Source organism: Diadema antillarum, unplaced genomic scaffold, assembly GCF_040938485.1.
Source record: "Diadema antillarum isolate AM-2024a unplaced genomic scaffold, OU_Dant_1.0 seq00001010_RagTag, whole genome shotgun sequence".
Taxonomy (NCBI): domain Eukaryota; kingdom Metazoa; phylum Echinodermata; class Echinoidea; order Diadematoida; family Diadematidae; genus Diadema; species Diadema antillarum.
In genome coordinates, this window is record NW_027271846.1 from 727 (window position 1) to 289,084 (window position 288,358).

The 288,358-nt window shown below is 38.7% G+C and overlaps 4 protein-coding genes and 1 long non-coding RNA gene across 5 annotated transcripts; 3 read left to right on the plus strand and 2 right to left on the minus strand.

Moving 5' to 3' along the window:
• Positions 1–9,283: 9,283 nt before the first annotated feature.
• On the plus strand, positions 9,284–46,698 carry LOC139742633 (uncharacterized). Its single transcript, XR_011711713.1, has 3 exons — positions 9,284–9,348; positions 40,617–40,777; positions 46,568–46,698. It is a non-coding gene; the product is annotated as an uncharacterized lncRNA (long non-coding RNA).
• A 133-nt stretch (positions 46,699–46,831) lies between these two features.
• On the plus strand, positions 46,832–152,090 carry LOC139742628 (rho guanine nucleotide exchange factor 10-like). The gene is made up of 25 exons (XM_071653153.1): positions 46,832–47,150; positions 47,469–48,135; positions 63,807–63,932; positions 77,040–77,362; positions 87,832–87,849; positions 89,975–90,080; positions 117,941–118,116; positions 119,753–119,932; positions 122,472–122,588; positions 124,614–124,706; positions 125,438–125,608; positions 126,950–127,003; positions 132,332–132,364; positions 139,935–140,026; positions 140,697–140,869; positions 141,753–141,859; positions 142,362–142,498; positions 143,626–143,717; positions 144,651–144,775; positions 146,198–146,529; positions 147,706–147,857; positions 148,402–148,544; positions 149,263–149,434; positions 149,897–150,169; positions 151,332–152,090. Exons 1-25 carry the CDS (start codon positions 47,010–47,012, stop codon positions 151,754–151,756), a joined length of 4,428 nt encoding a protein of 1,475 aa, XP_071509254.1. The 5' UTR covers positions 46,832–47,009; the 3' UTR covers positions 151,757–152,090.
• A 12,024-nt stretch (positions 152,091–164,114) lies between these two features.
• LOC139742634 (UPF0415 protein C7orf25 homolog) lies at positions 164,115–177,968 on the minus strand. The gene is made up of 9 exons (XM_071653158.1): positions 177,884–177,968; positions 173,094–173,312; positions 171,468–171,711; positions 170,598–170,735; positions 169,947–170,050; positions 167,196–167,385; positions 166,750–166,934; positions 165,405–165,485; positions 164,115–164,361 (listed from the first exon to the last, which is right to left on the minus strand). Exons 2-9 carry the CDS (start codon positions 173,241–173,243, stop codon positions 164,128–164,130), a joined length of 1,326 nt encoding a protein of 441 aa, XP_071509259.1. The 5' UTR covers positions 173,244–173,312; positions 177,884–177,968; the 3' UTR covers positions 164,115–164,127.
• A 436-nt stretch (positions 177,969–178,404) lies between these two features.
• Positions 178,405–206,635, plus strand: LOC139742635 (protein RCC2 homolog). Its single transcript, XM_071653159.1, has 10 exons — positions 178,405–178,534; positions 189,992–190,088; positions 191,916–192,059; positions 193,975–194,106; positions 197,909–197,997; positions 199,986–200,100; positions 201,503–201,666; positions 202,969–203,149; positions 204,727–204,832; positions 206,239–206,635. The coding sequence occupies exons 1-10, from the start codon at positions 178,418–178,420 to the stop codon at positions 206,489–206,491; spliced, it is 1,398 nt and encodes a 465-aa protein (XP_071509260.1). The 5' UTR covers positions 178,405–178,417; the 3' UTR covers positions 206,492–206,635.
• A 27,317-nt stretch (positions 206,636–233,952) lies between these two features.
• On the minus strand, positions 233,953–251,096 carry LOC139742630 (adipolin-like). The gene is made up of 8 exons (XM_071653155.1): positions 251,049–251,096; positions 250,264–250,416; positions 248,185–248,296; positions 247,812–247,852; positions 243,442–243,606; positions 242,195–242,397; positions 234,597–234,675; positions 233,953–234,051 (listed from the first exon to the last, which is right to left on the minus strand). Exons 1-8 carry the CDS (start codon positions 251,094–251,096, stop codon positions 233,953–233,955), a joined length of 900 nt encoding a protein of 299 aa, XP_071509256.1.
• Positions 251,097–288,358: the final 37,262 nt, after the last annotated feature.

Sequence of the window (288,358 nt, forward strand, 5' to 3'; positions counted from 1 at the left end):
TGCACGCAAAAGTTCTTGTCTACACTATATGCATTGAATGATAGAGGCAACTCGCAAATATTTCATGCCGCGAAAAAGGCTGTCGGCTCCAATTTACGAAAATTTCGTGCCGCGAAAATATAATGTTTTTCAGTAAACATTTCCATAAAGGTTATGGTAAACTGATGAACAATATCTGCTTGCCATTCCAAAGTTACTCAAGTAACAACAAAGTTGTGCTTTAAATTAGCAGATATGCTTTAAAAAGTTGATTCTAGCTTTTGTTTCCTCTGAATGCCCTGTGGTATATCTTCCGTACTGGAAATGATCAAGGAAATGCATTGTAAAATAATTTCCTCAATTTCTTTCCCAGTGCTTGTGATACATGGAAAATGAAGTTTGGATTGAGCTAAGTTTATTTCCAGAATATCAAATTTTCCTTCTCACACGTTGATTGATCTATCACTCTCTGGCTTTTTCCTGAAACTTTGTGAGCTGGATGGGGGGGGGGGGGGGGGGGGGGGGGATAAGATGGAAGGGGAGGGAAGAGTGATGGGGGGGGGGTGATATAAGGTCAGGGGGTCATGTAGATAATGTCAAGTTATCTTGCAGCCTAGGCCTACCATGGTGGGACTGGGGATTGGTAAAGTTTCAACTGAAATTATGCAGAATATTTTTGTTCCATCTTATGTCTTTTTTGTTTTAGATTCTTGTTTTGCTGTTCCTGTTGTGAAAGATTCCATGACTGTTTTTTTTCCCCAAAAAATAGATAGCAATAGGTGCATTCACCTTTGAGTTGAAATACTGCATTACTTGCATGGTAATTGGCAATGTGAATGCAAATACACAAACTACATTGTGAAATGCCGTGGTATTTAGGGTGGTAATTCAAACTTCGCATAAAAGATGCATGCAAGGTGTGAGTGTGAATTGTGTCACGAAGTAACACTGATCACACAGAGATGTATTTCTCACGTGACCTGATCACACTTCCTGTCTTTGACCCGTAAGAGATGATATGTGCATGAGCAGTGCTTCCCAGAAATCCCTCAGTATTGTGTGAATGAAAAAAGTACCAAGTGAAGTATAGCATGGTCTATTACTCTGGTCTCTCGCATTTTCTTTTTTCTTTTTCAGTCTCGAGAGCTTAGGCTCGTGCGAGGTTTGCTGTATATGCAACATTTGCCATAGCCTGTAGCTTGTCACATATTTTCATACTCATTGTTGCCTCTCTGTACAACTCCCTTTGAGGAATATTTCATTTCAATGTTGTCATGGGAACTATTATCATGTTTTCATTGTTTTTTTGTGTGTTTGTGTTTGTGATGTAATGTATTTTGTAAGGCAGCTCACCACAAGCTTTGCTTTTTTGAGGTTCTGCCTTCCTGTACAATAATTTCATGCATGTGATTTCCTACATGAAAAAAAGATGGAAAATAAATGTTATACAAACTTGAACTTGAACTTGAGAATGGTGGTAACGAATTACCATAGTATTTAGTACCATGAGAGTGGTGCCAGTGACAATGGTGCTAAGGAGTTACCATGGTATTTAGTACCACGGTAATTCAAATGTGATTGCACTTTGTGGTGACGATAGTAGCCGTGGCTGACAGAAATGTTAGATCATCAGAATGCGTTTACAATGCTCTATACGCCATATCTTATAATATTAGCAAATCTAATTTTTTGCGAACCGGGGCCTCACAACAATTTCGTGAGTGGTTAAATTCATGATCATAGCATACAGCACTGAACAGAGAAATTTATGCATGCAGGTCACATTTATGTCTGGATCAGAGTCAGTATTTTCGCATGTTTTTAAATTTGTTTATAGCACTTGACTCATAAAATTCGCGAAAATAAAAACCTCACAAAACGTTTGCCATATGCAGTACTAAAGTATTAGGGATCTGACCAAGTGTTCACCACAGCTGGTATTTAAAAAAAAAAAATCTGTTTGGACTCTTCATTGCTCGTAAGTGCAGGCCAATTATTTAATGTAAACACTCGGTGGACAAGCGTTAGCCCCATTTACAGGCATAGAATTATTCTGTGGCACTATTTTTACATGGAAGTGGTCAGTCAGGTATAGATTTAGATGCAAGTCAAATACAACGGACAAGTGTAAACAACAGCTGCGGTCTGCTACCACTGGTTTAGCTGATAGGCTGATGTAGGCCCTATTGGTCCCCCCCCCCCCCCCACCCCCCAGGGATTATGTGATACAGTGTAGGTGCCCATATGACCCAGTTTCAAACAGAAATAGTTAAAGGGGCATTCCAGACGATTTTCATACTTTCACATCATGTAGTACATAAATCGACAGTTCCATGTATAGATTCGTGGAATTTATTGTGGTCCTTGAGCAGAGAAACCCATAAAATGAAAATCTTAAACAAATTACACTGAACAGTGTTGATGACATCAGAGCCTCACATATTTCAGAAATGTAGCAGTGTGATTCCATTACAATACCGCTTGCTCAGCAAGTTCACCTGTGAAGAATCAATGCATGCCTTCTTCTTTTGTTCTGCTTCCTTGAGCCCCAACTCATGCATTCTTATGGTGAGGCTGTCATGTCATCATCCTTGTTCATTGCAATTTGTTATAAATTTTGAAAACATTCTCATTCCTCATCCCAATCACTGTATATTCTGAAACTCTGTACTCAGTTTAACTAATTTATAGTTCAAATGTAAAAGTCTGAAAATCATCCGGAGGTCCCCTTTAAGCGAAGTAATTATGAGTACTGAAATTTATAACCACAACAGCAGTACTGAACACATGAATATGAATCTATTTGGTATTATAACACTGTTATATATGTAGGCCATAACTTGGGGGCTTCCAAACTAAGAAGAAAGGCTGAATTTAGTGGGTTATGCAATGAGTCAGGTACATTGCAATGTCGGTGCATAAATAAGTATTGTTAGACGTACTGACGCCCCCCCCCCCCCCCCAGTTATGGTTGAAATAGACATTATTAACATAAAAAGACAGTGCTCAAACTGAACAGGTCTATATGATGCCAGTAAAAGAGGGTGATGTAGAATACTTAACAACAACATCAAACACAGCAACACCACTAAACACACGAGTATAATGATGCCAGTAAAAGAGGGTGATGTACAGTACTTTAAACAACGACAACAAAGACAGCTACACCACTGATCACATGAGTGTAATGATGGCAGGGGATCCCATCACCTGCTCACACATTGCCTGACCAGCTTTCTGACCTATTCACACCCTCTGCTTCGCCAATTTGCTCTAGTCTGCTCTCTCCAGACACTGATTCTCCATGGCAACCATTGTTTGAGGGTTCTGAATCTACATCTCGCTCGCTTCTTTCACAGTTGAGTATAAACTTGAGTGCCTTTTCCCAATATCTGATTGCTATGCCAAGCAATATCTTTAAAAACACTCCTCTTTTTTTTTATCAGTCTATTGTCATCTTGAGTTTAGATTATTCATCAGATATTTGTATTATTTTGTTTTTGTTTTTGCGGAAGCTGTTCGTGTTCATAGTTTCTTCCTGAGATTTGTTGTTATTTTTCAGAAAATGATTTTTTTTTCATGCATTCTGTTGACGGAAAGTCATCACCATCTTGTCTGTTTTATCTTTGTTAATCTGCTTTCATCACTATCTCCATACCACAACTCATAATCCTTTCATGTGATGAATCACACTTTGATCGCATGAATTGTGATTCAATACTGAGTAAAAACATGACATGATGTCATCGATACTTGGATGCCTCGTCATAGCTCGTCACCACATCGTCCATCTTCCGGAAACTGTTTGGTAGAGAAATGAAGAAGTATGGCTCCCGTGTAGCCAGTATTTCAACCAAGTAAGTTGCCACAAAAATGACATGATGCAGGAGTCCATTAATTCAAATAAATATGCAGTACCCGCTGCTATAAGGGATCAGAACCAACACTGGCTGTTAGGTGCAAGCTTGGTAGTCATAGTGGATATATGACACTTGTCTAGTAATGAGGAGATCATTGTTTTGAGTCCAACCCCAATATGTAAAACCGTGATTTTTTTTTTTTGTTACTAAAAAAACAATTAATAATCTGTGCTTATTTACGTTGATGAAGGGCTATTTGTCAATCAGTTTTGATAGAACGGGTATAGAGGATCCTGCAATCTCACTGATCGAGAGCCATGTATCAATTTTTACTGGCAGTGTGCTTGATCACTGGCGATAGACACAGTAAAGATGTTGTTGCGTGTACTTGTAACAAAGATTTTGCGCACTTAGCAAGAGATGGCTTACCGTACCTGTGTAGACCGGGTTTACACATTTGGCTAGAGATGGCTAGCCATGCTTCAGTAAAAATCGATGCTTGGTTTTATCTATGGTAAGCCAAAAAGAGAGACTTGCATATTGTCAGAAATATGATAAAACAATGGAATTCTGGCCAAAAATTGTCACCGTTCTTTAAAGTAAATGATGTACGGAGGTAGCTTTCTGTGAGTCGGAAAGAATTGAGTGCATGTGGTGACTATGGAATTTAGCTTAAAACCATGAGGTGAAGTCAAGTGGGTTAAGCATTCCATAGCTACCTTACGCACACAATTCCTGCTGACACACTCAGACCCATGCGTCATTTGTATGCCAACAAAACTAGAACCATTGTATAGGGTCTTAATCCGTTGAGGACGGTCTGATTTTGCTACAACATGCATTTCCCGTTGACGCTTGCCCGAGTATACTCGGGACTCGTCCTCAACGGGTTAATAGAATGGAAGCCTTGGAGGTGGTAGACTAGGGGGTAAGAAGAGCGAAAGGATCATGTTTAGATGAGACTTTGACGTCAAGGAGAAGACAAATGAGACGGTAACGGGAGACGGAGGAGGGGAGGGGGAGATGGTCGCCTGTCACTCGTCGTGATGTCGGAGAAGACACGTGTGTGACGTCTGCAAACGTGACAGGGCCATGTCCCGGAGATGGGAATTGCAGCCCCCACATCGCTTCAAGAACGTCATTGGGATACGGCTGTGAAGTCAGCGCTCCCTTACGCATTCGCTCTACCTAGAAGAAGTTTCACGCGCTGCCTCGTGTAGATTCTTCAGTTATGTGCCTTGTTCCCTCAAGTCTGTGTGTGTGTGAGAAATATCTCACATACAATGTACCATCTTCATTTGACTGTGCTGTGCATTGATGAAGCCAAAGTTGCTTGTCATTGAGTGATGTGCACTAAGTTACATTTCTTTGTGCATATCATTTAAAGCCAAAACGTAGTTCTCAGAAGAGCTCAAGATTTGTCTTCCACCATCTGGAATTTGCTTGCAATACTGTAAAACAAGGAATGTTTGCGTGCATTTTAATTTCAGGAATTTTGCAAGCGCCAAAGATTCACAAAATTAAAATGCACACAAAAGTTCTTGTCTACACTATATGCATTGAATGCCAGTGGCAATTCGCAAAAAATTTCATGCCGTGAAAAAGGCCGTTGGCTCCAATTCATGAAAATTTCATGCCACAACATATCATGTTTTTCAGTGCATTGAAAGGGTCTATCAAACATGTCTAGCTGATGCGATTTGCCAGAATAATGAGTTGTTTTGAAGTATTTTGATATCAGAAGTGTGAAATATTTTTGACCGAGTATGCTCTAAAACTTTTTGGCTGATACATCGCATTTTCATCGATACCCAATTGAAATCATGTTATTTCAGTGTTCTTTCACACATTTCTTAATGCGACTATATACATTTTATAGCAAAAATGGACAATTTTGCAGGCATATGAAAATTACATTTTCCCTTTAATGTTTGGTGTAAGCATGAAGGACTGGCCTATGGTATTGATAGTCATTGACTAACAGACCAAAGTATTGTTACTTAGTGCATACCATTTAGTGCGAGATATAAGCATAAAGGCCCAGCTCAGTGCATTGACAGCTGTTTCATGATGAATTGAAGTAGCATTACTGTGTGTGTACATCCTCCCTTTTAATGCATGCAAGATATAAGCTTTAAAGTAGCTTAATGCATTGTGTAGGTAATATTGCATGCTTCCTAATGCCACATACTCCTGGTTATTGATTGGTTCATGCGTCATTATGTGATAGAATAAATAATGCACTCTGTTTAATAGGTGAAACATTCTATTTGTGTTAGTAGAAATCGAATTAATGGATTGTGTTTCATGTATATTTCAAGAGTTAGAACTGTAGAGTCTAGGGTTAAGTCACTTGATTCCATTATACCCTGTAATGAATCTACAGGTCTATGACTTTGAATACCTAAATGTAGTACGGGGAGATATTCATCAACATTGTTATAGTTATGGTTATAGTTATATCACAATGATACATGTGGTATGTTCCCCAATCTCGCTTTTGCAAGTTTACTTGTGAAATTATTTGGAGGCCTTCTTTGGAATAGATTCTTTTTTAAATGTCATATGACATGCTTTTCCAGGGGCTATAAGACCTTTAATCTTAAGATAATGAATTTTCAGGGGAGCAAACAAACTTTCTCATTTTTGCAACATTCATGCAAAATTATGTCAATGTTGATTTAGTTGCAATGTCAAAACATTGTTTTGAGTTCAATTGATAATTGTATTATTCTAAAATTCAAATCAGTATTTCATATTCAAAATTGAGTTACAAGGTTTTTTTCATATCATATGCGTGTAATATATGCCAACAGAAATACAAGGTCTTCTCACCCCGGGGTAATTCAATTCAGTTTCAATTTATTTTCATAAATCATTCACATATAAAACAAACCCCTCGTGGGGACATGTAAATTGTTTTGTATATAACTACAAAATTGAACCAGGTGTACAATGGAATGTTGTGTTGGACCTTAAAAACGCAGAACTTGTGAAACAAGGTCCCCCCAAAAAAACCAATGTTCAATACATACTAATCAATTTTGAAGTGCAATACGTTTGGCCAAAGTATGTTGGGCAATGAGATCTCCAATGGCAAAATGGGAAGAAGTTCAGTCTAGATTTTAAGACATGACATAACTACTGTTAATCTGAAAAAGTCCAGCTCACTCAACACCGCTTCACGTCTCTACACTCCTCCTGCGAAATGTCATCCATATTATAATTGTTGATATGTACGATTGTACGTCTATTTTCCCCTCTTCCCAGAAAAAGACAGATGATGGTTTAATCTTGAGGTATTAAACTGTAAACATTTTCTATTCACAATGCATCTGTTCTGAACATTAAAACATTGATTCCCACACGCTTTGATGGAAGAGCACCAATTGTGTGCCTGTTAACCCTTTCTGTGCCAGGAACTTTGGACAGTGTATGCAATGCTATGGGGTTTATCTATGTCAATTGGCACCTCAAAGCACTCAAGGGGTTAAAAACACAAATTTGCTGGGATCTCCTCACAGACGGAACAATCCAAAAATGTTCCCCGATATGGGGTAATTGCCCCAATTAGACCGGATTTGTTTTGTGATCCCCGTGGACTGTGGTATGTTGCTGATGTGAAGCGAGATTTGCTGTAACGCTGGTGAGGGCAAGACGCATAATGGCTTAATTACAGGATGATCACTCAAATTATGTGCATGCTGCTATGTGCGTCAAATTTGTGGGTGATTGTTAATTTCAAAGTTTCCAAATTTAGGCCGCGAGATTGCTTACATCCTTTGGGCCTGGCTGATATTTCACCTGCAGCTGTAATGAAAGTAGTGTTTGGAAACAAAAGCCAAATTACCCAAACAGAGACATGAATTCTACTTAATGAAATTGAGAGATTTAGGTGTCCACTTCAATGTAAAGACAGTGCTCGTATTTTCATTCTTTTTTTTCTGCTTTTCTTCTGACTCTGATCTCAGAGATTATGGTCGTAAAAGTGTACTGAAATGCTCTTCTAGCCCTTTGTCATAGATATTCAACCATAGAAATCCTTCTTTCCAGGGAAAAAGGCAAATCAATAAGCTCTTGCATTGATACTACAATGTACAAATGTACTATACCACACACAGATTCTTTTGATAATAAGGGACAGACATAATGTGAGACTTGCTGTTTTTTCCACTTTTCTAGTTGCAAAATTTGTGCAGAATTTCATAAACAAATGTCAGCAGTAATGTAATCTTTGTTTTTTGAAGTTTTTGTGTGTGCTTGACATCTAGATAGCAATGCTTCATGTTGTGAGAGAATTCAGAGGCCTTCCTTTATTACTACCAGGATAGCGAAGCTTGCCATGGTAGCTACAAATGTAGCCTCAGTAAATTGATTATTTCCTCCACAGTGCTCTGTTTAAGTGGCCCAGGGTACTCCCACTCAAAACTCATGTAATTGTCAGACACCTCTGAAAACTTTACTGGTAGAGGGTCTGTAGTCAAGTCATGTTCCCTCATAAGGGGGGTGGGGGGCTAGCTTACACAATTATTGATACATATGTTTTTTCTATCACATGATAGGATAATGCATAGCACATTGATACCGTGGCCAAAGTTCACGTGTTTGTAGGATTGTGCATTTAGACTTTGAAACTGTTCAAAGCTCATATGTGGATGTTTAGTATGCTTCTTTGGGCATGTCTTTCTTCCTGCTGTTGCATATGCCGAATAGTGACAGTGCTTCTTTGTGTGTCAAAATCAATGGATACCTTGGATGGTTTACATTGTTAGAAGTTGTGGATTTCTTCCTGTTTTTGTTGTAAATAATGCTAAGTTTGTAACATTGTAGATTTTGCACTTTTTTCCTCCTTATTTTTCAATGCAATTTACACATGGCAAGTTATTGTGGCATTGAGTTCACCACACATCTTGGCAAAGCCTGTATTCAAGAAATGATTAATAACTATAATGTAAATCTCTTTTAAAGGGACTGGACAAAGTGTTAATCATTTTGAATTATCAGAGCAGATTGATTTGTTGTTTATATATGGCCATAAAAGTGGAAAGTAAATGTAGTCTAGAAACTTGTGTGATACTCCCACATCTTATTACATTATTAAATGTATAATTTCCATTTTGCAGTCTCCCTTTTTAGAGGGTATTTTCAAATCACATCATTTTTAGAATAACAATTGAAGAATCACTCTTTTGGTTAAGTTTTTACAGAAAAATTCCAGGAATTTATACATGTGATGTATACTCACAACTCATTATTAATTTTGACATTTATGCCAAGGCTGATCATGAAGGGTATCTGTCCAGATCAAACTGATTCTGACTCGCTCCTGGCAGACACTCTTCTGCCGATGCATTTTCTGATGATCCTTTTTAAAATGTTCGTGCCAGATTATCAGTACGGTTCACTTTCTACTCTCTCTCTTGTATTATTTTCCAGCAACACAGCCCCCCGAGGGAGAAACATCCATCAAAAGGCAAAAGAGGAATAAATGCATCGACTGCACCAAGGGGTGAGCAAGAAAAGCATATTTGAGTATGAAAGTATGAGAGCGTGGGTGATGAATAAGAAATAACAGATGTATCAACCTCAAAAGAGTTACAGTGTGGGAGGTCTTTACGATGCCTCAATGCTGCGATGGGTTTTTCTTAAACTGCCGAATTAAGATGTGAGTTTTGCAGAGCTCGCTGATTGACGGTAGAAATCGACAGCTACCAGTGCGGCGTTGGGAGGTGGGCGACGCCAATTTATATTCTGCCCACTCGCCCTTCTTGAAGGTGACATGAATACGGCAACATTCTGAGAGAGCTGTGCGAAATTTGACGAATGTGATTAATGCATTGCCATAAGTGCATTCTTTTTTGTCACCTGATGCTGAGCTCACAAGGGGAGTATTTAGTTCATCTAGTTGTAACCCGGAAGAGATGAAAACTGAGTGCATCGGTTGACCTGTAGTTCACTGATGTAATTTGACTGGTACAAATAACCCAGAAGAGATGGTAGCTGAGTGCATCAGGTTGCATTAGTCACTGATATCAAACTGGTACTATTTGTGCCCAAAACTAGAATCTTAGCTCGCTCTTTCTTTCTTTTTTTTTCTGTCCACTTCTTTTTGGGGACAGGGGAAGGTAGAAAAATGTCTGACACATGTACTTACTTTGAATGACAGAAGCATGGAATGTAGCTTGTGTTCAGTCGTGTTAAAGTTTAACCCTTTACGTGCCTAAGCTCTTAGCCTTAACGGGCCAAGATTCATCATGAGCATTCAGTAATTCCACCAAACGTGACCCAAGGGTAGACCAGTGTAAAATTAGCAAGCCCACTAAGGTGTAGCAATGTGCCTCAGTCCAACAGGAAGGCCATGGTAACAGGATAAGGATTAGGGGGATTAGTTAATCTCTATTCAATGACAATTACAGCTGTAGTTTAAAGACATAAAGCACAGTGAGGGTTAATGGGCGTTTCATAGTACGCAGCTATGAGTAAAACAAAACCACAAATCCGAAGCAAAAAAAACAACAACAAGCGAACTGTTTTCCTCTTAAATTTGACTTTACATACAACTAAGTGCTTTCGTAAAGTTACATCAAACTGAAAGCAGTGTCTAATTCAAGTGGATGTCTGGTATTCAGTTATGGTACCGCTTCTTAAGCACAGGTCCCTTGTTAGTAGCGTACTGTGTGCGCATCTCTCATTATCAAGTTGCACTGCAATGTCCAATTGAAGTCGAGATGAAAAGATATTCATCTAGGCATCGTGCACAGTTTGTCTGCCTTTTTCATCGCAATCATTTTCATTGCCGTCCACCGCCGGATCGATCAATGTGCCAAAGACGAAAAGCCGCAAGTGGGCAAAATTGAAGGATTGCCATGGCAACCAGTTATAATTTGATTCTTCTCAGCCAGGATTTTGTGTGTGTGTGTGTGTGTGTGTGTGTGTGTGTGTGTGTGTGTGGATGAAGAAAGTTAGGGATATTTGATAATCTGATATTTTTCCCTCCTTTTGAGGGGAACCGGGTGGACGTAGGTGCTGGTGGTCTGTAAAGCAGTAATCAAAACAGACTCAAGTCCCCAAAAAAGACAACCAAAATATATAAAGTGGAGACAAGAGAGCAGAATTTTTGAGTGCAGAATTATTCAGAGCCTCCAAATTGCTGAAGTTGTGACTGGTCCTTAACTTGGCAACACACTCCAGAATATTAAAGTTGAAGTTTGTGTCTCAGATTAGCATGTTTTTGGTATTTTTGAATGATTTTGTTGTGGTGTAATGAATTTATGAGCTGTCTTTTTTCAGATAAAGAATACACAGGAAAATTCAGAGTTGCAAATCTAATGAAGACAAAATGAATGATTTCTTGGTAAAAATCACCCCAAGACTTGTTTGGTTGATTACAAAGAAATGTTAAATGCAGAATGGAAACACAACTACCATTGCTTCTTTGTTATACTCATTATTTAGTAACTAGGCCAAACAACACTGCCGTAAAAGTCCTTTCCCTTCAATTAAGTCTTAGATGACATTTCAGTCATTGTTCTCGGTGATAGAATTACTTGTCATGAGAGCTGACCGGCAACTCCATCCCTGCCAGACAGTCAGACCTTGATGTATTCTTGTCCCCTTTTTCAGGACGGGAATTATTCATGTAGGCTGCCCTCGTTGACGCAATCTGGAGATCATGTCAGACACGGTTAGCCCCTTTTCTGTGCCTTTTATAGTCAGCAGTATGCAAATGATTCACCTGCTCAGTCCAAAATGATGACAAATGCGAACTCTGATGATGCGCATAAAGCGCTCGTCCTCCATGTTGTCCTACTTAATGTGAACCTTAAGTGATTAATCTTGATGTAATTTTGATCATGCATTAAATGATTGAAAAAACAAACAAACCATATTGTCAGTTCAGTGCAGGGTGTCTTACTGGTTACCTTATAGAAATATTTTCAGTGGAAAGACAACCATCTTACTTTAAGTATTTAGTGCACATACATTTGTAGTTACTGTTAGTGTAGAAATTTATCATGGTACATTATTTTTCATTTTTGTAATTTGCGCTATATTTTGCGCTTCTCTATTAAACCCATGACAATAACTTTACAGTTTTCGTTGCACTATCTGTATTGGTTGAATCGAAGGCTTTGCCAGTGATGCTTAGCTCTGGTACACGTGTGTGTGTGTGTGTGTGTGTGTGTGTGTGTGTGTGTGTGTGTGTGTGCATACAGCCCTGGTAGTGGTAGTATTCATTTGAGCACATACATGTGTTTGTAGTACTTGTATATCTGTGCAGACTGTACATTAGAATGGCCATGGATTAGGCAAGATGACTTTTCTGTGAACAGAGGAAAACATACAAGTATAAAAGTAATTGTGCAGCCTGATTTCAAGAACAGGCGAGTATATTTTTGAGCTGCTCAGCACAAAAAATTAATAGCACAAAGATATTGACGTTTGCTGTAAGTCATTGTATAGCTTGCAGACGTCCTTGGAATATGTTGAGAAATGCAATCTTCAGTTTACCTGTCAAACAAGAATGTCTTCCAAGGGACTAAGGAGTCGCATGCAGCCATAAATAAACATTTGCAGAGTCACTTTGTGATTCGCAGACATCTTTTGAATGTTCTATACATCCGAGAAATGCAAGTTATAATTTTCCTTTGATATGGGAGTGTCCTCAAGTGAACACAGGAGGCATAGATATCATACATAATGTATGCAAGCACATAAAGACGTCTGCCAAGTCAATTCGTAGTTCGCAGACATCTTTTGAATTATTGCTGCATGGAGAAGTGTTATGCAGTCTATAACTAAATACGTTTGACACGAGAATGTCTTCAAAGGGGCATGGGAGTCATATGCAATCAATAAAAGGCATTTACCGAGTCGCTTTATCATCATTCATCAGGAATATTGCTATGTGAAAAAGAATTATACTGGACTGTATTTTTTGTAACTGTTTGAGAGAAAGAACAAGAGCATCATGAAATAAAAGTCTGAACAACAGAAATATTTCATCAAATTATTCTTATTGTTCTGGATGTTTTGTCCACCACGCACCTTTTGGCTGAAGGGCAAAGTGGGAAAACAGATATTAAGCAGTGACTTAATATCTTACATAGATAGCAAGGCCTGCCCATTTTGTTGAGAAAGAGTTTCTTATTTTGGAAGATCATTGCAAGATCTCTCTTTCTGTTCGTGTCCTTGCTCCATATTTTCGTTTTTTTTTTTTATTTGTGGGGGATTTGAAGTGTGATCTGCACTGACCGTGAAGCGGTACAATTGCGCGGATATGTAGACAACCTTTTATCTGCCCTACATCTGTCACCATATGTAATGAGATACGAGAAGAAAGGAAAAACAAAAAACAAGCAACAAAAACAGACAACGTGTCACACGTATATATTTCCACGACGCTCTTCAAACTTCTTGAACGCCAAGAGTTTTGCTCGCCTCCGCAAAATATTGTCACTGGAAGGGTGACAAAAATATCTGGGAGTGTTTCGTAACATTAATGGGCAGCGCCTGGGGGTGTGTCTTCCTGTCTGGGTGGAACTCGGGTCTGATTTGCTGCCGGTGGGAGCGGATGATGGGACTGTACGTGCGCAAAATACAGGGACAAAAAGGCATTGTTATCTTTTAACGTGGGCGCCATTTGCATCTGTAACAAAAAACTGAGCTTGGATTAGCCAACAATGTGCCGTGTTAGGTTTTATACATATTTCCATAAGAGAGATTTGTTCTGGCCGGCTCCTTGTGCCTTGCTCCGAAAATTTTTTGGAGAAGCTTGTAAGAGACAAACATTGTTTGAAAAAATTTTGATAAATGGAAGTAACTTTTGTTAAAATATGTAGTAGGGTGGAAGATACAATGTGAGATTTTTGTCCCCGCCGAACGAGTTCGAGCAGGGGACTATGAAACGGGCTCCGTACGTGTGTGTGTCCGTGTGTCCGTCCGTGTGTCCGTCCGTCCGTCCGTCTGTGTGTCCGTGTGTGCGTCCGTGTGTGATCAAAATCTTCAATTTGCTACTTCTCTGTCATTTATGAGCCAATTTTGATTCTGTTTGCTTTATATGATAGCACTACATGGGAGCTTTGAAACTTCTACACAGAATTTCAGTCGTGACCTTTGACCTTGACCTTTGACCTATATTGTACATTTTGCTACAAAATGCTACTCCTTCGCCATTTCTAACCCGATTTCGATTCCGTTTGCTTTATGTGATGGCACTAGGTGAGGGCTTCAAAACTTGTACACAGAATTTTGACCTTTGACTTCTTTGACCTTTGACCTTTATTTTTTGACCTATATTGTACATTTTGCTACAAAATGCTACTCCTTCACCATTTCTAACCCGATTTCGATTCCGTTTGCTTTATGTGATGGCACTAGGTGAGGGCTTCAAAACTTCTACACAGAATTTTGACCTTTGACTTCTTTGACCTTTGACCTTGATTTTTGACCTATATTGTACATTTTGCTACGAAATGCTACTCCTTCGCCATTTTTAACCCGATTTCGATTCCGTTTGCTTTATATGATGGCACTAGTTGAGGGCTTCAAAACTTCTACACAGAATTTTGACCTTTGACTTCTTTGACCTTTGACCTTGATTTTTGACCTATATTGTGCATTTTGCTACAGAATGCTACTCCTGCGCCATTTCTAACCCGATTTCGATTCCGTTTGCTTTATGTGATAGCACTAGGTGAGGGCTTCAAAACTTCTACACAGAATTTTGACCTTTGTCTTCTTTGACCTTTGACCTTGATTTTTGACATATATTGTACATTGGCTACAAAATGCTACTCCTTCGCCATTTCTAACCCAATTTCGATTCCATTTGCTTTATGTGATGGCACTAGGTGAGGGCTTCAAAACTTCTACACAGAATTTTGACCTTTGACTTCGTTGACCTTTGACCTTGATTTTTTACCTATATTGCACATTTTGTTACAAAATGCTACTTCCGGCGGGGACATATGTTACGCACCGCGTAATTTCTACTTTTCCTTGTTTTCAAAGAAAAACTATTTATGATTAAAATTTCAGTGGTTGGTAGTGTGTGCACATTAATAATGCTGTAATGTATATTCAGATTGCCCTGTGCAAGCAAAATGTAGCGAGTAAGATACATCTTACATGTACAAACCTGCTTGATATTTGGCTTACAGATTATAATCCACACTAAAAAGACAAAGATCTTGGTAATATATCTCAATACAATATCTTTGCGATGTAACAAGATGCCAAATAGAAATTGTGGCTGTGCATATTGGTTTGTTTACTTAGCTTAAACTATACCTTGACATGTGTGATGTAATGGATTTTGTGGGATTCTAACTTCAAAATTATTAATTTTCAAAACTTTGCATCTTCAATTGTGGCAAAATGTATACTGTGTATCATGTATGACTTTTTTATTGGACAGGAATAAATTATAATTGAATTGAATTGAATTGAATTGAATTGGAAAGTCCAGTGAATATTTAATTTTATTTGCCCAGATTGGCAGCTGTGAGTTCCCGAGGTCCATAAAATGTAGCTCTTGTTCTCTGAGAAATTCAATGGCAAAAAAAAAAAAAAAAACTAGCCCTATCAAATATGCCTGCAGTACAAAGTTGTGTGAAGATTTGATATGGGAGCTTTAAAAAGGACAGTTTGTGACTGGCATTTGACAAACTTGGCTCACATTTGTAATGAAGCAAATTATACACGTGAATGGTCTTGAAATTCAATATACCTCTGTTAACAAGGAACTTTTTTTTTTTGAAGGCTATAAAGCATTTATTTACTAACCAACAATGTGTCAAATGGTTAATGGAGTGTGCATGCAAGTAGAATTGAAGTAAGGAAAGATAGGTTATACATATTCTTGTACTGGATTTTGATTTTTTTTAAACACCCCCCCCCAAAAAAAAAAAGAAACACAAACCAACAAAACAAAACAACAACAACAACAACACATTACTAGTTTGTGACAACATAGCAAAACCCTTGAACTTGAAGGCAAGTAGCATAATATAATGTAACAAACAGCAAACATGCAGTGCAGATTGCACCCTTTAAAAACTATATGCAATTAGCACTGCACCACTGCAATGCATTCTCCTGCTTTTGACTCAATCCCTGCACAACCTTTCTTTGTCTACCACTGTACATCCTGCCCTTAACCCCTCCAGGGTTAGTATCCCAAATTGTTCTTGATATAGTGTACGAGGAGGGAACATAAGATAGATATAGAGTTAACCGAGACTTTCATTTTTTTTTCTCCTTTCAACATGCCAGCGTGTGCTGTCAATTAACGTGCAGAAAAGTCTGGCATTGGCAGCAGCGTGGCGAGCGGAATTTCGTTATTCTTTATTCGGGCATTGGTTTTTTTTCTTCTTTTAGGCTCATCACATTTGGCAAAATTTGATTAATGGTGATACGTGGCGTGACGTGTTTCAGCTCAGCTCTGGAGTATGGCAATAGCATGAACGTAGAAAAGGATTTGTCGTGCAAGCCTTGTGATAAAGGGTTTGGGGGTTGGGAGTAGAGGAAGGGATGGGAATTGGTAGTTGAGGTGGTGGTAGAAAAGGGGTAGGGAAATGAGCTGAAAAAGGGGAGGAAGGAATAGGAAAGGGGGTAAAGAAGGGGTAGGGAGGGGTTGAAGAAGGGATAGGGAAGGGGTGAGGAAGGGGTAGGGAAGGTGGTGAGGAAGGAGTAGGGAAGGGAGTGAGGAAGGGGTAGAGAAGGAGTGAGGAAGGGGTAGGGAAGGGGTGTAGAAGGGTTAGGGAAGGGAGTGGGGAAGGGGTGGGGAAGATAATGAGTGCCATGGATGGATGGTGACTGAGTTAAGAACTGAGGAACATTCATGTTCAGTGTGTGTGGAGGAGATGCATCATGGAGTATTTTTGAATGCTGCGGAGGTTGATTCAAGAAGCTGAAAGTGTCTAATGTTTTTTTCCATCATCAGCATCTAATTCATCTTTTGACGTTAATGGTTGGTTGTGTCTCGTGCACATATATGTTTGCGTTGGTTTATATTGCAGGATGGACCTCATGCCTGTCATTCTTGCATGTTGTAAATTACAGCATGTATGATGTGGATACATTTGAAAAGAGTAGAATAATAAAGCATGAAGCAAAGAATCAAATGACTGGATACATAAACACACACCTGCAGGGGAAGCAGCAGATGGATTTGTTAGCAGAGAGAGAGGGAATAGGAGAGAAAGAGAATTCCAGAAGTATATTAGAATAAGAGAGAGACAAAGGGGGTGGCAGAGAGAATTAGAAGGGGTAGATATTAATGAAGAGAAGTCAGGATATAAAGGGGAGGCAAGAGATTGTGGTAGAAAGAGAGAAATATGGATATACAGAAATATATAGGGGAAGAGAAGGAGATAGATAGATAAATAGATAGATAGCCAAGGAGAGACAGATATTGTGAGTTCAGACACAAATGTGATCAAAACTTTTGATCTGAAACAGCTCTGACAAACAAGAGAAAGGAGAAAGGATGCAAAGAATGTATTAGAAATGTGAAACCAATAAATGAGTCTGAGCAAAAGCATATATCATGGTATGGCATGGATACATCCATGAAGGGAGGAGTAATTAATAAGGACTAGACAGTGGTAGAAAGGTGAGGATGATGCTGTCCAGATGAGATGAAATTGGGATGGAGCTGGGTAGGAGGAGGAGGGATGATGAGGGGAGACTGAGCGTGGTGGAGGATGAAAGGTGGGGGAGGGAGGGGGTATGAATCCAGTGTCTGGCAGGCCTTAATGAAGACGGGAGGGCATAAAGGAGGACATATATGTGATTGGACGGTTGTCATAGTAATTGTGCTGCATCAGTCATCTTAATGGATGTGCTTTAAAGATGTTTAATACCTTCAGAACTCATAAAGGGGGGGGGGGGGATTCTCTAGGATTAACGTGATTGAATGACACCAGCTTAATTTCTGTGAACAGATGTTTGACTTCATGAGGGTAGCCTTTCAAGATAAATGGATGCCTCAGGATAAATGAAAAATTTTCTTATTACCTTTTGACTGCAACATACAATCTATCTCATCCATCTATATATCAAACAGCTTCATGTAATCCTCATTTTCTGTGACTCATGCCAATATCTTCTCTGAATTTAATGACAGGATTACTATTTCAATCAATTCTTCATTTCCTAGTGGAAAATAAAATGAAACAAAACAAGTAGAGGCAGGTTATTCTCACCAGTCATCACTTTTTGAAAAAAAAAAGGTGCAAGATGAGTGAAATAAGGACTGTTCACACTGGTAATGAAAAAAAACTGCAATATTTATCAAGAACATCTCAACATTTGCATATTTGATTGTGTTCACTATGTTACCTTTCATGACCGATTACAAATCGACTCACAGCATCGATCTTCTGCACAAGAGTAAATTGTGTGCAGCTTATTGGAAAATACTGCTAGGACACAATTGATCGTCACATATCATTTTATCTACCCACTACTGAATGGGGAGGATGCCACAGGAATAGAAGTTTTTTTTTATACTGTGATTGAAACTCTTTTACATTTTGACCTCAAAATATTCAGAACAAATTACTATCCTGACAAATCACATCAGCCGGACAAGTTTCTTGGTGGACTCTTCTGATATATTGCAAGCAAATTCCAAATGCTGGAAGATGAATTTTGAGCTCTTCTGAGAATTATGTTTTTTATGCCTCTGCCACGAAGTGTCGCAGGAGGCATTATGTTTTCGGGTTTTCTGTTCTTCTGTCTGTCTGTCCGTCTGTCCGTAATCAATTTTGTGGACAGTGTAATTAAAAAACTGTTTGAGGTATCCTAATGAAACTTGGCATGTACATATATAAGTGGCCGAAATTGTGCCTATCAACTGTTTGGTGCACATGCTCAAGGTCAAAGGTCAAGATCAACTACTAGTCACCATTGTGACATTTCTAGTTTTACTTTTAAAGGCTCCCTTTGTCGGTATCAGGTTCTGGTCACTTTCACATGGAGTTCAGCACCACAGTCACATTTATTGTGCAAGTATGTTGGAACGGTCATATCTGGCATGCATGTTAGCTGGGGTGTGACATTCCTAACATACAAGTAACATTGTTGGCATGTTTGACAAGACTTGTCATCACACTGGAATGCGGTTTTGCTTGTCTCTTTCGTAGCTCCTCAGGAGATTAAAAAAACACATCACCAACACCACCAACAACAACCATGAAAAGTTACACTCTTGCGTCAGTACTTATTCACATACTAAGACCCTGTTTACAGTGCGGGGCTGGACCGAGCCATGGCCGAGCCGCGGCCGAGCCCAGCCTCAATTGCGGGGCCGAGCCCCGCAATTTTGTCCGTTTACACTGCCGGGCTCAGCCGCGCTTTTAATTCAAACCTTTCAATATTTTGTCGTAGTGGCGCTCTGCTTGTAAACAAACGCAATTTGGTATAGTCTGGTTTTCAGACCCTTTGCCAACTGGATTCCGTGGCGATGAAATCGCTGTTCGGGCAAAGGCCTTTGCCGAAGGAAAAATCCTTTGCAGGACAAAATCACCTTAAACTATACTAGTTTTCGACGTTGAGGGGGTTAATATCCTGAATAATGAAATAGTACAGGCAGAGGGTTTGGAAGCCAGACTAAGATTGGCTGCGCATTTGGCCCAATTTGCGTTTAAACTGAGAAACGGCCGGGCTCGGCCGCAGCCGAGACCACCTCCAGAGCGTGGCCAAATGCACGGCCAATTTGGGCCCCGCATTTGGCCTTTTGCGCGTTTACACTGAAATGAAGCCGCGGCCGAGCCTCGCACTGTAAACGGGGTCTTAGGCATGCATGTGTACACATGAACATACACACAAACACTTACCCAATATAAAAATGCCCAAAGCATAGCTAGCGCCCATACAAGTTGTAACTGAAGCTTTTATCTGAAGTCGTCAACTGTACTTCAGAGATATCTAAATTATTATAGCTGATTGGAGTATGCTCTTTGACTTCACAGATGAGTGAAGAAAACCAATTAGTATTGACAAGTTACAAGGTAATTAGGTAACATTCATGTTTACCTGTACACACACATACACACATAAACATAAACACATGAAGACATGAACACAAAAATACCCAAAACCTAGCTTGGACCAATTACTACTGACATTTCATCTCAAGTAGGCAAGCATACTTCATAGATATTCTCATTGTATTCTGATTACGAATGATCAGTGTGCTGTTCGCCAATACAAATTTGAAAAGAATAACCGATTAATATCAACTGCTAGTTACAAGATAAATAGGTAAACACCTGACCATGAATGTATTGCTTTGAATGGTAATAAAGAGGATTTTAATGTAGCCACTGTCAGAGTGCTATAAACGCCATCTTATTTTGCAAATTTGGATTTGTAAGATAATTTCACGAGTGATTGACTTCGCGCTCGAGAACCACAATGACGAGAATGAGAAGTGAGTGTTATTCCTTTTCAGAAGAAAACTCTATGATTTCACACCACAGAGAGGATAAACAATGCATCTATTTTTAATGGATAGCAATATCTTTGCAAGTTATCAATTCTGTGAATATCAGGTGACTTGTGTGATAATTTGCAAAAGTAGAAATACTGCAGAATTTTGCTATATATTGGCATATATCATGCCACGCCCCTTGACAATCAGCCTGGCAAGGACAGCTTCAAGATCTGAGTAATCATATTTGATGATGTGAGCAATACCCCATGACTCATATGCTGGAACATCTACACCACCACCCCCCTCCCCACTACCATCTCCCACCCTCATCCTAATCCACCACTACCACCCCATCCCCATTCCCCACCCCATACTTTATATCCCCTGGGTGAATGGTGTAAGTGTTATTAAGATGGTCGAAACCTTACAGAGATGAAATGGTGAAGGGAGCACAGTGTTAAGTGTAGAAGCAGGACTTCACAGTTAGTCTTCTCATTTCCAGACCAAAGTGATTTGGACTGTGCTGTGATGATTTTAAACAAGTTGCCCAGAGGGGGAAAGAAGTTGGGACTAGTCATGGAACAAAGGAAAAGGCAGGTGGATTGCAGAAATTTGAAACAAAACTGCAGAAAAAAAGGGAAGGCTACAAAAAGAGGAATTGTCTAGAATTATGGAATAGAGTTTGTGGCAGGAAGTCTTGAACAGTCAGACCAAATTAACCCGTTGAAGACTAGTCCCAAGTATTCTCAGGCTGGGGTGAATGGGAAATATGTGTTATAGGAAAATCAGTCTATCTTCAATGGGTTAAGGGAGGATATAACTTTTTACAGGAATTATGACCATATACTTTACACCATGGTTGGCAGTCATTTCAGATTATGTCAAAGTCCTTGGGTTTTCTAATATGATGCATTACCATCTGATATACATATTATTTACCATTTTACATAGATTTGTGTTAGGATTTAGAAATACCAACCTCAATGAGATGTAGCACATTTATATCCATATGCACTTTATGCACACAAATTTCTGTATCCATGCATACACATATATAATTGTACCTGAAGTATTTTCTAAACCAAATGCCAACATCGTGCTTATGAATATGTGATCAATATAGAATTAATTGCATCATAAATGATAACACTGCCTTTATAGGCTGATGCAAAAACATTTATAACAATACTAATATATAAATGTTTTGAATTCCAGTATGAATTTTCAATCATCAAATTTACAAATCTTATTGGTTTTGTCTCTCATTGTAACATATGATCATCTTGTTATGCTTTTAGGAGTTTTGCCTTTGATATTGGCTTATAAATTTTTATGCTGTCTCTTATATGAAGTAAAATCAATGCACATCAGTAACCAAGGGAGGCAACTGTCTTCAATTTATTTGTTTAATGATGTAGACAGAAAAGGAGTGGATGTGGTCACGTTGATAAAATGCAGGTGTGTGGAAAAGGAGGAGAATGACAGAGTTAGGGAAGGAGAAAAATTAAAAGTGAAAGATTTGAGGGGAAAAGCTTGAGCTGTGTCACAATATGTCAAAAGCCAGAATACCAAGAATCCATCTGACTGGAAAACTGGCCATATCAAGGAATTTCTTTTTTTCTCGACGAGATTGCTGTTTTCTTTCATTTTGATGTCCATTCTTGATGGGCCTTCTCTCTCTCGGTGCAATAGCACACGTCCTTGTTGGCACTTACACCGATCCCATGTTACCCTGCGGTGGCAGGGCTGCTTACGAGTCGTGAAAGGTTTTGCTGTCATCTCGAGGAAACGAAAATGTCATCTTCGGGAGGCATCATCTCTGGTTCGCCATGGCGACCAAAGAATCTTCATCTCCTCCAAAGCGTAAGAGCGCTTAATCAGAGAGGAGAGACGAGAAAGAGAGAGGGGGGGGGGAGATGTTTTACATTCAGATGTCATATTTATGTCTACATTGATCTTAACTTTAGAGGAGAGAGAAAGACGTGGGTGCCAGAAAGCTGGGAAGAGAGATGTAAGAGGTTTTCTTTCTTGGTGGGGGGGGGGGGGGGGGGAGGGGGAAGGGGGAAGGAGAGGATGGGCTGGGGGAATGGACATAAAACGAAGAGGGGGCAAGTTGATGTATATGTCCTCATCTAATGTACCATGTTGTACTGGAATCTAATGTCAAATATAAGTTGGGGAGAGTGTGATACAGATTGTATCAGATAAATTGCTATTCATTCATGCTCAGATTTTGAATAGCATAATGTAATTTTTTTTCTTATGAGTCAGTGGACAAAAAGGATGCATGATTTGTTAATATGTCATATCTTATTCTATTTTTTCATTAAGGACAGTAGCTACCCACACCCAAGTTTGTCAGATGAAAGCAAACAAATTAGTTAAATATGCTTGAGATATTGTGTCCAATCTTATATTAATCTATGTCTTATCTTTCTCACCATTGTGCAGCCAAACTTTGTGAACATAATCACACTTAACAAACGCAGACAGAAGAACTGACCAGAAATGAATATCATTTATTAGTGGAAAATTGAGCAAAGAAAATGGGATTCCATTGAATCCCATAATCACACTTACATACATAATCTGGGTCATTGCCACCAACGCAAGCTGTATTGTTGAATATCTGATGATTTGTTTCTGGAAACTTACATGTAAAAAAAAAGTATTTTTCTCTCCAGGCAAAATGGGAAAATGGTGTGAAAATAAAATTAAATTATTGTGCTGAAGGTACAGCTGTAGCACCTTGAATTATGGGGGTGCAGCCAGATCTTGAAGTAAATAGATATTACTTGGTGTGGAGTGAAAGAGAGATAAATGGATAAAGAAAGAAAGAGAAACATTGAGTTAGAGGGGAGACGAAGAGAGAGAGAGAGGAGTCAGAGAAGTTTATGAACTTCCTGAATAGTTTTGGAAGACACAAACAATCGTGACATTTTCTCCTTTCCAACGTTGCACTTGCAGGGCTCGCATGTCAAGATAGACGGGGTTAAGAGGGGGGAGTAATTTGTTGCACGCCCGCGCCAAATTGGCGACCAGTAGCCTGTTAATCGGAATGTTGACAAGGGTAATTATCGCTGCATCCTATGTGCCTTCCCCCCACCCCCACCCCTTCCCGATCTTCTCTTTGGTGCGGTATCATGCCCGTGAATTGGGTTAGATCCATAGCTGGGAGGTTAGAGCAACAGACTGGCTGATTTGGTTAATGCAGCTTGAATATTGTGGCTGCATTAGGAGGGGAAAGAGGAGGAAATTTTAGGAGCCCGGGCATCAGAGTGGTGGAAAAGGTTAAGACAGGTGGCGGACGAAGGTCGAGGAAATGCGAAGCATAATGGGGCTGACTGGAATTAGGAACTCTGCACTCAGGAGTTCTTTCTTATTAAACTTTCCATTTCCTGTTCATGCATTGCAGTAAACTAAAAGAAGAAGGAGATGGAGACAAAGTCGGAAGACTTAAGGGCAGGTTAAATGGCGACTGCTGGCACCGGTGTGAAAGAGTGCTCATTCCAGATTCAAACACTCTGTCTGGTATTGTGGGTTTATATGAACACATTTGGGGTCTGTATTGTTCTATCTAATCTTTTTGGAATATGTGGAGAGGCTGCCGTGGAATAGAGTTTGAATCCGTAACAAACAAGGAGTTAAGTTCTGTTCAAGTTTTTGTGAATTTGGATCACTGTTGGGTTTGCTCAGATGTCATGGGATGCAGAGATGGTGCACATTGCAAGTGTAAACACCCAAGTCATTTTGAAGCTGGAGTGGGCACAGAATGTGCAAAAAATTTTTCTGTAGTTTGGTGCTGGTAGACTGCAATATATCCTTTGTGGGAAATAATATCTGTTGCTGCTAACTTAATATCTACTGCAGATGTAAAATGCTGTCTTGTGTGTCAATTCACATTATCTGGTTACCGTATGCTTTCGTTTTCTTAGATTTGCCCTGTTTTTATCAGACAACACATGTACATCCTCTGATGTATTCACTTGTCTTCTAGGTAGTGTATATTTGGTCATGTGCTTTTGACTCATTGAACTTAAATGGATCATTCATGTTGACAGAAAGTTTCATGAATAATTACATATTTTCAGATGAAACATGTTGTAAAGCAAAGTGGAAACTTTTTGAAAGAATCTATCAGAATTCATACTTACATAGAGATTGGATGCTGCTCATTGAATCTTAGACAAATGCAGATGGATATACAAGAAAATGTTCTTGATTACTTTGATTTCATTTAATCATGTGTGATCATGTGATGTAGGTGGATACAATACCTGAATGCTGCTATTGATGATCTGCTTGTATGTACAGTGTTTTGAGGTGTTTTTCACCAGGGTCAGGTTAGCATTTGATGCTACACAAATGACATCAAAATATCAGTTAAGATGAATATAAATTGAAGTGAATGACCTAGATTGTCATAGGATTAGAGATTATTTTGGAGTAGAGAAAAAAACAACAAAAACAAAACAAAACGTGTGTGTGTAAAATCTCTAAAAATGAGAGTTTTGAAGAAGTGGATCAGATCACTTCAGGAAAGATATTTTGAGTGAAGCATGGTACACCTTCTTTCTTCCACAGTGAGTTTGTGAGACAGTTGTTTGTATACATATTGATACCCAACTCCTATTTTTGTCCTTTTAATGGTATTTTGTCTTCTCAGAGAGGATCACTGGGTAATACCATGGAAGGCCAAACAATTCTAGGTCTTTCTAAACAAGGATGGTTGGTGATATAACCACCCCTAAAAAAAAAACGCAATGGATTTTTCCGTGGGTGTGTGCTTGTTTGATCCATACCTGAAACCATTTACGTCATGTGGCTGTGAGGTACAGCATCTCAGCTCCTTCACGTACGATGCTCATCCACCCTCGGGGGAGAACACCAGATTAAGTTGTTAGGGGAGAGCGGGTTGGTAGTGGTAGGGAAAATAGTCACATATCACATCCATACACAAATATGTTTCATATGAGAAGGGGAAGGGTGTGGGGGGGGGGGAGGGGGGTGGGTAGTATGTTGAAGAGTGCTCACTTCAAAAGAGAGATTAGATGTGATGACAATGTTGTTGTTTTTTGTCGGTCGTCGGCATGCGGGCGGCAGGAAGTTGACCTTCTGGCATGGTCAAGGAGATGTTGGAAGGAGGAGAGGAGATGAATTTGGATCAAGGATTGTGATCGGGGTATGCCGTGGGGGATCTGCAACCGTGCCCCCAGGTTGCCATGACGTCATACTCCTCCGCACGTCCGGCGGACTTCCCACGACCGAAGACCACGGGGGGGAGAGAGATTCGCATGCATGCCAATGTCTGTGGTCTGTGTGTGCCCGCATATCATGTGTCTTAATTGCGAGTCATTTGCATTTGTGCCAGTGTTCAGAGATGGCATTAGCAGGCGCTGCACTGTGTGCGCAAAGATCACACGATAATGCTCCTACATCATCATCTGCAGCCAAGAATAGGGACTGCATCCCGCACAGCGGTATCACACACTCCATCGGTGGTCACACCTTCAGCCAATAAGTTATCTTGTAATGGGGTTTCCGTACCTCTCCCATTATTGTTCTTTTCTCCTCCTTGATATTTTGTGTGGTGAGCGAGGCATTTGCTCAGCTGACTGTATCAGAGGATGTTGTTGCCATGGCAACAAAAGTCTCCCCCCCCCCACCACCTTCCTCTGCCAGTAATCTTTGTGTGTGGGATTATGTGCATCCATAAGATATCTGTCACAGGCCCAGTTTGATCAGGGATGCAAACTGATGCTTGCTCTTTTGCATTTAGATGGAAAAATTTTTAATATGCTGAAGATGGTGAAGGTGTTTGCAGTCTTCCTAGCGAAAAAAAAAAATTCTCATTTTCATTTTTCATTTTTTGTCCCATTGTCGTCTCCAATAGCCCATAGCAAGATTTTAGTAGCATTGCGCATTAGCCATGACGTGAAACTGTATCCATTTCCAATGTTATTTGATACACACTGAAGTTGGATAACTAAGGTTTCAAAAAAGAAATCAGCTTGTAAACAACTGAGGTAGCTAAATGTATTGCAATAGAAAGAAAAGAAAATGATAAAGGCTAAAAAAAAAGGCTAGGGAAGAAGTGAGATGTTGTTTGCATAAATTACATCAGTTTGGCTTTTTACTTTGAAAGTTATAGTATCGAGTGAATGTGGAGTGATTTTTAATATTCAATAAAATGTGATACTCCTGGTTTGATCCTTACTTTGCTTTTTATGCTGATTGGCATGGGTTCTAGAGCATTTTTTTTCTTCCAATTGGTGCAGATGTTTTTTTTTAATATTTAATAAAATGTGATACTCTGGTTTGATTCTTGCTTCGCTTTATATGCTATTTGGCATGGGTTCTAGAGCGTCTTTTTTTCCAGTTGGTGCAGATTTCTGGCAACTAATTGTCAGTGAATAGAGTTGGCGTAATTCCCCTAATCCGCATTTCTTCACCATGGCCTTCCTGTTGGACTGATGCACATTGCTATGCTTGAGTGGGCTTGCTAGATGTACGACTTGATCAAGTTTGGATGGATTACTGCATGCTGATTTAAAAAAAAAAACAGTTTTGCAAGTTCAGCCAACTGCCTGGGCATATAAAAGGGTTAAACTCAGGCACATTCTTTTAATGATGAATTCTCAAGAGAACTTAGAAAAATTCTCCGGATAATGGATCTTGGGGATTCTCACCAACAGTATCAGAAATGAAATAAGTAAAAATTTCTTTTTTGAAGTCCATAGAGTCTTTCATGCTTTGGAGAAGCTGCTCAATAATTGATTACACTGTACCTTACATCGTCAAGATTTTTTTTTTTTTAAATCAAAAGGGAGTGATCTTATCTCACACTCCCTTTTTCAAAATTATAAACAAATATTTCAAGGAATATTTGAAAAATATTGCAATACAATACATGTATTTCATACTTGCATCTTGTGCTAATCTGATAATCGTCTGTAGAAAAAAAAGGCAAGACCACTGGTATATAGATTTCTACATAATTTTTGTGTGTTTACCTAAGATTTTTTTTTGGGCAATATTTATGAGTCATACTTTGGTATCATATGGACCCACTAATTGCTGTGGGTACTGGGGACCTGTTTTTGCACAGCTGTTATTACTGATAAGGTCATAGTTTACATTTTATCTCGAGAGTGAAGTTTTTCACTGGGCAAAGTTTCAAGTCCAGGCATAAATTGAGAAATGACGCCGATGGCAGTTACATGTACTATGATCGCTCAAGATCTTATCCATTCTTGGAATCCATCCATTGTGGCACTGCATTGTGAGCTGGCAACATTTTCCAGAGGGCAAGGAAATGTGGAAGGTTGTCCTGCAATTTTTGAGTGTCTGTATGCTGTAAGTAGAGCTCATTTTATACCAACTCACAGAATCAATTCCATGAGGTAATGATTGAACTTGTTTATCAAATGTCTCCATCATGAAATCTAATGTGTGGGACTACATAAGTTGCTTCCACTGTTGATCTAAAGCGTACATCCTAACTTTAGAAGGGAATATGTTGATGCTGTCTTTATGATGATTTTTTTTTTGTTAATGAATCCTAAAAGAATTATATCTCTATACAGTTTCTAACATTTTGTGCCTCTTCTTGTTTGTACGAGTGTCCTGAAATTTGTAGCTTCTTCATTCCATTTGTTACTAGGGAAGAAGAAGATACAGCACCTTTCAGCTGGAATGTAATTTGTCTGAATTCATTGTAAGGATGTAGCATGGGGATAGACCGTCTTGCCCTTCGTACAGTCATGCATTATCTGCAGGCTGGAGAATGAATTGAAATGACCCTCAGCTTATGGAATTTATCGCCAACATTGTAAGCATCCTTGTGTTGTAACCCTGGAGACACTCTTGAAAATAATTCGATGCCTGTTGTAGTGGTGTGAGGAAACCTTGGACATGAAGGTGACATTTGTTGTAATGAATAAAGACAGAGAAAGAGAAAGATACAGATAGATAGATAGATGGATAGATAAGGATAGATAGATAGATAGACAGATAGATAGATAGATAGATAGATAGATAGATAGACAGATAGATAGATAGATAGATAGACAGATAGATAGATAGATAGATGGATGGATAGATAGATAGATGGATAGATAGATAGATAGATAGATGGATAGATAGATATATAGTTTTGATGAGATGGAAATATTTAGATGCATTGTAGATAAATAAATTTATAAGCAAGCTAATGGTGACCAGAATAGATTGATACACAGTTAGAGAGAGGCAGAGAGAGAGAGAGAGAGAGGGTTAAAGGTCATGCATAAAGATGTATTGGAGTAAAGATTCATATAGCTGCATTGCGAGAGAGAGAGACTGTGAATAGCATAGAAACTTGAAAAAAAATGCAGTTAATACAGGAAAGAGACAGGGTAGGGGAGGGAGTGGAAGAGGTAGAGATTGAATGGATTAAAAGAAAAAGTAATTTTAGGTATCCTGTCATTTGATGCAGAAATTTTTTGTCTGCTCATATTTCAAATTCACCCATGCATCTCTAGCATGTCGGCCGTATCCCTTGACAACGCGAGACCAGATTAGCTCCAGCCTTGGGATCCCAGCATCATCAGCAATAAATACCCATAACTTCTGCCTTTGCTGTGCATAATTCATTAGCAGAAATTATCCCAAAGGTCTTTGTCCATCTCATTACAACCTGTTTTTTTTTTATATGTTGGCGATGGTAATTTTGTAGGTTGAAAGTATGATTTACTGCATACATTAGTCAAAACTAGGAACATATTGCAGTACTTATGAAAGTTCCCAGATCCACATAAGTGCTTTTTTTCTGTTTGTTTGTTTGTTTGTTTGTTTTTTCTGTGAGTATGACGGTCATATATTTGAAGTCATCTTGTTATTTTTAGTGAAGGTTATACACGTTTAGCAGTTTGACTTTGAAATGATATAAACAGACAAAAATTTCCCCCACAAAATTTTGGGATAAGAAGGGAGAGAGTTTACATGTGCAACTCAATTATCTTTTCATTTTATTTTGGATAGATAGAAGAAGACCTGGAAAAAAAAAAATCCAGGAAAATTTCTTACGATAGTGCAGAAATTTAATGGAAGCTGAAGCGATGTTCAGACGGGGCGTCATGTAGAGAGCACACCATCGATGCCAAGGAAATTGCTCATCTAACCACAAGTCATTTCTCACTTTGATTATCCTTGATGATCAGATTTGTTTCTATCACGAGGCGCCCACCGGTGATAAAAGTCGATTTGACCTCACTGAAGTGCAGGAGTGAACATAGCAGTATGACAGGCCATGCTTGTGCGTGATAGCTATTCACATTTAAAGGTCGTGTATCCCTTTGGCAAACGTCACAGAATTTTGCATCGTTAAAGAATAATGTCTCCCAACATTGTGTATGAAATCTTACAGTAGTATTGTCATGTGCCCCGTGAGGCATGTTTTATACTTATGGACCTCGCCAGCATTTGTGTTGTTCTCCTGGGCACATAAGGTATTTACCTCAAAGATTTTTTTTTTTAGAAATAAAAAAGAAATGAAAAATTAGCCCCTTGTCGCTTAAGAATACACTTCCATTTCATGAAGAGAATGATGATTGGAATTTTTTTAGGGTCCGAATAAATTCACTGGAAATCTATAATATTTATTCCTTCTCTATCGTAAGGAATTTTGTAATTTTCTTATTCTGAGGAAAGCTCAGAATCGCCTACCTCTACAATATACCAGCTTAATTAAGAAAGTACGGTAAGCTAATTACCGGGTTGCCAAAGGAAAACACATGATGCCCGTATGCTTATACAACTGTGCAGTGATTGGATTGAAGCACACTCCATTGAGTTCTGCATGTGATATCTATGGGAAAGAATTCAGCACTTGTATGGTCAAGCTTGACCGGGAGCTCACTCTGGCCACCGAGCGTGAAACTCTGAGGGGCTATACCTTATCATCAAACTTTCCTTGACGTAACAAAAAAAAAATCTTAATAGAAAGACGCCTTCAGTTAACTCGAAGATCAATCATTAGTTATGTTCACACAACATTTGTAATCTTTGAAAGTTGATTATTCGATTTTGATGATTAGCTTGTGGTTTTAGATTTTGATGTGCGTCCATACGACATCTAATTATAAAGATTGAATTTTCGTATAAGAGTCCAACTCAGTGACTAAGCCACAGAGCTGGAAGAAATACATACGTGCAGCGATAGCGACAAACCCAATAATATGTTATGATACAGTAGTGTACAATGTGCACTGGAGGTTGACTCAGAAGCTTAGCTCTTTATGTGCCACGTTCGCATGTCCGACTCAGTCGACGGCGTGCCAACTTTGCATATTCTGCTCAATAAACAAAGCCGCCAAAACCGATCGATAAATCGCTAATCCCGCGGTACAATCAAAGTGTTTCTCGCGCTTTTGTTCCTCTCTCATACGGCTTGCATTCTATGTGGTGAATGACTATCAAGTGGTGTTCCCAACTAGATTTTGCATGTACACCTTAAGTTTCTGTCACTATTTTATGTGCAAAAGTCATTCCTTTGCAGTAATGTAGCAACTGGTAATTCAAAAGATAAATTGAAAATAGAATTGTTATACATTGTAATTATGGAAGTTAAGTTTGGCATTCCTCTATAACTTTGCTCACTATTATGTCCAGCTTAACATAAATTTGTAGAAGTTATACAGATTGGAAAAACAAAATTCTTTCTCTAAGCATGACTTTCTTCGTGTCTCAGAATAACGTGGCACACAGGGGGTTTCCACCATGGCACATAAAGAGTTAAGTTTGGAAATGCTGTGTGAACGTAACTAAAGTTAGTAATCCAGGAGGATGTTTGTATTGCTCCAACCAGAACTTTACCTCCCTTAGTGATCCCCTAGCATGGAAGTTAGCAATCTTTGAGACAACTTAAACCCATTCAGTCCCATGGGTGACATGCCTATGTACCAAGTCAATAGGATTTTAGGATTTGTGGGAGCGAGGGAGTAGCGTCAAGACAACTCGGAGTGAAGCTAACATGAGTAGCCGGTGGTTCAAAAACAACCTAAGAGATATCAATCTGGAGGTACAATGTAAGTCTTGGGTCTCCAAGTCTTTGGAAAATGCTTTTCTGGCCCCAAGCTGATATGAATCTCTTTTTGAAGAAGTGCGCCTGCTTCAGAGTCGGCAACATGCCATAGGAACTCTTCATGAAAGTAAACCCCCCCCCCCCACCACCACGGAGAAAAGAAAGAAAAGCGGGCTCACGCCGGACGACTCGGTGCTTTGAGCCGAGATGGCATCGGATTGGGGATGAGAGCAGGTGGGTGAACAAACCTTTATCTTGATGGTGGAAGGAGGGGGTGGGGTGGGGGTAGGGGGGTAGGGGGAGTGAGAAGAAGGAGGAGGTGTCGGCTGATTTCCATTTGATCTTGACCCTCCCGTCTTGAGGCGAATCGCGGATCGACTTTATCAGAAGCGACGGTGCTCTTGAGCAATCTTGATAACACCTCCTGCCGCAGTCTTAATACATCCCTCATTTCCGAGCTAAACCGAATTGCGCAAGATGTTATGTAATGTCATTTTTGTTTTTGCCTAAACTTCACCATAGAAAGAAGAGATGAGAGATGATAGAGATGGGAATACCGATGGTCATAATAAAGTAGAGAATAGGAGGCGAGGGAGGAATAGCAGCTCGGGAGAAATCAACCTGGAGAGCAGTCCCACCTCATCCTCACCATGGTTCTCCCACCTGAAGGATGTATGTTTCTAGGAGGAGGGGGTTGGGTAAGGGATGCGGGGAGGGGGGAGGGAGGGAGATTGGTGATAAGTTGGAAGGTGTATCTAGGTGTGGATTTGCATTCCGCCGCCTTGGGATCGACTTTTTTTCTCTCTCTCGCATTCTGTTCTTTACGTCTCGGTCCTCTCTTCCGTGGAAATTACCATGACACACGCGTGCCGACATCCACCCCGAGGAGAGGAAGGGGGCGCCGAAATTTGCCAGCCTGTCCGAGAGTCAAATGTAGCGCAAGGCGTGTGATTTCATTAGAGACAAAAATGCGAGAATGAAGCGTGTAGAGGCAAGGAAACAGTGAACTAAGGAGATGAAGAAAAAAAAAATCTGAAACTAAAAATTGCTCCTACCTGTCAACCATGTTAGCTTAAGGGTGTATTCAGACTGTAAAAACCTAATTTTTCTCTTTTATCCTCAAATGTCTGTTTGAATATGGCATCTAGTGTTGATGGATTTGGATGGAAGGTAAGTCGAAAAACAACGTGGCAACTATCAACAAGAATTGAAATTTATGTCAACATTGATTGTAGAAAGTTTGAAGGAGCATCTTTTTCTTCTTCCTTTCTTTCCATGATCTTGACTGTAATATGCAACTACTCAGCTGTGCCATTATAGGCAAAATGGTATCAATAGTGTGGAAAGATGTAGATTTGAGTGAAAATCAATGTTTCTCAGGGGTTTTTGTTGGGAGAACGGTGATGTGAGTACTTCAAACACCTCATGGTAGAACATTACAAGGTTTGATGCTGACCACTTCTTACCTTAAAACAAACCTACTTCAAGGAATGACAAAACGGTTACATCAATCTACTATTGATTGAATTAAGAATTGAATTCTGTTATGCTTATAATTCTTCTGCTTTGTTTGACAAACATTAGGCAAGAATCTGTGGTAATAATGAGGTGGCTCCCCCCCCCCCCCCATTTCTCTTTCCTTAAACTTGATGTGGCACCGCAGAACAAACACCTAGGCACTAGCCTCACAACTCTTCAAGGGCTCATTAAGGGTTGGAGAGTTTACATTTCAAGGCAATTGCTTCGTTTCTATTGATTATCCACTCTAAAGACCATTTGCACGACATCGATCACATGTCTGCCTGCATTTCTGAGGACAATACAAAACGGGATAGATAGATTTGGTCTCTTTGCTAAGTTTGAGTTCGCTCCAACCACTCATTACTGGCTTGTTTTTAGAGATGAAAGGCAACTTTGACAGATCAGAAGGAATAAATGCAATATTCTTATCATCTAGGGGTTAGAAAAACGAAAAGCAAATGTGAATTTAATAGTGGAGGTACAAGGTATATGTAAATAATATGTGCACACAAAAGGGATGTATTTTGTTAGAGAGTAAATTGATTGAGAAAATAGCAGATAATGTATAGAATGAAAAGTAAGAAAAGAAATCCTATCTTCTTTTACACTATAAATGTTCTTGTAGTATTCTTTGTCAATTCATATGGTGGGATATTAGCCTTTTAAAGTAGTTGCCACTTCTTGATATTGATTCTACTTGAATACTGGAATACCAGTTGACCAATTATTGGACTGATTCCAGTGTAATTAGCAAGCACCTAATTTGTTTGATTTTGTTGCCATCTCCTGCAATTTTCTCAATACTTTTCTACAAAATAAAAGGGGAAAAGTACAACCTTGAATAAATATATGAATTACAGAATATTCCACATTATTGTGCATAGTTGTTATGCATGGAAGATTGTCATGTCCATGATAAATAGCGTCGTTAGTACGTATTTAAAAGTAGATAACTAATATTATAAGGAAGCTCCTCTGCTATTGAGAGAAAACTTCCATATTTAGGAAAGTGTGTGATTGTTTGTCGGTGAGTGTGTGTGGGGCCGTGGGGTGGGACTTCAGAAAAAGAGAAATGAGCGTATTTGAGTGGAAGCTTGTCTGCAGGTGCAGTGTTTATCTGTGAAAGCGATTCAGCGAGAGACCAGACCGGGTGTCTTCATAGCAACCATCAATCATGGTAAGCCCTTGTTCTGAGGCCTGGGCAGTATAGTGAGACTGGTGGCATATCATACTTTTTATGTTAGGTGTTCTACTCTAGATATCAGGCCCAAGGGGGGAAAAAGGGTCTATTTCTGTCCGTGGTACATGTATGTTGTATTAGGAATATAGGGTCACCTTGAAGAGATCTGGCAAAAGGGTAATACGGAGCACAAGTAAATTGAAAGCAAACTTGACTCAGTATATAAGTTTGGATTTTGATATCAAAACTGGTTGGGCCAGGTCATTTGAGATAAAGATAGTGTATCCTTTTTATGCTAAAGTGTGGATTTTATGTCAGAGTGTGGATATAATGTTCAATCAGGAAAATAATGACTTCTATTCATTGTGTCATTTAGAATTTTAGGAAATGACAATTTACATGATATTAGTGGGTTGCACAAGAGCTAAATTTCATGTACATGTGTTCAAGATGTCTGCCAAGCATTTTATGTGTTAGGTAGCTTGACACTCAATGCAAGGCATCAATTGTCATGTTTCATCGGCAGAGTGTAGCCCACCATCCCATAGATTTTCCTGATTTTTTTTTTCAAAGCCCGCAAACCGTACGACCCTGTTACCTTGCAGGCAATGAAATATGCCGTAACTGGCCACCCGTGCGCCTTGTGATGCTTAGATGGCACGAAAAAATGTGATTCCTCGTTCAAGACCTCCTGTCGAGTTTACGGTAGAGTAGATGACTAGGTTACAAATACAAGAGGCAGAGACCCTTAGATACAAGAGGAGAGCAAGGTGAGACTGGGTTCCGAAGGGGAAATGGGTCCACGGTAATTTGGTACATGACGCCTCCTCCAGACGGATCGCATCACATGATTCCCAGCATCACCATGACGACTGCAGCGGAGCGAAATGTTCTCCGCTGGAAAGTGTGAGGCTGAAGCTGTTTAGCACCCAGAGAGGACGGAGAGGAGATCATTTCTCAGGAGATGAGGAAGGGAGGAGGAGAAAGGAGAGAGGGGAGATGATTTCTGGAACAGGAGGACAAGAAGAATCGACGGAGGTAGAGATGGATGATGGAGAGGGTTGGAGGAGGAGGAGGAGGAAGAGGAGGAAGAGTAGAAGGAGATGGGGAAGAGAGGGAGTAGGGGGATGAAGAGAAGAATTTGAGGTGCAGAATGAAGAGGGGAAGAATGAGGAGGAAGAGGGAGAGGAGGAGGAGGAGAAGGAGGAAGTGATAGAAGGAGGGAGGGAAGTAGGATGGTTGCTATGGGTGATGATGCCAGCCAGACCTGCCCCGTTGTAAATCTCCTGGGTGCAACATTCTTTTATGTGTATCCATTATTGATGAGATGTGAGTCCAAGTTGCACCTGCTTCCACCCAGAGGGGGATTTGGGCAGAAACCTGGCCAAACTTGAATGGAAAACAGATGAAATAAGCACCAGCACTGTGTAGATAGCAGGATTGAGTCAAACTTCTTCTGATTTCAGTTACTATGGAAACACTCTCAGACACATGTTTCACCATGGAAATGAGCAATTTCAATTCAGTTGAGGTGATCAAATGAAAATTAATGTCTATTTCCATCCAACAAAAGGTTGAAACATTGTGCAAAGCGTACATTTCACAAATCATACTGTTTTACCAATGTGCTATATGATATATGTTTAGTACAAGGTGAATCATAGAGTATTTTCAAAACAAATGTATAAATGAATTGAATACCGAGAGAAACATTGCATACTTTACAAGGTTGACAGGAAAGCGAATGTGATGAGAGTTGTATGCATTTTCAAAGCCTTTATGTAAGAACTACCAAACAGCTGATACAGACAGTGACCCTACCAATGTGGGGCTGTATATCATAGGGCCACGCAAACTTCTGTGAAAAAAAATGATTCTCTTGTTCAGTTATTCTTCCTGAAAGCATTTTATGTGTGTATATGTGTGTCTGTTTGTCTGTTAGTGTATATTATGTATGCATGTGTGGATGTATGTATAAGATATTCTAATCTGTAATCTTCTTGTAACAGGTACATTCATGCTCTTTTAGCAGAATGAATGGCAAGTCTTGGAGACTGTACAATCTTTTATGAGCATGATTTTTGGCTGCCTGCCGACAGATAACTGATTTTATACCGAGCTTCTTATATGCTAGTCGCAGTAGAAAACCATTAGTGAGATTAGCATCTAAAGCTTTGCCTGTGTGACCCACTTCAACTCGCGACGAGCCTCTCTCGGCGCACTAGTCCGTTTATGCATTCGTTTGTCGGTGCTGCACATTACAGCAGCTTTTCACTGCCGCTTGTCAGTGGTGGTGGTGGGGGAGGGGGGGGGGTGGGGGAGTGCTGTTTTGTGGGTGATGTCGGCATCGGAGACATCGATCAAAGGGACACCGCATCGTTGCCGCTCTGGCAGCCACTTTGCCTTCTACATCAGAAAAGATGATGATGACGGAGTCGGTGGGTACATTATGACGCTCTTTCCTTGTAATGCCCCTGCTTGTCAGTCAGAATCTTATGATCGGTCATTATTGCCGTTAAGTCAAGCTGCCATGAAATATGTATGGTAGAGAAATAGCGAGAGCGAGTGAGAGAGATAGAAAAGCAAAAGAGATTGATATTCAGGCAGAGAAAACAATTTGGAGGAGAGAAGGAGCAGTGACAAGGTAAAGAAGAGAGATGGAAAGAAAAGGAGAAAGATAAGTAGAAAGAGAAGAGAGAGGTAAATATAAAAAGAGATAAAATAAAAAGAATAGATTTAAGGAAAGAAAGGGGGAAAGATAAGTCGAAAGAGAAGAGAGAGAGAGATAAAAAAATAAAAAGAGATGAAAATAAGAAGAGACAAAAATAAGAAGAGATTTAAAGAAAGGGAGAAAAATAAATCGAAAGAGAAGAGAGAGATAGGAAAGTAAAAAGAAGAGATTAGGAAATAGAGGGAGAAAGATAGAAATGTAAAAAGAAGGGAGATGAGGAAAGAGAAGAAGAAAGATAAATGGAAAGAAGAGAGAGAGATAAAAAAATGGAGGAGATGTCAAGAGATTAGGAAAGAAGAGGTGAGTTGGCCTTGTTGCAGAATTAAATGTGATATTGTAAATTGCAATGATAGGAACCACCTTGGTGAACGTTGAAATCATAAAAGCTGATTGAAGGTTGCTATGGCATCTGCCGTCCTGTAACTTTCTATCAGGCTTCACATGCAGTGAAAAGAGCCACGCAACTGGGAGAAAAGAGTTATGTTATATTCAAAGAGGAGAAGAATATAACATATACTGCTTGTGTTTGTATTTGGAGAAGGGGGGGGGGGGGGGCAGGGGGAGAGGTAGTGGCAGAGACAGACAGGTGGCCAGAAACTGTGTGTGTCACAGAGAATTGCCTCCTTTTTTTGGTGCTGGGGAGGAGGGGGTTAATGTTTTACTTTGATGATATAACAGGAATATATTGCCAGATTGTACGATATATTGTGTGTTCCACATTCTCCAACATAAAGATGAATTTTTCTCCTCTTCTCTAAATCGGGGAAAACCCCCTCAGAATACCCTCCCTCCACCTAATGATGAGGATCGTTCTCATCACATCGACTCATCTTTTCTCTAAAAAGTGAAGTGAAAAATATTGTCTTCATCAAACCGCCCCCCTTGTGCTGGCCTCGAGGGAAGAGAACGAAAATACGAAAAAAGACGAGAGTGCGAGAAAGCCGATGGAGATGATTATCGGGCCTTCCTCCGCGCATTCCTCAGCAATTACACGCACCATCAGAGCCGCTCCTCATGAGAATGCAGAAATTGGGATGCACGCGACACTCCATGGGTCCTTGGTGATGAAGAAATGATGATGGTGGAATCAGAGATGGCAGATATCATTTCATCCTCAATTTTCATCTTTGCATCTTCATTCAGTGGATTTTTTTTTTTGTCTTCTTCGTTTTATCTTTTACTTCATTTTTGTTGTTGTAAACTCGTCTCCTTGTTGGGGCTGAGGTGACCAACCTCCTTTCACGCTCCGGTCAAACTGTCGACGGGCAATTTCATTCCGGACACGTCCGCGGCCCTTAACGGATCGATAAACCCTATCCCCGTTTTAATATAAAGTGGCTCGGTCTCTTTGGGAATTGAGGTTCTGCTTGACCATCCCCCACCCAGTCCTGGCATGCTTCTACGATCTGATTATTGAAGTAATTTTCTGTCTTAGAAAGCTTCTCAAGGTAAAAGATATGGATGTAAATGTCATATAAGATTAGGAGGATTGTAATTAATGAAAGCTACTTCTCTCTGATTACCAAGGTGATGTTGTTTCGTGAGCTAAATTGATGTCAATATTTCATGCCTACAGTACCATAAGAGTTTCAAGTGTGAGGCCTTCGTTTTAGCATCAGGTAATGACCAAACATCTTGGATTTGCATGGCTGGCAGCAAGAGTGGCCATAATGCTTTTTAAGGCATTATTTACCATTTGTAGATGAAACAAAAACCCAACTGTAGTGCTTTAAAAGAGTTCTAGAATTTGAGTTAAGGATAGAAACAACCAATGTAGAAATTTTGAATCAGTTTAGTCAATGTTAAGTATTGTTAAATATACAAAATGTGAACAATTGTTATCATAGAATTATTTCTAGTTAAACCATCTACAGTTATGGTTTATTAAGGAAAAAATAGTGATATCTCCTTATATTTAAGGCTTTATTGCAAAATTTTTATATGGTAGGATGTTACGTAATACAACTGACCTGCACATATGCATAATATGTGATAGCGCAAACATGTCTTTTTAAATCACTGCTCCAAATGATAAATGATACCGTTAAGTGCATGTCACATGACAAGCAATTGACCAATCAGATAGCTTGAATTACTTTCAGGTGGTGTATTATACATAATGGTGGTGGCTTTGAACTGAAAACTCTGGCTCTTGAACTCGGAAGAAGAATGACCTGTATAATGTTACAAGATGCCTCAAAGTTTACTTTTGTATTTCCGGCAATTTGTGTACAGGCAGAAATCACTCTATATTGCATCTTTTTGTTTGACATGAAAACCTGCATTTTTCTTCTTCTTACTTTTTCTTTTTCTTTTTTGTTTTGTTTTTGCGGGGGTCCTTGATTTTGTATTCCAGTTTTGTCAGTGACAGATTAGGAACAAAAAGAAAGGGAGCAGTATTCAGAGAGCTTGTACATTTTGATTTAGGGAAATTGATGGAAGATGTGGAGGCACATGGCTGAACAGGACCTTTTTTTGTGTGTGTCTGTGTGTGTATGTCAGTCTGTCTGTGTGTGTTTGTGTATAGTCTTTTGTATTGAAAATTGTGTTTAGTCTTTTGTATTGAAAATTGTGTTTTTGATATTGCCTCGCAGACAGGATTCAATGTGACATATATATACTTGGCACAACGAACTCCTTTTGGGTCAGCAAAATGTTCCTCTGATACAGAAAGGTCAATTCTGGGCATAGAGCATCTTGCATTACAAAGTTGGTAGGATTTTTTTGTTTCCCCCACCAGAGTTGGTTTTGGATTTGAAGGTCTGGCATTGATTGCCGAAAGAGGAATTTGTCTGGCAGTAACACTCACAACAGATGTGTAGAAACAGTATTTGTGTCTTCAAATATATCTATTGTGCTCCAACCCCGTTTATCTGTACTGGCAGCTCTGCTGTGATAAGCTGAAACTTTGACATTATTGAATATTTCAAGCTGCACCAATTTTAGCAAAAAATTCCTTATTTCTAATTGTGCAGATAAAAGTAGACTTGTTCAAGATTAGATATTCATCTCCGATGAAATTTTTGTGTTGTCATATATATTATGAATCAAGATATATAGCTGACTGCAGAATTCCCGATCAATATTCACAGTGAGAAACATTCAGTATTCCTTTGCAGTGGCCTGAAAGCCAGTTGTAGAAGAGCAGTCGTAGCACCTCTCCATATATTTCATCCCGTGTCTTGATTGTCTAGTCCATTTTTAGCATCCTTTCTTGGATTCTTGGATTGCATATCTCTACTGGGGTATAAAGCAAAACTATGCCTGTGTTGTCTTAATCCTCCTATGGAGTGATTTCCAGCTACAGTCATGGGGGGGGGGGGGTGGTGGTGGATTACAGTGAAACTATGCTTCCCAGAATGGTGAAAGATGGAGGGTTATGATGAATATTTGATCCTATGTTTCTGGCAAAGCTTGGCACTTGTACATTGTATGTAACAGACGATCAGAAAAATTTCAGGATTAATTTTCATCTGAGGTCACAGATTCGTTTTTGTTTTTGTTTTTTTGCATAAATTTCACGTTTTTTTGTTGTTGTATTCATACACTTCTGTGTGGTATGAGTGCATTACTGTAGATGCATACTTGTCAACAGTTCCTAACTAATCGGAATATTCCTATTTTTTTTTTTTGTATTTTGTAGAAAAAATGTTCTTTATTCAACCACATGTTTCTGCTGTAAGAAACATCTCTTAATTATGAAGGATGGGAGATTGATTAACATTCCGGACTGCTCTCTGCAAACTTTACTTCAATTTGTTGTATCATATTTAGCTACGTAGAGACATAGATACATTGTATGTAATACTGCCTCTTCCTGTCATTTCTTTCCATCACAGCTCCAATGTTGCTACCCCCGCTGAGCTCATAAAAGGTTAAAAGCATCTACCGCCGTCGGTCGTCCGGGTTTGACTACCATCCGCCAGGACGTTGCCCACTTACCGCTCGCTCAGAGACGAGGGACGGGCGAAGGCAGAGAGCCAAGAGAAATATAATACAGGTAAAATGGTTTGGGAGAAAGGGGTGGGTGGGGATAAAATGAGAGAGAGAGAGGGAAGGAGAGAGAGATAGGGAGGGAAGAAGAAAGATTCTGGAAGAAAGCATGAGGAAGAGATAAAGCAGGAGAGGCAGAGGGAGAGACAGAGAGAGAGAGAGGGATGATATGCAAGACATATTGGAATGAAGCAAGAGATAGATAAAGAAAGAAACAGAGAAATAGATGAAGTGAGAGATGAAAGAGAGATGTAGAGGTAGATAAAGGAAGATATTTTGGAATAAAGCAAGAGATAGATAAAGAAGAAAGAGAAAAAGAGATGAAGTGAGATATGAAGGGGAGAGATGGGGGGGGGGGAATACACAAGATATTTTTGAATAAAAGGAGAGAGAAATAAAAGAAAAATAGAAAGAGATGAAACAAGAGATGGAGAGGAGAGATTGACAGTGGAGAATGATACAAGATATTTATTACCAGAGCAAGAGAGATAAAGAAACAGAGATAGGGATGAGATGGAAGGGCAGAGACAGAGAGGGATAAAGCAAGGGTTTTTTTGGACTAAAGCAGAAAATAGATAAAGAAAGAGAAAGAAAAAGTAAGAGATGATGCAAGAGGGGGAAGGGAATCACAGATAGGGATGATATAGATATTTGTTGATAAAGCAAAAGAGAGATAAAGAAAGAAAGAGGCGGATGAAGCAAAAGATGGTAGGGAAAGACAGACATAGTAGTAAAGCGAGACAGAGAGAAAAGAGAGAGAGAGGGGGGGGGGGGGACAGGTATACAAGAGGAATAAGAAAAGCATCAAGAGAGAAATGAAGATAGGCAATAGAGACAGTTTTGAAAGTTTGATAATCAAAAGGAAGATAATTGTGAATAAAGCAAGAGATAGCGGAAGAAATAGGAAGAGATAGAAAGAAGGAGTGCAAGAGGAAGAAAAAGGATGGAGGGAGAGAAATGGCATACCGCAGACTCTGCTCCCTGTAATTTGGGATCTTGAATTTGATCGCTTTTACTTATTCAGAGTGCTCTGGGAGTTTGGGATCCCCCATTTCACGTATAATTGAAGTAATAAAGGCAGACATGTGCGAAGCGTAAAATAACACCCTGCACCCACATAGCATATATACCTCCCTGCATACTGGAAAGAAAATGAGTGCTTCTTTTTAAAGGGAAGTCCATCATACAAAGCCAATGTACACTCACTTCTTCCTGCAAGTAAAACAGCAAGGTTGGTGTAGAGCAAAAAGAAAATGAATAAAGAAGAATAAATAAATGAAAATTAAATACATTGAGTGACTAATTGCTTCATAGTTGAAAACTTGGCCCGAGTAGTCTATTGGTGAAATAATTATGTTTGTGTGCCATTCATACATTGACTTCTGCTTTTTATTCACTATCTGATATGTGGGCTCTCAACTTGGGGGGGGGGGGGGGGAAGGGGGACAAACTTTTGGCAAATCAAAAAGGGAACAAATTGAACCATACATTGTGGGATAACAGTCTTGATGTATCAACTGATATGAACATATCATCTTGCTTGATTGAACACTGCACATTTTGTGACTGCCTGGCTCAAAACCCTCAAAAGTTGCATATTAGAATTCTCGGTATTGGACCAAAATACTAGTAGTCATTTGGACTCAAATATTTCAAGTTTGTCTTACCTGGGAGAGTAATCTCATCTCTACATGTTGTCAAAATTTTGCAGCTTAAAGGGAAAGCAAACCCAAAGAGCAATGTGGATTGAGTAAAAGCAGCAACATTAATAGAACATATCAGTGAAAGTTTGAGGAAAATCGGAAAATTGATGCAATAGTTACGTATTTTTAAAGTTTTGGTGTTGGAACGGCTGGATGAGGAGACTACTAGAAGTTATGACGTATGAGTGGACAGCACTATAAAGAAAGTATAAAGAAAAATCCACAAAAATTCATTTTTCATGAAAATTACAAATTCCACCAACTTGATACTGACATATGTTAAGGGTAGCAATTATTCCCCCTGCTTTCTGAAAGCGATTAGTCAAGTGCTCTTTCATAATGCTAGAAAAGTGAATTTTTGTTGAATTTTCTTTATATTTTCTTTGTATTGTTGTCCACTCAAACGTCATAACCTCTATTAGGGTCCTCATCCAGCGGTTCCAACACCAAAATTTTAAAAATTCATAACTTTTGCATCGATTGTTCGATTTTCCTCAAACTTTCACTGATATGTTCTACTAATGTTGCTGCTTTTACTCAATCCACATTGCTCTTTGGGTTTGCTTTCCCTTTAAAACAGAACCAAACTTGAGATATGAGTGGTAAGTGGTTTTCTAGACCATATATATGATTTTTTTTTGACAAGCGCTTCTTTCACTGTGATTTTCATAGGTATATCTGCACAGCACACCCAAGTGACCTAAATCTTTAAATCCTTTCTTTTTCTCCCTTTTATATGAAACTGCACCTCCTAACTTTAATACTCTTATTTCAATCACTTTTTGAGTAGGTTAGGATGGTAAGATGTGAACTAGTTATGTATCATTTAAAAGCTTAGAAAGTACTCTTTCAAGCTATGTAGAAAGTAAATATTCGTTTTGGACCACTTTTTGCGGGTTTTGAGCCAGGTGGTCACATGTCACGAGGAATATGTGACCATAACTTGAGATCTTTTGAGGAAATCTAATATAACATTAATCCCTGTGTGGTTGTTCTTGCGAAGTCATGATATTACTTTAGATGTATCTCTCATGCAAAGACATATGGTCACACAGATGTACATGGGTGGGACTACAGTTCGAGTGGTCATGCATCCTTCCGCATATCCTTGTCAACAGAGCAACAGTAATTTTTGCCCTTTGATCTACAAAACAATATGCATAACCCTCATTGATACCTTATAGAAATTTCCTGGGTCCACTACACCGTCATCGTACGATGACGTTCGCATTGTCATGAAATGATGTCAAGCATGTTGCAGTGAAATTGACTTCTTTCACTTTTTTTACATGAATGTGCACATTCCACTGTGAATGTCCCAAGTTCTTCTTGTGCTGAGGTAAAAATGACACTAGAAGTCTGAAAGATCTCTTCTTGTTTGTCTTCCTGGCCTATTCCTCCTCCTTGGGTTGCTATATTGGCAGAAGTAGAAATCTGGGACGGCATCTCTGCTTTTTGAAACGAAATATCAATCTGACTTCTTGACCTGCGCCGTTTTCGAACGCCATTCAGATAATTACTCTCTTGTGTTGCCATGGCGACCAAACTCAATCATCTTGGCGTGACGGAAACCTAATCCCGCGCGAGCAAATACGGCTATTGATCTGGCAAATATGGATTCTTCTCCCCCCATACGTCTCTCGTTTGCCCCCTGTTTCTTGGCGCTATTGATCAGTGAAAATCTCTAGTTTCCACTCATCTTTCTCTCTTATCACGGAAGGGAGCAAACAAGACTAAGAAAGAAGGGGGCAGTATTGATTAATTCAAATTGCCTGAGGAAAAGCTCGTGTATGGGAGTTGGTGGAGGAGGTGGTGGGGGGGGGGATGAATAGGAGAAGAAGGTTAGAGCAGAGACTTTCTCTAAATTTGGGCAAATATTATTCATTCAGGTCCAGCGGTGGAGCTTAAGAATCAGTCCAAGAAAGCACGACTGATGTGTGTGTGTGTGTGTGGGGGGGGGGGGGGAGTAAGGGTAGTCTTCTATTCCTCCCCCCAACCTTTTCCCCTTTCCACATTGACTCGCGATGAGGTACATTGATTCATCGAGCGGTTCTTGCACATACCATACGTTGATTTATTGAATGGTTCTTGCACATACCTTCGTAATTCTTGTGAGCCTTGACATAGAGAGAGAGAAAAATGAAAGAATGAAAGAAAATGAAGAGATGGATAGATAGATAGAGATAGATAGATAGGTAGATAGATAGATAGATAGATAGATAGAGATAGATAGATAGGTAGATAGATAGATAGATAGATAGATAGATAGAGATAGATGGGTAGATAGATAAATAGATAGATAGACAGACAGACAGACAGACAGACAGACAGACAGACAGACAGATAGATAGATAGATAGATAGATAGATAGATAGATAGGTAGGTAGGTAGAGATAGATAGAGATATAGATAGATAATGTAGGTAGAGAGAGAGGTGATAGTTAGAGATAGAAAGATAGATACATAGATAGATAGATACATATATACACAGAGAGTTAGAGATAGATAGATAGGTAGAGAGAGATAGATTGATGGAAAAATACATGTAGATTGATTCAATGCCTTTTGTGGTGGTGTGAACGAATCATGGACGTGAAGGTGACTGCCAATCATAATGAATAAAGGCAGAGAGAGAGAGAGAGTGGGTGGGGGGTGGGAGGGGGAGGGGGATTGTGAGTGGATGATTGACCTTTGGGAAGGAGCATATCATGCTACCACACATGAAAAGGTCAAGTATAATCATGCAACAGCATTTTCATGTAGTATGTTTTTGAAGTTATGACAGAAGCATCCATTAACCCATTGAGGACAGGCTGATATTGCTACAACATGCATTTCTCATAGACACCTGCCCGAGTATACTCGGGACTCGTCCTCAACAGGTTACAAAAATATATTGCGTGAAATTGACAAAAAATTCTTGAGTTTATTTGTAATTGTTTAAATGGACTGTACAGTACTGGTTGAGGTAAGGATTCATGTTTTGAACATTTCTAAGTGAGATAATGAAAAACCTCTTATGAAATTTGAAAGAGCATGTAATTTTAAGAAGGATACAACATTTATTTGATGAAAATTTGTTTTGAAATGGCTGAGATATCCAAAAAAGTGATAATAATAAAAGGCGACAGGCCACAACTTTATTAGGATCTCTTTGTTTCACCTTGTTTTTAGATATCTCAGCCATTTCAAAACCGATTTTCATCAAATAAACTTTTGATACCCTTTAGAATTGCATGCTCTTTGACATCTCATAGAGTGGTTTCTGAATATCTCGCAAAACGTTAAAAGCTAAATCCTCACCTCGACCAGAACTGTACACGCCCTTTAATATCAGGTGTCTATACGCGGTAAATACACACATATTCCTATCAAATTATGTGATGTAGTAAGTTGGGAAGAATTGTTCAATACTCTGAAGCATATGGTGTGTAGGCCCTTTATGGTTTGCAGTTTAGATAGTCAAGAAATTTAGAGTATAATGGCCCAATGAGTGAAGTCGAGGTAGGAGTGTGTATACTGTAGATAAGTTTTCTTGTGTGTTTAGTTAAATGTTCTGAAAATTTGTGTGGCATATATATTCGGGCTACATATCTCTCTGTTTTTATGATTGACCTATCTGTTTTATATGGCCCCTGATGAGGATGAAATGAACCGAAGGAAATATGTCGGTAATTATGAAACACGAAGGAAAATAAGTGTGAGTGTGTCAGTGATACATGTACACTCTGCCAAATAAGGATCATTTTCAGGCATGTGTGATGGAGAGTTTGATTGAATACTAGATGACCAATTACTAGCAGCCATCATTCCTCCTAAGTTTGCAGCCCCCGGGGCAAGACTCCATCTCGGGTGGGAAAAGAAAATCGGGGTCACATTGATCATTCAAGATGCGTAATGAGGCGGGGGATGCAACACGCGAGGAAAGAGGTGACACAAAATCAACAAAGAGATTGTGATCATGAAAATTGATTTGAGTGAATTTTTTTTTCTTGTGTCACACTTAGGGGAAAGTAAACAATGGGGAAGAAGTAACTGGAAATCTTTTTCTGATGATTTTTAACATCACTTTTTTTTTTCTTTGTGTACCCAAGGCAGTCTTGGAAGAACAACAGCGGTTGGGGGATTTTCTGGAAGATTGCACGTCCGCATCTTAGGAGGATCGCCATGACAACAGGATCATCAATGGCTTAAGGTGGAGGATGGTGAGTGAGCTTGTCTTGAGGTGGACTGGAGTGGACTTTGCCTTCGTCGAGTGAGAAAAACTCTTTCAGTGTTTGCTCTAGATGTAATTTGGACCTGAGTGCTTTTATATCTCTGATAAGAATGCTTTGAGAAGTAATTCCTCAAAGATTGACTCTCGGCGAAAAAAAGGTACATATATCTTTGACAGCTGCTGAAGAGCCATCAAACTTTGATCTGTAACATGCATCAGTATTTCAACTGAGACTTCTTGGAGAATATCTTTTACGACGACAAACACGGCAGGAAATCAGTCGGCCATTTTTTTTTTAGGAGAGGTTTGGTCAAGAGACCATGAGTGATGCCATGGATAACACGCACGCGGACGAGGATAAACCGGTCATACTGGACTCGCCGAGCGATTCGAACACGACCACGACCCCGAGCAGCGACCAGTCGCGCGAGGTCACCTACGAGATCTTGCTGCCAAATGAGGTAAGAAAGCCTGAGTGTAGATGAGTGGTCAGTAGAAGCCCCTATCTCAAGATTTTATGTGCAAATTATATGGCAAGTTGTGAGGCGATGACATCGTCAACTAGTTATTTACATATTCATATTGCCTTTTAAAAAACTTTTAAAAATTTTCCAATTTCATATCTTTCAAAATTATTATCAGATTTTTATCAAAATTTCACTATTGCATTTGAAAAATTTTACTCATTGTTTTCAGACTAACTTTGAACTGGTCCAGAATTCACCTTTTAACTGTTGTGTTCATCATACGTGATGTGATGTAATTTATTGTCCCTGCAGAATGAAGCAGAAAATGAGGAGCAGTATTCCATGATTCCCGAGCTCGACCAATCAAATTACACTGAGCTCATCCAATCCGAGCTGCCAGAGCCCAGCACGTATGAGACCACGACGTTCCATCATGACTCGAGTCCAGTGCGTGAGCATGGCTGGCAGTCCACTTGGCCGGAACGCAACGAAAACGAAGACATTGATGAGTACAGTCAGTCGGCGGTGAGCATGGCCGACGTGGCCAGCGTCAACAGCCAATCAGCTTCCAGCGCTGCCGACGCGCAGAGTATCCACAGCAACCACAGCGCCCAGAGCATGCAGAGCGAGACGTCGCCGGACCGGCCGGAGGGCGACGACCTTGGGTCGTCCCGCGTCACCAGCCTCATCGACAAACTCAACCAGAGCGACATGCTGGGTTCCCGCCCTGTCCCCACCTCCCTCCCCCTGGGCACCACCCGGGGCACCATGGGGCCCTACGCCAGCAGCTACGCGAAGAACCCGGGCCAGGCCCTGGTCGGGAGCCCCTCCCAGATCGCCGGGCGGGCGACGATACCGCGGGCGTCGTTCAAGACGCGGGCCCGGGAGCCGATCCTCGGCTCGTCCGTGGGAGGTGAGCTGCAAATGGACGAGGACGGGAACGAATTCACCGAGTGGACAGAGAATGAGATCTATCAAGGTTAGACTCAGGGCATGAGCATCTTGTCGGCAAAATCATAAAATGGCATCAAATTTAAAAAAAGAAAACCCACCAAAATCACACACGCAGACACACACACATATACAAACTATAAAGGTATGAAACTGCACCCTCTGTGACGAAATTTGAAATGCACCTTCCGTTTCTGTACCACAATGGCATGCACAACCCATCAAAAACCAGGCAAAAAATATGCATCTTGCTGCCAAGGGAAATGAGAAAACCCACCCACAATGCTATGGGAACTGCAATATGCTGCTTGTGCATACGACTGGCTTGTTGCTTGTGAAAGATGAAAGCATTAAAAAATCACTTTAAAAAAAAGGACTGTGTTTTTAACATTACTGTCCTAGATTCTGTCACCTCTATTCACGTACTATCTCCATTAGTCCTTGTTCCATTCCCTTACTGCCCGGTTTCCCTCTCTTTTTCTCGTAATTCATATCTCATTCTTGATAACACTGTGCAGATGCTATTTGCCACTGTCTATCACCACTTTTCAAAGGAAAGTTCACATTTAATACTCCTTAGTGCATCTAACAAGCATTTGTACCTGATATGCATTCTAACCCAGCTGAATGAACGGGTAAAGCGATTATTTGAGTAATCCACTTGAGGTTGAACTAGATGGCCTAACCTAGATTTTTTTTTCTTCAAATTATTTTGTAGCCAGATATTTAGTACCACAAGAGGATTAAATCTTGTCCCTACGCACACAAAAATTGAGTCAGAAACTCGTCCACTGTTTGGTAGGGGGCTTGATATAAATTCATGCATTGAATACTTGATGCCCTGATCTGTTTCTTTTCTATATTTGTATCTTATTACCACCACTGTAGACATCAGTGGGTCATATGAATGACACCCAATCCTCTGTAACTAAAACAAGACACAAGCTTTAAAGGAGTGGTATAGTTTTGGTTGAGATGGGGTTTCAGGTTTCCAACATTTTTGTGAGATAATGAAAAACCTCTTATAAAATATTAAAGAGCATACAATTCTAGGAGGAATGCAAAGTTTATCTGATGAAAATCGATTTGAAATGGCTGAGATATCCAAAAACAAAGAGGTCGTAATAAAAGATGGGACACTATATCTATCCTGTAGCATTATCTTTCTGTTTAGATAATACTAGAAAAAGATTTAAGTTATTTTAAGAAAGTGAAAAATAACGAACATATATATTTTTATTAATGCTGGATTTGGTTCGAGCTGAGATATCACCAAGGGCTTGTACAACACTTCTTGTAGGAGGCCATACCCGTAGATGTCACAAATATTTGACATCAACGTAAAGTACTTGCAGAAGGAACAAGTTTAATTCAGTTTTGAAGTAGATGAGGAAATCTAATAGACAGATTCTCCGCTTTTTTCAGTATATTGGAACAAGGATTTGAATAATCTGAGGCATGAAACACGTTAAGTTTTGGGAGTTAGGCAGAGGATTTTCCAGCAAAATATTGGCAAGCCGCACAGGTCGCTGACCACTAGGTGTTTGTGAGATCTGTCCGAAAATAACTGCAGTAGATGTTAGCCTTCGGGCCATCAATTGCTTACGAGTCTCGGCATTGAGACTCAAAACCTCAAGATGTATAGGTTTACATCGCAGGTACAGTGACAGAAATTCCTCACTGACATGCACATTCTTGACTTTGCAGGTGCGAAGTGAAAAATTGCATCTGATTGATTTTGAGCATTTGCCGGCGACAAGGTATGCCATGGCTGGAAAGGTTTTGAATGAGGTTTCGGCGGTGACACGCGCTGTACCGCGAGATAGTGTGACACGCTAGCAAGTTCTTAGTTTCTCGTAACGCCCACGGCCTCACGGCCTGGTCACTTACCGAAATGAGCAATGAAAGAATGCCACAGATACTTGAGAGGAAGCAGTTGTGACTTCAGATGAACTATTTCACATTTTGGCAACACTCCAAATTGGATGTTTTGAAGCTGTGATCATGAAATGCTTGATACCACGTGGGAGTCTATAAGTTTGAAACTGTTGTTTGGCCATTATTTCAAGAACTCGCAGTCATTCCGAAGAATCTTTTCGTTAATGAGGAAAGCCATGACAGCCAGATTTTATGTAAATGATTTAAAGGGGAAAGCTAGTAACTGATCAGTGGGAATCAGTGCGAATGCTGGGGGATGATTATTCCAGTTCTTGTGGGATTCATTTAAGAATACATTATATATCTATTGTTGTGTGAAAATAATTTGCTTCAGAATGGTCTCATATTCAAGTAATGTGCAGCTTAATGCCCCGTCACTGACCAGGCATGCTAACCTGGAAACATTAAACTGCACATTACTTGAATATGAGACCATTCTGAAACAAATAATTTTCACACAACAATAGATATATAATGTACTCTTGATTGAATCCCATAAGGATTGGAACAATCATCTCCCAGCATTTCCACTGATTCCCACTGATCAGTTACTAGCCTTCCCCTTTAAGGATGGACTTACAATGACTTATTGGAAAGCTATTAGGAAACTTCTTTCTTTTTCCAAGAATGATGGGAATTTTTAAAGCTCGCTCCCCTGCTTTTAATGTTGGCCACTTTAACCTGTGTTATTTTCTGATGAAAAGATGTTGACATCAATGTAGCACCTTGAAAACACTTTTCCACATAGCTGCAATGAAGTCACCATTAAGATCATGTACAAACTGTAGAATTTTGTACATGATCTTAAGTAGAGATCAACAGTGCTTGCCTCTCTGAAGAGAATATTACCAAAGTTGAAGACAATTTCATTGAAAGAGGGAATTACACTAAGTGCTGTCACTATTCAGCTGTGAGTCTGGATATGGTAGGTAGAAATTGTGAGGGACTTCAATTTAACCCCCTTTAGGACCACACCATGAAAAAGCCATTACCGTCATGTACACCGGGTTGTGTACAGTAATCACAGGGTTGAGCAAAGGAACGTGATGGGTTTGCGTGTTCAGGTGCACTCATAGAAATACATAGGGCACTAAAACTAGAAATCACTATCACCAAAAGTCTGTCATATTTACTCACACGAATCACACGCCACATTCTACCCACAAACTTTGATGGCTATCCACATAAAGTTGGAAGGTCATCGGGGCGAATTGTCTATCACCATTCACTGTGTGTCCATGTGACATCACGCTCTGCTCATGGCGTCCGATTGGTCGCTAGATCACATTCTCTGGCTCCTCACGGTTTATTCTTTCCCCCCTCTCCATCTTTCTGTATCTCTTTGACCACCATTCACATCATTGCATTGTACGTATGTGTGTAATATTATACGTCAGTGTCTCGTTTTAACCCGTGGACAGATTGTATCGCAAGGTGAGTATTTGACTCGACAGTCATAACATTGATTGTTCTGTATCAACATTACTTATTCATCGTTTCTTGCACTGCATCTTGCCTTTCATTCACAGCTTTCATTCCCTGCGAGTCACTTAATATGCATTCCTTGACTTGTGCATACAGTCGTACATTGCTCTCTTGATCCCTTTCATTTGCACTACACAGTTTTGACATCTTCTGCCATTAGGCAGTAAAACTTAACATTAGTGCTCTCAAATCATCATAATATGTTGTCTGCCTGTGTGTGCAAATGTTTCAGTTGAAAATTTTCCTCAATTCTATTTGTCATCTATGTGAAAAAACCCCCTCAGTTTGTACATTGAATCATTTTTACAAATTTGTGTTTAACACAGACTCTCATATATCCCATCCTAATCACCTATCATTTGTCTGCCTATTCCCACTTTAAAAGGTCTAATTTATCATGTGTTTCATTTCTCATTCTTTTTATTATTTCTTCACTGCGAATATGTAGTAAAGTGTAATTTGATTTTTATATTGGAGATGCAGCGAACTGCAGACAAATTCTATTGCGATAATTGTGCCCCCGCCCCCCATTTGCTCTGGATCAGTGATGAGATGAGCGTTCGCTTCAATTTCAGAAAACTTATCATTCATCAAGCTAATAGCAGTTGGACCCATATATATTGTAGGTCAGTTTCCAATTTCACTGATATGAAACTGCAGTACATCACCCCGCCCCCTCCAAATCCCCTCCCCCCCCCCACCCTTTGTGCTGTTGTATGAATATAATTCAGTCCATTCAACCAAGTCAGTGCATCAATGTCTGTTATTCTACAATAAATGCACTGTTACCACGTTTACTAGAAAACAGATTGCATGCTATTTTGTTTCATTTTCTTTTTTTTTTAGCAAATCAGCACCAATTCCTCTGACGTAAAATGAAATTTGTTAGCTGATAAATACCATGGCATCAGTGTATCGGCTTTCAGTCATTTAGTGGATAATTCTATTCCGGACGAATCTGTACGTCATCACTTTAAAGCTGCTTGTCTGTTGCATGGTCTGGTGCGTGATTGCGAGCGTTTATGCAAGATGCGGTGGTAATTTTACTGCTTTGATTTGTTAAAACGTACTTCCAAGGCCGAATTCATGTAACTGTTTTGTAACTGACTTTTGATTTCAGTATATATGTCTGCTTTGGACTTAATTACCTGCACCCCTGGAATGCCAAATCTTGAAATAATGAATACGTCACGGGGTATTTTTATTTAGTTGATGTGATTTTGTGGCGGATGTGAGAGCTTTATCGGATAGGATGGAAGTAGGAGGGGATCTCTTTTAGGATACCAATGACATGCTTTAATGTTCACCATTTTAGATCTGGCCATGTTGCATGATTGGCTGTTATGAGAATGTTATGTCACTACAGAACATATTGTTAAAAGCTTTGCCCTTGTTAACATCCATGCGTCAGTATTTAAAAGCTGCCGCAGTAATTTTGCAGTATATAGCTCATTTACTATTTTGCTGTGTTTTCATCCTTTATAAATGCTGCTGCAGTTCCTATCATAATCATTTGTAGTATAAATATATGTTCATTCTTTGTATTAACCCATTGAGGACGGACTGATTTTGCTGTAACAAGCATTTTCCATAGACACGAGCCCGAGTATACTCGGGACTACTGTAAAAGTGGAAATTTTCGCGGTGCTGAAATTTTTATGCATTACGCACGACCAGAAACTAGTGCAAAAATAAAAGCATGCGATTATTTTTTGCTTGTCATATGTTTCAGTAGTGGAAGTCTTAATTCTGTGGAATTAGAAACATGCACAACTCATCTTACCCGGATGAGGGCGAAAAATTACTCGTGCAAAATTATCCACTTTCACATTAGTCTTCAATGGGTTGACGTTTCAACAAACCTGTGAATTTACTGCCTCTTTTCATTCAAGTTGGCTTTATTATCAAATCACTTTCTTGCCTGTGCATGTGTCACTAGAACTTTAAGAAAGGGAGGAAGCATGACAAACTTCAGTGAAGGTGAATGTGAGGTTTGACCCAAGATCATTTTGTAACAAACTGTCCCACTTCTTCCCCCCCCCCTTCCCTGTCTCTTTGTCATTCTCCTCCTATCTTCCTCTGTCAACACCAAAGAGGAAGATGGGTAAAAAAGAAGAGAGAGATCCCAAACTGTGCTCCCCCTCCCCCCCCCCCCCAAAAAAAAAGAAGGAGAAAAGGATTGATTGCTGAGGTTAATGTAGGCTTGCCTCACTCATTCTGTGGCTGCGGCCGAGGGGAGGGGTGGGTGAAACGGGATCAGGCGGAGCACCCTGGCATCCTCCTCAAATCTCCCCCATCTCAGTGGTTGTGTAAATTGACATGTTGGCCCGAGCACCGTAGTCCATCATGGGCTGCTACCAAGGATGAAGAGAGGGAGGGGGAAGGGGGAGAGGAATGTGGTCTCGGTGAGAGGATGGTGATGATACTCCATTGATGCTGTGTAAGCACTTAAAGGGATGGTATGCCTATAGATTTGGTTGAGATGGGGATTCAGATTTGTGTGTGTGTGTGTGTGTGTGTGTGTGAGATAAATGGAAACCTCTTTATGAAATATGAAAGAGTATACAATTCTAAAGAGAAATTCAAAGTTTATTTGATTAAAATCACTTTTGAAATGGCTGAGATATCCAAAAACAAAGTACAACAAAGTGGTTCTAAAAACAGGTGGATCCATCCTGTTATTAGAACCTCTTTGTTTTTGGAAAAAAAACTTTGAATTCCTCTTTAATAGAATTGTATGCTCTTTCATACTTCATAAGAGGTTTATCATTATCTAACAAAAAAAAAGGAAACCTGAATCACCTTGTCAACCAAAACTATACCATCCCTTTAAAGCAGGGATATGAAACAGAGATAAAATGAGAAAGGAAGAGAGAGTGAGAGAGAGGCAGAGAGAAAGAAAGAGAGAGAGAGAGAGAGAATGAAGAGAAATGAAGAGTTTGATAGCATAAAGGGTCCAATCACCATTTTTAAACATTTTAAAATAAGTCCATCATCAGATGGAGCAAAATGAAACCTTTCCAGTGACACCTCACTTCTTACTTACATGGTACATTCTTAATTAATGAGGTTATGATTAGAAATGTTCCATAATTTCTTATCATATTCTTTGTTTTCTACCAGCTGTTATCACAAATGTCTATAATTAACAAGAATGGAGTTATCTCTTTTTTGCAGTTAAACTCTTCATGTAAAGAGAGGAGTTAACAAGCGGCAGTTAAACAAGCTCGTTATAAAAACAGAGTAGAAACGTATTAGAGGTAGAGCGGGAGTGAGAAAAAGATGATAGAGTTTAGATGATGATGAGTACTGGAAGATGAGGGAAGCAAGCAAATTAGGGGTAGGAATAGAGAGAAAGAAATGAGGGGAGGGGGAGGATAGAGAGGGAGAATGTAGACTGCTCAGTTCAGCAGGGGGGGGGGTTCCCCTTGTAGGACATTCACCTTAGAGTGATTAACGGAATGTCATTTAAGTACAGCCACAAGGCCCCATCAAGACCTAAACAGGACATTACATATACTGGCCTGAGCTATCTAACACCTTTTTGGCTTCACCTCCCTCAATTCGCCCCACCCCATACCACCACCCCCACCACCCCCCATCCCCACCTCTCCCCATCCCCACCTTCCCCATCCTCAAAGATACTGGTAAGTAAACTCTCCCCCCCAAAAAAAAAAAAAAAAAAAAAATGAGTATACTATGATCTGCAGAAGGATTATAAAGTTACAAGTAACTTTATCTGGAAGTAGAAACTCCTCGCAAAGTTTAGCTTGCAGTGTATGCGGCGGCAAAAGAATGGTTCTTTTGTGTTATGCTGAAAGATGGTTATTATAGTGCCACTGACAAATGAACATATCAATCTACCATACTGGCTTTGATATTGTTGTTAGCAGGTCAACATGGCACATGAAAGTACTGGCCCCATTAAAAAATGGTTAGAAAATTGAGATGATGGTTAGAAAAGTGAGGTGAGATATATTAAAACAAAATAAACATCAAATTGACAGTTATTTGGTTGTTTGGTTGGAGAATAGGTAATCTCTAAAAAATTTAGCCAACCCCAGCAGTGTAAAAAATTTGGTAATCTTGTCTCTAAAGAAGCTCTACTAATATTTAGTAAGTATTTACAGTGAAATAGGTCCAATAAAATAGTTTTGGTTAAGTTTCTGCATTTCAGATGCAAAGTTAGTTATCAGTGTTACGTAAATTATTTAATTGAATAATGTCAAATGCCTAAAATTTTGGAAGGTTAATGTCCTTGTAAATTTATGGAATGATAAGAATGGTCTAATTAATGTGGACACAAGTTCATGAGTTTGGAGGTTATAAATACATGACTGACATATTGCATGAATTTCCATGGTGTATAGTGTGAACACCTTACTTCAAACCAAGTATGTCGGACTGAAGGGATGTTTCAAAGCTATTAATGCAAGGTGCCAATAAAACAGTCCCGATCGTGTGTGTGCACACCTGCTGTAGGAAGACCTAACCTTTCTCAGTAGAGAGAAAAGGAGAGAAAAATAGCACCCTGTCTCTCCAACTGCACACCGCCATCGTCGTCATGAATAGGTAATACAATCCTTGGGACTGGACCTAAATTATTCTTCCCCCCTCTTGGAAATGGGTCATGAATAAAGGATTATGCCATAAGACCAGGTGAATACCTCCATTGGAGAATTATCTCACCTAACCCCCCCCCCCCATCTCGAAACAGAGATTGAAGAGGGCGCCCCATTTATAAAGCCGTGCTTGAGAGTGAAAGAAAAATATTCTCTGATTCTCTGAGTCTCCACTAATGTCGAGCCTTGGTTATCACGTATGATAATTGATGCTGATGATAGCATCAAATCTAACAGTGATAATAGAGCATGCTGATAAAAATCAACTTGCCAACTCCACCAAAGTAAGATGCCCAGAGTGCAGTGAGAGAATATTTCCGTTCATCCAGCGTACCTATCCTCACATTATATGCATCTGACCATTTATGTTTGTGAGTGACTGCAGTGGCAGATGCTGCTTTGGTTGTGGGAGAAACCTTTTAAGGTTCTGCCCGGTGCGTTCATCTCAAGAGTTCATTAGGGTCAATATGGACTGGCCGTCTGAGATGCAGAAGCCCCCCCCCCCCCCTCTCTCTCTCTGCAGGCCTGGTTGCCATAGCAACTTGCCAGAGATTGATGTTGTTAAGATAGTGACCAAATGCATTCGTGTCATTGTAATGTAAATAATATAAATCACTTTTCCCCCTTCTCCTCATTACTTGACCATTTACCTGTTAGCATTACTCGCTCGTCCATTTATCTTGTCCTAAGTGTCCTCTTTGGGTTCGTTTGGGATCTTTTATTTGTGTATACCCTTCTTGATTAATTAGATTTTTGTGGGCAACCAACTGGGTAGCATTTCAATCACCAGTCTTTTATTGAGCTGACATGTGTTCGGCCGTAGACTGACGTCACTGGCTCGCCGCACACACAGTAGAAGGTTTCCGCCAACATCCATGTTTCGGCGAATGTAGCATGAAGCCCTCGCTCGTTGCAAGGTGAACCTTTCGCCCAAAATCGAGCATGCAGATTGGCCCAGTTCCGTAATAATGACTGTTCCACTTAATATCAAATGGGTCAAACCTGGTTATTGATTTATTCTTCAAATAGGACAACGTGCCTTCTTCTTTTTATTTTTTTTTTTCAAAATCAAAGTTCTGGTTAGTTCACCCCTGTAGCTTTTTCCTCATGCATTTTCATACAGATTGCTGTGCTGTGAACTTTGCACTCCCAAGAGATCCAACTCAGCCAGTTATCTCGTCAATATGGACAAAATGTTCATTTGAAAGAAGAACAGGAAAAAAAAAGGGGGAGGGGAAAACAAAATTAGAGGGGACGATTTTGGAGCAATAGATAGTAGACTTCCTTCACTTCAACCCCTGACCAGCACTATTCATGGGCTGCCTACCAGCTGCGCGGATTTCCCCAGGGTGGCAGGATGGGGGTGGGGGGGGGGGGGGAAGGGGTTATTTACCAAGTAATGATCCTTTTAAATGATTGCTTCCTCCAGCCGTCAATGTGATACCTCCCCCTCCGCCCCTCCAGGTTCGGGGATAGAAAAAGGAAAAGTGCACTCTCCACTGTATGTTCACCTCTGTATTGGAATATAGACTTTTTCTCTCTCCCTGTCAATCATTGTGTCACTTTTTTTTTTGACGTGGTATTGATTTTTTTTCCTCCATTTTGTTTCTGTAGTTGCTTATTGTTGTTGTTGAGGTATTTTTGTTGGTACATGTATTAGTAAAAGAATGGAAATTGTATTATACTGCCCTTTTCCTGACATCAGAATATCAAATACTTCCTCTGAAGAATAAGGAAAGCTTAAAGGCCCTGTTTACCTTTAGGAGCAGCGATTTAAAAGATGTTCAAGATAGCACTTTTGATGCATATGTGTAGGTCAGCCGTATCACGAAACATCCTACCTTGTAAAATTTTTGCAATAAAGCCTAAACTATAAGGAGATATCACTAATTTTCTCTTTAAACCATAACTGTAGACGGTTTAGTCTGGAAAATTTTTTATTGTAACCATTGTTCGCAATTTGTATATTTAACGATACTTAACATTGATTATACTTGTTCAAAGTTTTACATTGGCTGTTTCTATCCCTAACTCACATTTTAGAACTATTTTGAAGCACTAATGCTGGGTTTTTGATTCATCAGCAAATGGTAAATTATGCCTTTAAGACTGGCAAATTAGATATTCATAAATTTGACATTTTTATGGTACTGAATATCTTTGGAAAATATCTTACTTTTTTTTTCTCATTTATATCTTTGGAAGGAATTTTATGCTCTGCCAACATTGCCTGAGGGTATATTAGTATGATTTTTCCTTTGCTACACTCAAAATTATCCTAATGACATATCCACTCACACACACATACCCAGTGCATGGCTTACAATGTGTTTCAACCCCAACTGTAAAATTTGTAACTTTCCTCCATTGTGCACAAACTTGCATCGGATGCCATTACCTTTTATCCAGCCAACGTTGGCATGCGAAAAATCTCTTAATGCTTGTTGGCACGTTCCGCCAATCGTTGACAGAAGATGAGGCAAAAAATAACCGTGAGCTCATCGGAGGGTTAACGTCGTCGCGGTTTCCAGTTGAGTCACCTCAAGTGTCCATGTTCAGTCAGGGATGGACGTCCGAAGGTAATCGGGAGTTCAGTCAACTCGGCTGAACTGCCACTTATTCCCGCGGACAGAGTGATGGGGCATTTATTGTTTGGGAGACGCTCACACTTCGAGGGTGGGTGAGGAAACGTTCAGGATTGATTGAAATGCCTTGAACTAAAATGTATTTATTGTTCCATGAAATACATATTTGTTGCATTTATTTTAGAAAATGTTTTTCTTTGTTCGTAAAGGTTATTTGATGTGACAAATCTGCATATCAGTGCAATTACCTCCCAGCTACATACTGGTTAGTGATAAGGTTAGAGTAAAGATTAGGTTTAGGGAACTTAGGTTTAGGGTTAGACTTTGGGGTTAGGGTTAGGTTTTGGTTATGGATTTAGGATTAGGGTTAGAGTCAGGGGAAGGGTCTGGGGTAATTGCCCAGGGGGTAATTGCCCTAGACCCATAAATCTGAATTGGATTGAAATGCAACCAAGTAATTGCATAGTGGTTTGAAAGTGGTTACTTCTGCACTGTGAAAAAGCTTACATTGTGTGATATACAAGGGACTGCAAAACCAGAAATGCTCATGTGCATTTCCATTTCACACATTTTGTGAGAGCCAAGATACGCAAAATTCAAATGCATGCGAAAATTCTCGTCTGCACCGTATGCATTGAATGCCATCGGCAATTTGTGAAAATTTCATGCCGCTAAAAAGGCTATCAGCTCCAATTCACGAAGATTTCATGCCATGAAAATATCTTACTTTTCAGTAGATGGGAGTGAACAAGTTTGTAAGTTGATGAGCTTTTTGCCGATTTCAAGAGAGAGTTTATTATTGATATCATGGAGTCTGCGTAGTTTATTTTGAGACGATAATGGCTGCACACTTGTCAAAAAGCTGTTCAAATTTTTCTCTGAAATTCAATATAATTGCATTTCCTTTTAAAGATGTTCCTTTCTGACTATTATTGATGGCATGAAAAGGGAAAAGGAATTGTTTGATCCTGTGTCACTGGGTTGTCACTCATCTCCTGGCATTGCCAATTTGCAAGTGGCCTGATTGCGCCTTTGCTCTATGACGCCATGGATTGATGCGATGTGTGTTTATTACAAAGCACGTCTTCCAAAAGTTTGTCATCCAAGGACGTGCGTGAAGACTGTTAATTCACCATGTGAAGTGCCCACTTACAGTAATGCAAAAGGTTGATGATAGAGGAATGTGTGGTTACCAGAGGCTTTCTGCATTGCCAATGTAATGGAATTCTGAAAACAAATTGGATTCCTCATGTTTTCTTAGTAAGGGGTGTTGGTTGAAAGATTAAAGAAAATAATGTAGATCCTCAATCCCTTCATTAATGTTGGCAGATCAAACTACAAATGGTGTCAGGAGCTGTATGCTTTGTCATCCATACTGTTTATCTAAAAGATATTTCAATTTTTTATGGCTCCCAGTTACTGCTAATAAGAATGAATTTGCAGATTAAATATATTCTGTTGCTGCTATTTAATTGATTTAGTGTGAATGTAATAAAGTTATTGCTAGCTAAAGAAGCCAAAATCAATACATACCGCAAAAGTGGAAATTTTCACGTTGTAGAAATTTTGACACATTTTACGCAACCTGAAACTAGCGCAAAAATAAAAGCATGCAAGTATTTTTGCATGCCATATGTTCCAGTAATTAATGTCTTGATTCTGAAGAATGAAAAATGTGAAATTCATCTTACCTGACCAAGCGCAAAAACTTATGAGAAAATATACACTTTTGCCTCACAAATGATTAGTTGGAAAAATATGAAGCTGACAGTCTTTTTATTTCTGGAAATGAGAAATCTTTCAAATATTTTTTTATGTATTCCCTTCTTTGTTGTTAACCAGAATTGTCTTGTGCAGCCGATGTCATGTCGTCATGAATTTCTCCCGGTGGCATCAGGAAACTAGCCTCTTTTTCCAGGCTTTAGGATAAAGTCCTTAATCTTAATGTCTGTCCCCTTTATTGAAATTAGAAAGTGATTTTCATTTCAGAGATGAGCTAAAACAGCAATTTACTGCTACTGTCAAGCCCAGTTATCTTTATTTATGTAATTTTTTCTTCTCTTGTTGTTGGCCACGGCTTTTTGAAATGTAATGAGTTTGTCTGCCGTGACACACGAATCTTGGGGAATCTATCTGCCCGGAAGCTTGCGGGGATTCGCCACATAGTCTGAGGTTTGATGTGGCATGAAAATGTATGTTGACGCACATCTCGTGCCGCGGTCCCTCGAGTGATTCGTTTCCGTGGTCCCTGCGGAGGGCGGGTGTGATTAGTTTATCGGCGGAACCGTCGGTTAATTTTCATTTCTTTCTTGCGGATCGGTGGTCCGCTGTGGTTTTCACCTGCCGAGATGCTGCAAGCGACTGGATCTTGTTGCTGGTATGTTTTTGACCATGATGGAGAAATAGGTTGGGTGCACAGAGTGAGTATGATGTGAATAATCTCCAGAATGCAGTAGATTCGGTGCAAGAAGGCTTTCAAAAATGACAGAGCTAAGCCGAGTTAATGTGGGGTAACTTTCGGGGTGAGTAACATAATGTCAGTATGTGCAGAGTTGAAAACTTGCTTAAGATGGTCTACATTGAAAAGCATCATTGTGGTTTATGTATGGATGGATTGATGTTTTTAATGTATGTATGTATACATATCTTTCTTGTCTTTTTTGAAAAGTGAAAGGGTTTACAATCTAACTTCTGAAAAATGTTTATACCACCCGTTTTTTTTTTTATGTTTGCCAGACCTTGCTTATGTTTGAGTTCGATATCTTCTTCCATTTCATTTTCAAAGAGGAAGGAGCTCATTATTAATATTCTGTTTTCCAGCAATCTCCCCAACACCTGTGATTGCTCTCATGACAGCATTTCACATTGGACGAGGGACAGACGAATGAAATATATGCTCTTTAGTAGACTGCATGCATGGAAGAGGGATGTGAAAAAGATGAAAAGAAAAGGGGCCAAAGATAGCCGGTTTGCCGAGGATGTTTGAGAATCACGGTGCTGGCTCCAAGAGGGATGGAAATGATGAGAAGTGGCTGCCGGTCAATGCAAGGGAGGATATAAAGATGAGGAGATGGGGAGAGAAAGAGAAAGAAAGAGAGATGGAGAAATGAAAGAGAAAGATAGAGTGGTAGAGAGAGCAAGAGAGATACATAGAGAGTGATGGAGGGAGAGAATAAAAGAGATAGATATATTACAAAAGAGAGAAGTAGATATATTAGTAGAAAGAAGAAAAAGTTAGTGGAGATAGAGAGAGAGATAGAGAGAAAGATAGAGAAAAAGAGAGAGATTGATATATTAAACAAGAAAAGTAGATATATTAGTAGAGAGAGAGAGAAAGAGAAAGATAGGCTGGTATAGATAGATAGATACACACATACATAGATAGGTTGATAGAGAGAGAGATAGAGAAATTAAAAGAAAGAGACATTGATTGGTAGAAGGAGCAAGAGAGAGAGAGAGAAAATAGAGATAGATATGTTAGTAGAGGGAGAGGGAGAGAGTGAGAGAGAGAAAGAGATAGGTAGATAGATTGGTAGAAAGAAAGAGAGGGAGAGAAATTGGGAGAAAATGGTGTGCATCTCAAGCTGCCGTTTTAATCTAAAGATGAGACTCCTCATGTCCTCCAGGGGCACTTAGGCAAAGTAGATGTTAAATTCCTCCCGGAGTTGAGTTACAGCGAGAGGCTGAGGAACGGATCGGGCAAGGAAAGAATGAAAAGAGAAGTGAGAGAAATATACAGAGAAATATAGACAGGCAATATCAATATGAAGAAAGAAAATGGCTGAGAGAATAAAAACAAATGCATACAGGATAGGTAAAATGGCCTAAAGATGAAGAGATAAATTGAATGATACAGGTAGACACACACACACACACATTAATATACCTATATATGTTTATGTATACATGTATTCATATATCTATGTGGGTGTGGGTTGTGTGTGTGTGTGTGTTTGTATGTTTGTTTATGTGCAGAGAAAGGAGATATATAAGAGAGAGAGAGGAGAAGAGAAAGAAAGACTTGAGAGTGGTGAAGTTTGCAATATTTGTGATAATAATGCCTTATCTTCGGAAAGAGTTCAGCAAATCTACCCAGAAATCATATATGGAAATTACAAGACAAGTTCTTGCACCGTTGCTGCGTGCTGTCAAAAATGATATTAAAAAAAAACTGATGATATAAGACGGGAACCTTTTTTTTTCGGTGCATTCGTAGAATGTCAAGTAAGAAAGGGATTACGGTACTGGCGAGGAAGATTTGCGACGTGTGACAGGGAAGGATTCTGGAATTGGGCGCAAGACATGATTGTGGAATAGGATGCCAAGGCGAAAGTGATCAGTCATATTTTTGTTCCCTGTTGTATTTTCTTTCTAAGTCCGTATGAAGGACGAAAAGGAGGTGCTTTTAGACCATGATCTGATTTCCAGGTCATTAGTGCCCACTCGCTAGATGCATTCATTTAGAGTGGTCCATGATATATGCCTTCTTGCTTTAATACCCCATACTTTCTTCATCTGCCTGTGTGCATTCTTCTCATACACTAATCTCTCACTCGTACAATAAATCGATTTGTTTTGTCCATCCGCATCGCTGTGATATTCTTCATTTCATTTAAACCTTCATCATACAGTGAAGCATTCACATTGATTCATTTTTGTTTATAATTTTTTTTTTCACTTGCCTTGAAATTGTTATGCTGTTATTGAAAGTAGTTTTCCCCACCTCTGTGTTAAGGTGCAGTATACCCATTGGCAGTTGTGTTATCTTCACGATGTTGGTGTGTGATGGATATTCATGTGTAGCTGTTGAAGCAGTACTATGCACTCACTGTACAACTCGTGTGCACGAATTGATTTTTGTTTTCCATTGTTTTTTCATTGTTTGGCGGATTATCTGCCGATGTTGTCTCCTTGAGTTGTTTTCTGTAAATTATCTCAACAATTGTACGTACTAATTCATCAGTCATCGACGTCGTCACCATCATCACCATCATCTCTTTTTATATTTTTGTTGCGTTCTCTCCGCATCCTTTCCACCACCTCCTCATCCTCCTCTTCTGCCTCCCCAGCCACCAACCGTTCAGATGAGTACACGGCCTCGCCGCTGCACCTAGCGCATCGCTTTGACGCACTCGAAGTCGATATGCTTGAGGGCGGTATCTATGAAGATGTGCAGTTTGACGAGAGTGAACAAGGTGAGACACTATAAAAAAAAAACAACGAAAGAGAGAGAGAAAAGCAAAGCCAAGCTAAGATGAAGTGATATTTTGTATCACCGAGCAAACTTTGCTTTTCAGCATAAATTGTATTTGTGTGAAACACTAGACGAGTTTTGGGTTTATGTTGAATGAAGCTTGGATGGGTGACTGGCCTAGACTTGCACCAAGATTTAGCTGAAGCGCGATGTAGTCACCACTTGATGATTATTTTGCATCAAGCCGCTACAGGAAGTACGAATGCATTGTATTGTGGGAAATGACACTGAATTACATTGATTTGATTTCATGACCAAAACTTTAATTAATTTATTTGCTGTTTGATTTGCTGCTTCATAGTCACCCAAAATATTCATAATGCCAAAGCACAGACTTTTTAAGAAGTCCATATAATATTAATCTCTAGAGCAGCCTTAGTTTGATTCCTTTTATTTGTGGCACAGCACAAAAACAAACAAACAAACAAACAAACTATAACTACTTGCTTAAGCACAGAATGTCATGGTTTATACCTGCACAAAATTTGCACTGCACTCTCTTTGTATGAACTGAAACCAATCTGCATATTGTTGTCGATGTGGGATGAAATATGTTCCTGTTCTGGCAAACCTTGTTTATACATTATGTGTTTTGTTTCTTCAAATCAGCAGAAGTACATGAATGATTCTCAAAACAGATTACCCACGTTGCACCACACTGTTTTTATCGGTGAACACTACATTACTTTGTATCTAGATGTGGATGGTGTTTGGACAAATTGCAGACTTACACTGCTGTTTTGGACCAGCAAAGTTTATGGCATTTTATAGAAAGGGTCATACTTCCCTCTTTAGTCCATTGTCATGATGCTTTTTGAGTATTCAATGCACTGTTAACCACTTAAATGTGCCAGGTTCATTGGACATTGCGTAAAATGCAGTAGGGTAATTGACACTCAAGGCCCATAATGAGTTAATGAAACATGTTAGAATGCATTTTGATTCTTGACTATGGAAAGGAGACTTTTGTTTTTAGTCCTGTTTATCTTTATTCAGTCATAATTCTGATAGCGTAGACTTTAAAGGGTGTGTACAGTTCTGGTTGAGGTGAGGATTTAGCTTATAACGTTTTGCGAGATATTAAAAAACCACTCTTTGAGATGTCAAAGAGCATCCAATTCTAAGGGGTATCAAAAGTTTATGTGATGAAAATCGGTTTTGAAATGGCTGAGATATCCAAAAACAAGGTGAAACAAAGAGATCCTAATAAAAGGCGTGGCCTGTCGCCTTTTATTATTATCACTTTTTTGAATATCTCAGCCATTTGAAAACCAATTTTCATCAAATAAATGTTGATTCCTTCTTAAAATCATATGTTCTTTCATATTTCATCAGAGGTTTCTCATTACCTCACTTAGGAATGTTCAAAACATGAATCCCCACCTCAACCAGTACTGTACAGTCCCTTTAAGTACGATGATAGTACTCTGTACGCTTGATATGATGTTTGCGATGATTGTAACAAGGCTATGATTATTGACTATTTTCTTCCTGAAACTTTTGATTTGTAAGTCACAGTACATTGTGTGTCTTGTGTTAGCTCCCTTATCAAGCATTGCTCATCAATATGTCAAGATATGTTTCATACACATTTTGTTGTGACATCCGGAAAGGCAGACAGACATATCCCCCAATACACGCATACACCCATATTGCTGTGTGTTTACGCCCATTGATTTACTTGTGCATCCTCATGGTGTATTTTATGTGTACTATCTTCATTCTTGTCATGATATAGACACCACTGGCTCACGTAGTACATGGCGTACTTCATCCATTTTGTTGAGATATATTTCTCTTCATATTCCACTCATTTGTCACGGGCAAAAATCTTGACTGCAAACAATTAAAGCTCACATTTAGCACTGAAACCCTCTCAGAATGTGCAACCACTTGAGCAATGTATTCATTTGGTTTTCTCCAGCTCAATTCAAATTGTTGTCACACAATGAGATGGGAAACTGTCAGTTTGGAAAGTGTCCAAATTTTAGAGATATGTTCTCGGAAGGAAATACAATGGATAAGTAGATTAAAAGTCATCAGATAGATATGTGGAGAGATTGAAACGGATATGGATAGATAGGATGGGGTAAGAGAAGGAGAGAGAGAGAAAGGAAGGGGAAGGAGAGAGAGATAGAGAGAGATTTTAATGAGCAACATATATGCAGAGATTGTTTGCTTGTAACTCAAAAGTACATTAACTCTCTCTGTGCCAGGGACTTTGGGTAGTATGTCCAACACTATTGGGTTTCCTATGCCAATCAGCACTCAAAACACACTGAGCGTTGATGAATAAAGAAATAGAAAGGTAAAGAAATCAATAGATGGGTAGGGGGGGGGGGAGGGGGGTAGCATAGAGAAATGGTTGGGGTGATATATCCCATAAATTTCCAAGTAAGAGTAGGTGGCTATGAGCAGTTGTTTCTTGAATTCCAGAAATATATCCGTTAGACTGAAGATAGATTGCTAGATAAATTCCTTAGAAATTAGTTATTTATATACACATACAATCATGCAATATAAAAAGAGATATAGAGAGATAGATAGGAAGAAAGATAGACAAATAGATTGATGGATAGAGTAAGATAGAGAGAGCCATTGTGTGTATATGTGTGTGTGTAAGAGAGATATATATGACAAGATGGTGTGAATTTGAGTGAATTACTAGGTAGTGAAAGTGACTATTAGATATCTTTGATATAACCTTAGAAGGGCAGGAGGATAATTTGAGGTAAATTGATTGAATTTACCTGTTCTCCTTCACTCAAGAGATGCATGCAGGGAATAGATAGTGCAGGCTGGGGTTACAGTGGGTGTGATACTGTCATGTCTGCCACTTGATATACAGCGCTGACATACACGTTGGAGGTCACGGGTACCCCGCGCCAAATTGTACTAGTGGGACTAAGGTGAAGGTGTCGAATGCAGTAGGCAAGAAAGAAAGAGAGACTGACGAGATGATAGCTATCCGCTGGATGATGATAGCTACCTCTTCCTCGTCCCGCTGCGATTGAGAAGGGAGGTGTAAGAACAAAACTTTTGACAAAATGCCTGCCAAGTACTCTTGTATCATATCTGTCCCCCCTTGTCCTGTATCTCCCCAAGGAGATGGCATGTCAACAGCTAGGGAGGGAGAGAATAAGGCCAGGCAGTGGGTACAAAGTGCATGCAGGTGTCGAGATTTGAGGTCGAAAGGGAGGCGGGGAGGGGGCAGGGGGAAAAGGCGATAAATATTGCATGTGCCAAACGTGCGGAAAATATGGAATTCAATATTCAGATCTCTCGAAGGACGAGTAAGGAATCAGGGGTTGGGGGGGGGGGGGGAAGGGGTTAATGCATCATCCTTTAAGTTTTGGAGACTTTGCCTGTGGAGAAGTGTATGATAGTTGTCTTCTGGTATACCATAGAAGTAACAAGCCATATGTATGCTGCCCTCTAGAGTTGATATGTATACACTTTGATATGAGGTATCTGGGGTCTTTGGACAGAAGGACTGACCATTTCCTGAGTTAGTGACCAGCAACCACAGTTTGTATGTGTATGTGACAAACCTCCCCCTCCCCCTTGACCTACTGTAAAGCGAGGAATGTTCGTGTGCATTTTAATTTTGCGAATTTCGCGAGAGCAGAGTTTCGCGAAATTAAAATGCACGCTAAAGATCTTGTCTACACTATATGCATTAAATGTTAGAGGCAACTTGCAAAAATTTCATGCTGCAAATAAGGCCGTCGGCTACCATTGCAAAAATGTCATTCCACAAAATTGTTGTGTTTTACAGTAAATCACTCAGAGTATCCTTTACCATTTGCCTGTAAGAGGGGTAGTGCACTGTAGAAGAATGACGATGCTTGGTAGGAGACTGGGTGTTGCATTGCAATAATAGACTAGAAAAGCACTCTGAGAGCGCAGACCTCTGCCATGCAGCTACTTTCCACCGTGATCTTGCTCTTCCATAGAGATCAGTGATTTTCACCCACTGAAAAATCGCCCAATTTCCCAATATAGAAGCCTTTGTTATGTCATAAACCCTCAGATGCGTGGCGCGCCTCGCCCCAGCAGAATTTAGTGCGCGCATGAAAACCTAAAAAATGCGCAGCTTGAACTCCCAAGTTCATTGACCCTACGTGGCAAAATATCAAAAATCCATCATAAAATCCATAAAAATTTCTGGATCACTACCAAAATTTAATCATCTGTTCCTTGTGTCATTGTCAACCTCTTCTGCAAGTTTCATCCAAATCTGTGCAAAACTTTTTGAGTTATTTTGCACACGAACAAACAAACAAACCAATGGTAACGAAAACATAACCTCCTCCCTTGGCAGAGGTAATAAATCCTTTACTTTGCCATATGTATACATTTAACATCTTGTCATTAAATTTATGATCTTTGGCTAATTTTCCTGCATACCCTGTGGTGGAGAAAAAAAAAATTCCCAAGTTACAGTGTAAATATCAAAGAATGTGTCAACAATATAAGCTTGAGACATTAATTCATCAATTTGCAGGCTTTTGATAATTCCGAGAACCCCCCCACCCAAAAAAAGAAAGAAATAAAACCCACATACACACACATACAAAAACCCAACCAAGGTAAATGACCAGAATATGGCTCATATAAAAGAAAATATGTCATCATACCTTCTCAAATTCTAGCAATAAATGATGAAAGCTATAGCGAAAAGATATGGCATCCCACCACAGAAATATAGTCTGTAGGTATCAATGAGTTAAAGACTCATATAAATCTAATAATATGTGGGATGAATATTAAATCTTTGACATTTAACCAAAGATGCAGTCATGTTTTGTAAATTCAAAAGCAAAATGTGATTACTTTTACTTTGTCCCTTTGGAGTACCCATTTTGTTTGATCTCCCTTGGGGATTATTTGGTGTCGTAGCGCCAAAAGAAATTTACTGGTTTGAGAGCCATTAGCAATTCTACGAGGACTGTGACATTAAGAGCCCATCAAAATATGGAAAACTAAAATTCTGTTCACATCCAAAAAATATTGTGCTTGAAGAGAGTATTCATTAAGCCTGGGAGATGGGCTGGTATGAAGGGGGAACGGGAGGAAGGGTTGATGGAATATTTTTCTTCTATTTGCGCCGTGGGGACGTCACATCGTTGAGGCTTCCCCGGAGCTCCAGGGTTTCCCCTCACCACCTCCATGCTCCGTGTCGCGAACATGGCGGAACATGCTCGCGGTGTGTGCACAGCGATTCTTCATTTCGCTCCCGGAGTCGCGGCCGTCTGGTCGCATGTTTATCTTGGAATTTTGATGAGCGAAATTGGGAGTTCATAAATCAACATTCTAAGTGCTGATTAAACCTGAAGCACAACCCTCTCGGGATAAACTGGGAGCCAAGCTAGAAAAATGGGGGTTTTAAAAAAAAAAGTTTTCATCAGGATTGTTTGTGATTTGTAATGAGAGGCACAGTTGGGTGAATTAAAAGAGAAAGATGAAATTTGAGAAATATCAGGCAGATAGTGGGAGAGCCAGGGACTTTGACAGAGAGACAGACGGACAGACGGACAGACAGACAGACAGACAGACAGACAGACAGATATACTGAGAGATTTGCCGCACCACAGACACAGTAAAATAAAGATAGGAAGATCAGAAACATACGCCCTTCCATAGATTTTAATGTCATGGCTTAGATATTGTTTGTGCTCAGGCCTTTGCTGTATTTGGTTTTTGCCACTGTAACTTTTTGTTGAGCCTGTCAAAAATTTCATAGAGGAATGTTTTTGTTCAGTGTTTTGACTGTGGCCCAAAACAATGTAAATATATATATATCTGATCATTATTATTTGGGGGGTCTGGCTAAAAAAAACAAAAAACAAAAACAAACAACAACCAACTATTTAAGGATATGAAGAAGCCTTCAAATCTGATTTTTTTTTTTTTAATGTGATGGGGAAAGAGAGGGAGGGAATAAAGAAGAAAGAGAAGAAGACAGATGAGACAGAGAGACAGTGAGCCAGAGAGAAAGAAACATGAAAAAAAGGATAAATGCGTGAGTCTGAGTTGTGACTGCATTGAAAGTGAGAGACAGACAAATGGGAACATGAGATGGAAGAGGAAAGGACAAGAATAACAACAACAACAACAGCAAAATCTTTGCAGAGTGGAGGAAAAAATGTCCAAGATTTAGTCCAGAGAATCCTGAGAGAGAGAGAAAAAAAAAGATATAGAGGGATAGGGGAGGTAGATGAGAGAGATAGAGGGAGAGATAAATAGAAATGGAGAGATGTAGAGATGAAGAGATATAGAGATAGAGATAGATGAGATAGATATAGAGGGAGATAAAGATAGAGACAGAAAGATAGATAGAGAGATAGAGGTAGATAGATATAGAGATGGAGAGGGAAGGGAGAGATAGAGATAGTGATGGAGAGGGAGATATATAGAGTGAGAGATAGCACAGAAAGGGAGAGATAGAAAGAGAGAGATGAATATGGAGGGGGAGAGAGATGTATGCATGGAGGAGGAGACAAAATAGATTTGTGGAGAAGCAGGTGGAGGAGAGGAGACGATGCAGGACATGTACAAAGCAAGACAAACATGTGTCTGGAGGGAGGAGGGAGAGGCACAGGGACAAACAACATAGGGGACAGGAAGGACTATGAAGGTAATATCAACACCCAAAGTGGCTGGCCATATTTAAAGTGGTGCCCAGGAATGGGAGTAGACCTCCTTTTCCAGTGTTGTTCTTTCTTTACCTTTTCTTTTTCATAAGGGGGGGGGGGGGTGGATGGGATGGGGTTGGTATGCACGTGAAAAGAGGACTATGAGAGGTGAGACACATTCATGTCATGTTTCGCAGAATGAGCACAGCATGCTGTAGAACTAGGATACAGGCATGCTGGAAGATGACTTGGAATACATTACTGCATACATCAGACATTAAAAAAAAGAGAAAAGAAATGTAAAATGGTTTCATCCTATAAGATGGACAAAGATATTACATAGATTAAGGGGACTCATATAGGAAGATGAGATGAATAGAACACAGATAGACAGATAAACAAAAAAAAAGAGAGATAGAGAGAAATAAAGAGATATGAACATAAAGAGAGTGTATGAAATAAGCAAATGATGGTCCATGCCCCACAGTGTATCAGCAATCATAGGATCCTGAGAATCCAAGTGAAGGGGCTTCAGTATCTCATGACATGTTAATCTCCATAAAGACAGGTGTTCCAATACTTGTTTAGAGGTGATTTTAAGGATTGTGGACAGACAGACTAGAAGATTGACTGATATACAAGGGCAATGTATAAATATATTTTCTTTCAATCTATCCATCTATCTATCTATCTATCTATCTATCTATCTATCTATCTGTCTATCTATCTGTCTATCTATCTGTCTATCTATCTTTCTGTCTGGCTGTCTGTCTGTCTATCTATCTACCTACCTCTCTATTTATCCGTCAATATATCTATCTACCTACCTATCTATTTATATGTCTACCTACCGGTTGACTTACTCAGGCAGGCTTTGAAAATTGGGAATGATAGTACCAAATATAATTATTGATGAACACAGCATCAAGTGTAAAATAGGTAAGGATATAGAATAACAGAGAAGGAAGAAATTTGTAGTTAAGTGAGTTTCTGTCAACTATGCACATAAATTCTATGTGACTCTGTACATGAAGAATTTCAATGCAAAATATGCATCAGTTTGAGGTATTTGGAAATAAAGCTGGTGAAAAACAAAGAAAATATATATGTGATGATTTTTTTACTTCACTAGTATCTGTACATATGTTGACATGTAAACAAAATTATCTACACTGTATTTCCATTTATACAGTGATCACATAGATGTACAGGGGTACTTGTAGTTTTGTTACATGAAATTATTTTAACTAATGCAAAGCGATGGATGTTTTCATTGGTTGAGAATGAGAAGGGTGTTAAGTTGTCTCGAACGCTATGGGTTTAGTGGCAACTTAACGCCCTTATCATTCTCACCCAATGCTTTTGGCTTGAAAATCAGGGATTCAAAATGTTTTGATTTCTCCCATCAAGCAAGGATCATTAGTTGCTGGAAATGAGTGTATGTATGTATGTGCCTACTTTTCATGACATATTTTCAAATCTTTGGACAAAAAAGATCTTTTTTTTTTCTGTTGTTATGACACAGGAATATTTAGGCCTGAGATTGGGAAAAATGACAGATAAAGAGAAAGAAAGAGAGAGGACATTAAAAGCAAAAGGAATGCAGAAAGAAGAAGAAAAATAAGAGGATTAGCAACACAAGATATGGTATAAAACTTAATGGAAGCATGATTGAAAAGAAAAATGTCGTAACAGCTAGTCAAATACACAATGTATGCTTGTATTTATCCTGCCGTAAGAAACAACAATCACTCAAGTGAAGATTAATACCTCTGTCCGAATGCAGTGGCTCGGCGGTTAATGCATGAGACATCGCCTGTGTTTTGACAAGTCCGTCTCGTTATCTTGGGCTCGGAGTAAAGTAAACACTGTGCAAGGTGTGTCCGTAAAGGGGAGAAGGTAGTCTAATCCCAATGATTAAGGCCCCCCCCCCCCCAGAACAGTCGCGGAGTGCTAATTTTGGGGTGGATTAAGGAAATGGTATGATGAATGAGCACCGACACCTTTGGATTTTTTTTTTTGGGGGGGGGGGAGGGGAAGAGGGGTGAGTGTTGAGTGAGGATTTAGGTATACAGCAAATAAAAGGATAAATGGATAGTTATATGGATACAGAAAAATAGAAAGAGAGAGAGAGAGAGAGAGAGAGAGAATTGCATGTTTCAATATGAGAACAAGAGAATAGAATTCAGAAAGAGGGTGAGTATAATACACAATCATTTTTTTCCCCGATATAAGCTGCGCTCATAGTGAGTGATTGTATCGCTCCTCCGAAATCTGTCGTTAATGCGCGCTGCTTTGCTGGCCTGCATTGTGGAAGAATAACAGGTGCAGGCCACCGACTTTCCAAATCCCTGGTCATCAATAATGCAAGGAAATCAACCAGAATAATCTCTTGTTCTCTTTTTACTTCCCTGTTTTTTGTCAAAGTAGTAAGGTAAATACTTGTTATAAGAGACGTGAAAACTAAGTAGGAGATGTATAGCTGTGTCGGAATATGAGTTGAATTATGGCTTTCATCTGTTAAAGTGGAGTTCATCCATAACAACAACTTGGTCGAAGAGTGTTAGAGTAATCCAGAACAACATATAGATATTTTCTGTTTGTTACAGAAGAGGCATTTGATTTTCCAATCCTTCTTTAGGTTTAAAATGAATCTAACCAAAATGTTGTCTGTCATCGCACTGATGACTTCAATAAATATGCTTTTATGCTTTGTTTAACAAGCAGTACAAAAGGATTACTGTATATGCTATAATTTTCACGTACATAAATTTTCGCGAATTGCCGCTGTCACACATTTTCGCGAGTGGTTAAAGTCACGATTGGGGGACCAGAGAAAATATGAAGTGGCAAAGAAAGTGTGAATTTTCAACTTACTAGCAAATAAGAATGATACTAGTTATACACTGCATGAAAAAAACTTACCAAACTCTGCGAACTAGTAAGTTAGAATTCAACATTTTTTAAGTGGTTAAGTCCATCGCGCTAGATTTCTGACGAGTGGTCCCCTTGCGATAATGGATTGGCTCTCTACAGTATTCGTAAGTAGACATGGACGTGCGTAAACAAGCTTAGCAAGCCGTGACATGGTATACTAGTACTGAAATGTTCGTATCATCAAGGCAAGGGATTCATTTTGGAAGGTAATATTTTCGCGTGTTGTTAATTTCGCGAATAGCTCCCGACTCGCGAAATTCGCGAAAATAAAACCCCCGCGAAATATATAGCGTATACAGTAAGTTGTGCAATTGTGATGATTTTCCATTTATCTGTCTTGGCACTTTCCATGTGTATTTTATTTCTACACTTATTTGACATTGCAAATTTTCAATATTTTTGCCTTCTGCATTACTCTGCTTTAGAACAGTACCTTTTGCCAATGCAGCAGTTGTTTTGTGACCTCTTTCTTTTCTAGGAAACAGATACGAGTACTTCCGAAACAAAACATTTGACTCAGCGCAATCCGTAATCAGCTTCACCAGTGCCTTGAGAATAGTCCAGATTTTAGTCCTTGTATGCTTCCTTGAAGAGAAAGTTAGTACAGAAGGTAGTGTTAATATATCATATGATACTTTAATCTGTCTTGTTCATTATACTGTAAAAGTGGAAATTTTCGCAGTGTTGAAATTTTCGCACATTTCGCGCAACCAGAAACTTCCGCAAAAATGAAAGCACGCAAATATTTTTGCTAGGCATATGTTCCTGTGCCTGATGTCTTGATTCCGCGGAATTAAAATTAGTCGCGCAAAAATATCCACTTTTACAGTAGCAGTGAAGGCAAGGTCAAAATAAACATGAATAAGGTCAGTCCAGATCAGGGTCTTGCTGTTTCAAGAGATTTTTAATTTGTCATAGGCTCTGAATATTGAAACAATCGTAGTGATGACTGAAAATTCTGCAGAGCACTGATTGGGTGCAGCATCCTTGTTGCCATGGTAACTGCTAAGGTCATGTGGATGAGATTGTTGCAAATGTCTTAGAAACGAAAGAGGGCATCCAAGATCAGTCCATGCAATTCCACCATAGCACAAAGCAAAATGATGTTTAACATAATATATTAGCAAGATTGGAATACAACAGATTCCTCCGTGGATGTCTTCATATCTACTATAGACAGCTTATTTAAAAGGTTTGTTTCTGTATGTTGTTTTAAACAGTTGATGTGCCACATGAGACCTGCGGGCATCCCAAGTTTCCATAATTGCAGATACAGTATCTTGGCAGTTATATAGAGTTGCAATGCATACAAAAAAAATGGCAGTTACCATGGCAACAATCAGCCCACTGGTGTCCCCCCCCCAAGTTGGCAGGCTGCCAAAGTATTCGTAACTCATGCCATTTACATTGATTACACAATGTGTTCGTGAGACAGGCCCTAGATGAGTCCAAAAAAGGGAGTCACTACTGAAAGCGTGCTACCACTGACTAGCTAGGATAGAGCCTGGTCCTCCCATGTTGTATCGCCATAGTTACTAGACTATTGTGTAAACTTTATGACAGACATCATGGCTGCAGCATCTAGATTGTGCTATTGTAATTAAGATTATGATCGTGCTTTATGGATGATTATCACCATTATCATTGCTATTATAGTACTACTACAGTTAATAGTAGTGATAATTATAGTGATAATGTTCTTATTACTTTGTAGTATCATAATGGTAATAACAGTATTAAAATAAGTGTAATATCATGAATACAATGATATTAAAGACAATAATGATGGTAATTATAATAAGAATAATAAGAATAATAGCTATTATGATTGGCAGAAGTAGTAGAAGAAGTATCGTGACAATGATTATTATTGTCATGATTGTTATTGTTTTGTTTTCCCTGTTTATTTATCGATATATATTTCTCATATCTCAGTAGATCACAAGGTAACATAGAAGTTTGTGAAAAATATTGTTTTGTAGAAGTGATGCTTGTGGGTAGGGGAGGAGGAAATTGTTGCTGTATTTTGCAAATGTTTGCCAAGCTTGATTCTCCTGAATTGTATAATCAATCTCAATGTTGTCAATCTTACGTATACATACTGTATGCGCCGAATATTTCGCTAGCTTTTTATTTTTCGCGAAATTCGCGAGTCAGGTGCTATTCGCGAAATTACAGACACGCGAAAATATTTACTCTGATCCTGGTGTGAATGTGACATATGGATGTACATTTCTCCATTCATTACAGGAGTCAAATGATCGCGAATTTAACCACTCGTGAAATCGTCGGGAATTCCCAATTTGCGAAAATTTAGACTCGCAAAATATATGGCGTATACATACTCAGAAGCCATGTGTGCCCTCAGTTTTGGTAGGGCTTTGTGATGTCATGAAAAAAGATCGGCTGTAATGTCAAGTTCATGGTCTATCAACTCTGTGAGTACCATGGGCAGCTTGTTGGCATACAATTCCTGTGGCAATCCAAGTTGGCAGACCTGAAATGGTTACATTAATTTTGATAATGGACTTTCTGAATGTTCTCATTAAATGTGTAGAATCTGCATACCTCATCACTAGAAATATTGTGCATCGTACCATGGATTGATGTGTTGGTTATACATTTTGTACACTCTGTTTGCATTTCTAACTCTCTGACAAAATTTGCTCTTTAACTTGGCCCATTTTGGCTTGCAGAGTACAGTGTATGGAACTCTGAAATCACCCAGTTTATAAAGTTTACCCCCTGATATTGGATTTTCTTTTTTTTTTCCAAATTTGTAAATTCACTGTGAAAATGTGAAAGAGAGTGCTGCTTTGGAACAGTAGATATATATTATCAAAACCAAAACTTCACATAGTTAGCACACCCATAGAACGAGTTTTTCTGGAAGTATGAATATTATCATCACACCTCAACTGAATTTCAGGCTATTAATAATATCTGGATGCCTTTGGATACAATGAAATATAAGCTAGTCACTATTAGAGTATAAGATATAGCCTCTAACTTGATATCTCTGGATTAGATTGATATTTCACCAATTAAAGAATTGTAGGACTTGGTAATGATAGTTTTTCATATAGTGATAATGTCAATCCTTTACTATAGCTTGGTTGGAATGAGGTGTGAGCATGGTTAGCAGCAATAGTGTTCACAGATATTGGGGCCAAGTCCAGTTGTTCAGAAGCAGTTTGTACATTTGTGTGTGTTTGGTAATGAATGGCTACAACGTCACACTTTGATACTCTTTATATACAATATCATATCACAAGAATTACTAGATCCTTATATTTGTAGGCTGAAAAAAAGAAGCATTTTCCTGCTATGGATGCATGACCAAATATTCCTGGTATATAGCCATGTCTTTCACATTCTTGTTTTTTATATGAAGTCATTACATAACTATGATGGGATGGCATTGACGCTGCCTAAGTCAACCAATCTTTCTATATCTGATCATTCTATCCCAGGCTTCTTCATAGACGATGACCTCCTGTACGAAGACATCTTGGGTCCGCCCGAGGAGGAAATGCCGCTCGACGACTACTACGAGTCGGACGACTGCTCCGACTGCTCCTGGGGGTCTGAGGAGTGGGACACATACGACAGCGAGCAGGAGGAGATGGTTCACAGCTACGTGGAGCCGACGGGCGAGCACTCGCCCAAGGGGGTGGTGGAGAGGGGCGGGGCTGGCCTGGGGGGTGGTGGCGGCAACAATGTGGGCAGTTCGCACCGGAGGGCCGTGGTGTCGGCCTACGGCATGGAGAAGGCACCGCAGCGGGAGGAGGCCAAGGTAAGTGAAGAAGACCGGATACGATCTCCATGGTAACGCTGAACCGTTGTTTTAAAGCACACATTAATGAACTTGATGTCAATGCGGGTTGAAGGCCATCTGTGGGTTGTGCTGGGTAACTGTCACTTTTCATTCAATAGTTCAGTCAGTAGAGCAAGAAAATATGCTGGTTTTGATGGGAATCTTAGCTGGTTTGATCAGCCTTCTCTGATATTCATAGTTAGAAACCTTGCTTCGTGAAAATGTGAAAAACTGTGAAATGAAACAGCCTTTCAATAGGCGTGTCAGTTAGTTAAGTTACACTTTTAAGGCTGCGATCCATCATTGTTGCCATTATTTGTATCATTCCATAATATTCAGAAATTGTTCGAACCACGAGCTGATGGTGGGTGTGTTGAAAAGAAGATTAATAGTGTTTGATGATGTATGCCTATGTGTTTGACGTACATGCATTCGCTGTCACTTCAGAGTGTGAAATGTGTGCCAGGAGTGATTGTGATAATGCATCATTGTAAAAGCTCATGCTGTTTCGCGTGTACTGAGTGCAGGGATTCATTTCATGAAAGTCTTATGAGAGACTTTTTGCTCATAAGGCACACTTATGAGAGACTTCATGAAATGGATTTTGCTTCTATACATAGCTACATATGAGCGACTTTGGCCATTCTGAGATTTATGCAAGATTGTCATGTGATGACTTCATGAAATGGACCCTAGGTATGTTTTGTGTGTTATCGTTATAAATGTCATTTGTAGTAAGATGCATTTGGTAGTGTATTGTGTTGTGTTGTGTTGGAGTGTGATCATTATCATCATGAGATAGTGAAGTGGAACAACGCAGCAAGAATTGTTCGGTTCTGCGTATTTGATTTTTTTTAAAACTCCAATCCTTAAATGTTGATATTTAGCAATTTGGTCAACATTGACCATTGAAGATGGTTTGATATGTTTTTGTCAATCATGTATATCCTACAGACACTAGTGGGAGATATGTTATACACTATTTTTTGAGGGACAACATTTCGTGTTGCAATAGATGAAGTTCCTTGATGTCAAAAAGCAATTTTTCCCCTCAGCGAGTTGAACTGTGGCCTGATGACATCATTGGAACCTCGTATACAAGCACATTTTTCGTGTGTGTCAAAAATGCAGTAACAATGCTCGTTTGAAAGAGTGATGGACATGGAAGAAGGTAATGGTGATGATATTTTTTTTAATGATCATAGGGTAAAGAGAGTGAAAACAGGGCAAGCAATACTGCACATGATTGTGACAGTAGGTGGTGGTGATAATTGTGATATAAAAATTTAAACATCATTATGCAGAACTTGCAATCATTTATAATCATGTGTTCATGGAGAAGTAACGGACAAGATCTTTTGGGAGTTTGGTACGTGAGCATGCATACATCATTGGTATTCGCTCAGGGTTTCTCTTTCTATGTTATCATTTCCACCTCCTAAACTTTCGCGAGCCAGCCGCGCTCGATAATTTGCAAAAATATCCACCAACGCATATATGTCCCCATTCACATGCTCCAATATAATATCGCCCCCCTCGGTCATTCCGCTCTCTCTCCCACGCGAAGCGCACGGCCCCGACGTAAAAGCCAGCTGCCATGGAGACGGGGGGAATCAAAACTTGTAATTTCATCTGCCAACGTGGGCTTATGGAGTTACTGATTTATTTTCCCCTTTCTCCCCGCAATGGACTTGAAATTGAGCCAAGCCTTGGATGATAAAAATGAAATCAGTGAGAATGAAATTTAAAAGTTGTATGTATCCACGAAAAATTGGATGTGCGTGCACATGTAATTTAGTCAGAGGAAGACAGTTGATAAAAAATGGCAATGGAAAATGTAGGGAGAGACATATTTGTTTTTCCTGCAGTAACGTTTTATTCTTCCATGTTATCAAACCCAAAGTCATGTTTACCAGGACATGATAAAGAAAGCTTTTAGCCGGAATACATTCAAAAATTGAAATATTTCTGATAGAGAAAATGATAGAGACAAACATCCTTATAATATTTCTTTGTGAATTCTTATCTGAATCAATAGTGTACTTTGCTTATTGTGATGTGGAAAGATTATGTACTGCTCTTATCACTGTATTCTCCACTTTGTTCTCACAAAACCTGGCTAATCCCAGAAACTGCACATCAATGTTGGTAGGCATGTATTAAAAGTATGAAGGAATTTATAGACTTATTTACAATCGTGTGCTTGTGCTGCCTGCGCCAAATGAGCTTAGATGTGAAAATGACGTCATTACATGATTTTCACTGTTTTGGCTCTTGCAACCTGCCTGATTCTTGCTGGACACTAGGATACGACGCTGAAGCAAATCAGGACTTTGCACGGACTGCGATCTGGGCATCATTTGTAATACGACCTGTGCGAAGGAATTCTCCTGTCCCGACGGACTGAATTTAAGCCAGCCATTTTCTATGAACTGAGCTGACTTCCAGAGTATGCTGTTGTGAGACGTGGGGAGTTCTTATTTCAGCGCAAGTCAAATGAACCGCCGCCCCCTCTCAAACTTTTTATTTGTTCACTGGTAAAAAATACAGAAGAAGAAAGAAATGTCTTGCTATCACCCTGGTAAACAGATCCAGAGGATGCAAGGGGGATTACAGGCAAATAAACATGTAGGTGTCAGTCTGAATAGTGTGAATATTTGGACGTAGATATAGTATGGGGTTAGAAGTACATATAGTTAGAACTTTCTTATGTCTTCTGCCATGTTAACGCATTACAGAAATGAAAAAAAAAAAAACCAGATATGAAATATGCGTAGTGACAACAGCAAAAGATGCCTGCAAGTTACATGCAAGGTCTTTGAAGAAACTGTGACTGTCATGAAGATACATTTATGTTTGTAAAATGCTAGGAAGGTGAGATGATTGTATATGTCTTGACTGCTGGACAGTTTACAAGAAACCTTTTTTTTGCATCACTGATTAGAAAAAAACCCCCAGTAAATACATTAGTCTTCACTTAATGGTTCACACCACTTAACATTTGGTAAGAAATGCCCTGCCTTACACTACTGGATTATGCAGCAACTACTGTACAAAATACACTCAAAACTTGTAATAATGTTTGTGAGGCCACAAAGTTAGATTTTTCCAGATATGGCATTCAGTGTTTTGCCTGTGGATTCAAATATCAAAGATTCAGTTTCATTGAAAAAAAAGGAGACAACTCTGTCTTTGAAAAGAATATGACAAGGCCATTGTTAAAATCATTAATGTGTCCAGAAGACCACCCAAGGCTTTTGATAAGAAAGTTTTGGTTTGGTGGGAAGCATCACTCATTTGGTTTGATTGGTACTACATCTGTTTTTTCGGACATTGAGGGTGTTCTGGTATTATAGGGGAGAGGTACAAATGGGGATGGAAAATCTCTGAGTGCATCTGTTTGAGACCTCTAGGTTGTATGCATTTAGATGAAATAGACCTAACACATCACTGTAGCACTTTCAATGTTCTCACACGTCATCCCACTGTTCAAGGGGTTTTTCTTCTTCCATCTTCCCCTCCATTTTAAACGCGAGGGACGAGCTAATGTGATACAGTACTTGCCCATTTTCGAAGAAAAACTTTAGTGCGGACGTCCAGGTGTTCGATGTTGGCCACGCCTGGGTAAACACCGAGACGTGATCGGCCGCGAGAAAACTCTTGTCTAGCATCGGGGGAGGTCCTGCTGGACTCTGCTTGCTGGGAGGACCAGATTACCGAGAAATTTGCGAAATGTCAAGAGAGGTGGCGTTCGGAGCATAGGAAGACATCTCGCTTGGAATAGGAAGAGGACTCTATTTGGGACAAGGAGGAGGGGGAGGAGGGGGAGGAGAGAATGGAGGATGGAGACCAGGAGATCAATGAAATCCCTGGAAAAAGAAGAAGACAAATTGGAAGAAGAAGAAAGACAGAAGGAAAAGAAGAAGAGACAAGACGTTGACCCCTTTCTGCACCAATGAATCAAATGAGCTCAAATTTTGCACACAGGTCTTTGGACAAGAAATTTAAGGGGCATGCAGAGAGTTGATAAAATGGGTGAAGAAAAGAGAACAGATGAAGAGAATAATGAAGAAATGAAGGAAGTAAGCAAAGAAAATGTAATGGGAAAATTTGGAGAAAAAGAGAGAGGAGCAAAAGAAATCAAAGAAGAAGATTGATGTATTATTGAAAGGATGCAGAAGAGAGGGTGGAAACTGAAATAGAAATCTTACGTTGTCAAATGTTTGACTTAGATTTGATTTAATGCATTCCATAACTCATTGAATGATTGATTGATGGCCATTTTCCTCAAAACATCAGACATTCAAAGTTTCGCCATTGTCTACAGTTTGTGCATTGCAAGACACCAAAACTTCTCCGTGTGTGTTACGCCCAAAACAACTGATAATCCATACAAAAGACGGAATTTTGAGTGCATTAATGTAATACGTAGTTATTTGCTACACAATGCCAAAGTTTATCAGGGTAGAGCTATTCATTTGTGTATGTGTGTGTGTGTGTCTTTTTATTTATTTCCTTCAGCAGATTTGTCTGTGTGTAGCTGGAATCCACAAGGCACTTGTCAGATTTGGTTTCAGAGCAAATATTCTGGAATTTGTACCCGGGATTCGCTTCACAAGAAAAACAAGTTAGATAAGCAACCATACGGTTTGTTGATGCCTCTTGCAGCAATTTACCTGTTTCTGTCGGTATTGCTGGTGATTAACGAAGCTTTTAGAATGACGTCGTGATGAATTGGCTCGACATGAGGTCGTTATGTACCCATGTTTGTCGGGGGCAAAAGAAAGAGTAGAAGAAGAAGAAAAACGATGTGATTTAACGTGTGAGGCGGTATGTGTTCCACCGGTAATGGGAGTGATGACATGAGTTGGAAGGCACAGTGGTTACCCTCCTCTATTTCCCCCCCCCCTCCTTCCTTCTGATTCCTACCCCCCAAGGAGCTTCTGGGTATCGATTCAATTAACACTTTTCTCCCCTCCAACCTTCTCCTCCTCTGAGCGATGCAGAGAGAGAGAGATGCGGGGAGGAACCGGGAGGAATGATGCGAGAAAAAGGACTCCCGAAACGAGATGGGCAAGAAGGAAAAAAGAAAGTGCTGCCATGAGTTGCGCAGGAGGTACAAAACAGAAAGCGTGCGGTTGACCAATAATGGTGGAAAAAAAAAGGCAAACTTTGATGCCATGTGCAATTTTTGTTCTCTTTTTTTTTGCATAAAAATGATGTTAGCACATCCCAAATTTACATTTTGTCCACCCATTTTTGCCCCTAGGTGGCAAGAGACATGAACAAATATAACATCAATTGGACTTGCATGAGTGATAATATGAATATGCATGCGGTTGAGCTGGAGAAGAAGAATGGTGGCAAATTAGGAAGGAGATTTAAGGGAAACAGAAAATTGCATGTGAGGGGAAGAGGAGTTACAGGGTGTAGGAAATTATGCTTGTGGAACATATTTTGCAATGAATGCCTTTTATTGTATTTGGCCCGCGGCGATTCAGTGAGCAATGCTGATCAGATGCAGGGGTAGACAAGAATAAAAAACACACCCCCTGGAGGGTGGATGATCGATAAATGGGCAAAGTTCTGTGAGGGGATCGGTGACAAACAGAGGCCTACATTTTTTTTCTTCCTACTTTCTTTCCATGACCTGAATTTTCTTTACAGGCATAGTGGAAAATACCTTGCTGTCTTCTCAGTTAAGGTCTCTTTTCTTTTCGTAGAAATTTCTGGCGCTATCCTTTCTAGTTTCTTCATAATCAGTACCTCATCGAGTCAGCTTTTCTCCGTAGTTCTGAGATGTCATTAGTAAATGTGATGTTTGACGCATCGAAAGGTGTATAGTTTATTAGTAAACGAAACTTTGCCTTAATTTGATAAAGTTTATTGTTTATATATAAAACTTTCCAGCATATGAGGCAGGAGTATAGAGGGCTAGAGGACATGATTGATACATGTACCTTTTAATATCTGCATAAAGTTGGGACATTATCATCTTGTACTTTCTATACAGGCTGCAAAGTTTGGTGTCACTTTGTTATAATGACCCTATTAAATGAGTGTTTTGTCAGGCAGTTGGGATATCAAAGGCAGTGGTGGTGGCATTTGAAAGGGAATATACCCCAAATACATGTATTGTGTGACTGCAGTGGATCGAGCAATATTTCCAGAATACATCAGTGAAGTTTAAGTAATATCAGACAATCCTTTCAGAAGTTATGATTTTTTTTTTTTTGGCGCTGCCATCACTAGATAAGAAGACTACAAAAATTCATATGTCAGCTTATGAGAACAATATAGAGAAATTAAATGTATTTTCATTTTTGTAGCATCATGAAGGAGCACTTAACCCAGCTCCTTTAGAAGGCAGGGGTAATGATATTGCCTGTAACCTGTTGAGGATGGACTGATTTTGCTATGACACACATTTCCCATAGACACCTGCCCGAGTATTCTCGGGACTCGTCTTCAACGGGTTAACATACACTGTATGTCTGGTCTATGATTTTTAAAAGGGAATGTGTGCTTTTCATAGCAAATGAAATTTTATGGAATTTGCAATATTTTCTTTATACTGTTCTACTATTGTTAAAATACAAGTCATTTATAGTCTTTGTATCCAGCAGTGATGTGACGTGGATTTGAACTGAAATGATGAAAAGTCATCGCTTTTTGAATGTATTCTCAAATTTTCCTCAAACTTCACTGGGGTTCTACTATTTCAGCATTCACTGAATCAATGTACAGTATATAAGATATATTTAGGGTTGATTGCCCTGTAATTTTTGTTTGACCTGTTCGTAATGCCTTTTCTTGTTTTAAAATGTGATGCATGCCTGCTTTTAGGATGCTCCTGCATATGTAAGCTGGTACCAGGAGGAGCAGGTAATGTGCTGCTTTTTATTTTGGCTTTTGTGTCTTCTACTTTGTATGATACCCGACATCTTCTGATCTCATCAAAATGAATGCTCATTTATTCTTCTTCTCTGGCATGAAATAATCAAATGTGACTTTGAGGAGTTCATGATCAGAAATTGTGTGTTGCTGTTGTTTGTCATATGAAGTGACAAGAAATATTTGGATTTTTAGCTCACCTGAGCCAAAGGCTCAAGTGAGCTATTGCGATCGCCCTTCGTCCGGCGTCCGTCGTGCGTCGTGCGTCGTGCGTCGTCCGTCGTCCGTCGTCCGTCGTCCGTCGTGCGTCGTCCGTCGTGCGTCGTGCGTAAACTTTTTACATTTTCATCTTCTTCTTGAAAACCCCAAGACCGATTTTCATCAAACTTGGCAGGTAGCATCCCTAGGGGGTTAGGAACTCAATTTGTTAAAATGGGCACCATGACCCACCCAGGGGGCCCCCAGGGGGGCCCAAACCCCCCAAAATTAAGGAATCTTTAAAAATCTTCTTCTCTAGAACCAGAAGTGATAGAGCTAAGTTAATACTATGAGTTAGTTCATTGATGACTGTAGTTTCAAGTTTGTTCATGGCAGAATCAGGGATGCCCCCCTTGGGACCCAGGGGAGGGGGGGTGGGGAGGGGTTCTAATGGGGCCTAAATTGTACATTTTCATCTTCTTCTTGAGAACCCCATGACCCATTTTCACCAAACTTGGCAGGTAGCATCCCTAGGGGGTTAAGAACTCAATTTGTTAAAATGGGCACCATGCCCCACCCAGGGGGCCCCCAGGGGACCCCCAGGGGGCCCAAATCCCCCAAAATTAAGGAATCTTTAAAAATCTTCTTCTCTAGAACCAGAAGTGATGGAGCTAAGTTAATACTATGAGTTAGTACATTGATGACTGCAGTTTCAAGTTTGTTCATGGCAGAATCAGGGGTGCCCCCCTTGGGACCCATGGGAGGGAGGTGAGGAGGGGTCCTAATGGGGCCTAAATTGTACATTTTTATCTTCTTTTTTAGAACCCCATGACCCATTTTCACCAAACTTGGCAGGTAGCATCCCTAAGGGGTTAGGATCTCAATTTGTTAAAATGGGCACCATGTCCCACCCAGGGGGCCCCCAGGGGGGGCCCAAACCCCCCCAAATGAAGGAATCGTTAAAAATTTTCTCTAGAATCAGAAGTTATACAGCTAAGATAATACTATGAGTGAGTACATTAATGACTGTAGTTTCGAGTTTGTTCATAGGAGATCCAGGGGTGCCCCTCTTGGGGGCAGGGGTGGGGGGGGGGGGGGGGGTTGGTTAGGAAGGTCCAAATGGGGGCCTGAATCGTACATTGTCATCTTCTTCCTGAAAACCTCATGATAGATTTTCGTCAAACTTGGCAGGTAGCATCCTTAGGGGGTCAGGATCTCAATTTATCAAAATGGGCACCATGCCCCACCCAGAGGGCCCCAGGGGGCCCCCAATTCCCCAAATTAAGGAATCTTTAAAAATTTGGGCCCTTATTGTATATTTTCATCTTCTACTTCAGAATGCCTGGTCAAATTTTGGTAGAGCTGTGAATAATTTAGATTAGTGACTGCGTGAAAGGTGAACTTGCGATACTCAGGTGAGCGCTAGACCCGCGGGTCTCTTGTCTTATACCTCCACCAGTAGGTGAATCCTACGGATGGCGGAGGTTATGTTTTCGGTTCAGTATGTTTGTTTGTTTGTTTGTTTCTCTGTCTGTCTGCCTGTCTGTCTGTCTGTCTGTCTGTTTGTCTGTCTGTCCGTTTGTCGGTCCATCTGTCTGCCTGTCTATCTGTCTGTTTGTGTACAAGATAACTTGAGAACAGATGAACAAATTTTCCACAACATTTGCAGGGCATGTTCAAGAATGAGGTAAAAAAGAAACAATACAATGTTGGGGTCATGAAGTCAAATGTCAAAGGTCAAATGTCATAGTGTTCATGAGGGACATAAAATTAGCAATCTCCCAATAACTCAAGAACATATATATTAGATTTTCACCAAAGTTGCAGACTGCATTCATAATGAAGTAAGAAAGAAATTATTTAATTTGGGGGTTAAGATATTGAAATTCAAAAGAGTCATAAAGGAAATAGAATAAACTTTAATCTCCCAATAACTCAACGATGGATAAGCAGATTTTCACCGGATGTATTGTATAGATGTCCCTATATGCCTCTATCTTTGTATTGAAGATACTGACTACAAAATGGCGATATTTTAATCATGGCTGCTTGGCAGAGGTCTGCTTTCTCGGAATGCTCCTGTAGTTTGTTCGTTTGTTTGTTTTTTTGTGGTTGAGATTTAAGGCAATTCCTGAAAATTCATGAGACTGTTGTCTGCGTGATTCACTGTGAAGCTTTCTTAATATTTTGATATCCAGGAAGCAGGCTTTTGTACAATAGTACATGTATATATCTTCTTTAATTCATGTTAGTGCTTGTTGGACTAGTTCCAAGTTACACCATTTTTTCCCCCTCAAAATTGTGTATGACACACAGTCTCACAGATCAGATCGTCTTCAATAGGTTGATTGACCCAAGTTGCTAAATACATGTACTTCATACACATGATGTATACTATTGAAAGGAGTACAGTCATCTGTTTCAGAAATCACAATTTACTGCAAAGAGACAGCTGAAAGCCAAGTGATGATAATGATAATGATAATGGCACTCCTCCTGGTGGTAATGATGATGATGGTGATAATGGCGGTTTGAGGTAATGATGGAAACTGGTGATGATGATGATGATGATAGTGTCATGGTGATGATGGTGATCTTTAATGTTGATGAAAGTAATGATGATTAAAACGATAACAATAATGATGTTGGCACTCACGATGATGATAGTGATGATGGTGTTAAAATGTTGATGAGAGATGAGGATTGCCATGGTGATGGTGATGGAAACGATGAAACAATGATGATGACCATGATGATCATGATAATGCTGCTGACGATGATTGAAAGTGATGATCGGAAATGATGATGATGACTAGAATAGAGATAACAGTGCTAATGATGACATTTTCATGAAGATGATGGTGTTAAAATGTTAATGAGAGTGATGATGACTCTCATGGTGATGGTGATGGTAATGATGAGACAGTGATATGATGATGATGGCAATAATGATGGTGGCAATGATGTTGATTTTAGTGATGTCGATGCTGATCATCGTGGTGGTGGTGGTGATGATAGTGATGATGGAGATGATGAAAGTAATAACACTGTTGGTCAGTCCAGCGACGATGTGATGATGGTAAAGTTAGTAAGAATTATGATCACTAGCATTATATTTGCCGTGCAAAAATTCATATTGCCTTTGTTTGAAGCTCATCATGTATACAATGTCTGCTCATACTGCTGTTCATGTTTTTGTTTTTCCCTTCTCTTCTTTCGATGCTTCCATGCTCTTTCTCTGGCTCTGAATGCGGTGGCTGATATATCAAATGCCATTCCTTATTCTATTTTCTATTTTTCCTTCATGCTGCCCTCATTGCCCACTTCTCATGGCAACATGGTTCCCGCACAAGCAGCAATCATATCTCGAATGGGTAAGTAGCAGCAGGGAAAAGGAAAACGACAACCAAACCACATTTTTACATGGCACTCATTTGTTTCAAAACACGTGGTGTCTTCTTTTTTCTTGATTTTGTTTTTTTATTTCAATGGTCGGAGCAGATGGGTTGAGGGTCAAAACTAAAATCCTTTGCTCATTTGATGGTGATGTCTTTTTTTTTTTTATTTGAATGAGAGAGGCCGTTACTCCTATTCTGGAAATGATGGTGCGATCATGACAAAGCTTAGCGGCCTTAATTAAGTGTGGAAGATCATGTTTGTATAACACGCCCACACACACTCACACACCCGCACACACCCACACCCACACACACACACACACGCACACAAAGTGCCAAGAAGAATGTTAGATGCTTTCTGTAGGAATGCAATTACATAAATGAGGAAGGAAATATATGTGTTGGCAATGAATGTTTGTGTGTCATTTTTCACGATATCCCAAGGCCCCACCTCCAAATGTCACGGTGGCAGTGCACAGTTGCACAAATGTCAACCTACATTACCCCCACCCCCAGACGAAAGGAGACGGATCTAATGAGTGTGGATATTTGGTATTTAGCACTTCAAGCCGTGTACCGAGCTGAAGTGTATTACACCTTGTTAATGCCTGTCAGTCAAACTAATTATGAGTAATACCCCTTCGGCCTTTCTCCGGGGTTTAATTTACTCTGGATAAACAGGTGAAATTGGAGGGAAAAATTCATCACACTATCACCTCGCCAAGATCTCCAAATATTTGCCTCTGAATGACAGAAGCGGGCCGATTGGGGGTGTGCGCGTGATTGGATGGTATGTTGTGTTGGCTTTGAGATGAAGTTGGAAGAGTGATTCTGCATTTGTGTGTGTGTGTCTGCATGTGTCTGAGTGTGCGTTTGTGTATGTGTGTGTGTCTGCATTATTAAAGGGAAAGAGAGGATACACTAATTTCATGTAAGAATAAGTTGCTAAAGTGCTTAATCGCTATGTGTGTGTGTTTTTTTTGTGTGTGTTTGTCTAAGCCAAGGATAGGCGAAGTTCATTAGGAAATAATTCACCTAGATGCCATATGTCCTTGTGTGTTTATGTGTGTGTGTGTGTGTGTGTTTGTGTGTATGTGTGTGTGTGTGTGTGTGTGCATGTGTGTGGGTGGGCATCCCTCTGAAAGTCTGTGCATAGGTGAATTCAAAACAAGTGTGGTGTAATTCTTTAAGATGTAACCCACATTTCTGTTGGGTTAGAAGGTATTAGTGTCTGGCCCGGAAAAGATTTGGCCATAAGCATGAAGGGGCATCCGTAAGTGGAGAAAAGTAGGTGAGGTTGCCATGGTGACAAGATATTTGAGGAGGAATCTTCCAGTGATTATGATTGACTGTTTCAGGTCAACCTAATTTCTAATGGATGTACCTTAATCTAATAAAATGATCCTAACTTTACTTTGAGCTTTTAACCTCGTAGTGGTTGCAGTGAAAGAATGCCTGCTTTGATTAGAGAGAGATTGATTGGTCACAGAATTGTTTGGTTTATTGACAGAGAGATGTATGGAATGAGTGACAGATGAATAGATTGATAGAAAGATAGATGGATATGAGAAGATGGAGAGGCAAAATATTTAGTGATGGAGAGAGTGGAAGATATTTGATGAATAGTGATGGTTGAGTAGATGGATGGATAGATGGATGGATAGATGGATAGATTAATGAATGTATATGGTGAATGGAGATATTACAAAATATGGATGGAGGGGGGTGCTGCGATTGAGATATGAATAATAAATATATTGAAGACATGTAGGGAGATGTCTTCAATTTATTGCACTTGGCACAAACATACTTCTTCTTCGAATTCTCAGATACATATTTGTAGAATTCTGGGATTGTAGTTTGTATCTATCAATCAACCTGTTGGAGATAACAAGTAACTAGCATTCTCATGACTGCTCTTATTATTGCTTTGTTAATTCTTTTGATCTCATATTTGTCCCAAGTATTACGATTTCTACTGCAATTTGCCATTATGTTTTTCTATTATCTGTTATCGTTTACATCATACCTGTGAATGCTGCCTGTCATCAGAATTATTTGTTTTATGTAATTAATATCACTATCATCGATCTTGCCTCAGATGAAGGATCTGAAGAACAAAGGGAGCCTGGGCAAGGTGCGGACGTTTCTCTTTGGACGGCAAGGGTCAGAGCGCCATCACGAGGACAGGGAAGACCCAGACGAAGGTAGGCATCCTATCTTTTGTAATAAACCCGACAGTGTGGAGTCCAAGAAACCATAATTTTTCGCTGATGTAATGCTGTATGTTTACGACAATTCTTGATATTCTGATCTTAGTGTTTGTTACAGTAGAATAAATGCCTCATTTCAGTCATTTTCTACTCTGAACTTCAGTTGATGAACTGTCAAAAGTTTCTAAATATCTATTACATTTTTAATTGGTCCTTAAATTGGCAATACATTTGATATTCCACTCTGTACTTCAGTTCATGAACTGTCAAAAGCTTCTAAATATCTACATTTTAACTTATCATGAAATTGGCAACACATTTGAGATGATTAAAGTTAATGCTTCTCTCTCAGGTTGGCAAATATGCTGGCTTCTTCTGAATATGTGCAGTCATTATGAATTCAACCAGTTCCATCTCGTCCTTCTCCAACATGAGAATCTGCAGTGAAATTTAGTGTTGCCAATTTGATGAAGGCCAAATCATGACTTCTGCGGCAAAATTACCCCGCAGACATGTTGGTTTCTAGCCACCTGCTAAACTTCCGACCGTGCATTGTGTGATCGTGGTTGTCTTTCCTGACTTGAGATGCTCATGGTGCTATGGGTTATTTTGAAAGCGGTCGGTATCATGGGAAATCGATAGCAGCTATATTTGTTCTTTTGAACGAGGCATCCTTTGCACGTAGGGAATTTTTCATTGTTGATTTCATGCTTGAGGCAATCAAACTTAAAGGCATGGAGATGAGAAAAGTGTGTGAATAATATTTTTTTTTCATAGATTAAAATATGAAGTCAGCAAGTACATAATATGAAAAGTGTTGGTGATGATGACGATAATGTTTATGATGATAAAGGTGACGATAGTTTTGGTAGTGATGCTACTGGTTGTAATATGATGATAATGATGATGATTTTGATGATGGTGACAGTAATGATTATGATAATGATCATGTGACAATGATATATACAGACGAAAATTGTCGGGGAGTACTTACTGAAATATCACAATAATTTCGAAAAGCCTGACACATACAATCATGTAATATTGAGGTTTTATTTCTAATGCTGATCGCATTTGAAGATTTGTATCTTACTATCAAAATAGAAATGTATGTGCAACAACACCAATTTTCATAATATGCATGAATATGTATAACACTCTTGTTAATGTTATGAATGGTCATCTCGATGTGGATTTTATTCATATAACAATGAAAGCTGTGTGATTTGGTGAAATTCTTTTTAGCTCTGCAATTTTAAAGAGTAATCTGTCTTAGCACATGATTTCAAATTTTCCTTCATCTACAGCGATTCGATTTTGTGTGGTAGTCAGAACACGTAGACGTGAGTGTGCACAGCAGTTTGGCCCGTTTGCATCTTGCTTGATTTGCAACCAGAATGTTCATGGTTCATGCTACATGATTTTTTGTGTTTGTTTTTGTTTTATTAGAAGAATGTTCATAACTTCATTGATTTGTATGATGTTGATTGCTGCATGTGAAAGGAATTTTTGATGCTCCAATTGCTACAGATTTTAGTACATCATATCTGAGAGGAGATTATGAAATAAAGGATTTTTCGTCATTTTTTTTCAAGATCATTCCGACAGCTGGCTGCCTGTGCATGCAACTTTTTATTCCAATTTTACCTTTTTTTTTTTTTAGTTTCCAATTTAACAAATACCCCTCAAAAAAAGACACACTTTACTCCGTATGTGACTGATTTTCAGTGCAGTGTTACCAGTCCTCGTATGTTCTTTGCATGTTGGACATTGGTGTAGCATCTGTTCAAGTTTGAGTGATATTAAGAAATAATGCTTCACACATTACTGAACATTCTCCAACACTGCGGCCATGTTTCTTCCTTGCCGGAGTTGAGAATGGTGGACGATGAATCCCAGCCAGGCCCAGTGCTCGGTGATGAATGACTCGACAGCGGGGAATGTTTATCTTCAGATTTCCGGGCTTGATTATTTATTTGTTTATCCCCGACCATCTTAACGGGAGTGGTCCATCTCCCTCGGACACGGACACGCATCTTTGAGTCTTCCCCAATCTCCATCAATGTCAGGTGGTGGTGGTGGGTGGGGGGGGGGGGGAGAGCAGTGAGTCTCGCCCCATCTCCTTAATGCTACTCCGAATCTGAGGCGCAGTGCCTTAGTAAGGAGGACACAAAAAGTGATCAGCCAGACTGCGGCCAGATGATGGTGTCGTTTGAAATAGATTCCCACGAAGTGGATGAGAATGGGTTCACCTGGCTCTCGTGTTTTTTCCTTGTATCTCGTTCGTTAAGCGTCAGTCTTCATTTGCTTTTCGGTGCAAAGATGCTTTGCTGGCGAGAGTAAGTCAAAGCAGACGACTCCTCTTCCTCCGAGATCGTAATGACTTGGTTTTAAAAAGGTCAGGGTGTAGCCCTCATTTTGGGAGCACTGCCGGAAGGCGAACGAGATAGAAAGAGGCAAGATATAAGTGGGCGGGGGGGGGGGGGGGGGGGGGGAATAGTAGGGAGGAAGGTTTGGGAGGATAGAGGGAGGGCAGAGGGAGTTCCCGTCAGGAATAAGATTTTAGAAGGTAGAGAAAAGAGTGCCGCTGCCATCAAATGTGTGTCATGATGGAACTTTTGATTCACAGCTGCAGTGTATCACATGTGTGCAAGAAACAACATCCGTATCTTTGGTTGCGATTATCAATTCACGTCTGGCGTACTGTTTATGTTTCCACACAACTTGAGAAATGCGATCTGAAACATGGGAAAGGTGATAAATGCAGCCTTTATCTGATGGATGAAGAAGGAATTTAAGGGATGTGATATCAGCAGTCTCTCAGAATATCCCCCCAAAGTATTCCCTTCTATTTTGCTACCAGTTACTATCTGATATCTGATGCAACAAGGGCTGTATTTTTTGTGGTAACTTGATATTTGGGATGGTAAGATGTACCGAGAGCATTCGTCGCAGAATGGTTTTCACTTGTATGCCTCCACCCTGGAGGGTGCTGGAAGTATTATTTCTTAGAGACATGCATGTCGGTGCCTTGAATTGCTTTCATGGTCAAGTCTACCGCAACAGTAATGGAAAAGGAGAAAGATGAAAAAAAAAACAACAACATGAAAGCAATCTAAATTTCAGTTTAAACCACAATTGCATTACGGAAGTCCTTCTTTCCTCTTCTTTGGTAGATGTGAACATGTCAGGATGCTAATGGGGTTCACCCTTTCTCGGAAATTCCCCCTTGGTAGAAGCAGTGTGCCTTAGGCGTATTTTCTTTTCCCCAAACAGCTGGGAGAAAAGGTGAAAAAAAGAAATTATGCATTGGAAGAAGAGAGATAAATACATTCTGCGTTTGCTGGTGATGTCATGCATCAGGGTTCTTTGAACTCAGAAACACTATGTGATATTTTTATGAGGATATGTAAATGGGGGGAGAAGGGGGAAGGGATTGGGGGAGAGAAAGAAGAAAGATATTGTGAGGTTTGGAGCTGGGAGGGGGGGAGGGGGGACTCTCGTGAGCTTAGAGGTTGGCTGTATGTAATCTCATACAGGAACTCGGCGTCTGTCGGGACCAGTGAATGGATTGAAGAGATTATCACTTTTCAGAGGTCTGAGAAGTTTCTGTGCTGGCTGAAAGCAATTTGGTGTACATGTGTATGTGTAGTGTTTGTTGGTCTGTACGTCTGTTAGTCAGTGTGTGACGAAGGGAGATTGAGTCTGTGTGCTGGTACGTATGCCTCCTCACGCGGGGTGTGCGTGCTCGGTCCAGACGCATCCATCACGCTCCGGAGGGTGTAGCCAAATTTGCGCAGGGTGATTGTCTGCCAGACCTCGGTTGCCCTCGGAGAGCCAGCGTCCCACCTGGCACGCTTCCTCCGTCTCCTATCCCTCCCTACCCCACCATCCCATCATGCCATCCACCCCCCCCCCCTCATCCCATCCCTGCATCATCTCATACATTTGTTGGAAGAATATAGTGGGCCCTCACCCTGTAAATACAAGGCAAACTTCCTTCTTAGTGGCAATGTGAAATTATTTATCCTATGAAGTCCGCAACAATCTTACTGCCAGAATTGTCGTCTCCCCATCCTCAAATTGGCAGCTCTGAATTTCGCTGCTTACATGTATTTCCTTTTGTTTTTACAATCATCTCAGAAGAATCTCTTTTACCTAATGGAAGTGAAATATGAGAAATGGTTGTTAAGGGATGAGAGAATCTCAAGTGAGGAGAGGAAGAACTAGAACCACCTCACCTATGGTAGGAAAGAAAACTTAGTGATTGAGTCGATTTGTATTACAGTACAAACGTTATCAATACTGCTCTGTCTGTCTCTTTATTGAAAATGTTTGAAGCAGTGATAATATTTTGCAGTGATACTTCATCATGCATGTCGATCCTCTATTAAAGTTGACATTGTTGATTCATCAAAAGTCTGACAAAACATTCATCGATGTTGGAAATCCAAGCAAAGATATAAAAGCAACAACACAAAGAGGCGCCAATGGAGGCATTTTGTCTTTTCAGGAATCTATGATGGGTTCATGAAATTGATTGTCATTCAATGTCAAGGGTAGGAATTATGTGAGACAAATTATCTGGCACAGATGGGGGGACCTTGAGGGGGGAAAAACACTCATGCGTGCAACACGCTTCAGCTCTGACAGCCTGAAATTAGCCTTGAACAGCCAATCTCGTAATCATCGTCTCCCAAACGACTGTAAATGAGTTTTCTAAATTGCCGAATGTCGGATGAAATTTGATTTTCTGAGTCATGTCTGTCTTGTCTGTCTGCACAGACAGAGAACAGAGAACATTTCATGTGGTTTATGGACGTAACGATGTTCTTTTTGGGTTGTTTCTGTCAATTTTAATTTTGTCTGAGATGAATCTCAGCTAGCATTCTCTCTGAGACAGCATTACCATAGTTCTGTTTGTTCAAGAGCACGACAATCTCATATCATTCATTTAATTCATTCGTGCATGGCATGCCCTCATTTCCACCCGGATGAAATCGGAATGGTTAGCTCTCACTTTTGCAAATAGTTTTCCCCTGTTTTGAGAAGACTTCAATTGAGGTGGAACAATGGAATTATAGATCATAATTGATATTGAACCTTTTTTGCATGAAGTACCGTTTGACTTAAAGCTGTGTATGACTTCATTTGTGGGGATATGATGCCGAGTCGTGAGCATGCGGAATGAGCGTGAGGTAATTGCCAATATTCTGCACACATGCTTTGTATGGTTATCGCATTGAAAGCAGATCTCTTTATTGATTTATTGACGGACATGAGCTGTGGGAATATGAAATTGTTACTGATTCAGAAAAAATAATCAGTTAAAGGCAGGTATTTCATACTTTGTTCTCTTCATGGCTTGTACATTTATGAGTTCCAACAGTTAGCAACAAATCAAATTATCAATTCTCTTCCAGTATATCAGGGTATTTTAGGCATAAAATGCTGTGGAGTGCCATGGTTTTCTTTAAACTTGTGATTCTCAAAAATAAGCGCTGATGAACAAAATATTAGTGAAAGAGATTTGAATTTCAAAGCAGAACAATCATATATGTGGTCCAAAACAACGTACATTATACAATGTCATTTAATGCTATTTTGAGATAATGTTGGGGAAATGAGAAAGGATTTTTAGCTCTCCCCAAATTTTGTGATTTTGATACATGAGGTGTCGTCACCCCAGGTATGATGTTTCCCTTCATATCTTCTCTGTGTAGAACATTCCCTGCATCCTTGCATTTTTCAGCTCCAGCTTATATAACCATAGCAGCATTCTTGTCATCCTGGATTTGTTGGAGTCTTCTGTCACTTAAGCCTTGACCTCTAAAGAGACTTTTAAGGATTGCAGAACTGCTACATTAAGTTGACTTTTTAGACTGGTAGAAAGTTTGCAAGATTTCGAATGTCATGTGTGAATGAAAAACTGAAGGATTTTGCTGTAGCATGCTGTTACAGCTCAGTTTGATTTTGGTTTGGCACCTAGGAGCAAAAACAACAACGAAACAAAACAAAACAAAGAAATACAAAACAAACAAGCAAATGAACAACATTAAAAAAATAAATAGGAAAGACTTGGAGAAGACAAATCTCTCCTTCCTAGCCACTTCATCCTCATCTTACTTTCCAAGTGTCTTTGCTGCCTTCCTCAGCAAGCGTGCTGCAATTTATGTCTTGAGCGAGACGGAATTATCGGGATGGGCTTTAATTAGAGGAAAGCCCTGGGGATGAATGTGATCATTGGGTCTAATGAACAAAGAAAACACCACTAATGGGATTTTTCTCCCCCCTTGCGCTTGATGATATCCACTCGCAGGGAGCCGAGGACTACCTTTGAGGCGAGCATTAACCCCCCGCATCCCATAGAGGCTCTTTGTCTAGTGCCAGTGGGTGGAGAGGTGTGGATGTGTGGTTGATTTTGGCTTAAAACAGCGCCTTGTCTTTCTCTTGATTCGTATTCGTACCGGCAGCTGATTGTCTTGTTTGTGGAAAACAAGATTGGGTTGCGATGATCAACCGCCGCGATCGTCGGCCTTCGAAGGCGTCTTGACGTCAAAGGAGATTTACCTGTGTGGGACTAGAATGTCAGAAGATTTTGCAGTCATTTTCTGTGTAATCTCATTGCTGTTCATAAGTGGACAATCTTTGTAAAACTAAATTTGGCAATTGAATACCAGAATATATGAAAGACCGAAGTCCATTAGAGAGAACTTTTGGGGAAAAAATGAATAACATCCTTTAACATTCTTTAATTTTTCAGCTGTGGGAATGTTATGTATACTAATTGAAGGGTAGAACAGTCATTTGAATATTTATCTATTTTTGCATTACTTTGCAAGGGGTCTACGAAGATGGTAGCCAACTTTGGACTTGATCCGTTCTTATGTTAAGATTTTCAATTATGAAAGGCCTGTCTTGGTGTCTTATCTTTATCATGTGTGCTTACCATGAAAGATGGGCACTTGATGTTTTGAAGTCACAGTGAACCCTATAGCAATACCTTCCCCTCTCCCAATCTTCTCCCCTCCCCTCCAACGCCCCCCCCCCCCTCCAAAAAAAAAGAAATCTACATGTAGTGTTTATGCGATCATTCCTATACATAGATCCTGAGCCATACATTTATATACATGTATAAGCCAGGCAGATATTTTAACTTTGTATTCATAACTGTTGCAAATTCACACAATTTTTCACTCCAATTGAGTAAATGCTACGCTACAAAAAGATATACGGCTCAAGAAAGTTTCTGTTGCTGTTTTTCCCCTCATTGAGAGCAAGAAGAGTTGGGTCTAGGCGAAGACAAATCAAAAGAAAACAGAGTTGAAAGCAGAAACACTTTCATACTGCGTCTTTATTCGTCATCGAGGGCAGCCTATCATTGTTTGGTTTCTTTAATACTGAGTTTGTATGTTTTATAAAGAGTTGAGGGAAAAAACAAAACTGGCCTACTTTTGAACAACAAAACAACCCACTTTATTCGTGACGAAAGTAAAAGGATTTTTGCCGACGTACGAAGGGGGATTAAAATTGTCATCTGTTAGTGGGTATGAATTGACCCCCTTTTCCCCTCCCCCCCCCCCCCATGATGTAAACAGATAGATTAGAAATGTGTAGTGTCTTTAAGTCAGGAGTAATAGAATCCTGTAAAGTATGCAAGATTGTAGTCTGTACAGAGCATTGCAATTCATAACAAGTCTTAATGCGCTATGTAAAAACCAGCTTATGCTGTTGTTATGGGGGCGCTGTGGCATAGTGGATAAGATTCTCTACTCCCGATAGGAGGACCCGCGTTCGATTCCCGCCCAGTGCTTATGTCCTTGGACAAGATGTTTTTACCCACCATGTCCCTCTCAACCCAGGGGTAAAAATGGGTACCTGGCAATGCTGGGGTAATAATAATGGCAGGGCCCTCTGGTAGAGCAGTGGCAACACTGAAGAGGCTACCCTGGATAAATGAGACATTATTATTATTATTGTTGTTATTATTATTATTATTTATTGTTATCATTATTATAATCATTATCCAGAGCAAGAAAAAGGAATTTTGAAGGCTGGCCCAAATATTTCTTGTGTTTATTGTGGGCAGTTTAATTCAGGTTAGAAATTTAAAATAGGTTTTGTGGCTCTTTTTGTTCCTTTATTATGAGTGTAAGACTCAAAGATATTTGTCTCTACATTGCTCTGTGAAAGCCTGAAAATGAACGAGAGTCCATGAAGACTAAAGAAATGATATATCTGTGGATTTGGCAGTTATTCATATTCTTATTTGCATTGGTTGCTGATGTGGTTTCCTTCTGTAGTCAAACTTTTGATTTCATGAGAAAATTGTGCTGTATGACATGAAGCACATTTTTGTTATTGCTATTACTCGAAACATAGAATAGTTGGTGCGTATTTATGTCATGGAAGGGCAATTTGTTGATAAGTTGCAATAAAACAAACTTGGCGGCAGATAATTGATTTGAATAGATAATATGCAGTACCCGCTGCTGTGAGGGATACGAACCATCACTGAGAATAGGATGGAAGCTTGGTAGTCTAGTGGATATGATGACTGTCTAGCAGTCAGAGGTCTTGGGTTCAAATCCCACTAGAGTATATATGCTCATGGTTTTCATCATGGCTGTTACTCTAAACACTGAGTAATCAGTGCTTATTTACATCGACGAAGGGTAACTTGTTAATCAGATGCAATTAAGCAAGAACATTAATTGTGCATACATGACATGCACACACACACACACACACACACACACACACACGCATGCACAAAGAGGAAGTAGAAATACACCAAATTAAACGCTTGAAATGGACACAAGTACGAAAAGAAGGAGGATTAAATAGACCATGCCCTCATGGCAATCGCACTTCGGGTATTCTTGCGGTGTCCTTGCGCTTGATACCTCCCTACATTCCCCACCCTCCCTTCCGCAATTTTTGTTTTCCATTTGCAGCTCTACTCAGTCTAAGGGTGGCACTTTAATGTCATACATGTGTGTCAATAAAATCAAAATGAGATCAGATGACGAACCGGCACTTGAACTTTACCAGCCCAGTGATCCCAGCCCAGCGTAACGCTACATCATTTTACATGTTGGAAGGATTAAGGGAGGGTTTGGATCTCCGAAAAACGTTGCTCGTGTTTCCGCGCCTCGGCTCTCTGCGGCAGACTTCGCGGCTGCGACTACCCTGATCGAAATCCCGTAACCGATTCGGCCTACAAAGCTTGGCATAAGTAGGTTTCTTTCCTTTCCCTCTTTTTTTTTTCCACCCCTCTTTCTCTATCCCTCTTAAAGATCTTAAGGAAAGGGTATTGATGAGCGCATCAACCCTGACATCACCATATCTCTGACCGTCTGCGAGCTGCCGCGGCCTGGCTGTCTCAGCTTGCCGCTGATGAATTATGGGAATGGAGAGAGCCATTAAGTCGACATCAAGACATCAATGCGTGTGCTGCATGTAGCCAAATTGTTTTAAAGGGAGGATCTATCCTTATTGAAAGAGAAGAAGCATTAGGGTTGTTGACATAATTCAAGTAGCAACAGTAAGGAAGTAAGGGCATTCTAGTCTGTCATAGATGCTTAGCAACAGTGTCTTTCTTATTTCTAATTGTAAGAGTCTTAAAGGTAAAAACATGAGGAGACAAGACATACAAAAGTTCCATAAATACCAGCTAATCACTAGGAAAAATGTGCTTGGGATAAATTTTTCTTCTAGAAGTGACTGTAAGGTTTGCAAAAATTGGTCTTTTGATAAACTAATATGGACATGAGGTGCAGCCCATATGTCACAAGGAATATTAGACCAACACAAAAATATGTGAATGGGATCAGGCTTCCAAATGATTGCATAATGATATATCAATGCCATATAATACTCTGTCTGATAACTGACAAAACCATGGTTATTTTAGCCTGAAGTAACAGAAATGTAGAGATATATTTTGTAGAGATTGACGTTCTCTTTGTTAGATGTGAACTTACAGCTGTTTGGATCCTCCTGGTCTTGTGTACTAAGCACTTATAGGCAGTTTGTTCGGGACTTGTTCTTGTTGTTTGTTTTCATGGATAAATCTATGGGCCATAAACATGTTTTGTTTGTCGGATTATCTGTGCAAGGGTAGATGTAAATTTGATGAAGATTTATCGTGTGATGCAGAAACTTGTGTGGGGCGGGCTGTGCTCTGTAGAATAGCTTTTTGGTGATTGTTGCTCTGAAGCAAGGATCTTGAGGTTTAAGTTTACTCAAATGCATGCATCATTGATTTGATGATTTAGGGATGTTTTCTTTAGAAATATAAGCTTTATGCAAGCCTGCTGTAAGATCTGTAGATCATGGACCATTCATTCCACTATCTTTACATCTATTAAGTGAGCATGTAGGACTTTCGTTGAAATCGGTTGCTTCCTATATGGTCTGCTGTTAAAAGGGGGTTTCCCCTATTAAGTGGAATGATGTATGCTCCTGTCATATTCAGGAACCTGATCCCCTTTTTACCAGTGTGTGATGAATACTGATTGTGCATTCCTGCCCACTCTTATCCTCCGAAGATGTGGAACTTCTGACACACTCTTCCTTGTGCACTCAATATCTCTGGAGTCTCTATGAGAACTCCTTTAGCTGTTCATTGGATCTGCGAAGAGATATCGTACCCAAATATTGTATCCCAGTTGTAATTCTTTTAAAGATGAAGTCCACCCCCCCAAAAAAAAAAGAAAGAATGAACTTCAAAAGAAAAAGAAAAATATTCCCTACAGAACGACACAAAAATGAGGAAAATCGGACAAGAATTAAGGAAGCTATGACATTTTGAAAATTTCACAATTTATCGGGAAACATTTCTTGACATCTTGACAAAACGTTTCCCCCCCCCCTCTCTCTCTCAAAAGAAGGAAAAAGAAAACATCAGATTTTTCCCCTTTTGATAATTCTAGAGTACTTTTTATCGATATTTCCATTAGGAAAGTGCAGCATCACAGTTCAAAGTAGCTACTTGCAGTGTAAATATAATGGATGAAACATTTGATGATGGGAATACAGATAACTTTATGTAAGGATTTGTAGAGCTTTCTTACAGCTGAGATGCATGTATTATTTAGGTTTTAGATATGTTCACTTTTTATTCAAACGAATGAACACCACATGATTTGATTGTTGTGGGTCTGTGTGGATGACATATAACCCTCAGCATCCAGGGGTTAAGTGTGAGAAACAGCCTGTGGCAGTGGAGTGGTTAATCTGAGGAAAGCTGGAGAGCTGTAAGCATATCAAGGTCAATCTTTTCAGCTGCATTACAATGATGAATTTTGTTACGGTTGCATAAATGGGAACTTGTGAAATGTTAAAATTTAGAATGTCAAATTTGAAATATGAAATATCCCTATTTCAGAAAGCCACCATCTTCAAACCTGAAGTGACTGCATATGATGGGGCATCGTTCAAAATTGAACATATCTATCGAATTTGGGTGTGAATGATTCGCACGTGAAGTGATTTATATGAGGCTCTCATATCTCACTTCACCTGCTGTCTGGAAATTTTCCTGTCCTAGCGATAATCATTTTACACTTTTTATCTTTTATAGACTGTTTGTCACCAAGACCCATAGAAAGCATTATCAGTTGCTGGAAGTTGTTTAGTCTACTTCCATTCATGCAACTTGGTGATATCATCTAGATATTGCTTCTTACTCTGTTTGGTGCTGTGTGGCATAGGAGGAGGGGAGGAGGGGATTTTAGTCTAGGATTGTAGACTACGGTAAATAGACTAACTGAATCCAGCTCTGTTTGAATGATAATCTGCAGAAAATATCCTATTTCAGGCTAATCTCTTGAATATCTACATTTGCACTGCTTGCCTACAAGTTTGTCCTAGAAAAAACCCCAGCATAAAACAAAATTATGGTTAGTTGGAGACTGTTCTTCTTGCAAGGTATGTAGCTCTCTGTTTCAATGATAAATGCAGGGCAGTGAGCCTTACAAATCACAGCAAGTGAATTTTGCCTTAGGGCAACTAAAATACTCTGTCTCATTTCCATTTTAGATATGGTGGCAAATCCTCATGTAGATCAAGAAGGAACAGAATTCAATCTTGTTTTCTTTGAATAGCTTGCTCTCTTTTATTTTAATGCAGCAATTTTTTTTTTTGGTATTTGATTTAGAAGTACTGATAATATTTCATTGCAAAGCAGTAAATACATCACTGTCTGATATGATGCAGTTGAAAAGGCTTCCATGTAGCTCTAGTTTCTAAATGACAAGTCAAGCTTTTGCCTAGATTCCACTCACATTTAGTAAACGTAAAAACAAAAACAAAAAACAAACAAACCCAATACTCAATACAGACGGTCATAGATGAAATCAAACCTTCATGAGTAGTGGTACTTTTCACCAGGCTAGGATGTTTAAGTTTTCCCACAACTCTGATTAAGGAAATAAATTTTGTCTCTTTCGTGTTTCAGCTAAGATTTTTTCGCCTCTCTCATTGGCATTTATCAAGTGCACTCAACTCAGTTCTTGGTAACACCTCATGTTCAAAATAGAGAGAGAAAATGGGGGGAAAATCTAATTTTGTCTGTCAGTAGACTGGAGTTGGTGTCTCGCAGATTCTTAAGGTGAAATAGGAGAGGTGACTGAAATGCATGTAGCGGAGAGAAAAGCGCTGTGCGTCAATCAATAAATGATTCCAACATGGCCCACAGGGTGAGGAATACATCGTAGGGTAAGGGGGGGGGGGGGGGGGGGAGATTGCAGGGGGTTGGCTGGGTCTGCGACAGACTGTGGGCGTGGGGTTAGCATAGAGCCAGGCCTGTGATGGATCAATTCTGCAACTGCGAATGGATACACTTGTGACTAGATTGTGACAGGTATAAAACAAAATGTCTAGTCTGTCTTACCTTTTTTTTTTATCATTATCTTAGCATATTAACCCGTTGAGGACGAGTCCCGAGTATACTTGGGCAAGCGTCTGTCATACTTGCCAACTAGTAAGATTTTATCAGATTCAGTAAGATTTCTTACATTGAAAATAGCAAAATCAGATTTTTCAAAAATATTTAGATATACCTTTCATGTGTATTTTCTGAAGATTTGACCGAAAGTAAGATTTTTAACTTCAGTCTGCATATAAAATAAGATTTTTGCAATCCACGAGTAAGATATTTCATCTTGAAATGTTGGCAGGTATGGTCTATGGGAAATGCGTGTTGTAGCAAAATCAGCCTGTCCTCAATGGGTTAAAGCCACTGTTTACCATTGGGAGCAGTGATGAACAAGTTATCACATTTGATACATATGTATAGTTCAGCTGTATCACAAAACTTTCTACCATATAAAAATTTTGCAATAAAGCCACAAATACAAGGAGATGTCACTAATTTTCAAAATAAACCATAACTATACAAGGCTTATACTAGAAACAATTTTGATTATTCAAAACTATTGGTCATATTTTGTGTATTTAACAATACTTAACATTGATTGTAATGATCGACATTTTTACATAGGTTGTTTTTTCCCTAACTCACATTTAAGAACTATATTGAAGCTGTTTTGTTTTTTCATCTGCAAATGGTAAATAGTGGCTTTAACCTGCATACAATAGGTTTCATGAAGGATTAACCTTGTCCCCAGAGGTGATACAAAGTCACGATCAGTGTACTTCTCAGTCTTCTGCCTTGATGGTATTTAAAAATTTGACAAGCATTATGTCTTGGATCTTGGATTTAGGAATCAATGAGGCTATTTGCACTTCATGAGGGAAACAAAATTAGGTTTTATAGAAAGATGGAGAACTTGACATGAAGGCAGGTGTGACAGAGCTGGGGGGGGGGGGGGGGAGGCATATTTTAAAACAAATGTACATGCAAAGGAAGCTCTTGAGATGAGTTAACAAGGAATGTTTATAGTTCTGTGAGTAGTGAGAGGGTAAAGAAATCAAGGAAATAGATGAGGGAAAATATATATCAGAGATATATAGATATATTAGAAATATAAAGATATATAAAGAGATATATAGATAAATGAGAGATATATAGATATATGAGAGATATATAGGTATACGAGAGATATATAGATATATGAGAGATATATAGGTATACGAGAGATATATAGGTATATGAGAGATATATAGGTATACAAGAGATATATAGGCATACGAGAGATATATAGATATATGAGATATATAGATATATGAGAGATATATAGGTATATGAGAGATATATAGGTATACGATAGATATATGAGAGATATATGGATATGTGTGTTTATTGGGAAGAAAGAGGGAGAGAGGTGGAGGGTGAGATAGTACGATAGAGGAAGAGTGAGAAAAAACTGGCGAGTGAAAAGTGAGTGGGAGTGGAATTATGACGATCAATACCAGCTTCCTGATGGCCTAGAGGAAAGAGACGGAGAGGGAGAGATATTAGCTGCAGTCACACTGGCAAAACATCGCCAAGTTTAATGTTTGCGAAGTTTAAGTTCTGGAAGTTTTGTCAGTGTGACCGCAAACTTCCTGAAAGCTTTTTTCGGGAAGTTCCCGCTGAAACGAGGGAAATTTGAACGCTCGTGACTGAAACTTCGAGAAGGTAATCACGTGACCAGTCCACCACCTGTTTGCGGCATCGATCGATAGTTTTGCGGGTGGTGCGTCATTGGGACGTACGTGTGTGCATTGTTATGTACATGTGTACATTGTTATTTTTCACCACAATCATTAGCTGTCGGATGGCACATGTTTCCTTGTTGGACATGCGCACCAGTGACGCAAACTTCGAGAACTGAAACAATGAGAAGTTTGGCCGCCAGTGTGGACAGATGAGCAAACTTCGCAAAGACTTTTCGAAGTGAAACTTTGCGATGTTTTTGCCAGTGTGACCATGGGTACTGAGAGAGAGGGGAGGAAGAGAAAGAGATGAACGAATATTCAGTGAGAAAATGAGAGAGAAAGAGCAAGTAAGAGAGAGAGGGAGACGAAAATCTGGGAGAAAGAGGATGCAGAAGTGTCTGAAGGTGATAGATTTCTGAGGAAGAGGACTCCTATGTCAATGATGGCCATAGGGCAATGGGTTTCCTCTTCCCCCCAGTGGATGTACCTTAGTCCCACTCACAGGGAACTAAGTATAGAATGTCGTGACCTCAGCGGATGCATGGACGAAGAAGGGAAAAAAAAAGTAGAAACAGCGAGGTTGAGATGGTGGGGCAGATATTGAATAAGCAGACAATGTGAAACACTTAGCTTGTAACCAGCTACATGTAGCTCTCTAGATGCACAGATGCATACATAGCCTAGATGCACATAAATGCTCTCAAGTAAATTGAAATGGACTGCATGTGTAAAACAAACATACTAATGCAGGCAAGTGACTAGATGGAAAGAAAGACAAAGGCCGTAACACACTGAAATGGGTGAATTCATGCATTGGTAAATAGATTAGCAGTCAAAAACAGTCATGCCACACAATCAAAGCTGCAATTAAATCTATAATAAGCAAATAGGCTACAGACATACAAAAGGACGAGGAAGAATTAGAATCCAAAAGAAATAGATATAGAAAAAGAAAAGAAATAGATTTAAAAAGATAGCTACTATATGTACCAAATAAAACAAAAAAATGGAGGGGAAAAAGTTAGATACTGTAAAAGTGGAAATTTTCGTGGTGTCGAAATTTTTGCGCAACCAGAAACCAGCGCGAAAATGAGAGCACATGAATATTTTTGCTTGCCATACGTTCTAATAGTTGACGTCTTGATTCCGCAGAATTAAAAACACGTGGAACTCTTCTTACCCTGCCAAGCGCGAAAAATTAGTAGTGCGAAAACATCCACTTTTACAGCAATGGAAATAGGACATGACAGTGAAGTTGATTGAAGGTAAATTTTAGGTTCTAGCTGGGAGAGAGGAGAACGGCCGATGCAATCGTCTTAAACATCGCAAATCTATAAAGCTCCCTATTAGCCCGTTGAGGACGGTTTGATTTTGCTACAACACGCGTTTCCCATAGACGCTTGCCCGTGTATACTCGGGACTCGTCCTCAACGGGTTAAGAAAAAAAGAGAGAGAGACAAAAATGAGTCTACACTGGTAGCGAGAGAGTTAAACGGGTGGAAACGAAGCAGAGAGGACAAAAGAAGAGGAGGATGCGGAGCCGTTGGGTTCATCTGGAGGATCGTCATGGAGAGGATGTTGATGGTTGATGTTTTATGATATAAACAGAGGCCTGGCAACATGGGTAAAGGGAGGCGGAGTGCATGACTGCACACAAAATTACAACACTATGTCATTGCAGCGACATAGAGGGTTTTTTTTTTTGACAGGAGAAGGAGGAGGAGGAGAAAATTATTCTTAAAGGACAAATCCACCTTCATATACATTAGGATTGAGAGAATGCAGCAATATTAGTAGAACACATCAATGAAAGTTTGAGGAAAATCGGACAATCCATTCAAAAGTTATGAATATTTTAAGTATTTGCGAAGTCACTGCTGGATGAGAAGACTACTACAGTATATGATGTCACATGCGTACAACGATATAATGAAAATAAAAAGAGAATTTCACAAAACTTTACTCTTTGAATAAAGTGCACATTTCTTCGACTTGCTACTGACGTATGTTAAGGGTAATATTATTCCCCCTGCCTTCTGAAAGAGAGAAGTCGAGTGTTCTTTTATTATGCGAGAAAAATGGAAATATGTTGAATTTTCTTTATTCTTTCTTTATATCGTTGTACTCATGTGACATCACAAGCTTACCTAGTCTTTTCATCCAGCCGTGACTGAGCATAAACTTCAAAAATTCATAACTTTTGAACGGATTGCCCGATTTTCCTCAAACTCTCACTGATGTGTTCTACTAATATTGCTGCATTCACTCAACCCACATGTCTATGAAGGTAAACTTGTCCTTAAAAAAAAATAGAATACCAGAAAACAACAGAGACAAGTGAGATTCGGCAGAGTGTAAAGAGAAAATTAAACAAGAGATGAATTTAAAGGGATTATGTAACATGATTTGATCTGAAAGTCAACTGATTTGTGATTTCACCTAAAACTTTTCGAATGTATTATTTGACTGAAAAATTACATAATGCATGATTAGATTTAAAAGTTATCTGATATATGGTTTGATCTAAAATCATCAAATCTACAAATGTATGATTTGATGTAGAATCATCTAATGTGTGATCTGATCTTAAATCATCTAATATTTAATTTGAACTAAAAATCATCCACTATATGATGTGATCTTAAAGTCATCTTATTTTTGATTTCGTCTTAAATCATCCCACTGATCTGATGGAAGAATGGCCTAAGGCATTATTTGATTAAAAAAAAAAAAAACTGAAAAAGTCTAAAAGTCTCCATAGACAAGGAGGAGCTTATATCACATAAAATTGAATATCAAAATGGAGATAAGTTGCAGATCTTACGATCAAGAATGTGATTTTTAGGTATCTTTTTTAACAAACCAGTGGCCGAGTTGTAAGGTAATATCATCACCTCAGGGAATTTACATACATGTTTGTTACGTGAGTCACTGTTTCATAAAAACATTTATCTTTTCTGTTTTTGGCTCCCATTCAGAGGAAATTTTGACTATTGTGTGGATCTCATTCTTTTACTTCTATTATTTAAGTCTTCAGGAACATGACGTGAAATTGGACAGGACTATGTAATGAAAAGTTTCTAATATGCAGGGAAAATGCACTTGCTTTTCATCATAGAGAGTAAACAAACAAACAAACAAACAAACAAGCCAACAAAAAAGACCAGCAAACACCTTACCTACCATGACAGTATCTCCAAGACTACTTCCAGATGGCTGCATGGAGTGAATATTAATATAAAAAGAGAAACTTGTCACACTTTTCTTATCTCATTTGTCTTTAAAGGGTGTGTACAGTTCTGGTCGAGGTGAAGATTTAGCTTTTAACGTTTTGTGAGATATTCAGAAACCACTCTATGAGATGTCAAAGAGCATGCAGTTCTAAGGGGTATCAAAAGTTTATTAGATGAAAATCGGTTTTGAAATGGAGATATCCAAAAACAAGATGAAACAAAGAGATACTAATAAAGTTGGGGCATGTCGCCTTTTATTATTAGCACTTTTTGGGATATCTCAGCCATTTGAAAACCAATTTTCATCAAATAAACGTTGAATCCTTCTTAAAATTACATGCTCTTTCATATTTCATAAGAGGCTTTTCATTATTTCACTTAGGAATGTTCAAAACATGAATCCCTACCTCAACTAGTGCTGTACAGTCCCTTTAACGTGGTCGTGCAAGAAGGAAATAAGTACTTCGTGCGTGTGATTTCGGAATGTGTCATCCAACAAAACATGATATTGAAATTGAGATAATTGTGGCTAAAACCTGGGCGACATATCCGGCAAACCTCGACAACGTCTTCTCTCCCGCCGCCGCGAGGCATCTGCGTCGCCACAGTAACGGTTATCTTCGGCCGCCACAAGAGGTCTCAACCCTGTTGATGGTATTTGTAATGGGCCGGATGCGGGGGAAAACATTGACCTGGTGTCCCACTTGTGATCGCTTCCACGATGCCATTAAATGTGAGCATCCGTCATTTCTCAGACAACACACCTGCATTCTCATTAAAGCCAAGTCTTCCATCAAAACCATACCCTTTAGTAGCTCCAATGGAAAAAGAAAAGTCTGTTTTTGTATTCCTTCGAGCTGGAAACGACAAGGAACGAGACTTTTCAGCTGTCGTTACTGCCCACCGCCGTCCTCGAGCCATGAAGTTTTCATAACTTCTCCGGACGGCCGTCAGTTTCCGCCTTCAGGCTCTGACGAATTTCCATCATCATACACATTAAGTTTAATGAGAGGACCATATATATGCTTAAAAAATTTTGCATTTATGGCATATTGTATGTGCTGCTCCATCACATGGAATATATTCTTTATTCTGTACTTTACTGTCAGTGTTCTATGCTGATAGGCACAGGTGGTCCTAAAACTTATTGCCAGTAGATGCAGATCGTGACATTCTCTCAGGCTACATGTTATCACAATGGCTCACATGAGGGAACATTGTATTTTTTTATTCATTTTAATATTCTTTTTTTTTTTCACCCTTAATGGTTTTCCTAACTCATATTACAGTCATGTCTGGAGATTAATCTGTAGATTGCAAAATGTCACCTGCCTAGCAAAAATAGTACAGCTGAGTGCTTTGACACTTGTAGGGGCCATGCTTTACAGTTAACCAACTAGACTTTCACTGCATACATTGGATACTGCACTATTTGATGATAAATCTAGGTGATGTCCATATGAGTTTCAAAGTTCTTGATCAGTTTTGAACTTCACACATTTTGTTTCATTGAAAGATGATGTGAGCACTAACTCTTCTCAATTTTTCAATGTACATATATATATATACATTTTGCCATTTGCATAGTGACTTTTCCAAAGAGTACAAAGCACTTTATACATAAATAAGGGTATATGAGACACGATAAACTTCCATGTACATTGATATACAAATGAATAGAAACAACAGTGTGAAATATTACATATCATTACTGAAATAAAAGGGATTACAAATGCTTTCTTGAACAATAAATTGGATGGTAAATTTGCTAATGAGGGGTAATGAATTCTTAAGTTTTGGGATGATGTAATGAATCTTAAGCCACGGTGTCAATAATATTGTGATCAGAAGTATTGCTGAAGTAAGGGAATTTAGATGTATGACTGGTTTTTTTAATATGTCTGTAATGTAGCTGTCCTCAGCTTCCAACAGCTACATATTATTTAGTACTGTGTGTCAATTCATGTTGTAGTGAGAGTACTATTTGCAATCACACTATCAAAGCTACACGATTGCACTCTTTTCAACCACACTCAAGGTCTGTGACCATTACATCTGACGAACTTCAGCAAAAAGCATACTGCCTTTCAAGGAACTTACTGAAAATAACAAGATGCCTGGTGGTACTGAAACTTCAGATTAACTGCAAAAACTTTAAATAGTAACCAGTACATGATAAACTGCCGTATGTAATGCTGCATGGAATGTTGATCTTGGTCCAGCTAAAAAGCATTTGTTATTTTGAAGGCTTTGAATATTAATATGAAGATTCCTTAATCCAAAGATTCCTTAATCCAAAAGTGAAATACAGTTCATAAAAGCCAAAAACAAAATAAGGTTTGCAATTTCCAAGCTACATCTTAATTGGATGCACCTTCTTCTCATTCTCTGACTAATGAATCTTACTTCATTTTCCAAATAACAAACCGTATTTCAGTTACAGATTAACGACTTTCAGAATAATGAACCTTATTTCATTTTTGGATTAACAGACCTTCTGAATTAAGTACATCACCCAAAAGCATGACTGAAAAACAAGATTGCAGTCACATTTGTTGATGTGACTACGAGTCATAGAGTCCATGTTTATGATCATAAAGAGCAAAAAGGGTTACCTTTTGTGGATGAGGAAAAATAGGCGAGGGCAATGATTGAATTCATGCTTCTACATTTCATGAAAGAGCTAAAAAGTAAATGTTATTTCCTGTAATGGCAGCTAAAGCACACATGAAATAAGGTTGCCAGCTCGGCCACCAGAAAATTGCTGGCACTGGAAAATGAACTAACCTTGATTGCAAAAAACCAGTGACCTCCGGTTTCAGTGTCTTGCGATTTGACCGGTTGGTTTGGTGTGTACGTGCCACATTTATTCTCAGTGACACGATCCTCTTGCTGCCGCTGACAAAACCTCGGGCTTAGATTGCGTGCTCTCTCCGTTCAGGTACAACCGTTTGTATTATTCTCAGATCTGCACTAGGTTGAAGCAATATTGATGTAATCAGATGGAAGAAAAAAAAGAGAATGTGTGTGTGTGTGTGTGTGTGTGTGTGTGTGTGTGTGTGTGTGTGCGAGAGAGAAAGAAAGAAAGAAAGAAAAAAAAAAGAGGGATGAAAATCTGAGAGAGAAGGTGGAAAATTGCAAATTTATATATGTCTACCTCCCTGTGGAGATATCGAGAAACAACATGACTTATATTGAGGAGAAATATCCGAGGACAAAAGAGCGAAGAGATATTAATAGCAAATTTTGACATGATGATGGATGAGATTATATGGATTCATCTAATATCCGTCCTTGGAGCTGTCAACCAGTCCTGAGTTATTTTTGTGAAACTGTAACATTGATGCATTCCTTATAGAAACAAGATGAAGGAGTGTGGGTATACCAATTATTATGGTCCAATACTCTAACTCATGTGCATGGCAAGTGCGTAGAGAAACCTGTACAATGGAAGCAATAGTTTGAACTCATTTTGACTCGTTTGAAACGTTTAAGTCTTTATTAGCAAGCACATGAGAGACAGTGTTGCATTTGTTGGAGTGTTGCAGAACCACTCTGCCACTTGCCCCATGCAATTGAATCTCACTGTGGGGCAAGTGATGGTTATGAGCATGAAGCTACCAATATTGCTCCATGATAAGATTCAGCCCTTGTATCTTTACATAAATTTTTTCCTTCTTTTTGTAATGACATAGTACTATTGATTTACCCCAGGGCAAGCTAAACAAATCTTTAGATTTAAAGTGATATTTGTAGGAGCATGTACAATGTATTATGTCACATTTAAGATAATGTATCCACTTCACAGGGATTGCAAGCACTGGCACTGAGCTCAGCTGATAATGTATGCAGAGAATGTTAGCAACATATTGCGATGGTGATAAGTCGATCACTGTTTGTCCAAGCGCTGAACAGAGAGGGAGAGAGAGAGAGAGAGAGAGATAAAGTGAAAGGAAGGCCGTCAAAATGCATGATTCTCACTTGTGGTGCAATCAGAGATGACACGAGAAATCAGAAGGAAATCAAACGATTCATTTGCCATCGAACTGAAGTGGCATCCGATAGTTGGAGAGCTACGGACTAGGAGCTGTGTAGTTGGGGGGGGGGGGGGTATTTCCCTGATGATTTGACGCAAACATCACGATCAGCACAACTTGTGATTGTGCCTGTTGATAAGAAGCGTCTCTGTGTCATAAACCACTTCACGTCTTCACACCGGTAGACTCTTACGCTTTGTGCAACAATTTGCAGATATTCTGCCCACGCTAAAAGGGACGGCGACTCATGCCGCAAAAGGGTGTCGAATGTCTCAATGCTGCTCGGTTTTCCGTCACTACTTGAAGCAGGGATGCCAGATTCGGGGCCGGTGTCACGTCCGATTGGCTGCAATGCATTACGTCGTTCTGATACAGATGCCTCAGTCAGTGTTCAGGCTGTCTTTCATCATTGTATTTAAGTTTATTCTGAGAAAAGGTTTACTGCCAGGGGAATGCATGTGCAGGGATCCTGTAGTCAGGGTATCAGTTCAAGTTAAATACTTTCACCCGCTCTAGGATCTGGTTCTAGGACTCAAAGGTAGAAACTTCCAAAACCATTTTTTTTTACTGTTGTCTTCTCATGAGTTGAAGTTTGATACATTCAAAGTGCTCATATTCTTGTTTAAAGTTATTTCTCCTGTCCTTTAGGTGCTTTCTTTAAGAATTAAGCTTCACATTGGTCACTGCAGTTTCTGATAAACTAGCACCATAAACTGGTTTGATAGCTTCAATTTGCAATGATGCACAAATTGTAGATATCGATTCACATTTCTATACAAAATATTGAAAAAAAAGATATTGCTGCAATTACCAATAAATGTGAAACAAGTTGGTTTACATCAAATGCCAAACGAGTTAAAAGATTATTCTTTTGTGTACCACACAGATCTGTACAAACGTTTGATTGCAATGTGTTTCCTTTTGGGGAAATTATTTACAAGTGTGAGAACTTTGTTAGTAAATGAATGAATTTGAAGTTCAGAGAATGTCTGCAAATATTAGGAAACCTGTAACTTGTATCCTCTCAAATAACTGTTGGAGTGTTAATGCTCGGACAGTGAAAAGTAATTTCTATGTAACATCCAAATTTCTCTTGACGGGATATCGCACACCAGGCAATCCAAATAAAAGTGTACAGAGATGTTTTGATAATATTCTTCCGTTTTAGTCCATCAACACTGTCGCAGTGCCTTCCAGCGGGCACATCGACATTATTGCACAAAGATATCGGATAGTTCTGATGTGTTGTTTAGCCTTCTATGCATCTTTACGCCGCAACAAAAATTAGCTGTTTTGAAGAAATCAAGCTGCCCCGATATTGCTTCCGTGGAGTCCCACGTGTCCCCTGCAGGCTAGCAACTGATGAAGAATTTCTCGACTGTTTTTTTTTTTATTTTGCTGCGGACTAATTACGACGCCTGGCCTTGGTACGCTTTATGAATCGGGGCACTTGTGTAATCAGAGAGGTAAATGAGATTAGAGACCCAGTTTAATATTGATCAGCAGGGTAGAGTGGTGAAGGCAGTGTCTCTTTCTAAGAATCATATTGACCAGGCATTGGAGTGTTTTTATGTCATTATTAGATTGCTTTTTTTTTTTCATTCTGTTTTGGGTGCATTTGTGGAAGGATCGGTTTACACCTAACATTGAAATGTGGCATGCAATTTGTATAATGAGTCTGTGTCAGTGCATCTGTGTGAAAAAAGTAAAGATTTTTCTTTTTCATGTTCTTGCACTCTGCAGGTTGACTGATTTTTGCCTCTTTCTCTCTTTCTCATACTCTCCCACACTGATGCACATACACACACAGATGTGCACACACACACACACTTTCAAATACTAACATGGCCAAAAATATTTGAAAATGCCTCAAAATGAGAGCTGAAATGCACCCCATTGATGTATTTGATGTTTGTGTGTTTTTCATCCATATAATTGATATACAGCTGTTTGTTTTGCTTGTAGGATTTTCAAAAGCTTCTTGAATGCGTAGTCTACAACAGATCCTTAAATTGGCAGTACATTTTATAAAACTCATATTCTTTATTTCTTTTTAAATTGGCAATGTTTCTTCATTTCTTTCTGATTTTGTGCAGATTTTATGAATGTAGCCATTTCCAACTGCCCCTTTCTCCAAGGAAAAATATGCAGTGAATTACAGGGTTGCCAATTTGACGATGGCAACAAAATTACCCCCAGACACGATGGGTCATAGAAATATTTGTCATGGAATTTCATGTCATAGAATGAAAGTTGTCATCTTATCCTCTTATGAACTAAGTCAAAGACGTACATTATGGCCATTAGCTCTCAATAAGAGGGGCGGCCGAGAGCTTCATAGGACATGCAGGTCATGTACTGATAGAATTGCCTTGGGTCATCCTATTAACGGCTTTCAGCGCCACATTAATACGGCGAATAGCGCCACCGCGCTGTCTGATTAGTGCCCCCAATTGCCACTTGCACTTTCCCCCCATTGCTTTTTATTCGGCTCGAGTGTTTGCCGTTTGTCGCAACGATGTTTTCCGTAACCGTGGAGAGGGGGCGAGGAACGAGGGCAGCTACAAAAGTACAAAGGCACGAAGACAGACAAGCAATTCAGTAGCCTCAGGGAGGAGACTTTTTTTTTTGTGAGCGTCATGTTCATCAGGATGTAAGGTGATGGAGTATGACAATGGTCCTCTTATCAGTTACTAAGAGTGCCAATGTTTGCAGCAGAAAAGAGGTGGTGTAAACCCCTGGTGGGAAGTGAAAGTGATGGTGAAAGGGGGATTGGTTGATTAACCCCAGTTATCATCACTCCCAACTTCACAGCAGAAAGATGGGATGGTTACTGTACATTAGCAGTTTAAGGAGGGTTAAGGGGTGATATGAATGGAGAGGTTGTTAATTGATGGTGTCCTCTTGGTCTACTATCTGTATCTGCTTTCAATGTAATAGCTACATGCATGTATGTCATGCACTGAGAAGTTAAGTCTGTTATGTGACCCCTAAATAGAGCTAAGAAATTGATCAAGCATTTTTCTTTTCGTTGGAAAGAAAAAGAAGGAAAAAAGATGAGAGATAAAGAGTGATGTAAGGAAAGAGGGAGAGGGAGAAGAAGGAGGGGGTGGGGGCTGAGAGAAAAAGAGGAAATGAGGATAGTTGAGAGAAGTTCACTAAAAGTGAGAAAGATAAAGACAGGCTTATAGCCAGACAGTGTCGAGGAAGGATGAGGGGAAGTCCAAACACAGACAGGCAAAGACAGACAAACAGCGAGACTAAACTAGAGGACAGACTTCAGTTGACTTAAATTCCCCAGACTTGCATCCAGAAAGCAGGCAGACATGGAGACGGAGTGACGGACGGCAAACGCTAACAGACAGACTTTCACTGACCAGACAGAGACAGAAAATAGCAGACAACAAACAGACCAATGGATGAATGGATTCCCCTGTAATAAATCCATTGACAGTTCCTCTCGTCCCACTTTCTCCTTCCATCTGAACCTGAGTCCTTCTGCTTCTCAGCCGTATCTTATGGAGTCGTATTCCAGTTCACGCTGGAAGCATGTGGCTGACTCGACTTCAGTGCCCAAAGGCAGCAATGTTCTATATTACATACATGTACAGCATTCATGTGCCCCGCATGTTTGGGCCGATGTAAAATGGAGTAATTGAAATGAATGTCATGTTCTCTCTAGACTGTTTTCCTCCTTTTCTCTCTTCTTCCCTTTCTCCTCTTCATCACCATCATCATTTTTTGCTTCCTAAGTTCATCATCATCATCATCATCATCATTTTTTTCTTCCTGTGATCTTTATCATCATTTTTGTTCCATCTTTTTCATCATCATCATTTTTTCTTCCTGTCATCTTTATCATCATCGTCATCATCATCATTTTTTTCTTCCTGTCATTTATCATCATCTTTGTTCCGTCTTTTCTCTATTCACACCTTTTTTTCTTCTTCGTCATTCTCTTCTGTCTCTTTATCTTCTTCATCATGGTCATCTTTTACTTCTTATTTTTCTATTTCTTCTTCTTCTTCTATCTCTTCTGCCTCTGCAAAATCAGTCCTCATCTTCTTTTTCTTCTTCTTCTTCATCATCATCGTTGCCACCATCATGGTTGTTCACGTTGTTGTCATTGTCATTGTCTTCTGCACTTTCCGGGGAAAGAGAAAACCCTTTGGGTCGCATGAAGCGCTGTTTGCTGGAACATTCGGTGGCGCATAATTGAATTGTACCACTGGCAAATTGCATGTTGGGAAGGTCACGGGAGAATGTGAGGGGAAATGGGGAGGGGGGAGATTTTTTATGTCTATTTACTCTTGAATTCCCAACAAGATGAGCTGGGCTTGTGTTCCATCGCCCTTCTGGTTTTCCTCATAATTTTTTTGTTTAGCATGGGCGCTGGCTTTGGCTTGTCGTCTTTTCAATTTTGAGCAAATGGATGTAGAGGAAAAACCAGTGTCTGGTAGGATGCATTGCTTTTATAGCTATTAGAAGCAGAAGGACGCAAATGCCGTAATTGTCCTCTCAATGAGCTGATGCCTTTGTCATGGTCTAAGGGTGCGTTTGAGCGCTCTGAAGTGAACCAAAGCGAACTGAACTAAAGCGTACCATACCGTACCGTACCATGCCAGTTTTGGAGCGTTCGAGCGCTCTGTTGAGAAAGCGTACCTCACGAGTTATTTTTAGAAAAGGTCACATATTTTTGTAGCAAGAATGTCATCCACCTGGCGCTTGAACTATTTACAGCTGTTCCGAACAAAGAGAATGATGATTTTGCATTGTGGCATATGCGCATGATACGCGCATGCTTTACAGCGAACTTTTGGTACGCTTTTGGTACGCTTTTGGAGCACATCGGGAAGTGGTCCACTTTTGGCTCGGTACAGTACGGTACGGTACACTTTAGGAGCATTCGAGCGCTCCTCTGGCGCGGGTACGGTATGGTACAGTTTGCTTTAGGAGAGCGCTTGAACACACCCTATGGCAGATGTTTGAAAATTTTCATGGTACAGGACATGTCACTGTCATTTTCCCTTTGTTCTTGATGCACCAACTCTTGTTAGGTGAATGTCATGGATGACCCAAAAAGACAAAAAAAAAAAAATTCATCCTCACCAAGGTGACTCACCAGATACATGTTCACTCTAAGTCTGATGTAATAACCCCATGTCTACAAAGTCCAATTGGAACAATAATATACAATATGTGCATTTTCTTGTGTGTGTGTGTGTGTGTGTGTGTGTGTGTGTGTAAAGCTGGTACTGAGACATATGCTGAAACCTGAATGGAGAAGAACGAGTATGGGAATGAAGGATATTTTATTTGGATGTTCTGTTATCGGAAGGTTACAGTAGAGTCGGAGGATCATGGTTTGCATGTGTGCCTGTCTGTTTGCGTCCATGCATGTTCTGGCCATGTGCATAATACACCATTGATGAAGTACTTTTTCATCACATTATATTGTAATTGTATGGTGGTAGTGAAGTAGAGGGGCTTGCTTGCAGAGAGTTGAAAGTTTGTGACAAAAAGATAAATATAAGGAGGTGAAATTCCTCATCAAGGATAAAATAGTTCGAACTGTTCTTGTAGTGAGATCTGATCACCATTTCATGGAGATCTCTTCCGTAATTATAAGTGGCAATAACTAGTTTCTATGACAGCAGCTATGCAGCAACCAATCATACATGAGCACTGGAGTCATTTCCATAGTAGCTACAATTATAGCAACTTTTAGTCATTGCAAACCCCCTTATGAAATGGGCAAAAATAAGAACAACAACAACCCAAATATTGGTTGAAGAGCCATGGGGCTTATGCATGTGTGGTGTACATACAAGGTAATAAGTTTTTTGTGGACTAACAACTCGGATACACAATGTTCAGGCTGTAGAAGTCCTGAGATTCAGTGGATATAAGCCTGAAAGCAAGTGTGGTAGCTGGTATGGTGTTGGTGACTAAACTCTCAGCAATTTTGTCTTCACAGACAAAGATGACATCCACTACATCGATGTCAAACTCTCCCACATGAAGCACCCCCCACCGACTCTTCCACCGCAGCCAGAGGGGTTGTCCATCGAGCAGATCGGGAGGAGGCACGTTGTGCAGGCCATTGTAGACAGCGAGAGGAATTACATGATGTCCCTCCAGAGGCTAGTCCAGGTAAGACTCCCCTTTCCCGAAGAATGGAAGTGTCCTTATCATTTTAATAGTTGGGGCCCATTCTATGGAAGACTTAGTGGGAATGTACAAAGTAATTATTGATTGTGATTGCCATGGCAACTCCCAATCAGCTCTTAGAAATTGGAGCTGTTGCTGTAATGATAATTGCAGTTTTTGAGCAAACTCCTGTGAAAAACAGAAACCTGAGCTTGTCCAGTCTGGCATATGTATTTAAGATCATATGAAATGAATGCAGTCACAGGATGGAGAATGGCAGGCATAGAATATGAGTTTGGTTCAAGTTGACCTTACCACTCAGTGAGGACCTCAAGTGATCTGTAATAAAACCTTTTAACATTTGACTAGATTGGAACATGAGATGTCACACCCTGCCTATTGTAAATTCACCAAGGTGGTGCGACAAACATTCTGATAGAGGACCACCAATACCTACCCACCCCCCTGTGGGTCAAAAGTATGCGAACTCTCCCTTCAAGATCACAGAATGATGTTGTGGAAGGGAGCGGGTTTCTCTTGCCCGCGCCATTATGAGGAAGAAAAGCGAGCTTGAACAGCTCCGGCGAGCACACAATGGCGTCGGAAAACCGGATACGGCAAGACAAACTGTGGCCCAACCTTAAAGCGTACTGTTTCTTGCAACCATACACTGTGCACATGCAACATTTCATTAGTAATGGACTAACTTGATAACACTCCGAGTGAGCTTGGAGGAGTATGAGGGAGAGATTCGAGGAGCCACTGGACTTTCTTTCTTCATTTCATGTTAATGTATAAAACATCAACCGGCTTGTCTTCTGAATCGGGCGCCAACTCTGCCTCCCCTTGCTTGCTTGCCGGGGTAAAGTGCTCCTTGTAAAATGGGTGGTTTCACATGTTAACGAGATGCTAATTGCGCTGTTAAGTCGAGAGGGACTTTGCAATTTGTTGACAAAGAGATCATTGACGGTAAGCTGGTGAATGAGATACAAGTGCAATGAACTGGAATGCAAGAAAAGGCAGAAAGATCGGTGGAGAACTTTTGAGTGGCCGATGAAGGGGGCGGAGGAGTAGATGTGTACTTCAGCATGTTTCTGTGTTCTTTTGTTTAAAAGAAGAAATCCTGGTCACATCTCAGAGATTGTTTTTCATCTTACCAAGAGTTATTTCATGAGACTCACTGACAACCAACAGCTGTTCCTCAAAAGCTGCAAGCGCAAAGTCCTAAAAAAACAACCGCAGTCGTGTTTGACTGATGTTGCACGAGGTTGTCAAGTAACGGTTTTATAGGCTAGGGTCCTGTTTTAGCAGAGTTATGATTGATTATATAGTTGATTTCTATGGTAAGTCTATGGCAGCCTGTGTGGTAAGGAAATTTAAAATGAATTATATCTTTTGATAAAATGGGGCCTAGATGTGGAGCAAAACTAAAGATCAGGTTAGTAGATAATGTGTGATACATTTACATATTGATAGGAAGGCTGTGAACACCTGTCTTCATGTTGTAAATCATAAAATTGTTGTAGGACTTCTTCTTTCTAATCTTGTATCTTCCTACTCAATATTTCATCTTGCTGTGACCTTGGACAGGAAATCACATGAGTATGAAGACCCTTTATTTTTTTCGTGATCTCTCTAGGCATATGAGAAGCCCCTCCTAGAGAGTGAGCCCCCATTGTTGGAGAAAGAGAAGGTGAAGACCATCTTCTACCGGGTGCGGGGGATCTACCAGTGCCACCTGATGTTCCAGATCGCACTTGCTAGCCGTATCAAGGAATGGGATAACATTGAACAGATTGGCGATGTCTTTGTTGCCTCGGTGAGTTCGCCCCACCCTTCCCCCATACCACACCCTTCTGCCCCGCCCCGTACTCTTTCTCCCTCTCCCTTCCATTAATTGTTTCCATTTCAGTGCAACCATTTATTTTCAAACACATCGTCCCCCTTCTTCATTTTACCTCATATCTCCCATTTTTCCCCTTCCAATCTGCTCCTTTTATATCTTTACTCCCATCTTCCTCTTTCCCTTTTACATAGTTGTATCTTCCCTTTCTGGCTTCTGCATTCTCCCTCTGTCCTGTCTTGATCTGGTATTCCTATCCCTCTTCCTCCTTTCCATTTTCTTCCCTCCCTTTCATCATTTCATCCCCTCTCCCAGCTTCCCTTGGTGTCTCTCTTCATTTTCATATTGGTGTATTCATCTCCACTATACCTTCCTCTCCCCTCTCCCTCCTTTAGTCTTTCCCTTTCTCTCCTATTTCCATGTTCTTTTCCTTTATCATCTGTTTTCTTCCCTCAATAACTCCCTCCATCCATCTTGTTCCATCATAGCTCTTCTCTCATCCTTCCACAACCTTCTCTACCTCATACTTCTCCACCCTGTTCATTCTTCCCCTTGCTACTTTTCTCTCTCCCCCCCCCCATCTTTGCCTTGTCTAGTTTCTACATGCCTAACCCATCCCTATATTCCTGTGTCAGCCTCCCTCACTCCTTCCCCCTCTCCCATTCTCCTCTCTATTTCTCCTTTATCTCATCCACTCTTCTCTTCTTTCTTTTCCCTCTTTCCTTCTTCCCCACTATCATCTTACAACTTTGTACATCCCCCACTCTTCAACCACATTAATCGTCAAATTTCACCGGGGCCTTGAGATTTGATGTCATCATCCATTGTGACTCTCCAGCAATTCTGAGATGAAATAGAAACTTGAGAAAGAACCACAAATACAAACTGTAGTTCACATTTCACTTGATAATTGCAGCTCTTAAGCAAACACTTGACACGAAGATTAAAAACACACCCTGATTGAGTATTGATTTCCATACTGCCATTGTGATTCTGTCATATATTTCCCCTCGAAGGCAGTGAAAGTAAAACAATAAAATCAGCATTGAAAAAAGGAGAAAAAAAAAGGGAAAACCCCCTGAATGTACTCTGCCAGGTGAAAATCAATGCAGACTAACAAATGAATTACACCGAATGCACCTGATAATGACAAAACTCAACATATTTGTCGCGAGCACTTCAGTGTGCCTATCAATCAATGGAGGTGGGAGCCGAGTTAGCTGGTTGCTAGCGTGGAAATGACACTTTGCCCCCGCTTGTTCCGAATTTAGCGGCTGCAAGACAAGATGGATCGATATAAATCCATACACGCTTCTTTGTCATATCAGAACTACACTTTTTGTGAGATTGGTTGTAACCTTGGAATTTTTTTCCCCCCTTAAAGCTCACACTTCTGTTTTGTGTGACAGCTGATTGTAGCAGAATTTGATTCTAAAATTGAACCTCTTCTAACCTAAGTGGAGCTTGTCGCAAATTTTACAGTGCTGAATTTTCGTTTTCATTGTACAATGTCATGAAGGTAATTCAATTTCTTGGGGGAAGGGGGGGGGGGTTCGGGGACGGGGCTGGAGGAATCCATTGTAGTACACAAATTTTCTTATGTAGAGCTTTGTGTTCCCCCCCCCCCCCCCCCCCCCCCCGATACAGCAGAGGCAGTTGAATACAATGCATCTATTTTTTTGCTTCCATCTTTCAAGTTCATGGCTACAGCTACATGTACCTTGCTGTACATCACAATGATTGTCATTCCGTTTAGTTTTCTCCATCATTTCTGATCACTTGTCATCCAGTCATGTGAGACTTTAGCGTCCCCCATCTCTCTGTCCTTTTCTCTTTCACTTTATGTCATCTGCCTGTCTTTTATAGCCACACTATTTTTAGTCTCTTCTTCATCCTCCACCAGCTGTGTTTCTAATATACTACACATGCTTTTCTCCCTCTCCATGATCAATCAGATCTGCTCATTTGCAGCCCTTCCTATACTAGGCTCATCCTTTTGACAGTTCCTTCTCACTTAGTGATATAAATATATAGTCCTTCCTACTGTTGATCTATGATGTTTCATTTTTAGTCTTATCTTGTGTAATGTCAATATATTGGAGTTGTAAAGGGGTCTAGGGCAATTATCCCCTGGGCAATTACCCCAGACACTTCCCCTAACCCTAACCCTAATCCTGATCCTAAACATAATCCTAACCCTAACCCAAACTCTATCCCTAAGCCTAACCCTAATCCTAATCTTTACTCTAACCTTATCACTACCCATATTGAGCTGGGGGGTTATTGCCCTGATATGGTGTTAAAGTACCCTCAGTAAAACAAAGAATGCAATTTACCATTCTTTTTCTATATAAAACAGAGATACATGTAGTTATGTACTGTTGTCTCTTCATGCCTATGCTTTAAAAAGAAACAAAAACAAAAACAAAACATGAAGGTTTTTCCCCTCACTCACTCAAACACCTCTCATCTCATCCCCCTGGCGTCTCCCTGTTCCCCCGTCTCCCGTCTCCAGTTCTCCAAGGCCATGGTGCTGGAGGTCTACAGCGCCTATGTCAACAACTTCACTCACGCCATGGAGACAGCCAAGAAGGCAGCCTCCCAGAAGCCTGCCTTCAGGGAGTTTGTTGAGGTAAGAGATTTGATGGGGGCCTAAATCCTCTTGGGTTTGACCCAGATGTAGTCACTCCTTCCCTCGTTGTCATCATTTTATTTTTTTTAAAGCCTGAAATCTGCTTGACCGTAGACTTTTGCACCAGAAATACTGTCATGTGCCTTTTTGATATAAGTTGGAAGTTATATTACTAGTACCTGTGATAAGCAATAGTCAGCATTTTGAGATCAATCTCATTTTATTCCAGTTCTTGACTAACTGCTATGTAATGCAAGATGGGCTGTTGAAGTGCCATGACTTAGCATGTGAGAGACAAATGATATTAAGCAAGCTTTTTAGTTTTTACTGCAAGCTTTTTAGTTTTTACTGCACATTTTGGCTGTTTCCTTGTACCAAAATATTTTGTGAATATGGCGAATGATACTAACATGCTGAAATCATGTCATCTTCATGAAATATGTTCATTCTCATAATCAAGTGGCTACATGCATCCTACTGATATTCATAGATATGTGATAGCGAAAGATTATAGTCATAGAATCAAAGTAAGTGGAGAATATATACGATAAATGTAAAAATCTACTCAAAAAATGGGCAGAGTTCATTGGTTCTGTACAAACCAAATATCTGAAAGTGACGTGGAGCCATTTCCAATAACATTCTGTTGCTAGACAACCAGAAGATATATATTTCACTGTGATGGTTGATTGCACATGCCTTATTTGAAGATCTAATAGACTCTGTGACAGCCGATGCTTCACTTTGACCCCATTTCCTCACCATCAGAAATATTGCCCTCCGCCAGGGGGCTAATTCATCAACCTTCATCGCAAATGTCATTAATTTGATTCTGCACAATGACATTTGTACGTCCCGGCAAAAATTGAGGGCCGACCTAGAGATGGGAAAGTTGATTTCCCTGTTGGAAAATTTTGGAAGTTCTCTAGGTATGGAGGAGAAGAAGAGGATGGGAGCAGATTTCAAGCTTTAATTTAGAGTCGATTTCAATTTCATTTCTTATCCTGAAATACGATTACTGTTTTGAAGTATGATGTCACATTTGACATTGCCAAGCATCTGTGTGAAATGTGAGATTGTTTTATTGAGTAAAATATGTCAGTAGAGATTTATAAAAGATGCGTTTGTGTAGAAGAGAGTTTTTTTTTCCCAGAATGTTCCTGTCAACAAAGTTTGATTTCCTACATCTTACATTCATATTTGAGCCTTTGCTTTTCACTTGTTGTACGAAGCAATCTTTGAAACTCAGTGCTGCACTCTGTGTGTTTTAAAGAATATTCTCAGGATCTAGTCATCTTTTGTCTCTGAAGTCCCCTTCTTGAAAGCAGTAAACTACTGTAAAGTTGATATTTTCGCACGACTAATTTTTTCGTGTTCAGCAGGGTAGGAAGAGTTTAGGGTGATTTTGATTCCGCAGAAACAGGACTTCAACTTCTGGAACATATGGCAAGCAAAAATATTCACGTGCCTTTATTTTCGCGCTAGCTTCTGGTTGCGCGAAATGCACGAAAATTTCCACTTTTACATTACTCCAGATTGGCTTACTTGGGAAGCCCCTTAAAAAGATTCCTGGAGAGCACAATCTGTAGCCTGCCCTTTTCCTCCCAAAATGGGATTTATTTATTATTATTATTTTTTTTTTTTTGGGGGGGGGGGTATAGAAGAGAAATTAAAAAAAAGAACATAATGATAATGATAATCTTAACGGGAGTCCCAAATTATTATTTTATGGCACTCTGATCCAAGTGCTGCTTGCTGCCTTTTCATCTCCATTTGTTTTCATCCTCCAGGTGTATGGTGATCCCAAAGCTGTGCTATAGAAATCCATCTGTGATGTTCCAATGCCACATGATTTCAGAGTTGCACTTTTTGTAGTAATTCACTGATTTTTTTTTTTTTTTAACTACATGTATATCCTCTTGTTCTACATTATCAGTACCAAGTCAGCATATGTAAGTAAGCTTTGGTTTTCTCCAATTGCATCTCACCACCTCATTGTTATATCTCTATCTATCCCAACCCCAGAGTCGCCAGCTGTCCAGCAGCGATCGTCTGAGTCTCTATGGCCTCATGCTAAAGCCAGTCCAGAGATTCCCACAATTCATCTGCCTACTTCAGGTAACAAAAAAAAAAAAAAAAAAAAAAAAAAAAACAACCCCATAAAATCCCCTTTAGATCTATTCTGCCCCCATTATGTTAATCTGTCAAATATTTAGTCTAGATACACACTCCTCCACCTGCCACATTTCTACAGGCAGCAAGCCACAAGGAGTGCATCATGATCAAAGTAGTATTTTGTAGAAGTAGCATCTGGTAATGTTGCAGGAAATTTGATGCTGTATGGTTTGACTTCACCTATTTTACTTCACATGTTTCAGGTGAAGTCAGGATGTCTTCACAGGTGGCAGAAGTCGCCTTTTTAGTTTGCTCTCTGTAACCTAATTTTTCTTCAAATCAAGATTAATTCAGCAGTAACTAGCAGGCTGATATGTTTAGGACTGTTTGATATGGTTATGAGACATATTTTTCTTTTCCCTTTTTTTTTTTTTGTGCAGACCTCAGTAAATGTCAATTGACACCCAGGCCTAAATATAAAAAAATGATCTTTCTTTCTTTTTTTCAAATCTGTGTATCTACAGATATGACCTATCTCAATGACCTTTTTTTTTCTTCAAAATTTGTGTATATATGACCTATCTTGATAAATTGCACCTGTCTAAGCTTGGGCAAAAACAGAAAATTGATGACATTGAATAGGAAAGTTCTCTATTGAAATGGATATCTTTTTTTTTTTGAAAGCTGAGGATTATGAGACCCCTGACATTTAACCCCTGACCCCTTCCCATCAGGACCTGCTGAAGCGGACCCACCAGGGCCACGCTGACCGGATGCCCCTCCAGCTGGCCCTGACCAAGCTGGAGACACTGGCCAGTGTGCTGAACGAACGCAAGAAGCAGAGCGAGCAGCGCCACGCCGTCAAGCAGCTCATCAAGAACCTCAACGTCAAGTTCTCCTCCAAGGTAGGCCACCTAATCAGAAGAAATCTTGCCTTAAGCCTCTTACCACTGCTGCATGGAAATGCCATTGACAACTTGTGCAGTTTGCTTGTCATTGGTACTGGCAGAGTTAAAGTTCGTATGTCCCTTTTGCAATCCTTCAAACTGGATTCCAGTCATATGCTGCTATATTGTAGAGGTATTAGGTAGTTCAGACCTTTCTGTAGAATAATAAAACTGGAAACTTTTTTGTTACGATGGAGGCGGAATATATGCCATTATAGCTTTCAAGTGAATTTATCTGTACCCAGAAGAAATACCAATTGTTATTCTGGATGCAATAGGGGAGCATATTCTAGAGTGACATGTGATTTTGTTTTTAGTTTCTTTTTCAAAAACTTCAAGGTGTGCTACTCTCAAATTTCATAGACCATGTTGGGAGACATTAATCTCTAACCATGCAAAACTTTGTGATCTTTACAAAAGTGATATATGACCTTTGACCTTCTTGCCACCTCTGTGCTGAAGCGTCATTGACAACTTGTGTTCTTTGCCTGTCATCAGTACTGGCAGAGTGAAGAGTAGACATGGTTAGATGTTTCTCTCTGTAAATCCTTGCAGATATTGTCCGTACAAGTCATGCAAATTGGCAACATGTGGTAAAAACATTTTTCATACCAGAAATGTTTGAAGCATTCATTTTGTCTGTACTGCTGATTAAGTGGCAAATTCTGTGCATGTTTCAAAGCATATCAATACAAAATTCAAAGTGACTTCTATGTTTATTTAGGCATTTTTGTTGGCATGTGCTCTTGTATAATTATCTTGTAGTCTGTGCTGTAAAGATTTTGATGTGGTTGCCTGAACAGAGGCCTCTACTTTTTCTTTTTGGTCTTTGGGACGAAATCCCTTTATAAAGGCACAGCAAAAAAAAGCTGATTTGTACCATGATGTGGATTTGTATTGACACAATGACAAATGTAGGCAGTCAGAGATATGTCAGAGAAATGTTTAAAAGGCATCATAAAATTCATTTATTTATGCTACCAGAAAGAATTGAAATGGGCAATGCTGTCTTTTTCAATGCAATATAGAAAAATGAGCTAATAAATGAAATAATGGCATGCCAGTACTACAAGATTTTCTGAAATTAGTGTTGAAAGTTTGATTTCCTCAGAAAGTACCAAATCTTATGAAAAGTATAATGAATGACAATTAAAGTCACTTGCAATTATGGCAGGTATGTCTTTGACCTTTGTCTAGGCTTTATACTTAGCATATTTTGTGAGATACATCTCATCTCCAAGGCTATCTGCCATGACATGAGATGAAGATATCGCTGTCACTGTCACTCTTCCCTCCCAGATGTCCTCCGAGAGGAACCGTTGGCTGATTCGTCAGGACGACATGCTACAAACGGTGAGTGTTTTTCCCCCATCCAGTTCAACCATCCACTCCCCACTGATGGAAAACTTTTTGACACAGACTTTGTTGTTGTTGTTGTTGTTTTTTAATGTCTCATTCTGAGGAATTCTTCTCCGTGATTGAATTGATGTAATAAAACAGGATGAAATCAGATAGAGGGGAGAGGGAAGTTTAGCCCTTTCTGTGCCAGGAACTTTGGACAGTGTGTACAACAGTATGGGGTTTTCTGTGCTAAGCAGCACTCAAAGCACACGAAGTGTTAAAAGAAGTGGGATAGAGAAAGAGAAGATTTATACAATATATGTCAGTCAAAGTAGTATTAGCAAGGTACATGAGGTCATTGCCTCACAACTTTTTCATTTTTCCTTTGTGTTCGACAAAGATCATAGTATAATAATCATTTATGGGGTCACTAATTCAGCACAAGATACTTACCTTTAGAAAGTCACCATTGCAAGTGATTATAAATCTAGGCCAGCTCAATGCGAAGGGATGCAATATCTTCTCTTTTTCTTCATTTTAGATACCTCATAACAGATATCTTTGCCAATGTCAAGTTTTTAAATGTCATATATCTCTATCCCCATCTAAGCAGCATATTTGCTTGTGACCAGTGCCACTGTTAAAACACAGGAAGCTTGAAAAATAGAAGAAGAAGAATAATGACATACTTATGTGTACTTCATAAACTTTGCTGTTCTGTTTGGTTGAGTTTACTCTTTGCTTGAAAGTCAATCTTAACATGGAGAAGAGTTCTTCTTTTATTCTGCTTTAACAAAATAATCATAGACACTTGTTTGTTATATCAAGATATATGTTTTTGGTTTTTTTTGTTAGTCAGACATGAAATCAATTGTATGTTGTATAACATTGTGTGAAAGTAACATATGTTTTCAGGCAAGGCATGTTTACATGTAGCAATAAGGATACTTTGTGGTCACAGTATGCACACCTAATTATGTTACTGACATGGATAGAGTGGTACAATGTAGTTAGTATTATTGAGTTTGTTTGACTTTGTGATGCAAGGTTAGCAGCTGTGTGCACCACCTAATTCTCATTAACTGGAGCCAGTACGACATTTTGTGCATTCCCCAAGATTACTTTTGGTGCAAATATGTCAGCCTGCACAATAATAATAATAATAACAATAATCCTGTGTAGAGGAAAGTGTATCAAGACTTGCATTATATTTACAATCTGCAAATGTGACCACCCACCTCAAAACACACAAAAAATAGGCCAGAATGAATTGCTAAAGTGCTAATATATCAATTTTGGTTTTGTTTTAATAAACCAAAGTTAGACAGTAGGTAGAGATAAGATTATTCTCCCAGGTAGGAGAGACTTTAAAGTTTGATTTGGTCAACCCAAATGACATATTTTGGTCCACTATAGAGAATCCTAATCTGCAACTTTCTGTGAGTTTTTGAGCTTAGCGGTCACAAATACCTGATGTACATTTGTACTGTGTGTATGTAGAGTTGTATACCTTCTTGCGTGTTTGCACATTAGCAACTGTCATCAGTTGCAATAGGGAAGATCTGTGCAATAGCAAAATCAGCATAAAATCAGTAGATGGGATAAAGTGTTGGAGATTTGCCTTACTGGTTAAGAACAATTGTGTGATTCTTGATTTAACATCAGTCACGTAAAGACAAAATTTTTGATACGGTGGGGTCTAATAATGTGATATGAATAGCAAGGGTGATGGCAGCATTCTGAGTTGAGTAAAACTGACAGTGATTTGAAATGATTTGAAAACATTATAACCCCAAGGATTGATAAAAATATTTTTTTTTCCTACCAAACAAGCAACTTACCTGAACCTATCAGATCTCTGTTTGAAGAGTCTTTAAACTTTTTTTTCTTTCTTTAATCAAATGTGATATGAAGCGTCCAAGTATTTGCCTTAAGTATTAAACAATATTTTGTTATGGTGTGTGTTTGTTTGTTTGTTTGAGGAGAGATGCCAGCAAAAATTGATCTTTTTTTTCCTCCTGAATGTTTTGTATAATCCAGAAAAGATGCAGGGTTAGGGGCCATTTTTCCAAACAGGTATGGATGTTCAGATCTCAACAATGAAAGCTATCAGTTATATTGGAATGTATCAAACTGCAGCATGGCTTTTTTTTTTCATGAACAATATCGACTGCATTTTGGCCAGTGCACAATGAGTTAACTAACCAAACTTCACATCTGATTTGAATAGAGCTTTGTGCTGGGTAGTTTCTCCATGACTAACTGCATTTGACTCATCCGTCAAGCACATTTTCCATTTTATGATAATGGTCAGCGTCTTGTAAAAGACTGCATTGTTCCATAGTTAACCCGTTGAGGACGGTTTGATTTTGCTTCAACATGCATTTCCCATAGATTGTTGCCGGAGAATACTCGGGACTCGTCCTCAATGGGTTAAGATGTTTAAACTGTTGATTTAGCCCAAACTTCTTCATTTGTCCTGAATTCTAAACTGCAATGTACCTATGAAAGTGAACTGGACAGTATTTTTGTTCTTTTTTCAAATTCAAACTGTTCATGAGATGACATTTGCAGACATAAGTTTAACAATAGTCAAGTACAAATTTGATTTTTTTCTGCTTCTTCTGAAAATTGTGCATGCATACCATTACATGATATTTTAGTTGACTGTGAGTGAACTTCAGAATTAGGTTTATTTTGATGGTTAGCCCGAAATTGTCATTTGATATTTCATCTGAGGCAGAGATTCTTTCGGTTACTTTAACTCTCTAGTCCCATGCTTTGAATACGATGTAGTTGTGTGGACTATAACAAATGTTTATTGCCCTGATCCTTGCAGGCATAATACTACTGATACAAGATGGTGTAGTGTTGCTCTTAATTAAGTTTGCATGCAGAAGGCAACATGTATCGATTCAAAGATTGGTTTCCTCTGGAGTCAGAGTACTAATATACCGTATAATGTGGCTTTTCCTGGAATTGCGCGAGAGCAAGCAGTAAGGATGGAAGGTGACTAAAGAATAGATAGCCCAATTGATATTGCAGCGTGATGATCGTCGTAGAATATCGCTGATTTGAACGATGCAGAAAGAAATTCAAGACAACTTTGCAACCTTGTTAATATTCTGGCATGGCGAGTCTTGACAAGAACAGACGGTATTTTGGATATCACAAATTAATGAACTCATTTTTCTACTGACTGGGTACTAAAGAAATCTTTTCTTGTGATGAGCTATTGTATAGTATGATATGTACATACACATGTATTTACGCTGAAGTTGAAATCGGGTAATTTCTTTTATGGGGGACACTTTCTTCTGCATTCAGAAGTGCTAACACTACTGACCCAAGTATTGACCATGTGGTAACAGCTTTAATAGTAATTTTAGTCAACATTAGTGTTTTTTCCTTCCATGAAATTTCTATTTGCTTTAGCTAAATTCAGTTGTCGCATTTTAGTCTGTTTTATCAATGTTTTAATAGTATGACTTTTCCCAACTTTTTTCCATTTTTTAAATATTATGTATTCATTTATTTGGTTAAAAACAGTGTGCCCCATAGCAGGATACTTAGAAACACAAGTTAGTATCATAATAAATCATTACATTGCCCCCATTTAGATAGTCAAATGGCACATTGTTGTTCCATGAATTGGAAAAAAAAAAAGAAGGTTGTCCTGCCTTACAAAATGCTTTCCTGTTATGAAAAAACGAAAACCATATCAAAAACAGAAAACAAAATCAAGCAATAACAAAGCATGTAACAAATGATATCAATATGCGTAGTAATTCTGAAGTGATTGAATAAGCCTCATTCCTAACATGCTTACCAGAATTTGGGACACTGATAAATATGAGTTTAATGAAATGATTAATAACATTTTATCTTTATAAATGGAAGACTTTCAAAAGAGGAACATCACTAACTGTCTTGAACAGCTGTGAAATAATAGAAATATCAGCCCAGCAGATACAGACAACAGCGAAGTTTTGTTTTTTTGCGTGCACCAAACATATGTTCTCTAATATGCTTCTTTCATGCAGTGGCGCAAATGGGCTGTTTTTGCTTTTTGTTATTGTTTTTTTTTGTGTTCAAATGCTCAATTGTTCTTTCTTTCTGACAGCTCTTGGTGTCGTATTAAAACTTTGTAGACATATAAATGAATACAAAGTTGAAAAGCTTACCGTAGTGAAGTCATAGGTCTGTTGGCCAAGGTCAAAGGTTAAATTTGTGACATGTCATCAGAAGACTCCTGTAAAGTCACTGAACATTGCTTTCCTTCACTCTGGTATTTACAGATACAGAGCTTTGAAATTATGTAGAATTTTCCTCTTTGTTTTCAAAATACGGCCACAGGAGTCGTACAATAGCTGTCCACCAGCTAAACGCAATTGTGAGAAAATTGGGGATGAACTTTGGATGCAGTTCAGCAATGCAAGATGAAGCAAACGATACCAGTCTATTCAAGCAAAATTTACACAATTTTGGGGAGACATGACAGAAATATGTTTCATGATAATATCTATATGTCGTTGCTTGTAGAAGAACAGTTGTAACAAGATAGATATCAAGTTACAGCCAATTTGCCTTCCTTAAAATGTCTTCATGAAATTTATTGGATTATTTTTTTTTTAGCAGTTCATCATTATTCTTATTTATAATATATTCTGGCCTTGAGCCAAACTTCTAACGTTTATGAACATTACACTCCCAGCAGAATAATGTCTCATTTTGAAGATTGCTGTAATATTTACACTTTTCTCAGCCCTATTATTTGTGGTGATGGAGCACATATTAACGTTACGTTATCTAGCAATCAAACTTGGTACAAGGTAGAAATGTATAGGGAAGAGCTCCAAATAGGGCTCGTTTTTGGTTGATAATAATCATTTCAAAGAAATTGCAGATTCTCAGATTTTTCACTTTTTGCCATAATTTGATGAATATTTGATTAGATATTCAGTTAGAATTTATTAACTTAAAATTTACAAATTTTTCTGTATGAAATTTAATTGAAGATGTCCTATTGATTAATTTTTATTTAGTAAGCACAGAGAAGTTAGTGAAATAATATTTACATCTGAATTTTGCCAAAGTCAGGTCATCAAGTACATGTATAGGCTATTATGGGGAGTTTATGAATAAATGATATTTTGTTGCAATTGTATGAAACTTTATTGCTTAGAGCATACCCGGGTAACTCTTTCATGATAAAATGCAAGAATAGACCTGTTCGTGTAATGAAAAATGATTATATTCCACAAGAATTACTGGTGACGTATTAATTGAAGGATGAAGGAATGAACTGAATTCTGTTGCTTTGTGATTTTGATGTCAAAGGTCAAATTGAGGCCACGGGGGCACCGTTCGATGGTAAGAGAGGTTTTCATATGAGTGCGTAGAAGAATTGCGTGATTACTAGCGAGTGATATTAATCCAACATTGTGTCAACATACTAATTCATTTGATATTTTTGAGGTGTTTTGTTATTCTAAATGCATGAAACATCATCACTTTTTTCTAACCTATTTGAATGATCCCCCACTGACATTTCTCATTTCAGGTTTGGGCTGAAAATTAATTTTAATGATTTTGGTTGCCTGAGCATATATTTATGTTCGTTTTTTGTTAATGTATAATTGTGTTTTTCCTTGCAGTGTATTTTTTCTTCTTTTTTTTTTTTCATCTGTGGTGAAACTTGGTTCAGATTATCTAAGTAGGAATAGTAGCTGTCATTCTGATACAGCTGTATAACTTTGTGACCACTAGATTGACATGTTTGTATATAATTTTCACATTAAATTTTTGATAACTGCAGTTCTAGGACATTGCTCGCTACATTTCCATCCGCATCATATGGACATAACATTAATTGTAATTCAGAGAAATCACACTGCTAATAATGATAGCATAAATCAATTGATTTCTTGCATTCTATCATTCTGGGAGTGAGGTTATGGGGAACACTTGCAATTTATAATGAAGTGTACAATCACGTCGGTATAAGGCAATCTTGACGGGACTGGAGAAAACGCATTGACTTGGGTGATACTCGACTTCTGCATGGACGGTGGAATAACACACTTAAAGGGATCGTACAGTTTTGGTTGAGACCAAATTTCAGGTTTCTAACATTCTTCGGTGAGATAATGAGAAACTTCTTATAAAATATGAAGAAGCATGTAATTTTATGAGGAATTCAATGTTTATTTGATGAAAATTGGTTTGGAAATGGCTGAGATATCCAAAAAAGAGTGATTCTAATAAAGTGTGGGACCCACACTTTACAATGCTTTGTTTTACTTTGTTTTTGGATGTTTCGTTCATTCCAAACCCGATTTTCATCAAATAAACTTTGAATTCCTCTTAAAATGGTACGCTCTGTACTACGTCATAAGTGTTTTCTTGGTATCTAGCAAAAAGTTAAAAGCTCAATTCTCATCCGCTCCAATACTGTACTATCCCTTTAAAGGCTTGAATGTAAATTGTGACTTTCATCTTTGTCAACTTAGCCAATAATTCAACATATGTACTATTCGACTGACATAGAGATAATATTTTATATACAAGTATACATGTATGTGTATAGATAATACATACATTGTATGTTTTGTAGAGTCATATAGCATTTTGACTTTGAATGAATATCATGCACCTTGATGATATAACAGTGTATTTATCATTTTTTTTCTTATGCTACTCCACTAATTTGAGGTGTTTTGAATTTAACATGTCACATTTTCTAAGATATCAAAAGCTTGATATTTATATAGTTTTTGGTGGTCTGTCCATGCAGTCCTGTATGACATTGAGTTCTTGTTTTTCTTTTTTTTCTGACCATTTGATGGACATGTTGTCATTGTAATCCATTTCCATTTTTTTCTTTATTTCATTGCACCTTCCATTACTCAGGATCAAGTGAGTTTCATGTCTGTGTCTATGTGATACTGTAAAAGTGGGCATTTTTGCTGTTTGGAAATTTTTGTGCATTTGAAGTTTTAAAAAACTAGAGCAAAAATAAAAGATGGCAATTGAAAAACTAGAGCAAAAATAAAAGAGTGCAAATGAAAAACTAGAGCAAAAATAAAAGAGTGCAAATGTTTTGCTTGTAATGTGTAATGATATTTTGTATCTTCGATTCCACGGAATTAAAAAATAGATACAAAATTCAATTTACAGGACTGAGCGCAAAAAAAAAGAATTACTCAGGCGAAAATTTTCACTTTTGCAGTTAGTGTTTATTTATGTTTACATTCCTATTTGTGTGTGTGTGTATGTGTATACATGTGTATACAGTGTGTATTGCAGTGCTTTCAGTGAATTTGAAAACTAAGAACACCTACAGTACCTGTAGATCTTAATGTCAAATTACAGAGCAGGTTGGACTCTGTATATGTGTGATATTTTTGGGGTGGTTCATAGCTGTGATAGGTAACAGAGATTTATTTGATGATTTTGATGTTTTATTTTTTATGTTTATCATCATTGTTAAGTGTTCTGATTTTGGCCCATGTAAGTTTTTTTTTGTTTTGTCAATACAAATTGTAGTTCTAAAATTTGGAAGCTACGTGATTGTATATTAGTTAATAAAATTCATCTTACTGAAAGGTACATGTATCTGCAGAAAAGTTCATTTATTGCCTGCCAGCCCACCCTTTTTTCCCCGTGAATGACATTTATTTGCAGAAGCTGTACACCCACTGCAGAACCATTGCTAACGTGTTGTCCATATGAATTAACTAGAAAAGATTGTTCTTGAATTTATAGTTGACAATTTAGTGCTGATGGCAGATAGATTTTTGTTTGTTTGTTTAGTGTTACTGCCATTTCGTTGTCAATTAGTTGTCATTTTTTTAAATCTTTCATTCTTTTAGATTTTCGTTATCTTGACTTTCGTTATCTAGATTTGTCATAGCATTTTGTGATACAAACTTGCTCTGATTCACTCAATCACTGTACATTTTTTTTTTCCATTCTCAATTAGTTGTCATGTTTTTGGTTCTTTCTATTTTTCTTTCTTTTAGATTTTTATTACCTAGATTTTCGTTGCCTAGATTTTGTCATGGCATTTTTGAGATACAAACCTGCCATAGATCACTCGATCACTGTGCATTTTTGGAATTGAGGTGGTTCCTGGTGTTGTGTATACATGTCATTACAATCTCTGTCTTGCTGACAGTTGGTACTGCCAACACATGTATGTACGTACCCTTGTTCTCTGTCATTCACGTGTTATTAGACAGGGCTTGACAATATTCTATTTTCCCTGGTGGCCTGTTGAGGCCCCTGAAATCATTAAAGGACAAGTTCACCTTCATAGACATGTGGGTTTAGTTAATGCAGCAATATTAGTAAAACACATCAGTGAGAGTTTGAGCAAAATCTGACAATCCATTCAAAAGTTTTGAATTTTTGAAGTTTCTGCTCAGTCACGGCTGCATGAGAAGACTACTATAGCTTGTGATGTCACATGTGTACAACGATATAAAGAAAGAATAAAGAAAATTCAACATATTTTCACTTTTCTTGCATAACAAAAGAACACTCGATTTCTCTCTTTCAGAAGGTAGGGTGAATAATATTACCCTTAACATACGTCAGTAACAAGTCGAAGCAATGTGTACTTTACTCAAAAAGTAAGGTTTTGTGAAATTCTCTTTTTATTTTCCTTTTATTGTTGTACGCATGTGACATCATACACTGTAGTAGTCTTCTCATCCAGCAATGACTTCGCAGATATTTTAAAAAATCATAACTTTTGAACGGATTGTCCGATTTTCCCCAAATTTTCACTGATGTGTTCTACTAATATTGTTGTCTTCACTCAATCCACATGTATATGAAGGTGGACTTGTCCTTTAAATTTGAAGTTTTGGTGGCCTGAAGAAGTACGGTAGTGTAGAGGTGCTAGAGCAAAGGAAACATGGCAATCGAGTTTGAATCTTAGTTGCCCGATTGGGCCACGAGAAGATGTGCTTTTTGAAAATTTGGTGGCCCGACATCAATTTTTAGTGGCCCCAGGCCACCACCAATGTTAAGCCCTGCATAAGGCATGTGGTGAGAGGCATTTACAACTTTATATTGTTCCCACTTCTTGTTACTGTGAAAAGATGTTGCTGGTTTTGATGTTTTGTTGTAACATTTGTCCCCAACTGTCCTAGTCTGCTTTGGATTAGATGTATAGACAGTATAAATAGTTGTCAGAGAGACCACACCAAATTCATGTAGGAGGAAATATTTTATTCAAATCATGAAGTTTTCTGTCCCAAAGGAGGGAATATGAATGTAACAGCTCTTTTTTTACTTCAGCCGGAAGGGTTCAGTTATGAGAAAGATACAAGTATTTTGAATGTTAGTATAATGATTTAATGGTGTAATGTGGTATTGTATGGGATAATCAAGATACAGTTGCTATCTCTGCCCAGTTACAAATGGAGGGTTATTATTGTAGTCAATTCTATTTCCCAGAAAAAAAAGAGCAAATTTCCTTAAGTTTTTTTTAATACAAAAACTATTAATTCCATTCTTGAGTATGTTACACAAGATATCCCATATATTTCATGCTAGTTTCAGATCCACCAGCCCAAACTGTTTTTAACTTTGTATCTAAACACATTGCCAGTAGGGGGGAAGAGTTAAGGGGATATATTGAACATGTATACTCATTTGTAGGTTTAGAGTAAAAATTGCAGTTTATGCTGCCCTCTTAAGTCAGAATTCACATTTGCTTTCAAATGTGATTTAAAGGACAAGTTCACCTTCATAAACATAAGGATTGAGAAAATACAACAATATTAGTAGAACACATCAGTGAAAGTTTGAGGAAAATTGGACAATCGATGCAAAAGTTATGAATTTTTTAAATTTTTGTGTTGGAACCGCTGGATGAGGAGACTACTACAGCTTGTGAGTCATATGCGTACAACAGTATAAAGAAAATATAAAAGAAAATTCAACATATTTTCACTTTCTTCGCATAATAAAAGAGCAATTGACTTGCTTCTTTCTAAAGGCAGGGGGAATAATATTACCCATAACATTTATCGGTAACGAGTCAGGGAAATGTGTACTTTTTTCAAAAGATGGAATTTTGTGAAATTCTCTTTATATTTTCCTTATATGTGACCCTGCACCTCAAAACAAACAAAAAGTCGCCAGACATGGATTTTTAGTTAAGGGCATATTCTGAAAGAGCAGACTCTAAGCTTTAAAATGATGTATAACTCAATTCAAATGGACTCTCCTAACCTATCTAAATACTGGAAAGAAAGCGCACACTCTGGAAAAGTGTGAACTGAGAAAAGAGGCTCTGAAGTACAGTGTGCATTCAAGCGCTTAATCTTTCTCAAGCTGTGCTGGTTGTGCGATGAATGGGACAAAAAGCAGGAAGTAAACTACCTGAGTAACAACAATGAAGAAATTGTCAAATTAAACTGAAATTAAAGATGCCTCATTAACACATTCTGTCCATAATCAATGCCAACTTTCAAAGCAGTAGCCTTATCTTTTCAAAAGTTATTAGAGTTGAAAGTGAAGAATGTGTACAAGGTTTTTCAGAAATGAAAAAGGGACTCTAAAGACACTCCTAATGACACTATTCTACCAAAAATGTTGGAGATAAACTGCTAAAAAACACACTTTCCCGCCCGTTTTATGATCCCAAATTTTAGCATAATGTAAAAGAAGACTTGCTCTTTCAGAATATATGAAAAAGTCAAGATCGGCTAGGTTGACCCATTTCACTTATTTTCAGTCCTCACGCAAAATCAGTGTGTGCGACTTTTTGTTCGTTTTGAGGTGCACTGTCACATATTGTTGTACGCATGTGACATCTAAGTTATTCATACACTGCAGTAGTCTTCTCATCCAGCGGGTACTGCAAAAAAACTTCAAAAATTCATAACTTTTGAACGGATTGTCTGATTTTCCTCAAACTTTCAATGATGTGTTCTACTAATATTGCTACATTCTCTCAATCCTTATGTTTATGAAGGTGAACTTGTCCTTTAAGAACACTTCTACCTACTTGACATGTGGCAGTCATACAGTTTGGATTGCAGCATTATGGGTGAGTGAAAGTCATGGGACTTTCACATGAGAAAATTGATTTGTATGATAAAGACCAGTATCAATCTTCAATACTATGAATTTATCAATGGAGAAAATTGAATACTTCAATGTCCAATATGGAAATATGGCCTGTTCACACCCTGAAAGAAAACACACAGATAGCATTAGTGATAAAAACCAAATAATTGCTGCAGTCAAGTGGAGTTGCTCAAGTCATCTAGAGATTTTTAGTTTCATATTGCTCATAGTGATTAGCAGACAATGGGTCATTCATACCAATAATTCTTAACATGCATGCATCATTCGTTATGCATAACATCATTCAAGGCAGTTAAAGATGGACAGTATTACGAGGCTTGTGTTTAAAGTACTTGCTGTCACTTCAAATTAGTTTCTGTTTGAGTTTCGTGAGGCTTACATTTAAAGTACTGGCTGTCACTTTCAACTACAGTACAATGTAGTTCAGGTTTGAATTTTATGCTAAATGCAGTACACTTTGCATAGATTTTATAATGCCTGTTTACAGTTTTTATTACCATTTCCCCTTCTTGAGGATTAATATTATGATGTATTAAAATCCATTAGTTAGATGTCTCGGCAATTTACACCCACACAGTTCAAGTATCAATTTCATTAACAATATAACGTAGCGACAATTTGAAATATATTTCTACTTTGCATGTGCATGCCTTGGAATATAGTAGTGACATGTCATAAACAGACCATCTCATTTTTTATTCCTTTGGGTGACTGCCGAGCATTTCATCAGCCCACTAACTTACGGTTGACATTTTAGAAGGTGTACAGTATACCAATAAAATGCTTGTTGAAGTGGGATACGAATCTTCCATATGGTTGAATGACATTGTGGGATGCATGGTATTTCCTGCTGTCTTTTGTCTTTTCCTCAACACCGCACAAAATGTAACCTAATTCAAATTACCCCGAAAATGTGGATTAGAAGCGAGTTGACGTACGACGCGGTTTAGCCTTAAAGTGGGCGAATGCACGACAGATGTTTTATGCGTGACATTCGTGGAAAATTGAGGCTAACGACTTTTGTTGCAAATCTAATTTTACTGGCAAAGTCCTCCTCGCATGTTTTCGAGTGGATTAATCTGTTGTGAAGCAGACGTTGAATTCAATTTGATCGTTTTATGAGGGCTGTCAGATGGGGAAAAATTCTGCTGAAAATGCCATGTCACGACTTGTGTTGAACACACGTCACGGATTCATGTCCAGGGATGGAAAATGAAATGGTGATGTTTCCTTTTCACTTTATTTTTTCCTTTTTTTTCCCCATTTTGCAAAATTGATTTGCTCTATTTGAGAGAATACATAACACAGGCAGGTAAAGACAGCATATTAACAGAATGTAATGACTTGATCATATAGCAGACACTGTCCTATTGTATATTACTGGAGTTTTATTAATATAACACTCTCCAATATGGTGGTTTTGCCTTAATACAGAAATATTTATCAAAATGGGTCTTTATTTCATTATATGAAGTGTTTTATAGACATAACCACGCATTCTACATATGCATAATGAATTGCCTGTGTAAAACATCTCACCAACAATTAACCCACTAGTGTTATGCATTCCCAGATTTTAATTATCTTTTACTGTTGAATAGCCATTTTCTCATCATTTCACATTCAATATTCCAAACACATTGCATTCTTCTTCTTCTTCCATTACTCACAAAACGTGAGCACTTGTAGATTCACTTTGCCTGATTGTATTGATGTAGGTATAATACTTGCATATTACATTTTGATGTGGAATGTGTGGATTTACTGAGTAAATTTGAAGGTTGTGATTAGGCTTGATTCAAGGCTTGATTGGAATTTTGTTTCGTTTCGACAGACGTACGATGGCCAGGGGGAGGAGCTGAAATGTAAAGAGCGGCGTCTCTTCATGCTGAACGACCTGCTGGTCTGCACCACAGTACTCAACAAGTGAGTCCTGGAACCTGGCCTCTACCCACAGTGGGAGGGCGCCAGACACCTAATATGTGATGTGCAGAATATCAACAATACCGGAGCATCAGACCGATGGACAAAAATTTTGACAATTGAAAGTGTGTGCAGTCTGCAGACTTTAAAAACTAGACTGAACTCAAATTCATGTAGAAAATACACTGTATTTAGGAGAAATGATTCGATGTGAGCATACACCATACAACTAAAATCTATTCACACAATATGTTTAACAAGTCTTTCATGTTGTGACTGTGCAACTGCATTATTTTGAAATAGTGTGTCAAGCTTATGTGTGAACAAAAACCTACCTGGTCAACCTTTGTCAAGTTCTTCTTAAATACTGAGATGTGCATATTGACATGAAACTGAATCAACACAATGAAAAGTTGCAAATGTGGATGAATTCATAGCATTGATGCCATACTCGTGTAGAAAAAAAACCCCCAAAACATATTTGATGTATTTCATTGTAGTAAACTGAACAGAAAATCTTTGGACTGAAGTCGGCCTACACTATACATGGATGTATTTACAGCATGCAAGTTATAGGGAAGTGTGGTCAAATATTGTCGTATGAAAGCTATTATTCAAATGTCATGGAGTTCCATATCTTTATTTCTGACTCCCTCCTTATCCCTCCCAAAAGCAATGGCCAGCCCTCACCTCCTGGCACAATGGACATGCCCAGATTCAAACACAGGTGGAGTGTTCCATTGACGGAGGTGGAGGTGGTCAACCCGACAATAGAAGGGACAGACATTGAGATGTCCACGGAGCCGGGTAAACTCAAGATCACCACACAACACATGGATGAACATGGTGAGAATTGATGTGACTTAACCCATTGAGGATGAGCTGATTTTGCTACAACAAGCATTTCCCACAGACACTTGTCGAGTATACACGGGACTCATCCTCAACGGGTTAAAGCAGTATTGTGAAACATATTTTGGCAATGACAGCATGTACACCATGAATAACATAGGCATACGATAGACTTAAATAAAGGTGGAACTTTTTGCTGACATATTTTCAAAGTTGCTACAAGTTATCTAAATTCAAAGGTTTAAATTGTCTGTTTCTGGAATAATGCATTTCAGTGCATTCAGTCAATAGATATATTAGTGTCTACAATTATTAAGCAAGACTGGTATAATATCAATATGTTATTAAACCGTTGGAGAATAGGCCTGAGTGTACTCGAGCAGGTGTCTATGGGAAATGTGTGATATACCAAAATTAGCCCATCCTTAACAGATTGTGTCAAATGCAAAGAAGGAGGATCATTTTTGTTTTTTGAAGCACACACAATCATTTTGCATTAATGTATGCATAAAAAGTCACACATTTAACAAACATTTTCTATCCTTAATGTACTCAAGCACACATGCATACGTACACATGCAGCTATGTTACTTGTAGTGGCTTCTGGCTTTGACTGCATGGCCCATGGCAACCTTGTGGGCTCTGTGGAAAGTGTTTTGAGGTTTTCAATCTCAGAGAGATGACTGTAATGTATAATAATTATGTAAATTTGATGTATAGACATACAGGTGTAATTGTCAAATTCTCTTCTACCCCCCCCCCCCCCCCCCTCGGCACCACTACGTTCTTTAATATTCCCATTGACATCATACAGTATAATTACTCGTGATAGGGACAGGGCTAATGAGAATTCTGTGCCTTCTCTCTACCCACACAGAGTATCTGTACGGCGGCTCCACGAGACAGCTGTACCAGGAGAGGAACGATCTCCTCCATGACCTCGCCGTCGTCAAGCAGCTCGGGGCCCTGCTGGGGACCCTCAAGGTATGCAGCACAGTCATTGAGTCACCCCGATTTCTTGTTGGAGACTCCGTGCAAAAACAAACACAAAAACAAACAAGAAAAAAACAAAAACAAAAACAACTTCTTCCATGTCTGTATAATAGAATGTACAAACATACCCCTCTGATTTTTAGCTCAGTGCACCTGAGCTAAAGGTTCAAGCAAGCTATTGCAATCATTTATCGTCCATTGTCCAGTGCGCATCTTTTGTTGTGTGTCATGCATAAAGTTTTTGCATTTACAGTTTCTTTTAAACCCAAAGATGGCTTTTTGCCAAACATGCATTTGCATTACATAGTTCCATGAAACACATCTTTTAGTTTGTATTTAATGCCAGATGGAAGCCACTCTTTAAATATGTGTTCCTAGAAGCTGAAGGAATGTGTGCTTTACCTGTGTCAACATCTGTGAGTTCGTACAGTGTACTTGAAACTTTATGCAGTACTACGAATGATGTTGAACGATGTGACATCTTCTGATCTAGGGAACCTACGGTGTCCTGACCAAAGACGACATTGACGAATGGAGCGAGATCATCAACAAGCTCATCACCAAGAAAGGCCAGGAGATCAAACAGGCCGACGTCAGCAAAATACAGCTCTCCCTTCCCTCAGTACACTTGTGAGTGCCGGGAAAAAATGGGTGACACGTTTCTCCCGTAGGGGGTATCTCACTTAAGTGAATGCTTGCGAACGTAGCAAATTTTATTTGTTTTGTCAGAGTTTGTAAACAGTTGTAGTCAAATTTGTAAACAATCTTTCTTGTCGCTAAAAATTTAGAGCATGTTCAAAATTTCTTTCCGACAAGAAAAACTGTTTTGTAACAGTGAAAACTTTTTAGAAATTTGACTGCAACTGTTTACAAACCCTGATGTAACTTAAAATTTGCTACATTCGCAAGCATTCGCTGCTCAGTGAAGTACCTCCTTAAAAGATTGTGGGTAGTGTGCAATCATTGATGCTTGGTATTCTCTGAGGGTTTACATGGCGAGAGGTTTTAGTCCCATTGGTAAATGTGGTGTGTTTTGACCAAGAAAGTTGTGGGTAGGATGCAATGATTGACACATGGTGTTCTCTGAAGGTTTAGCCCCATTGGTTTCCAGAGCACCATGTTGATTCTTTTTTTGATGCATGTTACCCTCAGAAGGATTTATGCATTCAAGATTTCAAGTGGTATATATCTGGCCTTTGTCAAAACTGGTAACAGAAAGAAATCTTAGGGAATACATGTATTGTGCATGGTTACATGGAAGTAGAGCCCAGGACTTAAATATTTCAGTCAACTGGATAAAGAAAAGTAAGTATGATGCTTTAATGTAGGTTTGTGGTCTACCATGTGAATGTGGTGGTTCTAAAAAGAACATTGACAGAGGCATAATGAAAGACAATATCGTTACAGAAGAAAGCAGTAGTACAGAGCATGGGGGGGGGGGGGGGGGGGGGGGGCAGGGTGCAGTGAGAGTTATCATATGGATAGTCTGGGACTTCCTGCGAGGAATATTTGATGAGATATGAATTATCCAAGACTCCCTGTTATCTTTTAATCTATAGATTGACAAGGGCAGTGCAGCTGTCCAGGGCATTTCATTGTATTAGTAATTCAACTAAGTATGCATTTACAAATGTTGTAGTTTGAGTGGTACCTTTCACATTTAATCAATGCAAGTTCAGTTGTAAGTTCTTACTGCATGCTTTAAGTCTTTCAATATCTTCTGAGCATCATTTCTCTTTTTCTCTCGAATCTCACAGAGACCAGCGAGTGACGCTAGTCTTTGATGCAGTCAGCGGTAAGATCAAACTGGACTGGATCACAGCCCTAGAGACCGCCAAGTTGGGAATGAGTGAGTTTGTGGCGTGAATCATAACTTCCTCACTGACCTGTGACCCATGACCTATGACCTGCAACCTATGATCCTGTGTCATATAGCACATGGTACTGCAATCCTGACTTGTGATGATTTGTGCACACCAAAGTAAAACAGCATCAATGATGCATCACCAAAAGGCTGTGTAAATGTTACCATGGTAACTGCGATTATTAAAGGCTTCTACATTGTATCTGAATGCCCTCAACAGAATGGGACTCTGATCCTCTGGTAGAGAACACCGTCCATGAGCAGACTTTCCCCAGAGATAGGCAGATTTCGTCATGCGCATGGCAGATTGTCGTCAACGTGCTTCCCTGTGCATGGCAGATTGTTGCTAGGCTGTGGGAGTGCGCATAGGGTTTACAACATTCTGCCATGCACAGGGAAGCACTTTAACAACATTCTGCCATGCGCACAATAATTTCATTTGTCACACACAGATTCTGAGAATTACCAGAGTTTCAATTGATTTCACATTACTGGGAAGACTAGATGATCTGACTTAAATTGCAGGCATTATACAAACTATCTGCCAAATACCTTTGCCTCGAAAGGTGCTGGAGGCATTATTAAATTTGTGTAATATGGAACAAGCCAGGGACACTGACATATGTCTTGACTTTCACAGCAACCAGACACCTGTGAGGGTAAAGGTCACTCAGCTTCTGTGAAAAGTCCAATGACCTGAAAGGGTCAAAGTAGTTTTTATGGCTGATTTTGATGTGTTCAGAGATACTGAACTATCAGAAGCTTGTTTCTTGTCCAGAAACAGACTTAAAGATTTATAATTCCTTTTAAGCATACTTCACTCTTGTGTGCATTGAAAAATACTCAGAACATTGATATGTTCCCTTGTGATGTGGCTGTCCCTTTTCATCAACATTGCCCTTGTTTCTTATCTTGAAGAACCCCACAACAACCCTGGCTGGTACGCACCCGACGAGGGTGACACAACGCACGCCGAGATGAACTTTGGTGTCCCCCTCATCATGAAAGCCCTTCCTGTCTTCCCCACTCGACAACAGACAAAGGTGAGCAACAAATGATGTTAACCCTTTATCTACCATGGACTTTGGACAGGGTATATGACAATGTAGGGTTTTCTGTGCCAATTAGCACTCAAAGCACACTGAGGGTTAACCCTATTCCCACGGGGGGGGGGGGGGGGGGGGGGGGGGCATTTTGGCCCCCCCTCTTGACGTTTCGCGTTATTATTCTGCAACGCGTAATGCTCTCGCTGCGACATTTTATGACTTTTTTCTTTCAAGTATCGCGCAACTTTTGAGACCAAATTTGTCGCTCCCGGACATACTATTTTGAAGCCACGCCCCTTTGAAAAAAATTCGTCAACCCAAAAATTGCTCAAAAACATGATTTTGTGTACAAATCCAATGTAAATTGTGTTTTTGCAATTAATTCATATGAAAATAAATGTTTTTACTTTCAATGGCTGATAATGATTTATTTTAGCCTGATTATGCTTTAAAAAGTTTCTGCGACAAATTTTGACAAAAACAAAAACAAAAAGTAAAAAACAAAGAAATACATAAGAAATTCAATAAACAATAAAGTACATAAGAAATAATTATGAAGCCGAATTTTTGCTTCAATATTATTGTTGAGGATATTGAAAAGAATATGTTCACCCAAAATTAGAAGTCTTGGAGATTTATTTTTTTTATTTATAGGCCAAAAAAAAAAAAATCATTTTTGCATAAATTATCATAAATTAATTAATATAAAATACATAAATTAAAATGTGAAAAATCTAACTATACAATCTTGTAGATTACATTGGCCTCTACCTTAGTGCAAATTTTCGCAAGGATCGCGTGATCCACAACCGAGATCTGAAGGTGGGGGGGGGGTGTCTATCTGTCTGTCTGTCTATCTATCTGTCTGTCTGTCTGTCTATCTGTCTGTCTGTCTGTCTGTCTGTCTGTCTGTCTATCTGTCTATCTGTCTGTTTATCTGTCTGTCTGTCTGTCTGTCCTCTCTTCACTCCCTCTGCATCCCATTGTCTATTCCTCTCTCAATCTTTCTCTCCCTTTCCTTCCTTTGTGTCCTCTCCCATTTTGCCCCTCCCTCTATACCCACCCCTCTCTCCCTCTTTCCTTATATCTCCCATCTTTATCTCTTTCTTCTCTCCCTTTGTTCCTCTCCTTGTCTCTCTGACCTCCACCCATTTCTCTTTTTGCTCTCGTCCTTCTTTCCCACTCCAACCCCACCATTTCTTCCCCTCTTTTCCATTGATAATAATAATAGATATTTTTAGAGCACCTTTTCTACTGGATACAAAGCACTATGAGATGTCATCCCTGGTCGCCATAGGAGATAAGATGTATACTACATGTAATTACCAGGCAGTGGCAGTACAAGTCCAGTGCATATACACAGCTGTAGGGATTCCAGAATAAGTCTGTCTTCAAATTTTTGTTCTATCCAATATATAGTTCCAGTGCTCTGTGCTGTGCCCACTGGAGCAGCCAGGGCACCGGAGCCGCCGGAAAGGCATCCTGCAGAACGAGGGGGCCCGTAACTGCCTGTGGGTGTGCAGCTCGGACCAGAAGTCCTGCCACGTCAGCCTGGTGGGCTTCCTGCCTCCATCCCCCCAGGTCCTGGAGACCTTCGAGGCCACGGAGGGCCGGGTCCTGTGCATGGAGTGCGTGCCCGGGTGGAGCCGGCAGGGGCCCGGGACCAACTTTCTGAACCTGAAGGAGAGCGAGCGCAAGGGGGATTACTGCTTCACACGACACACCGTCTGGATGGGCACGGAGTCTGGCAGGTGAGGGACTGGGAGATAGGATGATGTTTGGGGTTCTCTGTGTGTGTACTGTATGTGTATGTTGTGCATTTGGGTTGAGGTATTTGTGTGTATGTTTGTATAGGTCAAGGTGATTGTATATGTTGTGTAAAGATGTTTGTAATGTGTATGTGTGTGTAGGTGTTTTTGTTTTTATGTGCCAAGGTGTTTGCATCTGTGTGTGACTGGGTGTTTGTGTTTGTGTTTGTGTGAGTCCAGCCATTTGGGTTTGTCTGTGTCCAGGTTTTCATATTTGTGTCTGGATGTGTTTGCATGTATGTATCTCTAGGTGTTTGTGTTTATGTGCATCCAAGTATTTGCATTTGTGTATATCAAGAGGTTTCACTGTTTTTCCCTTGTTTGTGTATGTTTGCCCCTGTTTGTGCGCACTTTATACCCATGGTGGAAAATGAGGACACACACACAAACTTTACATTTAAGCCGAGGACATACAGAGATCCGAGGACGTATTCGCTTCGCAGACCATTCCAAACGGTCTGCTTTTGCATGTAGGGGTACATGTTTGTAGGTCCTCGATTAGCATTATTGTAATAAGTCCTCGGTTGGATGGTAATATACGAGTGAGTCCTCGGTTGACAAGAGTCCTACTTATCCACACACAGGTCCTCGGTTATGTGGTAAAATTCTTGTGGGTAAAACAGGTCCTCGGTTTCCACCGTAGACGCATATGTGTGTGTTCGCGTGTGTGTTCGTGTGTGTATGTGCGTGCTTTGATTTCTCTTCTGCATACAATGTAGTCATGCAGAGTTTTACAGTACAATAATGCTTGCTCTGTTTACATAAAGCCTGGCATACAATTGAAGAGTTTGTTTGCAAAAACCGATAAGTCCATATTTGCCAAATGGAGATATTTGCGAGTAAAGGTCAAGAAAAATAAAGAGAATAATAAGAAAATTTTAGCTTCTTTTGACCATAACTTCAAAAATATACCTTTATATGTAGTGACCAATATATCATTTAAAAGGTATTATTTTGTACTTTATGACAGAGACCGTACTTCAAAATCTTCAAAAATGGACTTATCGGTTTTTTGCGAACAAACTCTTCAATTTCAAACACTAACTGGCCTACGGTTATACAATGGTTGAGAGTTCTTCAACTTTGAAAACAGTTGTACAAAAATTATATCCTGTGCAGAGTATTAATCTACCGAATCAACCAGTCAGACAAGAGCACCCCGCTGGCTACCTTCAAGGCCCTGCACCCCATCACAGCGATCCAGTACCTCAACAACCGAGTCTTCATCTCGCTCGACAATGGATCAGTACTCATCTACTTCAGGTCACCAGGTGAGAGAGAAAAAAAAAGGAAAGAAAAAAGAGATACGAGCCCCTTACATGATATTTTGGACATAGTTACTCTAATGGTGCTTGTCTGATTATGACTTTGAACTGCAACCTACCGTATTTGTATCATAATATTGTTCTCGTATGTGATAAGTGCATTACAAGAGATGTAAAACAACCCTGTCTAATCATTCAACAAATTGTTCATCGCATGAAACTCCAGGAATGTGATGCATACATTTTTGTTCTAGTGAAGAAAACATCCGGGCGAACTTACAAACTTGTATGCAGAATTTTTTTACGTGTGCAACATTCTCTTGAAATAGCAGTGATAGTTCTGACCAATGTACAGAAATCATTTCCTCTTTCATTCTTTACAGTTCAAAGAAATAATTTTCACCTCTCCATGGATAACTTAAAATTTAAAGCTATGCTTTCAGCTCAACCTTTGTCTTTCACAGATACTTCATATGGACAGATTTTCTTTTTCTTGCAAGTATGGACATTATTTTGGTTTCGTAAACAAAATAATTTTCATGATTCACAGAGGGAGAATGGAAGGTGAAGGAGCCACGAGTCTCTCTGTTGGGCGAGGGCGCTGTAACTTGTCTTCTCGCCGTCAGGAATGACATGTGGTGTGGCTGTGAGAACAAAGTTCACATCATAGACACAGAAAGTGAATTCAAGCAGGTAAGTATCGAAAAAAAAGTGTAAAACCAGAAATTTTATCGTGCATGAGATTCTTTTTAATTTTGCAAAGCGCCAAGATTTTGAAAGGTAAAATGCACGCAAAAGTTTTTGTCTACTTAGTGCATGTCTATGTAGTATGATCTTAATTTTTCCATCGTTGGCAATCTGCTAAAGTTTCATGCCATGAATGTTTCCGGTTTTATAGTTACACAGAGTATCAACAGGTCAACATGAAGAGATTAAAAGAATATTTCATTTAACTGTCAAAAAAAAAATGAAATTGGTCATGACAGGTAATGCTTTGTTGCCAAATCATTTTACTCTCTCTTCAGTTTTTGTCCAAAAATTTTAGATTTTAAGCCAACATTTGTAGACAAAGGTGTACAAGTCTAGGCACTATAGAAGTTGGCAGGTGAGTGGGCCTTGGGTTCAAATCTCACTAGCTTCACAGTTCCATTTCATCCCATCATGATAAGGCCAGATGAATTGTTGCAGGAGCAAATGTTGTGTCACCGATTTTTTCAAGGTCTCCTCAGACAAAACAGTTACAAAATCCACTGCATCAATGTTCTGAGTCAGATGAGTTTTTGTTTTGGTCTGTCATGATGACAGCAATGGCAAATGAAGACATGCTTCCAACATCAGAGTCGACCGAGAGAGGAATCTTGAAATATTCAATGATGATGCCACTCTTGTTTCCATGCCTACCAAAACACAGATCAGCTTTGAGGCCCACGACCCTAGTATCGTTGTCCGGCAGATGGTGGTCGCCGGCGTCGGTGTGTGGGTGTCATTCACGGCATGCGACAGCATCCGACTCTTCCACACAGAGACAATGGAGCTGCTGCAGGACATCAGTGTGGGAAGCCCCATTGGTCGCATGGTGGCAAGTGAGTGGGCTTAGGGTTCAAATCCCTGCTGCACCTTTGCTTATTCTGAGTCAGTTCTAGCACTTGGCAGGAACATGTCCGGCTGTCTTACATGCGTGCAGTTGATTTTCTCCCCAAACTTGGCTGTGGAATAAGTTTGATAGGACAACCACAGTTATAATACCACTGTCCCATATTTAGCTTTAAATCATGTTATCAATATGATCAAGGGGATTCTTTAGTAATTCTTATTTATTATTGACAATACCACTGTCCCATATAGAGGTTATCATGTTATCAATAGGATGAAGAGGATTATGTAATTCTTACTTATTGACAGTCAGTTTGAAACAATCTTATCTGCAAGTGAAGCATGTCATTTTCAGTTTTGTGAGAAATCATCAGTGTCATGTGACCAACATTCAAATGATTTCACCCCCTCCCTCCCCCCCCCCCCCCTCCCTTCCCCTTTTCTTCCATCAGGCTTGACGCCCCGGGCCCAGGCCAGCCTCCATGTCACCTCGCCAGTCCACGTCACCACACTCCTTGCCTGCTACGGCTCCCTCTGGGTGGGCACCAACACCGGCATCCTCGTTAACTTCCCCCTGCCCCGGCTGGAGGGCGTGCCGCTGGTCAATGGGCCGGCCATGGTCTCCTACCACACCCACAAGGGACCGGTGCGGATGCTGATCGCCATGGAGCTGAACCGCACTAACGACCGCGTCCTCTTCTCCTCCAGGGAGGATGATGAAGAGAGTAAGTGATGCTGACGTGTTCGGGGTTGCCTAGGAAACGGTTGTGATAGCAGATGACATAGCAAGCAGAGACTCCAACTCTCCCGTTTTCGACGGGAGATCTCCCGCCGAAAACCCATTTTTGCAAAATCTCCCGTTCTCCCGCTTGAGATTTAATTTCTCCCGCCCTGGCTCTGTTTCTCCAGCTTGAAATGATTTCTTACTTATTGCCGTCGTATGTTGAAATATAAGCCTTAGATAGCACGAGAGAGCATCTAGAACCCTAGAGCTGGACCCCGGCCGCAAGGAACTTCGCGCTCGTTATGTGCGCAGTTGGAGTCTCCCGTCTGCTAGAGGATTCAGGCGGGAGAATCTCCAGATCAGAAGGTGCTTGGGGTTGGAGTCTCTGAGCAAGTGATGATGATGATGGTGATGATGATGGTGATGATGATGATGATGATGATGATGATTGAGAGGATGGTGGTTTGTTTAATGATGATGGTTTTGATGATAGTGATGATGGTTTGTGTAAAAATGATGACAATGATAACTGGAATTATGATGGTTCGTATAAGGATAATGATGATTAGAAGTAATGATGGTTTGTATATTGATGATGATGATGATGATGATGATGACCAGAATTATGAAAGCTTGTACAATAATGATAATTATTTGACTGTAGTAATGATGGTTAGTATGATGATGATGATATGATGACGATACTAATGAAGATAAGAATGATTGTGGCTTGTTTGATGATGATGATGATCAGAATGATGATGATGATTTGGATAATGATGAAAATAAAAATGATGATAGTTTCTATGGTGACGATGATACTTATGATGATAACAATAGTGAAGATAGAAAGTTGTGACAGAAGGAAATAGTAAGGGGATAGTTTTATCCTTGTTGCAAATGAGAAAAGTCACTTGTGAAGTTGTGTGAGGTGAAAGTGTTGACAACGGTGGATGTAATTTAAGCTGATACAAGTGATACTGATAAAAATCTTGATACTGGTGATCACTACATTCTATTGATCGATGTTAATTAGCAAAATTTGAAGTCATAGATGTTTCATGCACTTCCCTTACACTCCTGCAAGGTATCTATCTTATCTGGCAATCCTGTTATTTTAGTGAAGATATTCCCAATTTTATCTCTGCTCCTATCACAAACAGGCGAGGCATCGCGGTCACTCTCAGACCTCAGCACCCCGTCCAGCCGGCTCAAGTCGGGAAGCCAGACAGCCGATCTCGTCAACAACGCCATGTCGCCAATGACGGACTACCTCAACCTCACCTTCAACAACGATCGCAACAACCAGTCGGCGGCGTCAGCAGCATCCGCGACCAGCGGGGGCCATGCACCGACGGGAGCTGTGTCCAGCGGCAACGGCAACGAGCCTAGGAATGAGGTGGACGGTATGGCTGAGGGAGGGCGCCCCGCAAGGCTGGGGTCGGCCAGCGAGATGGAGGTGTCGGCGAATGTGACGAGCACAACGTCGCTGGTGATCAGCGGCGGGGAGGGGCACGACTACCTGATGCAGGTCGGAGAGAACGTGCCGCGAGAAGCCAAGCTATTAATGTGGCAGGTGTCCAATTAACCCTCTGCGTCTCCCGTCCCCCCGATCCATTGGACCCCAACCCTCATCCGTATCCCTGCCCACCGTGAGATTATGTGTATTCTAGGATTCTGAAAGCATTGATAACCAACGAGTCTTAGAGGACAGTCAAGGTGAAATAAACACCAGCAGTAAGAAATGCGATATCATTCTCTGTAACAATTGAGGAAGATTCGTGTAAAATGATTATTAAGTGTTGTGTTCATGGATTGTCTGCAATCATGGACACTTTCATGCACTGAACATTATGTACTGCTTGCATCACAAGTTCCATGTTCAAAGCATCAAATTTAGTTTTTATATAGAATTTGTTCATTCCAGCCAACTGTTTTGCAGTTTCGTGTTTGCTGAGCTCCAACGGTCGAATCTGCTGCCATGCTGTTGTAAACATAATGATAAAGATATATCATGGGAATTTTACTCATCACAAATAATAAACTCTGATATGCAATGTTTGGTGCAGTAAGCAAACAATTTTGGAAATCATCCATGAGTACTGAGTACAGTGCCCACACCCTTGGCTATTTCGATAAGAAAGGGATCGTGGTGTGAAGAGATTTTCAATATGTTCATCTGCCCAGCCACAGCACTGAGATGCATCTGAGAAGTCGACAAGTTTGGATGCAATGAAATTTGTTGTATATGAAATGATCCTTCCCACCCCAATTTGTCTTTTTCTTTTTACATGTAAGAAAAGACGTGAAGGTGTTATCGGGTTTTTTGACTCGTTGAAATGCAGAGATTTTTAATATAGCAATGCCATGTGTATGATGTTAAAGCTCTGAAATATGTTAGAGTATCAAATATGTAAATACATTACCCCTGTCATGAGGGGAGACTGCAGAAGTTTGTGGAGACTTTTTAAAACTTAAATGATGTTATTATATTTTGTGTGTTTTCTGTTTTGCTTTTAAACTTCTATGTTGAACAAAAAAGCAGCAAGATTAAGTGAAATGTTGTACCAATGTTCATATATTTGTCATTTCTGCTTTTTTTAATGCATTGAACATTAACTTTTTGCTTGTGATATTTGTTTGCTCTTGGTTTCTTGAGCTATTCTTGCCCAATCAGGAACCTTAAATGGTTCCAGTAAGACAAAATGTAAAGCCTATAATATCAATATTAAAAAAAAAAGAATTATAACAGGTTTTCATTTTGATGTACATTGGTAGGGGTTAGCATGGAAGTTTTTTTTTTTTAAATATTAACCAATTTTAGGGATTTTGACCATACTGTAAGCTATGCAATGCTATAAGTCAGCCGGTGACAGATTTAATGTAGGAAATCCGACCTTTTAAGATGTAGCCGTCAAAGGTTTTTTAGTGTGTGAAATGAAATGCATTGATTTACAATTCAATTACGTCAGCATGTACTATGATTCAACAGTTTCATATATGACTGTACCTGATGAAGTACAGCCGTAGACATAGGACGAACTATAGCAAAGCCAGTTTTACAGTGAAATGGTTAATTTCGTTGAATCTTGCATAAATTTCTCTGAATCTTGCATAAATTTCTCACTGATAATTTGAGGACTTGGTGACTAGAACACAGTTGTTATTATTTCTCACTACAAAGTTACGTTTTCAGAACAATTGTCAAATTAGAAATTCTACCATCTGTAAAAAAAGCAGCTGTAGTTTAATACTAGGTTCTTGTTATTTCTTTTCATGTTGCTTTGGTGTTGTAGTGAGTATTGAAAGCTTGTTCAGTATTCCACATGATCAGTGTATTACATGTAGGTAGTTGCAAGTAGGCTACAGAGCAGTGCTGTTATTGTCAGTACTATTTTAGTCAATTTTAGAACTTGTAGACCAGAGCACTGTAGACTGTCTCAAATAATTTAAGACATTTTTCATATCATTCCAATTTTAAAGTGACGATCACGTTTACTTGGGAAGCGGTAATCTTTATTGACATGTTGAAGCGATTCAGCCGATTCGTATGTGAGTGTGTGTGTTTTTCTTTTGGTGGGGAGGGGGGGTGAAATAGTTTACTGTCAGTTTCTTGCTGTACTTCTAGCTGTGAAAAAAAAAAAAATATACACAATTTGCTTGTTGTTATTATTGTTAAAAAGATGTTTAAAGGTGCATGGTCCCAGTGTTTTAGTCAAATGCGTACGCGGGCGCACAGTGCAAGTTTCCTATAGAGACGTACGCTATCGACTCCTCTTTAGCGCTTATGCTGTGGCCCACTTCCCCAAGTCCGAAGAAGTCTGATTCACTGTAGTCAGTGGTCCGATCACAGTTCGGCTCATGATTCAGCTGAGGGGGATGATAGCTTTAGCAAACTTCTTTTGTGATGTCATAATAACAAGCACATATGCACGCACCCTGGCATTACTACAGACTGCGCGATGCGCAGAGAAGACAACGAAGGCAAGGTTACTTAGCAACACCTACGCACTTTACTCTTGATGACAGCTCAACTTCGGTAATCTTCGTATCAATGCTAACGGTGATCGGCAGTAACATCAACAGCGCCCTCTACACTACCGGGACTATGCACCTTTAAGAGAAAACTACATATTGATCCAGCAGTGACAGAGGATAATTCAATTTCTCTAGAATTCTCTTTATTATTCAGTTTTTCTCACTGCTCCAGCTCAGCCTGTCTGAATTGAATTTACTGGGTATGTTTAATTTATAAAAGTACTTATTTTTTTTCTTCTCCTGATTTTTGGCAACTTAATATGTGCCACTCTCATCTATGGTGCAATCAATCTTATTGTGATGTATTAACAGAAATTAAAGGGCATGATAAGATGATGAAATTGTGAATGCTGGGGTAGTGTAAGAGCAGATATTGTACATATTGTGCAGGACACAATGCGATTTATACCAAAGAGTTCTAGGTTAATGAATGTGAACCCTGAAAGATGTAAACAACAGAAGCCGAAAACTTAAAACGATAACTACATTTTTTTTTCTGTAGGGGCCTACACTCTAATTTCCACCCCAAGCAATTATGCACATCAGAAAGTCTATGTAAAGATTTACATTGTAGCAATCAAGTTAACTTTGTTGAGTTTTGCATGCCAGCTGACCCAATATGATTTGTTGGTATTCCTGCTATGTATTTGTGGCATCCTGTATGCATAGACAGAGAGGGGGCCAAGATTGGTATATTGACTTGACGGTACTTTTATATAAATTGTATATTTGTATTATTTCATAGGTCATTCTTGTTACGATTCGAATGTTGCATGATGTTTTCATTGAAGAGCTTACATTATTTATAATCTGCTTCCTTCTTATTATTTTTTGAAAGCCTCATGAAGATAGTACTCATATGATTGTTTGTTGATCCCTGTAAAGCCTGTGGAAGGGATGCTACTTTTAACTGTGCACAGGACTCAAGATTTCATGGGGAAGTCTCTTTGGTGTAGGGGATTTGACTAGTGGGAGAAAAAGAAAAAGAAACTCAAGAATGTGCCCGAGACGCTTGGTCTTTTGACAAAGCCTTCGCTAATTACTCTGTAATGACAGAGGAAGTCATTCAGAGAAAGATGATCTGAATCAGCTAGACTATTATCTCGCCCGCAGGTGTCAGATAGGACGTTTGGTGTGCCACAGCAATGACCAATACTACTGAAAAGTTCCAGAGGTAATAACTCATGCAGATTTTCTGGAGTGGAGGTAGAGGTCACCTCCTAGCCCTCTAAAACTTGTAACATTCTCCCACTTTTCTCTTTTGTTTCCTTTTTTTTAACAAGTGATATCTGGAAATTGTTATATCCCATCATGATAAATGAATTAGTTGTTGCTTTAACATCGAGAGTAACATACAGAATACAATTTATACCTCAAAACTCTACAACAAAAAGAAAAAAAAATGACCAAAAGTCTGTCACATTTTTGATATTGTTGATGTTTTTGTAAGAGATGAAAAACATAACAAATGTTTTTGTGCAACGATGTCCAAAGATACGTTCCTTGTGAATTCAAGAACTGTCAGTCGTTAGTTTTGTTTTTGCCATCTTAATTCACATGCATGGATCTCGACCAAAAATTAGCTCAGTGCAAGGATTTATGACAATAGCATGAGTGAAGCTAGCAATATGTCTTGTTCGGGTAAACATTAATTTGTATTTGAAAGCTGAATTTGTAGAAGTGTTCTTCATGGTATATGATGATGACTGAATGCAAAGTATAAACAATGATATTACAACATTACTTGATCCTCTATCATTTCCACAAGGAAAAATGAAAAAAAAAAATACAGGTTGTATTTGTTTGGTAGTTGGACCTTCACTTGGGTGCCTGGTACATGACGAGATTGATGAATTAAAATATAAGATGGTACTTAACTGATTAAAACTATTCTGTATCTGCATGTGCACCTGAACTTGTTTAGACTCGGTTTTATCTATAAAAATAAATGCAAGAATCCCTGCAGAGTTTCTGAAAACGATTAACAAGTACCAGTATGGTATGAGATTTGTACAGTTCTCTCCCATTATAACAAACCTGGTTATAATGAAATTCGGGTTACAACAAAAAACAATTCAGGCCACAAAATTATCAGCTATATATCTTTGTGTACTTTATTTGTTCGGTTAGAATGAAATTCTGATATTACAAAAGAAAACTGCCGGTCCCCGAGGACTTTGTTATGAAGGAAGTCAACCGTAACTTCAATCTTTGCATGATTTCTGTCTTCTTGCTTTGTGATGCAACGAAGTCTAGGGTAATATGTGGTGCTCCTTTCATTTTCTTATTCGTCCATCTCCCCTAGTCCACCTATACTGTCTGTTGTTTTTTGTGCAAACATTTATGGATGGAACATTGCAGCTTACAACGAAAATGAACCTGAATTTATTTTTTATCATTTATGAGAAGATGGTATCAAGAGATCTATGCTCTACATCATTGGCACAGAGTGTGATTGTGAAGATTGAGCTCTTAAATTTTGAAGATTATTTTATATTTTTTTAGCATATACTTTCTATGTTTGTGGTGATTAATGCATGCCTGTTATACATGTGTACAGCTGTATTATTTTTTTGAGAAGTGAAACAGATCTGAGAAGGATGCAAAAGCTATTGGCAGTAAGAAAGAATTGTATGTTATTGTTGTCTTCTTGTGTTTTATCATTGATGATGTTAATATTACTTTGTGGATATACAGTAATTTGTCCATCATATTTGCACTTCAATTTGTTCAGAGTGTGCAGCACAGCATTGAATCAGTTCAAAAGAGTATGATTTTGATGGGGATGTTAAATCCTTTTTCTTGGTGATTTCTCTATCACCTCCCCAGTCGTTGCCTACTACAATAGCATACCCCCTGATCATGGAAGAACATGTAACTGTGTGATGCAGCACAAATCAAATCAAACTTGGGGGAAAACAATAGGCCAAGTAAGTTGTGTCTGCCATAAATTCACAATTGGCTGCATTTTCACGTTACTCCCAACACAGAGATCACCAGTTGGGCATATCTATCAGTCATACTGTAGATTGTTTCAAAGCACAATATTCTAGCATTTTATATGTTCCATGCATCTTTATTTCAGGGGCATATTCCCATCAATTTTTTCATCAATTTTTTCTTTATCAATTATTCACCTTTAGATAGATATCAGAAAGTGCAGAGGAATTACTGCAATAAATCGTAGACATGGCACAGCGATTTTCTGGGATGGCAAAATGACTCAAACCACTGCAAATATTGGACTATTACACAAGGGTAGTAAAAGTTGGTGCATGTGCAGCAACTTAACGCGTTCATAGCGACCACAGAGGGCATTTGTATGCTCGGTACTATTTGGACTCCTTCGAATACGGTGTCAAAGTGACCCATGAGGACGATGAAAGTGAGCATGTGAATATATTCTTGACAATGTGTAGTTTTTAAAAGATTCTGTATTTTTTATGGTTTATCTGTGATTATGATGTGGCAGGTCATTGTATTCATGTTTGAATATTCACGACGGGAGGAGCGTATGTTTAAGATTGGTGCAAGTTGTCAAATCGCAATCAAAATGCCAGATGTTGTATTCTTGCTTTGCAGCATTATAAAAAGGAGAAAAAAAGAAGAAGAAGGAATTTAGAGCTTATTTATCCTGTGAATCATTGATATGATATAATGGTTTAGACGGTGTTATGTACAATTCACAACCCTGTATGCATTTTGTAGCTTGCAATTCACAAACGGGAGAAAAAGAATGAGAGATTTATTATGTTTCTGAAAAGAAATTAGTTTCTTTTTATCTTTTTTTTTGTGACGTAAAAAAAGAAATATCATTATCAATATTGTAGATACGATGTAGATTGGAAGTACCTGTACAAATTGATATCCCTGCAAGAAAGTGGAATGGACTTTGTAAAAAATTGATATGCTTCAGATAAAAAGAATGAAGAAAGGAGGGAAATAACTTGAAATAAAAAATGTATGTCATGATTATTATGTGTGTGCGTGTGTGTAGATGTAACATGAAAGAGAAACAAATGCCAAAATACAGTATCAATGGCATAACGTCATGTAATATACGAGCTAGTAAAAATCCGAAGGATATCTTCTTTTCTAAAATCAAGCCTATTGTATATTCTTTGTATTTGTTTGTTTTTTTCTTCATCCGAGTTCAGCTGTCACAGTGGAGTGTTTTGAGTGTTGTGGTGATGAGGGGGAGGGGGAGGGGGAGAGGGAGTGATATACATAGAGAGATGCAAAGGATATATTATAGAGATAGAGATATATAGAGAGATACAGAGAGAAATAAAGATACATAGTGAGAGATTGAGATATGTATATAGAGAGAGATGCAGAGAGAAAGAAGTGTAGAGACTCAGAGAGATAGAGATATGTAGAGAGAGATACAGTGAGAAATAAAGATAGTGAGAGATGGAGATCGTATATATATATAGAGAGAGATACAGAGAAATACATATATGTATGGAGAGAGAGATACAGAGAGAAATAAAGACAGTTAAAGATTTATATAGAGAAACAGATGGAATAAAGATAGAGAAGTACAGATACAGAGATATATAGAGAGAGATACACAGAGATATAAAGATAGAGAGATACAGAGAGATATAAAGATAGAGAGATACAGAGAGATATAAAGATAGAGAGAGAGAGATACAGATACAGAGATATATTAGAGAGAGATACACAGAGATATAAAGATAGAGAGAGAAATACAGATATAGAGAGAGAGATACAGATAGAGATATAGAGAGAGATACACAGAGATATAAAGATAGAGAGAGAGATAAGGAGATACAGATATAAATAAAGATAGAGAAAGAGAGTTGGTCAGTGTCTTTAACTCTTTTATGACCACTCCTTCATATAGCATTCTACATCTTGTGCAGATCAGTTGCTGTTGGCACTGACATACACTGTAGTTTAAAAAATATTCAATCGCAGGATGATAGTCTCTGTGTGAGCATGCGAATAATATGGAAAGCCATAGAGCAACAAAATTGTGAGTAAAATTTGACAGGAATATTGAAAAGAAAACAGATTTCCAAAAATGAGAACTATGTCCATGATTGGGAATTAAATTTGATAGTGTATTATCGTACCCTATCCTTCCTTGACTTCTCTCTACCAGTTGTTTACATATTTAACTTGTCTCACTGCCTTCATTCTAATAAGACATCTTTTATTATATCATAAATGAGTTAATTAAGTATTGACCAAAGTTCTTACAATCCATTTACAAAATGGTCCAATTACAGCACATTCAGAACCAGTAAATACAAGAACACACAAATTTGCTTTACATGTGTATTTATACACTTGTATGGATGTTTTATTTGACAGTTTTATTTAAAGTTTATTTACATGCAATGCTGCCAATATTTCCCATCCCCACCCAAAGGGTGCCTACCAGGTGCAGAAGACCAATGAAATATCAAGTGATGAAGATACACAGCAGTATGTGGTAGTCCAAGTACAGTGTATGTAGTCATAAACGCACTCTCTCCTCACTCACTCTACTGTACTTCGATCTCAAAGAAACCTCTGTTGAAATCTAAACAAGGAAACCCCAATCATAACAAGGTTGCTGGGACTGCCAATTTTACCTTGTTACAATCAGTACAATGTACCTTGTTGCAAACATTAAAAAAAAGAAAAGAAAATAAGACCAGCGAAATCCTGTAATGGAAAATCGGGACCACTGACTTCACCTTGTTAAAAGTGGTACCCAGTTGTAAGTGAAGTTGTTACGATGAGGTTTCCATGTATAATGTATTTCTCAAAAGCAATGTCAGTGTAGAGTACCAGTCAAAAGTAAAATCATGAGTGGTAGTTAACAACTATCAATGGGAGTCTATCTGTACCTTGTTAATACACTATCACAGGATAGAAAATACTCAGTTTAAGGGATATTTCTTCACACTAACTCACTTGCCCCTCTATTACCCCTCCCCCCATCCCACAAAACAAACGAACAAACAGACAGACAAACCAAACGCAAAGCTAGAATGGCATTGCACATACTTCCCTTGGTGGTACAATATATGCAAGATGGCACCTTTAAAGGTTAGGCATTTTCATGCTTTTGAAAGACACAGAATTGTTACATAATGGACTGCATAGATATGAAGACTAATAGTAGTAGTAGTAATAATAATAATATGTAATTGCCTCAACAGTAACACAAAGGTTTAAGGAAACTCAAGCACTTGGGTACAGTGGTAATGATCTCGTTCAGTTACAGAGCATCCATTATGGTACAAATTTTTAATCACTACCTTTAATAAATACACATACAATGAAGTCAATTTGAATGTTTGTGGCAGTGCATTTACCTTGCCCATGCCACTTTTTTTTTCGAAATGTTTTGGAAGACCTACAGTGCAAACAGTTGAAAGCTCTATTACACATTCAGCAGTTTCTCCTTCACCAGCAACTGGTCAAGAGTTGCTCAGAACGGTTAACTCCTCAAAACACCTGGACCCTGTTGCATAGAACTTTAGAAGTTGAGATCAAACGTAAGTCAGAAAAATCATATAAAGGTCTCTGAATACTAAACTCTGATTGGCCGATACTGGACTTTGGGTTTGATTGCATTTCCATTTTTCATAAAAGACGACCCTGATCATAGTCTTGCGGGAAAATCAAAATGAAATTTTGCTCCTGTTGAAGAATGCATACAGGGCAAGCTCATTATAGTGAGGACCTAAAAACCATGAAAATTACCTTGTTATATTGAGTTTCTGACCATATGAGGGTACAAAAACAAAGAAATATAAAGAGTTGAGATCTGCAAATTCACCTTGCTATATAAGGGCTTTGTTGTATCCCACCTCTTAATATGACAACGTTCCACTGTACTCTAAAATGCCTACAGACAACGAAATAAATCAACTAAACAGATCATCTAAACATGCAGGGGATTCTTCATGATCAAACATTAAAAAACTGTGCCAGGGAAGAAAACAAAATGAGAACAGCACAAAAATCAATCAGGATTTAAAGTCACCCACACAGTCTTAAAACAATGGGTTTGGACTTTAGCTGCTGTTTTTACAATGTCTTTCTGAATATGTGTGATCACTTTTGAGTACTTAGTAACAGTGAGTACACCACATGCCATGTACACAATCAAACAATTCAAAATTTTGTGAAAAAAACCCAAAAACGACAATCCAACAGAAGTCAAAGTGCTCTATTATTCATGTACAACTTTGTATATACCTGTATTATACATCATATACAAGTATTCATGCAGACTTCTTTACTCTAGAAAACTTGCACAGAGATTTGGTATGTACTGTAAAACACGATATATTCGCGGCATGAAATTTCCACGAATTAGAGCCGACAGCCTTTTTCGTGGCATAAAATTTTCGCGAATTGCCTCTGGCATTCAATGCATATACATGTAGTGTAGGTAAGAACTTTTGCATGCATTTTAATTTTGCGAATCTTGGCTCTCGCGAAATTCGCGAAATTAAAATGCACGCGAACATTCCTCGTTTTACAGTACTCCATAATCTCTCCCCTCATTCTTTAGTGTGTGGCAAACCATGCACAGCGATGACATCACAGATCACGTTTCTTTAGCAGTGCAAAGGACATGTTGTGGTCGCCACCATCGATAGTTCTGAAATGTTTATACAACAATTGTACAGCAATGAACCAAGCTGCGACCACAAGCGGCTAATCTTGGCCCAATTATTCTGGAGTACGTTGATGTTGGGATGGTAATGAACCAGGCAAATAAAAAGTCAAATTATAAGTGATACACCTACATTCAGGACATGCGGATGTAGGCCTACAGGTGGCCGCGATACAAATTGTAGTTCAGAGATTTTTAAGATGAGTACTGGTAGCTGCCAAAGGATTGACCATTAAAGGTCCTGTTTACCTTTGGGAGCAGTGATTTAAAAATTTTTCAATATATCACTTTTGATGCATATGTGTAGGTCAGTTGTATCACAAAACATCCTACCATATATTTTTCTTTTTCCTTTTTTTTTGCAATACAGCCTAAAATATAAGGAGATATCACTATTTTTCTCATTAAACCATAACTGTAGACGGTTTGGTCTAGAAACATTTCCATTATAACTATTGTTCACATTTTGTATATCTAACAATACTGAACATCAATTATACGAGTTCAAACATTGGTTGTTTCTATCCCTAACTCGCATTTTAGAACTATTATAAAGCACTAATGCTGGGTTTTTGTTTCATCTGCAAATGGTAAATTATGCCTTTAACATGCTTTGTTCGCTGATTGGCAGGCATGTTGGTGGGCATTCTTTGCCAATAGGACAAATAGGACAAATGTCTGGTAACTACTCGAATCAGTAAAGTCAGAGATTACCTACTTCACCTAATTCCTACTGTGTCACAATGGTATTCCTGTGGAACTGAGGCATACTTCATCTGAGTGGGCTTGCTAACTATGTCATTACGTTAAGTTTGAATGGATATACTGAATGCAGATGCCAAAGCTTGGCAAATTAAGCTAAAAAAAGCTAAGCTAAAGAAATTAAAGGGGAAGGCTAGTAACTGATCAGTGGGAATCAGTGGAAATGCAGGGAGATGATTGTTCCAATCCTTATGGGATTCATTCAAGAGTACATTGTATATCTATTGTTGTGTGAAAATTATTTGCTTCAGAATGGTCTCATATTCAAGTAATGTGCAGTTTAATGTTTCCAGGTTAGCATGCCTGGTCAGTGACGGGGCATTAGGCTGCACATTACTTGAATATGAGACCGTTCTGAAGCAAATAATTTTCACACAACGATAGATATATAATGTACTCTTCAATGAATCCCACAAGGATTGGAACAATCATCCCTCAGCATTCCCACTGATTCCCACTGATCAGTTACTAGCCTTCCCCTTTCAGCTAAAAAAAGAGTTCAAGTAATAACCCTGCATATCCCACTATATAAACCTGCAGAATTATACTAGATCATGCAACAACTCGGCACAAGGCTTGTCCAACCCTTTCAAGAAAAAAAGCAAGGGAAAGTAATAGATATGTCATAGAGGCATTACAATTCATAGCAAAGACCAGCCACTCTGAATCTATCCTGAATTACTTATTGACAATATCTGGACAAAAACTGCATATGCCTGAAATTAGTTGGAAAGGTAGGACAAAAGGTGTTTAAGAAAGAGAAATTAGCATGTAATATTAATAACAGAAATACAATGTTATATTAAAGCTTCATTTTTTTTTTTAACAAGGGAAGTGGCTTTACTGAATGTAAATATTGAAAGCAGTAACATAGGTAGGAAAAATAATTGTAATTCATCATCCCATACATATCAATATATCAGGGTCTCTTTTTTTTATCCATTAGTAGTTCAATGTAATATGTCCTAAAAGTCATAAAACCTATAGTTTTTCCCAACTGATAACCAAGCACATTCTAATGACGACATATACCGCATCATAGCTCATAATAATTCAATGCAAACCCTTACAATGCGACTGCATGAGATACACTTGTACCAAGAAACTACTGCTGCAAATTTCCTGGAATTGTTTCATATTTCTTTCCCTTTTTTTTTCTCCATATACTGAGCACAACCAGGATAATAGTTTGCAAAATGACATTATACACATGAAAAATGAATACACGAGGCCCCTAACTCTTCAGAAACATGTACTGTAATGCTTGAAGGAAGTTCTTTTTTCAAAAGTTTTGTAGAACTGAAGAGATGCTTAGTATCATACTCAACACTGGAAGGTCACCGTTTTATGTCTCCCATTTTACTTTCTGACTGGATTACAAAGAAGAGACAGACAAAACCACAACTGCATTGTTACAATCCTCCTATTTCTATCATAACATGCATATCTGAGTTGTTCAATACTGGTCCCCAAATTAAAAGACCCGTTGCTATCTAGGCAACAATTGGAAATCACTCTATACTTGAAGAGGCTGGTTTGATGGTCTGCAGTATCGAGGCATCCAATTGGTCACTTTTGCCGCCTATCGTGTTGTCGTTGTCCAATCCCTCGCCTTGTTCTATGCTGGAGGGGAGCGAGTTGTTGTTGCTGTTGGAAGACTGGCTGGGGGAGGCCTTCGAGGGATTCTGCTGCTTCTTCTCTGTCAGGGCGCGGGATTGGTGGATGAACACAGAATAGTTCACACCCTGCCAATGAGAGAACATGTAAGATTCACATTTGTTCAACAATCACCAACAGTAATGACGGATATGCTTTTAGAAATGCCTTTTACGGGTCTAGGGCAATTACCCCCTGGGCAAGTACCCCGGACCCTCCCCGTGGCCCTAATCGTAATCCTACTCCTGAATCTAATCGTAACCCTAACCCATACTCCTAACCCTAACCCTAATCTTTACTCTACCTTACCATTAACTAGTATTTAGCCGGGAAGTAATTGTCCTCGGGGGGGGGGGGGGGGGGGGGGGGGGGTAATTGCCCAGATATGGCCTTTTACAGACCAATATGAGACATGTACCCTAATTTTAAAACTAAGCACATGCAACTTATCTGCTTTCCTCATAGAAATGGACAAACATGAAAACAGAGCAAGCAGCATGTAAATTTTAGTACTGATGAAAAAAGACCCTATCATATCTAGTTCTCCTTCTCCTAAATCTGCCTCCATCAACTTTGAAAATCATTGAAAATGACTTATGTGTGTTTGTGGTGGCAAGTTATCAAAGGCACCTGTAACACTGCAATTACCTTGTTCAAGGTGACAAATTGGCAACTGCTGCATTTGTAAAATTAATCTCGGTGCTGCAGGTGTCAAAGTAATGTTTGTTAAAAGCAAAATGAACAGGAACTGAAGAACTGTTATAGAATTAGCATGATTATATATATTTTTTTGTGGTCTGATACAAACTGGACATGATATAGAGCATATCCCTCACAATATGCATGGTCAGCATGTTGCTTTTTTCCTGTGTCACTCACTTGCCATTGATGATATTAGTAATATTATAAAATTATTTATACAAGTCCCCTGTTAAGTGTTTCATCTTCACATGGAAGTATAAGGGCATTCCCTCTCAAAATTACAAATCTCAAACACACTGTCTGCCACTCTAGCTTTACACAAATTGACCCCAAACAAAACTGATGACAAAGCCTGAACACACAAACACCCACAAATCAATACACCTCTTTGATCTGAGCTTCAAAGGCCCTTTCACAAGATTGACTATACCTGTTTGGATGTTGCCCGGACAAATGCTTCGTTGGCTGTCGTTGTGATCAGCTTTAGGGCATCACCAGAACCAAATATTACCTAACAGAACGGGAAACATGAAATTACAATTAAGTACACATCTTCAAAGGTTAATTTTTTTGAGTGTTTCTTATTGGAATTATAAATAATAGTATATATGACGTATATATGTCCAAGCATTGGCAAGAGCAAGTTAGCTCAAAATTGGATGTTTGATCATTGATGATCATTGATGTTTCTGATCATTTTGCTATAAAGATATGCAATAAATCAGCTACATGAAGGGTTTTATTTAGTCATGAAATTATGAAGTAAGATTTGAACAACAGAGAGAAAATGCTTCAAATGCATGAAATCTTCACCTGTGGCATACTAAAAAACAAAAAAACAAAACAAAGAAAAACAAAACACACATGGACACATCAGAAGAATATCTGTTTAAAGGACAAGTTCACCTTCATATACATGTGGATTGAGTGAATGCAGCAATATTAGTAGAAAACATCAATGAAAGTTTGGGGGAAATCGGACAATCCATTCAAAAGTTATGATTTTTTAAAGTATCTGCACAGTCACTGCTGGATGAGAAGACTACTACAGTGTATGATGTCACATGCGTACAACGCTATAAGGAAGATATAAAGAGAATTTCACAAAATCTTACTTTTTGAAAAAAGTGCACATTTCCTCGACTCGTCAGCGACGTATGTTAAGGGCAATATTATTCCCCCTTGCCTTCTGAAAAAGGGAAGTCAAGTGTTCTTTTTTTATGCGAGAAAAGTGAAAATATGTTGAATTTTCTTTATACTTTCTTGATAACGTTGTACACATGTGACATCACAAGCTGTAGTAGTCTTCTCATCCAGCAGTGACTTAATAGCAGAAATTTCAAAACTTTATAACTTTTAAACGGATTGTCCGATTTTTCTCAAACTCTTGCTGATGTGTTCTATTAGTATTGCTGCATTCATACAATCCACATGTCTATGAAGGTGAACTTGTCCTTTAAATACACCAACTCTCCCTATTCTTTTTCTCACTTAATAACTTCAAGATTTGCACAAATATTACACTTCACTCTAAACTTACAGAAATCATAAACTTTAAAGTAAATAAACAAGTCATAAAATTATCCACAACTCTCAAAAACAATGAAGTTTGTGCTTTAAAAGCCAAGAAGCACAGTACAGGCCTATAATGCTTGCACCACTTGATAAATTTTGATTTAAAAAGAAAAAAATACTTGTAGCTTCATATCTGAAAGGATTTTGGCAAATGGGAGTCTAGAAAACCCACATGTCCTCAATGGATCACAACACCTCACCTTTGACCTCTCCTTGATCTTGTTGGAGATTGACAGGTTGGTGGATCTAGTGGATGGCTGGTCAGGGACAACAGTCAGCTTGGTCAGGAGGTCCTGGGCCCTCTTTTTCTCCCTTGGTCCCCCGATGGTCTTCAATATGGCCTCAAAGTCCGTCACGGCTGTCTCGCAGGCTATCAGCTTCTTATCTGAGTGAGTGAAGCCAGTAAATGGTGAGGGTGACAATATGCTGGAAAGCATAAGAGGCGTAAAAATTGATCACCTACATGAAATCCTGCCACTGGGACTGAACAATATGTTGGCACTACTGTCGGTGTTAAACTTATGGTCTGTTTGATACTGCTGTTTCCTCCATGAAAAATGTGTTCAATGCATACCTCCAGGAAAGAAATGTTCACATCATTTGTGTGCAGGGGAAAGGGTGAGGTCTTATTAGTGAATCATCCTACCTTGTAGATAGTTCTCAAGCTGTGGCAAGAGGGGCCTGGTCCTCTCCTGTTGGGCCAGCTCTTCGATGAGGGGCTCATTGAAGCAGTAGCTGCTCCCTCCATGGCACAGATCCGTCACCAGGGCGATCATGGTCGTGACGTCCAGGTTGACTGCCTTGGGATTGGCGATCTGTATACTGTCCTCAATATCCTGAGAAGCAACCAAAAGCATGTGTAATTTTCGTCACGACACAGGTCATGCTGCAAAAATGGCATCTTAATCCGAATTCAATCTGATCACCGCTTAAGGTATCATGTTGTTTTTACTATTCTTTTTTTTATCGTTATCATGAATATAATTTGTTAAAAAGGCTTCATGACTGTTGAACCTCATGATTTACGATTGTTTGGTTTACTTTAAATGCCTTGATAAAAGAAAGAGGAGACACAATATTTGACAGCACTATACAGCACATGACAGCACATTACACAAACTGTGTTTTCCCCACCCACATTATGGAGAAACCAGATCATAACATTTAAGTAACTGCACAAGATCTAACCATGGGTGTGAATGAATTAAAACACTTGCCAACTCTCTGAGCTATACATCATTTATACTATGAAAACTTCAAAGGCAAACAGAATTTGTATTATTGAAGGTCACTGTTCTTTTATTTGGAAACCTGGTTTTGATGCTCTTTTTGTTGTTGCTACTGATCTTTTTTCTTCTAAGTATTTACAGAGTAAACTAGTATTGGCAGTCTAAACGTTTCATTTTCCAAAGATCTAAATGACACATGGATATAAAATGCAACAATGCATTTCACACTAACCAAACTTACTTAATGTCTTTCTTGGAAATAACTGATTTTATACAACAGGTACCATTTTTATACTTTGATGTGACAATGAGATGTTTGACAAATGACATTTTTTATTTAGTCACCTTTCTACATATTCCTAGACTGACACTAACACTTGCTGGTATAATAATTCTCTACTTCTGATATAGAACTAACATCTTGCATTTACCTGCATATTTAATGAGGAATAGTGTAGGAGGAGAAATAAATAATATAGATTTCCAGAGATTTTATTTGGAACCAGCCCCCCCCCATTAAAAAAAAAAAAATCAAACCACTATTCTTTGTGCAGAAGGGGAGCATATTCTTGAGCGACATAGGGTAAGTCTTTCAATTCTTAAAAAAAAACAAAAAACAATACTGTACATTATCGTAAAATTTTAAACAAGATGTTGGGAGACACTACAACCATGCAAAATTTTGTGGCATTTGCATAAAGGGATACGCAATCTTAAAGGACTATCCTAAACACAGGACAGGCAAAGAGGAAACAAAGGCTCTTTCTCATCTGCTTCCTGTGCTGAATCAACAATGAGGCAGAACAGAGCCAAGCACACAGTCACTTCTTGCAAAGGTATGAATGAATGAATTGACAAATGATGTATGTGTGCCAAACACACAAAGAGTCAGTGAGCATAGAGCATCCTATCACACAATGCACTGAACAATACCCTCCCTCACTCTGCTGACGTTCTCATGTGTCTTTGAAAGGGGAATGAACTTTGCTATTCTGTTTACCCCTCACTGATCAGTGGACCATGAAAAAAGGGTTTTGCCTTTTGCCATAACCATGCCATAGATTTAAATCAGTATAATAATAATAATAATAATAATAATAATAATAGCTGGTTTTTATACAGCGCATTTCACACACTTCAGGGTTTCAATGCGCTTTACAGACTATTATTACCCCGGTCACTGGATACATTATTTCCAACCAGCACTAACAGTGCTCATTCTCCACTCCCTGGGGAGCATTCCAGCCAGTCGCAGCCATTTTACAGGCGCGCATATGCTGATCAACCAACATAAGCTTTCTCATCCTACCGGGTACCCATTTATACTCCTGGGTGGAGAGCAGCAATGTGGATAAAGTGCCTTGCTGAAGGGCAAACGTGTCGGGCCTGGCATGGGCTCGTATGCACATCAAGCACATTGTATGTGAGTTGAAGAGCACAGATCGAGATGCCAGCATGACAGTAGATTATAGTAGACAGCTGGTAAAAAGTGCACTGAGATGACAAACCCTTTTCACTCCAATTTTACATCACCAAGTCTCGCCATCCTTTTCATGAGATATTGCAACAAACAAGGCTCCTCTAAGTCCTGAAATAACATTTTTGGGCATTTCTAATTATTTTACAGAATTGCCATTTCTGCCATATAAGCTTTGTGTACCAGTTGTATTCATATTCACGCAATTATATGACTATTAAAATATTGCAGGCATCTTCATCTTTTGCCTATGGGGAACACATGTAGGTGTGATGTCTATCATCTCAATCAGATTTTCCAAGAACCAAATTCCTCAAATCTCATCAAATGTTTCTAAAATCATTCTCTTAAATGTGATATTCTTCAACCTTGACCTCGTGACCTACATGTACCGGTACATATTTTGTGCTAAATAATACATTCAGGTCAACATCATGTGGCCCTGATGCACACAGTACCAAAGGCAAGGCTCATACTATCACTTTACATTGCATGAAGGCTACTGCAGGAACAAATGGAAATCAGGTACAAAGCAAGACAGACAGACAGACAGATAGACAGACAGACAGACAGACAGACAGATAGACAGACAGATGGACAGACAGATGGAGAGTCAAACAGATAAACAGATGAACAGATAAAGCATACTCCAGATCCATAACAAGGAGGAAGAGTGAAGTTTGGTGCTTACCTCTTGTGCTTGGAAGACAGGTATCTCAGGCTCAATTAATCTCAGCTGACTCTCATCTTTGAATATATGACCGTGAACCACAACGCCCATTCCGATCAACTCATCTGTGTAAATTAAGCAGGGAAAAGATTTCATTCATGCATACAGGCAATTACCGATATAACAAAGTCCTTGGGACCGGCTTTTTCTTTTGTCATATCAAAATTTTGTTGCAGCCGAACAGTATAAAGTACCAGGTACATACAGATATACAGATGATGATGTTGGGACCTGAATTTTTACTTTGTTGGAATAAAAATTTTGTTGTAACCGTATTCATACATACATACACTACACTTATACATTTTTAAATATACAAAGAAAGGCATTGAGGCTGGCTAAAACAGGCCCCTTCTCCTATTCTCATCCCAAAAAAGGAACTTGTGCAAGTTTCAGCAAGTCACCTCCTTTCAGCATGTAAAAGCTTCTGTTACATACCAGTATTCAGATTAAGTTTCCCTTCAAAATTTCTTTCTTTACCAATTTCACACATTTTAACAACTGAATCTTGACAGCAATGTTCTCAAAACAACCCAGCAGCCACTGCAACATCCAAAAAAAAAAAGAAGGACAACCCAGCCACACCCTCCAGCAGGCCATATAAATATTTACCTGCCACGGCTTGAGTGATTCCGGAGAAGAAGACCACGTGCACAGAGGGGGCGGAGAAATGCAGAGGGTTCTGATGGGATGCCTCCTGGTACTGAGCCACCTGCTGGACTATATCATGTTCTCCATACTCTCCCTCGCCTGGGGGACAGGGTCAAGAAGGTTACGAATATGCATCAAAATGACAATTCATGAATATGCATCAAAGGTGTACTCATGAATATTCCAACCATCTTAAAATCACAGCCATTACAGTCATCAGAATGTGCATTACACATTTTCATTCATTCATTCATTCATTCATTCATTCATTCATTCATTCATTCATTCATTCATTCATTCATTCATATTCATTCATTCATTCATTCATTCATTCATTCATTCATTCATTCATTCATTCATTCATTCATTCATTCATTCATTCATTCATTCATTCATTCATTCATTCACTCATTCATTCATTCATTTAATCTGATTTATCAAAAGTTCTGCCACAACAGCCAAAAGGCTACATTGTAAAGTAATGATACAAATTATTAACAAACAAAAAATCTGTCCTATATACACTAGCAACGCTGCACACTGGCACTGGTCCAACAGTCCCTGACCAGTAAAAATCACTGTTGGACCAGTAACTTTTTCAGGAATGGACTAGTAAAAGATGGAAAAACTGGGTACCTACTGGTCTGACAGACAGGCTGGACCAGAAGAAAAATGGGTTAGCGTGCAGCCCTGCACTAGTATAAAAACAAATTAGTTAATCAAAATAGGGTCCTTTAGAATATAATGCACTTAAATGTTACAAGAGTTGATTGGTGTGGCCTGACCAAAAAGGCAATTGAGGCAGAAGAAAAGTCACTACACTACACTAACCTTCCCATATTCGATGCAGTGCCTCAGCCTTACGAGCCGTAACCTTGACCCACGACCTTCCCTTGTGACCCACAATGTCCACGATCACATTGGTGCAGTAGCCCTCGTCCGTCTCTAGGGAAACAGGCTTTAGGAGGGCAGTCACATGACCAAATGACTCGGCCGTGTACAGGAGGGCATCCAGGTGGCTGAGATTTGTGCTCTTCAATTGGTTTTTCTTCGGCAGGATCTTGCCTTCCTGTATCTACGGAGAGATGCAATCTTATCTTTAAGCAAGTGCACTTTCCATTCTACTCTAGAACAATTTTCCTATGCTGCATTCAGTCAAGAGCCCCATTCTTCCATGCACTTTTGGCTGATTGCAACTTACAATAATTCAAATAGCAGTAATTATTTAAGAAAACAGATCTGCAACAACCAGTGATCTACACAATCTACTGAGGGCATCTACCAATCTGCTGAGGGCATCTACTGTAGGAAACAGGTCTGGTATTTGCATGTCTGAAATTAAAGCAATCTCCTCAAAACCTTTTGGGATCTGGGACAGCCAGGAAAAACCAAAACAAAACAGATGATTATGCATGGTGACAACAGACAGCATTTTTAAGATGATCAAACAAGGACCATGATTTGTCAATGTCTGCTTAAAAGAGTAACCATTGTATGTGTGTAGAGTAAATTGACTGGCACTACTAGAATCAAAGAAATAAACAAAGTACAATGGAATGACTGTAAGGACTGAGCCTCTGACCCCTCATATCTAATCCCGCTTTATATTAAAAGTAGATATTTGATCTCATCAGTCATACATACTACACTATGATTTCTCATACCGTATCTACTTTAACAGTATGAGAAATGCTTATATCAGGTTTAGATTAAATGTAGATGGTAGGGACAGTGTTCAGAATTACCTTTTGAACAAAAGATTTCTTGACAATATCTTCATTTAGAACAACTCCCAAGAACATGTTCCAAGTGCCCTTTGTGAAATTTGTCTCGCACACATTGTTTTGGTTTGTTTTCTTCTTTTTTTAAACTCTGCAATCTGAATTTATTGCCTTGCAACATTCCCGTCTTCTTCTTCTTCTTCTTTTTCTTCTTCTTCTTCTTCTTCTTCCTCTTCTTTTCCTCCCTCCGTTTATGTCAGAGATTGACGAGCGTCACTTCACCATCCTTTCACAATAACACATGCCAATGTCAATGTCGATACTTAATACAACATTGTTTTTTCCTGTTCATTCATTACAACCATTACTTTTTCTTTATACAGACATAGAGTTCTAGCACATCTGCATTCTGTTCAACATGGAGCTTTTGCAGTGGCAATGCGGATGATGGATTGTGCGTGTTGTATGCAAATTTCGGGAGTGGGCATGGCTACCAGCTTGACATCCTGCATCCCCTCAAATCTATAATCGACTCAGCTGAGGGAATGTGATGTCATACCACCTGTAAAATATGCAACTCATCTGAGCTGATATGTCGTGCACTTAAGAGAGCACGCTGTAAGGCACCAAGAATGCGGTACCATCAAGGTTGGCTGCTTCCTGCATGGCACAACTCACTGCGAAGGCTCCCTTACAATAATGTATGTCCAAGAGAAAAAGGAAATGTGGAACTCACCGATTTGATAAAAGTCAGTTCAGCCTGGATCTTCTTCTTCACCTTCCCGATGCCAGCAAGGTCTTGTCCACTGGTCCTGAGCGTTTCTGCTCTCTGCAGCAGGTTTTCGGCTCGCTGACGAAGGGCACTTAGTTCAGCAGTGAGATCCATTGTCTACATTTGTACAGTCTCATCATACAATTCAGTTGTCGCTAGGGTGCTCCGAGAAACTTTGATGATCTAATGAGACACAGCAAGACAGAGGGAGAGAGATCATCAATTATCCAATCTTCCTCTCATAAATATTAGAACTAGAGATCTACAGTCAAACCCCCAATTTTCGGACACTTAAGCTTTTTTTGCAATATTTGTTAAACTCAAAAAATACTCTACAAAATAATATCTATAACAATGTACATGTATGTATGTTCAATATCAAACTACATTTTCCCAATATTGATTTTGTTAAATACATTATAAAATTTCACAAAATCCTTAAATATTATCGTCTTGTCAATTCCCCTATTTTCGGACAGCCTATCCAAAATTCGGACACTATACGCGTTCAATGTCAATACACACAAGGCCGTTGAAAAATGAGCCAGCGCCATACCTTGTTGGCGCAAGGTTGCATAAGGGACGTTGTGGCGCCCGTTCATGTCCGAATTTTGGTTACTCGGCACTTGCATTCAGCCCCTGTACATTTATTCACTGCATCGGAACGTACGGAGATTTTGTTTTTCTTTTGTGTTTTTGAGGATACCATCACACTCTGAGCTTGCAATAAGCGAAAAATCTCGCAACAGAACGGCATAATTTTTCAATACTTAGTGCTTTTTCGGCGACCCTGATTCTTTACACAAGACCTAATTCGCGCACGCTTTGGAAAAGTTGCGCCAATTCTGCGTTTTTGACAGCAAAATTTGGGATTTTAGATGGATTTTAGAATGTAGGAGGTGACTCAGGCACTTTCCTGTGATGAACGAGTGTGCCAGTATGTGAAACAATGTGATATGCATGTGTTGTGACAGTAAAATTTGCTGGCTTGTGATAAGTGACCAGTGTCCGGATTCCGGAGGCCGGCCGAAAATTGGGGTTTTTACCAAGTATGATTGAGGGTACCACCTACCCTTACGAAAAAGTCCTGTGGTACTCCTGTGGTAATTACCACAGGACGGTACCACAGGACAGTACCACAGGAAAGTACCACAGGACAGTACCACAGGACAGTACCACAGGAATTGTCCTGTGGTATTTTGGGACATACCACAGGACAGTACCACAGGAATTCCTGTGGTATTTTGGGACGTACCACAGGGCAGTACCACAGGAAAGTACCACAGGACCGGTACCACAGAACAGTACCACAGGGCAGTACCACAGGAATTCCTGTGGTATTTTGGGACGTACCACAGGGCAGTACCACAGGAATTCCTGTGGTATTTTGGGACGTACCACAGGGCAGTACCACAGGACTAGTACCACAGAACAGTACCACAGGAACTGTCCTGTGGTATTTTGGGACAGTACCACAGGACAGTACCACAGGTCGATCATTACCACACAGCATTACCACAGGGCAGTACCACACAGCATTTCCATGGTACCACAGGAGAGTACCACACAGGATAGATCAAAAAAAAAAAAATCTGGGAGAATTTTAGCCACATTTCAAGGAATATTCCTGATAGGTGAGTGATGGATTTTAGGACAAACATGGCCCTACTTAATAACCTGTCCTACTCCTAACATATAACCTCAAACGAGAGTCTAATGGCCAAGTGCCAATCTAGTCCTATAATAGATCTATAGTCATATTCTATTCCTAGGTAGCCATCGACCCTATCAGTACATATATATATGGCCGTCTATCCGTAAAGCATTAAGGCATGGTTACTAACTCGATTATACTTTATTATCAAGATATGAAATTACACTTTCATAACAATATCTATGATATTGGGAATAAGATAACATAATTAGACAATCTTTCATAAAGTTCAAAGTAAGTTCCATCATTAATACTTTGACTTTTTAAGTCATATATGTATTTTCTAAAATCTAGAGTGCTTTTTATGAATATTCATGAGCTATGTAAAAATTTGTACCACAGGAGTACCACAGGAGTACCACAGGAGTACCACAGAAGTCCTTATGAAATTTCTCATGGTTTACATCAGCACTTTCACTAAATAGGTAATACTGTAGGAGTATAGGACAGGATAAGTAATGGCAAATCAATTGTTATAATTCACAGCATAACTCATCTATCAATTAATTGAGGAATATTAATATGTGCTTTTTTGTTTGTATTTTTGTTACAAATTTCAGTTGATTCTGCCTTACAATTTTCCTGCGTGGTACTCCTGTGTGGTACTGCTGTTAGATATTCTCCTGATGTGATAGTCCTCTGGTATAAAATGTTAAGAAAAAAAAAAGAATATCCTGTAGCATTTTTCTGTGGTACTTACGAATTTAATTTGCTGTGTGGTACTTCTGGGTGGAATAGCACCACTTAATTATGATTTTCATGTGGGATTTTGGACAGTTCCTGTGGTACTCTCCTGTGGTATACATCGAAAATTACCACAGGAATTCCTGTCGTACTGTCCTGTGGTACGTCCCAAAATTCCACAGGACAATTCGTGTGGTACTGTCCTGTGGTACGTCCCAAAATACCACAGGACAAGTCATGTGGTACTGTCCTGTGGTACTATCCTGTGGTACTTTCCTGTGGTTTTGTCCTGTGGTACTGCCCTGTGGTACTGCCCTGTGGTACTGTCCTGTGGTACGTCCCAAAATACCACAGGATAAGTCGTGTGGTACTGTCCTGTGGTACTACCCTGTGGTACTGTCCTGTGGTACTGCCCTGTGGTACGTCCCAATAGTGTATCGTCACCCTTGAAGAAGAATCTGCAGCTTGTTCATTCTAAAAGTAGAACTATAGAACAATTTCGCCTAAGTTTTGCCTCAAATATGCCACAAAATACTGCAGTTTCGAATATCGTGACCATCCTGAACTCCTGTTGATTCTGAATCTAAGGAGTGAAATAACGCCATTTTAGAATTTTGGGCGTGCGATGCATTTTCTTTGCACGTTTAAAAGGGTACCTCACCATCGGCACCCCCTCCCTCAATAATAGGTGTTACACGTGAATTTCACAGTCATGTGTTGTGTTCGCAATTTACTTAGCGGATGTGCAACTGAACCGTGTTTATGTTTAGTTTAGTTTGTTAGTTTATGGGAATTACGAGTTTGTTTTTCGTGTCATTATGATCATTTTCATAGCTTATGTAATTTAATCCCACGCGTACTCTTTCGTTCTACTATACGCTAACACCAACAGCTAAAAAATGATACGCAGGGTGCCGATGTTGAGGAGGTACCCTGCCGATATACATTGACATTGTACGTGGTACCCTGGCCTTATCATTATTGTCCATACAGTGATACCACTGATAGTATACAGATGTGTATCTACTAGAGTAAAATATCCCGTTTGCGGCAGTTTAAGCATTGTTAAGGGTTTTTCCAACTTGTAAACAAATCAGGCAATATATTTTCAACCAATTCATATATCATAGACAAGATTATTCATTAACGCAATTGTTTTCATAAAAGAAATTTACCAATACCATTGACCAACACAGTTTTCATGATTTACCAGGGCAAAACCCGGCACAATTTTCGCCGATAAGGGCGATATGCGACATAGTATTTCTGCTTGCGGCACGATGTACAATCCCTATGCAATACACGCGTGCTCCGCGATCTTTAGCTGAACGCCTTCACATGTCTCGCGAACATTGCGTAAGCGCCAATTCCCATTGCGAAAGCACGTGAAAATAGCGGGCGCACATGCATTGGCCGCAAACAAGATCGCAATTCTGGCGGTGTTGTTGATGTCTTTCTCGTGTTTTTCTCAATTTTTTCGATAACATCCACTTTCCGAAAAAAATGGCGGCCCACATCGGCTCGCGAAAGTTCTAATTTCTATTTTACGTGAGGATATGTTTTCAAAATCCATGAACATCGAGAAAACGACAAAAAAATCAAGTTTCTTGGACCATTGTTTCTTAACTGTTATGTTAAGAAGTACCAGGGTACCGAAAATTTCATTTTGGATGCGATAAGACGGCGATATTATGTCATTTAGGTGAGAAAATTTCACTTTCGTCAGAGATCGTGCCCATTTTATCGGTTGGTTTTTGTTGATTGCTAGTGTGTTAGTATATGTGTAGTGTGCATGTATAAACAGTGCAATGTAGTGTTTAGCGGTATATTACCGCGTATGTTGTACCTGCCGCGAACAGCTGCACGGCCGCTTACTGACGCAGTTACTCTAACGTTAACTAAGTCTAGTAGTTAGTACTACAATGTAGTACTAATACTATCACGACACGTAAAATTCGATGATATCAATGTCCTGTTCACCATTCTTGTCTTTTGAAGCAGAAGCCTACATTGTAGTTTTTCAGTATGTGTCTAATCCAGGGTCAACAACAATTATCCATAGTGCAACGATATATATATGTAAATTTATTTCACCATTGTGATCCCCATTCACGCATCTATTTTGTGACTCCAAATGACCCCATAATTACATGAAAATACATGGTACGGGACTACACGAGAAGAAAAGATTAGTAGTGTTTAGTGAGGTAGACGCATCGGCTACACGAAAAGAATATCTAAACAGTTAAATGTTTTCACTACACACTACAAAGTTTAAAAAAGATTCTTGGCAGATGATAACGAAAGCCTCCTTCCCATCGTGGATGTCAAAGTTGAGGAGGTGAGAAATTCTTACCTCTTTTCGCAGTCAGACCAGTGAAAAGAGACGCACCACACACGCACACACACTGACGGTACATGCACGTCCACTTCACGTCCACTTCACACACTTTTTGCACGTAATTTACGCATATTCCCACAGTACATGCAATGCATGCATGCTGTACTTGTACACGCGAGTCAGTGGGAAAAAGTCTTACTGGTATGTACAAAAACACTGCCAATCCATTCAATTTTGACAAATAAGTTTAGATAACCATTCCATAAAATCCGCAAGAATTTGATACAATATAAACAAAAATATTCGAAACCTTTGAAATTGAGGTTGGTAGGTGTACACTTTCACCCCTTGAATTTCAGAGAGGAAATATTTAAAGAAATATCAAATTGGAAATCCGACCTTTCCTCTGGAGGTCATATGCTAATTACGATACAAACTTCACGCATTATTTTTGTGCATGTTCCCTCGCCACAGAGCGCGTTCTTTGTGTTGCGTGAATTATAATTGTGATATTTCCCCTGTCATTTGCCCGTTATTCCATCGTATAATATGCCTCGTGGGAAGAAACGATTACCAGGAGAAGATGGAGAAAGTGGAAGGACGAAGGTTAAAAGGAACAAGCAGCAATCGAAACATGCCGAGAGTCAAGAACCACGCGAAACCATCGTGAGTATCGCGATATGTGGCGGCTAACAGATTGCCCGATGCACACAACACAGCGTTGGCAGCACTACTCAATCTGTCTCATAGGTAGCGCGAGTCTGAAGTGTGATGCCGCGGAGCGCAGCGGGGGCGATGACTTTGCAATGGGCCCGCGAGGCCTCGAGGTACACCTGCGGGTCACTGCTGGCTGCTGCTGCATGCTGCTGCTGCTGCTGCAGACCGCGGGGGCATGGGCAAGGCGCTGCGAAGACGAGACATTGTACCTTGAATGTGATTTGTATTAGTGGGTTGTTTTTACCCTCGTTGATGATTTGAAGATCAATTAATTATAGTATATGCTTTGTAAATACTTCAAATGAGCTTGTGATGTAGTTTTGTACTGTTCTTGATTTTTCATATGACTTTGTCTTTTTACTGACAGGGATCCAACAAGCAACTTACTTTAGCGTTAGTTCTAACTTCTCTATTACCTAATCTCATCGCACTGATTCACAGCACGCTCAGACAGAGGCAGAGCAGACTAGGCTCACTCTAGAGTCTAGGTGCAGAGACTCCAACTCTCCCGTTTTCGACGGGAGATCTCCCGCCGAAAGCCCATTTTTGCAAAATCTCCCGTTCTCCCGCTTGAGATATGATTTCTCCCGCCCTGGCTCTGTGTCTCCCGGTGGAAAGGATTTCTTACTTATTGCTATCGTATGTTGAAAAAATAAGCCTAAGATAGCACCAGAGAACATCTAGAACCCTAGGAACTTTGCGCTTCGCACACATCACGTTGGAGTCTCCCGTTTGCTAGGGGTTTCGGGCGGGAGAATCTCCAGATCAGAAGGTGCTTGGGGTTGGAGTCTCTGTAGGTGTAGACCTCTAGAGTTCATTTAGAACCGTTTATTAGCTTATCAATACACTCTGATAGTATGCCAGATGCTCGTTCAGCGTAGATGAATCTCTAGAACCCCATATTTATGTTTAATGCAGCATGCCAAGAGAGTTTCTCAGACACAACCCCCAATGACAATATTCCATTTTTTCCAAAATAAATACAAATGCATAAATGCTTAGGAGAGAATTTACGTATCCAGGAACCTGGTATACCACTCTCCACATGGACACAGCTTCCCGTAGCGCCAACTCTGGCCCTGGGAACCAAACCTGGGTAGGAGGTTCACAAAATATAGACAAGATGCTCTGCTCTGCAGCTCGTGACTTAAATTCATGTAGACCCTACTTTTTATATTTTTGTCATTTGTGTTATGCTGAACAGAAAAAATGTTCTTGATGGAAAGATTAGAGTTTCTTCTATCTGTTCTTTTTCTTTATAAAAACTTTGATGTATTCTACATGTAGTTTGATTTATCTTTCCCAACGGGTAGTGTGCTTGTTTTGCTTTAAAAACTCATATGAAGATGTACACTTGTACGTACTGTAGCACTCAAGACTGAGCTGAGCTCACTATATTTTTACTTTTGCTGACCCCATTCGGCTGGGTGCCCTTTAATAGTCTAGTGCATAGCAAAAGAGTTTGCGAACCCAGCAAATTTATACTTTACTAATAAATACAGAGCTGCATACTAACCCATTTTTTCTGCTGGTCCGACCTGTCTGTATTACCAGTAGGTACCCGGTGTTTCCATCTTTTACTGGTCAATTCCTGAAAAAGTTACTGGCCCAACGGTAATTTTTACTGGTCAGGGACCATCGGACTAGTGCCAGTGTGCAGCGTGGACTAGTACAATGTACAAACGTATCTCATGTCCGGTTGGTATTTTGTATTCTTCGATGGCAAATGCAGTTGGTTATGGAAAGGGGATGATGTTCTGCTTGACTGCTTTCGCACCTATGTATAGGCAGATTACCAATCTGTCCATTCTTTGTTGATTGGCCAAAAGAATCTCATTTGGATGACATAGAAAGTTCTTAGAGAATTGTGGGAGGAATGGGTTAATTGATGAGGTTTTAGGGAGGGGAGCTGGGGAGCTTACAATGCAACTTAAATCTAAGCCAAGATTGCCTTGTGGGGAAATACTTACAAATTGGTACTGGTCAACTGTACTGATTTAAATACTAGTGGTAGTATGATTGTTAATACAAGTTTAGACATTTGAAATGCCTACCAATTTATTTTTGCTCCAATCTGATTTTTGACAAAAATATGCATTTGATAGGAATTGTAAACGTGACTGAAGTTACCTCTTACTGTTTAAGCATGCACTATGTGCTTCATTGGAAAATGGCTCCATGATAATGTGGATGAAATATTCATGGAAAAATCAAAACCCAATGTACAATGTATGCAGTATACAAACATGTACTACATCTGTGTACTGGGTATTATCAAGTACAGTCAGTACATGGGCATGCGTGGGTATTCTGTATACTGTGGATAAGGTTTTGTTTGCTTGTTTTGTTTTGTTTGTTTGTTTGTTTGTTTGTTTGTTTGTTTTTAATACTATAGATCGATAGTAAACCAGGCCTTGATTGCATGTGGGGACAAATTGTTAATTGAATAGAAAAGGAATGTGCTGTCTTCTATTGAAAGCTGTCACAGAATTTTACAAACTTGTAGAATGCTAAATGATTTGGCAGCAACATGGTAATTTCTACAAAATAGTGAATACATTGTAAAATGCAAAGTGATACACTTGTATAATGTCTCAGACTTACATGTACCATGATAAAAGTATGCACCAAATCACACAATTTCATTGTTAAAAAACAATTAAAGCTTACTTTGTTGGAGGGGATATGGAATTCCCTCCCCCCCTTTCACTTGTTTTGCTCCCTCACACAATTGTACAAGTACTTGTCTCTTCTTCACTTTAAAATTTTAGAAAGGATGGAAATATATTTTTGTGTGCTGCATTTGAAGTACATTGTAGTAGTACAAACTGGTTTTTCATCAGATCTTTGATTAAATATTACAGTACAACATTGTGCATGAGTTGAAATTATCTTTTTTGTGTGTTTAGAGGAGATGCTGATTTGATTTTAAATTGTAATTTTAATGGCAGTGTGGAAAACCTGTCTGTAGCCTTTAATCCTAGCACTTTATAACCTTGACAAACTATCAGAAAATGTTACAAATAAATGTAGGTTCCCCCTACTCTTTTTTTATTTCCTTTCCTTTTTTATTTGCATACTTGTACTACTTCAATACTGTGCAGGATGCAAACTCTATAAGGTATTGAAATATTATCTTTATGAATGAAGTATGATATTATGTTTAATCCAATGATTAATACCAATTCCTCACTTTACATGCACACATGTGTAACAGTGCACTCATTTGTCAGATTTATATTTCAATCCTGAGCAATTAAGAAGGGATATCCCAATACAGAACACCTGTATCTGTCATACAGTAGAAGCTGCATGAAAATACAGTCAGTGATATGAATGTAGCATTGTTCACATAATTTTTGTGCAATGTACATTTACACTATGATAAACAAAGGAAAATAATGTGATTCGAAAAATACATTGTATGTACTGTACATTGTAGTTACAGTAGCATAGGCAACAACCCCAGAGTGCCCATTTTAAAGTGATTTGGATAGTTTCATGTGCTAGTCTTGATAAGAGTCACTACATTGTACATTGCAACATTTGTCAGCTTGAGCTGAGCTGATACTCCACTGCAAGGCTTTCCAATTCACTACTCCTGCTGTAGCGAAAATATTGGCATTTTAAGCAGCATTGCAGTGGTTTGCATTCTGTTCAACAGAGGGTACCTGAATGTGTACTTCTTCAGTAAATACCACTGACTACAGCTAGTGTATACAAATGTATGCCACTCCAGTACTTGTACAATGTATGACTAGTACCAGCATTACCTTTAAAGTACAACTTGTACCAGCAAGTTTTCGGAGCGTTGCATTTTGTCATAAATGCAAGTGACATTCAATTTCAATCAAATATCGCGCACACGTACAATTAGACATGTGGGTAGATTGATTTCTAGCATGTTCTGATACCAATCAAACATTTCGTCATTGCAGGGCAATTTGTCAATCAGTTGCAATGAAAGCATCTCGACAGAAGAATTTCATGAATTTGAATAATCAAACATTTGTTTCTTGACCATTTTGCGTATGTGTACTCTTGAAAATTCCACTTTTCAACTCAAGATAAAACAGAACATTGAAAGTTTCATTTCAGCCAGACAAAAGGATCAAGGTTGTGAAATTGGAGGAGCCTCATATTTTCTTGAAACTGTCATATTTGTCATACAAGTGCTGACATCCTGAAAATCTTCTGTAGATGAGGTGCTGATTTATAGGTACCATCACCCACATATCTCATTATCGCTTTGAAAAACAAAACAAAACATGGAAATACCAACAATCCTATAAAAGTAATTTTTATCAGTATTAACTATAAACCTCTTTCTTTGTTAATTAAGAAAAAAAGTAATTATTGCCATATCATTCCACAGCCTTTATGTAAATATGTAATATTTGTCCTTTTAATTCCTTTTTGAACATTTTGAGGAAAATTTTGAGATTATTGTGCCTACATGTTGGAGACTTGTGAGACAAAGTCTGAGTTGCAAAATTTAATTTGCATTTCATGAATATTCCATGTGATTTTTGTCCCTGCATATGATCTGAAAAGTCACTTTTTCTGTTGTATTTGATTAATTTCCTCTTTGTGATAATTCAATATGAACATAGAGTTGAGTTTCAGTTTCACTACATTGTAAAAGAATACACAAAGTTCCTTCTTATTTCATTATTTTAACAAACATAAGATACCTTTTCAGTGAGATTATCTGTCTGAAGTTTATCTTACACACAGAAATCCAGCTACGACAACAAGAGGAAAGCGTGAGGAAATGATTTCGATGGATAATTTTTCTTGGACACCTTTCATGCCCACAAGTGGCGTATCTCGCAATCAATCATTTTGAAGAGCTTTTCCCCGGAGATTGGGTGTTCTGGAAATGAGACGAGTATTGCCATTAGCACTTGAAAAAACAGAGAGAAAGAAAATAATCTTTGCCAGCAGACATTCAGAAGAGAGATAATCATCATCGTGTTTGATGGATAAGATTATTTTGCTCATCCACGGAAGATTAACTCGAAAAAGAGATAGATGGAGAGAGATAGAGTGAAATACTGTAGGTACCATTAAACAGAGAGATGTACAGTGTAGAAATAGGCAGGAGGCAAGAGATTGTGTTTGTGGAAAATCAGACAAGCTTACATGGTTGCAGAGCTTGTTGTGTTTCTATGACAACTCAGGTTTGAGTGTCATAGGCTTGTATCTCAGATAGTTCTGTTTTTACAAAATTTGTATTTTTGGCCCATCATTGTTTCCAATATGCTCTGTTCAACATATCGCAGGTTTACAAACTTAACTTTTACGTTTGAGGCCTGCACTCCAGTTGACTAAGTCCACCTTCAGAATAACTTGTACTACTCTAAAATGTCCTACCTTTCTAAAGAAAATTATATACGGGCTGTACGTGACATGTCCAACAGGTTATTTGTAAGTCTGTAAAGTGGGCTTCAATCTCGCCATTCTACTCACCTCCGCCTCGTAATGGCAAGTACATGAGAATTTAGCTTTCTTTTGTAGAGACTTGCTCCGTGCACAATTTTCTTGTACACATAATAGTCTTCGTGTTGTTGACATGTTTAATACACAGGAGTGAATGTCATCAAAAAATTTTATCGTGAGGGGGCTGCAAATTTGTAGAGTGTAAACCAAAAGTGCAGAGTGCAACATAACTTGTTTACAGGCACTTACCCAGTTGGGCAAGCAGATTTTCAAATTGTTTCAGAATCCTTGCCCGAACATGAATTTTACTTGCCCAAAAAGAAAGTCCACAAAATTAATAGAAACTGATATAAAAAAAAGAAATCACTCCTAAATCAAGAGCTTAATAAAACACAATCATATGAATAAACAGCATGCATTGATTTGCAAGATTAAACACATTTAATAGGAGTAACAAACTTGGTTTGATTGAGTGTTTGTGTTGCATTGCATCATCATGGGGCTTCTTCACATACCGTAAGTGCTGGAAAGTTGCTGAATGAAATTTAGTGCAGTGCATCACTATAAAACAGTCATTTTATCTTTGGACTTCTATACAGTTGACTTTGTGGGTTTGAAGGGGGGAAAGGGGAAAAAAAGTGGCTTCAAAACTTTTTGTTTTTTCAATGTCAAGCAAGCATTTTCTCTCGTTGTTCTGGCAAGCCTTTTCTCTCATTGTTCCAAAACATTAGCCTAACTTTCATTTTCACTTGCCTTGGGCAATCGGGCAAGCGCTTATAGTGTATACGTGTGGCACCTTTTAAGTGGTTTAAATGACTGACAGGGGAAAACAGTAACAGTGATATATTAAGTTGCCTACCTTTTTTTTTTTTTTTTTTTTGGTGAGGCTGTTAATCACAGTATCTCAATGGCATTTAAAAGTCAATAAACTGTCACATTTGTAAGATACATGGATATTGATCATACCTGTGGATTAAATCTGAGCAATGAACACATCAAGCTTGAAACATGTGTCATTGATTATGGCAGCTGTCACTACACACTATCAGGAACTTAATTTTGGTGAGAACCTTGTGTCTTGCCTTGAAATTGGGGTTCACTGTCACTGAAGCAAGTTATTTTTGTCTCTATGACTTCATTGTTAATTACATTTCATCAGGATGAAAGAGAATAGTTCACACGAGGATGGGTGCACAGACTTACAGGCATTGTTTATCATTTTTAGATGAAACAAAAACCCAGCTTTAGTTCTTCAAAATGTTTCTAAAATGTGAGTTTTAGGGATAAAAAACAACCAATGTACAATAAGAATGTTAATCAGTATAATTAATGTTCAAAATTGTTAAATATACAAATGGTGAACAATAGATACAGCCTGTATATAATAACATTGTTTCTGGACTATAAACCGTCTACAGTTATGGTTCATTGAGAAAAATAGTGATTTCTCTTTTTTGGTTAATATTTTAGGCTTTATTGCAAAATTCTTTAATGGTAGGATGTTTGTGATATGAGGCATCAAATGTGATAACTCAAACATTTTTTTTTAAATCAGTGATCTCAGTGGTAAACAGGACCTTTAACAAAGGCAGTAAATGTGACTTATTATACATTTGTAGTCATTGCCAAATTGTATAAAATGCGATGAAATTCTTGGCAATTTTCATGTGAATGTACAGGCACAGCACAATCATGATTCTTGAATAAAAAACACTTTATATTTTTATAACTAAAAAATCAATAAGTTTAATATACATCTGTATAGATGTACATGTACATTGTATGTGTAGTATAAAGCAGACTCTTTGCAAAGTATTGCTATTGATTGTAAGGTTGATCTTGAACATGATTCCAATTTGTACAGTATGTCTTTACACACACACAAAAGAGAACAAATTTGAGTCATTGTTGAAATGTTCCTGCAACATTTTACCAGTTATTACTCAACAGTCAGAAATTGGCATGAGGATAGTGTGATTTGTAGACCACACCAATACTAAGTGTCTGTATGCACATGTTTTACAAGAAATGCCTAAGTTATTGAAAAAAAAATCACAACCAAGTTTATGGGCTCAATATTCTTTATAAGTCTTTTGTTTATTTATTAGTGGTGTGTGTGTGTGTGTGTGTGTTTTTTTTTTTTTTTTGGGGGGGGGAGGGTTCTTGTTAGATACACAATTTTTTTAACATTTTTTCTGTTTTCAGTCTTCATTCAGGTGATGCTAAACACAGCAAGAAAAATGTTGAAATGACTGGAAAAAAGAATGCTGATGACCTTGTATACTGAAAAGTGTCCACACCAACATAATGGATTAGATGGTATTATCGATTTTTCTTTATTAATGGAAATGTTACTTGCAATGCTGATAGGATTCTTTTCTTGCCTTTTTGAAATGCATGGAATTTCAGTAAAAAGTTAACGATTTTGGAAAATCCCCGCAGAAATTTTACATTGAGTTCTGCTGTCTGCAAGACATTCCAATCGATTTGGAACACCAAAATGGTATAAAAAGTGACCATCTTGTTTTGAATTACACCATTAAATTCACACCAGTCAGCTACATGTGATGTACTTATTGATATACAATATAGGACAGCATTGCAAAATGACAAGTGAAGTCCTATGGAAGGACAGAAAAAATGATACATTTAAAAAAAAAAGGCCCAAAACCCCAAATGAGTTGAGCAAGTTCAAATTGTACAGCAAAGCAGCGAAGTGATGTTGATATGGAACTGCATTCCCTGTGACTCCGAAAACATGGAACCCCCCAAAACGTTCCCACTGCATGGTGTATGGCGATGCACGGATTTAGGAAAACCTCCTTATCAGGGGGGAAATATGAATTATGACAGTTGATGACTAAGCTTTATCCGTAATACGGGCTCGGGGGCCACTGGTTGATGAATACGAGGCATCGGGTTGATACAAAGTAGGTTGTTTGGATTACTATTGCCTTGATAACCCTCCTCCCCTCTCGTTTCTTGTTTTTCTTCCCTTTTTTTTAAGACAAAGCATTATTAGACTGCTGTTTACTGCAGAAAAAAGAAATACTCTGGAGGCATCATCACTGCTGATTCTATTTTAACATCTCCTGTGTCCTATTCTAGTAACTTCAGAACTTTCACAGAGAGCAAAAACCTGACCTTCAATCCCAACATAGAAAAGTATGAAGCCTGTTTGTTATTTGATTCAGGAGACCTGCCTTTAAATATATACATGTAGCTCTATTATATGTATGCTTTTACTATGTTTATTGAGACAGTAGAAGCATGTCTGAAGGTAGGGTATAGACCCCCACCCCCAGAAAAATGTGATTAACGACATTGATGTAGTTAAATGATTAGAATAGATACATGTAACACCTAAATCTATAAACAAACAAACAAAGCAGAACAAAGTTTCACACAATTCATTATCCCTTCATAAAGATTTGTGCTCAAAAAAGGTAATAGAAATGTCTTTGGTAGTCCTAATTGCTTTGTATGTTCACAACTTTTCCATCAAATCTTATCTTGCGTGGGCCATGTACATTTTAATGTGTTTTTTTTTTCCCCAGAATTTTTTAGGAATTACATGTAACATGCCAATTTATGTTGCCTCCTATAACACATGAAATGTGTAGCGTGAGAAAGTTCTGTGTAATTGTCTTAATTTTCCTGTTTGTGAGAATGGTGTACTCAGCATTAGTAAGGAATGTAAAAAAAACTTTGTGTCATCATTAATTGTGTAATATATAGGTAGATTCTTGTGATATGTGTTCTAACCAAAACTGGGCTACAATGTATGTCTAGAAATCATTTTTTTATCTGTATCATAATTGATTTATTACCTCTGACAAAGTCCTCCATTTCCACCATTCATTTATACTACATACACTAGGTTTTAACCAATATTGTTCACTTCAGTGATTCATATTCTGCAGCCAATTGAACTACAGATGAAAAATAATTATAAGTATACATATTAAATAAACAATGCTTTAATAGAAAAATAGATTTTAAGAATGCAATTATTAGGTTAATCTTTAGCCATAACAAAGAAGTGTTTTTTGCCCAGATACACAAGGAAGATTCAGAAGGCGTGTGTTGCACATTAATGACATGATAATCGTTATTACGATGTCATGTTTCTGGGGCAGAGGTTTGTTGTTCTTGTTGTATACATGGTTGGATAAAATGTAGGTCTAGTAGATCAGATGGGAATATGTAATGGCAAGGTGTTCATTATTGATGGTAGGCTGATACTACATAATTTGCTTCAGAGATCAGCAGAGTTCCCATCAGAAATGCATTACCCATTGTTTCGGGGTAGAAACGCATGAAATATTGATTTGCCAGTGGCAGGACAACTCGTCTAGTCGAATGTGTTCCTGTTCGAGTCATTCCCACAATCCCAGTCCCCCTGAAGTCAGGGGAACCTCTTGTCATCAAGCCCATTTTCAGACTTTAACCACGAGAAAATGAGAGTTACGATTGTGGGATGCATTCTTTTGGCCTTTTAGATATTTTGCCTTTAAACATTTTCTTGCTCCATCAAATTGAGATAGATAGAAATTGTTGAGCTTCTCTTAGTATGGGTTTGATATGGTGGAATTAATGCCGATATAATTTGCGATTAATATGAAGATCTTGGAGGAGACGAAAAATGAAGTTGTATTCTCCACAGTCACAAATATAGTGCTTACATGTTCATTGTTTATGATGATCTGGTAATAAAAATAGCTTTCATGTCATATGGGGGAAACACTTGCTCCCATTAAAATTACCAAAAAACAAGAAACAAAGACAAAAATTAGGTATAGAAATTCATGCTACAACTGTACATGTTTTTTTTGTAAATCACTTGTGTGTCTTAGATAGCAAGGCATTTTTAGTGAAATGTAAACTAGTTTTATCAGAAATTATAGCAACCATCATTGCAGTAATCCAAACACTTTGAGTGTACAATTTAATTTGCATAATTATACATGTAGGGTGTTAATAGTCAGTATTGTAGGTGCTTCAGACCTTGGTAATGCACGCATGGTATACATTTGTATATAAAAGTAATGTGTGAAGTAACACCATCAAACATGTCTACGCACTATCAGCTTGAAAGTCTTTTGATACCCAACTCTAAATTTCTGAAACAATTATTCCTAAATAGAATGTTTCATTAACTTTTCAAACCCCCATGCAAAACCAGCATGCTGTATAAAGAGTGGTTATTTTCGCACAAGTAATTTTTGGCGCTCAGCTGGGTAATACGAATTTCGTGTGTTTTTGATTTCGCAGAATCAAGACACTTATTAATGGACCATATGACTTGGACAAATATTCACATGTTTTTATTTTCGTGCTGGTTTCTGGTTGCGCGAAATGCATGAAAATTTCTACACCATGAAAATGTCCACTTTTACAGTACTGTACAGTGAAACCAGAAACATTCGTGGCATGGAACTTTCGTGAATCAGTGCTGGCATTCAATACATTGTGTAGGCAAACACTTTATTGTGCGTTCCATGTAAAATTGCAAATCTTGGCTCCTCATGAAACTTGCGAAAGTTTAATGCACACATAATATAACGTTTCACATTAACAGGACCACAAACAGCAATTTTTCAGAACAATCACAGTAATTTATGTCTTTCCTTTGACATGAAATGTATTGAAAGCAAGAGATTATTAAGCAGGTGGTTGAAGGTTGAGGTGTGAATTTTTCTTCAATTTTTGTCTGGCCCTATTCAAATAAAATTTGTAAGATTGCAACTACTGATCTATAGTTTCATTTGTAGAGGGAGAAAAAATTGGGGGGAAAAAACTCAAACCTCATGAAATGTATTGTTGATAGGTGAGTGAATGATGCTACAAAAATTGTAGTAGCTACACCAAGTTGCAGTATGATGTGGAGAGATGAATCTGTATCAATGTTCAGACATCTGTGATTGATTCCACTTGTTTGTGTCGTGTCTTGCTCTCTTCCAGAAACTGAAAGACTCGCCCTTCGTAGGAACCCTTCTCTTCAGCGGCGGCACCAACTGGGACCTCATCGGCAGACACAGACTCCCCAAGGCCGCAGCCAGTGAGTGGGTGGAGGGGGGGGGGGGGGAGGGCCTCTCCTAAAAGTCATGTTCGGAGTAAGCAAGGGCAGGAAAGCTGGACAGAAAGAAACACGAACCCCAGTTTATCCCTCGTAATTTCTTATTCTATCAAACAAAAATCGTTCATACTACAATAGGACTGATATTTATGTCCAATATGCCTTGTCCTTTCAGCAGTTCAAATTTCACTCAGTATTGTAATGATGTGGAAGTGCTAGGAGGTACAACCTGTGGTTCACCATTCCCCACCCCCCCCCCCCCCCATCGTCACATTGGTTATTCAGTTTTCATTTTCCTCACATAAAATTCATGCCACATCGCACATTCTAGTCTGATCGCTTGACATCAATAGAAGCCTACGTGTGGTTTTGTGGCGAAATTCAAGATTACAGTTACGATTTCTCAGGGTGGCATTTGAAGAAACATTTTGTTTGTTCCCGTAAGATCTCCATGCTCATCACATAGTGATCACATACTGTCAAAGCAGATGGGAGTTGAGGTATGAATAATTCATAATTTCTTCCTTATTGAGTCAAAGAGGCATCCAAGGCTTTCTACATGATAGAGTCAAGTGAAGAAGTACATGGAGATACTGTACATAGAATAGGTTTTTGCATGCAGAGCTGCAAAATCCCATTGATTCTGTAGGAGGCTTCCTGAGAGCTTGAAGATATCTCTCCATGATGTGACAAGAAAAATGGCCAAGCTTCCCTCATTAGGAATAGTATCAAATAATTATCAGTGTTGTCAATTATCATTCGTATATGTCATGTTATCATGTCATGATCATATCAGTGTATAATGTTCACCAGCCATGTAAAGAATATTACGTATCATCATTTTTTTTTTAATTGCTGTTATTATAATTGTTACCTTTATCATTATACTGTAAGTAGCAGGAGTAATAGCAGTAGTATTAGTGTCATTTTCATTACAGTGATGATGATGATAAATAGTACTAATGATAATTATAATAATAATAATAATAATAATAATAATAATAATAATAATAATAATAATAATAATAATAATAATGATAATAATGATTTTGCCCATTAAGGTGCATGTGACAGACAAGTACAAATTGTGCCTTCGTGATTGTTTGTTGAAGTCTCTCTTATTCCAAAGTGTGAATGTTGGTAGCCCCTGATCACACAAATTTTGTCCTCCCTGACTATAACAATATCTGTAATTGAAGAAAGAAAGCAGATAACAGCGATGAGTACTGTAAGTGATAAAATCTCTGACAGCCCAAAAACCCATCAAATTGTGGGGATCTTTTCATTAAATTGGCACCTCTGAATCTGACTACATATCTTGTACCAGACAAAGCTATTAAAGACAGAACTGGTTAAATTCATTAAATCTATAAAAAAGAAAAAGAAAAAAAAACACTGAAACAAATTACAAAGAATGACAATATACGCGTGTATGAAAGAAGCAAAATGGAAATATGTCAGAGAAACAGACACTTTCATTAATCTTTTAAATTTATTTGCCAATTTAAGAGTCAGTTGTAAATTTAACAATCGAGAGGCTTTCAAAACTTTTGCAACAGCATCAAGCAATGTTTATGAACAAAAAAAGGTTCAAATAAAATAAAAACACTGTACTCTAAATTATGAAATGATTGTAATGAATTATTGATATAAAATAGTGCCATTTCTGGGACTTACACGAAGAATTTTGATAGAGTTAGAAAAAAAAATGTTGTTTATGCTTTAATAATGAAGAAGTGTGAGTGAAACTGGTGTATGGTGATGTGATTCCTCCATTCATACCTCTGATTGGTCGATTGCCTCCCACAGACAAGCCGGTCATTGGTGGGCGGAACCTGTGGGGACCCCACCAGCTGTCGGCCCTCCAGGGCATCAGGGTGCGTAATGTGTTCTCCGGACCCAGCTCCTGTCACAGTGTCATTATTACAGAGGAGGGCAAAGCCATGACATGGGGTAAGACACGCCCCCCTTGTTGCCCCTCCCTCTCCATCCATTGTTTGGATGGATTGTTTTGTTTATGTTTTTCCTTTCTGTTCATGTTCAGTATGTGTTGTATTATCTGCAAAGTGTGCCACCTGTTATTCTACAACAGACTTTCCAGTATGTGTGGATATATGTGTGTTTGTGGATGTGTGTGGATGCAGCAGTGTGGATGTGTGTGGATGCACCAGTGTGGATGTGTGTGCATGTGTCTTAAAGTGTGTGTGTTGCTTGTTTGTTGTGTGTGTAAGTGTGTGTTTGTTCATTTGTGTATTTTTGTGTATAGTTGGTAGAGATACAATGTACAATGTAGGTGGGTAGGGAAAGGGAGATGATATATGGTGTATTTCTACTGTCTGCACATTATGCGTGTATAGCTCAATGAGTGGGAACAGTAATATTTCTATTGCAACCAAGAACAAGTGAAGAGTTTGTTCGCAAAAACTGATGTCCATTTTTTGAGATTTTGAAGTACGGTCTCTGTCATACAGTACGAAATAATACCTTTTAAATGATATATTGGTCACTACATACATGTACTTGTATAAAGGTATATTTTTGAAGTTATGGTCAAAAGAAGCAAAATTTTTCTTATTATTCTCTTTATTTTTCTTCACCTTTAATCTCAAATATCTCCATTTGGCAAATATGGACTTATCAGTTTTTTCGAACAAACTCTTCAAGTCCTCTACCGTCCAACACTGTGCAAGCGGAAAATCCACTTGATATACCCCCAAAGAGGGAAAATAATTCCAATGGAGACTGGTACAGTGCGATGATCTCGTAATCTCTGTGATTAAGTAGATCAAAGTTTTCCCTTTGATCTCCATGGTTTTGCTGCACAGAATTGCCTAATTGAGTGGTACATCCATTTCATATCATTACTGTGCAAAGTTTTGATGGGTTTAATGAATCTAAATGATGATGAAGCTGTGCTGTTGAAAGTATGTTTTGCTGCCAAAGGACTGCAAATTCACACTTAAAGATTAGATGATCTCCAAGTAAGGGTACATGCATGCTGGTACTCAAATATGTACAGGAATACCCCACCCAAACTGTCATGTTCATACACATGTTCTACAGTCTGATTAGAAACCTAATGAAATTCCTAGTAAGTTGTGTATGAACATAACTTTGTCAGGCTTAGAATTACCTGACAAAAACTTAAAAATGTAAACTATGAGGGTATCTTCAAGAGATAAACTCTTCATGTTTTATGTGCTGTTTGTATGCATTAAACATGCATTCTGCTGGTATTACAGTACAGGTATTGTATGTGACTCTTGAGTTATACCAGGACATGCTGTGTCACAAAATCAATAATCCTGACAATTTGGCGAGGCACATATTGTTTCATGCAGTTCTCAGTGTTTTGGAGTTGATGTGATCTATTTTTATGATTGTGTATGCATTTGAAGAAAAGAAACGTTAGGGGCATGGTAGATGTACAAAGAATGACAGCTGTATTATGTATGTACAGTGTATTCCTTGAAAGGCCTTCAAACTTTTAAGGTAATGAACATTTTGTCCCAGTTGGGAATATACCTCCATTTGTATCATTAATGCATATCATGCTTTTTCTGCAATTTTTCTGTTGGGGGGTCATCCTCGCAAGTCTGTGGAATGGCTTTTTTGATTTAGCTAAAATATGTGGTATGGTCTGTTGATTTTTGTAATATAATCAAATTGAAAAAAAAAAAACAACAACAAGATAATCATGAAGCTCATTTCTTGCTGATTGTGAAGTAACTTTGAGATATTGCAATACCTTCAAAATTATTCAAGTGTCTGCAGCTGAGAAAAAAAGCGAGTTTCTTGTTATGATACAGTCACGAGGCGAGGAGGGACAGCAATAAAATCTTCTTCTGGTTATTGTTTCTGTCATAAGGTCGTAACGACAAAGAGCAGCTGGGCCACGGGGACGACGTTCGCCGGGACTCGCCCACTCTGGTGGAGGGGTTAAAGGACCATCACATCGTCAATGCTGCCACGGGCCGCAACCACACCCTGTGTCTCACAGGTAAGCTCTAAGAGAGCACCCTTCAGAGTTTGTAATGCTCCGTTTGTACATGGTGGAAATCCCTTTCTAAAACTGCCCCAAAGCATCTCCAAAACGAAATTGTAGTCTGCCTACGCTGACCTGCAAAGGCAAGGGCGACTTAATAGTGTGATTTATTTCCTGAAGCACTTTGATATTAGGGATGGTTTCAGAGGCGGTCAGAGCCATTTTTGGTGGCAATCTGGCTGACATGCTTCCTAGAAAGTGGAGTGAGGGCGCTATACAATGTAGGTACAGTCTTGATTCCTATGGTAGGGATTACATGTTGTCACTAAATCACTTGAACCCTTTCTGTGCCCAGTCATTGAGCTCCACTCACCATTTTTTTTTGTGTGTGTTTTTTTCATCAGCATTCTGTTATCCATCCAAACGTGACCTAGTTTTAGTAGATATTCTAGCAAGCCGACTCTTGTGGAGCAATGTGCATCAGTCCAACAGGGAGACAATAGTGACATATAGTAAGGATTAGGGGGATTAGGTGATCCCTATTCATTGACAATTAGTCTCCAGACATCTGTATCAATCAGGAAAGAATGCAATGCTTGGTTTCTTTGCTCAATAAGCAGGGTTTTTTTCCCTTTTTTTTCATTCCACTAGTCCTTTGTGAAGAAAATGTACAAACACTTCTGTAGAGTAAAACACAATAAATGATTTTTTCTTCGATGTAATCTTTTTCCTTTTCATACTTTGTGACCACATAGTAGATTGTTGCTAAATAATTACTGCATATGTGTCCTATAATGTCAATTTATGATTTTTATGTATCTGTCCATTACTATTCTTTGGCTTGGTCATTTGAATTTTCATAAAGCAAGAGAAAAAAATGAAAAAGATTCACTGTAGCTTCTCATCCCATTTCATATACTTTCCAAACTACAGAAGACAGGATATTTGCACAGTGGGGTGCAAATGGGTCTCATGTATTTCATATTTTACTTGTGTTTAGATAGCTGTTTGCAGCACGCACATATGTGCATGAGACTTAAGTAGCTGGAAAATTGCACTGTGTGAAAATTTCATAAGAGAATGTCTGGTGTAATAAAGTTTCACTGGTCACCATCCTGTTTCGATGCTAATATTGACAAGAGCCTTGCGTTTGTATACCAGGAAAGCATTCGATGAATACAGTCAATATGGGGATGTGAGCATGCGTAGGAATATTCATGTCTGGTACATAAAATATGAACGTCTGACATTCATCACCACAACATGGTATTCGTTTTTTCCTGGCGCAGTAAAAGCTTCTGTTGCAGGCACTGTGCCGCATTGTCATAGCCCTGTGATAGATTAAGTAGATGTACCACAATCCCTCATACAAGACCATAATGCCAACACTAAATAATTTTTTGTCAGGAAAAGTGGAAACCCTCTACTGAAAGCATTCCATAATCATGATACTATGAGAATCTAAAAGACGTTCTTATTGCAAAACCTAATCACCGGCATACATGTAGATTGCAAGTTTTTTTTCTTCCCTGTCAACAGCACTAGCCTGATGCTGTGTGCCCATTGTGAAAATTTCGTGGAAACTTTGGAGGGTTAGTCAAAACATCAAGAAATGATCTAAGAATGTTAACAAGGTTCAAAGTACAACATTGGGAACGTGTTTAATCATGAACTTCGGCTGGCCTTTGCTGATCTGTGGACCCCTTGTTGATGCTACTCTCCAGAGCTAATATTTGCTTTGTGTGCGAGGAATTCTGCAAGCAGCATTTAGTTGAGCTTGATACATTCTTTTCTTTCTTTTTTGTTGTTGTTGTGGTTGTTGCTAATTTAAGAAGCGAGGAGAGAAACTTCACTTTAATCGAGCTGTCACAAATTCCTATAAAATCTCATTTGAGTTTTAGTGGAAAAACGTCATCGAGAATATAATGTGTTGAAAAAGTAGATCAGAGAGCCCTGGTAATGAATCTTTGTATGTTTCCAGGAATTTGCCGTAACTTCATCCCTCATTGCTGGCAACTGCTGTGAAAGTGAATATTTCATTCCAGTAATTTCTCACTCTTGAGTCTTAGCCAGTGTCAGTGAACTTGCATTAAACTTGGCAAGTTAGAGTATTTGTTAGCAGTATGTCTTTAAATGTTAGGAAATTAGGAAGAACAAATCGTCGGTTGAGAATGATAAGGGCGTTAAGTGACCACTAAACCCATAGTGTTCGAGAAGACTTAAAGCCCTTCTCATTCTCAACAGTCGAAATTAAAATTATTATAAAGCGAACCAAATGGAGGGTAGTGAGGTAAAACATCACTTCCTCATTTTGGCAAATTTGATTTTGTCTGAAATCACTCATCTTCTGAAAGCAGGGAAATTTAAAATTCTGTAATATGTGTTATTGTGTGTCTAATGTACATTTACCATCACCTTCAGTGTTTCCTTGTTCTTTTTTTTAAGATGCAGGCTCACCTATTATTTGTATTTCAAAAGTACAGATCACATCCTAACAACTAGGAAAAAAATTGTAACGCCTCACTTAAAGTGGTATTATTTTCAGGCAAAAATGATTTCCATTTATACAGTATAAAGGATAACATGGATAAAGACAGAAATATGTATGGTTGGCAGATCATATGACAAGGAATTAGGTTAAAAATGGAATTTGACATGTTTTTCATGCCCATGGCAGGATTCAGAATATTCAGTTCAGTACGCTGAGAATTCTCATGAATTGTAATTATCACGGCGTGATTCAAAGTGTTTTTGAGGTGTTTACGCACAATAGAATTCCCACGTGTCATCATTTCACATCGTAGGTGGCGGGATACAGCAGCAGTGATGTGAATCTGAGGCGACAGTCGGAATTTCATTTCATCCTTTTTTGATGTCAGTTCGCATGTTGCAACGAGTGACATTCCTTTGTGGAGACAAACTTATAATAGCACTATTGAAAATAAAAAACAATATCTTTGATTGCTATTTCACATTTTCTTAGTTCAAGTGTGTGATTGTCTCCTTTGTATGGAAATATATAGTTTTCCTTTTCTGTAATTTTTTTCTGTAGTATGAACATTCCTTCTGATATTTCTTATTTGTAATACACTGTATTTCTAACAGTGTAAGTCCAGCCCCAGCTCAGTTTTCTACTGTTGCATTTTTTTAAAATCAATCTCATAATGTCCCCTTCTTACTTAGTCTGTCTCAGTCTGTATTTCAAAACCCCTCTCCCCTGTTTATCTTACTCCTCTTTAATCTGACTATCTCCTCCCTTAACCATTTCCCCCTCTTCCCATATTGTCCCTTCATTCGTCTCTTTCTCTGTCTTCTCCGATCTATTCTGATCTGCATTTCCATATCCTCTCTTCGTTGTCTAGTTCTCGTTTCTGTTCATCTACTGCTATGTACAGGGGAAACCTCTTATAACGAGGGCTGCCAATTTTACTTCGTTGTAACTGGTACCTTCTCTCAAACTTTAATACAAGAGACCAGGTAAATAATCAGGACCACCAAATTCACCTTTTTTAAAAGCACTACCTCATCGTAAGCGAGCTCGTTGTAACAGAATTTCTGTGTACTGATATCTCTGCTTTTTCTTCATCTTCTCCTTTTCCGCCTCTTCCATGTTTGCCTCCTCCTTTTTCATTCGCTGTTCCCAATTCTTATCTAGTGTATTTTGTGCATTGCGTAGTTCGCTTCTTTTCCTTATCTTTCCTGTAAAAGTATGCCCCCTCTCTCTATTTCTCTCTCTCTCTTTCTTGATGAATATTTCCTCTGCCCCTCCCAACTTTTGCAAAATCAAATGATTTAATTTATTTTGTGTTTCCGTCAGACAATGGGACGGTGTTTGCCTTCGGCGACAACAGGATGGGACAGTGCGGGATCGGAATACAGAGTGCGTCTGTCGGAACACCATGCAAGGTGGGGTATACAGTCTGTAGAAATGTGGAACAGAACAAAAGATTATCACATTTCTGTGTGCCAGCATATAATTTGTGGTCATTTCTGTAGCTGTTTTTTTTCCCCCAATTTGAAAAATTCTGTTGTTCAGATTTTATTGGCAAAAAAGGTGATCCCATAGACACAGCAAATTTTAGTACAGTGTAGCTTCTGTCAAAGCAAGACCAGAGGCAGAATTCACTAAACCATTCACTTGTTGGAAAAGAGATTAGTTGGTTTGTTTCTTCACATTTTTTGTTAGTCTATCTCAAGCAAAGATCTATGTGGTGTAAGACAAAGAGCATCAATTTTTTTCATCTGGGCCTTATCTGACATATTGTGCCAGGGAAAATCCAAAATCCTGATTTTGAGTTAGAGCAGAGACAAAGTTCACTTCTTGTTGGATCACAGCTTTCTGAATTTAATGTACCAAAATAGCAAGTCTGCAAACCAAAGTTTATTGAACTGCCATTGATATTCAGAGCAGGAGTATTTATTGATTTTAAGTTGCAACATGAGAACAAAGAACTCCTCCTCAAAATAGAACCTGCCATGTTGTCTGCATTCCAAAGCCAGGTGCCCAGGGAGTATAATTTCTTCTTGCACCTGTGACTGACTCCCAAAATAAACAAACACTGCACCAAACAAAAGATGCAGATTTCATCATGCTTTCTTTACAAACAAAAATTATTTTTCCTCATTCCACCACCTGTTCCTCATACAAAGGCAATGTTGAGGTGAACAATTATACTTGTGATGCTGTCACAAAGAAATCATGTCCAAACCACAGACATGTCCAAATATTAAAAAAAACAACAACAACAACCACAGACTCTTTTTTAAAATGCAGGTGCTGTGATGACTTTCTCTTCTAGCCTGTCAATCAAACACAAACTGTTTCGAAATTAACATTTTTGTTTACGAAATAGTTGGTTTGTATCAAAGTTTTGTTACACCAGAGAGAGAGAGAGAAAAAGTGAAAACAAAAATAAGAATCACCAACATTCTTACCAAATAGAAGTTGATGTGCAGATTTCCTTCCATTTGGTTTCATGAAAAGCTTTAATAGCTGTTGATCTTTTCCTGTTAGCTATTACTAATCTGTTTTGGATTCATAAGCTCAGCAAATTGTGAACCATATTCAAATAGGGTAAGGGTAAAACAAATGATATTGAACATCTCTGAGAAGATAAAGACATATTGAATAGGCCTACATTTCTCCTAGAAAACAATGGCATCTTAGCAAAACAATAACATTAACAAATAATAACATGAAATGGAGCTAGCTTGGCTATAGAATTAAACTTAGATATGCATAGCATGAAGAGTATAGTTACGTTCACACGCAGTTGCCAAACTTGAAGTTTAGATCGAAAACTTAACTGTCGATGATTAGCTCCACTCGTGAATTCATAATGCGAGTTCACACGTGTACCTAAACTTTAAGATACAACTTACAAATTTGTATGAGCGAATCCCACTCAATGATTGTACTGGAAGTGCAGAGTCTTGACTATGACCTTGACATGCCCATGATACAAAATTGCGCAGCTGAAGGTTGACCCGTAAGCGAACGAGAAGCGAGGTTCACGCTAACTCACAAGCTCGTTGATTATTGTTTCCACACAGAGCGAAATTACAAGTGGGGTCCCCCCCCCCGTGGCTCATGGATAGAGCGTAAATCCTATTTAATGGACGTCTTGTGGTTCTAATCAACGACTAAACTTTGATTGCTAACTTTCGAGTGCCTCCACACAGCACTAAACTACGAGCTAATCATCTAGAGTTAAGTTTTCAACCTAAACTTATAGTTTGGGAACAGCGTGTGAATGTAACTAATGACTAGTTGGACTTGTTTGATGGAATATTTGGTGAGTGTCTGTTTGAATGGCTACAGTTTCTGTTTTGTTGTTTGTGCCCCCAAATCTGATGAATTCTCTGTCCCGCTTTTTTTTCTTCATTCCCATCAGCCCAACTACCACGGTTCGCCGATCGTCAAGGTGGCATGCGGGGCCGACTTCAGCATTATTCTCGACTGCAAGGGCGTGCTGCACTCCTTCGGCAGTCAGGAGTACAGCCAATTAGGTACCGGTATGGTCTCTCACACAAACACTGCTATATCTTTTCCTCTCACCCTTCAAAGATTTAGCAAGGTCAAAGGTCAGCCCATGTGTTCACAGATATAGAAAGAGGAACTCTGGCAAAAATATATACATTTTTTTTTTTTTAAAGCTGAACAAAGTGATTGCAAAAACACAGAAATCCTCATGCTGTGTTTATGTTTTCTGAGTAAACTCACTGATTTGCATTTTCGTGTGTGTCAAGTTATTTGGTGCCAGAAACAACATAAAAGCAAATATATTGGACTGAGGAGAATAATTGTGGGGTTTACAGGAGGAGTGCATCTTCCATCTACATTAAGTGTTTTTTAGTTCATTTGAGAAATATTTTCAGATTTAACCGGTGAGAAGGCAAGGCAAATCCTTGTTTCTGAGCATTTTCTATGCATCTACAAATTTTTCATTCATCGGGAGTGAATACCTGTATACAAATGTGCTGACTTTAGTCCGAACTGAACCTTTGATGTGCATGCATTAATCCTGTAGAAATCAGTAAGATATCAGAGTGTCTGAATTTCAAAAATCCATGGCTGGTATAGGCTGCTGTCAATACTCCAGCCGTAGTATCTTGATGGCTTTTACGGCCATTTGTTGAATGCATTGGGCGTATCAAAATTAATGGGTAAGTGTATCACATGAAATAACAGCTCGTGGTTTTACTAATTTGCTTTCTTTTCTTGCTAACACATGCAGCACAAATACTTACTTGCAAGAGGTAATCATGAATACTTTCACTCACAGAAGTCACAGAATTTCCTTCCATTCAGTTGCTTAATTATCATGATAACCTGCTTGACTGCTTTCTGTTATCTAATCAGATATGAGACTCAGTGATATAAACATGATAGTCTTCCGCCTTTATCAAGCACAAATTTGTTTTATTGGTCAATTACTGTGTACTTTCTATATTTCATGAGAGTGGTTTGGGAGAAAGTTTGGTGCAATTCGCGAATTCAGAAACACGCGAAAATGTCAGCTGTGATGCCAACATGAATGTGACATGCACGCATATACAGTGCGCATTTCTCTGTACAGTCCTGCACTCCACGATTGCGAATTGAACCACTCTGAAATTATCTGGAAGTCCCAATTCGCGAAAAATTAGACTCTCTAAATTTATGGCATATACAGTAATCAATTTAATTAATCTGCATTGCCTTCATTTAATCAGTCATTAATTTCCTTATAAATCGATTTACTTGAGTATCCACCTTGTTTAAAGATATTATAAATGGGAGTTATTTGTTTTTGTATCATGGAAATGTTCATTCAGCAAAACTGTAATAGTGCATGAAATATTGAGAGTTGAAGTTTAACTGCTGCAGTAACGAGTGTTCAATTTTCTGGCCGTGTTGTCCCATGTCCAGGGCACAATACAAACGGTCAGTACAGCGTGAGCGCCAGCAAGCTGTCATCAGAATGCGTGTCCACACCAAAGCGCATCCAGTGCTTCATCGAGAAGGGCCGCGAGGGTCTGAAATACCTCCAAGGCACTGTCGTCAAGGACATCGCGTGCGGAAACAACCATTCCGTGAGTCAATTTCACAAAGAAAATGATTTTTGTTAATAATGGGCAGGGTGGCCTGTATGGAAAAAAAAAGTGTGAAAATGCAAACTTTGTGATCTTTATGTTCAGGTGACTACTGAACCAGGTTTGGCAGATTTTCGTTCTGAAGAGCAGATACACTAATTTCCATCAACTGCCCAGACACAATAAGTAGGAGAAGAAATATGCGTCATGAGGTATTATAAAAACAGAAGCTTCCAAAGTGGGTGGGGAGGGGGAATGACAAACTCTCATGAAATTGAGATAGTAATGGTATAGCATCAATAGTCCATGCAAATGTGGAAGATTGTTTTGTGTACTAAGGCATGTTTTTTGAATACTTGTAGAAGAGGAGATTCATTGTCTGTCTTCTTTATGAGGGAAGATTGAGCAAGAAAGCATGCGATACACCACAGAAACAAGTTGGCAAGTTGCAGCTTTGCTTCTGTGCATTTTCATTTTCTGCAACACATATTTTTTTGACCATCACAGAGCATATTGAACTGAAAAGAAGTCTTCTGTGCTCCAATGCCAATTTTTTCTTTCCTTTTTTTTTTGCCAGAGTCACAGTGTGACCTTGTTTCCCTCCTACCTGCATCCACTATTTCTGTTTTTCCTGAGTGATCTTTACATCATTCAGCTAGAGTGTGTCCTGTGTATTCCGATCAAATTCACAACATGATGAGTGTGCTGTTGGGGCGATGACAAAATCTTGAAATATCCTGTACATATTCGTGATCTAGAGCCACAATAGAGTCTCAGGACTTACAAGTAGTGTTTGCAGCTGCGGCGTTGGACGCCATGCGGTAACCTTGCTTTGTTCGCCGAGCCACAGACCTTTCTGTGTGATGAATCTGTTCAGTGAATGTGTCTGAACTGATGTCCTTCAATGTTATGTTCCCTCAAAGAACAGGACAGGAGAGTACAATGGACATGGCTTATGTGTGTAGGATTTGTGTAGCAAATATATCTTTAAAACTAATGCTCCTTTTGTTCACCTTCTTCCCCTCCCCCCCCCCCCCAAAAAAAAAAAAGATTAAAAAAAAAATACAGAGACCATGAGGCTAAAGTAGAATTGTATGGTATTTGTATTCATGTGAAATTTTTTTCAAGTAATTAAGCAAATGTGTTCTTTCTCATTTTTATGCCCCCCCCCCCAATAAAAAAAGTTACACTGGATATGCTTTGTATTGTGGATTTATCAAGTGAATACACTGTAACTAATGCTCTGTGTCACCTTTTTCTCTTAAATGCAAATGGTCACCTTCAAAAAACATGAAAACTTAGATTGCCATGGACATGCAGAAGAGAGTATTCACGTGGGGCTTCGGTGGATATGGTCGCCTTGGCCACCAGAAACCCGACGACGAGCCCGTCCCGCGGAGCGTGAAGCTGTTTGAGATGCCCATGAAGGGGGCCCAGACGATTGAGGCGGGGTCCAGCTACTGTATGGCTGTCACAGAGCAAGGTAGAGTGGTGGAACAATCCTGACTTTGTTTGTGTGTGCCCGTATGATTGTACAGTCATATCTACCTTAGTAGCCCACCTGTCTGTAGTGGCCACCTGTCTATGGCAGCCATCTGCTGTATATGGCCACTGAAAAAAAAAAATCCTCAAGAGAGAAAAGCCATGTTAAAGATCCTGTCTGTAGCAGTATCTATAGTGGCCACTTGTCTATAGTGGTCAGCTGTTTATAGCAGCCACCTGCCATATGTGGCCCCCCCCCCCAAAAAAAAAAAAAAAAAAAAAAAAAAAATATATCCTGAAGGGAGAAAAGCCATGTTAAAGACCCTGTCTGCAGTGGCCTTCTATCTGTAACAGCTACCTGTCTATAGTGGCCACCTGTCTATAACAACTACCTGTCTTTATAGTGGCCACCTGTGTAACAGCTACCTGTCTAGAGTGGCCACCTGTCTGTAGTGGCCACCTGTCTCCAGCAGCCACCTGTATACAGCGGCTGCCTGCCATGTGTGGCTACTAAAAAATCCTCAAGAGAGAAACGCCAGGTTAAAGACCCTGTCTATAGCAGCCACCTGTCTATAGCGGCCACCTTATCTCGCTTGGGTGGCCACTATCTACAGGTTTGACTGTATTTCTATCTTAAATGTTTGTTGTTAGAATGCACAGTCTTGTGGTTTGCGTACTGTGGAGGAATGTCTAATTGAAGAATACTTAATGATAATGGGAAGGGTGCAGGTATCGAACCCTGACTTAGATGTTTTGAATGCTTCACTTTTTCACACTCTGCCTCAATGTTCTTTCTGCATGTGTTGATTATTCCCAGTCTGTCTGTCAGTCTCTATCTTTCTCCCTAAGTGTTCTTTAGAATTCCTCAGTATCTTGGTTATTTTAGGTGCTTCTTCATACACCTGTCCCTCTCACTAAGTAATTTTCCTTATTATTGTTCAGCTGATTTTCTGTGTATCTACAATGTATATATCTTAGATGGAGACTGTATGTTTTTCTGGGTTTTTTTTCACCTCTTCCAGAGGCCGTACATCTTATGTTCTCCTGGTTGATTTTGCAGGAGGCTCACTGAAAACTTGAATATTTCTTGATGTCATGGCAACAGCAACAAAAAACCTCCCTGATTTGAAATTATCTTTGTCCGTTGAGATGCATGTATCACACAAGTGTCACCCTGATGCTTCTGGAATCACTTTGATATCGATGTGTGAATTTTGGCAGCCCTGTTTTACTCATACATTCATTGATTCACTTGTTTGTACTGTAAAAGCTTTTATTTTGTGAGGGTTTTCGTGTAATGTTCACAAATTTTGCGAATCGCTGTTGGGCTGCGAATTTAACAACACACAAAAACATTGCAAACAGACAGGCATTAGTGCAATTATGTTTTAATAGCCTCAGTGACAAATCACAAAAAAAAACACCTCACAAAAATGTTTGTGACCGCCTCATCTGCAAAAATGTCTGCACACAAAAATAGCAGCTTTTGCGGTATATGAATGTATGTGTGCTTTTGCTTATTTGTTCATTAGCTATCAATGTTTAATGTATTGATTTATCTATTTTCTCAAATTCTAGGCCAGCTGTATTTCTGGGGCCAAGCAAAGACTACTGGTGAGGCCACTATGTACCCCAAGCCAGTCCAAGACCTGAGCGGCTGGAACGTCAGAAGTGTAGGCTGCAGGTACTGTAAAGCAGGAAAATATTTGCTGCGTAAAATATCCACGAATTGCCACTAACATTCATTGCCCTGTAGTGCAGACAAGACATTTTGCGTGCATTTTAATTTCATGAATCTTGGCTCTCGTGAAATTCGCAAAATCAAATTGCACACAAAAATTTCTGGTTTTACAGTAAGCTTTTCAAGCCTATCCCTCATTCTCTACAGCCAAGATACCAGTCTCATCTTTTGATCCTCGGGGAGACTGCATGTCTTCTCTTTAGGCACGATCACACTGAGCGAAACTATGTGTAATTCGTTACCCAGTATTTTGCCTCTTGTAGTTCAGGCAGTGTGACCGCAAACTTCTAGAGAATTTACTAATGAAGCTTCCGGCGTGCACTTCCGAAGTTTCTCATTTCTTGCAAAAATATGCATAGTTTTGTGTAGTGTGACCATGTATGGCTGAAACTTCAAGAAGTTTGTGACTTGATAATAGATCCATTCACTTTGTTTGAGCACATTGCGCATTCCTTTGCATGGTGTAGCAAAAAAAGCTACTGAAAACTGCTTATCCAATAGTGGCGAGCCAATGGACTATTTAAAATGAAGTCAAAAGGGGCCCTGAGCTTTTGATCTTTAATAGCAGAATCTTCATCAGAGGCAAAATGACAAACAGGCAGGGAAAGCAATCACTTATTAGAACTTCACACAACATTTGCCTCTAACGAAGATTCTGCTCGGATGGAAAGCTTAGACTCCTTTTGATTCCATTTCCTTTGCATGCTGTTACACGTATGTATTTTTTATATTCGGGGGGCTTCATTTGAGACCCTAACCGATGGTAGTTTTGCATCACTGAAACTGTACATAGTTTTGTTAGTAGTGTGACTGCATGCTCAAACTTCAAGAAGCTATCGAGAAGCAAACTATGTGTACTTTCGTATACTGTGACTGTGGCTAGTAATTTGTGACAAATGTTAAAAGTTGGTACTCTTCATGGGCATGCCCCGTGGAAGCAGAGGGGGGGGGGGGGGGGGGAAATGGCACTTACGATATTTAAGATATTCAACTCAAAAAAGCCAGATGAGAGTAAAAAAGCTGTGTATGTAATATTTGTTCATTGTAATGATATGATAACTGTCTCTGTTGTAGGCAGTTTGGAATAGAGATGCACAAAATTTTGCTTTATTGTTATTTTCTCCTCAAGCACTAAAGAGCAGGTGAGGTTTTGACGAGCAGAGTTGTACTTCCGTGGACATTTTTCAATTTTAGGAGTTAGGTTTTTCACATGATAGACATATTTTTGCCTGTGTATCTGTAGACACCATAAATGAGTGCTGTGATCACATGTCCTCTGTCCTGTTTTGATTTGATATGGGCCGTGTAGTAACAGCCATCTCTCTTCTCTCCCCCACCCCACATCACAGTAATCATTCCATAGTCGTGGCTGCGGATGACTGCGTCATCAGCTGGGGCCCATCGCCGACGTACGGTGAGCTCGCTTACGGCGAGGCCGACTCCAAGTCCTCGACGGTGCCCAAGAAAGCCCGCCCTCTGGAGAATGTCTACATCCACCACCTGACGTGCGGCATGGGCCACTCGCTCTTCATCGCACGCGACGACACAGAGGAGGACAAGGAAATCCTCAACAAGATTCCGGTCTTCACCCCCGGCAACTGAGATGGAGAATGTGACGGAGGGGGGCGGGAAGAAAAGTATGGATTCTTTGAATGTATAGGTGAAGTGTTGATGCCTACACTAGCTGAAAGAGATTTGGGAATTTTCTGTTCTTTTTTAGTTTGTTTTTCATTACATTTTTCTTTCTTTGTTTTATGAATCACAGGTAACCAGGGTTAAACGTATAACTTTTGCCTTAGAGTAAGAGAGAGAATGCAAGCAGCTGGCGTAACGTGCGTTGGGATGTTAACAGAGTGCAGCCATCTTCCTGTTATTTTCTGACCGTTTTGAATGGTGGTCAATCACAGCATTGTTGATGGACATCAAGTCTTCGTTTCACCATGAGCCAGCCACAAGCGACAGAGAACAACAGAGAAGATGAGAGAGAGAGAGAGAGAGGGAAAGAAAAAAATGTAGTGATCGAAACTCACCCCCAGCTCTAACTATCACTTAGATTTGTCAGGTGTGTCCAAGATACACACACCCTCCCAGCTCAATCCTCCCCTTAGCTCCCCCTCCTCCCATCAACCCCTTCTTGTTGTTACCCACGTTGCCCCTCATTCCAGCCATCTCATTCACCCTACACCTGTTTCCCAATCCCATCGCCCCTAACCCACCACCTCCCCCCCCCCCCCAACCCCAAATCCGATCACCTTCTTCCATTAGCCATTCCCATCCCCCTCCCCCTTAGAGGAAAGGTAATGCAGGCCTGCCAGCCTTAACACTCTTGTCATTCCAACAACTCTCTGGACCACCTCCCAGACCATTCTTGGCTAATTGGGGTATCTCCACGGTTGCGAGACAAAATTTTGCTGCGTGCCATTAATAGCACAGCATTGTGACATAATGTCTGTATGTCTTTTTGTCAAGATTCCAGTTTTGATTTGTGCACATATTCATTTTCCTTCACTTTGCATGTTACTTTAAGAAATATAAAACACCGAAATTTGGAGGGGGGGGGGGGGGGTAGTGTATAAACACTTGTTTTTGACTAGCAAAGGGACTGAATTTTATATAGACCGATATATCAAGATCGTAGTTAAAAAGGGCTTACAAATGTTCAAACATTTGTGTGGGATTTTTTTCTCTCTTGTTAGTACAACTCAGTCAGAGATCTTGTGAGTCTTTATGTAAAAGCTTTTCTTGGGCTGGCTCCAGTCGGTAAACTCGGCGAGCAAAGTTGGCGAGCAAAATCGGCGGTCATTAATTGGCAGAACATTAATGAAGTGGAGGATTAATTCTGGATTTACACAATGTTTCTACACGGTTTTCAAGTTTCATAACTGTTGATGGCTCAATGCTGGCCTGGGGGGGGGGGGGGGGGGGGGGGGGAGGGATGAGGGGGAGGTTTTTTCTTCCCGTGGTCTGGAGAAATCTCCTGTGAGTATTCTGCATGTATCTTGCCAGCAGAATACACTCTCAATACACTCATTATCATCCGATACAGAAACCAAAACAATTATTTCTACAGTACACTCGTATAAAGATATCTACATATTAAAAAACATAAAATGGAAGAAGTATTTCTTGGTATGTTTGTTGGATGTAGTTCTGAAGGTACCTCATGAATTGGAGTCTTGTTTATTTGCCAATTTATCCAATACAACTGTTGGCCAGCTGAAATTTGTGTTTGTTTTTCACAAAAAAAGGAAAAATACGAAAAAAGTTTTCAGATGTAAATGTTGTTATCATGTAAAAAAAATTGTACAGTCTTTTTCATATTTCTACAAGGTTGTTTGCTAATGATATGAATCCAGATGGAGGCATTAAGTGAGAGGAAAAATTGTTTTTGTCCACTTGGAGGAAAATGATTGCGGTTGAGGTTTTTAATTCTGAATATTTTGACATCTCTTGTCAGATTGTGCCGAAAAGGTCCATTTCAAAGGCATTCTTAGACTTTCTGACACGGCATTGTACATTTTTCATTGTTTTGAGAATATACCTCTTAAACGTTGTAAGTTATGCTCAGATGACATTTGTATGTAGATAGTAGCATGTAGATTTACAATTTACTACTTTTTGCTCTTCTTTTTTTTTTTTTTTTATAATGATTGTTGAAGATTTCCATGTCATATCACAGAGTTCCAAAACCAGTTTGTATGAATGACTAGTGAACTTTGTACTAGGTATGTCAGCTGTCTTACCCCCATGATGCAATTGAATGTCCCTTGTAGAATGCTCGCATTGGATATAGACGAGGGGAGTATTTATGTATTGAGGTTTTTGCAAGAAAAGTACTTCTGACTGCTGGTTACAGGAAACAGACAAACAAACAAAAATGTTCTTCTCAGGTATGCCACGTGGCAATTTGTATTGAGATCATGTGATCATGTCTAAAAGCATCAGGTGACCCCCGGTGCATAGAGCATGTGGTACAAGCAGTGTTAGCGTGCGCTCTGTGCTCAGCGTAAGGATTCATTTCAGCACAAAACAATTTCTGTGGAGGAGGCATATGAAGTGAAAAGTGACTTTACTTTGAACACTTGTGACCTTGCATCACAGAGCCCACAGCAAGTGGCGCAACTTAAATTTCATTAGGACCGAAAATATGTGTTTCCGGTTGATTTCCATATTTTTCTGATGTAGATATACTTCCTGTATCTGTATCTGAAAATTGAAAGCTTTTAAAGTTTTTGCAGACCAGTGTTTACTTGACTTTCCTTTCCTTTTTCTGCTCTCAAGGATACATGATGGTGAATATAATAGCCCCTAGAAAATATTTGGAGCTAGGCAGTTGGCAGAAGCGTCAATACTGATGGTTATTTTTGACCAGATTGTTCGTAATGGTCTTGTTGGGTCATCCAATGTTTGATGAGCTAAACATCATTGACAAGCTGCGATTCTCTTATTTTCAAAGCTCGACATAACCTGAAATATAAAAAACAGATCTCCTCTGCCAAATTTTTGTTGGGTTTTGTGATGCAAGATCACAATCATGGTGTATGTAGGTGCAACACAAGAAAAGATATGATGTATGTAGGGAATGTTAGGTATTCTGAGTAGGAAGTCTACTATCGAGCAATGAAATCAAGCAACTCCATTGAAACTCTGCCTGTGGTTATCACTGTCAAGGTACTTTTGTGTTGCTTGTGCATGAGTTGCTGCATGTTTATCTTCTTTTGATGCATAAAAAAGTTCTGCAATAGCATCTGTTCTCGCTGTACCGTTTTCAAAGGGAGATCAAGATGTTTGTGTGTCCATTTTGTTGATTTTTTTTTTTCTCAAGTGTCTTTCTGTTTCTGTATCATGAAGTGTTATCAGCGTACAAGTAGATGCAGTGAGCAGGTCTGTTTGTTACATCTTAGAAGTGCCAAATAGGGTGTACAGTGTCTGCAAATGAGTTTTGTAAGGAGAGAATGTGGTATCCAGCAAATTCCGACTTTCTGATTAATCTCATCGCGAACTCCTGAAGGCTTTTATTTGTCTGCGTTACTCAGTCATGTTTGCTGTCTCAGCAATGTTTTCAATGAGAGTCAAATTGCTGATTCGTATGTGTCTTCGATTTTGAGGTTGAGTATTCACCCTGATAAATATTTCACAGTCCCCGTATTTTATTCATTGCATCAGCTGGCTTGGAGACCAGTGTTGGTTTTTCTTGTCCAAATGTAATATCTGCTGAAGAGCTGGATAGCTCAATTATTGCCAAATGTAGATGTAATAGTTCAATATTAGATTATTATTAAATATTTGGAATATCAATCTCAGTCTATACTGCAAGACTTCGGTTGTCCATGTTAAGTCAGTAAATTTGAATATATGTCTTATTTCTAGTGAAAATTATACTTGGCGTAAATGCTTGCCATTCCATTGTTTTGTGAGCTCTTTGTTGTTTTTGACAATTGCTCTCATTTACTCTAAATACTTCAGTGTATATTCCACTTTATATGATGTTTCCTTCAACATCTCTTTCAATGAAGTGACCAATTTGTGGAAATCATGTGGTTATTCGTCACGGTGAATGTGAGCAAGGTCATATGGACAGATGTGATGTTTACCTTTAACTCAATTTTGTATGAGGACAGTACTCTAGGATCAGGTTATTTTAAATGGTGAGTGTTTGATACCAGTGTGAGTCACATGGCCATTCCTCGATTGCTTTAGTTCAGAAGTCATTGACCTCATTTTTAGCTGCAACTTTGCGCAGCTAAATCACGTTTTTCAGGGATGACTTTTATACAAGATACAGTGGAAAACTGTCCTTTTCATGGCCATCTTTGTTCATTTCATATTCTAGTCCCTCCCCTGGTTTCTGTTTGTACATGACTCAACAAGACAGCAAGGGCCATTTCTGGTGCTTATTTCTGGGCGGGCCCCATTTGATTCCGGTTTTCTGCAGAGCAATGATTAAGCTGAACTCTTATGTTTAGTTGGTTTCCCTGTACAACTTCAAAAATGATGACAAGAAAAAAAAAATTACTGGAACATTGATTATGGAGGGGCAGTTTGCCAACAAATGCGGTTCACCTGTTTCATCTGTCTTGACATTCCTTCAAAAAGATTTGCCTGTACCTTGTATTTGCCTGTGAAATATCCGAAAAGATAGAAATTGTTAGATTCAGATCATCATTAAATCAGTGCTCTGAAATATGCAAATTTCATAACAAGAGCAGTAAATGAATTCATCATTTACTTTGATTTCATCATATGCAGGCTGATGATGAAAACTTACGGTGATCATTTGCAGTTATTTAGATCGTTTGCAAATCTAGAAATACTCATGTACTCTCAATGAGGTATTTTACTCATGTTTATGATATATTAAAATGATGTTCAAGCTGTATGCAAATGTATTCAAATTCTCATGAGGAATTCCTGAAAAATAAAACATTTTAATCACTATTAATGATAATGTTACCTCATTTGAAGATTCATTTAGCCATTGGGAACTTATGAGGGAAAGGGGAAAAAGAACCTCAAAGCAAGCACAGGTTGGTTTATTTGCAGGTCTTTACTAATTTGTGTAATTAGATGTACCTAAAGGATGAAAATTGCTGTTGTATGTGCTGACCAAAGTAGCTTCGAAGCACAGGATATCTAATGAGAAGTTCACCAGTAATGCAAACAGGTAAATGTTTGATTTAATTCTCTGGCACCTTGCATGAGTTAGTGTTACACCTGTCTTCAGAGCTTATAGATTTCTGTGGACTTTTATGCCTTTTTTTTTATTATCCCTTTTGTCTGTTAATCCCTGATTAAAAATCTCTACAGTTGTGATGCGTTAATGCACAGAAAAAATGAAGATGTGGAATTGCATATGTACGCAATTACATATATGTGATATTACAAATCGGATGAGAGCACTTTATTTGGCACAAGTCCACTCCACATTTTTGTACACACAACAGGTAGTTAATTCAAAGGGTCTAACAAGTATATAGAATCCAGGCATATGGGGAAGGGTGTTACCTCCCTGAACCTTGCAGGGGTGTGTCAGTACACCCCATCAGTGGTTCCAAGGAAGGGCTATGGACTGCAGTCACAGGTGCATCGCATTTATGGAAATTTCTCCCAAGTTCCTGACCCTCCTGTGGGCAGCTCTGTCTGTTGAGTTTAACGACAATGGCGCCAGGCTCTTGTGTGCAGGTTATGTGCCCATAGTTGGGATATCTTACCTTTCTAGTGCGTTTGGACACAGGAGTGCATGTAACACATGTTGAAGATGCGAGTCTAGGGAATTTAGATCATAAATTTGTTATCAACGAGAAACACTTCTGTAAGATATTGACCATCAATCATAGTGTAATGTACAGTTATTTGGATGTAACTTATTGCCATATGTGGCTCATCAACACATTTATGTAATGTAACATCGATTCAGTTTCTTTTACTTAAGTTTTGTTTATATCATAAGCACCCTTGCTTTGGGTCAGGGACTCTGGTTCTGTCTTATTCTATGCTTTTCTCTCTTTTTTTTTATGATGTGGTGGTGGAATGGTGTGTTTTTTAGTAGTGATAAAATGTCAAAAGGGACCAGACTGTTTCCAGATGTGTAATTCAGAATTTTGTGACGATCTGGGACAATTGTACAGACTGGGCCCATGGAAGAGCGTGATGGGTATGTGTACAAATGAATAGGTCCATGCCAACTTGTGATTACTGATGCTAGAATGTGGCCCTGTTTCTGCTAAATCTTTGTCGCTACTTCCAATGTCATTAAGAAAAGAAAGATCCTCAATTTCTTTCATTTCATTTTATTATCAAGAAAGTATTTTTAAAAATGATTTTTTTTTTTCATGCCCTTCCCCTACCTTTGACATTTTCCCAGTGCTTCGTTCAAAGTTCATGGTCTTAATTCGCTCTTAATCAGTGTAAGTTTAAACGTTATCTTTTTTAAAGATTTTGATGAAAAAAATGTTGAGCTTTTATCATTGTTTTTTGAGCAGGATGTTGATATGACATCTGTATTGCCAGAAGCCATGTACATTTCGGGTTTTTTTTCCAAGATATGAAATGGGGAAATACTGTATTACATCACACATACCTCAAAAACAAAGATTTTCTGTAATGGATTCATTATTAGCCTTTCCAGGCGAGTATGTCGGCAGCGATTTTTGTCTGTTGGTGTTCTATCTGGTGAGATAAGAGAAAAAAAGTTGATAGAAAGCTGCAATTGTACCTATCGTAAGGAAGTATGTCTGTACTACCAAGAGTGTCTTTGAGATTTCAAGAAAGGAAAAATCCTCATTCCACATGATTCAGGATGCTTTGTTCAAACATGTACTGATAAATATCTTTTCCAGCATACATGCTACTAGTGTTACGAGTGGTTACATGTTTTTGATATTGTTCTAAATTTGTTGCCTAGTTCTAATTTTTTCAATATTCACTTGTTTGTAATTTCCATTGTTTTGTTTGTTCGGTTATTTAATCATTAAATCCACCTCAGGAGATGATTAAAGAGGTCTTTTCAGCACAGCTTCTCGTAAGATAAAAATATGTTGGTAGTATAATGTCACTAGTTGTTAAGCCTTAAACCTTGTGCTGCCCGTCATGTATTCCAGTTTATCGAAAGGTAGATGATTTCTGGTCTCATTACTTGGATGGTAAAGCAGGGATGCTGTCAAATGAGAGATGAATGCACTCACGATTTATACCTCAGATGTCTGTTAGCGTTACTGTCCGTGGAATTTACTGGCATTGCAGGACTCTGAAAAATATATTGCGGTGTCAAATGCAAGCCGCTAGGTCAACGACGTTCTTTGCATATCTTGTTGTAAGACAGGCTGTGTGTGTGTGTGTGTGTGTGTGTTTGTGTGAGAGATAAAGCGTGTACTAGGCAGGTGTGAAGCGATAGCCAGGTTGTCAAGGTCGCTGACCCCGCCTAGCAACGAGATATAGCCAGCCTGCTCCTGCACTGGAGGATGATCTGATGTGAAATTCCATCTTCTACTACCATAAGGTCTGTGAGAATTATTCTGAGGACTGGGTTACCACTAGGTACTATACTCATACATGGTTTACAACTCTGCACGAGTCTGTTTACTGTGCGAATGCAGACATGTCTGTCGTTGAATTGTTGTCTGTTTGGCAAAGTGGGAGTCGTTTACTCCCGAATGAACTCATGGTGTTGTCACATGACATTTGGAGAAGAAATTGAAGCTCCGATTACTTGCCTAGATGACACTATCTCACTTCATGTATTCTGCCATTTTCTCATCTAAAATATCTCAGTGATTTTTTTTTCTTTTTTTTTAATGAGCATTTCTCACAGAGTCGTTAGGTAACAGATACTACACACCATTAAAAGCAGAAATCACTGCGTCTTTGCATATATATATATATATGTTTCTCATAACTGAGGAGATACAATGGTTATGTGCATGAAGGCAGGGGTAGATATACATTATGCAAACAAAATTTCCACATGATACGCTGAATGATTCATTCCTGTTGCCATGCACATTTTTGGCAATATTCTGTTAGTGAAGTACCTCAATGCCATGTTTTTATTTTTCAAAATAATGTATTTCTATTGGACTGAGTGTGTAACGGTGAAAACCTCGTTTGTTGTTAACTACAAGTCAAAGATCACATTCACTTTTTCGCCAGGACAACTCGAAAGTTTCTTTCTTTTGTGTATTGCTGAGACACGACATTGGTTTGAGAATTGATCCAAATGCGGAATGATCTAGCATACAATACAATCTGCGAAGGTCTTCAGAGATGTCGCCTCAATTAATTCTGCTTTTCTGAGAAGGGCACTTCATCATCTGCCATATATTTTCTCTCTCTTTTACATACCGATGTACCATGAATGATATAATGTCATGATAAATGCTTGATGAAACGAGATACAGTACCTCTGTAATTATGTACATTCATCATTTTTACGATTAGCAAAAAAAAAAAAAATGAATGAAGAAAAAAAAAGACTTACGATGTACCTCTCTATTTGTATTTATGGATAAGGTTTGTATACGTGTGTAAGGAATGTGGAGAGGCGTTGTACTCACAAGTAATCAAACATGCAGCTTTCGAAGGCATTCATGGTAAAGTTTGTTGGGGTAGATAGATGTACTGCGGATTACGTTCAGTGACGATGTTAATTCAAATTGTGTTTCCAAGACGGCCTTTATTTCTCTTTCAGTTGTCTCTTTTGTCAGTAATAATAAGAGTTGTATCCAGGCTCTACTGTGAAAGCCATCCAAGCTCATGACTTGATTTTTTTTTCTTTTGTTGCTCTGTTTCTGAAGGATTTCAAGGAAAGGAAATGAACAGTGTACGGTTGCATGTTTTGTTTCTATGTACGTGTGTTTGTTATTTTGTTATTCAGCAATTAAGTTCTACTGGTCGTGTTTTTTTGTTTTTGTTGTAAACTCTGTTCTGTTTTGACACTCCGTGGGTAGCGTTTGATGTAGAGATATATGCATGTACATTGCTTATGGAAATTAAAAGTATGTTTCTTTTCTTGAAAAAAAAAATGCTTTTGGAATTTTGTTTTGTTTTTGTGGTTGATTTTTTTTTTGATGGCGTTTAGGAGTTCATTTTGACTTGTGTTTCTAGGGTATTGTTTGTGTGATGTGACTACCTTTGAAGAGATGGTATACTTTTGGTTGAGATGGTGCTTTAGGTTTTTAACTTTTTTGTAAGATAATGAGAAACCGCCTATATGAAATATGAAAGAGCATACAATTCTTAGAGGAATTCAAAGATTATTTGATGAAAATTGGTCTTGAAATGGGTGAGATATCCCAAAATAAAGTGGTTCTAATAAAAGTTTGGCCCCATTTCATTAGGACCAGCTTGTTCTTAGATATCTCAGCCATTTCTAAATCAATTTTCATGAAACGAACGATTTCCTTTTAGAATTGTAAGCTCTTTCATATTTCAGAAGTAGTTTCTCATTATCTTACCAAAAAGAAACCCAAAACATTTCTGAAGCCCCATCTCAGCCAAAACTATACTATCATTTAATGTATTCGTTTATTCATTTATTTATTAATCTATTCATGTATTTTTATATTTATCTAATTATCTAATCTTACTCATTTTGTTTTCTGGGGTTTGTGTTTTCAACCACCTAATAGCGAGTATAAGGCATAATAAAATTTCCTCTTTTTCTTGCAGGAAGCGAGAGATATCCATGCACGGTTTATTTTTAGTCGATTCCATTTTTTTTTCTCGCCCCTTCTCAAACAGTCCACTTCAATCTCATATCCAAGTGTTTCAATAACAAACACGCATACACAAACGCAAACTGGTTCCCATTATACACAACTACACATGTTTGCCAGATTTGCAGACGACAAACTTCTGAGTTGCTTACAAGTGACGCTTCTCTCTCTTTTCTCGTTTCTTAAAAAACATTTCTCCGGCCCGCCAAAATTGAGTTACGAACTATAGTCAACTGGGCGGGTGTATCAATCAGTCAGTCCTCTGCGGTAATAAAGGCGAGAAAATCTCGAAGGAATGGGATGAAAGAGAGAGAGAGGGAAAGAAACAAGAGACAGAGAGAGAGAGAGAGGGAGATTGAGGGAGATCGGAAAACATCTGGCTGAGTTTGTTTCGAGTTCAGCGGTATGTTTCTATATCAAGTATAAGGTTTTCATTACTGTAGAATCGTTAGTGTAACCTTCACCTTGACTTCGTGTATGAAAACACGACTCCTCGACTTCAGAGCTCGAGCTGTAAAGAAAAACAGTCGCGCTCAATTCACTCGGAGATTGTTCGGTTGAGCAGAATTGTTTTTTTTTCTTCCTCCTTTCCTTTCCTTTTTCTTACGAAGATTGCAAACAAAGTTTATTTAGTTTCTCTGGGAGCACACTGACACACGTTATGATGACATGTTGTACGACCAATATAGTCGATTATGATATACAAGTATGTTTTTCCAGATGTAGTTCAGATATGCCACACTTTTACAGTTTATCATTTCTAAAGATGAACACACACACACACTTTTTTTTTTGTTTTTCAACGATGTTTATTCTGTTCCATTCAAAGTAATAGAAAAAAAATAACAATTTTCATTTGCTACAATTGAAATGACGAAAATATACATTTGTGATCATAATAGCAAATTTGCTATTCCTGTACATAATTACATAACAAAAATTACATTTTCATAAACAATTATCAATTTACATACAGTCACTTCCCCTGTGCTCTCAAAAAAATTGCTTAAATTTAACAGTGATAATTCAATTCTTCTAGCATTAATCTTAATAATCATCCAAATGAATTATGCAGCAGAATTATGCAGTAATATATAATGGAACCATATTATTTATCAACCAATACCCGCCCACCTACACAAGTTGTACTAACTCATATCCCTTACTGAGTCCCTATGACCACCCCCACCAGTTCCCTCCCTTCCTGTTTCCTCCCCCACCCCTATCTGTACACATGCAACACACAAACACACACAAACACACCCATACACACACACATACACATGCACCTAATTTGGTTAACTGCTCTTGCCTACACATCACAATATAGTAAATATAGTTATATAATCAGCCCGCCAACAGGCTGACAGGAACGCATGGGAAAGGAGGGGGAGAAAATACAAAACAACACAAGAGAAAAAAAGAAGAAGAAGAAGAAGAAGAGGAGGAGGAATGAAGGAAAGGAAAAAAAATGAAGAAAAGAAAGAGTGGAATACTATGGAAACATTACTATTTTCATAAAAGTCACAGACGTTGCACGTAGCTTCAGACTGGTTTATTCAACGAAGTCTCAAAATATTCCCATTTTTGTAAATGTACATGTAACTTCCCAGCCTTGGTCGTAAGGATTTTTTCCTCATTTATTAATTCAACAATAATCTTTTGCATCTTTTCTCCAGTGGGTAACTTATTTCCCGTTCTAGATTTAAAAATGATGTATTTTGTTAAGATAATCAAAGTATTTACACATTTTGATCTATTTGAATAACCAGGGATTCCCCCAAATATATCTCTCCAATTCATATTCCTTAACTCATTTATATCAAAATAATTAATTATGAATTCCCATAACGGTTTCACTTTAACACAGTGTAAAAATAAATGCAGATAAGTTTCAGGCTCATGTTGGCAGAAGGAACAAAGGCTGTCTGTTACAAAACCAAACTTCATTAAACGCTCCTTAGTGTAAACTACGCCATGTAACATCATAAATTGAAATTCTCTATATTTTCTTATCAATGTACACTTACTCGGTTTAATAAAAAGATCTTTTATTTCTTTGTTTGTATAATCATAGCTACTGTGGTCATCTTTGATTTGTAAAACATAAGATGACTGTAAATCTTCCACCATAGCCTCATATATTTTTCTCGATTTTAAAACTTGCAAATTTACTCTCTGACCAGAAAAAAAATCAATTTTAAGTCAAAGTTTGTGGAATCAACTTGCTGAAGTGTACCTGCTCTCATAGAATCCTTCCATTTCTGGGGTATAGCACTAAATAATTATATCATTCAGTTTAAGCAATTCTTCTACCTTAAAACCAAGACCCAAGCTTTGAAAATGTGACTGAGATCTCAAATGACCGTTATCTAATATATCTTGTATTGTAATTATTCCTGCATCAAATAAATCTCTATGAAAAAACATCCTACCTGCTATGCGTACACTCCTATTATTAAATATTATTGGATTTACAACCTCATTTTCCAATTGTCTATATTTATAGATATCGAGCCAAACCTTCAATATTTCCGAATAAAAAGGTGGTACATTATCTGTCATAATAGATGAATCAAAGTCACACATAAACAGGAATCTACCGCCTACAGTACTAAAACAGAAGTCAAAAAATAATTTCCACCCAACTTCTTTTTCTCCATATAGAAGGCGTTTTAGCCACATAATACGTTGTGCCTTAACAAATAACCGAAAGTTCGTCATTCTTAAACCCCCAAACTCATAATCTTGATACATAATATTTCTCTTTATACGGTCTTTGCCATGCCATAAGAAATCAAAGGTAATTTTTTCGACTTCTGAAAATACCCACTGAGGAACAACAATAAGTGATGCTACATAATTTAATTTTGACAAGGCGAATGTTTTCATAAGATGTATTTTTCCCATAAGTGTTAAATCTCTTTCTTTCCACCATCCTAAAAGACTTTTTATCTTACTTAATATTTCTTTAAAATTTAAATTCTCTTTTGCCTTAACATCTAAGGAAAAATAAATTCCTAATATTTTGATTTCTTGAATAAAATTCCCAAACAAATGAATATTTGGCCTATCTTTTTCCTCCCCAAGCCATAAAAAATTAGTCTTCCCTTTATTTATTTTGAGACCACTTATTTTCCCAAATTCATCAAATAAAAATTGTAACCTTTTAATTGAACCCTCATCTTTCACAAACAAAGAAATATCATCCGCGTATAACATTTGTTTTATTTCATTTTGACCAAATTTAATTCCATTAATATCCTTATCTTTTCTAATAGCTCCAGCTAAAGTTTCCATAGCTAATAAAAATATATATGGAGACAGAGGATCACCCTGCCTCACACCCCGTTTAATATTAAAGTACCCCGTTGAGTTTCCACCGTTCATAACACAGCTACTGATATTCGTGTACAAGACTTTAACCCAAAATTGAAATGAATTCCCGAAACCAAATAATTGCAGAATTTTAAATAAAAAGATATGCGCTACCGAATCAAATGCTTTCTCAAAGTCCACCGCAACTAGATAACCGCAAGGATGTTCCAATGCATGAAAAAGAATGTCATCTATTATTCTTACAGCTTCTCCGATATTTCTGTTTTTCATATAGCCTACTTGATCATGATAAATAATTTCCGGTAACACCTTTTGAATCCTTTTAGCTAATATTTTTGATAAAATCTTATAGTCAACATTTAACAAAGTAATAGGTCTATAGTTTTGAACATACATACCATCTTTACCTTCCTTCTCTATAAGTGTAATTACTCCTTGCTTTTGAGATGTAGACAGTTCCCCCCTATCATATGCCTCATTTAGCGTTTCAACTAAAATATCTCCTAAAACTGGCCAAAAAGTATTATAAAACTCCACAGTAAATCCATCATTTCCCGGAGACTTATTAACTTTCATTTCCTTCAAAACTTCATAACATTCATTTTTAGTTACTTCACCTTCACATAAATTTCTACTTTCTTCATTTAATTTGGGAATACCAGATAAAAACATCAACTTTTCATCTTCAAGGATATCACAAGCAGAATACAATTTTTCATAAAATGTTCTAATAATTTTCAAAATCTCATTTTTATCTGACACTATTTCTTTCTTTTCATTGTATACTTCTTTGATAACACTTTTCCTTTTCTTAGATTTCAACAACTGTTCAAAATACTGTGTTTTCTGTTCTCCCTCTTCATACCACTCTGCTCTTGACCTGATTCTCAGACCTTGGCGAGAATAATCATACAAATTGTTTAGTGCTATTTTTTTCTCTTCAATTTCATCCGTTATAAATTTTACAGGTTAAGTCAATAATTGAGTTTGTAAATGACTTATTTCTGATTCTAACTTTTCGATTTCCTTTCTCCTTCGTTTTGCCTTCTCCTTCGAATAATTGATTATAATATTTCTCATTTTCATCTTTAAAAAATCCCAAAAAAGTAATTTATCCTGGATTTCTGGAATCAATTGTTCCCTTAATTGATAAATTTTCTCATTCAACATATTAACAAACTCAAGATCTGCACATAAACTATTATTAAATTTCCAATAAGATTTACCAAATGAAAATTTATTTGCTAGATTCTTAAGTTGTAACAAAATACAAGAATGATCAGGTGTAATTGACGTAATGATATCGCACTTATTAACCAAATTAAGTGCATTAGAGGAAAAAAACCAATAGTCTAAACGACTTTGAACGATTGGCCACTTTTGCCTAAAAGTAAATTCCCTTTTATCCCTTCTACACACACACACACACACACACACACACACACACACTCATACACACACATATTATATATATAATATTCGTTCTACGGCGAACTTTCTTTCTGTGAAATGAAAACGTCTTATAAAAGCTTAGTATTGCGTCTGCTTCCATGACTTATGATCAATGTTTATGGGTCAGTTGAGAGGAAAGATACATTGATTGAACTTACTCTTAACCTCCTCCCAAAAAGAAACAAAAACAACAACTCTGGATTAATAAATTGGAATTTTTCTCAATGCAAAAACGTTTGTGATATCAGAGCACGGTGATCATTAGCAAACGAGATGAAAAATGAGTAATTTATCAAAACCAAACTAGCGTTACCATGGTAATATCCACAATTAATTGCTATTTGCACTGAGAGAAACTACATTCTAAATCTTCTCTTCTTTTGATATGACCTGCAAGTGCTCATCTTTAAACTTGATCACATACACACGTGCACACACACACACACACACACACACACACACACACACACAGATCTGTAATGAGTCGTCACTTCCGGTTTTGATAAATCAGGTAACATAAAACAAGAAACAAAGGTACAGAGAGGTTTCATCAAAATAAAAAAGTGACCGCATTTTCAAATTCCACACGCTTTCAAGAAGTAATGATGAAAACTATTGTAGAAACCACAATTTGCAATTTCGATGAGGTGACAATGACATAATATTGCATGGCCTCACAAGTCTCCAACTAATCTACAAATATTTCAATTTCAATTTCAATTTCATTTTCGTATTTTTCGATGGAAAATACAAATACATAAAATATAACAAAATATAATAATACAGAGTATCCAGCTTGGAATATGTATATATATATATATATATATATATATATATATATATATATATATATATACAAACATAGTACATAGCGGTTGATGTGTCATTTTCAATCAAAGTAAAAGAATGCTATAGAGAAATATATTTCCACTAAATATCAATTTTTTATATAATGAATCAAAAAGTAAACCTGTGTCCTGTGTCCTCAGCAGCATAATTCTTTTATTTATTTTTTTCTTACTGGATAGCAATCATCTATATAGCAACGATGGAAATATACATGTAAAGGGGATGAGTGGCAAATGTTATTATATTGAATTATCAAGTTTTCTAGGAATTCGTCAATTCAATTCAAATTCATTTCCATTTTTCGACAAAAACAAAACACACACTTCACCCCTCCCCCCCCCCCTTTGCGACAGAGTCATAATGTAAACTATATATATTTTGTCAATAACAGATTATACGATAGCTAAACATTATGATGCAAACTTTTTAATAACGAAGCATTGTAATAAATCAGGAAAACAGTAATGATGTTATGATTGTAATGTACGAAAATTGGAGGGACACACTCAAGAGACAATGCTTGCAATATGTGGGCCCCTTCGAAGAAATGGAAAAAAAAAACTCAATAAAAAGATCGGTTCGAAAGCCATATAGAGACAATAATGAGATAACATTGCATAACAACAGGAGGGACAAGTAATTACAACGAGGACAGCGACCGGTAGAATCGTCCACAAATCAATTGGAGGGTTGTGAGTTGATGTTATCACCTCAGCTACATTATGCCATCTATATGTAATACTGTGTGGTTGCGACCATTCTGTGTAAACACGACGACGATGATGATGATGTCTTACGGCGCAATTGCCATTTACATGTTCTAATACGCATCAGAACATTTTTTTTTTCGGTGACTACATAGTTTGTAGATCAGTATACCATTTCTCATAGTCTTTTTTTTTTACCCGCCTCGTAATTTGATGTTACTTTACTGATTAAAGGACAAGTTCACCTTTATATACATTTGGATTGAGTGAATGCAGCAATTTTAGTAGAACACATCAGTGAAAATTTTGGGAAAATCAAACTATCCTTTCAAAAGCTATGAATTTTTGAAGTTTCTGCGCAGTCACTGCTGGATGAGAAGACTACTACAGTGTATGATGTCCCATGCGTAGAACGACATAAGGAAAATGTAAAGAGAATTTCACAAAATTCTATTTTTTGAAAAAAAGTGCACATTTCCTCGACATGTCACTGACGTATGTTGAGGGTAATCCATTATCGTTCCCCTTGCCTTCTGAAATAGGCAAGCAAGTGTTCTTTTATTATGCGAAAAAAGTGAAAACATGTTGGATTTTCTTTATATTTTCTTTATATCGTTCTTCACATGTGACATCACACGCTGTAATAGTCCTCTCATCCAGCAGTGACTGAGCAGAAACTTCAAAAATTCATAATTTTTGAACGGATTGTCCGATTTTCCTCAAACTTTCATTCATCTGTTCTATAATATTGCTGCATTCATCACTCAAATCCACATGTCTATAAAGGTCGACATGTCCTTTAAAGTCAATTTCAATATGACGCTTTTATAGTTTTATCACTCAACTTACGGAAGAATGTGGATTTTGTGGCACACGCACTTTATGTGTATGTGTGTGTGCGTGTGTGCGTGTGAATAATTATGAATAGATAAATAATGCTTATATATATATATATGTATATAACTGTTTATGTGTGTGTGTGTGTGTGTGTGTGTGTGTGTGTGTGTGTGCGTGTGTGTGTGCATGTGTGTGTTAGCTTGAGCTCGGAGCGACTTTTGTTTTTTTCTCCTTTCCGGCAAACAACTGAAAACCGATATCTTGCAGTCAACGTGTCACATGTTCGTTGGAAGTGCGGCTCCAGAAGCTAATTGTTTTCAAAATCAAACTAAATTCATGTGGACAGAATGTAGACAAAGTCGCACAAGACTTTTGGCGCATTTTCGGAAAGCGATGAGTTTTTTGTCGAATGCGCGCGTAAACAACTCGCCGCTCCCGAACCCAGATCGCAGAGTTGTGTTTCCAACAGGGGAAAATTCGCCCCCGTTGGCTTTATTTAGAAAGTCATTCCTTGAAAAATATTTTTCTCCAAGAATCCTCTTTATTTGTCTTGAATGGATGTCTTTTTTTCTCGTTAACTTTTAGAAACGACAAACCTATCGCCCGTAAGTTATTATTGTTGTTTATTTGTTAACTCAGTATAGTACTGACCTGCAAATATTTTAATCAGCATCCTTCTTTCATAAAGTGTGCGTATGCATGTATACACAGCAGACAGGAAAATACAAGGTTTTAACATTAGTGAATAGCATTTAATGCATTATACAAATGACACAAAACATTATTATACACCATCAATGTATTTCATAACTGTATTAAGATACATTTGCTTATCTATACACATTTTCACATATACATTTGCTTTTAATGATTATGTAGATGTATGTCTGAGTATAAAGTGTGCCTGTAAGTACGAAGCTAACCATGAATGACATGAATGTCATGATGAATTCAATTGTTCTTATCCAGGCTATCACACGAATTTCAATCATGATTACTGTTTTGTGATTATGTGCAGACTGGATGTGCTTCTGGATGTAACAGAAACGATGCCTTTCTCTCTCTCCCTCCCTTTCTCTATATCCCAATTTGTCTATATCTATCTATCTATCAATCTATCTATCAATCTATCTATCAATCAATCTATCTATCTATCTATCTACCTATCTATCTATCTATCTATCTATCTACCTATCTATCTATCTATCTATCTATCTACCTATCTATCTATTTATCTATCTATCAATTTATCTATCTATCTATCTATCTATCTATCATTCAATCTATCTATCTATCTATCTATCTATCAATCTATCAATATATCTATCTATCTATCAATTTATCTATCTATCAGTCAATCTATCTATCTATCTATCAGTCAATCTATCTATCAATCTATCTATCTATCTACTTATCTATCTATCAATCTATCTATCAATCTATCTATCTATCTATCTGTTAATCAATCTATCTATCTATCTATCAATCAATCAATCTATCTATCTATCTATCAATCTATCTATCTATCAATCTATCTATCTATCAATCCATCTATCAATGTATCTATCTATCAATCTATCTATCAATGTATCTATCTATCTATCTATCTATCTATCTATCTATCTATCCATATTTCTGCATCTCTTCCCTCTCCTTTTTTTCCCTCTCTATCTTTCTTTTCTTTTTTGCTTTTTTCTTTCTTTCTTGCTTTCTTTCTTTCTCTGTCTATCTCTCTCTCTATCTATCTATCTCTTTCTATATCTCCGTCCCTCTCTCTTTCTCCCTCTCTCATTTCAATGTCTTGTTATCTTGCTGGTCACAGTCTTTCAGCCCTTTCGGAAAATTTTAACTCCGACAAATCCTTCCATTGATTTTCATCTTGTACTTCGTTTGCAAACTTAAACTGCATATATACTATGCTTATGCAACCGTACCTGGGAGAGAAAAAAAGATAGACTTAAATAAAACCAAACTGAACCAGATCTGAGACCAGACAAAACCAAACCGAATCAAACCATGTTTCTCTTAACTAAATAAAGGAGATATGTTTATGTCCACGAAGGCAGGGATAGACGCAATTTAAAGAAACAAAATTTCGTCAAGATAGTAGAAGGATTCACTTTTTCCATGCACTTTTTTCACAATAATAACTTAGTCAAGTACATTTTTTTGAATTAAAAATCAATCATTTCTGTTGGACTGAGTATGTTGCGATGAGAATCTCTTTTTTTTATAGAAGTCAAATGTAACATTCTTTTTGATCATGCAGGACGACTCAAGTTTACTTTCCTTTTTGCTTTAATTGTTGAGGCGGAAAATTGGTTTGCTGATGATTCAAAGTTCGGAACGATCTTGCAGACAATCCGCGATGGTCTTCTATTAAAGATGATGCAAATTCTGATAAATTCAAAGAAGAATCTCTGTCAAGGAATGATGATATTATAATCTAGTAGGAGTTAAAGTCAGGGTTGAATTGAAGACTGTCAGCAAAAAAAAAGTTCGGGTCAGTCGCTCCACAAGAGCAGCAGTTTGCTTAAAGTAGTTGGCTACAGCAGCTTGCTTATAAGTCAATTATAATTTGATATTCTTGGACAATCTAATGCTGTGCAACAATCCCAGTAACCACTCATTCCTACACAGTTGTTGAATAGACTAGACTATCATTTCAAGCTGAAGTCTGCAGTACACACAGTATACACATCGTCGATACATACTGTGTAACCAAATAAAGAATCCACATCAAGTTTAACCACCGGCATTTCTTTGTTCTTTTATTGCAACGTGTCCATTTGATGAGATTGCATACGAATCCATCACAATCTCATTTTTACTAAAGTCCCTGTTGTTGCGTCGGTTTTAGTTGTTCCTTCCATCTCATGAGGTCAAGCACTTTCCACTAGCTATATTATTCATATTCATCTTCATCTCAGAAAAAGCTTAAAACTAGATGGAATCAAATAACATTTACACCGACTATGAGTACCTTCGTTTATCCGTTATCATCTGTTTTCAATACACGTTGTCCTGGTTTACGATTCATTGACACGACTTCTAAGATTTGAAATCAGTTTCGTTCAGAACAGTTCTAACTTCAAACCTCCAACCACGCAGGAAGTATGTATAGCCACAGGTCGCATAACGGTCCACCGAATCTTCTTCACTAATACATCATGCATGCCCCTTGCGATTTCAAGTCTATGGTCGCAATATCATACGGCGTGACAGTCGAGAGATATAGATGCAGGACGGAGAAAATATAAAGAGCAACAACAGCTGACGGGTTAAACTTGCTAAGGGGATCAGTCGTCTTGTTTTGCCGGCCTTGAATCGGAACGATGCCGCAAATTCTAACGAGCCCCGACGCGCGTCCCTCCCTACTCTTCCCCGGAGTTGCAAAACGGAAGTGTTGTAAAGGACCTGTCCTGACAACTTCGTTCTCGAGGAGTGTTAAAGCCCCTTGAAGTAAGATTTCATTCCATATTCCAGCTGGTGACGTAAGTCAATCTAGTAATTAAAACAATCGCAATGGCAGAAGTTTTGTCAAAATCATATATTACACAAGAAAGTATTATGGGAAGAAACAGTGCTATATAGTCAGATAGTAAGTTGTAACCACAAATTTGTCCTACCGTATAATAAACACAAATCTTCTCTGCTCTTTCTGTTTTTGTCCAAAAATGAAACCAACAAGAAATATCTCTTTCCTTCACAACAAAGTTCACTCTTGGTACAACAACATAATAATGATGATATGAAGAGGTAAGGGTTATAGCTATTGAATAAAACTATCTGGGAAAATTTCGAGTCGATGACGTCAGTATTAGAGTACTTTGCATGAAGGAATGGTTGCGCGTCATTTGGTAAAAGCATGTGAAATCCTGAAATTCCGTATCTTGAATATTGATTTTTAAGTCCATATCGAATGAAAATTTTTCTTTTCCCTTCTGTTCGTCTGACTTTGCCCTATCTTGTGTTTAATTTCGAGTTGAAAACTACGGAATTGTACTTCGAGATTGCTCTTGAATTCTTCTTCAAGGTATTCCCTTTCTAGTGGGCATATTTCACAAAAGCTAGGCGACAAGAGGAGTGCGGAGGGATGCCATGGTGCGACAAAATGGATGATTATTGATGTAAAGAGGCAATTTTCATGGTGTGTTCACGAGGACAAATGTTACTGAACGCGCGTCTTTTTGAAAGTTTGCGCGAACTTCCCAAATATTTCCCGGCAAGGCATGAGGAAGAGACAGACATAGAGATAGAGAGATAGATAGAAAAACAGATAAATAGATAGATAGATAGATAGATAGATAGATAAATAGAGAGGGGGGATTGTCCTCGGTAGTTGTGATGGACCACGATCGATGTTGAAACGATACATGTGGGGATTTTTCTTTTGTCAAAGGTTAAGAATGGGACCGAGAAACAACGCATAGAGAAGATTGGCCGTTGTCCCCTTTTAAGGGATGGTAGTTTTAGTTGAGATAGGGCTTCATATTTGTGTGTGTGTGTGTGTGTGTGTGTGTGTGTGTGTGTGTGTGTGTGTGTGTGTGTGTGTGTGTGTGTGTGTGTGTGTGTGTGTGTGATCATGAGAAGCAGCTTAAGAAATACGAAAGAGCATACGATTCTGAAAGGAAATCAGAGTTTGAAGAAAATCGGGTTTGAAATGGCTGAGATGTCCGAAAACAAAGAGGTCCCAATAAAGGGCGGAACCCACCCGGTTTATTAGGACCACTTAGTCTTGGACAGCTCAGCCATTTCAAATGCGATTTTCATCTAACTCTGATTTCCTTTTAGAATCGGATGCTCTTTCATATTTCGTAAGTAAATAAATTTCATCAATAAACTTTGAATTCATCTTAGGATTGTATATTTTCTTTCATATTTCATAAGTGGTTTCTCATTATCTTACAAAAAAGTTAAAAACCTGAAGCTCCATCTCAACCAAAACTATCCCTTTAATGCTTGAAATTATGCTAAACATCCATCTCTCTCCTTCTTCTTTTTTTCTCCTCCCTCCCCCTCTTCCCACCTTCCCTCGCATTTCTTTCTCTTCTTCACACCTCTTCCGTGACATCCAAATCTAATCTACAAATTCCATCTTACCCCTCACGCTTCCTTCCACCTCAATCAAAACTTCAATACGCCTACTATCTTTTTTCGACGGGTATATTATAGCCTATTATGATTATACACGTTTGTCCGACACAAGTTCACACCACCTTTTAGTGGAATTCCACGCAATGTTCGAGTTGACTGGAATAGTCGAAATAAAGCAAGACCAAAATAACATCAATATTGGATATAGAATGGCAATCGTAAGGACTCGTTTAAATTCCCTCATATTTTCACAGAATACTGGTGTCGGTCGCAACTTGAAATAAACTTATCTGCACGCAGGTGACGATGTAGTCGACTAATGCACAAACTCTCTAGTTGATTTTTGCACACCCACACACCCAAACACACAAAGATCAAGCAAAAAACTCAAATTACTTGATAGATAGTGTAGCAACAACCCTCCCAACAGGTTGCTTTTAATGGCAAAAATGCGAGGGATACAAGTTTGTGTTCTTTATATGTCATATGAAGGAAGGAAATTGAATGAAGATGTGTGTAAGTCAATAGGTGACCTGTTAAGTCATGGGATCAGCATCTCATCCATTGTGATTACCCGGCTGCTACTATTTATTATTCTTCGTGAAGACATGTGAAATTTCATAATTTCATTGCTTTGGTTTTTTTTATTGCTGTTGGTCCGATTTTCCTGAGAGTTTTGTTATCATCTTGGATTATCTGTATACTTATTCAACTATGTTCATTAGACTAAACACATTATCGTACTGCGGACAGGCCTCGCAGGCTTGATGGGGGGGGGGGGGGGGTGGTGCATTGGTCAAATCTCAAACTGACCTTTTCCCATTCAGAATGATATCTCTAGTCTGATTGGCTTGGATGGCTGGCCATGCATGGTATTTGGATAAACTCTTGCGGATATCAGGGTGTTTAAACCTTAAATGACTGCGAGGCGCGAAGCGCGCAAAAGTCACGATATTGACCCGCTTTTGACAGAGGACCCGGAAATATTAAGACCGTGCCGTCACCTCCTCTTTCCCGCACGCTAATGAACACTTACAACTAGTTACGCTCTTTAATATTTCAAGTGGTTTTCAATTATCTCCCAAAAGGTTAAGACCTGAATCTCCATCTATGCCAAAATACCATCCCTTTAAAAGTGTTTGTGTACGTTGATACGTACAATGATTCTTATATACGTATTCAACCCCTTATTTTAAAATCGTTGATCGTTGAGGCGGGGTATTGACAAGAATTCAACTTGCAACATGACATGTTAAAGAAGCACTATGAATATCTTAAAAGTTATGTTAAAAAATTGCATCACTGCAGTATATTAGTATATCACCGTTATTAACATCTTAATCCTTCGTTTCTGCTGTTACAATGAGAATCTCACTGTTATCATGATTACCACTATTTAATCATAATAACGATAATACCAATGATAATAGTATATAATAATTGCCTAAAGCTATCTGTGTATTCAAGATTCAAGTTAAGAAGCTTTTTTGTGTGTTATCTTCCTTCACTTTATATATATATATATATATATATATATATATATATATATATATATATAATGATACCATACTCGGATCGCCCCGTGGCCGCGCATCCCAGTCACGCGTGTGACCGTTGATGACAGTTTTCCCCACCTGTATCTTGGAATACGATATGTTCTTGTATACTGGTATACTTTGTAAGTACTTTTGTGTATGTATACTTTTGATGTATTGTCATGATGGCTTCATTTGTTTAAGTGAAGAAATAAAAAAAAAAACAATCATTTCATTATTATTACCACAATTAGTAGCAGTAGTAGTAATAGTAAAAGTTGTAGTAGCAGCAGTAGTAGTAGTAGTAGCAGTAATTATATTAGTAGTAGTAAAACATTTAGTAGTGGAATCAGTCGTACATGATTACCATTAATACCATAACTATCATTACAATTATATGATCATCATTAATATTACTCACAACACGTTATCTGCGATTGCGATGTATACTGTACTCAGTGGTGAATCGACGTGTAGGCCTACTTCTTGTGCTTTCTGATTTTCCTTAAAACTAACAGAGAAAGTATAGCCACACAAAATCACATCGCACACCCATTCGGTCATCCATTAGTAGATTCGGACCTCTTTCATCTGGTACATTTCAATTTTGGAAGAAAATCATTGGCCCCCGAAAAGTAAACCATGCATGAGCATTTTCTATCGATGATTACTTGGTGGCATGAGATGGAACGTATGCACAAAACAAAATTAATACAATCACACAATGTTCACATTCACGAGTACAGCGCCTTTAATTATATTCTGATCGTTTCGCTTCTCACGACAAAATTGTCCATGGCAGTGCATTTACACGCAATTTTACACAGGGCAACACATAAGAAAACAACCCTGAGATTCAACGAAAAATATAGACGAACGTAATGCGGTATCGAGTCACGATGGAGTACAAAATAACAGCACTCGCTAACATTCTATAGTCACCGCAATATCGCATACAAAATACGATTAATAAGACAGAACTATGATGAATACACATTTTATCTTGTCATATTTTACCTTGGGGGATGTATCATAACCTTGAATGGTGAAACGATGCTCATGTTAGCATTACAAACTTTTAATCATGCTTGGTATAATATATTTTCAGGAGAAAGCCATTCTAAGTTTATTTCTTTCCATTCCTTTTTCATTTTTGAGAACACGCAACATTAAATTTGCTATTTAAACATAATTAACACAAACTGTCTGACCAGCCAGTCTGTCGATCTCTCAATCAATCAATCAATCAATCAATCAATCAATCAATCAATCAATCAATCAATCAATCAATCAATCAATCAATCGATTTGTCTACAATCTAACAAAGACACATTAGACCTACTGATTGAACTGACGCAGACTGAATTCGACCACTTGACTCATTGCGAAGAAAATAAAACAACCAAATCCTTATCAATCTACTGAATGGAAGAATAAATGGAAGCATGAATGAATGAAGGAAGGCTTGCTTGATTGAATAAGGAAGAAATTAATAACTTATTCTTTCTTCAATCATTATTCCAGGCGATAACCGAATCATGTATTGTTGTCATAATGACACACAATTAGTCGTTCTACATTAATTGATCAGGTTCTGTTATACAGGCTTTGAATAACATGTTTTTTTTATGATTGCTATAAAAATACCAATCAAAATGAAACCGAGTGATTTTGCTAAGAAACTAAACACTTGCTTTTATTTGTATGATCTTCATGATCTTCCTAGAACTGGAGACTGTCATATTCCGTTGAATATTAAATTTCACTGAGTTTTCACATGACTCAGTGTATCGTATTCATTAATCAACCTTACTCGCATCACGTGACATTGGTTCGGTCACATGACATTGTTTCGGTGACGTTCCTACCATGATGTATAATGTTATGGTAAAGAGCGACATGACACTTGAATGGGATGACCTACGTGTATGTACATCAGCTAAACGAATTATATAAATAAACAGACACTGATGAATATACATTCATAATAAGTTATATAACAACAAATTCATACTATGTACGTTTTTTTATACTTTCAGATATACATATGATTCTACATTGATAACAGCAACATTATTACGTGCGTTACTTGTTCGCCGTAACCAAATTCATTCGAGCCACACATACCTTTAACATCAACAAGATACTGTGTCATAGAAACCACATGATTAGCATGATAATAGACAAAAATACTCTTTTTAACTGTTGTATAGATTTAGATAGTGACCAACTGGTTCGGATTTCTGTTACGAAGTATAGAGCATTCTCTTTTTTTTTTCGCGCCCACAAAATCACAAGTTCTGAGCTAGCTTGTGCTTAATATGGGATGATCTTTTTTTTTTTTCAAGTTACGGTGACGTTTTCTTGCAAAAGGATTAGCAGACTCGAGCAAAAATTATCAAACTTATAGATTCAACTTAGAAAATGTCTCAATTGTAAATACTGTCACGTATAAATTATATTTTATACCGTCTGTATATTTTGTACCTGCATCACTAGTAACTAATTATCAATTACTGACGGTAATACAAAATTGCTCGTTTCAGTTAATTTCAAAAATAACTGGAAAATATATGGGTTTGAAATAGAAAAACGATTGATTTGAAATTAACATATAAAAACGAAAGAACTATCGACGAAGGGAAATTAGGCTTCTTTCAAGAATATTATTTCTTTTGATGACTTCAGATTGATCTATCATTGATCAAAAAAACGTGGTAAAATGGAAAACAAAACATTATCATATATGAATATATATTTTAGACGATATCCTGTATACATTATTGTCTATTCACATAGTTTTTGACTTCATCATACCAATGGTTGTGAATGCAAACAATCTGTTTCGTTTGTTTTTGACGAATGGCAAATATACATTATATATTTGTTTGTATTTGATATTCTGTAGATTCTTTATAGAAAAAGCTAGGACGAATATAGAAGAGCTAAAAGGGGAAACATAAAATGTATTTCATATTTTGATGAGGTAAGATCAGAAACGGTTTTGAATATCAAGAAAGAATTAGCGTCATTGACAGAATATCTCAATAGTTTTCATAGCTGACATACACTGCGCATGCTCATGAGACAACGTTTCACTGCGTCCATATTAACAGGAAGAAGAGTTGCTAGCATGGCGAATAACTATCATATCGCGAATCAGCAGCAAAAAAAGTACTACAAGAGTTGTTCCATTGTCGGACTTTTTTCCTTTTTTTTGTCATCATCGTCGAGGTTGTTCTATAGTTTGCTCCATATCCCTCGTTGTTGTGCAAACATTTGTTACGATGTGAATTTCAGTCTCTACTTGGATACACAAAGAGCAAGGAAAAGTTTTGACGGTTTCGGACTAAAAGAACAGAAATACCGTTGCGCATAATTATTCGGCTATTTTCAGTTGCGATCGAAACAAAATGCTATCGATGACGATTGTACTCCTATATCTCATGCGTGCTCGTTCCGTTTACTATTTGACTTTTAAATTTGCCCCATGTCGTTACGGGAGTCTGTCCGTATAGCTGTTCCTCTTCATCAGTTTCTCTGACATCATCCAATGCTTCTCCTTTCTGCAATATGTAGTACGATAAAGATGTAACAACATTTCTAGTGCTGGCTCAAACTGAAAAGTCATTTGCGTTGGTGCTGGATCCGTGTACCTCTCTGTCAAACTTCCGAAGAAACACAATGTTGATGTACTTTATGGCAGTGTGATAACTATCGATTCCAGCAACATTGATGAACGAAGGTGAGCATGCTCGCTGTGATGACTCCCTACAAAATCGTTTAATTTTGCCCCCTCATTGAGAAAATGAGAACTCCACGTTCCGGAAGGGTCAAGGGTCAATGAACTACATTGGCACGAAGCCTCACGGGAAGCGTGCCACGGGACTAGGCGCGCCAGCTCGTTATACACCCTAATATCGTTGTCGCTGAAAATTACGATGTCCATGCAGATGGCACTCTTCGTGTTGATGATGTTACCATGGAAACGCAGAGGGAGCGCATCCACCACGCCGGGGAGATGTGGGCCGGAGCTAGACTCCCATCAGCACGCCGCTGAAATCCGACCCGACCTGTGCTTCGACTCGACGCCCCGAGCTGTTGTCCACGTAGACCGAGGCGTACTGCCCCTCCTGTAAGTATCGTTAAGAGTTTGGTGTAGGATTATCAGCGATGAATGTGTAATGTCGGGAATCATCATCTCTCATTTCCTTCGACATCTCCGAATCTTTTAAAGGAAAATTTTGACTGTGACTGTCGTGACCCCTTACTGCAATGTCGACAGTTGAAATTGAGATAATTGTAATAGGAAACTCATTGTCTGACTGTTTATTGAACAAACCTTATATCAATGAATTTTGTACGTTGTTTTATAACCCATTCTGTGCCAGAGACTTTAGACAGAGTGTACGAGGTATGGCGATTTCCATGTCAATTGACATTCAAAGCAGATTAAATAAAGAATAAAACAGATACCGCTAAATATCGACATTGCATTAGAGTTAAGGCGATATCTAAAACTTTTTCTTACTTATTCATTTGTTTTAGAATATATTTACCATTGTTATTCATCAGAGAAAAGATTCTATTCCCTGGGATAACGTGTAAAATAGCTGCCGATATAACAATAGGCTCATTGCTATGACACCCACTGATACCATCTGCGCATTTCTCTTACCTCTAATCTGAGGAGCCCGGACAACGCTACGGTGAAGACTCGGCTGTTGCTCTCCATTCCCGAAACGAACTCGAGTGACCTAAATTGACCGGAAAAAAAAGTATTGAGGAGCGTATTCTCAGTTCAAGACTTGCTTCTTTCTCGATTGATTGTTTGTACAATTGATTTCCTGTATCAAACATGACATGGATTACAAATGACAATGCTCTTGACACATGAGATTTGAATACAGCAATTTCTTTTGATGTAAAAATAAAGTGGTTCACGGCTGAACTGTCCTGTAAGGCATCAGCATTTCAGTGGCGATGTTCCAGTTAATTTCCAGAGCATTATTGCCCCCCCCCCCAAAAAAAAAGGAAGAAGAATATACAGGAAAATGATTTATACATAGGCCTACAAAACACAAAAGTTATCAATGCATTCATCCAAGCAGCACATGTTTTAAGCCTGATAGTCTCCAGCAGTATCTATGCCCTTTCAGCACGGAGAAAAGTGATGTGGGTTTAATAGCAGTCCAGGACACAGAGAGTAAGTTCTGCCCTGCAATAAATGTATGACGCAAAGACATTACAACTAATAGCATGCATGGTATTCGGACTTAAAAATCCTGGGAAAATAACGGTATTTCAGTGTAGCATTAAAACTTGATGTGTATCGTTGAAAACTAAATTGCACTGTCCAGGATAGAGGAGGGAGGGTACCTTGAATACGTATAATTACGCATAAACACTTCATGTTAAGAGTGACGTCAGCAGCAAGACAAAATTCATGTTGTCACAGCAACAAATCTAACTACTGAATAAGACCATTCAGTTCTACCACCACGTATTTTTTAAGATGATCTCTATTTTGAATTCGGGCGGTGAAAGGTAAACACGCAGTTCTCGGAATCCCCACAAATTCCCGCGAAAATAGCACAAATCTAATGATGTTTGACAAGAGAGGAATGAAGTGTTGTTAAAGCTGGACATTTGGAGAGGGGGTGATCCTTCTCTCTTTAAATGGCAGATGGGTGTCTAATTGTACGGATGCTTCCTGGCCGGAATCCTTTCATGCACAAAGACGCCAGCAAAGCGCATAATGAATCCTACTGAAGGAGGAACGATGGCTTTAGAAAGTGATAATCCCCTTATCTGGGAATCCAAGGCGATTTTAGAGAAGGTGTTTCAAAGGTGGAAACGGTATGATAAGGGCCAGGTAAATCGCGAAGACTAAAGCGATTGGACATTTTATACACACTGTAAAAGCAGCCATATCAGTGAGGTCAGCACCAACCCGCTATAAACGTATATCCCTGCGGTGACGGTTCCCGTAACATCTCAACCGGGAACACTTTTGTGCGGCCCTGCTTTGTGGTTCCAGCGGCATTTTCATTTTATTTAACGTGAGATGGGCATCGTATTACAAAGTGCAATATATCTCCATGCTAACATGCTCGAAAAAATAGTACATGATCGCTTTCCGAACTAAAAAGCGGTTGACAGACAAAAGAAGGACTAAAAAAAGACGGCCCAAATCAGAGCGAGAGACGAAAGGCCGACGCTTTGTTCAAAAGTAGTTATCGAAGTTCTTCGTCGAGCTAGGATGACGTCAATAGTCAATGAAGACCAAAGCGATCAAAGGACGAATGCGCATTAAACATTACATTACCTTGTGGTTTCTGGAATGGGAGAGATACTAGTGCTTTGTTACGAATAACGCAGCACTCTCTTAACTTTAATGACTGTATACCTGAACAGTCATTTCGAATATATTACACTGATGTACATTAGTGTCTGTTTTACATTGCGTGCTTGTGTGTCTGCGTGCGTGCGTGTGTGTGTGTGTGTGTGTGTGTGTGTGTTGATTTTTAAAAGCACAAATCCATATAGGGCCTATACTGCAGACGTCTATCTATTTTGCAATTAAATGAATATGGAGTAACTTCATTCCTTTAATACATATCAACTTTCCCTGAATGATTTTTCCATTTTTGCTTATATTCACACTGTGTGAATTCAAAATTATGACATGCACGCGTATTATCACTGGGTTAGCGTCCTTGCTTTTATGAAAACACCGACTGAGCACCCTATCTTCTTGAAAAAAAAAACAACAACTAGGGGATGGAAATTATTTCTTTTCGTGATTTGGATTTCTTCGATGGAAGTAAAGTAAAGTAATAAAAAAAACCCCTGTCTTTTGAAAGCTACAGACAGACAGACAGACGGATAGACAGACAGGCAGAGACACAGATAAATAGACAAAAGAGAGAGGAGAGAGAGAGGGAGTCTTGAAATAGACAAGTCTCCTTTGTATACCCTAGGTCATTATTTCCCCCGTTAGGCTACAGCTAATGGTACCAATAATAAAGTCCCAGAATGCATTATTTCGATTTGCTCTCTGACTTGTGGTTAAGCCACATTTATCATGAGTCTGCTCCTTTTATTCCCCTCCTAATTCTTATCCTCCCCCTCTCTCTCCCTCAGATTTATCAAGCTACGGAAGAGTTGACAGATTCTATACTGGCAGAGTTTTGGTGCTTCTTGTTTTGAGTCGGGCCAAATCTAGCGTGAAATTTTGGTAAGGTGATCGGTTAGGACAAGAGAATGAGGCGCCTTACCTTCTTGACTTGAAAGGCAAAGAAGTTGTTTGGAAACAACCTTGATTTTATTTGATATCAGAAGAGGGTATATAAATAGTCTATTTAGAACATGTCGTGTTCGGGAGAAGTTGAAAGGTGGGGAGTGGAGAGGGAGGAGGGTCGGGCTGGTGAAAAGGAGTTTGAATTGAGCAAAATCTACCAATGTGCTGGTGGTTCTTGTAACAACACACTGCTAGAAACTAACCCTCCGTATCATTTTTTTTTCTTTATAGAATGGATAGAACGCATTCGTATTTCGTCTTCACATAATCTTTGGGCAGAGATGAACTGCAGCTGGATGCGCATAACAAACAGACAAACGAAGGAACAAACGTAATCGCGGAAACCTCGATAAACTAATCAAAAACACATGATAAATTCACGATATCAATAAATGACAGAAACAACAAAACCTTATACATAATGCTGGATATTGAGAGGATATAATCATAAACTAACAATGCTTGGGCGTAAATCGTTGTTTCAGTTGATTTTCATATTCGTATTTTGTACATGCAAATCAATGTATAGACACAAAATTGAAGCACAAAAAAAAGGGATAATAATTTCAGTAACATCGACGCCAGTAGAACCATTCCCAAAGTTAACTCTTTATTTGGAAGGAAAGTGGTCTATGACAAGAATTGAGATCTTATCATGTAACGAAGCAAAAATCCATCATCCAAAGTGTGGCCAGTCTATTATAAGCAGCACAACGAAAGTGATGGAACAGCTCGAAACGCACACGATGCAAAACTTTTATTTCGGTAACGGTATGATTTTTTTTTTATCTGTGTCACTCGTCTATCATCATATTTATATTTTCAGCTTTCATGTAAGACATGTAAGAGCTGTGGAATTTGTCTTGTGTCTGAAAAACTGTGGGTGGTCATTAACCAAACTTTTTCTGTCCGTAGGAATTTACAAAAAAAAAAAGATAAATGTTTTCTTTTCTTCAAAAAACTGTGTGAGAGTTCAAGAGCTAAGACAGAAGCACATACATGAACTGCTTCTTCTTTTAAAAACATGTTATAATGTTACAGTCCATGCTACATTGAAGTCTTTGATTCTTCTCCTAAACTGGCACGTTTAGGGCCTAAAAATGATACAATTTGGGGTGCACTTTGGAGCAAAATTTACGAGTGACGTCAGAGCCATGCCAAAACGAAACGCTGCGAAGAGAAAATGGACAAATAAACACTCGTCTATCATTACAAGTACTCATTCAAGACCGAACATTTCAGTTGCTGCCGAGTTCCGGAAAAACAGATCAAAAGTACCATCCCTTTATGCTTTTTATATCAGGCAAATATCACTTACATCTTGTCGAGAGCAGTATTGATATTTATTGATATTTATTGCAGTTGGGCTGGACTATTTGTCTCTCGATGTGAAAGCACGTTCAGCCTATCATCGCAATGATTATATGCTAGACGACCTGTTTTTGCATTGTCTCTGTACGAGTCTGTCGTCGTATAAACATATTTAAAAGTAGTGCCCATGGGCCAGCGAGCCACCGCTGTATTATGTCGAGCCTTGCATAATGTAATATATGACATTTTGAACGAGTTCACTATTGTTCTAATGAGGGTCATATTTTCCCCAGTGATGGAAATAATGGCCGGGCAATATCACGCCCGTTGTCTTCATATCATCTTGTATTCCAAATGTAAGGGAGAAGGAGGGGGCAAATGAGCGGGCAATTAACATAATATCATATCAATGGTCTACATGAATACTGGTCGTCGATCGGTCATTATGTAATCACGTGACTAATGCTGCAAGAATTGAAAATGTTACAATGCGAGTAGTGACGTCACATCAAGTAATATGATTTCAGAATTTAACTGGTTGCCGACGGGGCTAAAATGACATGATGAATATTCATGTAGACCATTATAACATAACACATATTGCCGTGTCTACTGTTGTAATATAACATTTGACGGTCCCTTGGGATTTATATTATTTTCCCCTTGAGACAATATTCTCCCTCAGTGCTGTAAGCTTCAGGAAATTATATTCTCTTGGGGAAAATAGAACTCTCACGGGAATGTCAACATCACATCTCTAAAAAGGTAGCATCTGTTTATATACAGCCCGGTCTATGGTGAATTCTTCTTTCGAAGTACTGCCTAACGTTCCACGAGGAACCAACCGCGCAGGTGTGTTAGTGCGCATGAGAATGATGCTGGTACAGGAGTGAAAAACTGATTTTGATTGCTTTGCTTGATGAAATGATTATGAGCTGCTGTTTTGAAGATATCTGAAGCTTTGTCCTGGATTGATGTCATTGAGTGAGGCAGTTGGTTATATTCTGGTCTGTACGCGGAATAAATGAGAATTTAGAGCGATTCATATTTGCTGGTATTAGTCCATGGGCCAGGCCAGATATTGGTACCATCTGAGGTGGCAAAACCTTTTTGGTGTCATTTTGTTTGTCGGGCATAGATATGCTTATCAAGCTATGATAGCATTTCCAAATGAGTAGCTTAGTCATAGTAAATGAATTTTGAACTAATTTGGTCTCGTTGTTATATCCCTATACTTCTGAATCGAAACTAACCGCCATACAAAGAAGAGCACTGTCTTCTGTATGTTCCATAGAGCTGTGAAATGCAGCTCTATGGTATGTTCACAGGTGTTCTGTTGTAAACGGGGTGCGCTTAGTCTTTATTCAAGGCAGCGAAGGGAATATCCAAAGGTTATGATGTCCACGGCGCTTAGTCTTTATTCTAGACGGCGAAGGGAATATCCAAAGCGTATGATACAGTGTGAATCCTTTTATCTAAAAACAACAACAACAACAAAAGCAATTCCTCGTGAATTTTACCGTATCTTTCAATTATTTATCATTTTCCGGCGAAAACGCTACGGTGAAAACGCTGATACCACGCCAATGTCGCTTTATTTCCCTCCAACAATGAAAGATAATGCAAAAACAATGTAGCGGTACACTACAATACATTATAATAAATAACATTGTAAATGAACAGAGTGATTTTTGTTTAAAACTGATGTATTTGTTGATAGGGTGGTATAAAAACAGTATAGATAATCCCTTTTATGAGGAACTTTAGATATGATAACGGTACATTGGTCTAGATAAAGAACTAAGCGCACCGCGTGACAGCTGTGGACATCATAACCCTTTGGATATTCCCTTCGCTGCCTTGAATAAAGACTAAGCGCACCGCGTTTACAACAGAACACCTGTGGACATACAGAAGGCAGTGCTCTTCTTTGTATAGCGGTTTAGTTTCGATTCAGAAGTATAGGGATATAAGTACGAGACCAAATTGGTTAAAAATTCATTTATTATGACTAAGCTACTCATTTGGAAATGCTATCATAACTTGATAAGCATATCTACGCCCGACAAACAAAATGACACCAAAAAGGTTGTGCCACCTCAGATGGTACCAACAACCCATTTTTCGGGTCTTGGCCCATGGACTATATGGGGCTATAACTATTTGCTTATAAAGGTATGTCTGATGGTTTCTCAGACTGGGCACACAGGGGATTGCACCGGAATGGCCAGGCTGCCCGCCATTGTTTTGTGAAATTTCGTGAGCCGGCCCACATTCCATTTTTGTTGTGCTTCCCAAAATTACTCGTTGCATGCATTGTATACAAGTACATGTATACAAGTTATAACCTATGTGTATTTATGAAAAACTTACTTGTGAATTTCATGGAATTATAGTCTCTACAAGGGTACTTGTTCACAGCATGTATGTCGACAGTTAGTGACATCTACTTAAAGCCGTAAACCCGTGTCTTTACAAAATTCCTTTCATTAAGGGCATGCTTTTATAGTTGGTTGTTGGAATCAGTTCAGGTGGAAATGTGACAAGTTGTATAACCGCAAAAAAAAAAGTATGCGGGGGAGATAGGTCGAACATTGGAATTTCTGAAAATATTTCGCCTGTTTCTATTCGTATACAGTTTCAAAGAAGTCCTAAAGAATTTGTGTTATGATTAGAGTAAAATTGAATTGTTCGGGCATTGCAGGGCCGCGTAGCGGAGGAGGAGTTCTTCACACGTACTGGACAATGGGCTGCCATATACGGAGGGTAATATTTAACACGTCCCTTTGTTTCGTGCGCCAAAATGGCTTTCATTCATCGGTGACAAACTAGCTGTCCTTAGCTACGGGAGACCATGGGAACGTAGCAGATATCGAAAACACGAGCACGATTTTTTTTTTTCGTAAAGCAATGTAAGCTTACATTGTCGAGAAAGGTTATGAACTTTGAAACAAACACGTGCGTACAATTTTCAAAACAATGTTTTGTTGTGTTCTCTCGAAGAAAAAGCATTACGAACTGCGTGAGTATTTGATTTCAGGAGAAAAGAGGTATTTTTTTACCCTAACAAAAAGGGTCAATTTATTTCTCGATATATTCAAGGAAAATACTGTAAAGTCAGGAATTTAGTTTCTGGTAGGGCTAGTATATAATTCCTTGGGTACAATAATTCGTAGAGGTTCCCAATGCTCGGATTCACGGACTATCTTTTTGATATGATAACATAAATTGCATATGGGTATTAAACGCCTCGAGTTCAAGACTTTAACTGCTAACTCGGATCATTAAGCCGACGTAAGGAGATAGTGAAAATAATGTTGATGGTTACGCTGATTATAATGATGACAGTAATGACGACAATGATAATGATAACGATAATAACGGTAGTAGCGGCCGTCGTCGTCGTCGTATAGTAGTAGTCTACCTGGTAGGAGGTGCCTATGTAGTAGTAGCAGTAGTAGTAGTAGTAGTAGTGGTGGTGGTAGTAGAATACGTAGTATAGTGGTAGTAGTTATAGTGGTAGATAGTATAGTGGTGATAGTAGTGGTGGCGGTTTTGCAGTGGTGATGGTGGTAGTCGTAGTAGCAGTATTTTTAGGAGTAGTAGTGACAATGGAACTAATTGACCATACTGTTGTACCCCACCTCCCTGGTTGTACTCACGTGTGTCTCTGACACATGGAGTTGATGCAGATAAGCACCCGGACGTTGTCCCGTGGCTTTATCGTGCGTTCCTTCACTTCGGACAGTCGCTGTGCTACATGCAGGTTGGCCGCTAGCTGGTAGATAGCCGTGCGCGGCGCCGTGAATCGGCCGGATCGAACGTCCAGACCACGCCCTCTTTCAAAGGACCCTGTATCCAAAGGCTGGAAGAAAGGTTAGAGTTCGTTATTCGAAAGGTTTGCTTATCCGAAAATGAGATAAGATTCGGTAATCAGAAGGGTCCCCCCCCCCCCCCCCCCCCAAGGTTAGCTATTATAGTCCGACAAATGAAATAAAGTTCGTTAATCAAAAGGTTCCGTTAAATCGTAAATGAGAATAAAGTTCGTAGTTCCGGAGGTTCGTTGATCTGAAAAAGAAAAAAAAAAAGAAAAAAAAAAAGGTTCGTTGATCAGAAAGTTCACAATTCAGAAAGTTCGCTTATCCGAAACTAAAGTAAGATTTGTTAATCAGAAGGTTTGTTATCCCGAAGGTTCGTTAATCCGAAAATAAAATAAGATTCGGTATTTCGAAGGATCTTTAATTCGACATGATAGGATTCTCTACCCGGAAGGTCGTAATTCTAAAATGTAGAACAAAGGTTCGTTCGTACGCATTTTTTTTTTTTCATTTTCAGATAAACGAACCTTCGGAATTCGAACCTTACTCTCATTTTTGGCTGAACGAACCTTCGAATAACGAACATCACGTCGTGTCGTCGCTTCTTGTAAATCGTTTAATTCAAAGGCATTTGCGAGCAGTTAATTTAAGAACAGAAACACTGAGTCTCATTTGATAATTAGATAGTATAGGGCGCTAAGACACTTTCGTTTGATATGACTGTAGAGACGATCAATACATATTCACAGATTTAACGATTTCGTTTCGAGAACGCTCAAGGTACATTAAAGGTCTTGCAAGGCTTGATTGCAATTTTGGAAAGACTGCAACTTGCATGAGTTACGTGAGCAAAATTCTGATGGTGATGGGCGCTCGGAAGTGGCGTACTATGGAATCTTGTAACGCTGTCAGAAGCGTTTACCCGAACGCGTAATCGCTTCTTCGAGGGCGCCTTTTATACTTCCGCTTTGATCGTTTGCACAGATTATAGCACATGCAGAAAGGGCGTTATAGAGAGAGCAAAAATTAACAACATGAAAAACAAGAACAAAACTCAGAGTGGGTAAATAACGGATACTGCTTGAGCTTACCGTCCTGAAATTGTCGATTTCTATTAAACTTTTCCCGGGGATTTTGATATCTTTGCTGAGCTTACAGTGGAACGCGACAGGCAGCGTTGGGAGCAGCGTTAACTCCTCCACAGCGGGAACATGTAGGTCGGTTCCGCGCGTGATGTTTACCAAACAACTTGGACACTGTGTACAGACAGAGAGAGATGACAAACTTGATTAAGCCTTTCACAGTCGTTAAAGTTGGTTTAAGAAGTCATTGTGCCCCTGAATAATTTGAAGTATCTCTCAATCTAATAGATAGGTTGATAAAAATTACGAAAACTAATGAACATAAAGATCATAAATATAATACACACAACGACATAATAATTAAGAAAATAAAAACACGAAAATTACCCGATTGAGAACAGAAAAGTATTTTAAAAAATTGAAAAATGAAATGTGCTCAAATGTATATATATATATATATATATATATATATATATATATAATGTAAATTGTAACATAAGTAAACATATCTGTAATCTCTGTTTTGAAATAATTAGTCGTGATCTTCGGCATCTGCTACGCCATTGTTTTCCAAGTTCTTATTAATCACATACACATATCTATTTATTCATATACATTGTATTTATTCATCAAACGTTTTTCAATGAGGCGAAAGGCATGAATTTGCTACTTATATCCCACTTGATTGGAAAGTCATAAAAACAACTCGATCTAATCAGAAACTGCCAGTTCGGGGTTAGTGTCATTTCGTTATGTTGGATACGATCCAAATCCAAGACAACCCGAGATGACTTAGGATTTGTTTTTATGCTCGACCACTGAACCTACCCCTTTTTTGAGCTTTTAATCTCTTCAGCAAATTTTCTAAGAATTATTTTGAAATCATGTCATGATCCTTTAAGATCATGATGTAATGGCGAAAGGTTGTCACATGATGAAATTTATTTTCTATTTTTATTTTGTTTATATATGTGAACTTATGCGAGTTTTCCTATTTGTCTGTCCCCTTTCTCTCCCCATCTTTAAACTAGCCCCCGACAATACGTTTCAGTTTTAATCCCCACCGCAAGATTCAAAGAATCATTTTGAAGTCGTGTTATGATCCTTTAAGACGATGTCACGGCGGAGGATGGCACAAGATGTAAAGAAAAATTATTTACTTTATATGTGAACTTAAACTTTTCTGCTTCATTGCCTTCTCTCTCTCTCTCTCTCTCTCTCAAACACACACACACACACACAACTAATACCACCTCATGAAATGCTTGAGATTGAAATGTCCCCAGCAATTTTCAAAGAATAATTCTTAAAGTCATGCTATAAATCCTTTAAGATGATGATATAATGGCGGAGGAAGTTACATGGCAAAATTTGTGATTTACTTTTTGTTCGAACTTTAACTTTTCTTTTTCTCTGTACCCCTTTGTCTCCCTAACTCTCTCTCTCTCCCTCTCTTTCTCTTTAATTGCCCCTCTTCACATGCTTGAGATTTTAATCACCCCAGCAATTTTCGAAGAATCATTCGAAAGTCATGCTATAATCCTTTAAGATGATGATAGTTGTGACGGCCAAAGGTTGCCACATGACATTCAGATATTGATCATTTCATTATTTGTAAACTTTATATTATTCCAATGTACTTTATCTTTTCTATTTCAATGTACTTTACCTTTTCTATTTCAATGTACCTTATCTTTTCTATTTCAATGTACTTTATCTTTTCTATTACAATGTACTTTATCTTTTCTATTTCAATGTACTTTATCTTTTGTATTTCAATGTACTTTATTTTTTCTGTTTCAATGTACTTTATCTCTTCTACTTCAATGTACTTTATCTTTTCTGTTTCAATGTACTTTATCTTTTCTATTTCAATGTACTTTATCTTTTCTATTTCAATGTACTTTATCTTTTCTATTTCAATGTACTTTACCTTTTCTATTTCAATGTACCTTATCTTTTCTATTTCAATGTACTTTATCTTTTCTATTACAATGTACTTTATCTTTTCTATTTCAATGTACTTTATCTTTTGTATTTCAATGTACTTTATCTTTTCTGTTTCAATGTACTTTATCTCTTCTATTTCAATGTACTTTATCTCTTCTATTCCAATGTACTTTATCTTTTCTATTCCAATGTACTTCATCTTTTCTATTACAATGTACTTTATCTTTTCAATTACAATGTACTTTATATTTTCTATTTCAATGTACTTTATCTTTTGTATTTCAATGTACTTTATGCTTTATTTCAGTGTCTCCTCTCTCTCTCTCTCTCTCTCTCTGTACTTGACCTTGTCCTTAAAAAGGGCAAGGACAAACTATTCACGTCCTTGGTCCTGCAAGACTTACTTTTTAGTGGAACACTAATTTCCATCGCCATATTTATTTGATTAATCTTTACGTTGACAAATCGTGCATTGTTCTTTTTTTTTTCTCGCTATAACACCACTCTTACACATATCTTGTATTATATTAAATGACTTCTCCTTCCAAAATGTTTAAAAGTTGAGTTGATATTGGTAATATTTTGTATGACGTACAAGTGCACGCACGCTTGTCCAGGTGCTTTTAGTCTTGCGTGCGTGCAGAGTGTTCCCACCACACACAATTGATTTATCCGTCATGAATATTTATACCCTTGAGAATAATTTCAATTGATTTTGTGCTATGTAAATGCTCTTTGTATATACTGAACTTATTTTGTGTCACATTACATTGTCATTGATGGATGTTGTAAACACAACACTTTATGATTTGTGTGGAAACCTAATAAATGAAATGAAATGAAATGAAATGTATTTCCTCTTATTGATGGAAAGAATACATTATTGAGTTGAATTGAATTGTATCGTATTGTATTGTATTGTAATGTATTGTATTGTATTGTATTGTATTGTATTGTATTGTATTGTATTGTATTGTATTGTATTGAATTGTATCGAATTGAATTGTATTGTATTGAATTGTATCTAATTGAATGGAATTGAATTGAATTAAAAGCTGCCAAGGGGGAGGGGGGGGGGATAGTGGTTCCGTAAACAGGTGGTCTTTACTAACAGGGAACTCCTGAAGCAGAATAATGTCTATAATAAAGTTCACTGTTTTGAAATAATCCGTCATGACCTCCGGCATTTGCTATACCGTTGTTTTTGCCAAATTATTACTTTTCATTAGAATTAAAATGATATGAAATTATTGAATATTTGGTCAAACAATAATGACCACTGTATATACACGGTGAGGGGGATTCATTTAAAATTTTGGTGTGGATGTCGTCTCAGCCCCAACAAGAATTTTATTCATATCTTTCATGCGGAAGTCAAAATGGAACGTGTAATGCTCAAACATGGCAATCCGACGGGGTATACGATAGTTAGAATGTCTCCCAGCTTCCGTTTTGTTCCCCTCATCAATCGATCAGGATTTTCTTCAAGGTCGGGCGTTAGTCATTTTGTCTTCTTGCTTTCCTTCTTTTGATATCTATGCGATTGACTAGCTCTGATTTGATAGTAAAAAGAGGGAATTCTTTGAGCCTTTCGGGACATTGACTGATCACGCCTGATCCAGCTTTCTAGCACGATTTTGACAGCATTTTATCCCCTGTGTATATTGAGTGCCAATTTTGGTCTGCATGTGAATCTAGCTATTCTTCAGGAACAGGTTGGTGATTTGACAGAAAGGGTTTGAATCGAAAATTGATTGCTTCTAATATTTTGCTGACACAAAATTCACGTCAGGTCATATACTTGACGTTATACTACCCACAGGCCACAGTATACTTTTAGTTCAGCGAATGATCAAGCAGATCAGGTGAGCATGAACGCTTTAATTCAATTGCAGGGAAGCGAAACACGTCATTTTGTGATAAAAACAATCAAGAGCCAAATACCGCCGCCTATGTGACAGACGTAATTGCCAACGTATGACCTTTTCCCGTCTTCGAGATTTTTGATGAACTTCCTAGCTCGATATTCGATGGACATCTTAGCGATGAATGGTGATCTATATCTATGTAACTGTATATCCATATATATACATATGAAGAGTTTGTTTGCAAAAAACCGATAAGTCCATTTTTGAAGATTTTGAATTAAGGTCTCTGTCATAAAGTACAAAATAATAACTATTAAATTATGATATTGGTCACTACATATAAAGGTACATTTTTGAAGTTATGGTCAAATGAAGCCAAAATTTTCTTATTATTCTCTTTATTTTTCTTGACCTTTAATCGCAAATATCTCCATTTGGCAAATATGGACTTATCTGTTTTTGCAAACAAACTCTTCATATATATATATATGTATATATATATATATATATATATATATATATATATATCTTACAGGAGATATTTGAATTGATCATACTCACACTTTCTCCTATGATTATCTGTGCTCTTCTCTCGGCTGCCTCTGTAACAGCGGATTACGGAATAGAAATGAAACATATATAGAATCAAATGCAGTCGAGGGTATAAATATACAGAACGAATCGCGTGTATCCTTCTATTCTGATGCTATTTAACTAGATGTAGTGGAGCCTTGAGGTAAAATAAATGGTTAATCGCTTGAATCGCATGTTTCATCATGTGGAGAATACTCTTGACATGTTATGATAAAAAAAAATATCGCACATAATTCTTATATTCTGCATCAATATCGGACATACATCGCAGCTTACTGATTGCGTAAGATTTCAGGATGATTATCACTTTATCTTCTACAGAACTGTTAAAGGATCTTACCTCTAATGAGTACCCTGAATTCCGTCAGGAGCTCTTGTTTGGTAATCTGGGCACCAGGTGGACCCGGGGGCCCTCTGGGCCCAGGAGGTCCTGCTGGACCTTCCGCAACGGGCTGCATTGAGGGCAAAGACATGTGGAAATGGTGACGATAGTGAACTCGGGTAATTTCATATAGATTGCATGACTTTTACTTGGTATAAGGTAACAGCAAGCAAGTTGTCCTTTCAAAAATGAAATGAACGTCTCAAATTCTTGAACGTACAGAGACATCATATATACACACACAAAAGTTATTCAGTTTAGATACTAAGTTCAATCTATCTTTAAAAAATAAGATATGAGTCATAACATCGGCGAAATCGTAATTAAATCGGAAATCGATCTCCTTACCGGTCTCCCATTGAACTAAGCATACATCTTTATTGATTGTCTATTATTATTTAATTTTACATAAAATCAATAAGAACAACACGTATCCTCTGTGCCAAATTATTTTCGTTTTGTAACAGTCTCGCAGCGATGACTTCTGTTGAGAAACATCGATCAAGAATCAAAGCCATGTTCGCATCCTCGACTCAGTGGACGGCTTGCCAAATTCTATTATTTTGGTCAAACCGAGCACCAACTGTTCGATTATTCGCCATTTGCCACAATACATTAGAAGTCTCTTAGCCTTAGCACAGTTATTGCATTAATTTTAAAGCGCAGCAAAGCTTGCAATCTTCTCTGCTCTCTTGCTGTACTGCATTTCTAGCGTAAACATTTCAATAAAAAGTTACATGCCTCTGACAAAAAGAATGTTTTCCTATAAAGTGCTCACGCTGTACGGTCTCAGAATAATTGACACACAGGGGTTTAATACCATGGCACACAAAGTCATTTTTTTTTTGCGAACAAACCAATTGAAAGATGTGAGATGATGACACCATCCTTCTGTCAATTTGCGCGTATTTAGTGAATATTACAGAATTTATCAATTCCTTATCTGTAATTTCTCGTGTCCGAATATGATGGAGCTTCCAATCATCAATTTGTTCTAACTCTATTCATAAGCCAACCTGCACATGCTGTAGAATCAAACTTTCAGATCATGTACCGTTGCTATCTCAAAATATATTTCCGGTATAAGTCGCTTCCATTCATCGCTTCTATACCACGTTCCATGGTATTGATTCTTTTCAAGGCAAACGCGTCAGCTCGAATGATTTGAATAATCGGCGGCTTTGTGAGCGTTCCATATTTAGCTGCCCAACCATGAAATAATCTCTGTTTTCTGCACGAAAATCTGTATTTCGGTAATATCGTAAGCACGTCTCGCTCCATTTGCTGCCCACGATAGCATCTGGTATAGCGCGTCCAGCTTTAGAATCAGCCCCAAAAATGGTGCGATAAAACCACCGCATCAAGGCCTCGTGGGATCGAACAATAGCTACGGGATCGACGGTAATTGGGCTACAAAATCGCGCAGAAATCAATCATCTTCACACGGTGGGTTGAGGTTCAAATCACCGCAATATCTAGTTCACAGTCATTCATGTATGGAACTGAGGTTGAAGTGATAACTATAGGGGAAACACACCATGTTAAAGTTAATGATATAATGTGTTGAATACAGTGGCAATTCATTTCGCTCAGCTGTATTTCAATATTATGGTGCACTATTCGACAAGTTTAAAGGTGTAGTTGTAACGGATTGTACATGTTTTTCTTTATATTTTTCTTTGCGTAATGATGGTGTGTGTGTGTGTGTGTGTCTCTCTCTCTCTCTCTGTCGGGGGGGGGGGGGGGGGGGAAGGTGGAGGTGGGTGATGTCAACCAGAACAACATTTAGCATACTTATTATATGGCAATATCCTCTTATCAATGATTAATTCATTTTATTTTGCCGTTGTAAATGTTTTTAAGAAGAAAAAGAATAGATTATGTTTTATTATGAAAGTGGTCCGGAGTTTATACAAAAATCGATTGCATTATAAGCAAAAGCGAATAAAGGAATCACATGAAACTTCGCACGACGACAATCCATGCTAAAATCAACCAAGTGATCACCCACCCAATTAGCCCATCCTCCGAACTCACCAATCTTCTCGAATTCTTCTTCTTTTTATCGCATTTCTTTTTCGACGAAGACGACGAGGAGGTCGACGAGCCCCCCGACCGAGATGAATGACGGACGAACGACAACCAGCTGCCCTCTGGATCCACCCGTCTTGGACTGTCCTCCGGACCCGTCTATCAAGGGGAGCAAGAATAGGAGAAGGATGATGACAAGGATGAGTATGATATCAAAAAATGGCCCCAAAATTCAAAAGGATACCTTGTGAAAATAGGACCAGATAGACTGGTGACTACGGGGTCATCCCACAAGACCGACACCCACGAGTCATACAGCCCACGAGTTCGACATCGAAAAAATGATAACAGCTCACGAGTCATACAGCCCATGAGTTCGACACTAGGACTGGTAAAAACAGCCCATAAAGAGTACGACAGATACAACACGGGGCTTAATGTGTCGGTCTCGTAGGTCTTGTTAACTTAGCGTTGATCTCATGGGCTGCATGACTAGTGAGCTGCATAACTCATTGACTGTATGACTCGTGAGCTCTGTGACTCGTGGGCTGTATGACTCGTGGGTGTCAGTCTCGTGATGTGCACCCGTGACTACGAGCAAATCATACCTCTGTCGAAAATGTACAGAATATGCAGTATATGAATATATGAATATTAGTACAGTATTGATTTCTTGTGAGTGTGTGTGTGTGTGTGTGTGTGTATGTGTGTGTGTGTGCGTGCGTGTGTCTCTTCACACCTACTCGCGCTTGGCGAACTTTTTTTTTTTCAAGCGACCCTAATCCGCAAACTTTACTCAGCCCGACGACATATTGGTTTTGCAGTTCACCTCCCGACATGGGGTCGAAAAACCACACGTGTTATATACCGCAAGGTGGATTGGTATCCAGAGCCTTTCAGCATCCCACGTAAAGTCCGTTTTTTCCGATTTGGGGACCACAACACTGATGACTTTTTACGCATAAAATTCTAGTAAGAGATATGTAACCAAGCTTTTCTCGATCGTCTGGATATGAAACTATGAAGAACTTGCTGTTGATGTGTTTTTTTTTTTGGGGGGGGGGGGTGGGATGGGGTATCTCCTCATCTTCTGTGGAGAGGAACAAAAGTGGAGTCAGGAAAAAATTTGGGCATACCAACAGCACTCCCCTTTTGAATGTGCATGGTTTTCATATTTCCAGATGATGAGAATTGTGTTTTAAGGTATGATATCATGCTTAATATTTAGAATTACTACACATAATCGGGGAGAGGGGTGGAATTGTGCAGCCTGAAAACTTCCCCCTGTTTTTAAACTTTCGTATTGTTGCATGAAAACAAAACGAATGAAATATCTGCTTCTACCAGCATTCATACATCCTTAATAATCTCACATTCGATTTAACTCTTACAATCAATGAATCATTCGAGCTTTATAGTCCCTAACAAGATTTCTCTCTTCTCTGCTATAGAAGGAAAGAAAGAAAAAAAGAAAGTAAAAAAGTGTGGAATAGACAGAACTTCAAAGAAGCATTAAAAAGGGGGGTCACAGGAGACTAAAAAGTTTCTTGATAGAGGGGAAGAAGATGACGAGGATGAACAGGGGGAAAAGAATCAAAGCTAACTCAATAAACAATGAGCTAACCCGCTTTGAAGTGCGTTTCTTACTCGCCTTTTTGTTCTCAGCCTCAGCGTTAAAATCCACTTTATGGGAAGGCTTTTAGTCCAATAAAAAAGGTGTCAGAATCGAACACATTTAACCACAGAGCATTTTATCACCTTTCTAATCCCATTTGCAAACCAACTAACCTCCTTTGAGGTGGAAGCCACCGATTCTACGATCACCAACAATGACCGAAATATATATAATTGGAGCGCGATCGAGATCAAACAAATTGCCGTTGATTAAAAAAGATGTAGAAAAGAATCAAAGATTACATATTTGAACAGATTGATAAAGGGAAGGGGATGTCTCGCGATAAAGAGTGATAAAAACGGCTAAAATTGGGTCTCCGACAAGACTGAGAATTTGGTTTAACCAAACAAACATCACTGGTATACGTTTGGGACTAACGCGTCGATCTAGCGATCTTCGGGGACTTCGTTCTATTATCGACAACATCAATTCACAGCGATGGAAACTAGTTTCTCGCACGTTCTTCAAGCAAAAAATTGACAGTTATCAACGCTTTTGCTTTGCCCACAAAAACTGTTCACTTATGATAAATTATTTCAAAAAAAAGATTAAATAGAGATTTCTTTTTCTTGGCTTGCCTCATTTCAGCTCACTCACCTTGGGACCACTTTTCAAAATGTTGTTGCCATATTGTACAAGTTGTCAATGGTATGTTACCTGCTGATCCAGTTGTCATCTCAAGTAAGTTATAACGTCACACGCAGGCTGTGCCAAGTCAATAAACTATTAGTTGCTAACGGGCTCGAACGGGCTTTTCATCTTCCTTAACCTTTCACTCAAATGATGATCAGGGATTTTGGAAGCCACCCCCGACAACTGTTCAACCACTTTGGCGATGAACGTTCCTTTCCACTACAAACGGGGTGAGCACGGTTTACCCCACGGAATTCCTGCTTAAAACCTTCCATCCATACCTTGGTGTGCATATTTTGTTTTCAGTGATGGGACATTGCACCTTAAAATGGGTAATCCTTTTGTTAGATTCTTGAGTTTCATCACTGTCGTGTCACACACACACAAAAGTTATTATCTGAAAAGACATGCTATTGTTATCCACCCTCTGGAAATAAATATGTAGCAAGTGGCAACATGTACAAAACCTCTGGCCGCAGTTAAAAATCCAGCTAATCTAAAGCAAATAGAACAATTTGTTTAAGAACTTTGATAATCAAACGTTTCGCCTTTTCTGTTGAGAGAGTCAAATGCTCTCTTAATTTCTACGCATATTTAAGACTTTCCATTAACGAATCACATTAAGGAATACGAACATTTTGTACATGAATGCTATGCGGCAAGTGAAGAAAGAACATGAAGAACAAAGAATAAAAACAAACGGAGGAGGAGGAGGAGGAGGACGAGGAGGAGGACGATCACAGGAAGAAGAAATTGCAACAATGCAGGTAGATAAGAAGCAAATACAACTTGTACTATTGAAATATAAGGGCGATGGTGCATGTGTATTGCAGAAGAATATTGCCTCTTGGGGACAAGAAAAGAAAAAAAATGCAGTAAGATTAAAAAAAGTGAGAAAAAACGATAAAGAAGTTGCTGAAACAGGAAGAAGAAAAGCAAATGATTAAAAAGCAAAAAAAAAGACAACAGTAGAGAGAACACAAAACTGGAAAGTGGAAAGAAGAAGGTGATGACAAAACGGTGGCGGCAAGAAGAAAAACAAATGATGGCAAGATTAAGACGACGACGGAAGAGGAGGAAGAAGAGAAGGAGGAGAAAGAAGAACAAGAACAAGAAGACTTTCATCGTATGCAATGTTGCTATCACTGGCATTATTGGCGCTAGTTTTAGATCTAAAAGTTTTGTGGGATCGCGAGTGCCCTCTTCAATCCGACGACCGAGGTGGAAGCAAATCTCCCGGGAAAGACGAAAAACCAACAGACCCGATTGCGGATTACACGGCTCACTCCTACCTCTGTGGATTTTTCGGAACAAAAAGGGCGACACTTTTCCTCAATGAAAGGGCAAAATTCCTGGCGCTTATTCATTGGTAAACTTTATGGCTGGTCCCTCTCTTTTATGTCCCTCGCCCCCCCCCCCCCCCCCATCTCTCTCTCTCTTTCTCTTTGCCTGTTTCTCCATTTCTTTCTTTGACAATATACAAACTGCAACAGTTTAAGGTTAAACACTCCAGGGAACTCTGAACACCCTAAAAAAGAGAGATCAGAAATTCAGGGCGTAAAAGTTCTATCTAAAAGTAACTTTTCTTCTGTGATTCATCGTTTAAGAAGAAAGGGGGAAATTTTGAAGACGCCAGCATCATAAAAAGACCCAAAGAACATTGACTGGAAGAGGAGGGGGGGGGGGGGCTACTAGCATGAAATCCTGACAAAGGTATTTGTTATGATAATAAAAGTTAAGACCCAAACGACACAATTTTTTGTTACTTTGCGTTTCTAACGGTACAAATGCATCATAGTATCAAACCGCCTCATACCTCCCCCTCCCTTTCTCTTTCTGTTTATATTCCTCCCCTCCCCTCCCCACCCCGTCTCTCGGCTTCAGTTTGTTATTTCTCGTATTTAGTCAAGACGCCACCAAGACGGCTCATTCTTACCCCTCGATTTACTCTACAACAGATCTCGGCCAAGTCACACAAAGGAATCTAACAAAAAGCCACAGCGAAGAAGTCATTATAGACAGTTTTTCCCCTTTCATGGCACATTCTCTCATCCACTCACCTCCCCCCCCCCCCCCCCCCCCCCCCCCCCCCCCCCCGTCCCCGCCTTCCTAAACTTTCGGTCTGTAAACTTTACACTTTTAGAGTTCTTTGACATGCACATAATGGGATCGGAGAGGGAATTTCGACATAACAAAATGATCTTGTTCTCCTATCATTATTTTTTTTTCCTGTTGGACGTGAAATTGGAGTCCAAAGAGGGTAAAGTGAGTCAAGTAAACTTGCTAAGGGTGATGTTGGTTTTTCAAATGTAGCGAGACGGGAGACTTTGGCGCTCTGGAGCCAATATCTCGTTTTCGCATAAACCATTGCCTATACACATGGAAGTTAATTTTATGCTCTCATTTCAATTTCCCCCTCCTTCTCCCTTGATTAAAAAAGAGTGTATTTCTGATCCCAATAACGTAGGAAAAAAAATGAAAACTCAAGTGGGGGTATTGCTACGCTTGCTCGGAGAATTGAACAAAAAACAAACAAACAAACAAACAAACAAACAAACAAACAAACATTGTTTTCTAAATTTGCTGATATCAAATGTCACCTAACATCACTTTGATGAATACAAAGTCTGATGAAACTCAATTCCAAGATGATAACATGGAATTTCCGAGCAACATGCTCAGGGCAAACTCTCACTGGTACCTGGAAGATACATTTAAAAAAAGGTGAAACCTCTTCTGCATTCCTGTGAAAACAGAGAAAAATTGAAAACCAGATTCGTGCTTTAAAGTAGATGACTTGACACGAGTACGACCCAGAAACATTTTATTTGCCATGGTGTCTTATCGCCAAATTTGTCAACTTTAACGGCAAGTCGTAAACACAACTATATGACCAAGGTAGCTGTGTAGCATATGATACTTTGAATATTGGAGAGTCGGGGAGTTATTTGGATTTTTGTAACTCTGCGTGTCTCCTTGAATTTCGCGAAAATTGCCAATTTGGCGGTACTTGAAAACAATGTAATTGCATTTGGGATCCTGTTTACAGGATCAGAATTATCATAATCACTTAACGTCTTCGGCAAATGATCCCTTATTAGAACTCAAGGTAGAACCAATGTTCCAACTCTCCACCGGCCTTTCCAAAACAATATGACAAGTGCTCAATCTTTGTATGACGTCATAAAGAAAACAGTCGAGAAAATGGCTTTGCTCATTCAGTTTTATTCGATTACGTTTTAAGCACTACTCAATATCGACGGTAGCAGCATGATACTTTTCTGATTGATTTACTTATTCATTTCCGATGAATTAAAGGTACGAATCATCCACAAAAAAAAAATTCATTTCATTTCATTTCATTTATTTCATTCCTTCTTTCTTTTTTCGTCAAACATAACACGAAATGAATCAGAAGATATAACATAGGCATGTATTCGACTTTACATGGTAGATAATGTTTAACAAATATGAAATTATACATGCATATCGGCAAAATACAAAGTTATGTTTGGAGGGAAAAAAAGAAAGAAAGAACTGAGAGGTTCACTGAGAAGCATGCTTGTAAATTGTGAACCACTCAAAGGATTCTTATGAATACATTGAACTTTTTTTTTTTTACAAAGACAGGAGAGAACAAGACAGGACAGAACAAGACAGTAGAACACAACGACTTTACATGACTTTACAGTAGGGTATACCATGACAGTAATAAAACACAAAAGAACAATGGAAAGAAAGGAGAGAAAGAAAAAGGAAGTGAAAGGAAAAGCCAACACGCTGAACATCGGGATCAGAAGATGGAATTGAGGTGCTGTACATCTGGATCAGAAGAGGGAATTGAGGTGTTTCAGCTCGATCAGCCGAACAAAGTTTATACAAATAAGATAATGTAAAAAATACACAATGATGAAATCAATGATTGACGATGAACCCTTAGGCTGTAAAGACCAGCTAGGTAATGAATCATATATAGCTTAATATGAGTTCAACAAAAAAAATTTTAACTTCCGCTTAAACGAATTCAAGGATAAAGAATTTTTCATATCACAACTTAAAGAATTCCAAAATCTAGGGCCACTATATATAAATGTATTTTGAGCCAATAACGTTCTCAGAAGGGGTAAATGAAACTCATTTGATCGCCTGGTGGGATAATTATGAAAAGATTGATTTCGTGGAAACATTGAATCAAAAATGCTAGGAAGTGCATTTGTGTTATAATTAAACATAAACTGACCCAGCTGAAAGAAAAACAAATCTTTGATTTTTAAAATCTTATATCTAATAAATAATGGATCTGCATGGGAACATGGAGAAACGCCACAAATAATACGAAGTGCCTTTTTTTGTAATAACAATAATCTATCTAATAAAGTTTGATGGGCACTGCCCCATGCTAAAATTCCATAATTTAAATAAGGTAATATCAATGAAAAATACAACGTCAGCAAAGAAGACAACGGGATATGAGATTTAAGTCTATTAATAATACCAATATTACGCGAAATTATTTTACTAATATTAATAATATGAGGCTTCCACGAAAGTTTATCGTCTACTGTAATACCGAGAAACTTTGTATGTGATACACGCTCTAAATGAACGTCATCAAAGATGATATCTGTGCGTAAAACTTCTATAGACTTACTGAATAACATGTAGTTAGTTTTCTGAAGATTCAGTAATAATTTATTGGCTCTTATCCATTGAGTCACTTTTTTTAATTCAGAATTAACAGTATCGACAAGAGTGATTGGATTTTGGTGGGAGAAGAAAATATTTGAATCATCGGCAAAAAGTATGAAAGAAAGTATATCGGATGATCTACAAAAATCATTTATGTAAATGATGAAAAGTAAAGGTCCTAATATACTTCCCTGAGGGACGCCACATTTAATAACTTCAAGACTAGAGCTGTGCTCGTTCAAAGATACATATTGTTTTCGGTTTTGCAGGTAACTCCTGAACCACTCCAAGGCCTTCCCTCGTATACCATAATGAGACAATTTATGAAGTAAAATTTCGTGATTAATTGTGTCGAATGTTACGACCAAAATCACTCTGAGAATGATCGCACAAAAGAAACAATCAACTGATGTTCAGGCGGTTTATTAACAGTGATATTGAGGGTACAGACTGGTAATCGGCGTCATATCAGTACAACAATGATCAATAGAAACAATTACAAATCGGTAATGGAATCACTTACATGCATCCAAACTATCACAAAGTCGCTACAATTCCCTGGTAGTGTCCAGATACGATGTTCGATGCACAAATGAATGATCCGCGATGCACCGATGAATGATTCCTGCGACGTAAATCCAGAGGCACAGGTTACAATAGTCCGCGTTATAATTCCAGGGTACATAGATGTCCACAGTAGATCCACAGTATAATGTTCCCAGCGAAATGTGCAGAATTCAACGACCACGTCCAGTCGATGCGTTGAATGATGATTCACTTTATATTGTCCAGCTAGGAATCCAGCCCGTCACAGCTTTGCCGTAGCAATGTCCATTGACATAAAAACATGGAGTCCAATGAAGGCACATTAATTCTCTGCAGGCAAAATGTCTCCAGGCCAAGTATCTCCACAAACATAACAGGTCAGCAGGTAACACAGGACTGACTATAACAAGTCGCTTCAGAGCCAGAAGTGACGTAACTCTCAGAGCAGAGGTGTTGGGTACTCTGCCTACTGCAGAATTTCTCTGGCTTATATACTATCCATTCACCCCCTTCTAGCACATTCTATAACTCTCTCCAACCTACTAGCCAGTCCAAGTTCCAGGAAACCTGGATGACTCACTGCCTAAGTATGTACAAAACATCATTACCAAGAATAACTACCAATCACATTGGGCTACAGGGACAGATATGTATTTGGAAGAGCCAAATATGTTAGCACTTCCCAGAACTTTCTGGAATGGGTGAAATCATTCTAGATTGAGTGAGCTATAATGTATTTCCTGCTACATGCATGTACTGTATAGCTACATTGTATACCACCTAGAAAATTCTCCACTTATCTGGTCAGCCTGTATGTACTATATCTATACCACATAGAATGTTCTCCATTAATCTGGTCAACCTGTGTACATACACATTAAAACAACCATGCATACAGTACATCATACATGTACATAACTACTAGTGTGTACATTTGTGACACCATCCCCCATGGGAAAAAGAAAGCCTTGCCGTAGCAAGGGTTTCTTTTACCTTCACAATTTCTCATTGTTATTTATAATGAATGTGAGGTAAAATCCAAATCAAGCTAATCACATACTATCACATGCCTTTTGAATAGCTGCATTAATTCCATGTTCTCTTTTCATGGATACTATTTACATTGATATGGCTTGTATTCTTGAAGCTTATACAATCATGTCAAACTGTTTTGCATAATTAATGGATATGCTAAACACATACACTGTGAATGATATGCGGTGAAACTTTTCACCCTTGAATTCTACTGTGCTATCCAGTACCTATGTCACACCAACTGACTTTCCGTCATAGCACTCTTTCAACATATTGACATGACACATCCTTTGATCTTTGCATCTGTCTGGCGTACTGATCACATAGTTCACATCGTTGAGTTTCTGTTTGACACAGTATGGGCCACTGAACTTGACTTTCAGTGGTTCACCTTGTATGGGCAGTAGTACAAGAACTTTGTCACCTGGGTTGAAAATTCGGGCTTTGGCATTTTTGTCTGCCTTTCTCTTCATAGAGTCTTGTGACACTTTCAAGTGTTCCCTAGCTACCTCACAAGCCTTTGAAAGCCTTTCACGAAACTTTGACACATAGTCAAGTAGGTGGACCTCATCATCCTCAGTCATGAATTTCTCTTTGATGAGCTTCAGTGGGCCCCTAACTTCATGACCGTACACCAACTCAAATGGGCTGAAACCCGTCGACTCATTTGGGGAGTCCCTCGTTGCGAACAGCAGGAAAGGGATGCCCTTATCCCAATCCTCGGGATACTCCTCACAAAATGCCCTAATCATTGTCTTTAGGGTCTGGTGGTAGCGCTCCAATGCACCTTGGGACTGGGGATGATAAGCTGACGACTTCAGCTGCTTCACACCCAAACGATACATCACCTCTTGAAATATGCCTGACATGAAATTTGACCCATGGTCAGACTGCACTTCCTTGGGCAACCCATACCTAGTGAAAAACTGCACTAGAGCATCTACCACAGTCTTAGCAGTGATATTTCGCAATGGGATAGCCTCTGGAAACCGTGTAGACATATCCATGATTGTCAAGAGGTACTTGTGACCCGACCTAGTCCTAGGCAAAGGTCCAACACAGTCAACTAGAACCCGACTGAATAGTTCTTCAAACGCAGGTATCGGAATCAATGGCGCCGGCTTCACCGAATGCTGTGGTTTACCAGCCACCTGACATGTGTGACAAGTCTTACAAAACTCAGCCACATCCACATTCAACCCCGGCCAATAGAAATGCCTCATGATCCGATCCTTTGTCTTTCTGACGCCTAAATGGCCGCCAACAGGTAACTCGTGAGCAATCCTCAAGATCTCACCGCGGTAACAGGGAGGGACAACAACTTGACGGACCACCGTCCAATCCTCATCAGCTGGCCTATGGGGAGGTCTCCACTTCCTCATCAAAATGCCATCTTTGACATAATAGCACTCAGGGACCTTTTCAGCCTCAGCCTCAGAACACGCCGTCTGAGACAAGCCTTTCAACTCAGAGTCTGCCTGCTGTGCTTCAACCAAGGAAGACTTGCTAAACAGCCCATCACTGTTAGCCTCGGAGCCTAATACAGCAACCCCATCATTCAAATCCTTGAAAAAGGTTTCTGCCAACCAAACACCGGAATTCTCCTCCACATCAACAGAATCCGCATCATCTTGAACAGCTCTACGAGCCTGAGACCTAGTCACAACACAATCTGGGAAAATCCCAGGAAATTCCTCCTGCAACTGCTCAGTTTCAGCAACCACCACTGGTTTCTCCGAAACAACTGGAGACGCAACCACCTTGTCCCCAGCCAAGTCATTCCCCAACAGGAAGTCAATGCCTGCCATAGGCAACTCAGGAACAACTCCAACAGTCACAGGACCAGAAACTAGGTCACACTTCAAATCCACTCTATACAGTGGCACTGACATATAACTGCCATCAACAGTCTGAATCAAGACTTTTGCATTCACTGCACTATCTGGTGGAAAAGTCATACCACCATCCACCATCAACGACTGAGAGGCCCCCGTATCCCGCAGGATGACCACTGGCTTACCTGCCTCACCAGAGGTACATGGGGTCACCTCACCATCAAACAAAAAGCTATGATAGCTCTCATCCACCTGCTTCATCCTATCTTTGAATTTGGGAGATTGACTTTCAATGGCCTGTGTTTCACTGAACGGGACACTGTTTTCGGGTAGGACACTTTTTGACATGACAAATCCCAAGTCCTTCTTTGTTTTGTTTTGCAACTTCCAACACTGTGACTTTACATGCCCTGTCTTGTTACAGTGAAAACATTTAATGACATTTGCACTTGTACCGGACCCTTTGTCAGATTGAGGCTTTGGTGTCGATGAAGTTTCAGAACTCGTGCCTTTTTCAGAACCAGCATTCTTTGGACTGCTCGACTGATTTTTGTCTCTCTTATTTCCAGAGAAATTCCTGAAAGGTGGTCTGTTGTCATTTCTGTGGGTCAGCTCATACTCATCAGCCATCAAGGCTGCTTTATGCAAACTTGTCACTTTGTGATCATCCAAATGTGACCTCACACTGAAAGCAACACTCTTTTTGAATTCTTCCAAGAGAACAACCTCACGTAGGTTATCAAAATCCTGATCCACTTTCAGGGACCTGTACCACCTATCAAACATCATTTCTTTTTCACGAGCAAACTCAACATGTGTCTGGCCTGGTCTGCGGTACGAATTTCTGAACTTATGTCTGTACGCCTCTGGCACCAACTCATAAGCATTCAACACTGCTTTCTTGACTGTAGCATAGTCACGTGATTGCTCTTCAGAGAGAGATGAGTACACATCGGCTGCTTTGCCGACAAACACACTTTGAAGGAGCAAGGGCCAAAATTCCTGTGGCCAGTTCAAACTGTTAGCCACCTTCTCAAATGACACAAAATATGCATCAACTCTGTTTTCTTCAAACTTTGGCACCAATCGAATGTTCTTTGCCAAATCAAAATCAGAAGGAGCCCTTTCACGATTTCCAACAGCGTGTGCATGAGTCAATTCCATCTCACGCAATTTCATTTGCTGCTCCATTTCGAATTTCTTCATTTCCATTTCTCTTTGTTTTTCCCTTTCCTGCATTTCCATTTCCCTAGCCCTTTGCTCTCTTTCTGATCTCATCTTCTCTTTCTCTATTTCCAATCTAGCTAGCTCAAGCCGTGTTTGATCTGAAATGTGAGCTTGATCTGAAGTGTCAATTTCTTCTTTGAGCTCCATGTGACCAGCTACTAAGTCAAGAATCTCTGCCTTTCTTACACCTTGTGGAACATCAACATTTAAATGCTGTGCAACAGCGGTCAAATCACATTTGCGTAACCTTTGCAAATCTCTGAGGGACAAATCTGTCCTCTGAACAAATGCCTGAACATCCATTGCACTGATTGACATTGTCACAATGTATTACACACAATATACAATTGAACAATCAACTCAACTGGTATTTTGTCTGTACCAATATTCTGGATTCCGGAACGTTCCAAATTCTAACTTTTGGCTTTAAATTCACTTCTCGGACACAAGCCCCCAATTTTGTTACGACCAAAATCACTCTGAGAATGATCGCACAAAAGAAACAATCAACTGATGTTCAGGCGGTTTATTAACAGTGATATTGAGGGTACAGACTGGTAATCGGCGTCATATCAGTACAACAATGATCAATAGAAACAATTACAAATCGGTAATGGAATCACTTACATGCATCCAAACTATCACAAAGTCGCTACAATTCCCTGGTAGTGTCCAGATACGATGTTCGATGCACAAATGAATGATCCGCGATGCACCGATGAATGATTCCTGCGACGTAAATCCAGAGGCACAGGTTACAATAGTCCGCGTTATAATTCCAGGGTACATAGATGTCCACAGTAGATCCACAGTATAATGTTCCCAGCGAAATGTGCAGAATTCAACGACCACGTCCAGTCGATGCGTTGAATGATGATTCACTTTATATTGTCCAGCTAGGAATCCAGCCCGTCACAGCTTTGCCGTAGCAATGTCCATTGACATAAAAACATGGAGTCCAATGAAGGCACATTAATTCTCTGCAGGCAAAATGTCTCCAGGCCAAGTATCTCCACAAACATAACAGGTCAGCAGGTAACACAGGACTGACTATAACAAGTCGCTTCAGAGCCAGAAGTGACGTAACTCTCAGAGCAGAGGTGTTGGGTACTCTGCCTACTGCAGAATTTCTCTGGCTTATATACTATCCATTCACCCCCTTCTAGCACATTCTATAACTCTCTCCAACCTACTAGCCAGTCCAAGTTCCAGGAAACCTGGATGACTCACTGCCTAAGTATGTACAAAACATCATTACCAAGAATAACTACCAATCACATTGGGCTACAGGGACAGATATGTATTTGGAAGAGCCAAATATGTTAGCACTTCCCAGAACTTTCTGGAATGGGTGAAATCATTCTAGATTGAGTGAGCTATAATGTATTTCCTGCTACATGCATGTACTGTATAGCTACATTGTATACCACCTAGAAAATTCTCCACTTATCTGGTCAGCCTGTATGTACTATATCTATACCACATAGAATGTTCTCCATTAATCTGGTCAACCTGTGTACATACACATTAAAACAACCATGCATACAGTACATCATACATGTACATAACTACTAGTGTGTACATTTGTGACACGAAGGCCTTGGAGAAGTCCAGGAAGATACCAACAAGATGAGAATGGTCATCTATAGTATGTGCGGCGTTATCAATAAACTTCAAAAGAGCATGAATGGTGCTGTGTTTCTGACGAAACCCAAATTGAGAATTCGTAAAAACATTATAATAATTGAGAAATAAAGTGGTTCATTGAGAAATAAAGTGGTTCATGCGCCAAGAGAACGTCTGTAGATAATTTCTGTATTTCTTTTATATGTGCAATATTCTAGATTGTAAGGTAACGTAAACTACTGCACTTACAATTCTGGTTATTGTTGTTTAATCATGACTTTATTCAAGTTCAAGAAAGTGTGAGAATAACAAGTATGCAAAGGAACCAGGTCCACCGTTTCATTCAAAACGAATGGCAGGTTTAGACACGAACATGAGGGTACAAAACAACAATATTAGAGTTTACATTATTGCAACCCATATCACATATAAAATATCAAATATTACCGGTGATCAATCAATACATATACTATTTCTGCGTTACAATAACAACAATAATATAATTATCATCCACAGTATTTATACAATATTCCGCATCAAAATATAATATAATAAATCAAACAAATATATATATATGATATATGCATATATATATATATATATACACACATATTGCAAAAAAAAAAAACTACATAAACCTTATTATCATCATCATTTCATCAAATCTTCACCAACGTAAATCTTTATTTGGCTCTGTGCCAAAACCCCCCCCCCCACCACATATTATAATTATCAAAACCCGATATTAAAAAAGAAATAAATTAATGGATGATATCAACATGCTGAGGCGTTCAGTGACTGGGAAGCAAAGATCATTGACACGGGATGATATCCCTCCGCGGTCTCTCCGGCTTGACTGGGTCAACAAACTTTCTCTCCACCATCGCAACATAATAACAGACTAAGCCTAAAATTCTGAGTACACTCAAGATTCCGTCTGATTTACGTCGCCGTTTAATCCCCAACTTAACTTGGTGAGTTGGCCAAATGGTTTATGGAATGTCAATTTCTCAGCCTGAGGATTCTCTAATATCCTTTAAAATTACTGTGATCGCATGGATGGAGGTATTACTTAAAAATGACATTGGAAGCTTCTCAAATTGATATTGATTGCGTCGAAATGAAGCAATATAGCTTTCGGAATGAGCCCGGGAGGTTGTTGTCTGCTCTGCCAAACAGGAAAGACCAAGATCACGATCTGACCCCCTTTGAAGACCCCGTCATGTGACATGGCTATGGAAGAAGTAATCTATAAATTACATTATATAAATATGAGTAGGCTCTTCATCTTTAAAACGCCCATTCCTCGATGCAAGCGAGAGAGAGAGAAAAAAAAAGCAAAGCAAAATCCACGTTGATCGATTACATCGATACGATCTCTTCGTTAGGATGAAAAGAATAACAGCGGAGATGAGCAATAAAGGGGAAAAAGTATGAGAACAGTATTATGAACGGGAATGTCGGACATTAGTTTGATACATGTGCATGGATAACATAGTAATGTACTCCTATATGAAGATTTTGATAAGGGTCAGATTCGGGTTTATATAAGCGCCATTCTTAAACATTTTAAAGTAAGAGCATCATCAGATATAGCAAAATAGATACTTTCATACGATACCTCACTTGTTGTTCTAGAGAATGTTTAATCTTTCAGATCAATATATCAGATTAACAAAGCTAGAGAGTCAGTTTGTTTTGCAATCAAATTCTTAGTATATTTGTTGGTGGTGTTCTCCTTTATAGACTTTCAACAGAGGGACTTTGAAAAGTGGCGTAAGATGAGACTACAGGACACTGACAAGTAACAAAGACGAGACTAGGACATCGATAAGTGACGAAGATGAGACTGGGACACTGGCAAGTGACGAAGATGAGACTAGGACACTGAAGAGTGACGAAGATGAGATTGGGACACTGACGAATGACGAAGATGAGACTAGGACACTGACAAGTGACGAAGATGAGACTAGGACACCGATAAGTGACGAAGATGAGAATAGGACACTGATAAGTGACGAAGATAAGACTGGGACACTGACAAGTGACGAAGATGAGACTAGGACACCGATAAGTGACGAAGATGAGACTAGGACACCGATAAGTGACGAAGATAAGACTGGGACACTGATGAGTGACGAAGAAGAGACTAGGACACCGACACGTGGCGAAGATGAGATAGGACACCGACCAGTGACGAAGATGAGACTAGGCCACTGACAAGTCACGAAGATGAGACTGGGACACCAATAAGTGACGAAGATGAAATAGGACACTGAAGATTGACGAAGATGAGACTAGGACACTGACAAGTGACGAAGATGAGACTGGGACACCGACGAGTGACGAAGAAGAGACTAGGACCCTGACAAGTGACGAAAATGAGACTGGGGACACCGACAAGAGACGAAGATGAGACTAGGACACTGACGAGTGACGACGATGAGACTATAGGACACTGACAAGTGACCAAGTGAGATTGGGACACCGACAAGTGACGAAGAAGAGTCCAGGCCAATGACAAGTGACGAAGATGAGACTGGGACACTGACAAGTGACGAAGATGAAACTAGGACACCGACAAGTGACGATGGCGAAAGAAAGGTGAAGAGACAGAGAGAGGGGGGGGGGAGACAGAAGGACAGTGAAACAGATAAAGAGAGAGGGAGAGAGATGGAGAGATTTAAGAGAGGGAGCGGTCTCTGACGTGACATGAGCAAAGACGAATGAGAGGTCTGCAATGAGGAACAAAGATGTGCTTGTCATGGCCTTTACCACAACGAGCAGAGTCGAAATGTTCTCCGGAGATGATGCATTCAATAATTCAACTCACAAAATTATGCTTCAGATAGCTCCATAAGGTGCTCAAGGCCATCAGAAATAGTTCCACTGTACCCTCGGATGATAAATCTTCACGAAATTATAAAGTTGCAGTGACAATGACAGGCAGTCACGGTGTCATTTTTTTTTCCAATATATCTTTTTTTTCTTTCTTTTTTTACATGGTACAGTCTAGCGAAATCTTTCAACAATGCTAATTTCATGACCAGAAGGACAGTTACACGTATATATATATATATATATATATATATATATATATATATAAGGTAGACACAAGAGTCTACATCCTATTCATGTCAATATAAGTAATCGATAAAAAGGATGGTACATCATGTTGTTGGTGGGAATTGCAGAAATGTGCGTTTTGGGGATACATATATAGACGGATGGAGATAGGAGAACCCACTAAAATGCGAATCTTGTAGATTGTGGGGCCCACCATTTATGATATAGGCCCTACAACGTACATACAAAAAAGAATTGAGAGAGTACATACAGTCACGTTCAAGGATCCTATGTTTACAACAACAAAAAATCTTCCTCGCAACACATTGTGAGTGACTAACTACAATCTAACATGACAGCACATGAAGAAGATTTATTGGAACATTCCGTTCATTGACAGAATTTACCGTAAACCTAATGTGGGAGATTCACCCGTCTTAGGGGCGGCAATGACTTAAAGTACTAAAAGGCAATAGAAAAGATATGCTCTTCTATTCTATCGCTGTGACGTATTTCAAACGTTCACAAATGTTGAGTTTGCGTCATATGACCTTCTTCTGAAATGTTGTTTAGAATTCACAGAGTTGTAAGAAAATCAATTCGTTTTTAGCTGACACGTCATTGCAAAAGAACAAGAAAAAGGATTGCACTACTAGTCCATACCAGCGGTTTCCAGATATGAGCAAGTTTTACGACGGACTGACAAAAAAACTCGTTTCTCGGCCAGCAATTTCGTAAGGTTATAAAACAGCTGAATAGCTTCACATCTTACGTAGCTAAAGGCCACCAAGCCACCTGGAGGTTGCTATGGCTACCGCGCAGAGCGGACACGCCCTTGACCCATAACGTGGAATTCCACAGGTGGTTTGGTGGTTCGTGCTTTAAATGTATAAACCCCTAACGACTATTGGGCCTTACATCATTCTCATCATGAGCCAAGCGGGAGTACCACTATACATGCATCCCCCGTCCTATCAATCCGCGCATTTCACGACCAATCCAGTCATCGATATACGTTGCTCAGCCGGATGCTGTAAAACGAATTTAACGATGATCAGGCATCAAACAAATCGCTTTAATGGCGTTGGTTAACGGGTGGGCCACGGTCAATAAAAATAAGTTGCGTTCCCATATGCATTCCAGAGTGGTCAGTGACCCATATCAGGGAGGTGGTGGCTCACCTCCCTGCCCATATCTCAATGGTGTTGCTATCTTCACCATACATTATACACCTACGTCCACTGCTTGTAGATTTTAAAGGATTCAACTCAAAACAATGAACGATGACAGATAATTTCAGGGAGGTCTAAAACATCACCGACCCGAATTTTCTTGGTAGAAGACGCAACATTCTCTTGTAAAATCGTCTCTTTTCTTGAGATAATGCTGATGAAAATATTTTGTACCTTATCAAGCAACCATTTTTGTGTTAAATCTTCTCCTTTGTCTCCTTCAAAATTCAGTTTGTGAATTTTATCTGACTCTTAGTTTGATCATTTCATGAAATGCGTACAGCGTTGAAGAAAGGGAGAGAGAGAGAGAGAGAAGTTGCAAACTGTATTTTTTTTTTCAAACTTGTCGAATCTGTATACAATTATAGAGTGAGTTATACTTTCATTCTGTCGACGCAATCAAAGTGTACCCTTAAAGACGCATCCAGACACAGACGCAATAAATAATTTATTGCGTCTATGTCTGGATGTGTGTTTCTTTAATTATTAAAGACCATCTCACGATTATGCAATACGGTATCAAGGTAAATGGCTTTCTGGCAGCTATTCCTTCAATCGATAATGTACTTTGTCTTATGTCGAGTTCGTCGCTCGTATCGGGATGAACTGGCCTGTGTGGGATTCAGTCCAAACGATACTAGCCTTGATAATAATGATAATATGGACTTTCACCCCCAAAGCCAGTCGTATTTCCGTCTCAGATGACTACAAACTTTTCTTTGGGCGGGCAGGCAACGGGAACGAAAGAGAGATTGGGGAACCCCTATAGACGTGTTTGTAGATGTTGGTCTGACTGCTCCCCAAAAGTCACAAGTGTAACATGTATAGAGTTGACATTATTCCAGAGACACATTGTCTGTGGAAACGGTCACGGGAAATTACCCGGGTAGTCCATAGGCCAGTGACAGCTCATGCAGCGAACGTGCGTGCGCAGATGTGCATCATGGCGCTATCGCGGATGCGAATCAATTGAAACAAAATCGGAACGACGCTCTCATTGTAGCGAGGGATAATGTTTCTTCGGGCCCTTTTTATGTTCGAAAGCGCACAATGCGTTTCCTTGTTCGGTACCGTTTTGCTCAGTAAACGTTTGATCGATGAGTTTCAAGCGGTTAAAGGATGCGTCACCTTCTCGATATTGTCATTCGCAAAAGAATCGTTTGATCTCATTCATTGACTTTTTTTTCTCTCTTTTTCTTTTTTTTTTCTTTGGTCATGTTCATGCTGTCCTAATTCTCATTACAAATATTGCTTCATTTCCAGAGAGTATTATTCAATCATAAGAGAGTGACGAATTGTGAAGATTTCAGTCAATATCAGCACTGTCAACCAGATTATGTTCGATATTCGTGGTATATTAAAGAAGGAATCGGGAGAAGGATAATTCATACCAGAGAAAAGAAGATTTATTGAGCAATAGCAGGCGCCGCAAGCAATACAACCGATGCCGGTTATATGGAAGCAAAGAGGGTAATGAATGGTCAATTTCGAGCAAAATCAATCTAACTAGTTCCTGAATAGACAAATAAATCAACATACAAAACATGGAAAATGTGAAGTACTGCTTTATCGGGAGAGAAAAAAAAATCTAAATTGTGACTGTATAGATCTTCTCCATACCAACACTGCTGCATTTCCCAAACCCTTCCCCTTTCTAACAGGTGAAACACTGATTTCTATACTACATTGTTTACCAAATTCATGATACTTCTATTACCTATATCCATGCTCTAACTTTGTGTCATCTGTTTCTGTCTTTTCATTATTTTAGGGGTCTCCATGATGCTTGCACATTCGCTTAGTCTCCATTGTGAGTACTGACCTCTTCTAGAATTCTGTAGGCCTATTTATTACTGCGAATGGCTGAAATCCAACTTCTAAATTCTTCTTTCAGAGTTTGGAAAAGTGTCCGTGATGAGTAGGCCTACGTTTAGTGTACGAGGTGGTTGCAATTTCGACCGGCCCCTCTCCGCCCCCGAACCGCTGCCAAGAGGTCGGGCCTCGGGTTTGCGTAGCAGTCCTCGCGGTTGACATAGGGATTAGCGGACCAACACCAGCATTAACGGGTTTATCATGCAAGAGGACATTGTGCATATTTGTGATGGTCATTTTCTAGTGCTGTCCCAACAGAAAACACGGTGTTATCAAACAAAAAGGCACAATGCCGCCCTACACTATGGGCCCCGAGTGTTTTCCACGTGACGCTGCCGCCGCGCGAAGACAAGGTATACACGAATTGCACTGTGATGTCTCCTTATCACCTTCGTTGATGAGTTGGGGTTGATAAAGGTGTTTTAAGGCGAAACAGTATCATGACAGTAAACCCACTGTAATCACCATGTACCTTGCAAGATCTAAGCTAAGATAGAACGAAAGAAGATCCCAACTGAAATTGCTGTTTTTCGTAGATGATGCAATACTCATCGACAGTCTTTCTCATTTTTCTGTTCTGATTACACCAGACTTTTGACATTTGTGTGTGAATATTATTACTATTACTAACTTATTGTTGTTTGTTTTTTTTTTAATAGAGGAGACAATGATCACGTGACGCTGACAGATGCAAACGATTGCAGTAATCGTAACACTAACTCTGCACAGTGTAACTACCGAGAAAAGTCATACCAATGATACGCAATGTGGACCTGCCTTTACTGAATGGCCTCACAATACCGGTTATATGCCACAACACCGTTTGTACACACTGGTAAAGAGGAATGTGTGATACCTCCTTGGCTCGACGTAATCTTTCCTTTTCAGTTCGTTATTCCGAAAGTTTGTTGATCCGAAAATGAAATAAGGTTCGTTATTCCGAAGGCTCGTTAATCCGAAAAAGAAACAAGATTCCTTCCGTAGGTTCATTTGTACGCACCGTCTTCACATTTTTCGGATTAGGAACCACTGGATTAATGAACCTTCGGATTAACTACCCTTAGTGCATTTTTGAATTACAAACATTCGGAATAACGAATCTTCGGAAAAACGCCACAAAATGTAATGTTCGGATTAACGAGCCAGTTTTCATTTTCGGATTAGCAAACCTCTAGGTATGCCTATAAGGAATGTATGCGTTTCGAAATAACGAACCTCCGAATGACGAACCGTATTTCATTTTCGGATGAACTAACCTTTGAAATAACGAGCATTACCCGTCCTTCCACCCATGTGCGTTGGAAGCAGAATAATAGAAGCAGTCATTTTTTGTACGTGGGAGTGGACAAACCATAATGTGACTCACACACACAACAACAATGTGAATAATATTCATATAATAATATTATATTATAATCATGATTGCAACCCCTCCCGTGCCAGTGACTTTGGACAGTGTGTACAACATTGTGGGGTTTTCTACGCCAGTCGGGACTCGGAGCACACAAAGGGTTAAACTTCCTCACCAAACGCCCGTCAGGTAATGTCTGCAAATTCACAGAGATCACCGGAGATAATGGCAACGTCCACGAATATTTCAGTTCTTGTGGTTACCAGGCAAACAGAATGATGATTTGATTTCAGACTTCAATGCTTTGCCATCTCCAAGTTCATGATGCCATCTACGGAGGGAATTTCTAGAAAAGTGGTATGGTAAAGCTTTTATGAAGGGATGCTATTTTACCTTGCCAAGCATGAGTAGATCCTATTGATAACAGGTTATTGTTAAAACGTAAGTGACATTTTCAAGAGTCTCGACTGAAGAAGGTGGTTTAGTGGCAAGGCGCCTCATAGCTGGTGGTCTTAATTCTGAATATATTCGTAGACAACAGAATGGATGATAACACACGTCCGTATGTGTGTGTGTGTGTGTGTGTGTGTGTGTGTGCGTGTGTGTGTGTGTGTGTGTGTGTGTGTGTGTGTGTGTGTGTGTGTGTGTGCATGCCCCATGGGTGGGTGATACACATCCTGTATGCCTTCTAAAAATGATGTCCATCTACGTAGGAGTCTCTGTTCTCACAATTATGACGTGGGTGCCTGATTGAACATTGGGTACTGAGTGAGGAGCTCCTTCTATAATTATCGCAACTCCAGAGCGATGCCAGGATTGTAATATCATCAGTGCAAATTTCTGTCTGAGATATTGTGAATAACATATTCGGGCAGCTCTGCTGTTAGTAGACATAGAATATCCCATTGGCCATTCTCTCTTATTCATCACCTCGCACAGCCAATGGGCGTGTTTGTTCTATGGTTGTGAGTGGGGATTGTGTGTTAGTAATCTAACTATAGCGGCGGGCTCGTAAAAACAAAAAGCTACACAAGTGTGTTTGTGTGTGTGGCGCCACCCTACTACCCAACAGCCGTAAAGCATCGTGAGAAGACGCCACAAACCAAACCCTCCCCCTTCCCGGAAGTTGTCATGGCAACGAACTCGCTTACACACACACACACACACACACACACAAAACAATACGTTTAAGCACGGCGAGATTTTTGTGCTTTATTTGTATTATGACTATATGGCAAGTGTGAGTTACTCCTTGTGCAAACAAATAACAGTTTTCGCGTACATGTTAGTTCTATGTAGCCTACAACTGCGTTCGCTATTTTCTTTGTACACACATCATGTATTATCTTTATTTGTCTCGACGGAAGACTTGAATTGGAGATACCGGACAAACATTCAAGCCCCACGACTTGTGACATCCAATTCCAGTCATCAGATTAAAGATTGAAGACACAGACGGGGGATTCATCACGTCACATTTCTCATACATTCACATTATCAATCGAGATGCATCCATAATCAATGGTTCAGAAATTCATACACACTTGAAACGCACACACACACACACACACACACACACACACACACACACACACACATGCATCCCACTATACGGGACCTACTTATACATGACCCATGCTCCCATACATGCAAACACACATTATATGTGCCACGTAAAATACATGTTTATGTTATTCACTTTAAGACGAAGGGAAAAGTCTCCAATATAAAGTGCAAAGACAGAAATCATGGTGTGAATACTTCATAATATTATTCCTTTGAAAAATATCTGTCTCCACTTTACAGGTGAGTGTATTGATAAATCCTTGACGGGAGGTTAAGCGTCACAACTATAGGTAGAGATATGACACCATTAAATGAAACAAATTTTGAATATTTGTCCTTCAATGGTATTCGCATCTTTCTGCGCCAACTTTCTGCATGTGACGTGCGCAAATATCCGAGAACTCATTTTGTCGAGTCAGTTACACTTGTAGAGACGAACTTTCAAAGACTTTTCAGTTCCTACGCCAGTCACAATGGCATTACGTGAAGTCCAGTATCCTTTACCTTGATTGACACACTCTTCGATTCTCGTCCATTCATCTTCCCTCTGTGTGTTCTCTTTGTGTCAATTTGCGCAGGCATAGATGGAAACACAGTGGAGTAACCACTTGAACAAACAGCCGCTTCTTTTCGAAAGTCGTATCGAACTCGGGACATCTCTGTGTTTGAACGACAGTGTGTGAACGACCATACTTTGATTGCGTAATTGATGCTGTGCATGTGCATGTGCGTGTGGGCGCGCGCGAGTGTGTTATGAGTGTGTTTGACCTTTTGTCACACTGTTCTCCTGTGATAGGAGTGAAAGGCCGTGACGTCACTGTAATCAATGACCACAGTGTATGAAATTGTATACCACATGTTTATTTTTCCACTATAATGTTAAGGACAATCAAAGTTTTGTCATAAAGTGGCGCCTAACTTTTAATACGTCACGAATAGTTACAGTCAATATTGTAAGTTGTCTTTATAATGCCATGTTCCCTTTTCCCTTTAGGTATTCAAAGTGATCAAACGCACTGAGAAATTTAAGGCAGACAATAAAAAGTTGATCAACCATATTTGACGATTTAAGCGGTAAGAATTTCGGGTTTGACTGTAAATAAAGTTTATGATGAATACTTCACGCTCTATTGACACTGTTCCTCCTTTCTTTGTCTGGTTAAATGGAACCCGGAACAAATGGCATAATGTATTTCACTTCACTTCATATTTTGGCGAGTGTGATCGCTATTTTATAAATGAATTTATCTGTCAGACCAGCAATAAGAAAAGAAAAAAAATGAACTGTTGCATGAAGATATTACGTGGGTACGATAAATCACTGTGTTATCTTCTGTGATCGGGTGACTACGTAAGACTTTTCATGTCGTCTTCCCCCCCCCCCCTTTAATTGACTCTTTGTCATTCTTTATATTTTAAGACGTAACACCCTTGAGTCATTATGGTAGAATCAGGCTGGAGGAAAAAAAAATCTAGTAGGACAGAATTCTCACATATCAAGGAAGTTTGAGAGTATTAAATTGAACACATCCCAAGCACTTTATGCTTGAAAAAACATGCTTTCTCATTCTCATCGATGACTGATGACGCACTGAACACACCTTGCAGTCGTCTGGCAAACGAAGATTGAATCACAGATCCTGTTCACTGACAAAGTTGAATTATTTCCTTTATTGTTCACGAAGAAAAATGAACGGTCCGTTAGTGACGGAAGAATGAGGGAGCGACCGGAACTATCTTGGATCCATCTCGGATCTGTAATATGTAATCTGTCTATTTGTTCAGAGAGTGACATAGCTGAATCATTTATATCTTATATACGACGTCTGAAACGTGTCACAGTGACAATTGCCCATTCTTTGGGAGTGCTGATTGACTTCTGTTGGCGGCTGAGTCGGCCGAATCGAGTAACATGAGCTTGCAGGAATTCTAATGACCATCATTTATGTCAATCTTCGTGATATTTTCTCACACCAATGGATGAAAGGGAGCAGTCGTGCCGTTTGTGATTTGTTTTAAATGGGTTCGATACCAAGCGACTTTTGCAGATGTACATACATCCATAATGAAACCCTATCTCAGAACAAATATGTAATTAGGTCAGTCTGGTATCATAATGGGCGTGGTAAGTCTCTCTATTATCTTATGTTGTCTATGAAAAAAAAAGGGTTACTTTACTTTCACAAGCTTCCAAAACGGAATACTTGTATGATATTCCTAAAAAAGGGGGTTCTTTAGCATAAGTTATATAAGACAGATTTAAAACTTGATAGATTTCTTTTTTAAAATGTAATCACTTATTATTAAAATGAAAGCAAAATATCTCTGAAAATCTGAGCAACTTTGGGCAATAATATATTACATCAAGAATAGGCTAGACCAATTGAATGTCGGCACTATTAACTTATAACGAATGTTATAAGTTAATTGCATAGCCGTTTTGTTCAGTTCGTCAAGATTTGTTGTCTAGATTCTCTTTTCATTCCCCCTCTCACTCACTTTTTTCTTTCTCTCTCTCTCTCTCTCTCTCTCCCTCCCTCCCTCGCTCTTTTATCTAGGGTACTCACTCAGTGAGACAGATTGGGCTATCTATTATTTTATGTATTTACACATTGTGTACTCGTATTTTGGGCAATTTTGTTTGTACACTGTATTTGCATATCAGTTTGATGAAAATTTTAACAACAATGGAATTGCATTTTTGTGTGTATGTGTTTTTGCATTACTTTGATATAATTGTTCGTACTGATTATAAATCCCAATGGTATAAGAATTAGTTATTTTGGATAGGCGATCCGACTACCAAAAAAACCCACAACAATAACTGGTTCCTTATTTTGTCATTAAGTGGTCGAGAAGTTTAATATGCTCGTGGACGCTGCCTAGTACTTTGCCTACTCTGCCTAGTCTTTGTTTGTTAAATAAGTTCATGTTAGGTATTGTATACGAGCCCATGGCCTTGTGTACCATCCGCAACGATGTTGATTCTGTGTCATCTGTGTTCATGTTCGTTTCCTTGTTTTGTCTGTGTTTCATGTTTCTCTGTACGCATTTCGGCTTCCTTTCTTCTTTTAGGTCTGCATACCCCCACGTAGCTGCTGAGTTAGGACCAGGCGGGAGGCCAGTTATTAATTCCCGAATGTTTTATATTCTAACCCATGGCTGACACAATAAACTTTGCTTTTAATTCTTTGAATAATGATGAATTCTATAACACAGTAAGGCACTCTGAATCTGATCATGCAAATATGATCTCCAGTTTATATGAAGATTACATATCCGATAAATACAATACCTCAGCACAAGAATTTGAATATAGATTTGACTCAAATGATCCAGTCCAGAGTCCATCGTGTGTTTATTTGACCGAAAATCAGTATAAAAATCGGATCACGAATACAGTTGATGAAACATTTTTGTTAGCTCACTTTAACATACGCAGTATCAATAAAAATTTTGATAAGTTGCGCTTACTCTTAGAAAACCCAGATCATAAATCTTGCTCCATCATAGGGCTAACAGAAACATGGTTGAACTCTAATATCAGTCATTTATTTTCTTTACCCGTATTCGAATTTGTATTTAGAAATAGAATTGAGAGAGTTGGTGGAGGAGTTGGTTTGTACATCTCGAAAAAATTTAAATATATTATACATGAGGAGATTAGTGTTATGAGCGATGTTCTCGAATCCCTTTTTATTGAATTGATAAATCCACATGGAAAAAACATTATGATTGGTGTAATTTACAGGCCCCCTCGGTCAAATTTGAATGATTTTTTGACAGTTTTGCAGGATTTAGTACAAAATCCCATGATATCTATTAAAGATACATTTCTGATGGGCGATTTTAATATCGATCTCATGAAATGTAACTCCCAAAACAGTTCAAAAGAATTTATAGAAACATTAATGTCTGCTTCGTTTTTACCATTAATTTCCAAGCCTACCCGTGTCACCAGCCAATCGGCTACCCTCATAGACAACATTTTTTGTAATGTTCTTCCACTTCCTGAGTCTGGTATCGTCCTCTCAGACATCACTGACCATTTTCCTATATTTGCTCAGGTTCCAATTAAACTGAATAAACAAAATAATTATTATAAGCGTCGTAAGATTACTGCAGATAATCTTACAAGTCTCCAAAACAGTTTAAAAGAACTCGATTGGTCTTCTGTATACAACACTACCGATGTCAATTTGTCTTATGATTATTTCATATCTACTCTTACCTCCGAAATCGATAACCATATTCCCCTGCGTAACATAAAAAATAGATATAAGCAAATTCCAAGACTCCCGTGGATAACCCAGTCTATATTACGATCTATAAATAGGAAAAATAATTTGTTTTATAAATATAGATGTAATCCCACTGAAAAAAATAAGAAAAAATATGTTTCATACAAAAACACACTCACCAAATTATTGCGTACGCAGAAGAAACTTTTTTATGTTAATCAGATAAGCAAATATAAAAATGACATTAAAAACACATGGAAAACATTAAAGAATGCTATGAATACACCTAACAATTCATCTAATATTTCTGAAGTTCGGTGGGGCAATGCCTCCAGCAACACTCCCGCTGGCATGGCTGAAATTTTTAATGACTTCTTTTCTTCAATTGGAAAAAATCTTTCTCAAAATATTCCTCTTTTTAGTAAATCTTTTAGTGATTTTTTAGATACACCTAACTCTAAAACTATATTTTTTGACCCAACATATAAAGAAGAAATAATAAAGATTGTTGCCAATTTGAAAGAAGGTAAAAGTCCTGGCCATGACGGAATTGACAACCATTTGATAAAAAACATAATTCCTCAAATAGTGGATCCCTTAGTATATATTATCAACTCATCGCTTGCAACTGGCCATGTGCCAAATAGCATGAAAATTGCGAAAGTAATTCCTATTTATAAGAAAGGGGAGAAGGATGATGTCAATAACTATAGACCCATATCTTTATTATCTTCTATTTCTAAGATTCTTGAAAGAATAGTCTACATCAGGACAGTACGTTTTCTTAAAACCTGCGACATATTTTCAAACTTTCAATTTGGATTCAGGGAAAATCACAGCACAACACACGCACTACTTGCCCTCATCGACAAAGTCACACACGCACTCGACACACTTTCACACACAATAGGTATCTTCTTGGACTTCTCCAAGGCCTTTGACACGATTAACCACGGAATACTTCTCGCCAAACTGTCTCATTATGGAATACGTGGAAAGGCCTTGGAGTGGTTCACGAGTTACCTATCAGAAAGATCCCAATTTGTACATGTCAACGGCTTTGACTCTCAAAGTAAAACAATTGCATGTGGTGTTCCACAAGGGAGTTTATTAGGCCCATTGTTATTCATTATTTATATTAATGATTTTCATAGATCCTCGGAGAAACTATCATTCATATTATTCGCGGATGACTCTAATCTTTTTTTTTCCCACCCTGACCCAAATATCTTAATAAGAACAGTCAATGAAGAATTGATAAAGGTTATACAATGGATATACGCAAACAAATTGTCATTAAATATTCAAAAAACAAAAGTTATGCTTTTTAGTAATTCTTTAGATAGCCTCCCAGGCAATATAACATTTGATACTACTCCCTTAGAAGAAGTTTCTTCTTTTAAATTTCTTGGTGTTTGCGTTGATAACAAGCTTTCATGGAGGAATCATATTGATAACATATGTAAAATTATTTCACGTAACATTGGCGTAATGAATAGATTGAAATATTATCTTCCTTCATCTGCATTATTAACTCTTTATTCTAGTTTGATACTCCCTTATTTAAACTACGGGATTCTTGCTTGGGGTAATACATATCAGATGTTACTTGATAAACTTCTTTTATTGCAAAAGAAAGCGCTTAGAATTGTTTTTAATTTACATACCCGAGAACATACAGATGCTTTGTTTTCTGACCATAAAATATTAAAAGTAAATGATTTGTATGTGTTTCAACTTGGTCAGTTTATGTTTAATTACAATAGTACCTTTTTACCTAAAATATTCCACGATTTATTTCATCGAAACAGTCATGTTCATAACTATCCCACGCGACGATCCGACGAATTCCATCTTCCGTTAATGAGAACCGCACATGCCCAAAATACATTTCTTTATACCGGACCCAGACTTTGGAATAATTTAGATAATAGTTTAAAAGATTCCCCCAAATTTGTCACATTTAAATATAAACTCAAAAAACATTTACTTTCTACTTATAATCTTAGATAATTTAAATTGCTATAATTTATGTTTGAGCTTTCACCTGTCCTGATGTCGCAGCACTTGGCGTGTTCTGTGTGCAGACCTCTCTTCTTTCTTCTCTCCTTTTCCTTTCCCGTCTATTGTTCTTCGTAGACTTGTATATTGTTACCGTCTTCTCTCCTCTCGGTACTGTCTCGCGTCCAACAGTGTATATGCGTGTGGGTAATTGAATGTGTGTACGAATGTATTGTCCTTGTCATATTTCCCCGGTACACGTGGTTCAATGAACAGTGTCCGGGCACTATAGCATTGGTATTCTATATTTTTTTCCCGACCTGTGTATCTCAAAATAACTACATGTATATTGTTATAGAATAGTATATCATTCACTCATTATTTATCTAGCGATCCACGTCCGACAAGCTTTGCTTTTTAGTGGATCACTATTTTCCATGATCGAATTTATTTTCCGCTCGCCCACGTAGTATTTGTACAGTGTTCCTCTTTATTATTGTACATATATGTTGTTCTATAATTTGTCTCGTATATTACATGAATCTTTTGCAAGCGTTTGAACAATATTATTTAATGACATGTATACATTGTACTATGTTTTTGATTTTCGTTGATTGGAAATAAACTATGATTGAATTGAATTGAAATTGAATTATATTGCATTCTTTGCGCCACTTATGGGCATCTTTGTAGCGTGATTGTGACGCAGTCTGCTCAGTCCTCCTAGGTAACTACCTATACTACAAAACAATGGCCCCGACTATGCATTAACTATGAATAATTATGTATAATAATCATGAGTTGTGGAAATCATTTTTTTTTTCAATGTGATCTCTTTGAGGAGTATAAGTTCTCCTTCCACAATAGATTCCCCCCCCCCCCTAATAGGTGGGAAGGGTATGGCTAGAGTGATTCACGCATCACGGATAGAGACGTGCAATTAGAATGTGAGATTAAGAATTGTTTCAAAGCTTGGTATTTAGTGTGTGTTAGTGTATGTCGCAACAGCCCAAACATGCTAAAGACAGAGATGATGCCTGGATGAAGAAGGTTAAGATGTCCACCTCGACATTAGGGTACAGTTGACTTTAATGATAAAAAAGAGAGTAAGCTAAAAAGAAAGAGGAAAATAATATTGTATAAAATCGGACCTAGAATAACACAGTTATAGAACTTAAAGTTCTCCAAAACAGATATCTCTGCAACAACCACATTATTTGGATTGTTTGAGGCAATGACGTCACAGCATCACAAGTTAGATTTTCGCCCCAGTCTTTTGACAGAAACAAAGATAAGCTTGCATCCGGTTCATCATAATTTTGGCTGTGTTGGTACCTATAGCAATGAGGACGTCTTTTTCTTTTTGGGGAGATGAAAGAGTTGCAGCTGCTGAACTGCTGATAAGCATTTTGTGAAAACGTGTCAGGCTTTCAAAGCCTCAACACTTTTATCATTTCCTATCCAATTTGACAGAATTCCTCGAGTTTTATTTGTCCGTATACTCTGTGTTTTTAGTTAGTTTTTAGTTATAGTTTTTATTTATTAAAGGACAAGTTCACCTTCATAGACATGTGGGTTGAGTGAATACAGCAATAGTAGTAGAACACATCAGTGAGAGTTTGAGAAAAATCGGACAATCCGTTCTAAAGTTATGATTCTTTAAGTTTCTGCTCAGTCACGGCTGGATGAGAAGACTACTATAGCTTGTGATGTCACATGTGTACAACGATATAAAGAAAGATATAAACAACATATTTTTATTTTCTCGCATAACAAAAGAACACTTGACTTCTCTCTTTCAGAAGGCAGGGGAATATGATATTACCCTTAACAGATGTCAGTAACAAGTCGAAAAAAATGTGCACTTCATTCAAAAAAGGAAGTTTTGTGAAATTCTCTTTTTATTTTCTTTATATCGTTGTACGCATATGACATATGACATCCAGCAGTGACTGCCCAGATACTTTAAAAATTCATAACTTTTGAATGGATTGTCCGATTTTCCCCAAACTTTCACTGATGTGTTCTACTAATATTGTTGTAGTCTCTCAATCCACATGTATTATGAAGGTGGACTTGCCCTTTAATTAGTGTTCTTGTCCATGGTGTAAAATTGAGCATTCCAGTTGCTCACATTACACCTTTCAGTCAAATATATTGCCATATGTCAAGCTAGCTACTGCCGCGTATTATCCCTTCTTCCTTATTCACCCATCTCCTCTCCCTCCTTTCTCTCCCTCTCCTCTCTCCCTCTCTTTCTCCTTCTCTTTTTACAGTGTTTCTGTTATGACGCAACCTGTGGCAACCTTAAGGTGTCATTTTTAAGTGCTAATCATCAATGGGAATTCAGAGGCAAGAGGATATTATTTTACAGATTATTTCCGATGGGACCTCGAGATTTTCACGGATCGTTTCGCCATCGTCACGTACATGTATGTATAATGTCCGTAATTGAATTTGCTCATTAAGAAAGATCACGTTTACGAGGATCGTGCCCCGACGGTCAGTCGCTCTCCAACGGCCAGTCAATTTCCGACTGACCATCCATGAACTAACCATCTCATGTCATCAGATCATTCTGCTATCGAGACAGAAGTGGAATGTGTAGATTTGGTGTAAATTCCATAATCTCGCGTGCAAACTCTCGTCAAGATTCTTCGGAAGGTGAGCTACAGCGCCTGTTGCTTCTTATACCCCGAAAATTGTGCCCAATCAAGAGCTCTGTGGATTACAAACCGTTCGAATGATGAGCCCCACACAGCCATCAAAAGAAGTGAGGCAGACAGTTTAAAACCCTCTTATAAAGCCTGCGCAAACATGACAAGAGACAGTCCACTTTTATCGCAACACAAAAAATCTAGGACGGCACTTGTAAAGCCAAACCATTATGGCGCGAGAATCGTAAATGAACACAAATCCATTCGTCCAAAACGCATAAATACGAAGAACACACAATGCCCTCTGCGGGTACGGACGCACGCTTCCATTGAAGCCCAAAAGAGGGCCTTTGTAAACGATAATTGTAACCATAGGCACCTTTGAAGCCCATGGAAGAGATGTTTTATCCTGTACCAGTTCTTAGACTTGTGAATGTCTATGCTCGTCTTGAAAGAGAGGTCCATTTTGTAACTTCGTGACCTCCTTTTCTTCGGAAAGCATTTTGAAGGACATGGACTATACAGCGAACACAGTAAAATTACCGAAAGTTGAAAAGTCACTTCGCCTGCAATTTCGACAAAAAAGTTGCATTGATACGCGCGACTACAATTCACGTCTAAATTCCACGAATATCACTGAGTCGAATCACTATAAGAAATGCATAACGCTAATTTGGGAATAGGCTTTATTTCAAGATTACATCGTGTGGGTCCGTCGAGTACCTGTGGTCATTTTTAAGCCGTTGCACGAGGTATGGTGACTCTCTATAGATTTGATAAATCGATAGGTTGCTTCAACCAAAGATGGATCAATCACATTCGGGTCACCTCTTTCTTCCTATGCCAGGTTTCATGGTCAAGCAGAACGTAGAATAAAGCAGTTCACACATTTTGCGAAACGCCATAATCATCCATATCTATAAGGTTCATTCATTTAACAACACGCGGTGTGCCTAACTACTCGTGTTATGATATTTCACTGCTTACCTCAATCTTACCTCAATGAGAAGAACTGTTCTGCTTTGATGTGAGGGTTTCCCCAACGTGGTATTCCTCAGGGTTCATATTTATATGATGAACTCTAATTTCTCAGCAATCTTGCCACTTATAGATTTAGTTTGCAATTATAATTATGTAAAAGCCAATAGGAACCGATTTCAAGTAAACCAGATCAGCTTGTGATAGTATAATAGATAGGAAACATTTTAATATTCTTTTTCTCAGCCCATGCCTGAAGTTGTAAAATATTTTGAGTCAGCCAAGAAAAAACCAAAAAAGAAAAAAAAATGGGAAACACCGTGCGGCATCCAGATATCTGTTTTCCCTCATCCTATTTCGCTGACTGATTGCAAAAAAAGGGGGGAGTTAACTTCCACGACACTTTCTATCCGGGGGCTCAAAAGCAAATTTCGGGCAGAAATTGAGGCGTGACCCTTGGGTTCAGTCCTCGTGTCATCGACGCCTTAAACAACTTCCGGCCTCGGTGGCCGCACGCTAATACCCGCCTAATGAGCTGATCAACACCCCGGCGGTTCTCCCGCCACGATTCGAAGAGAACGTGGTGGCTTTCCGCCGGATATTCGGGAAGCCTTTCTCCCCCTTTATTTCACATTCTTCCTCTTTTTATTTTCTCTTCTTTCAAGCTGGTGAGAAAGCACTGGTAAGGAAATAAGAGCAGACCAGAGTTTGGGGAAAGTTGAAAGGAATAACTGAGACAGTGTATCACCTTAAAATCAAAGAGTATAGTGTTTTACTTCATCATATTCTCTCTCTCTCCCTCGTTTGCTATCATTCCTCTTTCTCTGTTTATTATCATACATTAATGCAACTGCATGACACCACTAAACTGTCTTCCTCTATATAATGACGTGACTTATAAATTGTACACGAGAATTTCGTTAAGTATTTGGGGGAACGAACTTACGTATAGTGCGTGATGCTTTAGGAAAATACAACACAATACAATACAATTGGATCATTTATATAGCGCTCTTACACAGTCAATGACTGGTTTCACAGCACTTTACAACAAAATTCAGTCACAGATTAGCATCAAAAAGGAAATTCTTAAGATTCTTCTTGAAGACATCAAGGGATGGGGAAATGCGGACGAACCGAGGTAGATCGTTCCACAATCGCGGTGCAGCCGTCACAAAAGCATAATTGTCCCCCGCTCTACTGTTGGTTTTGGGTTCATGGAGTAAGGTGTTATCTGCACTTGAACGTAGTCCAGGTCGAGCAGAACAGGATGACACAGGATATTACAATGGAGCTATACAATCAGTTAGATATGGAAATGACATCTTCTGCTGGTCTCCAACTAAAGATAAACATAGTTTGTCGTATATATATATATATATATATACACCATATGTTGGGCAAATTCGTTTTTCAACTGGATTTTCAGAAAATCAAGAAAAGGTAAAATAATCGAGGTAGATAGAAGCTAGAGGAGTGCAAGTACATAATGTCGATGCTCCCTGGCCATTGTAACACAGGAGAAATTGTACTATGATACTAATAGGAATCATGGAAGTAGCTCCATGCTGGAAGACAGCGAAATAACTGTTTGAAGGACTGAAAGATATATAATGCGTTTCGTGAAAGTGATACATAAGAGGATAAGCGCTGGGGGGAGAGAGAAAAAAAAAAAACCGAGAGCTAAGAAGGGTGTAGCAACCTGTTCTATAACACGATGTGAATGAGTATCCCTGGTAACTAGCAATAACTAGTTGTGAGATCCCCAATCAAGAAAACAAACCCGAAGATTCGGAAAAATTAAGAGAATCGCATTCTATTTGCAGTGCAAGATTTGTACTGAAGTAATTGGAAATGAATGTTAACACTCGTCCAAATGAATGGTTGTTCGACTATAATCTTACAAAATTTTACTACAAGAAATAAATTGAAACCTTCAGTAAATAAATTTGGCGATGCCATATTATTACATACATTCTTTTCTGAGCCAGCTGTAACAGCTGTGTATTTCTCTAGTTAGCAGATTTTTTAAAGGAAAGTTTCCTCTCTGCGGCCACATCAGGAGAAGAGACGCCCCCAACGGGACCTTGTTAGGGACCATAATAGATGCTTCATCCCCAATTAGAATCACTCTCCGAAATCGCTCTGATTAGAAGTAATTGGCCTCAGGGGGATTCGACGAGACTTCTCGCTTCCAGCTGCGAACAATAACGCGAAGGAGTACATAAAGCACAACCCGTTGTCGGCGTGCTCAATAACTTTAACTTCAAAACCAGGTCTTCGAACTCGCCGACGCGGGCTTTTCCTGAAACAAATCGCAAAATGCAAATGCCCATTACAGAAACGAGTAAATGCATTCCATGACTTTGCGCGACAATCCCAAACGTTTAAGAAGAAAAAAAAAAGCTGCTTCGCGGGGGTTTCCCACATTTTGTAATGAGACACAGTTGTTTTGATCAATTCGCTTTACGCACTTAAACAATGCTCTGAAGTCGTGCAGAGCGCACCAGTTTGTTTCTCAACCTGTTTCACGGAGGTCCATACCACGTTTTGCAATGTAATCATTTTATTGTAAATGATAGTCTCGTTCGTTGAAACTGAACACGACTTTTACTGGGATACTCTCGTATTTACCAATTTCTTTCACAGAGGTTTACAATATTCCCCAAAGTATAGTCAATCTGTAGCTCTGTGTAAAGCGGTCGCTGTGTTTCAAATGGGCTGTACACTTTGGAAAGCCGCGATGCCCAGACGTGTTCAGAAACCAGCTCAGAGAAGAAGTCAACCAAAGAGGTATACATGTGAATAAGGTGAAGTTAAAAAGAAAGAGAGAATAGTAGAACATATCAGTGAAATAATGGAGAGAAATCCAAATATTTCATTCTTTCATAGAAAGTACATATCTCTCCGCTGTTCACAGACATACTCAGAAAAAAAAATTATTATCATTCTGAAGAACTTAAGTGTCTTTCATTATGCTAGGAAAGCAAATATGTCAAGTCCTATCTTTGTATATTTCTATTCTATTGTTTCACTGCTGTGACATCACCAATCGCTGTAGCCCTCATATCCATACTTTATGACGTCACATGGATTTAACAAAGAACTATAAAAATTCATTTGAACTTGTGAACGGATTGTCTGATTTTCGACGCTGATGTGTGTTCTACTTCTGTTTTCTGCATTTAATGAATCTACATAAGTACAAATACCATCACAAAATAAGCTATATAATATATTTCTTGTATAATACCCCTTTAAAGTGCTCGTTCACGTTATGAACTGGACCAATATCATCATTTCACGGACGTTGCTCACGATTTGTAAACGCAGGCTGACTATTCCCACACATGCTATAATACTCATACCAACTTTGATAAAGTCTTCAAAAGTTAAAGCACTCGATTCATGTTTTACAGCTGTCCGGAGAACTTTCTCATCACCTCGTTACATGTCACGGGCACAGACGACAGATAGACAAGGTTTGTGATCCAAGATTGTTACTTCATGTCTATCGAGGGGACGATAGCCAAAGAATATCTCAGTTATAAACGATCGAAGCAGACCATAAAAACGTATATCTTTTTCAGTAATATAAGAAAGAGGGGGAAAGAGATATATGTAGAAAAAGTGAGAAGAACTGGTTGAACCTATTGTTGTGTGACTGTTTATGAACGCTCATGCGTAGGAGAAAGAGGGCAAAAGAAAAAGGAGAGAGAGAGAAAGGGGAGGGAAAAAGATTTGGGGTGGGGTGAAAAAGAAAGATGTCGAGAGCGTTTGAAGGGCTGTACTATTAGAAGATGTATTGCGAGGCGTATCATGATGGACATGTCATAAATTTATTGTATTCGATGCAATATTTCATATCACCGCCAGTTAGATCTGCGACACTTGCTCTCACAAGAAGATGGATAAGGGGGGGGGGTGGTGGTGGGGGGGCGGGGGGACACATATTTTCTGAACAAGGAAAACGGGGCAGATACATTTGAAAAGTCCACCTGCCAATGTAGCAATTTTGTGGCATTAATAAACAGAAACCCCTGAGTGGCCAGAATTTCATGGTGGTGGGGGTGGGGAGAATTAAGAGACAGATGGTTATGTTGAAGGGGGAGGGGACCAGAAAAAGCAAAGTCAGGTGCAGAAGAATACCAGTTGGTATCGAAGCACAGTGAGGAAGAAAGATATAGCAGATTAGTACGCACAGATTCTCTTATACAATACACATTATATGCTCATATCCCTTCACCCATAGAGGGAAGAATAACGTGAGACTGAGTGAAGAACACGATTGTATCTCTCCGTTTCTACTCTGTGAGTTTATTTTATTTCTCCTTTTTAATAATTCCAGTTTTTGGAAAGAGCCCATTGTGGCATTACAGTGTCCTGTTTGTGAATGCACAATAAGAAGGGAAATGGATCTGGTTATCTTTGTAACGGCCCCTGATAATGTCGTGATGCTGTTCGTAAATGATTATGCGTACACTAATAAAGTTGGGCAGCATTAAATGGGAACACCGTGGTCAGGGGATATAGCGCTGGACACCTAAATCAGTAGTTCATGGGTTCGAATTCTGTCTGGCGCGCTCATCCCACTATATCTCTTAAGTGTGCGACTGTAAGAATGCTGCTACTGACAAGGGGAACGGTGTCAACTTTGAAGATATCTTGTTGATTAGAATCATTATTGTTATACAATATGCACTATCCTTACGCTAATAAATCTGAAACAATGTCATGCGTTCATCAAATATTTGAGTTTTGCGCTGACAGTATACAATGCAGTATAACATTATATCATGTACGTTGTCTGCATATGTCAAAATCATTCAAGAAGGATCCATGGCAAATCGACTTGTCGGACAATCCTGCGCAGAAGGGAAATTTTTCGAATTGATCTCGATGTGTTGTCCTTGAGAAGCCTTAATTCGCTGGATCTCTCTGTCATCGGTTTTTGCTCTGACCTAGAAAGCAACAGAAGCTCCACTTGAAATCGATGTAGATTGTATCAATCCGTCATATTTAGCAGCTCAGCGGATTACAGAGTCGCCAGTGATCATTTCGGGCTCCGCGTTTTAGGCAGTCCGCTGGTCCGACGGAGTCAATTTCAGTGATTTGGGATGACCATCTCAATGCGAGAGGAGACAGAACTCAGAACTCACAGCTACAATGGAGTTTCATTCGCTGTCGATGACTTTTGTCGAAAAAGTATTAACCGAGATAGAAAAACAACAACAACAACCCAGTGAATCATTTTATATCTTCCTTACAACAGCAACAAAAAGGACAATATACCTAACTGGGATTTTGGCATAGAGGCAAAAAAGTCTAGGTTCTCTTCCACAATTCAAGCTCTCTGAAAATACAAAAGGAAAACAGTTGCCGAGGCAAAAATTTCATGCACTTCTTGAATAATACGGGTTATATAATCATTTAAGCCTTATTCTAATAACAATGATTATATTGGTAATGATAATATTGATAATCTTTTTTTATCAAAATTATCATAATATTAGCAATGATATTAATTATTCTAATTATAATGATAATGGTAATCATCATCGTCATCAGAAAAGTAGAAGAACAACAACAGTGATAGTGTGATAATGATGATAATAAAGAGATTATCCAAGCAAATGCATCATGTCTGAGAAAAAACAGAGGCATGTCGTACTTACACTCCATATTCAAGGTTACTTAGTACAATAAAATGAAACACAGGAAATAGTAGAACATTTTTATATCAAAACAAAATTATGAATGTTACAGAATCGTCAAGTTTCAAAGTTTCACGGTTTTCATATGGACCCAGTGATATACTGGTCGCAACCACATTAATATGCAAATTAGATGAAGTGATGACGTGAACACAGC

Bases quoted from the DNA above. Each gene is read 5' to 3' on its own strand.
- LOC139742628 (XM_071653153.1), top strand. From the start codon at position 47,010: ATGAGTGATGCCATGGATAACACGCACGCGGACGAGGATAAACCGGTC. The intron at 140,027-140,696 runs GTGAGTCCTGGA...CCCTCCCAAAAG, and splicing joins TGCACCACAGTACTCAACAA to CAATGGCCAGCCCTCACCTC. The intron at 149,435-149,896 runs GTGAGTGGGCTT...TTCTTCCATCAG, and splicing joins CATTGGTCGCATGGTGGCAA to GCTTGACGCCCCGGGCCCAG.
- LOC139742634 (XM_071653158.1), bottom strand. From the start codon at position 173,243: ATGGATCTCACTGCTGAACTAAGTGCCCTTCGTCAGCGAGCCGAAAAC. The intron at 170,051-170,597 runs GTAAATATTTAT...TAATTTACACAG, and splicing joins AATCACTCAAGCCGTGGCAG to ATGAGTTGATCGGAATGGGC. The intron at 165,486-166,749 runs GTGAGGTGTTGT...CCGTTCTGTTAG, and splicing joins AGATCAAGGAGAGGTCAAAG to GTAATATTTGGTTCTGGTGA.
- LOC139742635 (XM_071653159.1), top strand. From the start codon at position 178,418: ATGCCTCGTGGGAAGAAACGATTACCAGGAGAAGATGGAGAAAGTGGA. The intron at 194,107-197,908 runs GTAAGCTCTAAG...TGTTTCCGTCAG, and splicing joins CCACACCCTGTGTCTCACAG to ACAATGGGACGGTGTTTGCC. The intron at 197,998-199,985 runs GTGGGGTATACA...CATTCCCATCAG, and splicing joins CTGTCGGAACACCATGCAAG to CCCAACTACCACGGTTCGCC.
- LOC139742630 (XM_071653155.1), bottom strand. From the start codon at position 251,096: ATGTCGGGAGGTGAACTGCAAAACCAATATGTCGTCGGGCTGAGTAAA. The intron at 242,398-243,441 runs GTAAGCTCAAGC...CCTTTCTTCCAG, and splicing joins AAATCGACAATTTCAGGACG to CCTTTGGATACAGGGTCCTT. The intron at 234,676-242,194 runs GTGAGTACAACC...CGGTCAATTTAG, and splicing joins TCCATGTGTCAGAGACACAC to GTCACTCGAGTTCGTTTCGG.